A 249,943-nucleotide genomic window follows, 5' to 3' on the forward strand; every position below is an offset into this window, starting at 1 on the left:
TTCACACGGAAGCTGGGCGGAGCCCACAGCAGCTCAGCGAAGCCTCTGCAGGCTGATTGTGACTAGACTGCCACCTTGTGGGCAGGGAAAACGGTAGCAACACAGCTGAAAAGCATAAAGCCCTAACTCCCTGGGCCAGAACACCTGGGGGGAAGAAAGGGGGTTTATGAGTTCAGCTGCTGCAGACTTAAAATTACCAAAATCAGAAAGACAGCAACTACAAAGTCAATAGGTGGATAAATCCACAAAGATGGGAAGAAACCAGCGCAAAAAGGATGAAAACACCCAAAACCAGAACACCTCTCCTCCTACAAGGGAGCATAACTCCTCACCAGCACGGGAACAAGACTGGACGGAGAATGAGTGTGATGAAATGACAGAATCAGCTTTCAGAAAGTGGATAATAAGAAACTTCCGTGAGGTAAAAGAACATGTTCTAACCCAATGCAAAGAAACTAAGAACCTTGAAAAAAGACTTGATAAAATGCTAATGAGAATGGACAACTTAGAGAGGAATATGAGTGAATTGATGCAGCTGAAAAACACAACATGAGAACTTCACGAAGCATGCACAAGTTTCAACAGCCGAATTGACCAAGCAGAAGAAAGGATATCAGAAGTCAAAGATCAACTCAATGAAATAAAACCAGAAGGCAAGATTAGAGAAAACAGGGTAAAAAGGAATGAACAAAGTCAACAAGAAATATGGGACTATGTGAAAAGACCTAATCTACGTTTGATAGGTGTACCTGAATGTGACGAAGAGAATGCATCCAAGCTGGAAAATACTCTTCAGGATATTATCCAGGAAAACTTCCCCAACCTAGCAAGGCAGGCCAATATTCAAGTCCAGGAAATACAGAGAACACCACAAAGATATTCCTCTAGAAGAGCAACCCCAAGGCACATAATCATCAGATTCACCAGGGTTGAAATGAAGGAGAAAATACTAAGGGCAGCCAGAGAGAAAGGTCGGGTTACCCACAGAGGGAAGCCCATCAGACTGACAGCAGATCTCTCAGCAGAAACCCTACAGGCCAGAAGAGAGTGGGGGCCGATATTCAACATCCTTAAAGAAAAGAACTTTCAACCCAGAATTTCATATCCAGCCAAACTAAGCTTCATAAGTGAAGGAAAAATAAAATCCTTTGTGAACAAGCAAGTACTCACAGATTTCATCACCACCAGACCAGCTTTACAAGAGCTCCTGAAGGAGACACTACACATAGAAAAAAACAACCAGCACCAGCCACTCCAAAAACGCACGAAATGGCAAAGAGCAGCAACACAATGAAGAATCTGCATCAACCAATGGGCAAAACAGCCAGCTAGCATCAAAATGACAGGACCAAACTCACACATAACAATATTAACCCTAAATGTAAATGGACTAAATGCCCCAATCAAAAGACACAGACTGGCAAATTGGATAAAAAGCCAAAACCCATCAGTGTGCTGTATCCGGGAAACCCACCTCACATGCAAGGATACACAAAGGCTCAAAATAAAGGGATGGAGGAAGATTTACCAAGCAAATGGAGAGCAAAAAAAAGCAGGAGTTGCAATTCTCATCTCTGATAAAATAGACTTTAAAGCAACAAAGATCAAAAGAGACAAAGAAGGACATTACATAATGGTAAAAGGATCAATACAACAAGAAGAGCTAACGATCCTAAATATATATGCACCTAATACAGGAGCACCCAGATACATAAGGCAAGTTCTTAAAGACTTACAAAGAGACATAGACTCCCACACATTAATAGTGGGAGACTTCAACACACCATTGTCAATATTAGACAGATCAACGAGACAGAAAATTAATAAGGATATCCAGGACTTGAACTCAGACCTGGAACAAGCAAACCTAATAGACATTTACAGAACTCTCCACCCCAAATCCACAGAATATACATTCTTCTCAGCACCACATCACACCTACTCTAAAATTGACCACACAATTGGAAGTAAATCACTCCTCAGCAAATGCAAAAGAACGGAAACCATAACAAACAGTCTCTCAGACCACAGTGCAATCAAGTTAGAACTCAGAATTCAGAAGCCAACCCAGAACCGCACAGCCTCATGGAAATTGAACAACATTCTCCTGAATGGTGACGGGATAAACACTGAAATGAAGGCAGAAATAAAGATGTTCTTCGAAACCAACGAGAACGAAGACACCACATACCAGAATCTCTGGGACACATTTAAAGCAGTCTCTAGAGGAAAATATATAGCAATAAGTGCCCACATGAGAAGAAAGGAGAGAACTAAAATTGACACGCTATCATCAAAATTGAAAGAGCTAGAGGAGCAAGATCAAAAAAACTCAAAACCTAGCAGAAGACAAGAAATAACTAAGATCAAAGCAGAAATGAAGGAGACAGAGACACGAAAAACCCTACAAAAAATCAGTAAATCCAGGAGCTGGTTTTTTGAAAAGATCAACAAAATAGACAGACCACTAGCCAAACTAATAAAAAAGAAAAGAGAGAATAACCAAATAGATGCAATAAAAAATGATAAAGGGGATATCACCACAGATGCCACAGAAATTCAAACCATCATCAGAGATTATTACAAACAACTCTATGCACATAAATTAGAAAACCTGAACGAAATGGATAAATTCCTGGACAGTAGTCTCCTCCCATGCCTAAACCAGGAAGAAGTCGAAACCCTGAATAGACCAATAACAAGGTCTGAAGTCGAGGCAGCAATTAAGAGCCTACCACCCAAAAAAAGCCCAGGCCCAGATGGTTTCACAGCCGAATTCTACCAGACATACAAAGAGGAACTGGTACCATTCCTACTGAAACTATTCCAAATAATCCAAAAAGAGGGAATCCTTCCCAAATCATTTTATGAGACCAACATCATCCTAATACCAAAACCCAGCAGAGACTCAACAAGAAAAGAAAACTACAGGCCAATATCCATGATGAACATAGATGCAAAAATCTTCAATAAAATACTGGCAAGCCGATTATAACAGCACATCAAAAAGCTTATCCACCATGATCAAGTAGGATTCATCCCGGGGATGCAAGGCTGGTTCAATATACGCAAGTCTATAAATGTAATTCACCACATAAACAGAACCAAAAACAAAAACCACATGATTATCTCAATTGATGTTGAGAAGGCCTTTGACAAAATTCAACAGCCCTTTATGCTAAAAACTCTCAATAAACTAGGTATCGACGGAACGTATCTCAAAATAATAAAAGCTATTTATGACAAACCGACAGCCAATATCATACTGAATGGGCAAAAACTGGAAGAATTCCCTTTGAAATCTGGCACTAGACAAGGATGCCCTCTCTCACCACTCCTATTCAATATAGTACTGGAAGTTCTAGCCAGAGCAATCAGGCAAGAAAAAGAAATAAAGGGTATTCGATTAGGAAAGGAGGAAGTCAAATTGTCTCTATTTGCAGACGACATGATTGTATATCTAGAAGACCCTATCACCTCAGCCCCAAATCTCCTGAAACTGATAAGCAACTTCAGCAAAGTCTCAGGATACAAAATCAATGTGCAAAAATCACAAGCATTCCTATACACCAATAACAGACTTAAAGAGAGCCAAATCAAGAACGAACTGCCATTCACAATTGCTACAAAGAGAATAAAATACCTAGGAATACAACTAACAAGGAACGTAAAGGACCTCTTCAAGGAGAACTACAAACCACTGCTCAACGAAATAAGAGAGGACACAAACAGATGGAGAAAGATTCCATGTTCATGGTTAGGAAGAATCAATATCGTGAAAATGGCCATACCACCCAAAGTAATTTACAGATTCAACGCTATCCCCATCAAGCTACCAATGACCTTCTTCACAGAACTGGAAAAAACCACCTTAAACTTCATATGGAACCAAAAGAGAGCCTGCATAGCCAAGTCAATTCTCAGCAAAAAGAACAAAGTGGGAGGCATCACACTACCAGACATGAAACTATACTACAAGGCTACAGTAATCAAAACAGCATGGTACTGGTACCAAAACAGAGATATAGACCAATGGAACAGAACAGAGGCCTCGGAGGCAGCATAGCATATCTACAACCATCCGATCTTTGACAAACCTGATAAAAACAAGCAATGGGGAAAGGATTCCCTGTTTAATAAGTGGTGTTGGGAAAACTGGCTAGCCATATGCAGAAAGCAGAAACTGGACCCCTTCCTGACACCTTACACTAAAATTAACTCCAGATGGATTAAAGACTTAAACATAAGACCTAACACCATAAAAACCCTAGAAGAAAACCTAGGCAAAACCATTCAGGACATAGGCGTAGGCAAGGACTTTATGACCAAGACACCAAAAGCATTGGCAACAAAAGCCAAAATAGACAAATGGGACCTAATCAAACTCCACAGCTTCTGCACGGCAAAAGAAACAGTCAATAGAGTGAATCGGCAACCAACAGAATGGGAAAAAATTTTTGCAGCCTACCCATCTGACAAAGGGCTGATATCCAGAATTTACAACGAACTAAAGGAGATTTACAAGAAAAAAACAAACAAGCCCATTCAAAAATGGGCAAAGGATATGAACAGATACTTTACAAAAGAAGACATACATGAGGCCAACAAGCATATGAAAAAATGCTCATCATCACTGGTCATTAGAGAAATGCAAATCAAAACTACATTGAGATACCATCTCACGCCATTTAGAACGGTGATCATTAAAGAATCTGGAGACAACAGATGCTGGAGAGGATGTGGAGAAATAGGAACACTTTTACACTGTTGGTGGGAGTGTAAATTAGTTCAACCATTGTGGAAGACAGTGTGGTGATTCCTCAAGGACCTAGAAATAGAAATTCCATTTGAGCCAGCAATCCCATTACTGGGTATATATCCAAAGGATTATAAATCATTCTACTATAAGGACACATGCATACGAATGTTCATTGCAGCACAGTTTACAATAGCAAAGACCTGGAACCAACCCAAATGCCCATCGATGATAGACTGGACAGGGAAAATGTGGCACATATACACCATGGAATATTATGCTGCCATCAAAAACGATGAGTTCGCGTCCTTTGTAGGGACATGGATGAACCTGGAAACCATCATTCTCAGCAAACTGACACAAGAACACAAAATCAAACATCGCATGTTCTCACTCATAGACGGGTGTTGAACAATGGGAGCACATGGACACAGGGAGGGGAGCAATACACACTGGGGTCTGTTGGGGGGAGTGGAGGGGGACAGCGGGGGGTGGGGAGTTGGGGAGAGATAGCATGGGGAGAAACGCCATATATAGGTGAAGGGGAGGAAGGCAGCAAATCACACTGCCACGTATGCACCCATGCAACAATCTTGCATGTTTTTCACATGTACCCCAAAACCTAAAATGCAATAAAAAAATAAAATAAATAAAATAAATAAAAATAAAAAAAATAATAAAATAAAAAAGGGAAAAAAGAAAAAAGAAAGGATTACAACAGTATATAATAAAATACAATAGACTAGCTGTAATGATATAATAATTAGGTAATACTTTATTGTATAATATCTGAGTTATATGTCACATGACATATTTATTATTATCATCCCAGCAGGTATTGTTTTCCCTACCTGAACCCCTTGATGGGGCACTGCCTACAGATAGAGCACTTGGTCTGATGCTTCACTTGCTCAGCAATGGTGACCCGATGCAGAACAGCCAGCCACACCATAGACTGGGGCTCGAAGTTAACCCACTCCAGGAACTGGGATGCTTCAATGACTGGCTTCCCAGTGCTCTATGGAAACAAGAAGACCAATGGGAATGACTGAGGCCCAAAGTGTCTTATCCCTAGAATGGCAGTCCTCAGAGGAGCAGCAGAACCAGCAGGGGCTGGGTTGACCTGTTCTCCAGAGATATTCACCTTCTGCCCTGTGCTAGTTGAGCTGGCACCCTCCCCAACAGGACTGTGATTCTAGAGCCCAGAAAACTCTCTGCCCCATTGTTCCATCCCAACAAAATTCCTTGCATCTGCATACTTCAGATCAAAAGCCTAGCTCGTAGTCCTCCTTCCCCTCTTCCCACCCTACCTGCAATCTCCCATCCCTCCGCGACTCCCCAGTTCCATACTCACAAAACGGAAGCAACTACGGACACTGGGCTCCACGTTGCTGCCCCCAAAGGCTGCCACTTCACCCAGCTGACGGGGCACCTGAATGGCCTCATGAAGCAAGACACCGAGATGACGCTGGTCACACTGGCTGCCTGAGTTGGCCACTTGGCTGAAGAGGTCTGCTGGCCCCACCGTCAAGAATAGCCAACCCCGACACAGGAATGGCCAGAGAATGGTGTGAGGAGAAAGGGCAGAAAAGAAAAACAGGGAAAGAGCACAGCCTGAGCTAATGACTTTTGAAACTGGACTACATAGAGTTCTATCCCTGACCTTCTAGAAGCCCGAGTTCTAAAAAGAGCATTCTCTGAGTTCAGAGAGAAAAACCAGGCAGACACAAAGAGAGAATATAAGGGGGAGGGGGAGAAAGAGTGAGTGAGAGAGAGAGAGAGAGAAAAAAAGAAAGAAAGAGAGATATATCAAGTGCACTGTGTGTTAAAAGCAATGCTAGACACAGATGTGATACTGTTTGGAAAACAAATACTTCCAGAAGCAGGATGAGGGTAAGGGCTCAGGGGCAGCTAAACATGAGTCACAGTCAGGTTGTCATAACCTCTCCTGTTTATGTGGTCTAACACTGCAGTAATCTCTCAATTGTCCACACAAATGGAAGGAAACACTGGGCATGTATAATCCAAAAAGGGAAGCTAATTCAAGACATCTGATCATCTAAAAATTACCTCTAAGTGGTTGTGCAATATACTGTGATACTTATCTTTGTATATGGGTTTTTTAAGCCCTTCTAGGACCGTTCCCTTCCACCCCAATCCAGCCTTAGCCAACCTCCTCAAGACGTTATTCTCTGTCTGCTTCACACCTTGCCTAAGGCCTAGAAAATACACAGAAATAGAAGGCAGAGAGCCTAGGTTCGAGTTCTGGGTCCATTACTGACTAGTTGTAGAATCAGGGTAAGTCATGAAGCTCTCTATGCTGCAGTTTCCTTACTTTTTAAAATTAGAGATGGAGTCTCACTGTGTTGTCTAGGCTGGTCTTGAACTTCTGGGCTCAAGCGATCCTCTCACCTCAGCTTCCCAAAGTGCTGGGATTACAGGCATGAGCCACCATGCCCAGCCCAGTTTCCTTACTTTTAAATTGATGATAAATAATTACTGTTCATCCCATCGCAAAGACATGTTGAGAGAAATACATAATATCATAGCCATGAACATGTTTGGAAAAGTTCTCTTCCCTGTAAAGTTTTTCCAGACTGCTGTCATCTGTCTCTCTTCTGTGATCTGATATAGGACATATTCTTGGCCATTTGCATTATTCTCATCAGTGCTTTCTAAAAAATGCTTTCTGTATACTTCCATCTCCTCCTCTGGACTGTAAACCTTTGGAAGCAGGGACCATGTCTAATTTAACTTAGCACTCACCCCATTTAGCAGAGTGGTCAACACACATTAAGACTCAAAAACGAATCATGCTGCTTCTAAAAAGTTCAAAATGCTGAACATAAGATGGAGAATAGAGGGGAAAGCAAAGGTACTATAAGCCAGAGAGGCAAAAAACTACAGACAAATGTAGTGTCCACTTCCCAGATAATGGGGATTACTGTGTCCTGCCCATGTATAGAAGTCACTAGTGACATGGCTTGAGCTTCAGACTGGAAGAGGGCTAAGCCTGATAGGCCACAGGGAAATGAAACCAGAACATCAAGGCCCTGGGTACTTCAAGATGCCAACATAGATCCTGACTAAGTACTTCCATGAGATCAGAAGGAACAAAGCCCACTGGAGTAACACTGGGAATAGTAATAGGCCTTAGGCCCTTCTTGTCCTTTGACTGTCATGTGTTCTTTGCAATAGCATGAACCAAGAAGCATCATAAGGTAGCCCAAGTAGCCCTCTGCTGAGTCATAAGATGTACCATCTTCTTATCTTACACCCTTCCTCCTCCCTGCAACACCTCACCCTCCACCCAATACCACGCCACACTTTGGAGTTATACTCACACTGAAGTTTTTCCTTCACTTCTGTGCCACACAAGCATGCAATGCCAGTCTTAAAAGACAATGCCCGCATCTTTCCGCTGCGACCACTAGGTTTAAAAGAAGAGAGTAAGAACGTGAATGTATGTAAAGGGTTAACATCTTGGCAATCATTTCCCTCACAAAGTTGATCCCAGCAGGGCCCTGTTCCAACCATGCCCCAAGTTGAGCTGGGTCCAAGTCTACTATGGGAGCAACACCTTTCCACCAGGCCCACTTGAGATATCCCATAGAATTTTATCCTAGAGGCTTCCAGAGATGAAAGCCCTTACCTATCAAAAACATTGAGGAGCCAATTGAGGCTCATGTCCACACAGAGTGGCACATTGACCAGGATGCCTCTTTCCTCCTCCAGCCGCTCATATAAAGCAGTCAGGCAGTGAATGACCTCCACCACATCCATCACGTGCTCACTGGCCTGCAGATCATGCTCACTGAAGATTTCCAGGGCTGTGGTTAAAGTTACTAGGTCCACTGGGAAGGAAAGAAGGGGAAAAAATATAGCCAAAAGTACAACCCCAGGGATTAAATAGAGAGATAAAGCCACCAGGATCACCAAATTTGATTCAATCTCCAGATCAACCATTTGCAAATATGATACAAGCTTGTCCTTTACTAAGACCCTCATCCAAGGAGGGAGAAGGCAGAAAAATGTCCCTCAAATTAACCCAACATGTTTTTATACCCAATGTTCTTTGACATCAGTTTCAAAAAGATGGTGTGTGCATTTTTTTGTGACAAGACTTTGGCTAACTCCTTACCCAACTGTAAAGGAAAGAAAGGACTTGACGAGAACCAAAAAGACTAAACCAAAATATTGTGTGCACAATAAAAGTGAGAAGTGTTACAGCATTCCAGAAAGGATTAACATGACAGCTAGCACAATGAAACCATAAGCATTCTGCAACTAAATTGACAAGCAAAGAAAGAAGTTTGGGAACATAATAAGAAAATAAGATCAAGAGGTATACTGAGGCTGGACAAGAACTTACATATCCTATAGCTATTGATGACTCATGAAGGATTTTACATGTGAGTGAATAATATGAAATTACTTAGAAATAGATCACTGTACAGAAGCCCAATAGAACTTTCTATCATGATGAAAATATTCTATATTTGAGGTATCCAGAATTGTCCCACTGGCCACCATAGCCATCAAGTGACTATTGAACACTTGAATCCAACCTCCACCTCCTGGGCTCAAAAGATTCTCCTGCCTCAGCCTCCCAAGTTGCTGGGGGGAGTACAGGCACTCACCACCACACCGCATTAATTTTTGTATTTTTAATAGAGATGTGGTTTCGCCATATTGGCCAGGGTGGTCTCAAACTCCTGACCTCAGATGATCCGCCCGTCTCGGCCTCCCAAAGTGCTGGAATTACAGGTGTGAGCCACCACACCTGGCCAGTTTTTCTATATTTGCTTGTAGGTAGCCAGTTGTCCTTTCACCATTTGAAGACAAGTCACCATTTCCTCCAGTAAATAGTATTGGCACTCTTTTCTCCTATCAGATAACCATAAATATACAGGTTTATTTCTGGATTCTCAGTTGTATTCCAACAGACATCTATATGTCTATCGTTTTGCCAATATCACCATCATGATAAGTGTAGCTTTGTAGTAAGTTTTAAAATTCGGGAAATTGAGTTCCTCCAACTTTTTCTTCCATGATTGTTTTGGCTATTTTGAATCCTTGGATTTAGAATAAATTTGTCATTTTCATAAAAGAAGTGAAGTGATATTTTGATACAGATTGTGCAGAATTTGTAGATAAAATTGGGGCATAATGCCATCTTAATAATATTCTGTCTTCAGTTCCATGAACAGGAAATTTTCTCTCATTTGTTTAGATTTCATTTTATTTATTTCAATAATATTTTGTAGTTTTAAGTATACAAGTTATCTATTATTGGTTAAATTTATCTCCAAATATTTTATTCTTAATGGTATTATAAATGGAATTGTTTTATAGATTGTATTTTCAGATTGTTCATCACAAGTGTATAGAAATGAATTGATGTTCGCATATTTTTCTTGTATATTACCACACGGTTGAACTTGTTTATTAGTTCTAATAGTTTGAACCACTCTATAGGGTCTGTTTATGGGTTCCAATGAGGAAGGAATGGTTGAAATCTCTTGAATGATACTGCTGTTTACCTCTTGAGTGTGTGGCCCCCAGTGCCCAGAGAACAGAAGTACTCAGACCTTGCTTATTTGCAGCTGCTCCCCGACCCATGAGGATGTGGGTACTCACTCACAGACTAAACGCAGCAGTCACTTTCATTCATTCATAACCACATGCTGAGAGACAAGAATGTGCCATGCTGTGTGCCAGGCAGCATGGCAATCCCTACATTAGCTCTAAGGCTCAGTCAGCCCCTAGTTGTCTGTCTCATATTTAAAGGGTCGTGAAGAGGACTCACTCCAGCCACAGAGATTTCCTTCCTAGGAAAGCTGCCCCACTGGAGCCACACCAATATGGGTGACTGCTTCCATCTCTGCTCATCAATGTCTGTTGATAAGTTCAAACTGTAGAGAGGGCCCCACAGAGAGGATACTTTCCAGTGTCCCATCTTCGTAATGGCTGGCCAGAATTTCTCCTCAGCTTCTTTGTGTGATCCTCTCTCCCACACTCTCTGCACCCTCCTTTCCCTGGGTCTAATACATCACCCAAGATCCCCTATATTAATTTATAATCAGAGAATCTAAACATAATTTATGTACACAGCCATGTGTGTGTTTACACACTGAAGCAGAGATTCCAAAGAATTATGCACAATGCATTTTGGGCAAAATAAATAAGACCTTGAAAAGCATGGAAGGAGAAAATAACAATATTTGTTCTTCCCATATTACTTAAAATAATATTGCTCTTTATGACATTCCTGTATTAATTTAGCCCCACCACATACATACATTTTCCAGACCATGGGAAATTTTTTATAAAGCTATAATATTTTTTTAAAAAAGAAAACCAGAAAGATTTTTTTCAATGTTTTGGTGTCTTGAACTTTTTTTCTAATTTTGTGAGAGGATAATGATTCCTGTCAAAAGGAGGCAAGTTCTCGGGGTGATTCACAATCACCAGTGGAACTTGATAGCCTTGCCAATGGAAACAGTCAAACAATCGCCATATATTTTTTCACAGGAATAAATGAATGAATGGATAGGTATTGTCGCAGGTATCCGAGTTTGCAAACGTCATTTCTGAATGGCTTGGTAGCATCTGAATAGCAAATTCTGTGTGGATAGAATGTGGTTGAACTTGGTAAAGAACTCTGAATAATAGCAAAATGAATACCTAGAAAAAGTAGCAAAACCCTCATTCACAGACATGTGTACACGGCATTAGGGAATTATCTCCACAATGTCTTTGGCCGGCAAACACAGTTCTATCTGGTAGTCAGATCTAAACTCTGCAGAAATAATAAGTGCAAAAAAAAGAAATATGTAGAAGATATGGATGGTGAGTGTTAAATTTTGCCTAAGCTAGTCAAAGCAGTTTGTGTTGTGATACAACTCACTGAGTTGATGAAAGGAGCTGAGGCTACAAAGAAGGGGAAAAGCCTCTGAATAATCTCTGGTAGGATACAGAGATGAAAGAAATCAAAGTAAAGAGCAAGTATTAATACATGAGGAGAGTGCTCTGGTTGAGAGTATGACTCCAGAAGGTAGGCAAAAACTTGCTGGTAGATGAGTCCATGAGACTTAGAGTCAGAGAACATTTAAGGGGAGTATATAAATTTCAGAGGGACAGGTTTGATTAATTGTAAACCATTTCCTTTGAAATCCGCTTCCTACTAATGAAGGTTTAGGAAACTGAACATCAAATTATCTTTACTACTCTTAGTACTCCTGGTTCTTCTCTGCTGCCATGAATGACTGACAGATATGTGGGCACTTTTCTTCTAACATTTGAGCCAATTTGTGGTGTAAAGGAAATACATAGCATCCTGTAGAAACCAGTGTGCTCTTTCCTTAATTGGTCCTACACCGGAATGACGTCAGAACCCTGTAGTGTCCAATCGGTTATCTCTGAGTCATGTCTGTTAACCTGGGAGGACCCCAGTCTTCACTCCAGTCATGCTGGACTCCCTCTCCCTTCCACCCATCCAGCCCCCAAAAGTCCTGCCCATTGTTCTGGGTACAGCTCATCTTCAAGGAGACTCTGACATCTCCAGTGAGGCTTCCCTTCTCTTTTATACTTCAATGTGGTTTTACAGAGGTCATCATAACTTTCACACAGACATAGACCTTGTTCAGTGGTTACCTTGATATTTCACAAGGGGATGTTGGCCACAGGGGATGTTGAGAGTGACTGCATAAATGCCCATTGATTTTGGTTAAAATGATCTTTCTGGAACAGAGCTTCTGTGGTGCAGTGGTTAAGAGTACTGGCCCTAAAGCCATGTCATACTGTTCATGTCATCATGTTCAAATCCAAGATGTGGCCCTCACTAACTTAACAACTCTATTGATAATGAAAATAATGATGGTGGAGGTGAAATCCTGCTCCTTGTACCAAGAGGGCTAGGTGTTGGCGGTCATGGACAATGACTAGTCTCTGAGGTGCCGTGTCATTGGGGCAGAAATACAGGTTGTTGACGTATAAAAACTGAAGTAAGGCATAGGGTATTAAAACTTTTAGAAATACCATATTCCAGGCATTAAGCATTTTTTTATCTCCTTTGACCCTACCATTTTTATTACCATGACTCATATCAAATGTTAGGAGAAGCGACTTTCCTCAGAGAAAAATTAATGTGAATTACTTTTCAGGGACTCAAGCCCTGGAAATACTTAACGTCCCCAAATTTTTCTATCCCATCATGTGGATAGACTTTCAACGTCCTCACATATATTGTTTTGTGTTTTCTCTTAAATAGTGAACTATACTACATTTTAAAATAAAAAACTGGGCTGGGCACGGTGGCTCACGCCTGTAATCCCAGCACTTTGGGAGGCCAAGGCGGGTGGATCACGAGGTCGAGAGATCGAGACCATCCTTGTCAACATGGTGAAACCCCGTCTCTACTAAAAATACAAAAATTAGCTGGGCACGGTGGCGCATGCCTCTAATCCCAGCTACCCAGGAGGCTGAGGCAGAATTGCCTGAACCCAGGAGGTGGAGGTTGCGGTGAGCCGAGATCGCGCCATTGCACTCCAGCCTGGGTAACAAGAGCGAAACTCCGTCTCAAAAAAAGATAAATAAATAAAAAACTATAAATTTGGAAATGTCTTATGTATAGAGATATATGTATATATACATATAGCTTTATATACATATAACTACATATTAATATCTTTGGTATAGCTTTCTCTATATATAGCATACACAAACTGTAAGTAGGTAAATAGTATATAAATAAGTGCATATATATATATACATACATAAATATGTAAACACAAAAAAGGTGTAGGAAAATATTTAAGACCTATATTGTAGACATGGGGCTAATATGCTTGGCATATAAAGATCTCTTAACAAATACAGAAATTGGCAAATAATAACAACAGAATGCCCAAAGGACTATGTAAACATCCAATAAACATTTGAAAATGTGCTCAACCAAATGAAATGGCAAATAAAAATCCAGAGATATAATAAGGAAAAGAGGTGAGGTAATATATTACATACAGGGTAATCACAGTTTTTCAAAGGAATGTATTTTACATGTGTATATATATTGGAGTGTTTTGATATATGAGAATACATTCAGAAAGATAAACAATCTGAAGAATACGCAGCAAGTGATTAATAGTGAATGGATAATTAAGTACCTAAAATCGCTACTAACAATTGCTAACATGTGTTGGATCTTTCAGCTCTCAAGCAATGACTTGAGGTGTACTTAGAGAAAGCATTAAGTCACTTTTCTTTTAGGTAGAATGTAAGATTAGATGTATGAGTATTCTTTTAACAATAAAAATCAACTTGAAAACTCCAATGGGCTTTCTGGCTAAAAGTTGAAGGCCAAGTAAAAAAACTGAGAGCAAGGGCATTTGTTTTTCTCCTTGTTTCAACTTACTGTTCATAGCGCCTGACACGCAAAAAAGGAAAATGAAGTTTGGTGCTAATAAAATACTTAGATTATACTTTGATACATTCTCATTTTTTACGGTGTATATAAGATATCTTTTCTCCTTTGGTTGTTTCAAATGTCTGAAATGTTCCAAAGGTAATTACATAAGTCTTAAAACAGCAGTTATTATGAAAATGAATGATGATTTTAAAATTATATCAGTTGATAGACATACTTCAGCAGTAAGATCATTAAGTCTTCTTAAACATGTACTAAGTTCAGGCTATATAAATTCAAATTGTAATTATGATAGGTCCCATTTTTTAGTGTTTACAAGACCCTAGCACTGTTCGAGGAGTTTAGCTGGGTTGTGTTTTATTTAATCTTTACAACAACAACCATATAAAGGAGATAAATGATGTTTTCCCTTCTACACAAGTGGAAATCAAGGCACACAAAGTAAGTTGGCCAAAGCTCCTAACACCACTCCTCTCGTAACAGAAGAAGAAGTTTTAAAACACAGTGACTCCAGATAGTTTGCTTTTAAGGTCCCAAAGGACAGTGTACTTTTTGTTCGTTTTATTTTTTCCCTTCCAAATTTTACACAAAATGAAAATGACTTGAAGTACATGACTCAATGGCAGCCAACTAGTGAGTGGGTAGTACTGAAATTTGACCCCAAACAGTCTGTTAAGAAAATGTCATTTGTTGAATCATGTCTATGATGTCTGAAGTTGAGCAAAGCCCTCCATACCTTACATCAGTGGCCATTTTAATTTTAGAAGCAATGATAATTATAATACAGCACACTATTTACAAGACAACTGGGCTGTTAAAGACGCCGTGGACTATGGATAATTATATCTGCAAAAGGAAAAACAACAGGCACAGAAACAGATTGGAGGTAGCCTATAGGAGATGGGAAGAAGGATTGACTTCCAACAGACATGAGGAAACTTGGCGAGGGGAGGTGGGTGATGGAAATGTTCTGTATGTTAATTGTGGTGGTGGGGTTATACTAGGCATATATTTGTACAATCCCACAGAACTGTACACCTAAGTGATAGTATTAGGAGGTGGGGCTTTCAGGAGGTGATTAGACTCATTACTGGGATTAGTGCCTTATAAGAGAGGCCCCCCAAAACCCCTTACCCCTTCTACCATGCGAGGTTACAGCAAAAAAGGCAGTCATCAATGAAACAGGAAAAGGCAATCATCAATGAACCTATCACATAATATACTACAGCATGAAGATATGCCAAAATTTATTTAAACTGATGAATATTTAGATTGATAAATATTTACATTCTTTTCAATCTTTAATTGTTTAAAACGAATCTTCAGTGAATATTCTTGTACACACAGTATTTTGCAATGTGAAAATACAACTTCAGCATAGATTCTTAAACTGCAATTGCTGGTCTATGGCCACGTGCATTTGTACACTGATAATTGCCAAAAAACCATCAGAGATGGTGTAACAGTTTGCATTTCCACTAACATTGTGCAGTAGTGCCAGTTTTCCAACCCTTTCTCCACTAAAATTTATCAAAATTTTTGTCATTAATCCAATAGATGATACATAATATACCATTGTAATTATATTTTACATTTGCTATTATTAGTGAGATTAAACATTTTCTCAAATGTTTAAAACATATTGATGTGTCTTTTTGTGAAGAGTCTGTTCATATACTAGCATATTGTTCCACTGGATCATTGTTCATTGGTGTTTATGAATTCATAGGTGTTTGCTAATATATTAAAGAGCTTAATACTAATATATTAAAAAGCTAATATAATTAAGTATACTAATATATTAAAGAGCTTAATAATGCATACTTATAAATAGAAGACAGAAAAAGAAAAATAAATCACTAATATCGAATCAAAATTAAATGTATCCCCCAAAATATTCATTACTGAGATATTAAGATATCCCAGGCTTCTTTCTAAAATATATTTTTAAAAATCCTTACTCCCTTCCTCCATTAAAATCAGAGCCACTCCTTTATGGCTGACTCTGAGCTAAGCCCTGGGGTTACACGCAGCAAAGACAAAGACATGCCTATGAATTAGCATTGATCTGGAAGAAAAACAGAGGGTACCAAGGAATTCTCATGACTCAGTAGCCCCTCACCTTTTTCAACCCTTGACTGACTATATTGTTCACTATGTGCTGAAGATATGCTTCTGAACAAGGACAGAAAAAAAAAAAGGGCCCTTCATTCAAGGAACTTCCAGTCTAACAAGCCAAACTCTCCACTGCTTAGAAGGGAGAGTTCAAAATTTTATCTATTCAGAGGAAAGGAGTACATGCATTCATTAGGCAGGGTGCAGGGCTGAGAGAAAGGTGCAGTTGAGGAGAGCACCTGGGATCTGGGATCTACCTTGAAGAAGTGCACATATAGCAGTCCCCTCTCCTGACAGAAAAGTGGAAGAGGTGCCAGGACCATCCCTACCTGGTGCCATCAAAGAAGGAGGACTGTTATGACCTCCTGTGGGTCCTTACAGGGAAAGGCCTTCTTTTGGGGTCAACTGTGGGGATGGTACAATGCCATTGTGAACCACCATTTGAAATGAGAAAAAGGAGTGTGGCAGAAAGAATGAGTCTGCTGCAGGCCAGTGATCAGTTTCCTAGGATTAGAGGTCTAGGTCTACCTTCTTTTAGAAGAGGGGCAGTGGTGAGGCCTTGATGAAAGCCCTTGCCCAAGAGTTCATTTGGTGCACCTTCCTCCCCTGCCTGGCTTCAGGAAGCAGGGAACGAAACACATAGGAGGCCCACCCTAGAGCCCTGGGCTTGTCTGGCCTGAAATCGCCTCTCTTCCCTAGCCCGCAGTCCTGATGTTCCTTCTACTCCACTGGGCTTTGGGGGCAGGAAATGTGGTCGGTAAGGCCTCAAAGGAGACCGCAAAACTGGGAGGGAGTGGGCTCACCAGTACAAAGTATTTTGGTGTAATCCTCTACCATGAGTACAGAGTTGTTTTTCTCAAGCCTATGCTCAGGCCCTGCATATTTATTTAGGTGGAGAAAATACTGTGGGAATGGAACACATACACACTGGGGTAGTTTGGTATTAATGTCATCTCTCTGCTTTCCCTATATCCCCATCCCACTTTATCTTTTGACTATTTCAATGCAAGACATATGCTGGGCAATAAGGGTGAAAAGACTCAGGTGAGAGGAACAGAAAAAAAGATGAAAGGATGTTTGATACTAATCTGCAAATGAGGCTGGATCAGCTTTCCAGTGGCCTCATCAGGACCTTGCCCATTTTGTGTAGAAAATTAAGGGCTGTAAATTTCCCTCTTAACAGTGCTTTAGCTGCATCCCAGAGATTATTCTGGGATTTTGTCTCTTTGTTCTCACTGGGTTTCAAAGAAATTCCTGATTTCTGCCTTAATTTAATTATTTACTCAGGAGTCATTCAGGAGCAGGTTATTCAATTTCCATGCAGTTCTGTGGTTTTGAGTGAGTTTCTTAACCTTGAGTTCTAATTTGATGGCGCTGTGGTCTGAGAGACTGTTATGACTTCAGTTCCCTTGCATTTGATGAGGAGTGTTTTACTTCCAATTATGTGATCAATTATAGAGCAAGTGCCACGTGGCACCGAGAAGACTGTATATTCTGTTGTTTTGGGGTAGAGAGTTCTGCAGATGTCCGTCAGGTCCACTTGATCCAGAGTTGTGTTCAAGTCCTGAATATCCTTGTTAATTTTCTGTCTTGATAATCTGTCTAATTGGAAGTTCTGACCAGGGCAATCAGGCAAGAGAAAGAAAGAAACTAGGTATAGAAGGAACATATCTCAAAATAATAAGAGCCATTTATGACAAACCTACAGCCAGTATCACAATGAATGGGCAAAAGCTGGAAGCATTCCCCTTGAAAACCGGCACAAGACAACGATGCCCTCTCTTATCACTCCTATTCAACATAGTATTGGAAGTTCTGCCCGGGGAAATCAGGCAAGAGAAAGAAATAAAGGATATTCAAATAGGAAGAGAAGGAGTCAAATTGTCTTTGTTTGCAGATGACATGATCCTGTATCTAGAAAACCCCATTGTCTCAGCCCAAAAGCTCCTTAAGCTGATAAGCAACTTCAGCAAAGTCTCAGGATACAAAGTCAGCGTGCCAAAGTCACACACATTCCTATACACCAACAATAGACAAGGAGAGACCCATATCATGGATGAACTCCCATTCACAATTGGCGTAAAGATAACAAAATACCTAGGAATACACCTAACAAGGGAAGTGAAGGATCTCTTCAAGGAGAACTACAAACCATTGCTCAAGGAAATATGAGAGGAAACAAGCAGATAGAAAAACATTCCATGCTCATGGATAGGAAGAATCAATATCATGAAAATGGTCACACTGTCTAATTTATAGATTCAGTGCTATTCCCATCCACCTACCATTGACATTGTTCACAAAATTAGAAGAAACTATTTTAAAACTCACATGAAATCAAAAAAGAGGTCATATAGCCAAGACAATCCTAAGTAAAAAGAACAATGCTGGAGGCATCACACTACCTGACTTCAAACTATACTACAAGGCTACAGTAACCAAAACAGCATGGTTCTGGTACAAAAACAGACACATAGACCAGTCGAACAGAACAGAGAACTCAGAAATAAGACTACACATATACAACCATCTTACCTTTGAAAAACCTGACAGAAACAAGCAATAGGGAAAGATGCCCTGTTTAATAAATGGTGCTGGGAAGACTGGCTAGCCATATGCAGAAAATTGAACTGAGACCCCTTCCTTACACCTTATACAAAATTTAACTCATGATGGATTAAATACTTAAATGTAAAACGCAAAACTATAAAAACCCTGGAAGAAAATTTAGGCAATACCATTTAGGACATAGGCACAGACAAAGATTTCATGATGAAATTGCCAAAAGCAATCGCAACAAAAGCAAAAATTAACAAATTGGACCTAATTAAACTAAAGAGCTTCTGCACAGCAAAAGAAACTATCATTAGAGTGAATAGTCAACCTACAGAGTGGGAGAAAGTTTTTGCAGTCCATCTATCTGACAAAGATCTAATATCCAGACTCTACAAGGAACTTAAATTTACAAGAAAAAAACAACCCCATTAAAAAGTGAACAAAGGACATGAACAGACACTTCTCAAAAGAAGACATTTATGTGGCCAACAAACACTTGGAAAAAAGCTCAACATCATTGATCATTAGAGAAATGCAAATCAAAGTCACAATGAGACACCATCTCACACTAGTCAGAATCGCAATTATTAAAAAGTGAAGAAACAAGAGATGCTGGCAGGGTTGCAGAGAAATAGGACTGCTTCTACACTGTTGGTGGGAATTTAAATTAGTTCAACCATTGTGGAAGACGGTGTGTCAATTCCTCAAAGACCTAGAACCAGAAATACCATTTGACCCAGCAATCCCATTACTGGGTATATACCCAAAGGAATATAAATCATTCTATTACAAAGATACATGCACATGTATATTCATTGCCACACTATTCACAATAGCAAAGATGTGGAATAAACCCAAACGCCCATCAATGATAGAATGGATAAAGAAAATGTGGTACATATACACCATGAAATACCATGCAGCCATAATAAACAGTGAGATCATGTTCTTTGTAGGGACATGGATGAAGGTGGAAGCCATTGTCCTCAGCAAACCAATGCAGAAACAGTAAACCAAACACTGCATGTTCTCATTTATAAGTGGAAGCTGAACAGTGAAAACACATGAACACAGGCAGGGGAACACCACACACTGGACCCTGTCAGAGGGTGAGGTGAGGGGAGAGAGAGCATTAGGAAAAATAGCACATGCTAGGCTTAATACCTAGGTCATAGGTTGATTGATGCAGCAAACCACCATGGCACAGGTTTGCCTATTTAACAAACATTCACATCCCGCACATGTATCACAGAACTTGAAAAAAAAAAAGAAAGAAAGAAAGAAAAGAAAAAGAAAATTAAGGCCTGGGAGGGGGGACTCGAAGGTACACAAAGTTTGTGGAATCGATTAGTATGTATCCTCCTATCTCAGTCTTGACTCTCTTTGCAGACTTTCCTACCTTGGGCCCCACCCCCAGACGGCCCATTTCGGTGGGGCCCCTGTGTTTGGAGAGATGAACTTCTAAAGACTGGAACACTTCCGCCTGTCAGGCCGGAAGAAATTTCCTGACGCCACAGCCGGAAACCCGTGTGCATTTCAGTTCAGAAAAGAATGGTAGGCTTGGTGGGGGGAGCTCCTGCAAAAGGGGAACTAATACCGAAACACTCTGGTATTCGTCTGCCTCTCATTCCACCGCGGTTTTCCCTATATTCGGAGCTCGCCCCTGCGCATTCCAATACCTGAAGCGGCCACAGAGTACAGGACAGGGAGCTCTCCGACAGAAAGAGTCGCGGCCTTAGGCAAACCCTGATATCACTCCGCTTCCACAAGCTGGATCCCGGTAAACTACGCTCTAGCTCCTCCCACTGCCGAGGTGGGTAACCCGGATGTGGAAGAACCTTCTCGGCGAAGGAAAAGGTAGATGTTAAATGATAACTACCCGCGAGGTCCTGAGGAGCCCTGGGAACAGGAAGGAGAAAGGAATACTGAAAAGTGACAACCGTTTGCCAATCACAGTCTTTAATCTGATAAAGCGAGTATCTCGTCTTGAATCCCAGGTGCCGGATCAACCTCCGAACACAGCCGCCGCCATTGACTCGAGTCCTTGTGTCTGACGGTCAGTCCCTGCTGCTGTGTGACACAGCACCTAGAGGCAAGGAAATAAGAAAACTGCCTCTGATCCAAGCAAAGAAGGTCAGTGAGAAGGCGGGCATCGCTTGGGGTTGTGGATGTGGATATCGGAGGTGAACACTGGAAACGCGACCTGGTCATGGGAGGCGGGAGGTGAGGAGGAGAGAGAGGCGAGTAATGTGAATGGCACACAACAATAAAAAATGATCTGCCTTTTGCTAGCTTGATTTCCAGATACACTTGGTTCACGACCATGTTTGGGAAGAAAAAGGTTGCAGCTTCTAGTCGGGAAAAGGCAGACTAGATAAGAGGAAGAGGGGGGCTACTTCTGTAGGCGAGAACAGTTGTCTGGGGAGCCCTGAGAGGGAGAGAATACAAAAAGAGGTTGTAAATGTTTGATAATCAAGGCCCTGGATTCGAAAAGGGTCTCATGTCTTGGTTACTGGTCTGACCATTAATAACCACGTCTCTCTCTCTCTCTCTTTTCATGTGCTCTTTGGGTGTGTATCACGCGTTTTTATGTGTAGATCTGTTCCTAAGTTTGCAGCACTCCACGTTTCTGTAAAGATCTCTAGAGGGCAGCAGACCTCAAGGGGAGGGGAGAACGGAAAGAAAATTGGCCTGGGTTTTACAGAGTGGGCAGTACTTGGAGGCAGCACTTGGAGGTGGTAGATGGCTAAGACTAGAGTAGGCAGGAGTCTACGGGAGCCCCCAGAACTCTCTGCCAGCTTTCCTAACATGTCCTCATTTACCCATCCACATTATGTTGCAGGAAATGATAGGCTTTGGGAGAGAGAAAGGAAACGTAGTAACCCAGATGAAATATGGAAATAATACTTTTCCTTTTTTTTCCCAGCCTCTGTGGTTTGTCTAGTCATTTCATCCCTACAAACACCACTACTACTACCTTGTAGGGATGTTTGAGTTGCCTCTGTATAGGAATTGTCAGACTTTGAGAACAGAGCAGAGGGCTTGGAGATTTAGGAGTGGGAGAAAAAAAGGGAGATAGAAAATGTTTGCAAATCAGGTACCTGTATTCAGAAAGAATCTGTGCCCTAGGTGCTAGTCTCTACCAAAGACAGCCTCAACTGTCTCCTATGTCTTCATTTATTGGTCTCTTGTTTTTGTGAATCCCTGTAGGTAGATCTGTCTCCAGGTCTGTGGAACTGTCAGTTGTGAAGTTTTGTAAAATGGCCACCCAACTTAAAGTTAGGAAATTACGAAGAAGATAAAATTGCCCTGTATCTGTTAAGGTTGGTGTAAAGCTACAGGGACGGGGTGGGGGCAACTTCAGCTAGAGAATTCCATCTCTTCTGTTTTGTCATTTTACCAGTTGTTTCCATCTGTCCCACCCTCTGCTGCTGCTGATTTAGTTGGGAGTCTTGGGAAGCTTTGGGGGTACAGAATACTAAGACCTGCCGTTCCCACTTCCCACTTGATTGTCCTGCTCTCATGCTTAACCCTAGTCTAATCTGAATGAAGGACATTCCAGGGCAATCACTGAAGGAAGAGGAAGATGGTGGGCAATAGGGAGGAGAAGGAGGAGTAGCCCTGAAACAAAGCAGTGCAGGGAAAGGGGACTCGGAGGGAAACAGTAGACAAAATGTATCTGGAAAGGCAAGAATAGGGGCCAGGGACCAAGGTCTGTCACCAGGAGATCAGTTTCCATATTCTCCTGTTTGTTTATTTGTTCATAGGTCTGCCTGTAGATCTGCTGTAGGGCTTGTCACCATTGGAAGCAAGGTAAGGAGGAGAAAGGTACTCCAGATCAGTGCAGGTTGGTATGAGTGTGGGGATTGCCTGGGTGGACCTGTAGGATGTAGTAGTGGAGAGCTGCTTGGCTCCAGCAGGGGTCAAGAACCACTATAGGGATTCCTTAGGTTCTCATCCACTTTTCCTTTGTGCTCCTGTTTGGTGCCTGGAAAGAAGGTTGATAGTGCTTGAAAGCGTAGGGAGTGGGTGAAATGAAGGGAGAGAGTTTGCTAATTATCTGCCTCTCTCACCTAGCACTGGATCTCCATACTCTCCTGTCTCCTTGTGCTGATCAGCATGAGGAGAAAAAATGGGAAGAGACTCAAAGCCCCATTTCCTTCCTCCACCCCTAGGTCCTACTTCAGTGGCAGATCTGGTGGCCTTGGAGTGGCTGAAGACCACCACCCTCCACAGGGCTGCGCCCATGCACAGCCATCCTTCCCTACCTTGAGTGAGCTTCCTCTGCATGTTTTCTACATCACCGGCAGAGCCTGTAGTTGGAAAGGAGACAGAGTGACTACTGGACTTTGTATGAAAACACCAACCGGGACAGACCTTCAGTCAAGGGTGAGACAGGGTTGGGGGTATATAACTTGTCCTTGCCTTAAACTTGGAACATGGCTGGCTCTGGGACAGAAGCAAGGGCTAGACAAAAGGCTGAGGCTGGCCTGAAAGAGGGAATCAGTGGTCCTGCTGCTGCTAGAGTGAGTGGTGAAACACAGGCCAAGGCAGTGGCTGAGGCAAAACTGAAAACAGAATCAGTGACCCAGGCCAAAGCTGGTGATGGAGCAATGGCCAGGCCACATACGGTGACCTACACTGTGGCTATGGCTGTGGCAAGGGAAGAGAGCAGGATGGAAGATACAACTAAGACTAGAGTCGTGGTTGAGACTAAGGCAAAACCCCTGGCAGAACATAGTATAGTGCCACAAACCAAGTCAAAGGCCATGCCTATGTCTAGGGTCAGTGCTGTAACCGAGTCTGAAGTCAAGATTGTTGCTGTCAGGGAGGCAAATATCAGGTCCTATACCAAGTCACATGATAAGGCCAGTACTGGGTCCAGACCTGATAGAAGGGAAGAGGCCAGCATCAAGGCCAAGGCTGGGGACAAAGCTGGCATTGGGATGAAATCCAGTGATGAGGATGAAGAAAATATCTGCTCCTGGTTCTGGACTGGAGAAGAACCTAGTGTAGGGTCCTGGTTCTGGCCTGAAGAAGAGACCTCTCCTCAAGTTTATAAGCCCCTACCTAAGATCCAGGAAAAGCCCAAACCCACACCTAAACCCATGCTTACTATAAAACAAAAGGCAATAGCATGGTCAAGGGCCAGGTATATTGTCCTAGTTCCAATTGAGGGAGGAGAGCGATCCTTGCCTCCAGAAGGAAACTGGACCCTGGTTGAGACCTTGATTGAAACTCCTCTGGGGATTCGACCTCTGACCAAGATCCCACCTTATCATGGGCCTTATTTCCAGACCTTAGCTGAGATCAAAAAACAGATTAAGCAAAGGGAAAAGTATGGGCCCAATCCAAAGGCCTGCCGCTGCAAATCACATGCATTTAGTTTGGAGCCTAAAGAGTTTGATAAACTTGTTGCCCTCCTTAAGTTAACTAAGGATCCTTTCATTCATCAAATAGCTACCATGATAATGGGCATCAGTCCTGCTTATCCATTTACGCAAGATATAATTCATGATGTAGGTATTACTGTTATGATTGAAAACTTGGTCAATAATCCCGATGTTAAAGAACACCCTAGAGCTTTAGGTATGGTGGATGACAGCTCTGAGTCTTCCAAAGAACCAAAAGCAGAAGAGTCATATATACAGCAAGTTTGTAAAGACATAGTCTCTTGCCCCTTGAACTCCCCTGTGCAACTGGCTGGACTGAAATTACTAGGGCACTTGAGTGTAAAATTTGAAGATCACTATGTGATTACCGGTTATATTCCAGATTTCCTCGCCTTGTTAAACAAGGGAAGTGTCAAAACCAAGTTTTATGTTTTAAAAGTGTTTTTGTGTTTGTCTAAAAATCGAGCCAATACAAGAGAATTGGTCAGTGCCAAAGTACTGTCATCATTGGTTGCACCCTTTAACAAGAATGAGTCAAAGGCCAATATTCTTAATATTATTGAAATATTTGAGAATATAAATTTTCAGTTCAAAACAAAGGCAAAGCTATTTACCAAAGAAAAGTTCACTAAATCTGAGCTTATTTCAATATTTCAGGAAGCAAAACAGTTTGGTCAGAAACTCCAAGACTTAGCAGAGCACAGTGATCCTGAAGTGAGAGATAAAGTCATACGATTAATACTCAAACTCTGAATACCCCTCTGTTTTTATAAAGCCTCAAACAGTTTTTTGGGGTTGCAATATGAAAACAATGCATATTATAATTATAAATTCAATACTTAACGTCTTCCATGTTGATTGAGGGGGAATACCAATTAATCTCGAGATCCTGAAACGTGCTGATTTTTATTGTGCTATATAATATAAATTGAGATTATTTTTAGTATTTGTGCAACATGACCTGATAATGAATCTATTCATCCTAAGCTATACTTCTGTGCTTTATATTGATCTAAGTGTATTCTTTTGAGATTTTATTTCCATGTTGTTAATAAAGTTGCATGCTAAAACTGGTGAAAATATTGTCCTAGTTCTTCAGTTGAAATCTAGTCTGGGGGGATAAAGCACAGACAGCATAAGGATGGTGAAGAACACTGCCTGTGTGTCTGTAGGAGGGCACAAACAAAACAGGTTCGCATTGACAGATTATTTAGTTTCAAGATGTTCAAGGAGTAGAATCACTCTATGCAAGAAGACAGGACTGTGCTATTAGCTGTCTTGTAGGCTTCTACTGATAGGGCTTCAAATGAGGAATGAAGCCCTATCTGGGCAGCCCTGGGAAAGGGAGTAAGGAGGAAGGGAACACAGATGCTTTCATTGTAGTCTCAGTTCCAGAACTCGTGCTCAGCTTTTCACATAAAATGTCTCATCAGGATGCCTTGAAGCTGTTTAACCCCAAGAGGATTCCTGGTTCTCAGCCCTGTTCAGTAAGCCATGGACAGCTGCACAGGAAGTGTGGTTCCGAAGGGACCCAGCCCCACTGTGCCCTCAACAGCTCCCTCCCTGTCCAGGGATATTAGATTTACTGCTGCATCTGAGATTCTCTCCCCATGAAGTCCTGGGTCGCAGAAGAGAGTGTTTCTGGGGATTACCCATTGAAACTGCTTCATAGATAATCTCGTCTGTCTCATCCTGGTAACTGTTGACTCCTTGCCTTTGTTTTTGGGCCATTGCTTTGGACTTGGTGACTTGTACCACAGTTGGTAGCAGCTCCCTTGTTTGTGCTGGTTCTTTTTGGTCAGAGCTCAGGTCTATGTATGACATAGCCACAGGATACCAAATTCCTTTAGAAGTATGTAGTTAGGAAGAAATTAATTCCCATAAAACCCACTATTCTGTCTATTTGCATAGTTTATACAGTTGAAGCTATGTTGTCTATACTAAGCTTGTCCTGTTTATTCTTAACAAAGGCTAGTTTCTCTGCAGGGGTTTGTGGAATCGAATGACAGAGTATAGTTTAGGATCTTGGGGTCACCTCTGCATCTTCTACCCCATGCCTGTTTTACTGTTAATTTACTGCCCAGAATTGGGAAATATAAAGATTAGGATAAGTATACAAATGGTGGTCTTTCTGTTGACCTTCCGCTCCTAACTTTTAGGGACGTTCTAAACCAGAAAATCTCAATATGGTGTAATGGATCCCTACTTTTAATAGCTATATCTAGTTTAATTTCTACTAGGATCAGGTGTGAATCTATTGTGGTACATCTAAAAGTTTAAATGAAGCACAATTAGCTACACTCGTGCATTAAGAGAATCAAGGAAGCTAGTTTTTTTTGCAATGTGAAACTTCAATTTAGATGATTTTTGAAGTTCTTTATAACATTTTTTAATCCACAGAATTCCTGTAGCCTGTAATACCAGCTGTGGGTACTACTCTCAGTGTTGGAGATCATCAAAATGCAATTGGACCAGACCCTTTGGAAATAATTCTGTGTCTCAAATGCCATGTGGAGCACACACTTAATCAGTTGATGGCTATGGAATTTTCCAACATCAGCTAAAGAGAAGGGTGAGTGTGGGGTGTGTATGTGTTTGTATCAAAGCACAAAGTTGATGGTCTCTCCTTGGATGGGAATTGTGGGATGCAAAGTCATCTCCGACATTGTTCATGAGGTGTCACCTGTTGATGGACACTTCGCTTGTTTCCATCTTTTGGCGGTTATGAATATTGCTGCAGTGAACATTGGAGTACAAGTATCTGTTTGAGTCCCTGATTTAAATTCTTTTGGGTATTTAACCTAGTTGTGGAATTGCTGGGTTGTATAATATGTTTAGCTTTTAGAGGAATTGCCAAGTTGTTTTCCACAGTGCCGGTACCATTTTACATTCCCATCAGCAAAATGCAAGGTTTTCAATTTATCCACATCCTTATTATTTTCCATTATCTTAAAAATAGCCATCTTAGTAGGTGTAAAGTGGTATATCATTGTGGTTTTAGTTTGCATTTCCTGAAAGTCTTATGATGTTGAGCATCTTTTCATATCCTTATTGGCCATTTGCATATATTTTTTGAGTAATGTATGTTTAAGTTCTTTGCCCATTTTTTTTGTTGTTGTTATTTTGTCTTTATTTCATAATCGTAAACTTAACTCAACTCTGTAATCCAGCTCGGCATGGAAGGGAACAAGGAAAACATGGAACCCAAAGGGAACTGCAGCGAGAGCACAGATTTTGGGATACTGCGAGCAAATGGGGTGGAGGGGTGCTCTCCTGAGCTACAGAAGGAATGGTCTGGTGGTTAAGATAAAACACAAGTCAAACTTATTAAAGTTGTCCACAGTCAGCAATGGTGATCTTGCTGGTCTTGCCATTCCTGGACCCAAAGCGCCCCATGGCCTTCACAATTCATGCCTTCTTTCACCTTGCCAATGACCACATGCTTGCCATCCAACCACTCTGTCTTGACAGTGCAGATGAAAAACTGGGAACCGTTTGTGTTGGGTCCAGCATTTGCCATGGACAAGGTGCCGAGACCTGTATGCTTTAGGATGAAGTTCTCATCATCAAATTTCTCACCGTAGATGGACTTGCCACCAGTGCCATTATGGCGTGTGAAGTCAGCACCCTGACACATAAACCCTGGAATAATTCTGTGAAAGCAGGAACCCCTATAACCAAATCCTTTCTCTCCAGTGCTCAGAGCACGAAAGTTTTCTGCTGTCTTTGGAACCTTGTCTGCAAACAGCTCAAAGGAGATGCGGCCCAAGGGCTCGCCATCGACGGCGATGTCGAAGAACACGGTAGGATTGACCATGGCTGATACTACAAGGTTCCAGGCGGCGGCGGCGTCTGCAAAGCCCTTTGCCCATTTTTAATTGTGTTTTTTGGCATCGTAGGAGTTTTAAAATATATACATACATGCCCCTTATTAGCTATATATGATTAGCAAATATTTTCTCCTGTTCTGTAGGTTTTTTCACTTTTAACGATGTCCTTTGATGTGCAAAAGATTTTAATTTCAAAGAAGCTCAATTCATCTGTTTTTTTTCTTTTGTTGCTGGTGCTCTTGGTGTCATTATCTAAGAATTCATCGCCAAATTCAAGGTCACAAGAGACTTACCCCTATGTTTTCTTCTAAAAGTTGTATAGTTTTAAACATCAGAGTAATTAGTAATTAGTGTGTCTATCACCTCAAACATTTATCATTTCTTTGTTTTGGGAGCATTCAAAATCTTTTCTAGCTGTTTGAAAATATGCAATACGTTATTCTTAACTATAGTCACCCTATAGTGTGATAGAATATTAGAACTTATTCCTCCTATCTTGCTGTAATTTTGTGTCTGTTAACCAGCCTCTCCCTCTCTACTCCCTTCCCTATCTTCTCTTAACTTTTAATGAAAAAAAAACCACAATTACTTTTGCACCAGCCTAATAGTAACCACTATTCTACTCTCTAGTTCTGTGAGATAAGCTTTTTTAGCTTCCACATAGGAATGATAATGTGGTATTACATCTTTCTGTGCCTGGCTTATTTCACATAGTGTCCTCCAGGTTCATCCATGTTTCCGTCAATGACAAGATTTCTTTCATTTTTATGGCTGAACACATTTTTTAATCCCTGCATCTGTTGATGGGTACTTATACTGATTTCATATCTTGACTGTTGTGAATAGTGCTGCAATAAACATGAGAGTGCCGATACGTCTTTGATATATTGATATCCTTTCTTTTTGATATATACCCAGCAGTAAGATTCCTGGATCATATGGTAGTTCTATTTTTAGTTTATTGAGAAATCTCCATGCTGTTTTCCATAGTGGCTGTACTAATTTACATTCCCACCAAAAATGTGTAAGAGTTCCATTGTCTCTGCATCCTTACCAGCATTTTTCTTTTTGTCTTTTTGACAATAGCCATTCCAACTGGGGTGCGATGATATCTCTTTGTGGTTTTGATTTCCATTTCCCTGATGATTAGTGATGTTGAGTGTTTTGTCATATGCTTTTTGGCCATTTGTATGTCTTCTTTTGAGAAATGCCTATTCTGATTATTTGCCAATTTTTAAATTGAAGTATTTGTGTTTTTGTTGTTTAGTTGAGTTCCTTGTATAGTCATGTACTGCACAGCGTTTCAGTACATAATGGACTGCATGTATGACAGTTGTCCCATAAGAATATAATACCAAATTTTTTCTGTACCTTTTATATGATTAGATACATGAATACTTAGTAGAAGAGCTTTTTTGCTCTTCTGCTTTTAGAAGAGCTTAAGAAAATCTGAATCTATGAGTCTCACAATGATGGAAATGCCTAGGGACACATTTCTCAGAATGTATCCCCATGGTTAAACAATACATGACTATATATTCTGGATAGTAATCCCTTGTCGAATGAACAGTTTGCAAATATTTTCTCCCATTCTGTAGATTGTCTTTTCATTCTCTGATTGTTTCTTTTGCTGTGTGGAAGCTTTTTAGTTTGATATAATCCCATTTGTCTATTTTTGCTATTTTGCCTGTGCTTTTGAGGTCTTATCCATAAAATCTTTGCCCAGACCAATGTCCTGAAGTATTTCTCCTATTTTTTTCTATTAGTTTCATAGTTACATTTAGATTTATAATTTATTTTGAGCTGTGCCAGGAAACAGAAGAATGAAACTGGACCTCTGTATTTCATCAAGTACTGCAGAATTTTGATTATAGTAGTTTTGTAGCATGTTTTGAAATCATTAAGTGTATGTGCTCCAAGTCTGTTCTTCTGCTTCAAGATTGTTTTTGTTATTCTGAGTCATTTTCCATTCCATGTCAATTTTAGAGTCAGCTTTTCCACTTAAACAAAAAAGTCTTTGGAATTTTCACATTGATATTTTTCACTGAATCTATAGGTTGCTTTGAGGGTATTGCCATCTTTGCAGTATTTAGTTTCCATTCTATAAACACATAATGCCCTTCCATTTATTTTGGTCTTTAACTTCTTTTAGCAATATTTTTTAGTTTTAGGTATGTAAGGTTTTCACCTCCTTGGTTCAATTTATTCCTAGGTGTTTCACTCTTTTATATGCTATTGTAAATGGAATTGTTTTCTTTCTTTTTCAGATTGTTCATTGCTGGTATATAGAAATATAACTGATATGTGTGTGTTGATTTTGTCACCTGCAACTTTGCTGAACTTATTTATTCACTCTAGTAGCTTTTTTGTGGATTCTTTTGACATTTCTATCTATAGGATCATTTCATCCACAAATAGAAATACTGTATCTTCTTTTCTCCTATATGGTTATCATGTATTTCTTTTTCTGGTCTAATTGCTCTGGCTTAACTTGAATAACAGTGCTGAAAACGGGCATGCTTGTCTTGTTTCTGATCTTTTCGGTGAAAGTTTTCAGTCTTTTACTATTGAATATGACATTAGTTGTGGGATTTTCATAAATGCCGATTATCATGGTAAGGAAGTTCCTTTCGGTGCCTAATTTTATCAGTGTTTTTTTTAAAGGGTATCAGGTTTTATCAAATATCTTTTTTTGTATCAACGGAGATGATCATGTGGAGATTTTTTTTTTTTCTACTCAAGTGATATATTATGTGATTTGACTCTCTTATGTTGACCACCCTTGCATTTCTAGGATAAATCCCACTTGGTCATGGTATACATTCTTTTTAATATACTGTTGGATTTGGCGTGCTGGGATTTTGTCGATAATTTTTGTATCTATATTCATAAGTGATACAGGTATGTATTGTTTCCTTGTGTTGTCTTCATCTGGTTTTGATATCAGAGTAATACTGGCTCCGTAGAATTAGTTAGAAGATGCTCCCCCTTCTACTTTTTAGAAGAGCTTGAGGATTGTTGTTGACTCTTCTTTATGTTTGTTGGAATTGTCTAGTGAAACCATCTGGTCCTGGAATTCTCTTTTGGGGGAAGTTTCTGATTACTGGTCCAATTTCTTCACTGTTTATGGGTCAGTTGAGATTTTCTATTCAGTTCAGTTTCTTTTCTGTCCAGATTTTGAGTCAGTTTAGGTAATTTATGTGTGTTTTTAAGAATTTGTTGATTTCATCTAAGTTATCTAATTTGTTGATGTACAAATGTTGATTGTATACTTTTAATCTTATAAAATTTCTGTGTGGCTGGTAATAATGTTTCCCCTTTCTGGTTTTAGATATTTATGTCTTCTTTTTTTGTCTGTCTAGCTAAAAGATTGTCAATTTTCTTTATCTTTTTGAAAAACCAACTTTTGGTTTTATTGATTCTCTGTACTGTTTTTCCATCCTCTATTTTCTTTATTTCTTCTCGAAATATTTCCTTCCTTCAGTTAGCTATGGGTTTCATTTGCTCTTCTTTTTCTAGTTCCTCAAGGTATAAAGTTAGGTAATTGATTTGATATCTTTTTCATGTTTTGATGTAGGTGTTTATAGTATAAACTTCTCTCTGATCACTATCTTTGCTGCATCCCATAAGTTTAGTTATGCTGTTTTTCTTTTTATTCATTTCTGAGTATTTTCTGATTTTTCTTGTGATTTCTTCTTTGACCCTTTGGTTATTTAATAGTGTGTTATTTAATCTCCATATATATGTGAATTTAAAATTTTTCTTTCAGTTGTTGATTCCTAGATTCAGCCACTGTCAATGAAGATATTTCACATGATATCAGTCTTATAGAGTTCATTGAGACTTATTTTAGAAGAATATGTTTTTGCCATTATTTGGTGCAGAGTTCTATATATGTCTGTTAGGTCTAGTTGATGTATACCGCTGTTCAGGTCCTTTATTTCTTTATTGATCTTGAGTCTAGATGCTCTATTCATTATTAAGTGTGGGATTTGAAACTTCCTACTGTTATTGTAAAACTGTAATTTTTCCCTTCAATTCTGTCAATGTTTGCTTCTCCTTAGGGACTTTCACTTTCGTAATTATTTACATTCTCCTGTATTTTAACCCCATTATTTTTACAGGTTTCTCTATATCTGCATGGAACATACACTAATTTTTCCCTTGGGAAGAATAAAATCCTTTTTCCCAACACTAATCTCACATACTTTTCCAGCTTTCTCTCCACCCTTTCAGAGTAATCGTTTTTCCACATTTGTTATTTCTGCTTTCTCATCTCCTACTTAGTCCTCACACAATTGCAGTCTAGTTTCTTTCTCTACTACTCGGCTAAAACTCTGCCCTCAAAGTCACCAAAGCCTCCATATTCCCTAAAAAAAGAGCAATTAACATTTTTAAAAATTTTATTTATATGTGCTGCTAGGGAACAATGTTTTTTTTTTCCTCCACTTTTGGTGTAGCCTTACATGTAGTGGGATCTTTATTAGAATAATATCTCTGGCTTTTCTGTGTCCCCACCCTTATTCACTCTTACCCTTCTCTCTTCCCTTTCTTGTTCCACAGGGGGCTGTGTTCTTCTTTGCTGTTTTATAACATAAGTTTTCAAGTGAAGGTTGAAAATAGGGCCCCAGTTTTTAATTGGATGGGATTGTGGGTTAAATTCTGAAATTTCTTTTTAGGAAGCCTTCCTGCCCAAAGATCTGCGTCATATTTCTCTGTTTTAGAATTATTAGTAACAAAGATTATGTGTTTATTTCTCATCTGCTTTACTCCTTTTACTCAGTTTGTACAGAATTTGGGTAGCGTAAAAGGATTGACATTTGTTGGGCCCTTTAAAATCCAGCTGATGTAAGAGCTTAATACATTTTGATTTCAAAAGATTGAGTATTACAAGTAAAGTTAAAGACCTCTTCAGCTATAAACACCAATTTCAGTCTTCTTCCTAGAAGTAATGCATATTGTCCATTTCTAGAACCTTTTTATGCATTGCCTCCACACAAATATATCCATGTGTTCTGAAAATTTTTTGGAATATTAAATGTTACCATAGGATATGTATTAGTCTGCAGCTCTTTTTTTTCAATAGTATGTCTTGGAGATTTTTCCATATAGGTATATACCTTTCTCCTTCTTATTAGTCTTATATAACATCTCATAGTCTTACAATGTCATATTTGTTTGTGTGGATGATTCTGAGAAGTAGACTCTTGGGTCATAGGCATTTTTTGTTGTTGCTTTAGTAGACACTAGAAACCTCCTTACAAAGGGATTATATCATCGTATGCTTTCTCAGTATATCAGAGTCCCTCATTTCCCACACATTCACCAGCAGTACTGTCTGCATATTTAAACATATCTGCCAATTCGATAATGAAAATGGCATCTTTTTGTTTTATGTTTTTACTAATGTTGAAAACAATAAATAAGCTGTCTAAACTCACAGAAAATATCAAATTGGAAATACAAATTACAATCAAATACAAATACAGATCAATTTGTAAGCATCAAAACACTCATTAGAAAGATTTTGGAGGCTGAAGTTAGTCTGAAGAGAAAAGCGTTTTTTCTGTGCCTGAACTTAATATTCAAAATTCCTGTTATGCAAATAGAAGTCATCTCATAGCACTAACAAACTTGAGAGTTTACTATTATAAGACCTTTAATTCTTTTAGCTATTTCAAATATGTTGAGACACTTCAGATAATTATAAATTATTGATAATTAGCATAATAAATGATGATTTAAAACTATATTAAGTGATGTAATTCAACAGTAAGATTCCTAAGCTCTTCTTGAAGGAAGTTTCTATTCAAAATGTATAAAAGCTTAAATCATCTTGGTGGTAGTTAGCACAGTTTAGTCAATCATCTTCGTGCTATGTAAAATAAAATTCGACAGTTTATTTTTTAAAACATACTTAACACATTTTTGTTAATGTTCATTCACAATTGATTGTGTCTTGTTTTTTTTTTTGCTCTTTTTTTGAGATGAAATCTCACTCTGTCGCCCAGACTGGAGTGCAGTGTCGTGATCTCATCTCACTACATCCTCTGCCTCCTGCATTCAAACGATTTTCCTGCCTCAGTCTCCCAAGTAGCTGGGATTACAGGCACACACCACCACTCTGGGCTAATTTTTCTGTTTTTAATAGAGACAGGGTTTCACCATATTGGTCAGGTTGGTCTTGAATTCCTGTCCTCGTGATCTACCTGCCTCAACCTCCCAAAGTGCTGGGATTACAGGCATGAGCCACCATGCCCAACGGCGTCTTCTTATTACTGTCCCAGTCGAATACCCGAAGTTGTGGGAACAGGCTCTGTAAAGTATGAAATTCTATTTTCTTAGCGAATGATTTTTTTTTCTCTCTAAGGTGATATTTACAGGATTTTCAAACATGTCTAGATCTCACTGGTATTAATGTTTTGGGGGAGATTGATTTATTTACCAGAGAAGAAAGTTAGGCACACTGAAATCTATGATCCAAAATGAAAAATGAGAAAATGGTTGTATGTGCAAGCATATGATCTCATCTCTTATGTTAGAACTCCATTCTGTGCTACAACAAATCCCGTAATCTGATCGCACTAAAGTGACCCTAAACAGTGTATATGTAAAATTCAGAATTCTATGTAGATTTTTTTTTGTTCTCTAGTGGGGATTTATTTCACTGAGATAATACAATTGAAGTAAATTTATGCTCTTCGAAGCACCTGAGACGATAAACCCTAGCCCAGAGCTGAGGATTTATTCCTCAGTGAGACAGTGACCAAGTACACAAAAAACTTGTTCTCCTAGAGTAGGGCTCTCTATCATCTTTCAGTTCCTTAAACAGGTAATAATGTATTGTGAGGCAAAAAAAATCTAGTAAAACAGAAACTTAAATGAATACCACCTTTCGGTGTGTAAATACCAAGTAGATAAGAAGCAAAAGAAAATGGCTCAAAGGTTTTACCTTTTTGAGACTCCTGTTAATGTGATTTTTCTAGCATGCCAAAAATGGTATTTAATATTTAAATAACTCTTACCAATCAATAAAAGAGCAATAACACAATTAAAAACTAGGCAAAGGAATTTTAAAGACATATTTCCAAAGAAGATATACAAATGGCCAAAGCACATGAAAAGATGATCAGCATTATTGTTCTTTAAAGAAATGCAGATCGAAACCATAGCTACACCACTCCACACCCACTAGTATGTCTGTAATTTTTTTATGGAACCTAAGTATTACCAAGGATGTGGAGAAATTGGAACTCTTGTACATTGCTCGTTGGTATGTAAAATGGTACAGCCACTGTGGAAAATAATTTGATAGTTTTTCTAGTGTACCACTTTCATTCTCTTCTCGTTTCTTTTTTGTGTGTTTTTTTTTCCAGTGCTTTTTTTCTTTCTTTCTTTCTTTTTTTAATTGCATTTTAGGTTTTGGGGTACATGTGAAAAACATGCAAGATTGTTGCATAGGTGCACACGTGGCAGTGTGATTTGCTGCCTTCCTCCCCTTCACCTATATGTGGCATTTCTCCCCATGCTATCTCTCCCCAACTCCCCACCCGCCGCTGTCCCCACTACTCCCCGCCAACAGACCCCAGTGTATAGTGCTCCCCTCCCTGTGTCCACGTGTTCCCATTGTTCAACACCCGTCTATGAGTGAGAACATGCGATGTTTGATTTTGTGTTCTTGTGTCAGTTTGCTGAGAATGATGGTTTCCAGGTTCATCCATGTCCCTACAAAGGACGTGAACTCATCGTTTTTGATGGCTGCATAATACTCCATGGTGTATATGTGCCACATTTTTCCTGTCCAGTCTATCATCGATGGGCATTTGGGTTGCTTCCAGGTCTTTGCTATTGTAAACTGTGCTGCAATGAACATTCGTGTGCATGTGTCCTTATAGTAGAATGATTTATAATCCTTTGGATATATACCCAGTAATGGGATTGCTGGGTCAAATGGAATTTCTATTTCTGGATCCTTGAGGAATCGCCACACTGTCTTCCACAATGGTTGAACTAATTTACACTCCCACCAACAGTGCAAAAGTGTTCCTATTTCTCCACATCCTCTCCAGCATCTGTTGTCTCCAGATTTTTTAATGATCGCCATTCTAACTGGCGTGAGATGGTATCTCAATGTAGTTTTGATTTGCATTTCTCTAATGACCAGTGATGATGAGCATTTTTTCATTTGCTTGTTGGCCTCATGTATGTCTTCTTTTGTAAAGTATCTGTTCATATCCTTCGCCCATTTTTGAATGGGCTTGTTTGTTTTTTTCTTGTAAATCTGTTTTAGTTCGTTGTAAATTCTGGATATCAGCCCTTTGTCAGATGGGTAGGCTGCAAAAATTTCTTCCCATTCTGTTGGTTGCCAATTCACTCTATTGACTGTTTCTTTCACCGTGCAGAAGCTGTGGAGTTTGATTAGGTCCCATTTGTCTATTTTGGCTTTTGTTGCCAATGCTTTTGGTGTTTTGGTCATGAAGTCCTTGCCTACACCTATGTCCTGAATGGTTTTGCCTAGGTTTTCTTCTAGGGTTTTTATGGTGTTAGGTCTTATGTTTAAGTCCTTAATCCATCTGGAGTTAATTTTAGTGTTAAGGTGTCAGGAAGGCGTCCAGTTTCTGCTTTCTGCATATGGCTACCCAGTTTTCCCAACACCACTTATTAAACAGGGAATCCTTTCCCCATTGCTTGCTTTTATCAGGTTTGTCTAAGATCTGATGGTTGTAGATATGTTCTGTTGCCTCCGACGCCTCTGTTCTGTTCCATTGGTCTATATCTCTGTTTTGGTACCAGTACCATGCTGTTTTGATTACTGTAGCCTTGTAGTATAGCTTGAAGTCCAGTAGTGTGATGCCTCCCGCTTTGTTCTTTTTGCTTAGAATTGACTTGGCTATGCGGGCTCTCTTTTGGTTCCATATGAAGTATAAGTTAGTTTTTTCCAGTTCTGTGAAGAAGGTCATTGGTAGCTTGATGGGGATAGCGTTGAATCTGTAAATTACTTTGGGCAGTATGGCCATTTTCATGATATTGATTCTTCCTAACCATGAACATGGAATGTTTCTCCATCTGTTTGTGTCCTCTCTTATTTCGTTGAGCAGTGGTTTGTAGTTCTCCTTGAAGATGTCCTGTACGTTCCTTGTTAGTTGTATTCCTAGGTATTTTATTCTCTTCGTAGCAATTGTGAATGGCAGTTTTTTCTTGATTTGGCTCTCTTTAAGTCTGTTATTGGTGTATAGGAATGCTTGTGATTTTTGCACATTGATTTTGTATCCTGAGACTTTGCTGAAGTTGCTTATCAGTTTCAGGAGATTTTGGGCTGAGATGATGGGGTCTTCTAGATATACAATCATGTTGTCTGCAAATAGAGACAATTTGACTTCCTCCTTTCCTAATTGAATACCCTTCATTTCTTTTTCTTGCTTGATTACTCTGGCTAGAACTTCCAGTACTATATTGAATAGGAGTGGTGAGACAGGGCATCCTTGTCTAGTGCCAGATTTCAAAGGGAATGCTTCCAGTTTTTGCCCATTCAGTATGATATTGCCTGTTGGTCTGTCGTAAATAGCTTTTATTATATTGAGACACGTTCCGTCGATACCTAGTTTATTGAGGGTTTTTAGCATAAAGGGCTGTTGAATTTTGTCAAAGGCCTTCTCTGCATCAATTGAGATAATCATGTGGTTTTTGTCTTTGGTTCTGTTTATGTGGTGTTTGGGTGGTAGGCTCTTAATTGCTGCCTCGACTTCAGACCTTGTTATTGGTCTATTCAGGGCTTCGACTTCTTCCTGGTTTAGGCTTGGGAGGAGGCAACTGTCCAGGAATTTATCCATTTCTTCCAGGTTTTCTAGTTTATGTGCATAGAGTTGTTTGTAATAATCTCCGATGATGGTTTGAATTTCTGTGGAATCTGTGGTGATATCCCCTTTATCATTTTTTATTGCATCTCTTTGGTTATTCTCTCTTTTCTTTTTTATTAATCTGGCTAGTGGTCTGTCTATTTTGTTGATCTTTTCAAAAAACCAGCTCCTGGATTTATTGACTTTTTGAAAGGTTTTTCGTGTCTCTATCTCCTTCAATTCTGCTTTGATCTTAGTTATTTCTTGTCTTCTGCTAGGTTTTGAGTTTTTTTGATCTTGCTCCTCTAGCTCTTTCAATTGTGACGATAGGGTGTCAATTTTAGATCTCTCCTTGCTTCTCATGTGAGCACTTATTGCTATATATTTTCCTCTCGATACTGCTTTAAATGTGTCCCAGAGATTCTGGTATGTGGTGTCTTCGTTCTTGTTGGTTTTGAAGAGCATCTTTATTTCTGCCTTCATTTCATTGTTTATCCAGTCAACATTCAAGAGAAAGTTGTTTAGTTTCCATGAAGCTGTGCGGTTCTGGGTTGGTTTCCGAATTCTGAGTTCTAACTTGATTGCACTGTGGTCTGAGACGCTGTTTGTTATGGTTTCCGTTCTTTTGCATTTGCTGAGGAGTGATTTACTTCCAATTATGTGGTCAATTTTAGAGTAGGTGTGATGTGTTGCTGAGAAGAATGTATATTCTGTGGATTTTGGGTGGAGAGTTCTTTAAATGTCTATTAGGTTTGCTTGTTCCAGGTCTGAGTTCAAGTCCTGGATATCCTTGTTAATTTTCTGTCTCGTTGATCTGTCTAATATTGACAATGGTGTGTTGAAGTCTTCCACTATTATTGTGTGGGAGTGTAAGTCTCTTTGTAAGTCATTAAGAACTTGCCTTATGTATATGGGTGTTCCTGTATTAGGTGCATATATATTTAGGATCATTAGCTCTTCTTGTTGCATTGATCCTTTTACCATTATGTAATGTCCTTATTTGTCTCTTTTGATCTTTGTTGCTTTAAAGTCTATTTTATCAGAGATGAGAATTGCAACTCCTGCTTTCCTTTTGCTCTCCATTTGCTTGGTAAATCTTCCTCTATGCCTTTATTTTGAGCCTTTGTGTATCCTTGCATGTGAGATGGGTTTCCTGGATACAGCACACTGATGGGTTTTGGCTTTTTATCCAATTTGCCAGTCTGTGTCTTTTTATTGGGGCATTTAGTCCATTTACGTTTAGGTTAATATTGTTATGTGTGAATTTGATCCTGCCATTTTGATGCTAGCTGGCTGTTTTGCCCGTTGGTTCATGCAGATTCTTCATTGTGTTGATGCTCTTTACCATTTCGTGTGTTTTTGGAGTGGCTGGTACTGGTTGTTCTTTTCTATGTGTAGTTCCTCTTTCAGGAGCTCTTGTAAAGCCGGTCTGGTGGTGATGAAATCTCTGAGTACTTGCTTGTTCACAGAGGATTTTATTTTTCCTTCACTTATGCAGCTTAGTTTGGCTGGATATGAAATTCTGGGTTGAAAGTTCTTTTCTTTAAGGATGTTGAATATCGGCCCCCACTCTCTTCTGGCTTGTAGGGTTTCTGCTGAGAGATCTGCTGTCAGTCTGATGGGCTTCCCTCTGTGGGTAACCCGACCTTTCTCTCTGGCTGCCCTTAGCGTTTTCTCCTTCATTTCAACCCTGGTGAATCTGACGATTATGTGCCTTGGGGTTGCTCTTCTAGAGGAATATCTTTGTGGTGTTCTCTGTATTTCCTGGACTTGAATATTGGCCTGCCTTGCTAGGTTGGGGAAGTTTTCCTGGATAATATCCTGAAGAGTATTTTCCAGCTTGGATTCATTCTCTTCGTCACATTCAGGTATACCTATCAAACGTAGATTAGGTCTTTTCACATAGTCCCATATTTCTTGTTGACTGTTCATTCCTTTTTACCCTGTTTTCTCTAATCTTGCCTTCTCGTTTTATTTCATTGAGTTGATCTTCGACCTCTGATAGCCTTTCTTCTGCTTGGTCAATTCGGCTGTTGAAACTTGTGCGTGCTTCGCGAAGTTCTCGTGTTGTGTTTTTCAGCTCCATCAATTCGCTTATATTCCTCTCTAAGTTGTCCATTCTCGTTAGCATTTCGTCAAATCTTTTTTCAAGGTTCTTAGTTTCTTTGCATTGGCTTAGAACATGTTCTTTTAGCTCACGGAAGTATCTTATTACCCACTTTCTGAAGGCTCATTCTGTCATTTCATCACACTCATTCTCCATCCAGTCTTGTTCCCTTGCTGGTGAGGAGTTATGATCCCTTGTAGGAAGAGAGGTGTTCTGGTTTTGGGTGTTTTCATCCTTTTTGCACTGGTTTCTTCCCATCTTTGTGGACTTATCCACCTGTCGGCTTTGTAGTTGTTGACTTTCTGGTTGAGTCTCTGAGTGGACGTTCTGTTTGTTGTTGAAGTTATTTCTGTTTCTTAGTTTTCCTTTTAACTGTCTGGCCTCTCTGCTGTAGGACTGCTGAGGTCCACTCCAGGCCCTGCTTGCCTGGGGATCACTTGCAGCAGCTGCCGAACAGTAAAGGTTGCTACCAGTTTCTTCTGCTTTGTCCCAGAAGGATACCTGCCAAATGTCAGTCTGAGCTCTGCTTTACGAGGTGACTCTGGATATATGGGGGTCAGGAGCTGCTTGAGGAAACAGTCCTTTATATTAGCTCAGGTGCTGAGCTGTGAGCCCCGTTGTTCATTCAGAGGTGCTGGGCTGGTAAATTTAAGTCTGCAGCAGCAGAACTCATAAGCCCCCCCTTTTTTTTTCCCCAGGTGTTCTGTCCCAGGGAGTTAGGCCTTTATGAGTTTCTGCTGTACTGCTGCCTTTTTTTTCTTCAGGGCTGCCCTGCCCACAAGGAGGCAGCTTAGTCACTTTCAGCCTGCAGAGGCTTCACTGAGCTGCTGTGGGCTCTGCCCAGCTGCTATGTGAACTTCCCTGCAGTCCTATTTATATGGGTGTAGTTAGAGCTGCTTCCGCAATGTTGGCCTGCCTCTGTAATCACGGACTTTCTCTGTAATGGCGGGTTGCCTCAGCAACGGCAGGCTGCCTCAGTAATGGCGGACGTCCCTCCCCCACAGAGCTGGACTGTCCCGGGTTCAGCTGTGCTTGCTGTGAAACTCTCAACCCAGAGCGTTTCCAATTGCTGTTTTTTTGTTTTTGTTTTTATGGGGGTGGGACCAGCCGGGCCTGATCTCCTGGCTCCCTGCCTCAGAGCCTTTTATTTTTTCGTTGAACGGTCGGCCCTCTCCCATGTGTCCTGGTCGCCTGTTGAATAGGCACCGGGATCTGTGTGATTTCCCGTGTGGCGACCCACTGTGCCGCTGAAACCGCATCTCTGAGTTTCGTGGCGCTTTTTTTGCCCGGGAATCTCCTGGCCTGGCTCCCCGTTTCAGTTCCCCTTGCTGGCTAAGAGGGAACAGAGTCTCGTTTACTCTGCACCAGGAGCGGCTGTGCCAGGGCGCAGGCAAAACTGCCACGCCGGCCAAAACAGCCGTGCTGGCGACCCATGGGGCTCCTCCGCTTGCGAATCTCCTGGTCTGTGGGCAATAAAAATCCGTCTGGAAATGCGGCGTCCACTCACCCTCTGCACTTTCACTCGGAGCTGCAATTCTGAGCTGGATCTCACCAGCCATCTTTGCTTTTTTTCTTAATGGTCACTCTGGGTATTACAATTAATATCTTAACTATACAACATTCAGGTTTAATTAATATCAGCTTAGTTTCAGTGATAACACAAAATTCTGCTCCTTTATACTTCCATCTCCCTCTTTATGTTATCACAAATTTAATCTTTTTTTTTGACGGAGAAAGAAGAAAGAAAGAGAAAGAAAAAAAGAATGAAGAAGAGGAAGAAAAAGGAAGAGAAAGAGGGACAGAGAACAGGAGTATTGCTTTATTGCCCAGCTAGAATGCAATCTAAAAATGGGAATTGAAAACATCTTTTATGCCAGTAATTGTGCTTAACAATGGAGACAGGAAGGAATAAGGGAAGAAAATAACAAACAAGCAGCCAACCAATATTTCATTTAAACCTATGAAATGCTATGCAATTATAGAGGAGTGATTTACTTCCAATTATGTAGTCACTTTTGGAATAGGTGTGATATGGTACTGATAAGAATTTATGTTTTGTGTATTTGAAGTGGAGAGTTCTATAAATGTTTATTAAGTTTACTTGTTCCAGGTCTGAGTTCAAGTCCTGGATATCCTTGTTAATTTTCTATCTCGTCGATCAGTCTAATATTGACAATGTGATGTTACAGTCTCCCACTATTATTGTGTGGGAGGTCTTACGTATCTGGGTGCTCCTGTATTGGGTACGTGTATATATAGGATCGTTAGCTTTTCTTGTTGCATTGATCCTTTTACCATTATGTAATGTCCTTCTTTGCCTCATTTGATCTTTCTTGCTTTAAAGTCTATTTTATCAGAGGTGAGAATTGCAACTCCTGCTTTTTATTTATTTATTTATGTTTGCTCTCCGTTTGATTGGTAAATCTTCCTCTGTCCCTTTGTTTTGAGTCTTTGTGTATCGTTGCACGTGAGATGGATCTGGATACAGCATACCGATGGGGTTTGGCTTTTTATCCAGTTAATAATATATATGAGTTTAATACTGCCATTTGATGCTAGCTGGATATATTTTTGGAAAGGCTAATACTGGTTGCTCCTTTATATGTATGGTGCTTCTTTCAGAAGCTTCTGCAAAGCAGGCCTGGTGATGGTGAAATCTCTAAGTACTTGCTTGTTTGCAAAAGATTTTGTTTTTCCTTCGCTTTTGAAGCTCAGTTTGGCTGGATATGAAATTCTGGGTTGAAAGTTCTTTTCTTTAAGGATGTTGAATATTGGCCCCTACTCCTTTCTGGCTTGTAGGGTTTCTGCTGAGAGATCTGCTGTAAGTCTGATAGGCTTCCCTTTGTGGGTAACCTGACCTTTCTCTCTGGCTGCTCTTAGTATTTTCTCCTTCATTTCAACCCTAATGATTCTGACGATTATGTGCCTTGGGGTTGGTCTTCTTGAGGAATATCTTTGTGGTGTTCTCTGTGTTACCTGGAGTTGAATATTGTCCTATCTTACTAGGTTGGGAAAGTTTTCCTGAATAATCTCCTGAAGAGTATTTTCCACCTTGGATTCATTCCCTTCATCACATACAGGTACACCTATCAAACGTAGATCAGGTCTTTTCACATAGTCCCATATTTCTTGGAGACTTTGCTCATTCTTTTATATCCTTTTTTCTCTAATCTTGACTTCTCGTTTTATTTCGTTAAGTTGGTCTTCGAACTCTGATATGCTTTCTTCTGCTTGATCAATTCGACTGTTAAAACTTGTGCAAACTTTGCGAAGTTCTCGTGTTGTGTTTTTCAGCTCCATTAATTCACCTATATTCCTATCCAAATTGTCTATTCTCGTTAGCATTTCGTCAAACCTTTTTTCAGAGTTCTTAGTTTCTTTGCATTGGGTTAGAACAAGTTCTTTTAATTCACAGAAGTTTCTTAATATCCACCTTTAGAAGCCTACTTCTGTTAATGGAACACACTCGTTCTCCATCAGGGCTTGTTCCCTTGCTGATGAGGAACTGTGATCCCCTGTAGAGGGAGAGGCATTCTGATTTGGGGTATTCTCAGCCTTTTTACGCTGGTTTCTTCCCATCATTGTTAATTTATCCACCTGTCATCTTTGTGATTTCCGACTTTCAAATTAGGTTTCTTAGTGGACGTCCAACTTGTTGATTCCCAGCACCGAAATCTGAGCAATCCACTGCGCCGGCCAAAACAGCGGTGTTAAGATTGATGGTGCTTTTCTGCCCGGGAATCGGCCAAAAGGGTACCCAGTCCCGCTCACTCTGCACCAAGAACTGCTGCGCTGAGGTGCCAGCAAAACCGCCGCGCCGGCCACAAGAGTCGCGCTGGTGACCTGTGGGGCTCTTCCCCTGGGAATCTCCTGGTCCGTGAGCAACAAAAATTCATCTGAAAGTGTGGCGTCCTCTTGTTCTCTGCACTTTCACTGGGAGCTACAATCCCGAGCTGCTAGTGGTCAGCCATCTTGGATCTCTCTCCTCAAATTTAATCTTTATATACTGTGTGTCTATTAACAGATTTGTAATTATAGCTTTATGCATTTGGCTTTTAAAACATTTAGAGAAAACAGAAGTAAAACAACAAAGATGCAATAATACTGGCTTTTTGAAAAACTGACTCTGTATTTAAGAGTAGTTTTAGGTTTACAGAAAAATTGAGCAGAAAGTACGTACAGAGAGCACCCATACTTTTTTCTTACACCCCACCTCTGCCACGTGCTGCCCACAGGTTCCCATATTACTAGCATCTTATAATAGTATGGTACCTTTTTTTTTTTTTACTATCGATAAATGAATACTGATACATTATTATTAACTAAAGTCCCTAGTATACTTTAAGGTCTGCCCATTAAGTTGTACATTCCAATTTTTTTTAAAAAACGTTGTAGTAAAATATACATGACATTAAATTTGCCATTTTAGCCACTGTTAACTGTCCAATTTGGTGGTGTTAAGTGTATTCACATTGTTGTGCAGCTATCACCACTATTGATCTCCAGAACTTTTGCATCATTCTAAATTAAAATTACATATATTAAAAAATAACTCCGTGTTATTCCCTTCCATCAGCCCCTGGAAAGCACTATCCTACTTTCTTTCTCTACTAAATCTTTGATGCATTTTGAGTTAATTTTTGTATATTGAGTAAGGTAAGGTCCAACTTTTTTTTTTAAGATGATTAATATTTATTTTTTCTGCCAAGTATTAATAAAATGACAAACAAGCATTCCGTTAAAATCTTTAAAGTGTCTGTACATATAATTTGTATCTTCATTAGTAGTCAGCTACTTACATTTTGAAAAACAGACTTTTAAAATATAATTGGTGAAATCTCAGTTTGTAGTAATTTATGAGTGCTTTTTTGGGCTTAGCTTTTCTTTTTTTAATTATTTTTTATTAATTTTTTTTTTTTTTTGTAGATGAGCCAAGGTTTATTTACTTAACATTTAAAAATAGTTCATTTACTTCAACAACATGGCAGACAGTCAAAAGTACTATTGAAACACTTACAATTCAGAGAGGGTCAGGACAGAAAAGATCACAACCCCATTCCTGAGGTGGAGTGAAAAATGTAAGCCAGGCCTCCATCCTAAGCCAGGCTCCTCCATTAAACAGAGACAACCAAAAGATAGGAAAGCCATCAGGAGATGGCCTGAACTGCTCACAAATAAGAAAGAACTTGATCATACTGAGGGCTGGTTCCTGATGAGTCATTAGGAAAGTCAGTTGGTTCTCTCTTTAGTAAGTGGCTTACCACCCTTCTGGAGAACAGAGAACAGTAGTCCGGGGCTGGACGCTGAGGGCCAACATCCAACAAAGGTTACATTCTTTTCAGTAATGCTTTGTTCCTTTTTGCAACAGCAAGAAACCTGAAATCCAGAGGAGTCATTTAAAAAACCCTTTCTGGCTGCAACCTAAAAGCATCTACCAGGCCAGATTGTGGGTAGAGATGATGACTCCAACTTCAGTGGGCCTATTCAATAGGGGAGCAGCCAGAGAAGAAGCTGGTATTACTGGCCAGAGCTCGTTTCTTTTTCTTCCCTGGAGCCTTATTTCCTTGGTATTCTGTTGCTACATGTTTCCGCTCTGGGAGGTCAAAAGGGGAGGGAGGTGTGCAGTCTTTGACAACACTTGCTTCAGGTCACACATCTCTTTCAGGATCTTGCTATTGGGGGTGGCACAGACAGGGTTAAAGAGGCTCAATCCTGGAGTCACCTCAGTAGGATCCTCCAGGTTGAAGGAGCCTTTGGAATCCTGGGTCCATTCAACTGTACTCAAGCTATCCTTGCCTTGCTGGTGGTTCCGACACTTTGTGGGATCACAGCTACTGTCCACACCACAGTCTGACTTTTGCTTCCTGCACCCACACTTCTTGTTTCCACACCAGCCCTTGCAGGAACACCCTTGGATGTTCTTCCTGGACACCTTAACTAATTTTGTTGGCTTCCATTCCTCATCATCCCCCTCATCACCGTCACCATCACCATCCTCATGCTCATTGACAGAATGCTCTGAGCAATATTTTAGATCCTCGACGTCCATGCTTTGCTCCAGGAACTTTTCTTTAACATGAGGAGGTGTTGGCTTAGGTGGGATATATTCAAAAGGAGAGTCTGGAGATAGAAGGGCATCCTTAGGAAGAGGTTTCTGTCTGCTGGCTATCTGGAGGAGAGTCAGTTTCTGCTTGATTTCATTCTCTCGGAGAAGCTGCTTATTTTGCTCACACACTTCTCGCGTCTTCTGAAGTTCTTCATCCTGATGCTTCAGTGTGCTCAGTAGCTGCTGTTCCTTTTCACTGATTGATTCCTCTAACGGTTTCTCTGCCATTTGGCTTCGCTGCAGCTGGCTGAGAAGGTACAGCACCTCCTCCTGGTGCTGTTGCTCCATTCTGACCAGCTCAGCTTGTAACTCTGTCTCTATCTCGGCAAAATGATTTCGTACCTCAAACAGCATCTTCTGCGTGTCAGCACAGCTGGCCTTGCTCTGTTTCAGGCTGCTTTCAAGTTTGCTGACCTGTATTTTGGAGGAGACCAGCTCTCCAATCAAATATTTCAGGGCACACTTGGCTTCCACAATGGTGGCAATATTCTCCCAGCATTGTTTTGGTCTGTCCTCACTTTCTGCATCTAGCAGCTTCTGCTGTAGGTCAGCAATCTGAGCACTCCTGCATTCCATTTCAGTCTGTAGGCTTTCAATCTGCTTTGTAATAGAATCTTCTGATTCTGAAACTTGACCAGGCACTTCAGTAAGGGAGAATGTACGCCTCCGGAGTTTAGGAGGTGGATTCTCCCCAGATTCCTTTTTTTCTTTGAGTTGAGCCACATCGTGAGCCAGGATCTTTCTGTCTTCAAGGAGGTCATTCAGATGGCGTTTGGCTTCCTCAGTACTAACCATAACCTCTATTTCATTTCCAAGCCAATTCTTCACTCGAGCTGCAGTGCTTTCCATTCCACGGCTCTGAGTCTCTTTCCGCTTTTCCGCGACCTCCTGTTGTTTCTGGAGAGCATCCTTGAGATGCTTATTGGCAGCTGCTGCCTCCTCTGTTTTAGGTCTGAGCACATTGTATTGTTTCTGGAAGATTCTTTCAAGTTTCAGCAGCTCATATTGCCTCTTACGGTCTCATTCTTTTAACTGTATTACTTCTTTGTCTTTTTTCTGCTTCCATTGTCTGAACTTCTCAGCATCCTCTTTCATTTGATGCATTAACTGTACCCACTGGTTTTTCATCATCCGTATCTCCTGGTTCAGTTTGGAGACAGTATGCTCTGTGGAATCCTTTAGTTTCAGAACTTTGGACTTCTCATTCAGTTTCTTCTTCAGATCAGCAATTTGACCCTGTAGCTCCTAGAGACATTTGTGGTGGCGAAGTGTTCAGGTGTGTGCAGGGTAGTTCTCCTGGAGTCCCAGGTTGGGAGGCCTTGCCCAGTGAGGAGAAGTGAGGACAAATACCTGCATGGGGAGGAATGTGACCACTTTTCCATGGGGTGACTGCACTGTGCTGAAGGTTTGCACCAGTCCCTAGTTACCGTGGACTCTTCAGAGCTTGAAGGTAGCAAAGGCAAGTGCTGCAAGAGAGCAACGATGGTGGCCTGCTCCTCCTTCTTTGAGCTCTGTCCCAGGGAGTTGCAGAACTGCCACCAGCATGAGAACCCCAATGAGGGGGTAGCTGGAGTCCCTGGTTTGGAGGTCCTGCCCAGTGAGAAGAAATGGCCACACTCTAGTTGCCTGGGCCTCTCCAGAGCATGAAGCCTGTGAGATTGTAAAGATGGCAGCCCACCCCTTCCTCTGGGAGCTCCATCCCTGGGAAGTGAGGAGCTATTACTAGCCCAAGAGCCCCACTAGGGGGTGACTAAAGTCCCAGACCAGTGTGTCTTATCCTGCAAGACTTGTAGACCTTCATTGTTCAGCCCCCTGCATTCAGAATCTTTCTTAAGGGTGTATAAGGGAGTCTTACCTCCCCCTTTAACAGAGCTGGAGCTGCTAATGCCAGGATGCCTGGGGATCCAAGGCTTCTGGGACTCTGCATGTATGTGAGTGTGGCACTGCCCAGTCTCCACATAGCTCTGTGTGTCAGTTTGAAGATCTTGGTGGTAGAGTGGGCTCACAAAGGGATCTCCAGATTTTAGGGTACCAAACATCTGTGGAAGAAGTGTGGATTCCTGGGGTTTCTCATTCACTCACCAATTCCCATGGAGGGGGAACCTCCCAGGTGGACGGACGTCCTGTCTTCTCTCTATTCTCCATGAGTCAATTTGTTTCTTTGATGGATTTCAATGTGTTCACTTGCATGTTTCAGTTGAAGACGTAGTGTTTAATTGCCGCTGTTGCTTCTCTTTGTGAGCGTAGCATACACTAGCTACTTCTAATCAGCCAGCTTGTCCTTCCCCCTCATTCTTCATAGGGTTTTATCTCTCCGTTTATATTACTCATTTGTTCTTAAATGCTGTCCATTTTTTTTTCCACTAGAGCCCTTATCATATCAGTCTTGATAGTTCCAAAATTTCTGCCATATCTGAGTCAGGTTCTGATGCTTATTTTGATTGACTCTTGAGACTGTATTTTGCCATTTAACATGCCTTCTAATTTTTTGTTGAAAGCTAGACATGATATATTGGGGAACAGAATTCAGAAAATTCATCCTTAAGTGTGAGGTTTTATGTTTTATCTGTCTACGAATCAGGCTATATTCAATGTTTGTTGTAGTTATAGACGTCAAAGTCTAAAATTTCTTATGCTATCCCTACTGTCTCCTATTCTGTTGTCTTTGGTTTCCTGGGACATGACTTTGTATATAGGGTCTGATACTTAACAGTTGTTCCAGCTGTAATTTCCTGTTATTAAACGTTAGCTTGATTGATGTAGTGGTAAGCAGTGGGTACAAGGGGGACATATTCTATTGTCTTATGATTAGGTCTTAGTCTTTTAGTGACCTAATGCCCCTGTGCTGCGACCTTCACAAGTTTTTCTCAGTTTTTTCTTCCCACTAGGTGATATAGAAATCCTAGAGGGGGCTGAAGTTGGTTATTTTCCTTATTCCACATCAGGATAATGGGTATTGGAGCTGGGTATTTCCCTTCTCTACAGTCAGATAGGCATCGATAAAACCCAATTCAGTTGGATTCTGGTAAAACATCTCCCTTTAGGGAAGCAGGGATTTGTTAAGGAGAGCAGAATACCCTGGGCATATTTCAAATGGTTACTTTACCCCACCCCCACCCCCGGCCACATCCTCACTGCCAACCACTGTCTTCTTACTAGAAATATGAGGAGACTTTTTTAACCAATCATTGTGTTGAGAATTTCTCAGGGTCCTGGAGGCAAAACTCATAAATATTTGGGAGCCTCTCTGAGAGAAACACCCAGAGGTTTTACCTGTAAAGCTAGTCCACATTGAGCCTTCCACTACTGGGTTTAGCAGTGGGCTTCTGGTCCTGAGATTCTGATATCAGCAAGCTGTGGTTTTCAGTATCCACTTTTTTCTCAATTTTGGAGCCAGTGGCTTGTACTGTGACCTCAATTTTCTGGTGGATCTAAGAAGAGCTCTTTACTTTGTTCAGCTGTTTTCTTTTTTCTTTTTTTTTTCCTTTTCTTTTTTTTTTTTTTTTGGAGACGGAGTTTCGCTCTTGTTACCCAGGCTGGAGTGCAATGGCGCGATCTCGGCTCACCTCACCGCAACCTCCGCCTCCTGGGTTCAGGCAATTCTCCCGCCTCAGCTTCCTGCCAGCTGTTTTCTTATACTAACAATGAGAGTGATGACTTCCATGTGATTTACATCTCAGACTGGAAATCGGAAGTCTCTGTTTGATTGATTTTTTTAAGTTCTCCTTTATGCTACTGAACATTTCTTGCTAGAGGTTATCTTACTTATAAGTTCCTTACTTGTAGTGCCATGTAGGAGCCATAATATCATCCTTAGAAAAAAGACGTTTGAGAACAGCTTTTTTTCTTTGTATTCCTTATCAATGAGAGGTATAACAGAAGCACTGCCCAATATAAATTTTAGCTCTTATATTTATGGCTTTCATATATTTGGAGTTAATTGTTATATATGGCATGAGGTAGGAGTCCAAGTTCATTCTTTTACATGTAGCTTTCTAGTTGTTCCAGCCATATTTCTTTTGAAGACATTTTTTTCCATGTCATGGCCTTGGCACCATTGTTGAAATTCAGTTGTCCATAGATGTGTTCATTTCTGGATACTCAATTCCATTCCATTAATCCACCTATCTGTCCACAGGTCTGTACCTCCCTGTTCTGGTTATTGTAGCTTTGTAGTATGTTTTAAAATAGGGAATTGTGGGTTCTACAACTTTGTTTTTTTCTTTTGTAAGATTGTTTTGGGTATTGAAAGCCCCTTGCAATTCCATATAAATATTAATATCTGCTTTTCAATTTCTGCAAAACGGGGCTTTGGAGTTTTGATAGTGATTGCACTGGTCCTTAAGGGTTTTAGTAAGAACTGTATAGTCTATGTTCAGTTTGATTGTGAGGCTTTTGTAAGTTTAGCAGGTTATATAGTGAATGATGTGATTTCATAAGCAAAGTCCCTTTTTGCCACATAAGGTAACATATTGACAGGTTTCAGCGATTCAAAAATTGACATGTTGTGGGGGGTGATATATTATTCAATCTACTGTACTACTTACAGTAAAGGCAGTGGTCATAGAATCAGGCAAGTTATATATGGGTAAATAAATGTGGTAAAATAGGTTGTCCATATTTTGCAGAAACTGAAATTCCAGTGATAAACACAAGGTACAGACTTTTAAAATTTTACTGCTTTCATAGATGCTGTGTATCAATGATTCACAACGACCATTTTTATATGTTAGTTGGAAATAATTCATCATTATTAATCCTTGTTGGGAGAAATTCTGTTAATTGTATGTTTGGGAAATGCTATTATAGTTTGCTGTACACAGAATACTACCAGTTGATGGGCATTTAGGTTGGTTCCAAGTCTTTCCTATTGTGAATAGTGCTGCAATAAACATACGTGTGCATGTGTCTTTATAACAGAATGATTTATAATCCTTTTGGTATATGCGCAGTAATGAGATTGCTGAGCCAAATGGTATTTCTAGTTCTAGATCCTTGAGGAATCGCCACACTGCCTTCCACAATGATTGAACTAATTTACACTCCCACCACCAGTGTAAAACTGTTCCTATTTCTCCGTATCTTCTCTGGATAAAGAAAATGTTGCACATATACACCATGGAATACTATGCAGCCATAAAAAGGATGAGTTCATATCCTTTGCAGGGACGTGGATGGAGCTGGAAACCATCATTCTCAGCAAACTAACACAAGAGCAGAAAACCAAACACCACATGTTCTCACTCCTAAGTGGGAGTTGAACAATGAGAACACACGGACACAGGGAGGGGAACATCACACACAAGAGCCTATCGGGGGTAGAGGGCTAGGGGAGGGATAGCATTTGGAGAAATACCTAATGTAAATGATGGGGTGATGGGTGCAGCAAGCCACCATGGCACGTGTATACCTATGTAACAAACCTGCATGATCCGCACATGTACCCCAGAACTTAAAAGTGTAATAATAAAATAAAAAAGAATACTAGCAGTTATAACATCTCTTACAAAACATTGATAATAACATATTTATTGACCCATACCTAGTTAAAAATTACAAGTAGCTTTTTCCTAGAATAAAGGGTTTAGGAAGGACGCAGAAAAAGAGGAGGCTATTGCTACTTTTCAAAGGACTCAGTAGACATTAGGGAACATATTTAAGCAGCCAGTATACTTGTAGAAAGTTTGTTGAGTTTTTTCCTGACCATTTTGTTTCTGTACGCTAGTTTTATCACAAAACAATACTTATGAGTTTACCTTTCCTCTCTGAGCAATAAACAAACAAGCTTAAGGTATCTAAGCCTTAAAAACTGGCCTTGGTACTATTCTCTAAATTTGAAGTAATCTCCTTGTTCTTCAACAAGGTCTTGTCTTGTTGTCCTAAGTCTCATAGTCTTAGGATTTGGGGCACACAGCAGTGAGTTTAGGGTTGAGTGAGTATGGACTGACTTTGTGATACGCTCAGTATCAATATATACAGCAATTTCCCAAGTAATTCCCTAAAGAAGAGTTCTGGTATACCTTCCTACTCCTAAAAATGAGACTGTTTTTCCTACTTTCCTGTTGTTGTAACAAATTACCATAAATTTGATTGCTTAAAACAACATATATTTATCATGTTAATATTCTAGATGCCAGAAGTTCAAATTTAGTGTTGCTGGGCTGAAGTGAAAGTGTTGGCAGGACTGGTTCCTTCTGGAGGCTGTGAGGGGAAAATCCATTTTCTTGCCTTTTTTCAGCTTCTGCCTGTGTTCCTTTGCTCATGGTCTCTTTCTCACATAATTTCAACCTTTGATTTTTTTGTCCCATCTCCTTCTGTCTTTGACCTTCTTACCTCCTTCTTTTAGTGACTCTGCTTACGTTAGGACTAACTGCATAATTGAGGATAGTCTTCCCATCTCAAGATCCGTAATTATATGAGCAAAGTCCCTTTTTGCCATAGAAGGTAACATGTTGACAGGTCCCAGGGATTAGAAAATGGACATATTGTGGAGAGGAATACATTATTTAGTCCACTATACAACTTGCAGTAAAGGCAGTGGTCACAGAATCAACCAAGTTATAGATGGATAAATAAATGTGGTAAAATAGGCTATTCATTGAGTTGTGGGTACTATATAAATATCTTTAGCACACTTGCTTCCAGTTATTGCCATTTTACCATCTGTGAATTCACATGGGTATATCATAATAAGGGGAAAATTGATGAGTATCAAACACTCCAGATTTCCTTACCAAAAGGAGGTTGTGAAATTTGACAGTTCTGTAAATTTTACCTTACAAGTGAATTAAAACACAACTAGGAAAGCTGTCTTGTGGTAGAGTTCCTATAAATATGATAGAAGTTCATTTGAATAACCTCTTTACCATGTTAATCTTCTGTAATGGGCTTTTCCACAATGACTGCAACATTTTACATTTCCAATAGGGTTCCAGTTTCTCCATATTCTCACCAATGCTTGTTTTGTTTTCTGTTTTTTAAAATTAATATGCTGATCATAGGAGGTGTAAAGCAGTATTTCAGTGTTGTTTTGATTTGCATTTCTGTAATGATTAATGATGTTGAGAATCCTTTCATGTGTATATTGACCATTTTGATGCCATTTTAGAAAAATATTTCAAGTTTTTGCCCATTTTTTAATTGAGCTGTCATTTTTTGCTGTTGAGTTGTAGGAGTTTTTTATATTTTCTGGATATTAAACCCTTATCAGATGAACTATTTGCAAATGTTTTCTCCCATTCTGTAAGTTGTCTCTTAATTTTCTTAATGTTGTCTTTTGATGCACGTTATACATTTTTTTTATGAAGTCCATTTACTCTATTTTTTTTTTTTTTCTTTTCTTGATCTTGCTTTTGGTATCATATCCAAGAAACCATTTCCAAATCAGAAGTCATGAAGGTTTATCTCTATGTATTTGTATTAGTCCGTTCTCACACTGCTATGAAGAAACACCCAAGACTGGGTAATTTATAAAGAGGTTTAATTTACTCACAGTTTCACATTGCTGGGGAAGCCTCAGGAAACTTACAATCATGGCGGAAGGCAAGGGAGCAGCAAACACCTTCATAGGGTGGCAGGAGGGAGTGAGTGTTACCAGGGGAAATGCCAGACATTTATAAAACGATTAGAACCTGTGAGACTCACTCATGTCATGAGAACAGCATGGGGGAAGCTGCCCCCATGATCTAATTACTTCCACCTGGTCCTGCCCTTGACACGTGGGGGTTATGGGGATTTATGGGGATTACAATTCATGATGAGATTTTGGGTGGAGACACTGCCAAACCATATCACTATTCTTCTTAGAGTGTGATACTTTTAGCTCTTATATTGATGTCTTTAATGTATTTGGAATTAAATATTACATACGGTATGAAGAGGAGTCTAGCTTCATACTTTTTGTTTCAGCCAAATATTCATTATATTAAATAATCATGTAAGTTATATACAATAAAGTCTTGTCCATTCCATGGTATGATACCTCAATAGATTAACCAAGTCCCCAAAATAGGAAGGAAGAAAACTATTGTATCCACTGGAACTGCAAGATGAACAGTATGTAGCCTTTTTACATTAGCTTTTTTCACTTAGTAATGTGCATTTAAGTTTCATCCAGGTCTTTTCATGGCTTGATAGCTCATTTATTTTTAGTGGTGAATAATATTCCATTGTCTGGATGTACCACAGTTTATCTGTTAATCTAGTAGAGGACATCTTGTTTACTTCCAAGTATTGGCAATTATAAATAAAGCTGCTAGAAACATTCATGTGCAAGTTTTTGTGTGGACATATGTTTTCAAATCACTTGAGGGAATGCCAAGGAGTTCCATTTCTGTATTATATGCTAAGAGTATGTTTAGTTTTCTAAGAAACCATGACCATCTTCCAAAGTAGCTATATCATGTTGTATTCCTACCAACACTAAATGAGTTTCTGTTGCTCTACCTCCTTTCCAGAACTTGGTGGTACTAGTGTCCTAGATTTTGACCATTGTATTTATAGTGGTATCTCACTGTTGTTTTAATTTGCATTTTCCTGATGACATATAGTGTTGAGCATCTTTTCATATGTTTATTTGCCATCTGTGTATCTTCTTAGGTGAAGTGTCTGTTAAGGTCCGTAGCACATTTTTTAATCATGTTGTTTGTTTTCTTATTGTTGGGTTTTAAGAGTTCTTTGTATATTATAGATAACAGTTATCATATATGTCTTTTGCAAATATTTTCTCCTTGTTTGCGGCTTACCTTCTCATTACCTTAAGAGTGTCTTTCTCAGAGTAGAAGTTTTTACTTTTAATGAAGTCCCGCTAACCAATGCCCTCTTTCATGAATCATACCTTTGGTATTACATTTAGAGAATGGTCACCATACACAAGGTAATGTGGATGTTTTAAAAATGTGAACATCTAGGAGCTATAATTTTGCATTTTACTTTTAGGTCTGTTATCCATTTTGAGTTATTGTTTGTGAAATGTATAGAGTCTGTGTCTAGATTTTTTTTTTGCATGTGGATGTTGAGTTGTTTCAGCATAATTTATTGAAACGACTCTCTTTTTGCTATTGTTTTGCCTTTGCTCCTTTGTTAAAGATCAGTTGGCCATATTTACATGGGTCTATTTCTGGGCTCTCTGTTCTGTTGCATTTATTTGCTTGTCCTTTTGTTGATACTGCACTGTTTTGATTACTATAGCTTTATAGTAATTTTTTTGAGTGTACGTTGATTTTATTTATGCTTGTATAAATTTTATAATGACCATAAAAGTGATGTTGTAGTCAATAACAATTTAATTGTACATTTTAGAATAACTAAGACTGTATAATTGAATTGTTTGTAATGAAAAACATAAAAGCCAGAGGTTATAAGTACTTTATTTACCCTAATGTGATTACTATAAAATGTATGACTGTATCAAAATATACCATATGTGGCATATATACACATATTATGTACACACAAAAACTAAGAAAAATAAATTTTAATGTGAAATAAAAAAAATTAACCTACAGGAACCATATTTAACTTGTTTGCCACTGGCAAAGAATACTAGAGATGTTAAAATGTAGTTTTATCACATAAAAGTACAATTACTAAAATGACATACTAATTAATTTTGATTCGATTTTAAATATAATTAAGGATGATTTTTTTCTCATAATAATGCATTAGATTACCTGGTATTGAGAGCAGTGGCTCACACTTGCAAACCCAGCACTTTGGGAGGCGGAGGCGGGCAGATCACTTGAGGTCAGGCATTCAAGAACAGCCTGACCAACATGATGAAACCTTGTCTTACTAAAATACAAAAATTAGCTGGACGTGGTAGCAGGCACCTGCAATCTCAGCTACTTGGGAGGCTGAGACAGAAGAATTACTTGAACTTGGGGAAAAAAAGGAGCTTGCAAGATCATGCCACTGTAATCCAGCCTGGGCAACAGAATGAGATTCCCTCTCAAAAACAAACACAAAAAGGAATATTACTCAGAACGGCTACCTCATGCATCACCCACTTTAGCTGGTCCTCAAGGCTTTCTAATCATAAGAGAATTCGTACTGGAGAGAAACCCTACAAATGTGAAGAATGTGGCAAAGCTTTTAATCAATTCTCAATTTTTACTAAACATAAGATAATTCATGCTGGAGAGAAACCCTACAAATGTGAAAAATGTGGCAAAGCCTTCACCTGGCCCTCAAGCCTTAGTGAACATAAGAGATATCATAAACCCCTCCAAATGTAAAGAATGTGGCAAAGTCTTTAAAAAGTCCTCACTTCTTACTAGACGTAATTCATACTGAAGAGGAACCCTACAAAAGAAAAGAATGCGGCAAAGCCTTTAACCGGTCATCAACCCTTACTCATCATAAGAGAATTCATATTGGAGGGAAAACCCTAGAAATGTGAAGAAGGTGGCAAACCTTTTAACTGTTCCTCAATTCTTACTAAACATAAGGTAATTCATACTGGAGGGAATCCCTACAAATGTGTGGAATGTGTCAAAGCCTTTAAGTAGTCCTTGAGGTTTACTACATGTAAGGCAACTCATACTGGAAAGAAACCCTACACATGTGAAGAATGTGGGAAAGCCTCTAACAGACCCTCAATTCTTAACAGACATAAGATAATTTATACTAGAGAAACTCTACAAACCTGAAAGATGTGACAGTGCTTTTGGCAACACCTCAAACTTTTCTAAGTATAAAAGGAATCATACTGATGAGAAATCCTAGAAATAGGAAGAATGTGATAAAGCTTTTCAATGGCTGTCACACTTGATTGACTGGAGAAAACTAGTGTGAACAATGTGGCAAAATATTTAACCAATGCTTACACCTTATGGCACAGGAAAGCATTTATACTTGAGAACAAATGTTCAAATATAAAGAAAGTGTAGGCCATGCATGGTGGTGGCTCATGCCTGAAATCTGAGCACTTTGGGAGGCTGAAATGGGCAGATCACTTGAGGTCAGGAGTTCAAAACCAGCTTGGCCAACATGGCAAAAACCCGTCTTTACTAAAAATGCAAATAAATTAGCCAGGCATGGTGGCAGGCATCTGTAATCCCAGCTACTCTGAAGGCCAAGGCAGCAGAATCGCTTGAATCCAGGAGGCACAGCTTGCACTTAGCCAAGATTGCACTACTGCACTCCAGCTTGGACTACAGGGAGAGACTCTGTCTTAAAAACAAAAAAAAAGGAAGTGTGAAAGTCATTATAGTAATTTTTAAAGTTGGGCTTTGTTGGTCCAACTTCATTCTTCTCCAATAGTGTGTCAACTATTATGGGCCTTTTGCCTTTCCATATAAGCTTTAGAATCAGTTTGTCAGTATCTACAAAATAAATTGCTGCGATTTTGGTTGGGATTGCATTTAATTTATAGATCAAATTTGGAAGAATTGATATCTTGACGATGTTGAATCCTCCTGTTCATCTTTGATGAAATATCTCTGCATTTATTTAGTTATTTCATTTCCTTCATTGGTGTTTTGTATTTTCACTTGTATAGATATTGTGCATATTCTGCTAGATTTATACCTAAGTATTTCATTTTTATGTGATAATGTAAATATTATCCTTTTTAAGTTACAAATTCTACTTTTTCATTGCTTGTATTTAGGAAAGTCATTTTTAAAATATATTAATCTTGTATCCTGAAACCTTCCCATAATTACTTATCAGTTCCCGAAGTTTTTTTGTTGTCATCAATTCTTTCAGATTTTCTACGTACACGATCATTTTATCTGCACATGAAAACAGTTTTAACTTTAATTTCTTTTTCTTGTCTTTATTGCACTAGATAGGACTTCCATTATGATGTAGAAAAGCAGTGGTGAAAGAGGAAATGTATGCCTCGTTCCTGATCTTACTGATAAACTGAGTTTCTCACCATTAAGTATAATGGTAGCTGTAGGATTTTTGTAAATATCCTCTATCAAGTTGAGGAAATTCTCTGCTTTCAGTTTGCAGAGACAACTTTATTCTTTTATCTGTGGATATCCAGTTCTTTCATTACCACCACCACATGTAGAGAAAGGACAAGAATTTTAATAAATGGTGATTGAGTCCTATATTAGTTTGTTTTCATGCTGCTGATGAAGATATACCCAAAACTGGGAACAAAAAGAGATTTAATTGGACTTACAGTTCCACATGGCTGAGGAGGCCTCAGAATCACGGCAGGAGGCAAAAGCAACTTCTTGCACGGCAGTACCGAGAGAAAAATGAGGAAGTAGCAAAATCAGGAACGCCTGATAAGCCCATCAGATTTTGAGAGATTTACTCACTATCACAAGAATAGAACCAGAGGGACCACCCCCCATGATTCACTTACCTCCCCTGGGTCCCTACCACAACACGTAGGAATTCTGGGAGATACAATTGGAGTTGAGACTTCGGTGGGAACACAGCCAAACCATATCATTCTGCCCCTGGCTTCTCCAAATCTCATGTCCTCACATTTAAAAACCAATTTCAAAACAGTCCCTCAAAGTGTTAACTCATTTCAGCATTAACCCAAAAGTCCACAGTCTAAAGTCTCACCTGAGACAAGGCAAGTCCCTTCCACCTATGAGCCTGTAAAATCAAAAGCAAGCCAGTTACTTCCTAGATACAATGGGGATAGAGGTATTGGGTAAATATAGCTGTTCCAAATGGGAGAAATTGGCCAAAACAGAGGGGTTTTAGAGCCCATGCAAAGTCCAAAATCCAGTGGGGCAGTCAAATTTTAAATGATCTCCTTTGACTCCAGGTCTCACATCCAGGTCATGTTGATGCAAGAAGTGGGTTCCTACAGTCTTGGGCAGCTCTGCCCTGTGGCTTTGCAGGGTACAGCCTCCCTCCTGGCTGATTTCATGGGCCAGCGTTGAGTGTCTATGGCTTTTCCATGCACACAGTACAAGCTGTCAGTGGATCTGCCACTCTGGGTTCTGGAGGATGGTGGTCCTCTTCTCACACCTCCACTAGGCAGTGCCTCAGTAGGGACACTGTGTGGGGACTCTGACCCCACATTTCTCTCCCACACTGCCCTAGTGAAGGTTCTCCATGAGGGCCCTGCACCTGCACCAAACTTTTGCCTGGGCATCCAGGCGTTTCATACATCTTCTGAAATCTATGCAGAGGTTCCCAAACCTCAGTTCTTGACTTCTGTACACCTGCACACTCAACACCACATGGAAGCTGCCAAGGCTTGGGGCTTCCACCCTCTGAAGCCACAGCCTGAGCTGTACGTTGGCCCCTTCCAGCCACAGCTGGAGCAGCTACGACACAGGGTACTAAGTCCCCAGGCTGCACACAGCATGAGGACCCTGAGCCCAGCCCACAAGACCACTTTTTCCTCCTGGGCCTCCAGGCCTGTGATGGGAGAGACTACCAGGAAGTTCTCTGACATGGCCTGGAGACATTTTCCACCATGGTCTTGAGGATTGACATTAGGCTTCTTACTACTGATGCAAATTTCTGCAGCTGGCTTGAATTTCTCCCCAGAAAATGGGGTTTTCTTTTCTATCATACAGTTGGGCTGCAAATTCTCCAGATTTTATGCTCTGCTTCCCTTGAAAACCTGAATGCCCTTAACGGCACTCTTGAATGCTTTGCTGCTTAGTAATTTCTTCTGCCAGATACCCTAAATCATCTCTCTGAAGTTCAAAGTTCCACAAATCTCTAGCGCAGGGGCAAAGTGCTGCCAGTCTCTTTGCTGAAACATAACAAAAGTCACCTTTGCTCCAGTTCCCAACAAGTCCCTCATCTGCATCTGAGACCACCTCAGCCTGAATTTTATTGTCCATATTGCTATCAACATTTTGGGCAAAGCCATTCAACAAGTCTCTAAGAAGGTCCAAATTTTCCCACATGTTCCTGTCTTCTTCTGAGCCCTGTTCCAACCTCTGCCTGTTAGCCAGTTCCAAAGTTGCTTCCACATTTTTGTGTGTCTTCTGAGCAACACCCCATTCAACTGGTACCAATTTACTCTATTAGTTCGTTTTCATACTGCTGATAAAGACATACCCGAGACTGGGAAGAAAAAGAGGTTTAATTGGACTTACAGTTCCACATGGCTGGGGAGGCCTCAGAATCATGGCAGGAGGTGGAAGGCATTTCTTACATGGCAGCAGCAAATGAAAAATAAGGAAGAAGCAAAAATAGCAACCACTGATAAACCATCAGATTTTGTGAGACTTAGTCACTATCATGAGAATAGCATGGGAGAAACCGGCCCCCACGATTCAATTACCTCCCCCTGAGTCCCTCCCACAACACGTGGGAATTCTGGGAGGTACAATTCGAGTTGAGATTTGGGTGGGGACACAATGAAACCATATCAAGTCTCGTCAATGGAATGTTAGTGGAAATGATGTGAGCGTTTCCTGACCATGGATTTTAAGAAGGAAATGAACTACCTCTACTCTCCTTTTTCTCATTTGCTGGCTGGATGCAGGCTGTGATAAGGCCCTATCATGATGAGGCAGGAAGTGATGGTTAGTTAATGAGAAACCCCAACAAAAGGGACTGTAGATTTCTCACTATTTTTTTCCATTATAGAAAGCAATTCTACTAGAATTCCACTAATTTCCAATATTTATTGGCATTGTGGAAATTCAGGTTTTGTTCTCCCTGTAAAGCTAGTTAGCTCTCCTTACCAGCTCCTATAGTTCTAAAAATCCTCAAGGGGTATTTCCCATGTTCTGAATTTTTGGGGTTTTCCTGTGATTCTTCCAGTTGTTGCTGCCATTCTAAGCTGTATTGCCAGGCACTTAAAGTCCTCTAACTGTTCCCTCTAATTTTCCTAACCCTACGTATACACAAGGTTTTCATGATGTCAGAGCTGAGTAGTAGTCAAAAGTTTAAAGCCATGTTAGAAAGGAGGATATTTTCCTCTCTTTAGGTTATGCTTTATTAATGGGATCTGCACACTGGAGCATTATAGAGTTTACTTAAAGACAGTTATTTCTGAGATATGTATAAACCTGCCTTTGCTATGACAGATAAACAGTTGAGGGTTTGTGTTGGAATGGGCACAAATAGGAGTTCCACAATAATTTCAGTGCTTCTGTTAAAATAGCTATACTTCCCTAACGGCAAGGCATTGTTTATGGGTAGGTTGACTTGGCTTTTCTTCAAGATTAACTCTCTTGAAGTAGACCCCACCCCAAATATGACCTGAAAATATTCTTGGGTCAGGCCTCCCCACAAGTTCTGCAAATGTTCCCTGTCTTTAGTAGTGGAGGCAGGCTGAGAGCTTTCCCATAGTATTTTCAGGCTACACTGAAAACAGACATCTGTTGGACCAATTTCACCATATAGTTCACCAGACCTACCTCGGCCTAGTTGTTCTTGACTACAGGGAACTTTAATTTCTGTGTATAACCCTTGAAACTCTGGGATAGAAGAAGGGGATACATTATAAGAAAACACGGGGCTTGGCTTAGCCTTGACCAAAAGAGAAGTCTCAGAAGGAAGGTTTGCTTGAGGCCCATAAAGGACAGTACAGAGGCAAGTGAAACTAAATAGGCAAAAGCAGGCCCGTGACCATGGTGATTGAGACGGACAAGAGGAGAACAGGGAAGTAATATGCTGGTGTGCAAGTTCATGAACATGCATATGGGTGGTGGGTGGGATTTGGAAGAAAACAGTGGGTATGATGAGTGAGCACAACTGCATCTGTATCAGACTTAATGGTTATTATTTGACTCTGGTATTTAGATTTCAAGGGTAAGTCAGGGTTACACAGGTGCTAGCGTAAGCACTGAGGAGTACAAAGATGACTGTTGCAATTTATTGAACTGGAATTAATTATAGGAGGAAATAAATAGTGCTTAGCACTCAGAGTATCTTATTTCCGTCTTTTATTTGCTCAGAGACTTTAAAGATAATCTATTTGATACATACACATAAAAAGCTAACACATGAAAAGCTTAAATTAGGTCCTTTATCACTTCAATACATGTCAACCAATACAAGACCGTGTTTTCTAAGAGAACTGACAACAAATTGTCCAACACACATTTTAAAGTCTCACACAGTAAAATTTGTCAGCTTTTGGTAGGACCATTCCACTGTCGGTAAATATCTTGGAAAAAAGATTCTAGCACCTCCAGAATTACCAGAGAAGCTTGTACTAGTGTAATTTTGGACATACTTATAAAACAGTGAATGGGATTGGTGGCTGTATTGGTGAGATGAGCCCTAAAATATTTCTCAGAGATGGAAGCGCAGGTAAAGGAAGGCAAGGGGAATAGCTTTCATCTGGATGATGAGTGTATTCTGTTCCTACTGCTGCTATTGTTACCAACCAACATAATGGGTGGGTTCAGTTGCCTGACATCAACCCCCTGACCACAAGCGAGGATTTATAGTAAGGGGATTTATTACTTGTAACAAGGTAATGAGAACACCAGGGATAGTTCCCAAAACAGTGTCTGCCTGAGATGGGAGCTGGGTCAACTTTTTATGAGCATATAGTATTGAGGCCTGATGGCATTGGATCATACAATGAGGTGATGCTGGGAGGCATGATCTGACTGGACCCTGTCATGCAGTGTCCACTTCTTAATTCAGCCCTGTTCCTCCTTCCAATCACTTACATTCTCCCTCCGATTGCACGCTTGGATCGTCTGGGGATGCTGCTCAGGTAACATGATCTGAGGGTTCCTGGCAAGTGAAAGAGAGTGCACAACTTTGTTACCTAAAAGTTAAACCAGATAGGTCTGGTGCTGCTACCCTGTCATCAATTGCCACACATGGAATGGCTTAAAATAATACAAATGTATTATTATCTTACAGTCCTGGAGGTTGGAAGTCTGCAAAGGGTTTCACCACACTAAAATAAAGATATTGCCAGAGCAGCTATCCCTCTGGGATTTCTAGGGAAGAATCTGTTTGTCTTTTCCAGGTTCTGGAGACAGCCTGTATTTCTTGGATCTTGGCTTCCTTCCATCTTCAAAGCCAAGAATGGCCAGTGTAGACTTTCTCATGCTGCTTCAATCTGACATTGAGTCCCTGCCTCCTCCTTCCACATCTCAAGTACCCTTGCAATTACATTGGCCAAGTTACTGCAGCATACTCTTAAATTCAGCTAACTAGAAATATTAATGCTTCTTTGCCAGGTAATATAAAATGGTACATGTTCTGGAGAACAGGGCATGGACATCTTTAGGGGACCGTCACCTACCAAACACAATGAAGGTAGTTTTCAAATGGACAGCAGTAACCACATCAACTTGGTGTTTAACCGCATTGCTCTGTCTGTCCCATGCAGGAAGCAGGGAAAAGAGGGGCTCAAGAGTAAAGGATGGATGTAGGGGTGAAAGGAGAGGCTTCAAAAGGAGCCACGGTGAGTGGAGGGGAGTTCATTCTCAGGATCCTCTCCTGAGAGTGACTGCTGAAATAGCAGGTAGTTGTGACAGGTGACTGAGATCCAAGCTGGTTCGAATACCAGCCACATTTCTACACTGCCAAATGTCATGGCAAGAGAAGACTTGACAAGGGACCGAAGAGGAGCCAGGATCTTCCCTATCTGGTACCATCAAAGAGGGAGGACTGTTATGACCTCCTGCGGGTCCTGAGAGGGAAAGGCCCTCTTTTGGGGGTAACTGTGGGGATGGCGTGATGCCAACGTGAGCCAACATTTGAAATGAGAAAAGTGGTGTGGCATAAAGAAATGGGTCTGGTGCAGACCAGTGGTTGGTTTCCTAGGGTTAGAGGTCTAGCCCTACCTTCTTTTACGGAAGGAGCAGTGGCGAGGGCTTGATGGGAGCCCCTTGCCCTGCAGTTCACTTAAGAGCAGGTGTACCTTCATCCCCTGCCTGGCTCTATCAAGCAGGGAAAGAAACGCTCAGGACCACCCTAGAGTCCCGGGCCTATATGGCCTGAAATCGCCTCTCCCCTCCCACACTGCAGTGCTGACACCCGATCTTCCATTAGCATACAGGAAGGGGGGTGAGGAGACTGTGGGGGGTAGACACCCAGCAGTCCTTGTCGGGGGAGGGTTGGGAGGGGGTGCAGACACACCAAGGGGCGGCTTGGTATCCATCCGCTGCTCCCTCCAGTGCGGCTCTTTCCGACCTCCCGATCCTGTCCCCCGCCCTGGTCCCCAGCCGCCCGCTGGTCCCATATATTGTAGCAGCCCCAGAAATCTGTTGCTGGTCGCCACGTTAGGGTCCGCGAGGGCCTCCTGACGCAGCCTGGTGCCAACACGCACGTCCAGGCTGGGGCTCGTCGTGGCCCCGCCCACCTCTGGGTCGGAACTACGGTGGGCCTGAGAGGGGGCGTCGAGTCCTTTCGCGCCGTATCCCTCCGCCCCCCTTTCCCGACACCCTTGCGGCGAGCGGTTCTTGCCGCATCCTGCGCAGCCCCTGCCTGCTTTGCTGCAGAGGCGTGGGGGGCGGGACGCCTCTTTGCCATTCGGAACGCGGGGAAAGCGGTGGGAATCCAAGTGAGGAGCTGCCAAAGGAGAGCTGAGGAGAGGAGGGGGAGGCCGACGACCTGGGCCCTGGGCCTCTCAAGGCAAGTGGGGGTGCGTGAGTAGGGGGACCAGGGTGCGGGGGTGGTCTGCCAGGGTGTCCCGGCTGGCAGCCTGCTCCGCGGACCCTGGCAGCCTGGCAACGAGGAGACGATCCGGTGGGAGCCAGGCGCTGGAGAGAGGTGCGCAATGCCGGAGACCCCTGGCGATGAGGAGGCGGTGACTGGTGCGGGCCAGGCCGGGCTGGGCCAAGGGCTGAGGGGCTGACTCGGCAAGCACCGTCAGATCCTCTGGAGGACAACCGCGCTGACCGCTTCCCAGCCAGCTTTGCAGGCGCCCGCGCCCCGCCCTCGACGGTGTCTTTGCCCAGAGAGGGCTGGGGGCAGGCTCCTGCAGGAGAAATGGCGGAGCGGCAGCCCTTGTGGGGTTCGCCCAGAGAGGCCATTGGGGGGCATCCCAGCTCTGTGCCCAGCCCGCGGGAGGTGGGCCACGTTCCCTACTCCGGACCCTGATTCCGGAAAGGGGCCTGTGGGGCCCCTGTCCTGGGTGCCGTCCCACAGGCTCCAGGTTGATGTCGAAGTCTTCTGTCTGCACGGTAGGTCTTGCGCATTCTGACAGGCCACACTGCGCATCTGTTTTGGAGAGGCTTGAGATAAAGCAGGAGGAGGAATACAGCCTGGATTTCTGGAGTTGTGTGGGGATGGGGGGGTGGGTGCCAAACATTTAATGGGGACCAGAATCGGGGTGTGGGGGACTGCGACCAGAGCAGGTCAGGCATCCAGGAGCACCTCCTAATCTTTCCTTCTCTAAAGGCCTTCCAGGCGCTTCCCCCACCTTCCTCCCCACCTGCCTCCTCCACCGTCCTAATCTGGGGGCATGAAAGGGTGGGCTTTGGAGGTGGGGGTGATGAGGGAGTCATACTGACAAGTACCAATTCACAACCTGTTTTCTAGAATATGCGGCGCCCTTCCCCCATTTTATGCTGCGCAGAGCCCAGGGGATGTGGCGCACCTAGTGGTGAAGCCTCAGAATTGGAGAAGGGAGTAATTGGAAGAGTATGACGTCAAGAGGAAGGAGTCGTTATCTCTGGAACCTTGAAGTAGGGCCTAAATGAAACGAGAATATTCCACCAGCAAAACCCCGAATGTTGAAAGACAGATATTAATAATATGGGGACTCTCATCCTTGGTGTTGGTCTGCCACCCCTCATTTCCTGTCTTACCTTTTCATCTGTTTGTCCATAGGCCTGCTTCAAGGCTGGTCAGTTCTGCAAGAAAGGCAAGAGAGAGGAGTCTGGCTCACACCTCTGGAGGTTGGTGAGGAGGGGGAGGGAGCAATGCAGGGGACAGTTGGAGAGAGAGAGCATGGCAGGTGGCTTTGAGCCCAGTGGGTGCAGACCTACTTCTACTCTGCTGGGTTTGCACAGTGCCAACATCCTTTTTATTTGTTGCAGGAGACAGGAGATAGATGTAGGTTAGGTTGTGACTCAGAAAAGACCTGAGAGCAGGGACCAGGAGACAGGAAACAATAGACACATTGAACCCTTGAATGGGAAGAGAGATATTTGTCACAGGGGCCAGAATACCTGCCTATCTACCAAGTACTCAGACCCCATTCTCTCCTGTATGTTTACTTATCTGTAGGACCCCCTTCTGTCAGCTGTGGGGCTTGACACCACTTGCACGAGAAAAGGAGGGGGAAACTGCACCACATCGGTGAAGGTTGGTATGAAAGCAGGTATACTTTTGGGTTGGGTAGTGGAGACCAGCATGGGTTCGGGAGTGATTAGGGTCCAATCTAGGGGCTTCTCAGCCCCTCCCATTGCCAACACACTTTCCCACCATTGCTGGACCTGTTTTGTAGCAGGTAGCCAGCCAGAGAGACTTTCTCATAGCCCAGCTGTCCCACCTAGCATTCAGCATCAGTCTCACTGTGTAGTCTCTGCATGGGGTGACACAACTGGAAGAGACTCAAAGCCCCATTTCATTCTCTCTCTCTAGATCCACCTCCAGTGGCTGCTCTGCTGGTGGTGGAGTTGCTGCTGACAACCACCCTCAACAGGTCTGCACGCATCCAGGAAATATCTGTCTTCCTCAAGCTTGGTTGTGTCTGTTCTATACTCTGTCTCTATTACTGAATTATTGACTGAGACTGTGTTTGGGAAGGAGGCTGATTTACTACTGGATTGGATATTGACTCTAACTCTTGTTTCCAAGCTCATATCCTCTATCACCTAAAGATCAGAGTGTGAAGAAACAAACTGGTGACAGATCTGTGGTTGAGGTTTAGATTAGGGGTGGAGTATATTACTGGACTTTCTTTGTAACTTGTACCATGACTGGGGCAGAGATTGAGTCTGCTGCCCAAGTCAAGCCTGAAAAGAAGCCTGGGGAAGAAGCTGTAGGTTGGGCTGAGAGAGAGAATGATGTCCCACTGGTGGTCAGACCCAAGGTTAGGACCCAGGCCCAGATAATGACTGGGACAAAGCCAAAGAATAAGTCCAAGGTTATGCCTGGAGGAAGCACCAAAGTTGAGACAAGTGCAGTGGGTGGGGCACGTCCTAAGAGTAAGGCCAAGGCAATACCTATTTCACAATTTAAGGATGAAGCCCAGATGTGGGCTCAGACCGAGTTTGGTGCTGAAAGAATGTCTAAGACAGAGAGAAACTCCCAGACTAATATCATAGCTTCTCCACTTGTCGGTACTGATTCTGTATTGGTTGCTAAAATGAAGTACCTGTGTGAGGATAGAGAACTGGTTAATACAGACACTGAGAGCTTTCCTGGAATAAAGGCTCATTTCCAAGCAGGATTCCAGCCTTCTTTCAGGTCAGAGGAGGAGACCAATATGGGGTCCTGGTGCTGTCCTAGGTCTACATCCAAACAAGAAGCCTCTCCTAATTCTGATTTCCGATGGGTAGAAAAATCTGTGAGTTCCTTGTTCTGGAATGGAGATGAGGTCACTGAAAGATGTCATCCTAAGAACAGGGTAAAAGACAGTACCAGATCCAGGCACATGGCCAATCAAGAGGCTAATACCATGTCTAGGTCCCAAACTAACCAAGAGCTCTATATTGCATCTAGTTCTGGTTCTGAGGATGAGTGTGTTACGACATCCTGGTTCTGGGCCAGAGATAAAACCAATACCTGGTCTGGGCCCAGGGAAGATCCCAATAGCAGGTCCAGGTTTAGGTCCAAGAAAGAAGTCTATGTTGAACCCAGTTCTGGGTCTGAGTATGAAGACCATATGGAGTCTTGGTTCTGGGCTGGAGAGGAGGCCAAATTCAGGTCCAAAACCAGAGCTGGGAAGGAGGCCAATACCAGGGCCAGGCATAGGTCCAAACGAGAAGCTGGCATTGATTTCATGCCTGGGTCTATAGATGTGATTAAAAAAGAGTCGTGGTTCTGGCCTGAAGAAAATGCTAATACCTTTTCAAGGCCCATGATCAAGAAAGAGGCCAGGTCCAGAGCAATGGCAAAGAAAGAAGCCAAAACCAAGGCCCGAGCCAGGGCCAAGCAAGAAGTTAGGTCAGAGGAGGAAGCCCTCATTGGGACCTGGTTCTGGGCTACAGACGAGTCCAGCGTGGCAGATGAAGCTAGCACTGAGTCCAGTCCACAAGTGGAGGATGAGTCCATAGTTGGGAGTTGGTTCTGGACTGAGGAAGGGGCCAGTATGGGGACTGGGGCCAGCAGTACATCCAAACCAAGGACTGAGGGGGAGCCTATTGGTGATTCCGTATTTGGGGCTGGGGAAAAGACCAATATGAAAACTGAGGCTGAGGCCATGTCTGAATCTTTACTTGCAGCTGATGATGAACAGGTCATTATTGGTTCCTGGTTCTGGGCTGGTGAAGAAGTCAATCAAGAGGCTGAGGAAGAGACCATTTTTGGGTCTTGGTTCTGGGTCATTGATGAGGCCAGTGTGGAATCTGGTATTGGGGTCAGCTGTGAGTCCAGGCCAAGGTCTGAGGAAGAAGAGGTCATTGGTTCCTGGTTTTGGTCTGGAGAACAAGCTGATATAGAGGCTGGGATTGGAGAAGAGGCCAGACCAGGAGCCGAAGAAGAGACAATATTTGGGTCCTGGTTTTGGGCTGAAAACCAGACCTATGTGGATTGTAGGGCTGAAGCTAGCTGTGACACCATGCAAGGGGCTGAGGACGAGGAGCCCATTATTGGGTCCTGGTTTTGGACCAGAGTAGAAGCTTGTGTGGAGGGTGATGTCAACAGCAAGTCTAGCCTGGAGGACAAGGAAGAGGCCATTATATCATCATGTTTTGGGGCCAAAGAAGAGGTCAGTATGAAGCATGGGACTGGTGTCAGATGCAGATTTATGGCAGGGGCTGAGGAGACTAGTAATAGATCTTGCTTCTGGGCAGAAAAAGAACCTTGTATGTATCCTGCCAATGGAGGAAGTTGGAAGTCTAGGCCAGAGGAGGAAGAGGACACTGTCAATTCATGGTTCTGGTCCAGAAAATACACAAAGCCAGAGGCCATTACAGGGTCCTGGTTATGGGCTGCAGAAGAGAGTAATATAGATGGGACTGGAGAAGAGGCCAAGTTACTGACTGAAGAGGAGACCATGATCAATTCCTGGTTCTGGAAAGCAGATGAAGCCATTTCAAAGGCTACTCACAGAGAAGAGTCCAGGCCAGAAGCTGAGGAAAATGACATTATTGGTTCTTGGTTCTGGGCTGGAGAAGAGGACAGACTAGAGCCAGCTGCTGAGACTAGAGAAGACAGGCTAGCAGCTGAGAAAGAAGGTATTGTTGGGTCCTGGTTTGGGGCCAGGGAAGAGATCATTAGAAGAGAGGTTGGGTCTTGCAGCAAATCCAGTACTAAAGCTGAAGAGGAAGAAGTCATTATTGGGTCCTGGTTCTGGGAAGAAAAGGCCAGTCTGGAGGCAGTGGCAGGAGCTGGCTTTGAGTCAAAGACTGGGACTGAGGAAGAAGAAATCACTGTTGGGTCCTGGTTCTGGCCTGAAGAAGAAGCCAGTATAGAGGTTGGATCTCAGACAGTAGAGGAGATGGAGTCAGAGACTGAAGAAGAAACCATTTTTGGGTCCTGGTTCTGGGCTGGAAAAGTAGTCAGTGTAGAAGCAGGGATATGCTGTGTATCCAAACCAGAGGATGATGAAGAGATGATTGTTGAGTCCTGGTTCTGGTCTGGAGACAAGGCCATTAGGGAAACAGGAACTGTGGCCACCTGTGAGTCAAAGCCAGAAAATGAGGAAGGGGTCATTGTTGGGTCTTTGTTTGAGGCTGAAGATGAGGTGGATAACAGGACTGACAATGGAACCAACTGTGAGTCCAGGACACTAGATGATGAAGATGAGGCCATAGTGGGGTCCTGGTTCTGGGCAGGAGATGAGGCCCATTTTGAGTCAAATCCTAGCCCCGTGTTCAGGGCTGTTTGCACGTCCACATGTTCAGTTGAACAGGAGCCTGATCCTTCACGCAGGCCCCAGAGCTGGGAGGAGGTCACTGTTAAGTTCAAGCCTGGTCCATGGGGTAGGGTCGGCTTCCCATCTATAAGCCCCTTTAGATTTCCAAAAGAGGCAGCATCTTTATTCTGTGAAATGTTTGGGGGCAAACCCAGGAACATGGTACTTAGCCCAGAGGGGGAAGATCAGGAATCTTTGCTTCAACCTGATCAGCCTGACTCTGAGTTCCCATTTCAGTATGATCCTTCCTACCGGTCAGTCCAGGAAATTCGAGAGCATCTTAGGGCCAAGGAGAGTGCAGAGACTGAGAATTGGTCCTGCAACTGCATACAATGTGAGCTGAAAATTGGTTCTGAGGAGTTTGAAGAACTCCTTTTATTAATGGATAGAAATCGGGATCCTTTCATTCATGAAATATCTAAAATTGCAATGGGTATGAGAAGTGCTTCTCAATTTACCCGAGATATCATTCGGGATTCTGGTGTTGTCTCACTTATTGAAGCCTTGCTCAATTATCCGTCCTCCCGAGTTAGAACAAGGTTTTTGGAAAATATGATTCGCATGGCCCCAACTTATCCAAATCTAAACATGATTCAGGCATACGTATGTAAAGTGTGTGAGGAAACCCTTGCTTGTAGCATGGATTCCCCGGAACAGCTGTCTGGAATAAGGATGATTAGACATCTCACTACTACTACTGACTATCACACACTGGTTGCCAATTATATGTCTGGGTTTCTCTCTTTATTAGCTACAGGCAATACCAAAACAAGGTTTCATGTTTTGAAAATGCTACTGAATTTGTCTGAAAATCTCGTCATGACAAAAGAACTACTCAGTGATGAAGCAGTGTCAGAATTTATGGGCCTTTTTCACAGGGACGAGACAAATGACAATATTCAAATTGTTCTTGCAATATTTGAGAATATTGGCAACAATATCAAAAAAGAAACAGTGTTCTGTGATGATGATTTCGATCTTGAGCCGCTTATTTCTGCATTCCACAAAGTTGAGAAATTTGCTAAGGAACTGCAAGGCAAAACAGACTATCAAAATGACCCTGAAAGGGACCAAGAAAATTAGTAATGGTTAATCACTGGCCTCAGATTGTCTTTATGTTCCTGGGTTATGATCCTTGAGTAATGCTTTGGTTTTAACAGTTGGTTCTGTGTTGCAATGTATATGTTTAATGCTGACACTAACTTTGTCCAACTTTATCTGTAAGCTGGAGCATTTTTCTGATGCCAAATGAATATTAGAGCTGAAAACACATTTGTTTATATTTGCCTTGTCCAAATTGTGATGTTCAGTATTTGAGCTTATAGTGAACTGAGCATTCATAAATAAGCAACCCTTCTGATTACTGTTCTACTGTATATCTATCTATTTGAGTGTTGTTTGTGTTTCAATAAAGTTCTATGTTAAAGTTGGCAGAAATCACCCTTCTTCTTGAACTTAAAATACAGACCCAATGATAACACATGAGCACACATAATTAATATACGAATAATTGTTTGTTTCAAAAGATTTTTCTCAGCTTTAAACACAAAAATTACCATGGACTGCTATGTAGGGCATATTTCAGAGAAAAAGAAGCTACTTCAGTTGCTTCAGAGAAGACTCTGAAGTTTGGGAAAGAGGTGTTGTAAAAAAAATAAAAAGCATGGAGCTGGGAAAAATTTTCCTATGGGCATGAGGTATCCAGTTTGCCTACAGTGAGTGAGAGGAATATATTGAGTAACAAAGAGGATAATGTAAGTTTCAAAGAGCTGAGAATTTGCATTTTACAGATCAAAGTGCAACTGCTGCTCCCATACTACCTAAAGGGTAAAAGAATAAGGAAAGCACAGGAATTTGAGTGAGTCAGGAAGACAATTTAATCATATGGTATCATGGTAAGTGTTAAGGCAACATCATACAGCCATTAAATGTGATGATGTATAGGGTTTAAAATTAGGAAAAGCCCTGACACTTTCAATATTTCATATAATAGAGAAGACTAGTGTCATACATAGGAAGTATGATCCCATTTAAAAAATAAATGTGAGTAAATTGACCAAACTCATGTTAAGTGTATATTATTTAATTACAGAAAATTCTACAATGATATAAAATGTATCAAAGGAATAAAGAGGTAAGAGAGCCTACAACTTCAGAAGAACCGGCTTGTAAAATAAAAACAAAAAATTATTTAAAGGACCAAACTGCAAAATTACCAAAGTTTCTGAGTTCATCTCACTTGTAGTTTTACATTTAAAAAGGTTGCAATATATGTTCGAACAGTAGCAAGAGACAGGGAAAAGTCGGTTTGGGGAGGCAGTCCAGGATAATGGGAAATATGCAAAGTTTTATTTTCTCAGGAAAAAAACTAGATACAGTGACCCTTTTACATTTCGTTTGTCTCGGGGTGCAAAGTGCTTCTTCCCACCTGATTTTATTTCTCATTACTTACTATTTCTGGTTCATTATAAATTATATAAATTAAATTCCACTATGATGTTAGTTTGCTAAGGTTTCCGAAAGTACGGCAACATGGCGGTTTTGCCTCCCTTCACAAATCAGAAGTTTTACCAGGGATCATACTGGTGGTGCAAATTGGAGTTTGTTTGTTTTGCTTACCAGCATTTTTCAAGACAGACCTTGCGTGTGTTTTACTATGACGCTCTAGTCGTATACAAAATATTACAAATCACTTCATCTCCCAAATCCTCATCGAATGTTCCTCGCCAGCCGAGTGGTCCTCCAGAGCAAAGCCCGGCCTTCCTTCCAGCTGTCTGGGCCAGGAGCTTCAGGGTCTTCTAGCAAGCACCCCAGAGGCAGAAGACTGTCATTCATGGTACTGCGGCAAAGAAGCCGACTGCGCAGTCACGTGGTGGGGCGGGGCTGACGGTAGGTCATGTGACCAGGCTCTGGCTTGGGCTGACCAAGGGAAGTGTTTTCTTACACCCAGAAATACAGGAAAGGCGGACTACACCCGTGCTCCGCAGAGAGGGAGGTGGAACGGCGGGATGTTAAGGTGGGTAGGTGTCTCTCCACGCTGCATCAGCCAGAAAACTAATTTCCCAGGCGATCGGAATTACAGCATTCGTTGGTAGAGGAAGCGATTCCTCAGCCAACCTGGAGCGGCTTAGCCGGTCTGTCTTTTGTCCCGGAGCTGAAGAAGCAGAGAGTCGACCTGCCCGAGGCGTTCGTGGAGAGAAGCAGCGGTTGCTATTGGAGGAGGTGGGTGCAAGGACAGCAGATGGCATCACTGAGAGGCGATGGCTGAAACTAGATGCGGGTGCAGGTAATGCCTCGGGTCCGCCAGCTCTCTCCTGCCTTCTCAACACCCCAGTGCTCCCAGCCCAGCGCCGTGTGTTTCTATGTGTGGGTGGGAGAGGTGGGCATATGGATGCAGTTGGCTTCAGGGGAGCCCGGAGAGGTGAAATGGTAACGTGACAATTCGTGCACACCTGTGGTGCTGGACCAGGAAAGATAGGGGTGGGGATGGGAACCGTGGGCTCTGCTACTGCAGTCTTCCTCCCACCAAGTCGGCACTCACTCTGCTCTCTGTCTTCTTACTGGTAGTATTCAGGCGGTGGGGATCCCCGTCACCAGCTCAAAACTGGGGCAGGGTGGAGGAGGGCAGGAGAAGGAAACACATACATCTGCCTTTTGCTCCAATGCTCCAGCTGGCTGGGGATGCAAGAGAGGAATGAACCTCAATCCTGGCAGTTCTAGGAAAAGGAGAAGGAGACATAGACTCGAGGGGAGGAAACCTAGATGCTCTGGGCCCTTTACCTAGGATTTTTCATTAGGATACTCCAAGTTCTCGACCCCCAAGGGGATTCTTGGATCTCAGCCCCATGCAGCAGGATCTCAGTCCCACTGAGGGACACAAAGTGGGTTGCTGCTCCATGTGACGCCCTCTCTCCCTGCTGTCTTGGGCCTCAGAGGAGGGTCTTTCTCGGGACCACCTACAGAAACTGCTTCATGGATAGTCTCGTAGGCTTCCCTCTGCATACCCTTTGCTGTCTTGTGTTGGGATCTCTGCTCATTCCTTAGGGCATGTTTCTTTGGTCCCATCCCAGATAGCAGCCTTGTGATAAGTCCTTGTCCTCTTTCACATTGCGTATCGTCCTTTCCCCCTACCCCATGCATCCACTGGGTACCAAGTGAAAGAAAATGGTTCCTCTACTCACAATACTTCTGGCAAAGAATGTGTGGATTTCTCACACCAAGCAATTCTATTATTTGAGGACACCAGCTAGGTATCCTACAATTTGATTCAATTCTGACACTGCCCAGAGTTAGTGCAGACCTCTCTGGTAGGGGCTCATTCCCATAAGACTGCCTTCTCCCCACGTCAGACAACAATCACAAGTAATAGATCACCAGGTTACCCACACTTCTGTCTCACTTACCTACAGATTGGGAGTTCCCACAACCCCCTCCTCAGGTTCAATAATTTGCTGTAAGGGCCCACAGAACTCAGGGAAACACTACTTCCTATTACTGGTTTATTATAAAGAATGTAAATTAAAATCCAGATGAAGAAGTACATAGGGCAAGGTCCAGAAGGGTCCCAAATGCAAACGCTGCCATCCATGTGGATTTGGGGTACACTACCTTCCCAGAATATGAATGTGTTCACCAAACTGGAAAATCTCAGACATTTAGGGTTTTTTTAGAGGTTATATAGATATGATTACATAGACATGATTGATGAAATCATTGACAATTGGTGATTAGCTCTATCCTCTGGTGTCCAGCCCCTATCCTCTCCTTGGAGGTTAAGAGGTGAGGCTGAAAGTTCCAACCTTCTAATCATGTCTTAGTAGGAGTGCAGGAGGGGGCAACATGGACATTTGCCTTTTGCTCCAAGGCTCTAAGTGGGTGGGAATGCAAGGGAGGATTGAACCTCAATTATCAGCTCTAGGGAAGAAAGGAGGAAACAGAGACTCAAGAGGAGGGTAACTATATGCTTTGGGTTCTTTATGTAGGCATTTTCACTGGGATACTCTGCGTTTTTTAAACCCCAAGTCAATTTCTGGATCTCAGTTTCAGGCAGCAGCATCCTGAGGATCTGCTCTGGATATGAGGTCCTAAAAGAACCCAGTCTCACTTTGCTCTCAACAGTTCCCTTCCATCTAATGACAAGGGTTGCTGCTCCATCTGATGCCCCCTCTTCCTAGGTCTCAGAAGAGGGTCTGAGAACCACCTACAGAGACTATCTTACAGATTCCCCTCTGTAGACCCTTTGCTGTCTTCCTTGTTTCTGTTTTATGGTCAGTGCTTTAGACTTGGTGATTTGCACCCATTCTTGGTGACACCTCCTTGTTGGTGTTGAACCCTTTTGGTAGTAGCTCAGCTCTATGAGACAGCCACATGATACCATAAAGGAACAACCTTGTGCAAATGTACAGTATTTTTGTATGTTTGGATGTGTATCTTCACAGATTCCTAGAACTGGTGCTGGTACGTCAAATAGTAAGTGCATATGTATAGTTTTATTAGGTATTCTCAAATTCCCCTCCAAAGGGCTACTATAAGTATTTACTGCCACCAGCAGTATATATGAGTGCCTGTTTTACCACAGGCTTGTTAATCAGTTTCTAATTATTCTTTTGATATTTGTAGAGTATGTGATGATTTAACCTCTCTCATTCCTGATGTTATTAATTGTGTCTTCTCCTTCTCCCTCTTTTTAAAAATTTTTCTGCCTAGGGGTTTATCAATTTTATTGACGATCTAAATGAACTAGCGTTTAGTCTTACTGATTTTCTTTATTGTTTTACTATTTTCTATTTTTTTGGTTTCTCCCTCTATATTTATTATTTCTTTTATTTTGTTTACTTGGTGTTTAAGTTACTCTGCTTTTTCTGTTACCTACATTATAAACTGAGGCCATTGATTTGAGACCTTTCTTCTTTTCTAATCTAGGCATTTTAGTGCTGTAAATTCCCCTCTAATACTACTTTAGCTATATCTCACAATTTTTGATGTTTTTTGTTTTCATTTTTCTTCAGTTTGAAATTACTTACTGATTTATCTTTATCTTTGAATTTGTTCTTTGGTCCAAGAGTTATTTAGATGTATGCTGTGTAGTTCTCAAGTATTTTGGGATTTTCCAGTTATACTTTGTATAACTTGAATCCTTTTAATTTATTGAAACTTCATTTATGGCCCAGAATATGGTCTATCTTGATAAATATTCTATGTGTACTTGAAGAGAATGTGTATTCTTCTGTTATTGTGCAAATTGTATTGTTAATGTCAATAAGGCCCAGTTGGTGCAGAATTATTTTATTTTGTTTTATTTTATTTTATTTTTTAAGTTCCAGGGTACATGTGTAGGATGTGCAGGTTTGTTACATAGGTAAACATGTGTCCATGGTGGTTTGCTGTACCTATCAACCCATCACCTAGGTATTAAGCCTGGCATCTATTAACTCATTTTCCTAATGCTCTCCCCACTTGCTGTCCTCCCTCAACAGGCCCCAGTGTGTGTTGTTCCCCTCCCTCTGTCCATGTGTTCTTTGTTCAGCTCCCAGTTATAAGTGAGAACATGCAGTGTTTGGTTTTCTGTCCCTGCATTAGTTTGCTGAGGATAATGGCTTCCAGCTTCATCCATGTCCCTGCGATGGACATGATCTCATTCCTTTTTTTGGGCTGCATAGTATTCCATGGTATGCGTGTACCATATTTTCTTTATCCAGTCTGTCACTGATGGACATTTCAGTTGATTCCACATCTTTGCTATTGTGAATAGTGCTGCAATGAACATTTGTGTGCAGGTATTTTTATAATAGAATGATTTCTATTCCTTTGGGTATATACCCAGTAATGGGATTGCTGGATCAAATGGTATTTCTGGTTCTAGGTCTCTGGGGAATTGCCACACCGTCTTACACAATACTTGAACTAATTTACATTCCCAACAATAGTGTAAAAGCATTTCTATTCCTCTGCAACCTCACCAGCATTTGTTGTTTCTTAACTTTTTAATAATCGCCATTCTGACTGGTGTGTGATGGTATCTCATTGTGATTTTGATTTGCATTTCTCTAATGATCAGTGATGTTGAGCTTTTTTCCATATGTTTTTTGACCGCATTTTTCTTTTCTTTTGAGAAGTGTCTGTTCATGTCCTTTGCCCACTTTTTAATAGGGTCATTTGTTATTTTCTTGTAAATTTAAGTTTCTTACAGATTCTGAATATTAGACCTTTGTCAGATGGATAGACTGCAAAAATTTCCCCCCATTCTGTAAGTTGTCTGTTCACTCTGATGATGGTTTCTTTTGCTGTGCAGAAGCTCTTTAGTTTAATTAGGTCCCAATTGTCAATTTTTGCTTTTGTTGCAATTGCTTTTGACATTTTTATCATGAAATCTTTGCCCGTCCCTATGTCCTGAATGGTATTGCCCAGATTTTCTTCTGGGTTTTTATGGTTTTGGATTTTACATTTAAGTCTTTAATCCACCTTGAGTTAATTTTTGTATATGATGTAAGGAAGGAGTCGGAAATCCTTTCCCCATTGCTTGTTTTTGTCAGATTTGTCAAAGATCAGATGGTTGTAGATGTGCAGTCTGATTTTTGAGATCTCTATTCCATTCCATGGTCTATGAGTCTGTGTTTGTACCAGTACCATGCTGTTTTGGTTACTGTAGCCTTGTAGTACAGTTTGAAGTAGCGTAATGCCTCCAGCTTTTTTCATTTTGCTTAGGATTGTCTTGGCCATACTGGCTGTTTTTGGTTTCATATTAGTTCTAAAGTAGTTTTTTCTAATTCTGTGAAGAATATAAATGGTAGTTTAATAGGAATAGCATTGAATCTATAAACTGCTTTGGGCAGTATAGCCATTTTCACAGTATTATTAATTCTTTGTATCCATGAGCATGGAATGTTTTTCTATTTATTTGTGTTCTCTTTGACTTTTTTGAGCAGTGGTTTTTAGTTCTCCTTGAAGAGGTCCTTCATTTCCTTTGTTAGCTGTATTCCTAGGTATTTTATTCTCTTTGTAGCCATTGTGAATGGGAGTTTATTCATGATTTGGCTTTCTGCTTGTCTGTTGTTGGTATATAGGAATGCTTGTGATTTTTGCACATTGATTTTGTATCCTTACATTGCTGAAGTTGCTTATTAGCTTAAGAAGATTTTGGGATGAGGTGATGGGGTTTTCTAGATAGAGGATCATGTCATCTTCAAATAGAGACAGTTTGACTTCCTCTCCTCCTATTTAAATACCCTTTATTTCTTTCTCTTGGCTGATTGCCCTGGCCAGAACTTCTAATACTCTGTTGAATAGAAGGGAGAGAGAGAGAGTGTATTCTTGTCTTGTGCTGGTCTTCAAGAGAAATGCTCCCAGCTTTTGCCCATTCCACATGATATTGGCTATGAGTTTGTCACAAATGTCTCTTCTTTCTTTCTTTTTTTCTTTTTTATTTTTGACAGAGTCTTGCTCCAGGGTGGAGTGCAATGGTGCAATCTCGGGTCACTGCAAACTCTGACTCCTGGGTTCAAGCGATTCTCACGACTCCGCCTCCTGAGTAGCTGGGACTGCAGGCACCTGCCACCATGCCAGGCCAATTTTTGTATTTTTAGTAGAGATGGAGTTTCGCCATATTGTCCAGGCTGGTTTCTAACACCTGACCTCAGGGGATCTGCCTGCCTCAGCTCCCGAAAGTGCTGGGATTACAGGTGTGAGCCACTGTGTCTGGCCATAAATGGCTCTTATTATTTTGAGGTATGTTCCTTCAGTACCTAGTTTCTTGAGAGTTTTTAACACAAAGCGATGTTGAATTTTATCGGATGCCTTTTCTGCATCTATTGAGATAATCATGTGGTTTTTGTCATTGGTTCTGTTTATGTGATGAAATATATTAATTGATTTGCGTATCCTGAATCAGACTTCCATCTCAGGGATGAAGCCAGCTTGATTGTGGTGGATAAGCTTTTTGATGTGCTGTTAGATTCAGTTTGCCAGTATTTTAATGAGGATTTTTGCATCGATGTTCATAAGGGATATTGAACTGAAGTTTTTTCGTTGTTGTCACTGATGTATCTCTGCCAGATTTGGGGTATCAGGATGATGCTTGCTTCATAAAATGAGTTAGAGGGAGTCCCTTATTTTCAGTTGTTTGGAATAGTTTCAGAAGAAATGATTCCAGTTCTTCTTTGTACCTCTGGCTGACTTCAGCTATAAATTTGTCTGGTCCTGGGCTTTTTTTTTTTTTTTTTTTGGTTGGTAGGCTATTTATTACTTCCTCAATTTCAGAACTTGCTATCGGTCTGTTAAGGGATTCAACTTCTTCCTGGTTCCATCTTGGGAGAATCTATGTGTCCAGAAATGTATCCTTTTTTTTCTAGATTTTCTAGTTCAATTGCATACAGGTGTTTATAGTATTCCTGGTAGTTTTTTGTATTTCTGTGGGGTCAGTGGTGGTATTGCCCTTATCATTTCTGACTGTTTATTTGAATTTTCTCTCTTTTCTTTATTAGTCTAGCTAGTGGTCTATTTTATTGACTTTTTTTTTTTTTTTTTTTTAACAAAACCAGCTCTTGGATTCATTGATTTTTTTTTTTTTTGAAGGGTTTTTTATATCTCTATGTCCTTCAGTTCAACTCTGCTCTTGGTTATTTCTTGTCTTCTGCTAGCTCTGGGATTTGTTTGCTTTTGTTTCTCTAGTTCTTTTTGTTGTGTTATTAGGGTCTTAATGTGGGATCTTTCTAACTTATTGATGTATGCATTTAGTGCTATAAATTTCCCTTTTTTTCAGTATTTATAAAACAGTTTATTAGAGTTTCTATACTACAATGTTACATTTTCTGTTGTAACTGCGCCACATAATTCTAACTTCTTTTTTTTAATATATATTTTATTGCATTTTAGGTTTTGGGGTACATATGAAGAACATGCAAGATTGTTGCATAGGTACACACATGGCAGTATGGTTTGCTGCCTTCCTCCCCATCACCTATATCTGGCATTTCTCCCCATGTTATCCCTCCCCAACTCCCCACCCCGCACTGTCCCTCCCATAGATCCCCCCGAAGACCCCAGTATGTGCTGCTCCCCTCCCTGTGTCCATGTGTTCGCATTGGTCAACACCCGCCTATGAGTGAGAACATGCAGTATTTGATTTGCTGTTCTTGTGTCAGTTTGCTGAGAATGGTGGTTTCCAGATTCATCCATGTCCCTACAAAGGACAAGAACTCATAGTTTTTTTATGTCTGCAGAGTATTCCATGGTGTACATGTGCCACATTTTCCCTGTCCACTGTATCATTGATGGGCATTTGGGTTGGTTCCAAGTATTTACTATTGTAAACAGTGCTGTAATGAACATTCATCTGTATGTGTCCTTATAATAGAATGCTTTATAATCCTTTGGATATATACCCAGTAATGGGATTGCTGGGTCAAATGGAATTTCTGTTTCTAGGTTCCTTGAGGAATCACCACACCGTCTTCCACAACGGTTGAACTAATTTACACTCCCACCAACACTGTAAAAGTGTTCCCATTTCTCCACATCCTCTCCAGAATCTGTTGTCTCCAGATTTTTTAATGATCGCCATTCTAACTGGCATGAGATGGTATCTCAATGTAGTTTTGATTTGCATTTCTCTAATGACCAGTGATGATGAGCATTTTTTCATATGTTTGTTGGACTCATATATGTCTTCTTTTGTAAAGTGTCTGTTGATATACTTCACTTTTGGATGGGCTTGTTTTGTTCTTGTAAATCTATTTAGTTCTTTGTAGATCTGGATATTAGACCTTTGTCAGATGGGTAGACTGCAAACATTTTTTCCCATTCTGTTGGTTGCCGGTTCACTCTAATGACTGTTTCTTTTGCTATGCAGAAGCTCTGGAGTTTGATTAGGTCTATTTTGGCTTTTGTTGCCAATGCTTTTGGTGTTTTAGTCATGAAGTTCTTGCCAATGCCTATGTCCTGAATGGTTTTGCCTGGATTTTTTTCTAGGGTTTTTATGGTGTTAGGTCTTATGTTTAAGTCTTTAATCCGTCTGGAGTTAATTTTCGTGTAAGGTGTCAGGAAGGGGTCCAGTTTCTGCTTTCTGCACATGGCTAGCCAGTTTTCCCAACAGCATTTATTAAACAGAGAATCCTTTCCCCATTGCTTGTTTTTGTCAGGTTTGTGAAAGATCAGATGGTTGTAGATGTGTGCCATTGCCTCCAAGGCCTCTGTTCTGTTCCATTGGTCTATATCTCTGTTTTAGTACCAGTACCATGCTATTTTGATTACCGTAGACTTGTAGTATAGTTTGAAGTCAGATAGTGTCATGCCTCCAGCTTTGTTCTTTTTGCTTAGAAATGACTTGGCTATGTGGGCTCTCTTTTGATTCCATATGAAGTTTAAGGTAGTTTTTTCCAGTTCTGTGAAGAAGGTCATTGGTAGCTTGATGGGGATAGCGTTGAATCTGTAAATTACTTTGGTCAGTATGGCCATTTTCATGATATTGATTCTTCCTAACCATGAACATGGAATGTTTCTTCATCTGTTTGTGTTCTCTCTCATTTCATTGAGCAGTGGTTTGTAGTTCTCCTTGAAGAGGTCCTTTACGTTCCTTGTTAGTTGTATTCCTAGGTATTTTATTCTCTTTGTAGCAATTGTGAATGGCAGTTTGTTCTTGATTTGGCTCTCTTTAACTCTGTTATTGGTGTATACGAATGCTTGTGATTTTTGCACATTGATTTTGTATCCTGAGACTTTGCTGAAGTTGCTTATCAGTTTCAGGAGATTTTGGGCTGAGATGATGGGGTCTTCTAAATATACAATCATGTTGTCTGCAAATAGAGACAATTTGACTTCCTCCTTTCCTAACTGAATACACTTTATTTCTTTTTCTTGCCTGATTGCTCTGGCTAGAACTTCCAATACTATATTGAATAGGAGTGGTGAGAGAGGGCATCCTTGTCTAGTGCCAGATTTCAAAGGGAATTCTTCCAGTTTTTGCCCATTCAGTATGATATTGGCTGTCGGTTTGTCATAAATAGCTTTTATTATTTTGAGATACGTTACATCAATACCTAGTTTATTGAGAGTTTTTAGCATAAAGGGCTGTTGAATTTTGTCAGAGGCCTTCTGTGCATCTATTGAGATAATCATGAGGTTTTTGTCTTTGGTTCTGTTTATGTGGTGAATTATGTTTATAGAGTTGCGTATGTTGAACCAGCCTTGCATCCCCAGGATGAAGTCTAGTTGATCATGGTGGATAAGCTTTTTAATGTGCTGTTACAATTGGTTTGCCAGTATTTTATTGAAGATTTTTCTATGTTCATCATGGATATTGGCCTGAAGTTTTCTTTTCTTGCTGAGTCTCTGCTGGGTTTTGGTATCAGAATGATGCTGGTCTCATAAAATGATTTGGGAAGGATTCCCTCTTTTTGGATTGTTTGGAATAGTTTCAGAAGGAATGGTACCAGCTCTTCTTTGTATGTCTGGTAGAATTTGGCTGTGAACCCATCTGGACCTGGGCTTTTTTGAGTGTTAGGTTGTTAATTGCTGCCTCAACTTCAGCCATTGTTATTGGTCTATTCAGGGTTTCGACTTCTTCATGGTTTAGGCTTCGGAGGATGCAAGTATCCAAGAATTTATCCATTTCTTCCAGGTTTACTGGTTTATGTGCATAGAGTTGTTTGAAATAATCTCTGTTGGTGGTTTGTATTTCTGTGGAATCTGTGGAGATATCCCCTTTATTGTTTTTTATTGCATCTATTTGATTATTCTCTCTTTTCTTTTTTATTAATCTGGCTAGTGGTCTGTTTTGTTGATCTTTTCGAAAAACCAGCTCCTGGATTGACTGATTTTTTGAAGGGTTTTTCGTGTCTCTATCTCCTTCAGTTCTACTCTGATCTTAGTTATTTCTTGTCTTCTGCTAGGTTTGGAGGTTTTTTTTTTTTAATCTTACTCCTCTAGCTCTTTCAATTTTGATGATAGGGTGTCAATTTTAGATCTCTCCTTGCTTCTCATGTGGGCACTTATTGCTATATATTTTCTTCTAGAGACTGCTTTAAATGTGTCCCAGAGATTCTGGTATGTGGTGTCTTCGTTCTTGTTGGTTTCGAAGAACATCTTTATTTCTGCCTTCATTTCATTGTTTATCAAGTCAACATTCAAGAGCCAGTTGTTCAGTTTCCATGAAGCTGTGTGGTTCTCAGTTAGTTTCTGAATTCTGAGTTCTAGCTTGATTGCGCTGTGGTTTGAGAGACTGTTTGTTCTGATTTCTGTTCTTCTGCATTTGCTGAGGAATGATTTACTTCCAATTATGTGGTCAATTTTAGAGTAGGTGTGATGTGGTGCTGAGAAGAATGTATATTCTGTGGATTTGGGGTGGAGAGTTCTGTAAATGTCTATTAGGTTTGCTTGGTCCAGGTCTGAGTTCAAGTCCTGGATATCCTTGTTAATTTTCTATCTCGTTGATCTGTCTAATATTGACAGTGGAGTGTTAAAGTCTCCCGCTATTATTGTGTGGGAGTCTAAGTCTCTTTGTAAGTCATTAAGAACTTGCTTTATGTGTCTGGGTGCTCCTGTATTGGGTGCATATATATTTAGGATCGTTAGCTCTTCTTGTTGCATTAATCTTTTTACCATTATGTAATGTCCTTCTTTGTCTCTTTTGATTTTTGTTGGTTTAAAGTCTATTTTATCAGAGACTAGGATTGCAACTCCTGCTTTTTTTTTTTGCTCTCCATTTGCCTGGTAACTCTTCCTCCATCCCTTTATTTTGAGCCTTTGTGTATCCTTGCATGTGAGATGGGTTTCCTGGATACAGCACACCGATGGGCTTTGGCTTTTTATCCAATTTGCCAGTATGCACTTTTGATTGAGGTATTTAGTCCATTTATATTTAGGGTTAATATTGTTATGTGTGAATTTGATCCTGCCATTTTGATGCTATCTGGTTGTTTTGCTTGCTAGTTGATGCAGTTTCTTCATTGTGTCACTGCTCTTTACCATTTGGTACGTTTTTGGAGTGGCTGGTACTGGTTGTTCCTTTCTGTGTTTAGTGCTTCTTTCTGGAGCTCTTGTAAATCAGGCCTGGTGGTGGTGAAATCTCTTAGTAATTGCTTGTTCATAAAGGATTTTATCTCTCCTTCACTTATGAAACTTAGTTTGGCTGGATATGAAATCCTAGGTTGAATGTTCTTTTCTTTAAGGATCTTGAATATTGTCCCCCACTCTCTTCTGGCTTGTAGGGTTTCTGCTGAGAGATCCTCTGTGAGTCTGATGGACTTCCCTTTGTGGGTAACCCAACCTTTCTCTCTGGCTTCCCTTAGCATTTTCTCCTTCACTTCAACCCTGGTGAATCTGACGATTATGTGCCTTGGGGTTGCTCTTCTTGAGGAATATCTTTGTGGTGTTCTCTGTATTTCCTGGACTTGAATATTGGCCTGCCTTGCTAGGTTGGAGTAGTTTTCCTGGATAATATCCTGAAGAGTATTTTCCAGCTTGGATTTATTCTTTCCGTCACATTCAGGTACACCTATCAGACGTAGATTAGGTCTTTTCACATAATTCCATATTTCTTGGAGGCTTTGTTCATTACTTTTTACCCTTTTTTCTCTATTTTTGCCTTCTCGTTTTATTTCATTGAGTTGATCTTCGACCTCCGATATCCTTTCTTCTGCTTGGTCAATTTGGCTATTGAAACTTGTGTATGCTTCGCCAAGTTCTCATGTTGTTTTTCAGCTCCATCAATTCATTTATGTTCCTAAGCTGTTTATTCTCATTAGAATTTTGTCAAACCTTTTTTAAGGTTCTTAGTTTCTTTGTATTGGGTTACAACATGTTCTTTTAGCTCAGAGAAGATTCTTTTTTTTTTTTTTTAATTGCATTTTAGGTTTTGGGGTACATGTGAATAACATGCAAGGTTGTTGCACAGGTGCACACGTGGCAGTATGATTTGCTGCCTCCCTCCCCTTCACCTATATCTGGCATTTCTCCCCATGCTATCCCTCCCCAACTCCCCACCCCCCCACTATCCCCCCTCCCCCCAACAGACCCCCGTGTATAGTGCTCCCCTCCCTGTGTCCATGTGTTCTCCTTGTTCAACACCCGCCTATGAGTGAGAACATGTGGTGTTTGATTTTGTGTTCTTGTGTCAGTTTGCTGAGAATGATGTTTTCCAGGTTCATCCATGTCCCTACGAAGGATGTGAACTCCTCGTTTTTAATGGCTGCATAATATTCCATGGTGTATATGTGCCACATTTTCCCTGTCCAGTCTATCATCGATGGGCATTTGGGCTGGTTCCAGGTCTTTGCTATTGTAAACTGTGCTGCAATGAACATTCGTGTGCATGTGTCCTTATAGTAGAACGATTTATAATCCTTTGGATATATACCCAGTAATGGGATTGCTGGGTCAAATGGAATTTCTATTTCTAGGTCCTTGAGGAATCGCCACACTGTTTTCCACAGTGGTTGAACTAATTTACACTCCCACCAACAGTGTAAAAGTGTTCCTATTTCTCCACATCCTCTCCAGCATCTGTTTTCTCCAGATTTTTTAATGATTGCCATTCTAACTGGCGTGAGATGGTATCTCAATGTAGTTTTGATTTGCATTTCTCTAATGACCAGTGATGATGAGCATTTTTTCATATGTTTGTTGGCCTCATGTATGTCTTCTTTTGTAAAGTATCTGTTCATATCCTTCGCCCACTTTTGAATGGGCTTGTTTGTTTTTTTCTTGTAAATCTTTTTTAGTTCATTGTAAATTCTGGATATCAGCCCTTTGTCAGACGGGTAGGCTGCAAAAATTTTTTCCCATTCTGTTGGTTGCCGATTCACTCTATTGACTGTTTCTTTTGCCGTGCAAAAGCTATGGAGTTTGATTAGGTCCCATTTGTCTATTTTGGCTTTTGTTGCCAATGCTTTTGGTGTTTTGGTCATGAAGTCCTTGCCTACGCCTATGTCCTGAATGGTTTTGCCTCGATTTTCTTCTAGGGTTTTTATGGTGTTAGGTCTTATGTTTAAGTCTTTAATCCATCTGGAGTCAATTTTAGTGTAAGGTGTCAGGAAGGGGTCCAGTTTCTGCTTTCTGCACATGGCTAGCCAGTTTTCCCAACACCACTTATTAAACGGGGAATCTTTTCCCCATTGCTTGTTTTTGTCAGGTTTGTCAAAAATCCAATAGTTGTAGATGTGTGGTGTTGCCTCCAAGGCCTCTGTTCTGTTCCATTGGTCTATATCTCTGTTTTGGTACCAGTACCATGCTGTTTTGATTACTGTATCCTTGTAGTATAGTTTGAAGTCAGGTAGCGTGATGCCTCCAGCTTTGTTCTTTTTGCTTAGAATTGCCTTGGCTATGTGGGCTCTCTTATGGTTCCATATGAAGTTTAAGGTGGTTTTTTCCAGTTCTGTGAAGAAGATCATTGGTAGATTTATGGGATAGCATTGAATCTGTAAATTACTTTGGGGAGTATGGCCATTTTCACGATATCGGTTCATCCTAGCCCTGAGCATGGAATGTTTCTCCATCTGTTTGTGTCCTCTCTTACTTCGTTGAGCACTGGTTTGTAGTTCTTGAAGAGGTCCTTTACATTCTTTGTTAGTTGTATTCTTAGGTATTTTATTCTATTTGTAGCAATTGTGAATGGCAGTTTTTTCTTGATTTGGCTCTCTTTCAGTCTGTTATTGGCGTATAGGAATGCTTGTGATTTTTGCACATTGATTTTGTATCCTGAGACTTTGCTGAAGTTGCTTATCAGTTTCAGGAGATTTTGCGCTCGGATGACGGGGTCTTGTAAATATACAATCATGTTGTCTGCAAATAGAGACAATTTAACTTCCTCCTTTCCTAATTGAATACTCTTTATTTCTTTTTCTTGCCTGATTGCTCTGGCTAGAACTTCCAATACTATATTGAATAGGAGTGGTGAGAGAGGGCATCCTTGTCTAGTGCCAGATTTCAAAGGGAATGCTTCCAGTTTTTGCCCATTCAGTATGATATTGGCTGTTGGTTTGTCATAAATAGCTTTTATTATTTTGAGATACATTCCATCAATACCTAGTTTATTGAGAGTTTTCCGCATAAAGGGCTGTTGAATTTTGTCAGAGGCCTTCTCTGCATCTATTGAAATAATCATGTGGTTTTTGTCTTTGCTTCTGTTTATGTGGTGAATTACATTTATAGACTTGTGTATGTTGAACCAGCTTTGCATCCCCAGGATAAAGCCTACTTGATCATGGTGGACAAGCTTTTTGATGTGCTGTTGCAATCAGCTTGCCAGTATTTTATTGAAGATTTTTGCATCTATGTTCATCATGGATATTGGCCTGAAGTTTTCTTTTCTTCTTGAGTCTCTGTTGGGTTTTTGTGTCAGGATGATGTTGGTCTCATAAAATGATTTGGGAAGGATTCCCTCTTTTTGGATTGTTTGGAATAGTTTCAGAAGGAATGGTAACAGCTCCACTTTGTATGTCTGGTAGAATTCGGCTGTGAACCCATCTGGACCTGGGCTTTTCTTCCTTAGTAGGCTCTTAATTGCTGCCTCGACTTCAGACCTTGTTATTGGTCTATTCAGGGTTTTGACTTCTTTCTGGTTTAGGCTTGGGAGGATGCAAGTGTCCAGGGATTTATCCATTTCTTCCAGGTTTACTAGTTTATGTGCATAGAGTTGTTTGTCATAATCTCTGATGGTGGTTTGTATTTCTGTGGAATCAGTGGTGATATCCCCTTTATCTTTTTTTATTGCATCTATTTGATTATTCTCCCTTTTATTTTTTATTAATCTGGCTAGTGGTCTGTCTATTTTGTTGATCTTTTAAAAAAAAACTGGCTCCTGGATTTATTGATTTTTTGAAGGGTTTTTTGTGTCTCTATATCCTTCAGTTCTGCTCTGATCTTAGTTATTTCTTGTCTTCTGCTAGGTTTTGAGTTTTTTTGATGTTACTCCTCTAGCTCTTTCAATTTTGACAGTAGGGTGTCGATTTTAGATCTTTCCTTGCTTCGCATGTGGGCATTTATTGCTATATATTTTCCTCTAGACACTGCTTTAAATGTGTCCCAGAGATTCTGATATGTTGTGTCTTCATTCTCGTTGGTTTCAAAGAACATCTTTAATTCTGCCTTCCTTTCATTGTTTATCCAGTCAACATTCAAGAGTCAGTTGTTCAGTTTCCATGAAGCTGTGCAGTTCTGAGTTAGTTTCTGAATTCTAGTTCTAACTTGATTGCACTGTGGTCTGAGAGACTGTTTATTATGATTTCCGGTTTTTTTTGCATTTGCTGAGGAGTGATTTACTTCCAATTATGTGGTCAGTTTTAGAGTAGGTGTGATGTGGTGCTCAGAAGAATGTATATTCTGTGGATTTGGGGTGGAGAATTCTGTAAATGTCTATTAGGTTTGCTTGGTCCAGGTCTGAGTTCAAGTCCTGTATATCCTTGTTAATTTTCTGTCTTGTTGATCTGTCTAATATTGACAATGGAGTGTTAAAGTCTCCCACTATTATTGTGTGGGAGTCTAAGTCTCTTTGTAAGTCATTAAGAACTTGCTTTATGTATCTGGGTGCTCCTGTATTAGGTGTGTATATATTTAGGGTCATTAGCTCTTCTTGTTGCATTGATCCTTTTACCATTATGTAATGTCCTTCTTTGTCTCTTTTGATCTTTGTTGCTTTAAAGTCTATTTTATCAGAGACTAGAATTGCAACTTCTGCTTTTTGTTGCTCTCCATTTGCTTGGTAACTCTTCCTCCATCCCTTTATTTTGAGCCTTTGTGTATCCTTGCATGTGAGATGGGTTTCCTTGATACAGCACACTGATAGGTTTTGGCTTTTTTTCCAATTTGCCAGTCTGTGTCTTTTGATTGCGGCATTTAGCCCATTTACATTTAGGGTTAATATTGTTATGTGTGAATTTGATCCTGCCATTTTGATGCTAGCTGGCTCTTTTGGCCGTTAGTTGATGCAGTCTCTTCATTGTGTCGATGCTCTTTACCATTTGGTATGTCTTTGGAGTGGCTGGTACTGGTTGTTCATTTCCATGTGTAGTGCTTCTTTCAGGTGCTCTTATAAAGGAGGCCTGGTGGTGATGAAATGTCTGAGTAATTGCTTGTTTGTAAGGGATTTTATTTCTCCTTTGCTTATGAAACTTAGTTTGGCTGGATATGAAATTCTGGGTTGAAAGTTCTTTTCTTATGGATGTTGAATATTGTCCCCCACTCTCTTCTGGCTTGTAGTGTTTGCGCTGAAAGATCTGCTGTTAATCTGATGGGTTTCCCTTTGTAGGTAACCCGACCTTTCTCTCTGGCTGCCCTTAGCGTTTTCTCCTTCATTTCAACCCTGGTGAATCTGACGATTATGTGCCTTGGGGTTTCTCTTCTTGAGGAATATCTTTGTGGTGTTCTCTGTATTACCTGGACTTGAATATTGGCCTGCCTTGCTAGGTTGGAGAAGTTTTCCTGGATAATATCCTGAAGAGTATTTTCCAGCTTGGATTCATTCTCTCCGCCACATTCAGGTACACCTATCAAACGTAGATTAGGTGTTTTCACATAGTCCCATATTTCTTGGAGACTTTGTTCATTTCTTTTTACCCTTTTTTTCTCTAATCTTGCCTTCTCATTTTATTTCATTGAATTGATCTTTGATCTCTGATATCCTTGGTCAGTTCGGCTGTTGAAACTTGTATATGCTTCATGAAGTTCTTGTGTTGTGCTTTTCAGCTCCATCAGTTCACTTATATTCCTCTCTAAGCTGTTTATTCTTGTTAGTATTTCGTCAAACCTTTTTTCAAAGTTCTTAGTTTCTTTGAATTGGTTTAGGACATGATCTTTTAGCTCAGAGAAGTTTCTTATTACCCACCTTCTGAAGCCTGTTTCTGTCAATTCATCAGACTCATTCTCCATCCAGCCTTGTTCCCTTGCTTGTGAGGAATTGTGATCCCTTGTAGGAGGAGAGGCATTCTGGTTTCATGTGTTTTCATCCTTTTTGCACTGGTATCTTCCCATCTTTGTGGATTTATCTACCTGTCATCTTTGTGGTTGTTGACTTTCAGATGGGGTCTCTGAATGGATGTCCAGTTTGTTGATGATGAAGTTATTTCTTTCTGTTTCTTAGTTTTCCTTATAACAGTCAGGTCCCTCTTCTGTAGGACTGCTGAGGTCCACTCCAGGCCCTGCTTGCCTAGGAATCAGCTGCAGCGGCTGCAGAACAGTAAGGGTTGCTGCCGGTTTCTTTTTCTGCTATCTTTGTCCCAGAAGGATACCCAGCAGATGTCAGTCTGAGCTCTCCTTTATGAGGTGACTCTTTGGATATATGTGGGTCAGGAAGCTGCTTGAGGACACAGTCTGCAGCTCAAGTGCTGAGCTGTGAGCTCCTTTGTTCCATACAGAGCTGCTGGGCATGTATGTTTAAGTCTGCTGCAGCAGAACTCATAAACCCCCTTTTTTCCCCCCAGGTGCTCTGTCCTGGGGAGGTAGGGCTTTATCTATAAGTTTCTGTCTTGCTGCTGCCTTTTTTCATGGCTGCCCTGCCCAGCGAGGAGGCAGCGTACTCACAGTCTGCCTGCAGAGGCTTTACTGTGCTGCTGTGGGCTCTGCCCAGGTGCTGTGTGAACTTCTCTGCAGTCCTGTTTATAGGCGTATAGTTAGAACTGCCTCAGCAATGGCAGCCCACCTCTGTAATGGTGAACTCTGTCTGCAATGGCAGACTACCTTGGTGATGGGGGCCTGCCTCAGCAATGGCGGACTACCTCCATAGTGTTGGACTGCCTCGGTAATGGTGGATGCCCCTCCCCCACAGAGCTGGACCGTCCCAGGTTCAGCTGTGCTTGCTGTGAAACTCTCAATCCAGAGCATTTCCGATTGCTGTTTTTTGTGGGTGTGGGACTGGCCGAGCCTTATCACCTGGCTCCCTGCCTCAGACCCTCCTTTTTTTTTCAGTTTAACAGGCGACTATGTCTCCCAGGTGTCCCAGTCACCAGTTGAAACAGTGCCCAGATTTGTGTGATTTCTTGTGCATAAACCTGCTGCGCAGGCTGAAACAGCCACTGGAGACTTGTGGTGCTTTTTTGCTGGGGAATCTCCTGGCCTAGCTCCCTGTTTCAGTCCCCTTTTTTTCAGTTGAATGGGCAACTCTGTCTCCCAGGCATTCCAGTCACCAGTTGAAAAGCTGCCCGGATTTGTTTGAGATTTTGTGTAGAGTCCTGCTGAGCCAGCTGAAACAGCCGCACTGGTGGCTTGTGGTGCTTATTTGTCCGGGAATCTCCTGGCCTGGCTCCCTGTTTCAGTCCCCTTTTTTTTCAGTTGAATGGACGACTCTGTCTTCCAGGTGTTCCAGTCGCCTGTTGAAAAGGTGCCTGGGTCTGTGTGATTTCCAAAGCAGCGACCCACTGCACTGGCTGAAACAGCAGTGCTGGAGATTTGTGGTGCCTTTTTGCCCAGGAATCTCCTGGCCTGGCTCCCTGTTTCAGTCACCTTTTTTTTTTATTGTATTTTAAGTTTTGGGGTACATGTAAAGAACATGCAAGATTGTTGCATAGGTACACACGTGGCAGTGTGATTTGCTGCCTTCCTCCCCTTCACCTATATCTGGCATTTCTCCCCATGATATCTCTCCCCACCTCCCCACCCCCTGCTGTCCCCTCCCCTATTTCTCCCCAACAGACCCCAGTGTGTAGTGCTCCCCTCCCTGTGTCCATGTGTTCTCATTGTTCAACACCTGCTTATGAGTGAGAACATGCAGTGTTTGATTTTCTGTTCTTGTGTCAGTTTGCTGAGAATGATGGTTTCCAGGTTCATCCATGTCCCTACAAAGGACACGAACTCATCGCTTTTGATGGCTGCATAATATTCCATGGTGTATATGTGCCATATTTTCCCTGTCCAGTCTATCATCGACGGGCATTTAGGTTGGTTCCAGGTCTTTGCTATTGTAAACTGTCAGTCACCTTTTTATTAGTTGAATGGGCGACTTTGTCTCCCAGGCACTCCAATCGCCAGCTAAAACAGCTCCTGGACCCATGTATTTTGTGTGGAGACCCACTTTGCTGGCCAAAACAGCTGTGCTGGTGACCCATGGGGCTCCTCCACCTGGGAATCTCCTGGTCTGTGGGCAATAAAAATCTGTCTGGAAATGCGGTGTCCACTCACCCTCCACGCTCTCACTGGGAGCTGCAATCCTGAGCTGCTCCTAATTGGCCATCTTCTTCTCCTCCTTCTCCCTTCCTTCTTATTCTTCCCTGTCTCTGGTAACCACAAATCCACTCTCTATCTTTATCAGAGCTGTATCTCTATCATTTTTAGCTCCCACATATGAGTGAGAACAATCAGTGTGTTTTTCTGTGCTTGGCTTGTTTCACTTAACATAATGACTTCCAGTTCCATCCATGTTTCTGGAAATGACAGTATTTCATTCTTTTTTTATGGCTGAAGAATATTCCATTGGATATACATACCACATGTTTTAATCCATTCTTCTATTGATAGGTACAAATGGCTAACAGGTATATAAAATGCTCAACATCTCTAATCATCAGAGAAATTAAAATAAAACCTACAATGAGATATCATCTCACTCTAGTTAAAATATATTTTATTAAAAACACAGATAATAACAGATGCTGGTGATGATGTGGATAAAGGGGAACCCTCACACATTGTTGCTGAGAATGTAAATTAGTGTTGCTACTATGGAGAACAGTATAGAAGTTCCTCAAAAAACTAAAAATGAAAATGCTATATGATCCAGCAATCCCACTACTTGGTATATATCTAAAAGAAAGGAAATCAATATATCAAGAAGATATCTACATTCTCATGTTTATTGCAGCACAATAGCCAAAATCTGGATTCAACCTATTTCTTTCCTTTAAAATGACTTAACACACAATTTCATAAAATAATAGTTATAAAACTGTATTGGTAGCTTTATAACATGAAAGATGTTATACTGATGACAATGATAACACAAAGAAAGGGGGAGTAATGGCATTATATTTGAACAAAGAAATGACACCAGATGGTAACTAGGATCTACAGGAAGAAATGAAAAGTAATGAAAGGAGTAAATGTGTAGGTTAATGTAAAAAAAAAAGATGAAGATATTTTTACTCTCAACTTCTCTTAACTTCTTTACAGATACAAGATTGCATAGGGTAATCATTATAACACTATATTTTGGGGGCTTATAATACATATCAATGTAATATATATGATAATAATAACACAAAGGAGGGGCAGAAGAATGGATATATATTGAAGCAAAGTTTTTATATTTCCCTGGAACTAAGTTAGTATTAATTTAGACTTCCGTTTTTTAGTCTGACAGGTAAAGAGCTTGAAAGTTACCACTCTTGTCCTTATAACGAGGAAAATGGGTGAACAAACTGAAAAATCAATAACTTTGCTCATATCCATCAGGGAATTTAAATCACAGGATGAACTTCTTGGCCCCAAAACTGGAGAGACAGATGAATACAGACAGCTAATGCTCATGAATCAAAAGACATGGCAATATTCCCCAAATTGATTTACAGATCCAATGCAATCCCTATCAAAATTTCAGCAGGTGTTTCTGAAAAAAAAAAAAAAAAAGAAGAAGAAGAAAACAAAAACAAAAACTTGACAAGCTGATTCTAAGATTTTTGTGACAGGGCAAAGGTCTCAAGATAGCCAAAACAATCTTGGAAAAAGAAGAGCAAAGTTGAAGGACTTACACTTCCTGATTTCAAAACTTACTATGATGCTATAGTTATGTCAGTATGATACTGGCATAAGCACAAATATGTATATCAATGGATCAGAATTGAAAATCTACAAGTAAACTTCTGTACTTACGGTCAATTAATTTTAATAGTAGTGCCAGGACATTTAAAGAATATATATTTTTAAAATAAATGGTGCTGGCACAATAGAAATTCCACATGCAAAAAGATAAAACTTACAGCCTTCCCTTGCAAACCATACACAGTAATGACCTCAAAATGGATCATAGACCTAAATGTATGAGCTAAAACTACAATACTTTTAGAATAAAATATAGGAGAAAATTTATGTAACCTTGAATTCAGCGAATATTTCTCAGGAATAAGACTAAACGCATAAGCCATTTAAAAATATGATAAATTGTACTTAACCAAAATAAAAAAACTTTTACGCTTCAAAAATACTATTAAGGAAATGAAAGACATACCCCACACTGGGATAAAATGTTTGCAAATCTTATATCTAATGAAATAATAATATTAAAAGATTGTCCACAGCTGAATAACACAAAGGCAAATAATCCAAATAAAATGGGCAAAAGATTTGAATAAGCATTTCATGAAAGAAGATATAGGTGAAAAGATGTTCAAGATCACTAAACCTTGGGGAAATGCAAATTAAAACAAAAATGAGTTTTAACTTCCTGCCCACTAAAATGGCAGGAAATTAAAGACAGACAATAGCAAATATGAGATTATGGAGAAACTGGAAACTTTATATATTACTGGATGAAATATAAATTTGTACAGCCACTTTGCAAAACAGCTTGTAAGTTTCTTAAGAGGTAAAATTTTAAAAATTATTTGAAGAGACTTATATTCAAATATTAAAATACATAATTATTCCATAAATGATTCTGGCCAACTGATTATTTTTAGGAGGTGAGGACTTCCGTTTATAACCCTTGGCTTATAACATTTCATTAAACACACCCCAGTTAAATTTTAAGAGTTAAATTTTTAAAATGTAATTAATAAAAGCCTGTAATTAACAGTGAATATTATCAAATGTTTACAGGGATAAAAAATTTCTAAGATAAAAAGTAGTGAAAAAACGTCATAAATGTAAATATTCCCATTTCTTTACAATTCTTCCATAACAGCATTAATAGAAGCAAATTTAAAAGGCAAAAAAACTGAGAAAAACAATAAAAATGATCAGCATAAACAGCTAATATAGACTGATAATTAAAATATAAAGTCTGCACTAGAGAAAGGATGTGAAAAAACAATTTACTAAAGAGAAATTACAACAATTTAACAAATGTGAATAATGTTAACTTCATTAGAAAGTTTTCAAAAATCCAAAATAACTAGATACTAGTTTTATTATGATATTATTTTTACACTTAAAAATAGAACTATTGAAAAGATAAAAGTTAAATATAAATTTGCTATATGTTTATATACCACTACTGGGAATACTACTGCTAGGAATCTACCCAAGAAAAATAAAAACTTATGTCCACCCAAAGACTGTTACATGAATGTTTACAACAGCATGATTATGCTTCCACATTGGAAACAATCCAAATATCTATTAACTGGTGAATGAATAAACAAATGTGGTATGCCCACATAATGAAATGCTATTCAGCAGTAAAAATGTGTACACATGGTATAACATGGATGAAACTCAAGAACATGGTAAATGAAACTAATAATCCAATGTTAAACTAGGAGGTAAAGAGGTTACAGAAAAATGAAACTAATAAAAATGCCTCAGTTATCTCATTTCATATATATATATTCATATATATTAGATGTAATTATATATATAAATATAATTATATATAATATATATATCTTAATTATATATAATATATAATATATATAAATGCATATAATATATAAATATATATATATAAAATGAGATAACAGGCATTTTATATATATACTTTATATATATTATATATATCATGAGATAAGCATATATATGAGTATATATATATGAGTATATGTATATATAAAAGAGTATATATACACATATATATGTGTGTGTGTGTGTGTGTGTGTGTGTGTGTGTGTATATATATATATATATACTCTTTTTTTGAGACAGAGTCTTACTCTGTTGCCCACGCTGGAGTGCGGTGGAACGATCTCCACTCACTGTAACCTCCTCCTCCCAGGTTCTAGTGACTCTCCTGCCTCAGCTTCCTGAGCAGCTGGGATTACAGGCATGTGCCACCATGCCCAGCTAATTTGTGCATTTTTAGTAGAGATGGGGTTTCCCAATGTTGGCCAGACTGGTCTCGAAGTCTTGGATTCAAGTGTTCCACTTGCCTCAGCCTCTCAAACTGCTGGGATTACAGACTTGAGCCACCACGCCCAGCCAATCTCCTCATTTATGATCGAGATGGTCAGGCAGAGGTCCGTGCTCCCCAGTACAGGGGTCGATTGTTTCACAATGAGCCATATAATGTTCTTAATTAGAAAGTGAAAGGAGATCTTAGGAAGAGCTTCTGTGTCAGAAAAAAGTCAATATATAGGAAACATTGGCAGATCATATTTATAATGTATACTATAGATATGTGGCTAATATATTACCTTTAATGGCAAAAACCACAGTTACTTTTGCAGCAACCTAATACTTGTGTTAATAATTCCAATGGAAAGAACAGAAGATCATATGTATATCACCTACAAAAGAAGCTTAAATTATAATCAAGCATATGAAAATATATTAAAATGTCCTAGTGATTAAAGAAATGCAAATGAGAAAAATGACATAGAATTGAAAATATAAAGATGCAGAGTAGTATGTGAATATACTTACATATGCATTATATATTTATCTATAATAGATATAGATGTAGCTGTAGATATGAATAAAAATGTAGATTTATAGATTTTTTCATGAGCATACACATTGAACTGTTAATATTGGATATCTTGTGGTTAAATAGAGAGAGAGAAGAAAATGCAATATATTTTCTTATTCAGAATAAATATTTATTTTGGAAGATATTTTGTGGAACAGATATAAATATTTTGTAATCATGAGAATCAACTGAGACAGAATTTTGAAAACATTGTATGTGCCTGATACAGGTAAACAGTTTCTGGCATATAATGTTGATTTTCATTGTAAATTTGGATAATCACTTTTCATTATCACTTGATCAATTTTCAAATGTAAAATTGGTTGACAGGGTGTGTGTGTGCATGTGCACACACACGTTGAACATGGAATTTTTTCTGCTTTGTGTATTTCATGGCTGCACTCTTGTAGTTTTTCCCTTGTTTGCTAAATCTAGGTCCTTGTTAACAAGTGTAGGTTTCTGTATAGAAGAAATCATACTTCCATGGCAGTTTTAAGTTACAGAACCTTTATGTCAAGACCTCCAATAAAAGGAAAGTAGTCCTACTAAGCATTGACAGATATTCCTGGGGTGGTCTGGAACACCTGGCAAAGGATATCTGTGGTGTACAGATTAACTTCAGAATAAAGGGAAGGGCTATTCTGCTTTCTGCATTACTCTTGGCTCCTGCTGCAGTGGCCAGGAATGGGCTTAAACAATACAAACTAACAAAAATACTTTTTCACCTATTTCAACATTCTACTTAATGACCCAAACATATGTATGGGTAATCTCATCTCTTTGGTCTAAACACAATGGTCCATATCTACAAACAGTTATTAATTGTTAAAACACTTAAAGAGTGATTTGATTGTAAAAGTTTTAGGACAAGGTGTGAGGAAGGACATCTTAATATTACCTTAAACCCAATGGAGTAACCTTTTGCTTTCCATGTTCTGTTTCCTAAAAGAAGTCCTGTCAGGGTCTTGTGTCCATTGACCAGTTTGATCACATTCTCCACATGGACTCAGACAGATATCACAGATAAGTACTGGTCACATTGCTCTCATTTTCTGGGGATGTGACTGAGTTAAGTTCCCCTAGGTCTTTCATAGATTCAAGGCATGCAGGTGCTTTTTAGTCTCTGAATCATTTGTCACAGCAGAAATCTTCTGAGCCATCTCAAATCCCCTTTGTACCTTGGTCTTATTTCTATACAGGTAGCCCTGTGGATATTGAAATGAGTTGTTTCCAGTAGACTGTTCTTTAGTACAGAGTTCAGTCCACAGTCTCTGTCTCAGGCTTCCTGTGGTTCCCTAGTAGGCTTTCCATTATAGGCTTCTGTTTATACCCAAGGATGGTCTTTATAAACCGAAACGTTGTGCCTTATCACCATTTTTTCCAGCTTTAGTACACTCATAGTGATGCTGGACACCTTTTATTACATGGAAAGTTATGACAATTTTAAAAGGCCAATTTAATACAGATTTATGCCAATGCCACTTCAAAATCCCAGTGTAAGCTATAAACTGACTGTTCTGTTTTATCATATAATAGACACATGCAACAATTTTGCCTGATATTAACTGACAACTTACTGTTTCTTCTACACAATGGCACAGATTATTTGACTGAATTTTGCATATTCAGGGATTGTGAGCCATTATTTTTCAACTTTGATGGAAATGTGCACTTTTGATGTTAGACATAAAGACAAAGTAATAGGAATGTTTATGAAAGAATAAAAATAAATGGTGCAAATATCCATCCATCTTCCGACCTCCATCAGGTAACATATCATAGCACTCCAAAAGAGTACCAAAACTCATATAATATATAATAGTATGTACACTTCACCTTTTGTGTTTACGTTTCCCTATAGTCCCTGAGTGTTATGCTATTTATGTGAGCATCACCTCATTTTCAGAAGAGAGGAGTAAAAAACTAACATGTACTAAAGGCCTACTATGTATCAAAACAAACTTTCTCTGTTTATTTTCTCCTTACTGTAATTATATTAGATATTATTCTTAATCTTTCTAGTGAGCAATAACTAATTTTTTTATTACATATATATATAATATTATCATTCACTGAGAACCTACTATGATGCTTTACTGACGTAAGAGTCCTGGGTCCAGGGAAAAGGCTGTAGTTGTTAGCAACTCAAGGCCAGAGGTGAATGGTCTGGTCAACAGGCCCAAGCAGGTAGTACCTGGAAGTTATCTGCACAGAAAACAAAAACAAAAACAAGACAAGTTGTACCTCAGTAGTTATCAGTTCAGAGAGATGTCCAGACTGTTAATCTTCCATCAGGAACCAGTGAAGATCCAGAGGAAACCATATTGATTCTAGGACATTAGACAGTGGTAGCAAGTTAAGGCTGAAGACAGGGTTGCTGTAAGTCAGGCTTGGCTCTTTACACTTACATAATTCACTATTACACATGCCTGGGATTGCTACAGGAGAAGCTTGTCATGAATGAAGTTTTCTAAAGTAAATATTGACATGGAAGTATATAATAAAGAGGCTGACTCTGTTTTTTTTTTTTTCTTTTTTTGATGTTTGACTGCTGATAACTTTTAAGCCTTACTCATGCATTTTTCCCTTCTGCCCCACACCTGGCAAGCCTGTAAGAAAGTCTAGGTGCTCTGTCCTTTAGCACCAGTAAGGGATTCAAACCATGCAAGCCCCTGATTGTGCACAGGAACTCTCACCCTGGCCCTACCCCTTAAACAACACACAAATCTCAAGTCAGTCTCCTATTCTTGGTCTCTCAAACCATTTTGGACCAGCTTGGGAGGCCCACCATGCCCTCCTGAGAGGCCTCATTATGTTAGTAATAAATCTTCTCATACCCTCTTGCTGTGTGTGGAATTATCAGTCTTGACATCTGAATCTGATTTTAGGTGGAGTTCTATCCTGTTAATTCAGGTGGCTACAAGAAAAGGGCATACTGGGAAGAGTGTGATGTACTCATAATTTAGTAGTAAGTTGAAGATGAGGAAAAAAATTTACAGCCATATTTGAGTAGTGCCTTAAATTTGCTCAACACGTACTCCAGTGTGCAAAACGTATGTAGGGCCATTGTCCCTTTAACTGGTTTGATCATCTTAATTGGCTTCACTTATATCTGGCTTTGCCTAGTTCAGCATTCTATGCTGTCCTGTTGAGAATACTCACAGTATCTTAGGTTAACCTTCCATTTACCAAACCATTCTCTATCATGATACTTTCGGTACATAAGTAGTTGTATTGTGGGGGTGGGGAGGAAAGGAGCAATGGCACTGGAGAAAACAAAGTCTCCTAAAATTCAGGAGTTTTTCTCTGTATCTTCATTTGCTTCTTGCTAGAAGGTAAATACTCTAGACTGATCTCTAGATTGGTGACTGATGATGTACAACAAGTCCTGGTGGCTTTGGGAAGGTGACTGCCTGACATCCTTAGCTTGAGCCTGTGGGCCATGCCATTTCAGCCATTGGCCTTGTGGTCCCTCATGATTGTGACCTCTTTTCCATGACCTTTGTCACAGAAGGCAAGAAGTAAATGGGAACTTTATTAGGAGACTGGATGGATAGATAAGTAGATCGATAGGTAGCTAGCTAGATATACATAGATACACAAACACATATATACATATATGTGTAAAACAATATTGCAATTCAAAAACACATGATAAATACAAAGGAATGGGTTTATTGTCAGTGGGGGTGATTAAGGACATTACCTAATTAGGATTGCCGTTAAGGAGAAAATGGGGTCATCTAATGAAGTGTTATGTATCGAACCTTCTTAACATTAACCTTCTATAACGTTATGGGTATTATGGATTTATATGGGATTATATGCAATGAGTTATATACATAATTCATAAACACAGATACATAGACAGAAAAGCCTTTTGCAGTCTTCTTTTTAAATTAAAAAATATACTACTAATATTACTTTAGGGATGTGATTTGCAAGCAGGAGTATCCAGTGTTATCAAAATATAATCTTTTGCTTTGCAGATTTCAAAATTCATATAGTTATTCTAAATATAACCCCTAATACAATAAACACATATTCATACAAGAAAATTACCATGTTGTCTCTTTAATATTTCTTTGAAATATGTAATACCTGGCCATAGACACCAGTCTTTTAGCTACATAATCTGTTGCTTTTGCGGATTTCAAAATTCATATTTATTCTAAATATAACCCCTAATACAATAAATACATATTCATAGAAGAAAATTACCATGTTATCGCTTTAATATTTCTTTGAAATATGTAATACTTGGCCATAGACCACTCTTTTAGCTATATAATCTGTTGTTTTTGCAGGTTAAAAATTCATATTTATTCTAAATATAACCCCAATACAATAAATACATATTCACAGAAGAAAATTACCATGTTATCTCCTTTTAGTTAAGTCAGATTTATTTATATGTCCAGTATATTAATATTCTGTCACTAAAATATGTTGCAAATACTTTTCTAATTTTTCACTTGCAATTAATTTTTGGTTGTTTTGCAGAAAGGATAGAATATATCTTTTGAACTTTAATATTTTCAATTCAACTGAAAGCAGCTCACTGTAGAAAAACTGAACCTGGCACCAGTGTTCATTTACCAATTTCTCATTCCCAGGCTATTATCATGAATAAAATGTAGTCACCCTGCTGACACTGCAAAGAAGTTGACGATTTTGCCTAAATCGTGCATGAAATGAAATTATGGAGCCTCCAATCAAGTTTGGAAGGGAAAGAAAGTGCTGGAAGGTCTGAAATGGAGAAAGAGAGATCAAAGAATGGGATGTTAGTGAGAGAGAGCATTAATACTTAAATAAAATGTGAAAAAACATAGGAACAGAATTAATCTTGCAAATTAATACTTGTCTCACTGGAAACCTTCATTTCATTCTGTGTTCTTTCCTGTCTCGCTGCTCCACCCTATAGTTGAACATCAAAGCCACAGTTTTCTTACTGTGTCTAAGAATGGAGAGAGTACACAGAAACTGAAGATTGGAGTAAGGAAAGGGGTGTTCCAAGAGCACATCTATCCCTGACTAGAGGAAAATGGTTGAGTCATTTCCCTTGTGCTGACTTCAGGTCTAACTATATTTTTACATCAAGGATGAATCTGTGTTAGAATTGAGGGTGGCACAGGTGAATGACTGAACACCAAAATTTTAAGTTGTATTAACACCAAAATTCTAAGTCACTCCTCTGGGCCTAATTTTTCTCTTCTTTCAAATGAGAATAGCACTAATGCTCATGCAACATGCTGTTTTGGAGATTAAAATAAAGGACTGGTGGTTAAATGAGTGTGCAGACATTCCATACTCAAGACTTTGTGGTTCCACTGTCTAGTTTCACATCCCAGTTCTGCTGCTTTGGAACTGTGACTTTGGGTATACAGACATATGTGATGAAGAAGACTTTAGGGTTAGCATTTGCTCTGGAGCATAAGACCACAAGGAATTGTGGGAACTGCCAGGGGGATGAGTGACTGGAAAACCATGGTGTCCAAGCTCTCTAGGAAAGGAGGTCAAGGCTGTGGTAGCCTGATGATGTACAGAGAGGAAGTAGAGGGGCCATGTGATAGGTTCCATGATTCCTGCCCACAAAGGAACCCAGGCAGCTCTGAGAGCCTGAGCTGAACAGACACTGTGGTTGATGAGTAGCATGTGAGACCATCTCTAGTCCCCACAATGAGGCTGAGAAGCACACAGTGTGGTCTCTGCTCCCTCAGTGACAGAACCAAGGCTTAGAGAGGTACGGGAGCTTGTCTTTAACTATTGAGGCACTAAAGGGAAGAACAAGGTTGGCATTATTCTTTTTGTAATGGCAACTATCCCCTTAGTTCCTAGTTTTAAGAAATTCACACTCCAACATATGGCTCCTGATTGCACATGTACATAAAGAACTGAAAAGTGGCAAGCAGTAGGAAAGTGGTGACTGCTGGGAAATAACATATGCCAAACACGAAAGTGGAGGCATAATTTGTAAACTGGTATTACCTCTCCTATGTTATCATTTATAGGATTGTGAATTGAAAATGTTGTACCGCTATTATTTTAATTTCAAAAAGTATGCCTGCTGATTGTCTAACGTGAAATCATCACAGAAGTGTGGGCAATAAATTGTGCAAATGTGTTCTTCAACTCTTGCCTGCAATTTGCAACTGCTAAATGCCAGTTGTTGAGAAAGGTCCTACCAAAATGACCATAACCTGAGATTCTGTGCTGCTGTTCTTTGTTTAGAAGTGAAAATAAATGGCTGAACCTCTTCAAGAATATGGAGCACCAAGTGTCAGCTATCTGAGGAATGAGCTGGGCAGATGGGCTGAGCCTCTCCCTGCAGGTGGTAACCTGAGGCTCCTTCTAGCATAGTGCACCTTCAGGAAAGGGAGGGGTCGGGACGGTGGATGGAAGCCCCTGGTGTGCCAAGGTAACATGCCTGCTTCTGTTGGGCTCCAGGTCGAGCATCTGACAGAGTTCCACTGTCTCTCAAGGCCAAGGCCAATCTCTGGAAGGAGCATGTGTCCTTTCTTATCAGGATTTACTGACAAATTACATATGAAGGCAAGCCCTATCAATATATCTGCTAAGGCGAGCCAGGGATGAACAGGGATGCAGGGCCTTTCAGTCCTGGCCCTGCTGGCTCATGGTTAGGGGAAGAGCAATCCAGGACACACAATGTACAACATGCAACATCACTGTTTATTATGAAAATAAATGGTGATCTTGAGTGGGGTGAATACACAGAAAAACTGGTTCTTTGAGTGGTTATGTCACCCACCCTGCAAGTTAACTTTGGCTTTCTGGTCAGCCAGGCCTCCAACCCCAATCCTGGGCATGGTCTCAGGCTGGTGAAAAGAGGAAATAAAGCAGATGTCAATGAAGACAAAGAAGACATCTAAGGGCTCCTTTTAGTGGATTTGCTTGAGGACTTCTACTGGGATCTTGCTCTTGGTCTAGAGGAAGTAAAGAAAAGGAGTTGGGTTGTCCCAAGAGCCAGATGCTCTGGGTTCCATACTCAGACCACCTGGGCTACAATTTTCTGGCCTTTCTGGAAACATCCATGTTTTACCCACTTGATTCCCAGATCTCACCTGGAGCATAGTGAAAACCTGGTCAGCTTTGGTGTAGTTCTACTCACTGTCCTGAAGGCACCTATGGGAGAAGAACAGGTGATCTCTGACACACTGACTACGCAATGCTATGCCTTAATCTATGCTACTTTTTGCTGGGACACATGTACCAATATAAGCACCATTGTAGGGAAAACTAAAATGCCAACTGCTGACATTCATGCCCACGAGAATTCAAAACAAAAAACAGGTTTGTTCAAATGAACAAGAGCTTAATACATATTGACAAAAAAAGATGTTCAAGAAATAACAAATAGAAATTCAAAAATAAAAATTATCCACTAATTTTTAAATTGCGATATAAGACAGCATTCACCATTTTAAGGTATATAATTCAATAATTTTTCTAGTATATTTACAAGATTGTGCAACCATCCCAATTTTATCTACCCAAAACATTTTCACCACCTTAAAAAAAATACTCCTTACCTGTTAGAGGTCACTCTTCATTCCCCTTTTTGTCCAGACCCTGGTTACCATTAATCTGTTACCTGTCTCTGTGGATTTGCCTATCTGGGGCATTTTATGTAAACGGACTCATACAACATGTAGTCTTTTGTGATTGGCTGCTTTCACTTAGCATAATATTTTCTTGAACTCTTGACCTCAGGTGATCCACCCACCTCGACCTCCCAAAGTGCTAGGATTACAGGCGTGAGCCGCCGCGCCCAGCCGACTTAGCATAATATTTTCAAGGGTCATCCATGTTATAGCATGTATCACAACCTCATTCTATTTTATTGCTGAGTAATATTTCATTATATGAACATATCACATTTGATTTATCTTCATAAATTGATGAATATTTGGATTGTTTCCATTTTTGACTATTATGAATAATTCTGCTATAAACACTCATGTTCAAGTTTTTGTGTGAACATAAGTTTTCATCTCTCTTTGTGTAATTGCTGTGTCATATAGAAATTCCATATTTACCATTTTGAGGAACTGCCAAACTATTTTCCACAGTGGCTGCATCATTTTCCATTCTTACCAGCAATGTATGAGGGTTGCATTTTATCCACATCTTTGTCAAGATTTAAAAACAATTATTTTTTAATTGACACATAATTGTACATATTTATGGGGTACATAATGATGCTTCAATACATGCAATGTACAGTAAATAGATGAATGTAATTAGCATATCCATCATCTTAAATATTTATCTTTGTGTTGGGAACATTTAATATCCTCCTTCTAACTATTTGAAACTACATATTATTAACTATAGTCATCCTACAATGCTGTAAAACACTAGAACTTATTCCTCCTATGTAGCTGTAATTTTGTATCTTTAAACAAAGCTCTACCTATTGTTTTCCTCCTATCAATGCTTGTTATTTCATTTTCAAAAGATGGTAGCCATCCTGCTGTGTGTGAAGTGATAGATACCTCAGCGTGATTTAGATTTGCATTTCCCAGATGACTAATGATGTTCAGTATCTTTCCATGTGCTTTTTGGATATTTTTTTGTTTTTTTTGGAGAAATGTCTGTTTGGATCCTTTCCTATTTTAATTGGGTTTTTTTCATTTTTATGGTTGAGTTCTGAGAATTCTTTATATATTCTGAATACAAGTCCCTTATCAGGTGTATAATATGCAAATATTTTCTCTGATTCTTGGGTTGTCTTTTCACTTTATTGATAGTGTCTTTTGATGCAAAACAAGTTTTAAATTTTGAAGAAATCCACTTTATCTAATTTTGTGTGTGTATGTGTGTTTTGTTATATGTCAGAAACCATTGCCTAATTTAAGGTCACAAAGATTCACTCTTTTGTTTCCTTCTAAGATTTTTATAGTTTTAGTTCTAACTTTTAGACCTTTGACTATTTTGATTTATTTTTTGTATATGGCATAAGATAGGGGTACAAATTCATTGTTTGTGAGTGGATATCCAGTTGTGCCTGTACCAGTTGTGAAAAGGCTATTCTTTCTTTATCCACTGGCTTTTGTTTTTTTTTTTGGCACTCTGATTGAAAATCAATTGACCATAAAGGTAAGGATTTTGGTTTATTTTGGACTCTCATTTTATTACATTGATCTATATGTCTATTCCTAGATCTGTATCACTCAATATGGATTGATTACTATAGCTTTGTAGTAAGACTGCAGTAACTTTGTAGTGGGTCCTCCAACTTTATTCTTTTTCAAAATTATTTTTTATTCTGCGTTCATTGAATTTTCATTTCAATGGTAAGGTTAACCTCTAAATTTCTACAAAGAAGCCAGCTGGGATTTTGATATGGATTGCATTTGCATTGAATCTATAAATAAATTTGGAGAGTATTGCCATTTTAACAACATTAAGTCTTCCAATCCAGGGATATGGGATGCCATTCCATTTATTTAGGCCTTCCTTAATTTCTTTCTATAATATACTGCAGATTTGAAAGTAAACATTTTAGATTTTTTTTTGATTAAATTTGTTCCTATGTTATTTTTATTCTATTGTACATGGAATTGTTTTCTTAATTTTATTTTCTTATTGTTCATTACAGGCATATAGTAATACAATTGGTTTTCGTATATTGATTTTGTATTCTAAAACTATGCAGAATTTATTTATTAATTTTGATAGGTTTTTGTGTTGTTTACATAGGATTTTATATATACAACATCATGTCATGTGATCTGAACACTATATTGTTTAAAAATTAATTTCATCATCACTATCAATTAATATATATACTTTATGAGCCTGTTCATTTTTGGAAGCACAACATCTAAATAGTTTTTTTACAAATTAACTGAAAGTTTCCATTTTTCACTCCCCACTCTTCCCAGCTCACATCTATCCTGAAAGACTCCCAGCACTCACTTCTGAGACTGCTCAAGGTTCATCCCAGACTGAGTGGAGACAGTATGCATTGTTTCTTGCTGCTCCTGGGAGAGGGTGGGCAAGGAGCTGGAGAAGGGTACAGGCAATGGGATGGAGAAGGCACTCTGGGTCTCTTTCATGCTGGCATTCCTCAGTATCAGCTCGTCATTCACAATATACAGACTGGAGAAAAGATAAGCCCTCAGACAACTGGAAAAATGGACAACCCCACACTTTCAACAATGATTTTGATCCACTACCACTGAGGAAACCATATTCCTTCCAAGCACCTACTCTGCCCACCTTTCAGATTCCTTGGCTGGTAGGCTTTATCCCTGCTGCAGAGTCTACCTTTGGAAAGGTTGTCTACCAGTTTCCCTAGATTTGTAGATTTAACCCCAACGCATTTACAGTTTACAAAATAAGTAGACATCCCATTTTCAGAAAAGGACTGAGTCACAGAGAAATCTTATGACTGTATGAAAAGACACACAACTAATTAGTAAGTATTGTGGCCAAAAAGAAAATCTGGTATTCTCCTAATCTAGACCTCTCTTTGGATCTATCAGTTGGCTTTACATGGTACTGAGAACTCCCCGAGGACTGCACCACCACATTCTCACACCACTGACTCTAGGACAGGATGGGTGCTCCCACCCACAACACAGCACTTACTTGGAATTGCTGACAGAAGTCAAGATGAAGGTTCGGGTGAAGGCAAGAACAGAACCTGGAGACTCTCTTTCCACTTTAACAACAACAAACAATGATACCTCCTTACAGTTGCACATTTTTTACACATTCACACAGGGTTCTCCAGTCAGGGAGATAATCTCGTGGTACCCTGAAGGGAACCAGGCTGGGACAACTTTTCAGTGAGAGTCAGGAGGGGGTTTCAGGGATTTAGAGGGCAACAATAGGAACAATTGGCTCCCAGGGATAGAACCCCCTAACATGTGTCAGGTCTCTTGACAAACATAAGTTCACTTGATTCATTTTACACATTTGCCCAAGAGATGACCTTATGAACCCATCTTGCAAATAAGGAAACTGAGGGATTAGGTAATAGGACAATGTCCAAAGTTTGTAAAGGAAGAACCTGGGATGAGAGCCATTAAACTCTACAGCCTGTGTCCCGAACGGCTGAGCTGTCCAGGTGCAGACAGGTATGGATGTAGATCAGGAAGTAATGACATTTGGGAACAAAACTGAGAGAGACGAAGAACAAAAAGGGAAGGGAACAAAAAGGAAAGAACACAAAGATAACAGAAAGTTGGGAGGAGAGGAAGACCACAAATGGAGAGGAAGAATGCAAGGGGAGGGGAGAGGAGCAACCTGGGAAGCTGAGAGAGTTCTCGGAGTAAGCCCAGCCTGGGGATGGAAGTAATGAGTGATCTGGAGAGGAGAATCTATAGACACTCACCTTCCTTAAATACTCCATTGACAGAAAAGAAGAGCATCCTTTCCTGAAAAGGAAGAAGAAAAAACTAGAGCCTTCGTGTTCCTCCTATCTACTTCCCTACTGCCTACCTACTTCAGCTCTCTAGGCCTAACTGAGGGAGTAAGCAGGTGCTCACCGTCTGGATGCACAAGTCTACCACATAGGAGTTAAGGTCATGCTGAGTTCTGGGCAATACACTGAGGGAGTCCACAATCGCGTGTTTTGTGTGCTTCAGCAGCTGAACCCTCAGGCCTGTGTGAGAAAGAGAAGCAATGGGGGCTGCCACATCCTGCCCCCTGTACCCTATTATTGACTCCCCACCCCATTTCCCATGCTGATCTTCCCCCACCACACACTCACAAGAGTCCTTGATATTCTTTATATTCCTGCTGTCCTTTAAGTACTTTTCCAAGTTGCTTCTAGGAGAAAAAGAGGAACAGGAGTGGGTGGTATGGCCAATACAGACATTTCCAGGAACTGCCCTTTGCAGGGAAGCCACATGGCCCCAGACCAGAGTCAGAGCTGAGATACTCACGGGGCTGGGTCCTCAGGGTTGAGGGGTATGGTCAGGGAGAAGCAGGCCTTGTCATGGTAAGCACTGAGGAGACCCTTTCTATCTTCAGAGTCATAGATCAAGTAATACCTGTGAAAGAGAAGTGGGGATAGGCTATTTCTGTGGCCTGGGCCCCAAATGAGACTTGAAGACCCCCTAAACCCATGAATAGACATTTGCTTGGGGGGCCTGTCTTGTCTCAACCTTCCACTGCCTCTTGATTTTGGGGGTACTTACTGAAGCAGGAACTGAACCACCAGATTCTTTATGATCTCAGATCCTTTATAGCTTTCCTGGAATCAAAAGACGCCTTGAAGCTATGTGGTTTAAAAACCATCCCTTACAATACCTCAAATCTTGATGGTCCCTCCTTACCTTACAAGGTTTTATTATCTCAGGGGCTTCAATGCCCATTATAATTGGAGATGCTAAATCCTGGCCATCCTGAGAAAGGAAAGAGGTAGTCAGCAGTGCATACCAGGGAGGTAGAGCTGGATGAGTAAGGAGATGAACAAGCCCAGAGGGAACATCGATCAAAGGTGAGGTGTGAAATGGCCCCCTCAAAATTCTATCAGCAAAACAACAGCTGGAGTCTTCAACAGTGGGTCTTGGAAGCCTCTATTATTAGATGCAATTTTTGTGTGAATTAATGAGTAGCAGAGTGTGTGTGTGTGTGTGTGTGTGTGTGTGTGTGTGTGCGTGTTTATGGACATTTTATTCCAGGGAGAATATTCTTGTTTTTTTTCAGGAATCTCTGCCTCTAAAATGGATGAGGGTCGATACAAACATGTGATCTAGGCAATACCCAAAGGACTTGAGGGCAGGCATGGAGGTCATGTACTTGAGTAAGAGGAGACAGTGATGACTGTAAATACTTACCAGGCGTAACAACTCTGGGAAACATTCCAGGATGGTACTGTCCATAACCAAAAATAGAATGAAGTGATTGACAGTTTAGGGTTGCATAGCCTTTTTCCTCCCTCTCTTCCCCCCTCCCTCTCCCTCTCCTTTCTTGTGGTTAGCTTCCACCTAGACTGCCCTGACTCTCCTTTCTCCAGTGCCACAAGCAGCAGCATTGGGAGCTCCAGAGCTTTCTTCCCCTATCTCTCTTCCTTCCTCCCTCCCTCCCTCCCTCCCGCACCTTTGTCCAAATCCCCAGGGAAGGCTCCGCAGGGAGAAGGAAATGGGGTGGGAGCCCAGTGCTCTGCTACCTCATTGGCTGTCCATCAACCTGCCTGACCTGGCCCTGGCCAAGAGCAAGTCAGCCCTTAGGGATGGCCCAGGGTGCTGGGACAGGGAGGTGAGTGAGGCCAGGCTCAGGAGGCAGGAAGGGGAAGGCGGGGGGGATGACAGTAGAAATGGGGCCAAGGTAGGGGTGGGAGGGACGGGGGAGACATAGGAGATGAGAGACAAAGGAGAAGCAGGATGCAAAGCAAAGGGAAGGGAAAGATGCTCTACTGTGGGGGGTGGACTTCAGGGAGGAAGAGAGGAGAAAAGGGCTCCCCTGCTGCAGCCCTTTCCCTCACTGCCCCATGGCTGGCCCTGGGGACCTAGGCAGGAAAGGAAAACATGTACCTGTTGGGCTGGGGCCCGCTGGATGCAGCTGGAGCCTTTCTCACCTGTGTGAGCTCAGTCTGAGCTGGGCATGGGAAACAGAACAGCCACGGGGACAGGAGACCTTCTTCCAGGAGGAGTGAAGGGTCAGGCTCCAGCTCAGCATGGGATTCAGAGTCTGGGGACCCCCCTACCAGTCACTGCATTCTCTTCTGATGGTCCCTGGCACCTGTGCTCCTCTGTGCTGACGCCTTGACCGAGGAATGCTACCTGTCTTTGGCTACCTAGGGCTCCTCTGAGGCCCCAGGCAGGATGATGTGAGATGTGGACGGAAGGAGGGGCAGTGCCCTGAGAGGCCTGTCCTTCTGTCTCCTCAACCTCCTCTGCCCACTGCCTCAAGAAGGTGGCCCACTTCTGATCCCCTGACTCAGAAAACCCAGGTTTCTCCCCAAGGAGGGCCCAGCTCCTGGCATTGGGCCAGAGGGAGAGATGGCATGATAGCAGCCACCCAGGGCCTCAGCCCTCAGCATGGGGCAGGGAAGCCCCGATGCCAGCCCAGGACAGGTGCAGGAACCTTTTTGGAGCAAGAGAAGGAGAATCCCCCTCGAGACTTGGGAGGGAAACCTGTCTCAGCATGGAGGCAGGAAGACCTGCCTCAGCATGAAGACCTGGGCTGGGAGACTCTTCTTGGTCCAAGGCGCCAGCATCAGAATATTGCTGGTCCTGTGAAGGTGGGGGAGCCCCGCTCCCTGGAGCACACTCACAGAGGGTGTGTTGGAGGAGGCTGGGCGTGCTGGAGGAGGCTGGGATGAGACAAGTGGGAAACACCACAGAGCAGGTGAAAAGGAGAGCATGCCAGAGGAAGGAAAGGAGACCACTAAGCACAGATGAGTGAGTGACACCGAGAGAGGAGTGTGTGTGTGTGTGTGTGTGTGTGTGTGTGTGTGTGTAGGAGGGGAGGTTTGCGGTCCTCCCAGAGGACCAAGGCTGCCTCTCCCTGCAGAAGGGCACTTTCAGATATAGCTCAGTCATCCAGGGAGCAAAGGTGCCCAGGAAGGGCAACAGGGGTTGCCACTGACCTTACATAGGCGGACTCGTCAGAGAAGGTGCTGCACAAGGGGTTCCCTTCTAGCCACAGCTCTTCGAGCTTCAGCCCTTTCACCTTGCCCAACTCCCACACCGACTTCAGCTAAGAAAGATGGGGAGGAAACTGGAGAAGGAGGGCCAGGGAAAGACAGACACCCGGGACCCTGGGCCCCAAATTCCCCCAGCCCTCACAGTCACCTACAGACACCAGACACCTCTGCCTGCCTGTTGCCAACATCCTGATGTGTACCGCCATCCATCCTCCCCCCAAAGTTGATCTGGCTCCCGCTTCTCACCTCATTTTTGGAGAGGTTCAGGATCTTGACTTTGGGGGCCTTCTCTGTAATGTCAGACAGGCCATCCAGCTGGTACAGTTTGTTGTTGCACAAGTTCAAAGACAGTAGCTTTAGGTCAAGAAGAGTTAGTGTGGCGGCTACTACCTTGGGCCTCGGAGACAAATCTGCCTTTAACCCCATCTCTTCCACCCCCTAATTAAATAGTAGCACTGGGCCTAATGCCTCACCTCAGGAAAATTTGTTGAAATGATCTTCAGAGTGGCAGCCATGTAGTTTCTTCGATTCAGGCTTATATAAAAATGATGTTTCACCAAGTCTTCAGGAAGCCAAGAGAAGGGAATCAGAAGGCTGGGAGGGCCCAGCTAGATCAGCACCAGCATCAACCCCTCCCAAAGTTGCCATCCATATAAGTCTCCCTCCCAGGGAGACTGCTCTGCTCCCACTTGCCTTAGAATTGTTGCTGTCAGCCATACCTGGGTCAAAGCAGAGACTCTGGAGATCAAGAGCTTGCTGGGAGACATCATATCGTTTGTTCATGGTCAGCTATAGAGACAGAGATGAAAAGAGAAGCTCTGAGGCTCTGGTGGTGGTGACAGGGATATAGGGGTGGGGGAAGAAGAGGTGCCTTGAGTCTGTATTACCTTTAGCTGTGTCATAACTTTTGGTTTCTTCTTTTTCTGCATAGACTGGGGTTCAGTAGAAAGATTGACAAAAACAAACACCTGCAAGAAGGTGAGGCAAGGTGAGCGCCAGGACCTCTAATCTCAAAAAGACAATGACTAGTCCATGGTCTGTCCTCCTGTCCAGAGATTACATATCAGGAATATTGTTGACATATACCTTTTGGTTTTCCTTATCATGAATCTTGCAGTTGACTTTCCTTAATGCACAGGCAGCATGAACATCCTGGACAAAGAAGTGGGCCTGATTTTGGTCGTAGTGGAACTACAGGGAGTGAAGGCAAGAGTAATAGTGTCAGAGGTCAGTGGTCCCTTCTGAATCAGGCCTCTCCCCCTTCCCTGTGCCCACTCATCTGGCTTCACCATATTCTCTTACATTGACTGGAGTGAAGGAGACATTGCAATGACTCTGGATTGAATTCACTATCCATGTCTTACCATACTTTATCCCATAAGGAATCTAATGGTGAAAAGAAGAGATGGGGTAGAAGAGAGACAACATGGAATTAAGCCTGGAAAATAGACCCAACTAAGTGTTTTATTCTAACCTTCTAGTGGATCTTCAAAAAACTTCTAAGATAGGGACCATTAACATAATTTCAACTTTTTATTTTTTTGCCAGACATGGAATTCCTAGTTGTTGTCTTTACTCTTTATTCCAAATTTACCCCCAAGATAATAAAATTCAGATGTTCTAAACGATCTTTTTTTAAGGTGCTAGGAGATTCTACCTATTGAAGACTCAGCCTGCACCTCTGACAAGAACTCCAGAAACTCAACACCGCTACACTCAGCTTGAGCCATGAGGCATCTGGTGGAAAGCTGCTCCATCTTCTTGGCAGTAGTTTCCACTTTTGCTTTAAGACAATCTCTGTGCCCTCTTGCAGTCAGCCTGTTCCCTATACATTGTTTTTCTGAACCTGCCCTTAGATGTTAACTCCCCCGTCCTCTGAAAAATATCTAGTCTTTCTTTTTCTTTCTTTCTTTTCTTTCTTTCTCTTTCTTTCTTTCTTTTCTTGTTCTTTCTTTCTCTCTCTTTCCCTCCCTCCCTCCCTCCCTCCCTTCCTTCCTTCCTTCCTTCCCTCCCTCCCTTTGTCTTTCTGTCTTTCTTTCACAGAGTTTTGCTTTTGTCGCCCAGGCTGGAGTGCAATGGCGCAATCTCTGCTCACTGCAACCTCCGCCTCCCAGATTCAAGTGATTCTCCTGCCTCAGCCTCCTGAGTAGCTGGGATTACAGATATGTGCCACCACACCTGGCTAATTTTTGTATTTTTAGTAGACAGGATTTTACCATGTTGGTCAGGCTGGTGTCGAATTCCTGACCTCCAGTGATCTGCCTGTCTCGGCCTCCCAAAGTGTTGGGATTACAGGCATGAGCCACTGCGCCCTGCCAATATCTAATATTTTTACATGTGATTAACACAACTCTCCCTGACTCACCTTTCCTGCATATTTTTTGGCATTTTTCTCAGGACACTCACTGTGACCTTGAACCAGGTTCCCGGGTCTCCACTCTGTGTGTTCTCCACTTCTCTCTCTGGAGAAATTCTATCTTGGTATTCACCATGGCATTTCACAGTCCTACTATTGGGTTGTAAGGTACAGGGGTTGCTGTAGGGAAATGGATAAAAATATATGTCTATAAATGTATAGAAATGCATAGAAATGTGACATAGTTTTTCATACACCCTCAACTCACTGAAAACCAGGTCTGCAATTAGGATTTCTCAGCCATTACTTCACTTCTAGCATTCTTCAGTTTTTCAATGACAGGAAAAAAAGAGACTACAGAGAGTGAAAGAAATACAAAGTTCCAGGGGCTGCTATGTGCAAACCAGCCTGCCTAATCACTTACTTTCTTATTTGGGGGTCCTCGTGGACATCCCTCACCTCCACATTTTCATCATCCTCCTGAAGGTGGGGAGGTGGGAGCTCATACCCATCATGTTCATCATGAAGGTTCTCCTTTCCAAAATTATCCTGGGAAGAATCTCCACCTTTATTTTCTCCTTGAGGAGAGCTGTTACCATCACTGTGTTCTGAAATTTGGAACAGAAATACATACCATTTACCATTTCTTGGCCTAACACCATAGTAGGGCAAGCAAAATGCCAGCTTGCCCTAATAGAGCAGTAACACAACCCCCAGAAAGCAAACTCCTCTACCTGTCCAGATAGGAGGGCCTTTTCTTACAGATGACATAATTAGGGAAGAAATCTTAAAGGAGGAGGTAACTGTGTGGAACCATTTGGAAAACGGAGCAGAATTTATAAAGAACAGAAGTGTGAATGTTCATGGATTAGACAGGACATCAACCACACCCCAGGAAGGATCCAAATCTTGCCTTCTCTTGTGCCACTGTAGTCTAACAATCTCACCAAAACATGATTAGCAACCTCTCTCACACCTCCCAAATGCAATCAGCCATGAAATTGATTTTATTAATAATCAGCAAGCTGTATGGTCTCTTCTAATGCAAACTTTCATGACAGGGTAGATTGATGTATCATCCTACTAAACTGTCTCTTTGCCTCCAGCCTTGCCTTCAAAAATACTTTTTTTGAAATACACAGAGTGAGCTGTCTTTTTGCTGAGCCTGAAATGCCTTTCAGCTGAGAAGACAATGCTTCTACCCTCTACTCTTCTATAACAAGGAGCTGAACAATGATCAGAAATGATAGGTGTCAACTACAATTTCCAAGTGTTTAGAGATTTTTCTGTGGTCAGAGAGAATAATCTGTATGACTTTCATTCTTTCAAATTTACTGAGGTTTGTTTGATGACCCAGGACATGGTCTGTATCTATGAACATATTCTATCACGAATGTTGTAAGATATGTGGGAAGAAAGTATACTCTGCTGTTGTTGGGGATGTTGAAGGCCCCAGTGATAATTGTGGACTTGGCTATTTCAGCTCCATCAGTTTTTGTTTCATGTATTTTCAGCCTCCGCTGTTTGGGTGTGTACACAGTTAGGATCATTCTGTCTTCCTGGTGGATTGATCCTTTTATCATTATGTAATATCATTTTTGTTTCTACAGATTTCTTTGCTAGCAAGTCTACTTTATGAAATATTGTGGACTCAGGTATGCTTATTATGTGTTTCAGTTATATTTCACAATGTATTTACTCCTAGGAATTTCCTTGTTCACCCTCCGTATTCCCCATCAACATGTTCAATTAACCATGTGGCAAGATTTGGAAGTTTAATTTACAGCTACAAAAATAAGATAGTATCAATTCTTTTTCCCATAAGCATATTGACGAATGATATTTTATTTTTATCACATTCAACTTCAACAGCAACAATAGTAATACTAGTGGTTTTGAAGGTGGGGATTAAGGATATTAGATTATTTGAAGCCAGCTTCCTTTTGGCATCTAAATGTAATGTTCTCTAGGTTTGTATTTAATTTAATTTATATATATTTTATTGAGACACGGTGTTACTCTGTCACCTAGGCTGGAGTGCAGAGGTGTGATCTTGGCTCACTGCAACGTCCACCCCTCAGGCTCCAGTGAATCCTCCCACCCCAGCCTCCCAAGTAGCTGGGACTATAGGTGCACACCACCATGCTAGGCTATTTAAAAAAAAATTTTGGTAGACATGGGGTCTCAACATGTTGCCCAGGCTGATTTCGAACTCCTAAGCTCAAGAAATCCTCCTGCCTCGGTCTCCCAAACTTCTGGGATTATAGGCATAAGCCACCGTGCTAATCCATAGGTTTGTATTTTATACATATTATATATTAATTACTCCATGTTATCTCAGGACGTACTTGTGAGTAAACATTCTGTTCACTCCTGATCCATTTACAATATAATTGTTATGACCAGGCCTCAGATGAACTCCTCTGGAAAGTCATTGCTTTCACTGTGTGACCCATGGTCAAGATAGTCTTGTTACTCACAACCTTTGGGACTTTTCTTGTAAGGCATTGGAAGTGAAATTAAATATGGGTAGAGCATTTGATCCAGAAATGTTCAGTCCTTAAAATTTGATGATAGCTTGGAATGCTCTCTTTTTCTCATAATTCACATTCAACTGATCAGGAAAGTCTCTTGACTCTACCTTTACAATATATCCAGAGTCTGGCTCCTTTTCATTCCCTCCATTGCTACTACCCTGGCAAGGTCACCAACATCTATCTCCTGGATTACGTTGCCTTCCAACTTGTCCCTCTGCTTTTACACTTGCTTCCTCACCATACATTTTCATCATAGTGGGGAGAGTGATTTCTTTAAAGCATAAGTCAAATCTCATTCCTCTGCTCAAAAATCTTTTAACAAACTTCAATCATATTGTAAAAATATCTGTAACCTGCTCTTTTCAGTTAACATTTTATATCATTGCATGTTCAGAAATAATATTTAATTGATTTTTATTATTTATCAAATTAATATGCTTTCCTTTACAGACATTGTGGAAATTAAAGCTAAGGTCACCTGTTTACCAGAGCAAGAACTGATGGTTGAATCTCACTGAGCTGGAAGCTCAGGAAAGAATAAATATGATTAGTCCAAAATTCCTATTTTTCATATTTTCTAAAATGTCTAAATAACAATTTCTGACTTTAATATAATTTATACATTAGATTATTATTTTAGTTAAAATCGGTTACAAACTTTAATCTACTAATAAAATTTCAAATTTTAATAAATCCTTCAAGTTTTTGCTACTATAAACAATGCTACTAAGAATAGGATTATATATACCTTCTATTATTTGTTTACAGTTTTTCCTGCAATAATTCTACAAGTGGATTACTTTGATCAAAACATGAATGCTTTCAAATTTAAGAGATTTTTAGAAGTGGCATTTAAAATATATATTTATACTTATTTGCATGCTAATAAAGAGTGAGTGAATGAGCTTATATTCTCACCAGTTCACGAACCATTTTGAAAATTTGTATTCATTGATACAAAAATTGCCCTTTTTAAAGTTTATATTTGAAAAGCATTGCCTCAATGTATATATTCATAATTAGTCAGGAGGATGGCTGGAAGAGAAGGATCCAGAATTTATTATCAGGGTAGTGGCTGAGATATCAGAGAGTAGTTGAGCCTGATGTTCTCATAAAGAAGAGGCAAACAATCAAGGATGGAAGCATAAGATGACGATGAGCAATGGCAATACAATAAAATGAGAAAAGCTTCTGATATACTGAATCCATGCTAGTCATATACATCCATCCTGAAAACTTCATGGAAAGCATATTACATGTGTTTACCCATTCCTGTGGCATTATCTTCTAAACATTAGAGAGAAGCCACAGTAAAGAAGATAACAATGAGGATAATAACTATACCAAACTCAGCATTTGAAAAAATAATTTAGAGTTTTTCTTCCAGTAAAGAGAGATTAGTTAAGTTGTACCAAACTTCCAATTGAGAATAACTAGAAAAGTGTGGAAAATCATTTAAAATAAAGATTATTTAAAGGTATCAAAAAGCTAATGATACAGTAAGTTGTTATGGGGGAAACACCAGGGGAAAAAAGGAAACTCAGAATGTAATCCCAATCCTTGGGGCTGATTTTTTTCTAGCAGCAGTTGATGATTCCTAAGGATGTAGGTAAGATGCTAAAATACTGTGAATTTTTGCCAAACTCCCACACAGTCATAGAGCTAAGAGCATAAAATTTGAAGTTGGGCATGTTAAGGAGAGGGGACCTTGGCAAACCACTCAGGCTTAGATAGGAACCTCTAAGAGCTATGTCAAGTAAATATGGGTAAACTGGAAATAGACCAGCCCTCCAAGGAACTGAAGTCCAAATTAATAATCTGAATCATCAGTGAGATTAATTAATCTCAATTAATCAATGGGATTAAAGAGATTTGGGGTTTTCCTTGCAACCTAGCAAGTTGACAGAAAAAAAATCTTCCCATGAGCAAGACAACTTCATCCTAGGACTGAAATAAATAAACCTATAATTATTATATATAGTTCCCTGAAAAAAAAATAGGTGAAAAAGGAGATAAAATGACATGATTAAAAACCAAGCAAGTCAAAAAAAAAAAAAAAAAGACAATAAAAAACACATAAAATCCGAATACTCAGATAATGGCATTATTGTCAAGAATATAAAAGATTATATTTCAGCCAAGAATTGAAAAATATAAAAAATGAACAGAATTTCTAGAATCCGTAAATGAAATAACTGTAATTAAGAACAATTATGTGATTAGCGCATAACATCATAGATGTATTTTTGTGGCCTTTACCCTTCAGTTGACAATGTACATTCTTGCCTTATCACAGTCTAATGCACTTTAGTTCTTTTATATCTCCTTGAACAACAAGGGGGTTTCGAATAGTACGAATACACAAAATGATGAAGGGTACAAAAAGACACAGGGCAAAATTAAAGGGGATACAGTAAATACATCAAATATGTTTAATCTGAGTTTTAGAAGGAAGAAAAGAGAAGAGTGCATAAACAGGATTTGAAGGTATAATGTTTGAGCAGTTTCAAAAAGTAACAAAAGATGCCAAGTCACAGACGCAAGTAGCAATGTATGTTTCAAGTACGGTGGAGTATGAAGAAAACAAAACCCAGGTGCATCATAGTAAAGCTGTTGAAATCCAAAGAAAAAAGCAAATATTTAAAGTAAAATGAAAACAACAGGTTATCTTCAAATGAGCAAAAATAAGGCTGATCAATATATAATTTTTAAACAGAAACAATGTAGCTTAAAGAAAGTAATTGCTATATATTCAGAGTGGTAAAGTGTAATAGCCATAGGTCTAGAATTGTGTGTTTATTTAACTTCCATTTTTTGAAAGATACAAAATGGAAGTTAAACATCTGTGATATTGCAAAACATATATTAGATCTTCAACCCTGTTTGCTGGCATACAACTCCTAAAATTTTTATAAACTCCAAAGTGAAGTCTTTTTGTATGCTAGGCTGGCAGTCCCTAGTAGCTTCAGGATGAGGGATGGTCACTGGAAAGAGCAAGGCAGTATTAGAGGGCTGGGACTTTCAAGGGACTGAAGGATAAGTCAGTCACCAATGGCCAATGGATTAATCAGTCATGAATGTATAAAAAGCCAAAGGACAGGGTTCAGAGAGCCTGGTCAGGGTTCAGATAGATGAACACGTGAAAATTCCTGGATGGTGGCACACCTGAGGAGGGCATAGAAGCTCCACATCTCTTTCCTGTACCTTGCCCCATACATCTATTTGTCTGTATTCTTTGCAATATCCTTTATAATAAGCTAGTAAACATAAGTGCTTCCCTGAGTTCTGTGAGCCATTCTAGCAAATTAATCAAATTCAAAAAGAGGGTCATAGGAACTCCAACTTGAAGGCGATCAGTCAGAAACTCTGAAGGCCCAGACTTCCCACTCGTGGTGTCTGAAGGAGGGGGTCAGTCTTGGGAACTGAGCCCACAACCTGTGGGATCTGATGCTATCTCCAGGTAATCTAATTTTAACACTATCAAAATTAAATTAGAGGACACACAGCAAGTGTTTACTACAAAACTGATTGCTTGCTTGTTGGTGGGGAAAACTCCCCCACATATTTGGTCACAGCAGTCTTCTGTGCTGATGGTTGTTGTAGAGTGAGAAAATAGAAAAAAACACTTTAAGTGAGATTTTTTCATACTTGTTTTTTTTTTTTTTTTTTGAGACAGGTCTTGTTTTGTTGCCACCTAGGCTGGACTGCAGTGACACGATGTTGGCTCACTGCAATCTCCTCCTGGGCTGAGGCAATCTCCCACCTTAGCCCCTAGAGTAGCTGGGATTACAGGCATGCGCCACCACGCCTGGTTAATTTTTGTTATTTTTTTGTAGAGACGGGGTTTTGCCATGTTTTCCAGGCTACTTGTGACTTTTTTTTTTTTTTTGAGATGGAGTCTCGCTCTTGTTGCTCGGGCTGGAATGAAATGGCACGAACTCAGCTCACCGCAACCTCCACCTCCCGGATTCAAGCGATTCTCCTGCCTCAGCGATTCTCCTGCGTCAGCCTCCCAAGTAGCTGGAATTACAGGTGCGCGCCACCACGCCCAGCTAATTTTTGTATTTTTAGTAGAGACGGGGTTTCACCATGTTGGCCAGGCTGGTGCCAAACTTTTGACCTCAAGTGATCCATCTGCCTCAGCCTCCCAAAGTGCTGGGATTACAGGCGTGAGCTACCGCTCCCGGCCCTGCTTGTTACATTTAGTCCAAACGAAAGCTAAGCAAATTTGTCGCCAGTCAACTCAAAACTAAAGACTCATCCTCAGGCCAAAGAAATATGATCCCAGTTTGAGGAATGTAAACACAAGAAGTAATGAAGAATAATGACATTGGCAAATATGTAGGAAAATCTAAATAAATATTTACTATATAATACAGTGATAACATCTTTAAAGAATTTAAATATATGTTCTCATTGTTCAGCTCCCAAAGTGAGTTCTCTTGTAAGTGAGAACATGCAGTGTTTGGTTTTCTGTTCCTGCATTAGTTTGTTGAGGAAGGGGAAAAACATACACAGGGGCCTGTGGTGGGAGGGTTAGGGGAGGGAGAGCATTGGGAAAAATAGCTAATGCATGCTGGGTTTAATACCTAGGTGATGGGTTGATCTGTACAGCAGATCATCATAGCACACGTTTACCTGTGTAACAAACCTGCACATCCTGCACATGTACCCCGGAACTTAAGATAAAAATTAAAAATAATTTTATGCACAGTAGTATATTAGGAGGGACATTAAGAGAGTTAAAACATTGGAGGGTATCTGTGTTGTCCAAGGATATGTGAAAGAACTAACATACATTAGACTGTGATAAGGCAAGAATGTGTGTTGTAATCTGAAAGGTAGACTACAAAAATAACAAAAGAATGTCATATTATCAAGCCAAATGAGGCAAAAATTAACAATTTAAAAATAATTTAAAATTTTACAAAGGAAAAGAGAAAATTAGAATAGGAAAATAGATGTAAAGCAAACAGAAAGATGTTATATTTAAGCCAAATTATATGTGGAATTATGTTATATGTAATGTACTGAAGGTTTCAAATAAAAAAGCAGAAATCATTAGACTCGATTAAAAATTAATTTAACCAAATGCACCTTAAAAGTAACATACGTAAAACAAAACACAGGACATTTGAAAAAAATGCAAAAAAAAATACCACTAAAACACTGACCAAATGAAAGCTGGTATAACCATTCATAAGAGAAAAAATATACTTTCAGTAAAACATTACTAGAAGAAGAAGGGATATTTTGTAATGAAAAATGGTTCGGTTCAACATAAAGATGTTAATAAAACAAACCTCTATTTATTTTTTAATGCAAAGCCAAAATATACATGGCAATAAATTGATGGAATTTGGGCTCTTGCTACTTCCCATTCAAAGGAGACTCTGCTAGGTGTCATGTGGGTTGGAGTGGAGGTGGGAAGGGGGCTCAGTTCCTCCCGCCCTGTGGGGACCTGAAACCAAGGCTTCATGCTGACCAACTCACCCATGGCGTGTCCTGAAGGCAGTGACCTTTCACCAACGTCCTCACAGGAGAATCTTTGTAGTCTGGAGCTGGGGGTTTGCAGAAGTTTGAGGAGGGCAGCCAAGGAAGGTGACAGCAAGTCCCAAGCCACTTTGTTAGTGAACAAAATGGAGTCCTTACAGGAAATTCCTTCTTCAAAGGCAGAGAGAGGAGACCTCTGGGGGCTAGAGGAGACTAAGTTTACTATTCTTACTGCCCTCTAGGTTTCCTTCCAGCCTGACCCCCAGGGAGTTGTTTCCAAGGGAGATACTCTGGCAGAATTAGTTAGCTCCTATCACAGGGCGTCGGGCCTAGGTACTTGTTACAAACAGATAACTTAGCTACTTAGGCTCTTTCCAATACATTACATTGTATTCCTTCATGGAACACGAGAAAACTTATTTACAGAATCACCAGCTCCTTGCTTTCCCTGAAGTTTACTAACTACAAAATATTAAACACTATGAAATGTGTATTTTGAAAATAAAGTCATTCTGCACCTTCTGTCAATATGATCACCACACGATGACCTAAAGATATTCACTGTAAATAATCTATTTACCAACCTAGTGCACACTTTCTAGATGTGCAAGGCAGATATTTACCTACCTTAAAATATGTGTAGTAACAAACATACATATATATTCTTTTAAGAATTTGAAGTCACATAATTTTCTGCAAACTGATTTTTTTCAATATTGTGACATCTTTTAATTCTCATTTCTTTAATCAATGTAGTTCAGACACAAATGTCTATTATAGAGTCATTTTGCTTTTCAGGGAAATTAACTCTTGATATTTGGTACACTTTCTCCTGGTTAGCAAAAGTCCTTTAGTACAGGTTTGTTAACACAAAGTCTGCAATATTGTTGCAAATATGTTCTTCCAGCTTTTCACATTTTAATATTTTTTGTTTTGGCAATATAGAAAGTATTTCTAAACTTTTAGTAAATTTATGACTTAAAAATAAAATAGGTAACTCTTTGGGAGTAGAGTGGGAACGGAAGAACACACGGTGAATAAGAAGGGAAGAAAATGAGTCAGGGAAGCTGGGAGAGTTTTGAGAGGGAGCCCAGCCAGGGGGAGGGAGCAGTGGGGGATTTGGGGAGGAGACTCTGTAGAAACTCACCTTCTTTGAACACCCTGTTTACAGAAAAGTAGAGCATCTATTCATGAAAGGGAAGAGCTTAGGTTCTCAGGATCCCCCTTAACCTCCTACCCACCTCTGGCTCTCTGGGCCTGTCCGAGGGAGGAAGCAGATGCTAACTGTCTGGTACCACATGTCCACCAGGAAGGAGCTGAGGTCATGCTGAGTTTTGGGCAACACACTGAGGGAGTCCACAATGTCATGTTTTGTCTGCTTCAGCAGCTGCCCCCACTGGTCTGTGGAGGAGAGGAGAAGCAAAGTTTGGAGGAGGGCTGCCACATCCTGGCCCTTGGCCCCTGTGATTGCTCCCATCATATCTCCTTACCTTGCCCAGTCTTCCCCATCACACACTTACAGGAGTCCTTGAGTGTTTTTTATTCCTGCTATCCTTGAAGTACTTGCACAAGCTGCTCCTAGGAGAAAAAGAAGAGCAGGAGTGGGTGGTCTGACCAGTGTGGTCATTTCCAGGAGCTGGCCTGTGTCTGCTGGGGATCCTATTTCTCACTATCATCCTGATGTGCACTACCATCTACCATCAACCCAAATTTGATCTGGCCATTTCTTCTCATTTCATTTTTGGTGAGGTTCAGGATCTTGACTTTGGGGGCCTTCTTTATAATGTCAGACAGGTCATGCAGCCAGCAAACTTTGTTGCTGTGCAAATTCAAAGACAATAGCTTCTGGGGAAGAAGACTTAGATAACAACAGAGTGATCATTACTGTCTAGGGCCTCAACAACAGAACTCTCTCCTTTCTTTTGCATTTCATTGATGTGCTCCTTTCCCTGCCCCCATTCTTTTAATTGTTTTAAGAACATTGGGAATGTCAACAAAAATAATGTCTACTGATTTCTCTAGAGGCAAATTAGGAAAGGTGTTCAGAAGAACAAATAGATGTGAATCTGTTGGAGAGAGCACTAGAGTAAGAAACACACCCATTTCTCTGCTGTAATAGCTGAGTCAAGGGAGTAATCATGATTGCTTTCTTCTTTATATTTTATTTGTTTTGTAAATTAAACAGTTGATAATATTTCAGTTTTACAATATACATTTGTTTGAAAAAATCCACCACTTACATTTTGCATAATTTACAGACCTCTGAACTTGCAGACACATTTCTAGGAATTCATCAAACAAGAGATTCTTGTTGTATGGATTTAAAAAATGTTATTATACACTATTTAAATTATAATAAAAATTTATTATGAACAATTTAATATATGTCAAATAATGTCAGAAATAATTTTAGTTATTCCTGACCTAAAGCTTCCCTTTGATGTCTGTTGTTTTGTTAACAGACCTTTAATGGGCACCTCTCTGTGTCAGGCTATGATGCTTACTGAGAGATGCAAAAATGAGTAAGATTTGATGATTTCTACTCTCAGTGATAATTACAAAAGTATGTACAAGGCAAATACATAAACTTATAATGATCTTATAGAAAAACTGCATTTGTTTTGCATTTTCATAAGCAGCATGAGTCTAATAATATTAATGAAGAATTTTGGAGTCGCACTGAAATATGTAAAACAGTTTCACTAACTATTAATCCTAAACCTTTAGTGAATTAAAAAACCTAACTTCTGGCCTGGGTGGGAGCTGCACTGCCAACCCCGGGTGGGGGCTGGGCAAAGGAGCAGAGTGTGATCGGTTACAGGTCCAACCCTTAGGTTTACATGACTGTGGTCTGAGTTCCCCAGCCCCCCTCCTCCTTTTTTTAAGATGAGATTTAGCACACTCTTGGCTATTTAAACATTCAGCATTTCTTGAGTATTTATGTTGAGGCCATCTTGAGCTTATAGCTGATTCAGTAACCAGTTTCATGCTGTGCCATTCACACTCACTACTTAATACTGCCATGGTGAAAATGTGGAGGAAAAATGTATCTATGTGTGTCTGGGAATCATATACACTTGTACATTTTTTCATACTCTGATTCTGTAACATTTCTAAGTTTTGTTTTGTTTTATGGGAAAAAAAGTGATAAAGCAATCAGAAGAACAAGAGGTTTACTATTGACGCTTAGGGTCATGTGACCTTGGCTGGCCAATAGAACTACATGGCCAAATTCATTTATGAGAATAATAATTTTTCAAAAGCCAATTTTTTTCTAGTATTCATGTCAATATCATGAATAGAAAGGGAGAACCATAAAGGAGAAAGAACGTGTTGTTCAGTTACATTTATGTGAACCTAAAGAAACAATGTGGAGGCAGGCACAATCAACTAAACTCTAGGGACTTGATGGTGCTGCTTGGAAGGCATCCATACCTGCATTTTGCATTCTTCATGTGTAATCATATTGTCAAAGACAAACTATTTCATCATTTATTGTAAATAACACTTCCCCTCAGACCTACCATAGGTTTCTGTGATATACTGTGTTCCAGCTGGAATAAAAAATTACTGAGTTGCATTAAAAAAAAAAAAGAACAAAAACCTAACTTCTGTAGTTGTCATGAAACTTCATAGGATAGGCTATGGAAACTGCTACCCATAGTACTCAGTGTGAAATAAGAACTTTAAAAATGCTGGTTCTCTTCCCTCTACTCCCTGATATTCACATCATATACATGATTTAAAAACACTTTTAAAGAAAACTGCAGAGTAAAATATCCAAGTCTGAGAGCATAATTGCTACTCCGTAAGCTAGCCTACACAGTAATATTATCCTATTCTTCCCACTATAAACAGTTTTTAGTCTAGAAGAGCTGTGGGAATGTGGATTATTTATACAAACTAGATCATTATAAGCTAGATCAACTTGCTTTGGAATTGAATCCTACTTATAATCTCGTAAATTCTGTTGCTGCAGGAGGGCATTTCCAAGCTTGTCCAATTACATTATTTAGAAATAACCTATTATTTTTCCTTTATTTTCTTGTTTACTAAGTCTCCCATTGTTCCAAGGGTCCTGGTAAAGTATGGTTAGCAGGAACTTTGAACATTAAAGAAAATCAAAGCTCAGTTGATGGATGGAAAAACTGAGCGCCTAAGAATATTTGAGAAAATGCCATGGGATTGCTCAGAACTTGCTCATAGCTCAGACCTAATTAGCAGCAAGTTCTTCACTTTTAATTCAGTAGAGAATGATCTCTGAGGTGACTTCAGGTTCTAAAATTTATTTATTAAAAGTGAATAGAGTTTTTATTTATTTTTTATTTTAGAGGTTTTATTTTAAGAGACCAAGCTTTTTGATGATATGAGCAGTGAATCTGAATGCTTAATCTGTCCTTCAGAAATTCATTTCAGGGTAATGATTTATGATCATACCTGTATTTAATTCACGGAGTGAAGCGTCTTCACAGGAGTATCCTTTCAGCATCTCTTACCTAGGGTCACAATATTGGTGGAAAGGAAATGTTTCTCCCTGATCGAATGTTCACTAACCCTCTTTACCCTAGCTTGGTATAAGGAATGAAGTATACCATTCTATGAATTTGAGTTGTGGTTTTAATTAAAATTCTTATTTGTCCTCACTCTAAATTCTCAGAATTCTCAATCTAAGCCATCTTTAATTTTTTTCCAGCACAGAATTCCTGAGTTGCTTTGGACAATTAACACACACAAAAATTAACACTAAAAATGGTAGCTAGAGTCAAGTTTGGACAGTTTTCTCAAAGAGATCTAGTTGATATGAAGAAACAGAGTTAAGAGAGCATAAAAATTGCTAATATGCCAGGCACTCCTTTTTTTTTTTTAGACGGAGTTTCACTCTTGTTGCTCAGGCTGGAGTGCAATGGTGCGATATTTGCTCACTGCAACTTCTGTCTCCCAGGTTCAAGAAATTCTCCTGCCTTAGCCTCCCACATAGCTGGGATTACAGGCACCTGCCACCATGCCCAGCTAATTTTTTATAGTTTTAGTAGAGACGGGGTTTCACCATGTTGGCCAGGCTGGTCTTGAACTCCTGACCTTAGGTGATGCGCCTACCTCAGTCTCCCAAAGTGCTGGGATTACAGGCGTGAGCCACCATGCCTGGCTGCCAGGCACTCTTCTAAGTGTCTTACATGAATTCTTTTAATCCTCAGAATTATCCTATAAAGTAGATTTAATTAATATTCCCATCTTACAGATGAAGAAAATTGAGGCACAGTAAGTTTCCCAACATTATGCCACTATTAAATGATAGAGACAGGTTACAAACCCAGGGGCCAAACACACTTTACAAGGGCTCTGTGTGAGACAAACTTACCTTGGACAGATCCTCAGAGATTCTGATTTAATTATTATGGAATGGGATGAGGGTGGAGGTGATGGTCTGCTGAAGTCAACTTATATATTATCGTGAGGATTGATCATAAAATCTTCAGGAATTTTGCTAACTGATTGACCTATTTCACACTGGTATGTTGAAATTGGCCATGGAAACAGTATTTATGCCATGGAAATCAGCAAATACTACAACTCAGCCTCCAACCTGTAGCTCTGGTTGGTAGACATTTAGTAACAGATTACTGAGTGTAGAACAGATATCAGCATTTTGAAAAACTCCTCAGGTGATCCTAAGATGCAGCAGGGGCTGAATACCACTGCTGGTAGACAGTTAACTGTAGTTTCTCCAAGGAGTGAGATCAGAGAATAGAAAAGATGAGATGTTCACTTTTTACTATATTTGATAGGCATATGCATTTCTTTCATAAAGTAATATGCCAAGTTTAAAGAAACTAAGAAATATATATTTTTCAAAGTTATCTCTGCCTTTTATTTGCAGTTATAGAAATAGCAGCTGATTTATAGTAAGGGCATGGCAAGAGGATGGATGTAGTTAGCAATCAGGGAAGGTTCTTTGCCACAATCTCTGAAGAAAAGTTAAAGTAGCAAAGAGTTTGTGAACAGCAAAGAATGAATTCTGGTCAGTAGACAGAAACCACCTCTAGGGAGGAGACTGTGTGGCTCTGGCTTCAGGTAGGAGATAAAGATCCAGGAAAATCAGCTTTCAGATAAAGGGGGCTCTAACACCAGCGGACTGTAGCTCAGACATGAGACCAGACGTGAGATGATTGGCAAGAAGCTGGAGGAAACTTGATCATGAAGGAATTTAATCCTAAGAAGCACAACAGCATGGGTAAAATATGGGGAAGTAAGACTGTGGCCAATTTCCTAGACTTGGAAGATGAAAACTCAATTAAATTGGCCAAGGATAGGAGAGGACTGAAATAAAGGTGGTCTGACAATGACCTTTAACCTAACTTTGGACCACAGTTGCAGAAACAAAAATATCTGACTGCCAGCACAGAAATTCTGCAGGAATAGAGTAGCCACAAAGTTTATTACATATATTCTCACTTCGACAATTGTAATACTCTAAGAATTCTAGTAGCTTCTTACAATGCAACTTCAGTTACATAAGCCAAAAAGAAAATGCCATTACAATTGGTCAACATAATGAGTTCACACCATCCCCATTGCACTCTAGCTTTTGTGTGACACAAATTCCTTATTTTGATTCCACTTTATGATTTTTAGCAAAGACCAACTAGTGTGGCAAAAGTAAATTTAAAAATAAAAAAGGTAGGTGTAGACAGAACAGGATGGACTTAAAAGATAAGTAATATAAATCATACAAGAGGTCAGATTATAAAGAAGATGGTGTGTCCTCATTATAATGAAGTTGTCTTTAAATTTTCCATCAACACAGTAGAGGAAACTTTTGAGACTACAAACTGACTCTGAATGCTGGACACTGAATGATATGATAGACAAATGACTTGTTGCTCATTTGTCTTTTTGGTAAAAAAAAAAGTCTTGTTGGTAAAACTTTTTCAGTAGCTTACTCAGATGCATCTTTTAAAAGCTGACTCATTTTCTTGAAGGTAATAAGTGTTCCTGATATATCAAATAAAGTTACTGCACACAAAATTAATTTCTGGAGCTCCTCATGGACAGACAGTCCTGTAGTGGCTACCATGTGGTAGATATTCAATGAATATTTATAGAATTGAAAGGGTAGCATGTGGCAATATGTACATTGAAAATCATTGGGGCAGACCTGAGTAGAATTTTTGCAAAAAAATGACATGATCCTTCAGAGAAAGTTTTTTTATGAAGCATTTTAGTCATTGTGATTTGTCAATTTGGCTAGGCCATAATACTCAGTTATTTAATCAAACAGCAATCTAGGCATTGCTGTGGAGGTTTTTTATAGATGTGGTTAGCAGCTGCAATCAGTTGGCTTTGGTAAGTAAAGGAGATGACTTTCAGTAATATGAGTGGGCTTCATCTAACCAGCTGAAATGCTTTATGAGCAACAACTGAGGTTTCCCAGAGAAAGAAAGATTCTGATGCAATACTGTATCAGTTCCTGTATGAGCCTGTTGGCCTGCTGTATGATCTTAAACTTGCCACCCCCCCACAATTGCATAAGCCAGTTCTTTCAAATAAATGTAAACTAAAAATTATTTGGAAATATATATTCTTTGAAAATAAATATATACTGGTTCTATTTGTCTGGAGAATCCTGACTGATATAGCGACTTACTAGAGTAAAATGGGGATTCTTGACTTACCATTTAGTAGTATAATATGTGCTTTAGATCTTTATAGACTTTTTGAAATGGTATTATCTTTCCAGTCTTTTAAGTACAGTATTGGACTTACTTCACACCATATATGAGACTATATTGACTTATTTCCTTGTTTCTCTAATTACATAGTTATCAAAATTTATATTAGGTCGGCTTAACTCCTCATGATATTTTTTTGTATCCTTCTAGTTTGCTTTTGCCATTTTCACAATGTAATAGACCAATATCAGTAGACATATAAAATAAAATGGACTTAATAAAATTGACTAAATATATATAGAGAAAGCCAGAGTCAACTCAGAACTTTGTTAAGGACTTACTACTCTTTTTTTCTGTTTTTCTTAAAACTTGTATTACTAAATATATACTTGTATGTGTTTTTTAAGCTTCTATATATTTGAACCTCAGTAATAGAGTTTTGTGTTATCCTTACTTATTATCTTTTAAATTTATTCTTCATGCTTTCCACTAAGAATTGAGCACACACTTGGTGCCAAATACTGTTCTAGATGCTTGGGAAACGTCATTGGGAGTGTACATTCTGGGATGGGGGTGGAGAGTAGTCAGGAGACAGATAATACATAGTCAACAAAATAAGTAAGTATATTATGTTAAATATTTAAGGTTATACATGCTAAGTAAAAACAAAACAAAACAACAAACAAAAAAACCCGGAAAACAAAAAGAAACTGGAGGATGGAGCAAGATGGAGAATAGAAGGCTCTGCTGATCATTCCCCTTGCAGGAATGCCAAATTTTACAACTATCTGCACACAAAAAGCACCTTCACAAGAATCCAAAATCACACAGCATCTCTGGATCCACCTGGGGCCTTGGGGAACTGATCACCCTGAAGGGAAGGACACAGGCCTGGCTGGCTTTGCCATCTGCTGATTGTAGAGCTCTAGAGCCTTGAGTGAACACAGGTGGTAGCCCGGTAGTTGGTACTGCTTGCCTTGGGGAGAGCCCCAGTGCTGTGCTGGCTTCAGGTCTGACTGAGGGCAGTTCCAGTGGTGATGGCCACAGGGGTGTTTGTGTTACCCCACCCCCAGCTCCAGGTAATGCGGTGGAGGCAGGGGGGAGAGAGAGAGAGAGAGAGAGAGAGAGGAAGGGTGGGGGAGGGAGAGAGAGAGAGAGGGAGGGGGAGAGAGAGAGAGAGAGAGAAAGAGAGAGAAAGAGAGAGAGAGAGATAGAGAGAGAGAAAGAGAGAGAGAGATTGTTTGGGAGAATGTAAGGGAAGAGAACAAGAGTCTCTGCCTGGTAATCCAGGGAATTCTTCTAGATCTTAACCAAGACCAACAGGTGTTAATTCCTTGAGTCTGCAAGAACCACAGTGTTATGGAACTTGGGGCCCAAGTCCCTTAAAATACCTGGAAAGCCTTACCCAGTTTGTGAAGAGTACAATAAATATGTAACTTTTCAATGTCCAAAAACCAATCAAAATCAACAAGCATCAAGAGCATAACCTCACCAAACAAACTAAAAAGGCGCCAGGGACCAATCTTGGAAAAACAGAGATGTAAAACCTTTCAGACAGAGAATTTGAAATAGCTGTTTTGAGGAAACATAATGAAATTCAGGATACCACAGAGAAGGAGTTCAAAATTCTATCAGATAAATTTAACAAAGACATTGAAATAATTAAAAAGAATCAAGCAGAAATTTTGGAGCTGCATACCAAAGAATACATTCATAGCAGAATTGATCAAGTAGAAGAAAGAATTAGTAAGCCTGAAGACAGTCTATTTGAAAATACATAGTCGTTAAGTGACAAAAAATACAAATAAATAAAGCATGCCTACAGGATCTAGAAAATAGCATGAAAAGGGCAAATCTAAGAGCTATTGGCCTTCAAGAGGAGGTAGAGAAAGAGATGTTAGCTTTAAAGAGGAAGTAGAGAAAGACATAGGGATAGAAAGTTCATTCAAAAGGATAATAATTTTTACCCTAGAATAGTAAATCTGGCAAGAATATCCTTCATACATGAAGGAGAAATAAAGACACTTGCAGATAAAAGCTGAGTTTTCATCATGGTGATCTTTTACTTCTTTGGTTAATTCCTAGGTATTTAATTTTATATGTGATTATTATAAATGGAATTACTTTTTAAATTTCTTTTTCAAATTGCTTGCATGCTACTGATTTTTGTGTGTTGATTTTGTATCCTGCAACTTTACTGAATTTGTTGATCCATTCTAATAATTTTCTTGTGGAGTCTTTTGGGTTGTACAAATATAGATCATATCATCTATAAATAAGAATAATTTGGCTTCTTTCTTCCCAGTTTGGATGCCTTTATATCTTTGTCATGTCTGATTTCTCTAGCTAGGACTCACAGCGCTATGTTGAATAACAGTGTTGACATCGAACATCCTTGTCATGTCCAGATCTTTGGGGATAGGCTTTCAGTTTTTCCCCATTTAGTATGATACTAGCTGTGAGTCTGTTGTATATGGCTTTTATTATGTTAAGCTATGTTCCTTCTATCCCTAGTTTTTAGAGAGTTTTTTTTTTTTTTTTTAATCAGGAAGGGATGTTGAACTTTACTAAATGCTTTTTCAGCACCCATTGAAATGATTATGATTTTGTCCTTTATTCTGTTGATATGAGGTATCACACTGATTGATTTACATTTTTGGAAACATTTTTGAATCCCTGGGATAAATCCCACTGGGTCATGATAAAAGATCTTCTTGAAGTATAGTTCAATTCTGTTTGCTAGTATTTTGTTGAAGATTTTTGTGTCAATATTCATCAGAGCTATTGACCTGTAGTTTTCTTTTTCTAATGTGTCTTTGTCTGGTTTTGGTACCAGGGTAACACTGGCCTCATAGAATGAGTTTGAAAGTACTCCCTTCTTTTCTATTTTTCAGAACAGTTTGAGTAAGATTGGTATTAGTTCTTTAAATATTTGGTAGAATTCAGCAGTAAAGCCGTTGGGTCATGGGCTTTTCTTCACTAGAAGTCTTTTCATTATGGGTTCAATCTTGTTACTTGTTATTGATATGTTCAGGTTTTGGATTTGATCATGGTTCAATGTTACTATGCTGTATGTCAAGGAAATTATCCATTTCCTCTAGATTTTCAAATTTATTGGCATATATTTGTTCACAGTAGCCACTAGTGATTCTTTGCGTTTCTGTGGTATTGGTTGTAATAGCTCCCTTTTCATCTCCAATTTTATTTATTTGGGTCTTCTCCCTTTGTTTCTTCATGAGTCTGGCTAAAGGTTTGTCAATTTTAAGTTTTCAAAAAACCACCTTTTTGTTCGTTTGATCTTTTGTATTTTATATTTTGTCATTTTAAATTCATTTATTTCTGCTTTGATCCTTATTATTTATTTTCTTCTCCTAGTTTTGTATTTGGTTTGCTCTTGTTCTTCTAGTTCTTTAAGATGCATCATTAGGTATTTATTTGAAGTTTTTCTTCTTTTTTGACGTAGGCATTTATAGCTATCCATTTCCTTCTTAGTACTGCTTTTGCTGTATCCCATATATTTTAGTATGTTGTGTTTCCATTATCATTTCTTTCAAGAAATTTTTCAATTTCCTTCTTAATTTTTTCATTGATTCACTGGTCATTCTGGAACATATTGTTTAATTTCCATGTATTTGTATCATTTCCAAAATTCCTCTTGTTATTGATTTCTAGTCTTATTCTATGGTGGTCAAAGAAGATGCTTGACATTATTTCCATTTTTTTGAATATGTTAAGACTTGTTTTGTGACCTAACATGTGGTTTATTCTTGAGAATGATACATGAGCTAAGTAGAAAAATGTGTGTTCTATAGCTGTTAGATGAAATGTTCATAAATATCTATTGGGTCCATTTGTTCTATACTGCAGATGAAGTCTGATGTTTCTTTGTTGAGTTATATGTCTGGAAAATCTGTCCAATGCTGAAAGTGGGGTGTTGAGGTCTCCAGCTGTTATTTTACTGGGATCTGTCTCTGTCTTTAGCTTTAATTATATTTGCTTTATGTATCTGAGCACTCCATTGTTGGGTGCATGTATATCTGCAATTGTATCCTCTTGCTAAATTGACTCCTTCATCATTATACAATGACCTTGCTGTGTCTCCTTACACTTTTTGTCTAGAAATGTATTCTGTCTGATATAAGTATAGCTACTCCCACTCTTTTTTTGTTTCCATTGGCATGGAATATCTTTTTCCATCCCTTTATTTCTCGTCTATGTGTGTCTTTATAGGTGAAGCATGTTTCTTATAGGCAACGCATCAACGGTTCTTTTTTTTTTTTAATCAATTCAGTCACTCTATGTTTTTTGATTGGTGAGTTTAGTTCATTTACATTCAATGTTATTATTGATAAGTAGAGACTCAGTCCTGCCATTTTGTTATTTATTTTCTGGTTGTTTTACAGTCTTGTCTTCCTTCTTTGCTTTGTCCCCATTTTCCCTTTGTAAAGGTGTTTTATCTGATGGTATGCTTTAATTTTTTCCACTTTTGGTGTCTGTTGTATGTTTTTCAACTTGAAGTTATCATGAGGCTTTCAAATCCATAAACTACTGACGACTTAACACTGATTGCATAAACAAGCAAACATGTAAAAAGAAAACTAACAAAAACTTTACACTTTTTTTTTTGCCGTTGTTTTTACTTTTCTGTTTTGGTTTGGTTTTTTTGGAGACAGAGTTTTGCTCTTGTCACCCAGGCTAAAGGGCAATGATGCAATCTCGGCTCACTGCAACCTTCGCCTCCCAGTTTCAAGTGATTCTCCTCCTCAGCCTCTTGAGTAGCTGAGATTACAGGTGCCCAGCACCACACCCGTTTAATTTTTGTATTTTTAATAGAGATGGGGTTTCACCACGTTGGCCAGGTTTGTCTGAAACTCCTGATCTCAGGTGATCTGCCCGCCTTGGCCTCCCAAAGTACTGGGATTACAGGCATGAGCCACCATGCCCGGCCCATGTTTTTTTTTTTTTTTTTTAATTATAATTTAAGTTTTGGGATACACGTGCAGAACGTGCAGGTTTGTTACATAGGTATACATGTGCCATGGTGGTTTGCTGCACCCATCAACCCATCATCCAGGTTTTAATCCCCACATGCATTAGGTTTCTGTCCTAATGCTAGTCTTCCCTTTGCCCCTCACTCCCTGACAGGCCCAGGTGTGTGATGTTCCCCTCCCTGTGTCCACGTGTTCTCATTGTTCAACTACCACTTATGAGTGAGAACATGCAGAAAAACTCTTCACTTTAACTTCATCCCTTGGCTTTTTAATTTTTTGTTTTCTCTTTGTGTCTAATTGTACTGTCTACATCTTGAAAAGTTGTTGTATTTATTATTTTTGATTGATTCATCATTTAGTCTTTCTACTTGAATAGTTTACGCATCAGTTACAATATTCAGTGTGCTTACTGTTACCAGTGAGTTTTGTACCTTCAGATGATTTCTTCTTGCTCATTAATATCCTTTTCTTTCAGACTGAAGAATGCCCTTCAGAATTTTCTTTTAGGACAGGTTTGGTATTGATGAATTCCCTCAGCTTTTGTTTGTCTTGGAAGATCTTTATTTCTCCCTCATGTTTGAAGGCTATTTTTGCCAGATATACTATTCTAGGGTAAAAGTTATTTTCTTTTAGCATTTTAAATATGTCATGCCACTCACTCATGGCCTTCAAGGTTTCCACTGAAAAGTCTGCTGCCAGACATATTGGAGCTCCATTGTATATTATTTTTCCCCTCTTGCTGCCTTTAGGATCCTTTCTGTATCCTTGATTTTGGGAAGTTTGATTATTAAATGCTTTGAGATAGTCTTCTTATGCTTAAATCTGCTTGATGTTCTATAACCTTCTTGTACTTGAATGTTGATATCTTTCTGTAGATTTGGAAAGTTCTCTGTTGTTATCCCTTTGAATAAGCATTCTACCCCATTTCTTTCTCTGTCTCATCTTTAAGGTCAATAACTCTTAGAATTGCCCCTTTGAAGCTATTTTCTACATCTTTAAGACACGGCTCATTGTTTTACATTCTTGTTGCTTTTGTCTCCTCTGACTGTGTATTTTCAAATAGCCTGACTTCAAGCTTACTAATTCTTTCTTCTGCTTGTTCCCTTCTGCTTTTAAAAGACATTCTTCAGTTTGCAAATTGAAATTTTCAATTCTAGAATTTCTGCTTGATTCTTTTTGACTATTTCAGTCTCTTTGTTGAATTTACCTGATAGAATTTTGAATTCTTTCTCTGTGTTATCTTGAGTTTTTTGTTTCCTCAAAACAGCTATTTTACAATCTCTGTCTGAAAGGTCATATAGCTCTCATTCTCCAGTATTAGTTCCGGGTACCTTATTTAGTTCATTTAGTGAGGTTATATTTCCTAGATGGTGTTAATGCTTGTAGATGTTCATCTGTGTCCGGACATTGAAGAGTTAGGTGTTTATTGTATTCTTCACAATCTGGGCTTGTTCATGCCCGTCTTTCTTGGGAAGGCTTTCCAGGTATTCAAAGAGACTTGGGCCTCAAGCCCAATAATACATACTATGTTGTTTTTCAGACTCATAGAGGCACCATGTTGGTAGACTTGGATAAAATTTGAAAACGTTCTCTGTATTACACCAGGCAGAAACTCTTTTCCTTTTTCCTCACTTTATCCCAAACAGAGTTTCCCTCTCTGTGCTGAGCCACTTAGACCCAGGACTGTGGTGATGCAAGCACCAGTGTGGTCACCACCACTGGGACTGTGCTGGGTCAGACCTGACTCCAGCACAGCACTAAGGTCTTTTCCAAGGTCCTTCCTTTTAGGGTGGCAAGTTCCCCCATGCCCCGGGCATTTCCAGAGATGCTGTCTGTAATTCAAGGATAGGAGTCAAAAACCTTAGCAGTTGGCATGATGTTCTATTTTACTGTGGCTAAACTGGCACTCCCACCACAATACCAACTCCCCCTTGCTCTTCCCTCCCCTTTCCACAGTCAGTAGAGCCTCTCCTTGTGGCCACCACCACCACTGATCCACAGGGGTTCTGCCAGGCTACTGCTCATGTTCACTTAAAGCCCAAGGTCTTGTCTGTCAGCATATAGTAAATGCTGCCAGGACTGGGCTCACCCTTCAGAGCAGTGGGCTCCTCTCCAGCACAGGCAAGTTCAGAAATGCTGTTTAAAAGCCTAGGCCTGGACTTGGTGACCCCAAGCACTTCTTTGTTGTTCTACCCTACTGTGGCCAAGCTGGTACCTAAGGTGCAAGACAAAGTCCCCTTTACTTTCCCCTCTCCTTTTCTCAAACAGAAGGGGTCTTTCACCATAGCCACCACAGCTAGGAATGTTCCGGGTCATTCCTGAAGCCATAACATCTCAGAGCTCAAGGCCCACAGTGTACTCCCTGGGTATCACTGCTGGTTATTAGGGGCCTTAGGGTTCTTTAGTCAGCAGGTGATGCATCCTGCCAGGGCTGGGTCCTTCACATCAAAGCAGTGGGTTCCCATTTGGCCAGTGTGTGTCTAGAATTGTCCAGGAGCTAGGGCCTGGAATGGGGGTATCAACTCTGCATGGTGCTCTATCCTACTGTGGCTGAAGTGGTATTCAAGATGCAAGATAAAGTCCTCTTTACTCTTCTCTCTCCTCTCCTTAAGCAGAAGAAATGATTTACTTTCATTGCTGCAAGCTGTACTATCTGGGGTTGGGGGAGGGATGGTGCAAGCACTCCCTTAAGCCATACCAACTGGTATCTCCCTAGGTCACATGCCACCATGCCACCCTAGTTCACTAGCTTTAAGTCCAGCCTAGCACTAGGAATTTCCCGATAATTGCAGTCCTGTGTCCTAGACTGGAATTCAAGTTTACCTAGGAACCCAGAGCTCTTCAGCTTGCAGTGGCAAGGCTTGCCAAGAAACTCAAGTTCTAGTTGCTGGGACAGGCGATTCTCTTCTGGCTAGGTCTGGTCCAAATGCTTATTCTGTGTGCAGGCACTGGCTTAGCCTAGCATGGCTTTATTCTGCTCTATGACAGGGCAGTGCTGAGTTTAATTTAAAATCCCCCAGTTGCTGCACTCTTTCTACCCAAAGTGCACTGATTCTCTCTTGGCACTGCACACCTGCTGCTGGGTATGAGGGAGGCAGCAAACTGTCTCTGCTGCCCTCTTCAATGCCTCTTTTATCAATATGAAGTTAAAACCAGGTACTGTAATTGCTTACCTGATCTTTGGTTCTTGCGACAATGCTTTTCTGTGCTGTGTGTAGATAGTTGTTAAAATTTGGTGTTCCAGTGTGGGGACAAATGGTGTAGGCTTCTATTCTGCCATGTTGCTCTGCCCACCCAATTTTCAATCTATGCTTCTCCTAGACAAAGCATGTTTCTTGGTGATTCCATATGAATAGTTGAATTAATATATAACCTATTTTTTACTCTTTTTATACTTGCCCTTCTTCTTTCTTTTTTTTTGTCTTACACTCTTTTCCTGCATTCTTTGCTTTCATGTAAGCATTTTATGTAAATTCTTTTTCTCTCTTCTCTTTACATTTCAATTATGCTTCTTTTTAAAAACTTTTTAAGTGGTAATCCTATAGTTTGTAATATACATTCACAACTAATCCAAGTCTACTTTCAAAAAACAGTAATACTGCTTCATGTATAGTGCACGTAGGTTATAATAGAATATTACCAACTCCTCACTCCCATTCCTTATCACATTGATGTCATTCATTTCACTTACCGGTAAATTGTAATCACTGAATACATTGTTACCATTTAAATCAAATAAGAAAACCATAAGATTTTATTTTATCTTCATTCTCTAATGTTCTTCTTTTCTTTATGTAGATCAAGTTTTTGAATAATACAATTTTTCTTCTGTTAAGAAGTTCTTTTAACATTTCTGGCAAGGCAGGTCTACTGGCAACAAATTTCCTCATTTTTTTGGCTTGTCTGAGAAAGTATTTTCTCCTTCATTTTGGAAACTTAATAGCCTTGACTTGAATACAGAATTCTAGGTTAGTGGGGGTTTTCTTTCAATTTAGTATTTCACTCCACCCACTTCTTGTTTACATGGTTCCTGAAGAGAAGTCCTATGTAATTAGTATCCTTGATTTTCTATAGGTGTTTTTCCCCCTCTGGTTACTTTCAAGATTTTCTCTGTCTTTAATTTTCTGAAACTTTAGTATGATATACCTAGATGTGGACATTTTAAAAATATTTATTCTGCTTGGTAATCTCTGAGCTTCTTGAATACATGGTTTGGTTTTTGTAACTAATTTTGAAAAATATTCAGTCATTATCCTTTCAAATATTTCTTATTTTCCTTCTTGGACCCCCATTATGCATGTATTAAACTTTTTGTAATTGTCTCACAGATCTTGCATTTTTTCTTCTGTTTCTTTTCTTACAATTTTTATTTTTGTTTCAGAAATTTCCATTGACCTCTCTTCAGTCTCACTGATTCTTTCCTCATCTGTGTCCATTCTACTAATGAGCCATCCAAAGGCATTCTTTATTTCTGTTACAGTGTTTTCCATTTCTAGCATTTAAAAATTGTTTCTTAGAGTTTTCATCTCTATACTCACATTATTCTTCTGATTTTGCATGCTGTCCTCTTTTTCCATTTGAGCTATTAGCATATTAACCATAATTGTTTTAAATGCCCAGTCTGATAATTCCAAAATCTCTGCCATATCTAAGTCTTGTTTCAATGTTTGCTCTCTCTCTTCAAACTGCATCTTTTGTCTTTTGGTATGCCTTGTAATTGTTGCTGAAAGCCAGACGTGGGTAAAAAGAACTGAGGTAAATAGGTCTTTAGTATGAGCTTTTCTGTTTATCTGGCTAGGAGTTGGGCTATGTTTATTCTTTGCTGTAATGATAGGTGTCATATGCTAAAATGTCCTTTTGTGTTCCTATTTTTATATCTTTTATTGTCTTTGACTTTCCCTAAATACTTTTTCTTAAATAAGGTCTGAGATATATAGTTATTTCTATTGTTACCCTGTTATAACACAGGAGCCCTATTAATGTGGTAGTAAGGAGTGGGAGGAGGTGAAGCAGCAAGCCTCTGCTCTTAGACTGTGATCTTCACATGTGTTTATTAGTTTCCTCTCTTCACCTATTAGTGAGATAGAAATTCTAAATTGGACTTCAATGGAGGTTTTTTTCTTGGTACCCTACATTAAAGGCTAAAAGAGGTTGTAGTTAGGTATTTTCCTTTCCTCAGGTAGGATAACTTCTGGTAATATTCAAGATAGTTTCCCACAAGGGAAAGGGAAGGCTTTTATTAAGAAAAAGAGAATGTACTAGGTATATTTCAACATGGTTACTCTTCCTTTCTTCTTGCTGAAAGAATTAGGGAATTTTTCTCTGATCTAACATCTGAGATCCTGCTGAGGCTCCTGAAAGTAAAATTCATTAACATGTGGGGGCTTCCCTATGACTGGGCCTCATGGTTGCTCTCAAGCTTGTCCACAATGAGTTTCAAGCAACCTAACAATTGTAGTCAAAGTTATCTTACCCAGGCACTCAATCCAATGACTCACTTTTATTTCTGGGTTTCTATTGATTCTCTGTGTTCACCTGTCTCTCCAATTTTGCAGGTAGTGGTTTGCACTGTGACCTCAATTCTCTGATGACTCTAGCAAGAGTTGAAGATTTTCAGCTTGTTCAGCGTTTGTCTTATTGTGAGGATGGGAATAATGGCTCCTTAAATGTTGAACAGAAAACTGAAAGTCTTGATTGATTTTTGACAAAGGGGCTAAGAACATTCAATGGGGGAAAAACAGTCTTTTTTTATTGTTTTAGGTTCTGGGGTACATGTGCAGATCATGCAGGATTGTTGCCTAGGTACACACATGGCAACGTGGTTTGCTGCCTCCATCCCCCTGTCACCTACATCTGGCATTTCTCCTCATGTTATCCCTCCCCGATCTCCCCACGCCCCCACTGTCCATCTCTTGGCACCCCCCAACAGACCCTAGTGTGTGATGCTCCCCTCCCTATGTCCATGTGTTCTCATTGTTCAACACCTGCCTATGAGAACATGTGGTGTTTGATTTTCTGTTCTTGTGTCAGTTTGCTGAGGATTATGGTTTCCAGATTCATCCATGTCCCTACAAAGGACATGAACTCATTGTTTTTTATAGCTGCATAGTATTCCATGGTGTGTATGTGCCACATTTTCCTTGTCCAGTCTATTGTCAATGGCATTTGGGTTGGTTCCAGGTCTTTGCTATTGCAAACGGTGCCACTATGAACATACATGTGCATGTGTCTTTATAATAAATAGAATGATTTATAATCCTTTGGGTATATACCCAGTAACGGGATTGCTGGGTCAAATGGAATTTCTATTTCTAGGTCCTGGAGGAAGTGCCACACTGTCTTCCACAATGATTGAACTAATTTACACTCCCACCAACAGTGTAAAAGTGTTCCTATTTCTCCACATCCTCTCCAGCATCTGTTGTCTCCAGATTTTTTTTTTTTTTGGAGACGGAGTTTCACTCTTGTTACCCAGGCTGGAGTGCAATGGCGCGATCTTGGCTTACCGCAACCTCCGCCTCCTGGGTTCAGGCAATTCTCCTGCCTCAGCCTCCTGAGTAGCTGGGATTACAGGCACGTACCACCACGCCCAGCTAATTTTTTGTATTTTTAGTAGAGACAGGGTTTCACCATGTTGACCAGGATGGTCTCGATCTCTTGACCTTGTGATCCACCCGCCTTGGCCTCCCAAAGTGCTGGCCCAACAATTACTTCTTAGAGCTAAGAAAAAACTTTACTGGGTATATATCCAAAGGATTATAAATCGTTCTACTACAAGGACACATGCACACGAATGTTCTCAATCATAGACGGGTGTTGAACAATGGGAACACATGGACACAGGGAGGGGAGCACTATACACTGGGGTCTGTTGGGGGGGAGTTGGGGGGACAGCGGGGGGTGGGGAGTTGGGGAGAGATAGCATGGGGAGAAACGCCACATATAGGTGAAGGGGAGGAAGGCAGCAAATCACACTGCCACGTATGCACCTATGCAACAATCTTGCATGTTTTTCACATGTACCCCACAACCTAAATTGCAATAAAAAAAAGAATGTAAAAATTGAAGGGTGTCTTGGGGTTACTGGCACAAATGGAGATAAATGTCATCATTAGACAACTTCTATTGATTCAAGGCACATCCGGTTGCAGGATTTTGAGGTTTGGGTTATGGAAGGGTAGTTGCCTGGAGCTTCCTGTCAATCCCAAGTGATGTGAGGGGTGTGGTCTTAGACTTGGATCACTGGTTCAAACAATGCTTCATTTTACACCTGAAAACAGATATCACATTGATCTGTAATAACAGAAAATAGGCTAGAAACTACACATAACATTCAGGATAGGACTACCCCTGGAGAAGTGGGAGGGGGAATGAAAATGCAGTGAGGGTCAAAGAAACCTCGATTTTTTTCTGTAATGCTTTTAGTCCTTAAAAGAAAGACAAAGTAAATATACCTAAATGTTAACAACATTGAAATCTGAGTAGTGAAAACACTGGTGTTTATTATATTTAATGCCAGGAACATTGTAGGTACTCAATAAATATTATTTGTTGAATGATTATGCCTTTTGTTTTAAAAGTTTCTCTAACAAACATACACAATTCTCAAATTAACAGAAAGTGCTACAAAAGCAAAGAAAAGGTAATGAAGTGAGGTGGGAAAGCTTGAGAAATCCTTGTGGAAAGAGTGACATTTGATCTATATAGATGTATACCAACATACATGAGGTGCAAGCTAAAGACATAGTTCTACCTCCATCTAAGGTTCTGGGTGAGTATCCAGAAAGTGATCTTGAACGTTTAGTCCTTTCAAATAAATACCGGGTCCTCAATTTTGTCTTCCAAAAGACACTGGGTGGTGCTGTTGTCAAAAATTTCCTCTCTATCATGGATTTATTACTTCAATCTATAGACATCTCCACAACTAGTGTCCTGTGGGCCAAAGCTGTGGTGATTATAAACTGCTATTGTGTTCAGTGGCCGAGAAAGTTGCAAATGTGACTTTTACATTTCATAGGCGAGCACTACTGTCACAGAAATGTCCAGTTGTAGGACACCCACTCACCATGAGAACCCCTACTCCACGACCTGGCCAAAAATTAGAGCAGAAAACGCCCCACTCCTACTGTTAGGTTGTCATGGCATCCTTAGGCCCCAATGGTTATAAGAAGCCGAGAGAGCCTAAATACCGGTCATTCCGCTTGGACCTCGGTCAAGTTTTCTAAGCTCTCTGGGCAAGATGTGTCCGCTTATTGAAGAGGCCTCCATTATTGTGAAGGAGTGAGTGTACTTGGTATGAAGGGAATGTGGACTAAAAGCAGTGGGAGAGGCCTGGGTAGGCGGGGCCTGGGTAGGCGGGGCCTGGGTAGGCGGGGCCTGGGTAGGCGGGGCCTGGGTAGGCGGGGCCTGGGTAGGCGGGGCCTGGGTAGGCGGGGCCTGGGTAGGCGGGGTCTGCTCTGACGTCACGAAGCCCCTGATGGTAGAGGAGACGGTGGGCGCAGGCTCTGGAGGCCCAAGCGGAAGAAGGGAAGGAGGTGAGCCCGGAAACCCTCGGCCAATGAGAGAGGGCTGAGGCGGGGCTGCTACGGGGCTTAGGACTGCGGGGCTCTGAGCGGGAACGCTAACCTGGTCCGGAGCCAGCCTCGGTCTCAGCCCCGCGGACGGCCTTTCCCGAGTCTTCAACCCTTCAGGTGAGGACGTGCGGCCTCGCGGAGCCAGAGGACCATGGAGACGGAGCCAGAGCGGCCGGGGTTGGGGCTGCCGCTTCGCGTCTGCACCGCCGCCCGGCCCGGCGTGTCCGCGCCTTTGTCTTCCCCCGGGCGCCGCCCTCTGCGCGCGATGCCGAGCCCTCCCGGGGGTCCGGTCCCTGAAAACAAGGCCCCGCGGTGGGGAGAGGGGACGAACCCTTAAAGCGGCCCATCCGCGGTAGCTGCGGGTCTGAGGCTTAGAGGCTGAGGAGTTTGGGGGCCGCCAGGAATGGGCCCTCTGGGGCTGGGCCCTCGTTCCCTCTCCTCCCATGGCCGTTGGGCTGGGCGCCCGACAACGCTAATAGTTACTTGAAAAAGTATGCCAACCGCTCCTGACAGACTGGCCTCTGCGCCCGGCCCCGCTGTTATTTATTTGTTAGTTCCATTTCCCAGCGCCGAGCTTGGAGTCTGATCGCTCGGCAGAGTAGGGCCTTAGGGTAACCTCGACGGAATGGAGGCACGTTCGGCACTTGTGGCTGCTTGGGGGCCTCTCCATTCTACCCCGGGCACTAGACTAAGTGTCTTACTCCCCCAGGGTGGGGCCGGGCTCGCGCACCAGAGCTCTGCCTTGCGATTTCTGGGATATCCTATTGTCTCTTCTGGACAAACTCGGGACGCTCACAGGGCACCGGGCATTCCGTCAGGTCCACAGCCACGCACCTCTGAGCCTCATCTCCTTGCGTCTCTCTCTGCAGAGAAAAGATGGTGAAAGAAGACACACTTATGTTTGGTTTATTCCATTTTGCTGAAGTCCTGAGTCTGATCCTAGTTAGCTGTTCCTTCTTACAACGTGTACAAACCGATGCCACGAGGAGCTATGAGACGTGTATTGTAGTGTCTTAATGTGTGCGTGTGCTGCTCCCCATCTCCTAAGAAAAATGCCAAAAACCAAAAGTAATTTAATAGAATGTGAAGATGCTCGAATAGTGCTATCTCCTGTTATAATATCGTTAACTGGTTAAAGCCAGACTTTTTTTTTTTTTCTTCTATTCCTGTCTGGTCTTATGCTTCTATCACCTCCATTTTACCCTTGCTGTGATTTTAAGAGTCAGACATATTGGCTCTGGGTTTCTAGAGCATCTTGGTTTCTAGTGCATTCTGATCCAATGGCATTTACTGCCTACCAAAAATGGGCTAATGATGTGGAATTAAGATTATTCTAACAAAAATATAACTTTTCCAAGATCTGTTGCTGTTTTTCTGTTGAAAATGAGCGGGTAGAATATACATTGATATGAAATGTGAACATTTTTGCTTGTGACCCCTTAGTCCGAAGATAGTTCTGCCAGGTAAGTTTTCTTAAAAGTCTTTTTTCTTTTCAGGCTATCTTTTAGTCAAGATGAGTGATAAGCCAGACTTGTCAGAAGTGGAGAAGTTTGACAGGTCAAAACTGAAGAAAACTAATACTGAAGAAAAAAATACTCTTCCTTCAAAGGAAAGTAAGTCATGGGGGAGGGGTTCTAGTGGAAACAATAGAGAAAGTTAATAGGTTCAGTAAATAAACCTATCTTCTAGTAACTTTTTGCCACGAAGTAAGCAATAATTAGAGTACCGTGGTATTTAATGTAACAGTTAAAAATATCAAATAGTTGTCTTCCTACTTGGGTTACATAAGTAGTTCTCAGGTAAGTCTTAATAAGAATGAGGGAAACCTAGTTTCTTGTTGGAAAATTACTAAAAACCACCTTAAAATCAATCTTGAAACATTGGATTTAATACTAGAAAAACCTTAGTATTTTTCACTTTATGCTTATTAGACATTTTTCTGCATCCGTCAATTTGGATCAGTAATCTTACACCCAAAGCCAGGCAAACGTTGCAGTTTTGGCCTTTTCTACCTGATGATGAGATAAAGAAGATGAACAAGTTTAGATCTTGGGTGCAATTAAGACTCCCAGACTTAAGGGATAAGTGATCACTTTTGCCCTCCAGAAATACAGCCTGCTGGAGAAACTCCAATTGTATTTGCAGAAGTTGAGGGGAACTTTTTGTCTTTTTAGCTTTAAGAGTTCCAAAGTTAGCCAAAATTGTCTGAAAAGGTATAACTTCCTAGTTGTATATGAATAGATAAATCCAAAGAAATTGCTTTACATCTCAGTCTCGAATCATCTATGAAAAAATGGCAAGAGCATATCTCTATCTCTCAAATGGGAAGAAATACTCCACAGTTATAGATTCTAATGAATATTCAGGTAGTTAACATACACACATACATGCACACACCCTATTGTGAGGATTTGTGGTTAATGACTTGGCATTCTAAATTTAAAGCATGTATACAGACTTCGATGACTCAGCAAGGAGCTCTTTTGGAAGAAACTGAACTTAACCTTAGGAAAATATGGTCTTAATTTGTGTTTGTTTGTCTTCCCAGCTATCCAGCAGGAGAAAGAGTGTGTTCAAACATCGTAAAATGGGGATCTCCTCCCAACAGCAGATTTCACCATTACCTGAGAGTCTTGGTTTAGGCTTGTTTTTTGTAAACCCATGTGTTTGTAGAGATTTTAGGCATCTTCGGATGTCTTCTCACCTATGTTCCCTGGCTAAGAAGTCAGAGGTAGCTGATGTTTCCTTAAATTCATTTTTATACTTACATTGGTGCATATGTTCCAGATGGCAGATGCTGTCAATAATCTCACCATTGATGACCTTTGTGTATGTAGCTCTTGCATAAGCCTGTTTTAACCTACTATGATGGGTGCCTCCATTGCTTCATAATCTTCATGAAGTTGCATGCTTTTGCAGCTTTTCACAGTTTATTTTCATTTCTAATGTAGTAATAAAGTAACCAATATAATCATTATCTTGAGACTCCTGTGGTTGACTCTTGGCAGTCTTCTAAGTGTTGAAAAGTACACAAGGGTATACTTTTCAGCCAAACAGAATGGTTGAAGAAAAACTGTTTTAGCAGATTATTCATGTGGGAAATGTTCACTTTTCTCCAGGCCTCGTGGATCCTGATTTGGAGATGCTAGTTGCTTTTTGTTAGAGTTGGAGTCATAGAGTTAGAGAAACTTGGGAAGGAAGGTCATGTGGACTAATCCCCTTATCTCAGAATGAAGAAATGAAAATACAAAGTCTGAGGTGATCTGCTCAAGATGAAAATTAAAGCAGAGTTCTCTTGCCTTCTAGAAAGTATTTTTCAGGTTAATGGAAGGGACCACTCAAGACTGGGATTGGATGGGGAAGGGGCAGGAGGCACTTGCTAACATGCATTGTACTAAGCACAATATGCCTTCTTTGGAACATAAACTCATATCTAATAGCTGTTAATGACCTGTAGTAGAGAACTTCTGGTTTGGTTCTTGTGTAGAACAGAATTTGCTGTCTTAGGAACCAAGCATTTTTGGTGTTCATGGTGAACATAAGTGCTATGGACTGAATTGTGTCCCCCCAAATTTGTATGTCGAAGCCCTAACCCCAGTGTGATTATATCTAGAGGTAGGTTCTTTAGGAATTAGTTAAGGTTAAAAAAAGGTCATAAGGGTCAGGTTCTAATCCAATAGGATTGTGGCCTTAAGAAGAGGAGGAGTGAGAGAAAGAGGGAGAGAGAGTGAACGAGCGAGAGAGAGAGAGATCACTGCCATGTGAGGACATAGTGAGAAGGCAGCTGTCTGCAAGCCAGGAAGAGAGCCCTCACCAGAAACTTTGACCTTGCAGGACCTTGACCTAGGACTTCTAGCATACAGAACTGTGAGAAAATAAATTTCTGTTTAAGCCACACAGTCTGTGATATTTTTGTTATGGTAGCTTGAGCTGACTAATACAATAAGGAATACATATAAATGCACATGTCCCAACCCATGCCCTTAATACTTTTATCATTTTTAATTTATTCAAGTCAATTGCATATAACCCCACCAATTAGAAGTGTTAGCATTTGTGTGTACTGTATAACCATCCAGACTGTGGCTCTATTAATCTGGACTGTGAGCTTTTTCTACAAAAAAATAAATTATGCTTTTAGCACCTATTTGCAACCTCAAGTATTGTTCTTACCTCCCTTTCTAAGGGCTCATATTCTTAATCACTGAGGTTACAGGACATGGAAGCCATTTTTTTCTGCTATAGCTTAAAGTTCCACAAGCAAAACAGTAGGTGGATCAACTTTGATCAAGTGCTGATGAGGTGACACAATCACAGGGCTTAGTGTAGCCAGAGGATTTGAACCTTGGAAGTAACCATGTCGGTCACCAGTAACTTACCTCCTATCTAAAACAGTTGTCCAATAGTCATTCAGCCCCTTACAATGACATGGTATTTACACTGTGCCCAAAATTGCCTACCTTTAGCTCCTATCCAACAGTCCTCAGTTTTTTGGATACTTTCACAAGGTGATTAATCTGCCCTCCAGTATTTGAAGTCAGCTGTTGTGTGCCTGCCCTCATACCTCCAAGTCTTCTCCAGGAGACATCTCTCAGATCCTTTGGACCCGAGTCACATGAATGGGGAACCATGCTGATTGCATGTTAGATGTGCTCAAGTTTCCTCATTATCAGATTTCTTTGGATTCTGATTCTATCATCTAGCACATATGCTCTCCTTTCAGTGTTGCTACTTGCAAATTTGATAAAAGTGCTATATATCTATGATAGATCCAGCAGCCTCTGCATTTGCATACTAATCCAACTCAAGATTAGACCCATTTCAAAGGGCCTAAAGGAAAGCATGAATATTGTCAGGTAAGCTGGAATTGGACGATAACTCCCAGTGTTCAATTATATCTGGTATCTATCCTTTTCATTAAGGCATTAATTCTACCCTGGGTAGTATAAGTGGTAAACTGAGTGGGAGCAGATGAAAGGCACATGATGAAGGTGAAATACGTGTAGTTGCTAAGTGAATATTTACACAAGTTGGGAAAAACAATTGCTTACCTACTGTTGTTTTGTCCTGTATTTTTTAAAATTACATGGGGCTATTCTTTTAGCTACAAGGTTCACTTCCCTTTCCCAACCAAGGGAATATTTTTTCCCATAAGTCTACTATAAAAAGAGATTGAGATTTATTGCCCTCAATTCATTTATTAATTGCAAAACTGACAGCACTAAGGCTTTGTTGTAGCCTTACATTATTGTGGGCAGTTACATTTATAGAGAAAGGAAAAAGAGGTAATGATGATAGAGCCTGGAGTAGATCTAGAGCATGCTGTGTGGTAGAACTGCATTTGCTAAGTGAAGAAACCAGGACTCAGAGAGGAAAGGAATTTTTCAGGTCACACAGGAGAAGTTACTGCTCAATACACAAACAAGGTAACTTAGGACAATGTATAGGATGTAGCTTAGATTTGTGGTGATTATTTGTGAATATACCCAGGAGAACTTCTAAAAGTGTGGTCCCTGAGCCATGAGTATTAGGATCATCCTTGGTAATTAGTGTGTATTACTGGGCCCCATCACCAGAGATTCAGATTGAGTGAGAGCAAAGGACGTTCTCTTGTCATAATTTTACAAAATTATAGTGTATATATTATTACTTCTTTCCTTTTATGATTTATGACTTAATCTTTTGTTTACAACATCTAACTTCTGTGTCTCCCTTACGTAGAATGTTTCCTTCCTGAACATTGGTATTGTTGATGTCTTGAGAGGAACAGATGGAGTAATTTGTTGGCAATGCTTTAGCTCCCTTGTTCTCCAAGTATTGGTGCATGGAACAGCAGCATTAGCATCAACTGGGAACTTGTTAGAAGTACAAATTCTCACGCTCTATCCTAGACCTAATGAATCAGAAACTGGGAGAGGGGGCCGGCAATCTGTGGTTCACCATGCTTTTCAGGTGATTCTGATGCACATTCAGGCTTAAGTACCACTGCTTTAGGTAACTAGTGAAAATGCTTTCAGGGCTGGGCTGTAGTAGCTAGCTAGAACAGACACTTAGGAAAAGATAAAGATTTTTTTTTTTAATTTAGCAGGCATTTGTCAAGAGCCTATTACATCTAAGCATGTGTGCAGAGAATGTAGGAGATGAATAAGAGACAATTGTTGCCCTCCAGAGACGTACAATCTCATAGAAGGGATAAAGTAAGAATGCCAATGACCAAATAAAATATGTGAAGTGTTTTAAGTGGGATTCAAAAGTGCGATAGCCACATCTTGGGATGTGCATATAGCTTTTGCAGGTCTTCGTGCTGTAACACTCTCTTGCCTTCAGGATGCACTGACCTACAATGATCCATGAACAGAGTACTCTTGTTAGAGGTAAGAAATCAAGTGAAATATAATAAACATATTCATATGAGGGAAAATGTGTATTGTACATGCTTCAGCATCACAAGTTTCCATGCAGCTAGGTTTTGGATCTCTGATTGATTTTCATGAAGGCCAGACCTGAATTTTAAGGGGACAAACAACTGGTAAGGAGAGAATTTGTGGAGGCAGGGATAGCTGTGGGGGAGAATAGAAAGGAACTGTATTACTATGATTATTGTTGTTATTATTACCATGTGGACAAAGAGAATACAAACATTCTTTACTTTGGTCTCTGCTTTACATTGGGGGCATGGAGAAATGATGTAGTTTTGTCTTCTGAATCAAGCCCTGAGATTTTCCACCTGCTTCAGAGCACTACATTTCCCACCCTGAATCAGATTTTGTTAGAAGAGATTGGCCCATGGATATAAACGCTTTTTCTTGACTTGAGTAGAAATTCTCTGACTTGGGGGAGGAGAATGCTTCTGGAAAAGAAGGAACCTGGCTGACAAGTCACTGCCTTCCATTCTGATCAAAACCTCAGTGAATCAGCCTGGGTGTGGAGACTCATGCCTATAATTCTAATATTTTGGGAGGCCAAGGCAGGCAGATTGCTTGAGCTCAGAAGTTCAAGACCATTCTGGGAAACATGGTGAAACCCTTATCTCTACCAAAAAATACAAAAATCTAGCTGGGCATGGTCATGCATGCCTGCTGTCCCAGTTACTTGGGAGTCTGAGGTGGGAGTAACACTTGAGCTGGGCAGATGGAGACTGCAGTGTGGCGTATTTGCGCTGCACTGGGCGACAGAGTGACACCCTATCTCAAAAACAAAAACAGAAACCCCCTCAGTGAATCAGAGAGAGGAAAAATGGCAAGAGAGCAGTCTCCAAAGACACAACATAAACAAAATTAAGGATAGTTATGAATGTATAACAAATACTTACATATTTATCAAGGTTTAAATTGTTTTTTTAGCAGTAGTTATTCCTAGAAAAATACCCAAACTGAGAATTCATGAATGCCATTGGCTTAAAACAATTGTTTAACTATGCCTCTAAGTAACCACCTTAGGAAGAAAAAAATTATAGGAAATATTTTTTACCAAAACAATGCTTCTTTCAAATATCTATGAATATTTTGAATATCTGTAATTGAAAATATTGATAAAATGAGGAAGTACAAAACAAAAATTAAAGAATTAAAACCTTCCTCTTTCCTACAAAAAAACCCCAAAAATCTTAAAGACTAAGAAGAATGGAAGTAACAGGTTATCAATGAGTTACCATCTCAAATGCCCTGTCTTCCAAGGATGGTTCCTTTCAGACCATTGAATATCGGGTATTTCTACTGCCAATGAAAAGTATGCATAGTATGAAAAAATTATTTTATTTTTGTTTAAAGAAAATATGTTGATAAAATCCATTGACAACAGCATGGTGAAAGAATTCTGGGAAACCATACCTACAAATGAGAATACAACTATTCTACATGAAATATTAACAATCTAATCTGGCATTATATTAAAAGAAGAACCTAAAAGGACAAATCAGGATTCACTCAAGAATACAAAGATGGTTGGTACTGAGTATTTTTTGTTTTCGTTTTTTTATACTTTCGGTGTCATATCAAAGAATCTTTTGCCAAATCCAAGATCATAAAGATTTACTTCTATATTTTCTTTTAAGAGTTTTTATTTTATTTAAGGTATTTGATCCATTTTGAGTTAATTTTTATTTATAATGTGAGGAAAACATCCAAATTCCCTCTTTTGCATATGTTATTCAGTTATCCTAGCACCATTTGATGAAAGGCTATTTTTTTCTTCATTGAATAGTTTGGCACACTTGTCAAAAATCAACTGACTACAGATATATGGACTTTTTTGTAGACTCTGATTTTTTTCCATTGATCTATGTTTTTCCATATATCACTACCATATTGTTTTGATTTCTGAAGCTTTGTAGTGAGTTCTCCAATTTTGTACTTCTTTTTCAAGATTCCTTTTGCTACTCTGTATCACTTAAATTTGCATATGAACCTTAGAATCAGCTTGTTAATTTCTACAAAAATGACAGCTGGGATTTTGATAGGAATTATGTTGAGTTGTAGATTAATTTAGGGAAGTATTTCCCTCTTAATATTAATTCTTCCAATTTATGAGTGTGGGTTGTCTTTCCACTTATCTTGATTTTCTACAATTACTTCAATTATGTTTTATAATTTTCAGAGTTCAAGTTTTGCCCTTAATTTGTTGGACTCATTCCTGAGTATTTGTTTTCTTTATGTGATTATAAATTGAATTGTTCTCAGAATTTCATTTTAGAATTGCCAATTGCTAGTATATAGAAATAGAATTGATTTTTGTATATTGATCTTGTATCCGGTAAACTTGTTCAACTGGTTTATTAATTCTAACAATTTTTAGTGGGGTTTTAAAGGACTCTTCATGTAAAAAAATCATGTGAATTACAAATAGAGGTAGTTTTACTTCTTCCTTTACAATCTAGATTCCTTTTGTTTATTTTGTATATAATTATAACGGCTGTAACTTAACTTTAAATACAATTTTGACTAGGTATAGAAAATAAGAAACATCCTGATCTTAGGGGAAAAGCTGCCAGTCTTTCACCACTGAATATGATACTAGCTGTGGGTTTTTAATAGATGACCTTTATCAGATTGAGGAAGTTCCATTCTGTTCCTAGTGTGTTTAATGTTTTTATTATGAACAGGTGTTGGATTTTATAGAACTTTGTTCTGTGTCTACTGAAATGATCGTTTCTGTTTCCATTTTTATTCTATCGATATGATGTATTGCATTAATTGATTCTCAGATGTTAAGCTATGTAGTGTGATGGGTTCACTACCAGTTTGCTTAAGGGTATATGTCTGCTGCTTGAACACTAAAGGCTGAGCTATAAGCCAAGGCTATGGTGCCCAGAAAAGGAGGTGTCCCTGAGAATTCAAATATCCTGGGGCATAGCTGGGAACATACCAAAAGAAACAGTCTCATCACACACACACATACAGTAGGCAATGAGCCAGAAAATTAGCTTAAAAGCAGCTTAGTGATGAGTTGTGGGCAGCTCTCTGGAGTTGACCTGCTGCTGCCCAGGAATGTCTTGTATGTAAGTTTTAATAATTACATAAGTCTTAATAATGTCCTGTATGTAAGACTAATAATAATGGTCTCATCTATTTGTCAAGCTAGACTTGTCTGAGTTGCTTTGTGGTCTTGGCTTCATCTCAGTCTGAGGGGTGGGAGGGAGTGTTACAGTCCTAGATTTTTCTTATAACAAGCAAACCTTGCATTCCTGGGATAAATCCCACTTGGTAATGGTGTATAATAATTTTTATATATTGCTGGATTTGGTTTACTAATATTTTATTATGGATTTAACAGGTGACATTGGTCTATAGTTTTTCTTTGTACAGTCTTTTTCTGATCTTGGTATCATAGTAATACTGTGATATTAGTTCGAAATTATTCCTTCTTTTTTAAGAAAGAATTTGGCAAAGACTGATGGGCTTTATTTTATAGAGCAATATATTTGAATTAATAGGAGGATATTTCTGTCAACCTAGAAATTGATATCCAGTGTATATTTTTTAATGAATGCAGAATAAAGGCATTTAAAAATATCCAAAAGGGGAAAGAATTCCTTACTTGCAGATTTTTTTTCCAAGAGGGAAACATGAATATATGAATATATACAAGGGAATGAAGATCACTGAAAATAGTAACTTTGTGTATCTTCATATGAAAAAAAAAAAATGAAGGAAGGAAGGAAAGAAGAAACAAATTCAATCCATACTTCATATCATATGCAAAAATTAACTTAAAACTCATCATAGACCTAAATGTTAAAACTAAATTTGTAAAAGTCTAGAAAAAATTAGGAGAAAGTAAAAGTGACCCAGATTTGGCAAATATTTCTTAGATATGGCACCAAAAGCATGCTTTATAGAAAAAATAAAATTATACTTTATCAAAATAAATCTTCTGAATTTTGGAAGAATTAGTTACAATAGTAAAAAGATAAGTCACAGAGTGCAGCAAATACTTCTCTGTTTTTTTGTATCATCCCTTTTTATTCTAGTGTAAGCATTTTCCGTATTACTAAACATTTCTTGCAATTGTACTTTTTCTTTTCTTTTCTTTTTTTTAATTGCATTTTAGGTTTTGGGGTACATGTGAAGAACATGCAAGATTGTTGCGTAGGTACACATGTGGCAGTGTGATTTGCTGCCTTCCTCCCCTTCACCTATATCTGGCATTTCTCCCCATGCTATCTCTCCCCAACTCCCCACCCCCCACTGTCCCTCCCCTATTTCCCCCGAACAGACCCCAGTGTGTAGTGCTTCCCTCCCGGTGTCCATGTGTTCTCATTGTTCAACACTCGCCTACGAGTGAGAACATGCGGTGTTTGATTTTCTGTTCTTGTGTCAGTTTGCTGAGAATGATGGTTTCCAGGTTCATCCATGTCCCTACAAAGGACGCGAACTCATCGTTTTTGATGGCTGCATAATATTCCATGGTGTATATGTGCCACATTTTCCCTGTCCAGTCTATCATCAATGGGCATTTGGGTTGGTTCCAGGTCTTTGCTATTGTAAACTGTGCTGCAATGAACATTCGTGTGCATGTGTCCTTATAGTAGAACGATTTATAATCCTTTGGATATATACCCAGTAATGGGATTGCTGGGTCAAATGGAATTTCTATTTCTAGGTCCTTGAGGAATCGCCACACTGTCTTCCACAATGGTTGAACTAACTTACACTCCCACCAACAGTGTAGAAGTGTTCCTATTTCTCCACATCCTCTCCAGCATCTGTTGTCTCCAGATTTTTTAATGATTGCCATTCTAACTGGTGTGAGATGGTATCTCAATGTAGTTTTGATTTGCATTTCTCTAATGACCAGTGATGATGAACATTTTTTCATATGTTTGTTGGCCTCTTGTATGTCTTCTTTTGTAAAGTGTCTGTTCATATCCTTCACCCACTTTTGAATAGGCTTGTTTGTTTTTTTCTTGTAAATCAGTTTTAGTTCGTTGTAAATTCTGGATATCAGCCCTTTGTCAGATGGGTAAACTGCAAAAATTTTTTCCATTCTGTTGGTTGCCAATTCACTCTAATGACTGTTTCTTTTGCCATGCAGAAGCTGTGGAGTTTGATTAGGTCCCATTTGTCTTTTGTTGCCAATGCTTTTGGTGTTTTGGTCATGAAGTCCTTGCCTACGCCTATGTCCTGAATGGTTTTGCCTAGATTTTCTTCTAGGGTTTTTATGGTGTTAGGTCTTATGTTTAAGTCTTTAATCCATCTGGAGTTAATTTTAGTGTAAGATGTCAGGAAGGGGTCCAGTTTCTGCTTTCTGCACATTGCTAACCAATTTTCCCATCACTATTTATTAAACAGGGAATCATTTCCCCATTGTTTGTTTTTGTCAGGTTTGTCAAAAATCCAATAGTTGTAGATGTGTGGTGTTGCCTCCAAGGCCTCTGTTCTGTCCCATTGGTCTATATCTCTGTTTTGGTACCAGTACCATGCTGTTTTGATTACTGTAGCCTTGTAGTATAGTTTGAAGTCCAGTAGTGTGATGCCTCTCGCTTTGTTCTTTTTGCTTAGAATTGACTTGGCTATGTGGGCTCTCTTTGGCTCCATATGAAGTTTAAGGTGGTTTTTTCCAGTTCTGTGAAGAAGGTCTTCGGTAGCTTGATGGGGATAGCGATGAATCTGTAAATTACTTTGGGCAGTATGGCCATCTTCACGATATTGATTCTTCCTAACCATGAACATGGAATGTTTCTCCATCTGTTTGTGTCCTCTCTTATTTCGTTGAGCAGTGGCTTGTAGTTCTCCTTGAAGAGGTCCTTTACATTCCTTGTTAGTTGTATTCCTAGGTATTTTATTCTCTTTGTAGCAATTGTGAATGGCAGTTCGTTCTTGATTTGGCTCTCTTTAAGTCTGCTATTGGTGTATAGGAATGCTTGTGATTTTTGCACATTGATTTTGTATCCTGAGACTTTGCTGAAGTTGCTTATCAGTTTCAGGAGATTTTGGGCTGAGACGATGGGGTCTTCTAGAGATACAATCATGTCATCTGCAAATAGAGACAATTTGACTTCCTCCTTTCCTAACTGAATACCCTTTATTTCTTTTTCTTGCCTGATTGCTCTGGCTAGAACTTCTAGTACTATATTGAATAGGAGTGGTGAGAGAGGGCATCCTTGTCTAGTGCCAGATTTCAAAGGGAATTCTTCCAGTTTTTGCCCATTCAGTATGATATTGGCTGTTGGTTTGTCGTAAATAGCTTTTATTATTTTGAGATACGTTCCATCCATACCTAGTTTATTGAGGGTTTTGAGCACAAAGGGATGTTGAATTTTGTCAAAGGCCTTCTCTGCATCTTTTGAGATAATTATGTTGTTTTTGTCTTTGGTTCTGTTTATGTGGTGAATTACGTTTATAGACTTGCGTATGCTGAACCAGCCTTGCATCCCCGGGATGAATCCTACTTGATCATGGTGGATAAGCTTTTTGATGTGCTGTTGCAATTCGCTTGCCAGTATTTTATTGAAGATTTTTGTATCTATGTTAATCATGGATATTGGCCTGAAGTTTTCTTTTCTTGCTGAGTCTCTGCCGGGTTTTGGTATCAGGATGATGTTGGTCTCATAAAATGATTTGGGAAGGATTCCCTCTTTTTGGATTGTTTGGAATAGTTTCAGAAGGAATGGTACCAGCTCCACTTTGTATGTCTGGTAGAATTCAGCTGTGAACCCATCTGGACCTGGGCTTTTCTTCCTTAGTAGGCTCTTACTTGCTGCCTCAACTTCAGCCATTATTATTGGTCTATTCAGGGTTTCGACTTCTTTCTGGTTTAGGCTTGGGAGGATGCAAGTGTCCAGGGATTTATCCATTTCTTCCAGGTTTACTAGTTTATGTGCATAGAGTTGTTTGTAATAATCTCTGATGATGGTTTGAATTTCTGTGGAATCTGTGGTGATATCCCCTTTATTGTTTTTTATTACATCTATTTGGTTATTCTCTCTTTTCTTTTTTATTAACCTGGCTAGTGGTCTGTCTATTTTGTTGATCTTTTCAAGAAAACAGCTGCTGGATTTATTGATTTTTTGAAGGGTTTTTTGTGTCTCTATATCCTTCAGTTCTGCTCTGATCTTAGTTATTTCTTGTCTTCTGCGAGGTTTTGAATTTTTTTGATCTTGCTCCTCTAGCTCTTTCAATTTTGATTTTAGGGTGTCAATTTTAGATCTCTCCTTGCTTCTCATGTGGGCACTTATTGCTATATATTTTCCTCTAGACACTGCTTTAAATGTGTCCCAGAGATTATGGTATGTTGTGTCTTCATTTTCATTGGTTTCGAAGAACATCTTTATTTCTGCCTTCATTTCATTGTTTATCCAGTCAGCATTCAAGAGCCAGTTTTTTAGTTTCCATGAAGCTGTGCGGTTCTGAGTTCGTTTCTCAATTCTGAGTTCTACGTTGATTGCACTGTGGTCTGAGAGACTGTTAGTTATGATTTCTGTTCTTTTGCATTTGCTGAGGAGTGATTTACTTCCAATTATGTGGTCAATTTTAGAGTAGGTGTGATGTGGTGCTGAGAAGAATGTATATTCTGTGGATTTGGGGTGGAGAGTTCTGTAAATGTCTATTAGGTTTGCTTGGTCCCGGTCTGAGTTCAAGTCTTGGATATCCTTGTTAATCTTCTGTCTCGTTGATCTGTCTAATATTGACAATGGTGTGTTAAAGTCTCCCAGTATTATTGTGTGGGAGTGTAAGTCTCTTTGTAAGTCATTAAGAACTTGCCTTATGTATCTGGGTGCTCCTGTATTGGGTGCGTATATATTTAGGGTCATTAGCTCTTCTTGTTGCATTGATCCTTTTATCATTATGTAATGTCCTTCTTTGTCTCTTTTGATCTTTGTTGCTTTAAAGTCTATTTTATCAGAGACTAGAATTGCAACTCCTGCTTTCTTTTGCTCTCCATTTGCTTGGTAAATCTTCCTTCATCCCTTTATTTTGAGCCTTTGTGTATCCTTGCATGTGAGATGGGTTTCCTTGATACAGCACACCGATGGGTTTTGGCTTTTTATCCAATTTGCCAGTCTGTGTCTTTTGATTGGGGCATTTAGTCCATTTACATTTAGGGTTAATATTGTTATGTGTGAATTTTATTCTGCCATTTTGATGCTAGCTGGCTGTTTTGCCCATTAGTTGATGCAGATTCTTCATTGTGTGGATGCTCTTTACCATTTGGTATGTTGTTGGAGTGGCTGGTACTGGTTGTTCCTTTCTATATGTAGTGCCTCTTTCAGGATCTCTTGTAAAGCAGGCCTGGTGGTGATGAAATCTCTGAGTACTGGCTTGTTCGCAAAGGATTTTATTTTTCCTTCACTTATGAAGCTTAGTTTGGCTGGATATGAAATTCTGGGTTGAAAGTTCTTTTCTTTAAGGATGTTGAATATTGGCCCCCACTCTCTTCTGTCTTGTGGGGTTTCTGCTGAGAGATCTGCTGTGAGTCTGATGGGCTTCCGTTTGTGGGTAACCCAATGTTTCTCTTTGGCTGCCCTTAGGATTTTCTCCTCCATTTCAACCCTGGTGAATCTGCCGATTATGTGCCTTGGGGTTGCTGTTCTTGAGGAATATCTTTGTGGTGTTCTCTGTATTTCCTGGACTTGAATATTGGCGTGCCTTGCTAGGATGGGGAAGTTTTCTGGATAATATCCTGAAGAGTATTTTCCAGCTTGGATTCATTCTCTTCGTCACATTCAGGTACACCTGTCAAACAGAGATTTGGTCTTTTCACATAGTCCCATATTTCTTGGAGACTTTGTTCATTTCTTTTTACCCTTTTTTTTTCTCTAATCTTGCCTTCTCGTTTTATTTCATTGAGTTGATCTTCGACCTCTGATATCCTTTCTTCTGCTTGGTCAATTCGGCTGTTGAAACTTGTGCATGCTTCGCGAAGTTCTCGTGTTGTGTTTTTCAGCTCCATCAATTCACTTATATCCCTCTCTAAGTTGTCCATTCTCGTTAGCATTTTGTCAAATCTATTTTCAAGGTTCTTAGTTTCTTTGCATTGGGTTAGAACGTGTTCTTTTAGCTCAGAGAAGTATCTTATTACCCACCTTCTGAAGGCTCATTCTGTCATTTCATCACACTCATTCTCCATCCAGCCTTGTTCCCTTGCTGGTGAGGAGTTGTGATCCCTTGTAGGAGGAGAGGTGTTCTGGTTTTGGGTGTTTTCATCCTTTTTATGCTGGTTTCTTCCCATCTTTGTGGATTTATCCACCTGTCATCTTTGTAGTTGCTGACTTTCTGATTGGGTCTCTGAGTAGACGTCGTTTGTTGATGATGAAGTTATTTCTGTTTCTTAATTTTCCTTCTAACAGTCTGGCCCCTCTGCTGTAGGACTGCTGAGGTCCATTCAGGCACTGCTTGCCTAGGGATCCCCTTCAGCAGCTGCAGAACAGTAAGGATTGCTACCAGTTTCTTCTTCTGCTCTCTTTGTCCCAGATGGATTCCCACCAAATGTCAGTCTGATATCTCCTTTATGAGGTGACTCTGGGATATACAGGGATCAGGGAGCTGCTTGAGGAGACAGTCTGTCCTTTATAGGAGCTCAAATGCTGAGCTGTGAGCTCTGTTGTTCATTCAGAGCTGCTGGGCAGGTTTGTTTTAGTCTGCTGCAGCAGAACTCATAACCCCCCCTTTTTTTCCCAGGTGTTCTGTCCTGGGGAGTTAGGGCTTTATTTATGAGTTTCCACTGTGCTGCTGCCTTTTTTTTTTTTCTTTTTCCAGGGCTGCCCTGCCCAGCAAGGAGGCAGCTTAGTCACTGTCTGACTGCAGAGGCTTCACTGAGTTGCTGTGGGCTCCGCCCAGCTGCCGTGTGAACTTCACTGCAGTCCTGTTTATATGAGTGTAGTTAGAACTGCCTCGGCAATGGTGGCCCGCCTCTGTAATGATGGACTCTCTCTGTAATGGTGGGTTGCCTAGGCAATGGCGGGCTGCCTCAGCGATGGTGGTCTACCTCCGTAGTGGTGGAGTGCCTCGGTAATGGCGGGCGCCCCTCCCCCCCAGACCTGGACCATCCCGGGTTCAGCTGTGCTTGCTGTGAAACTCTCAACCCAGAGCGTTTCCAATTGCTGTTTTTTTTTGTGGGGGTGGGACCAGCAAGCCTGATCACCTGGCTCCCTTCCTCAGAGCCTTTTTTTTTTTAGTTGAACGGTCAACTCTCTCCCAGGTGTTCCAGTCGCCTGTTGAAAAGGCACCAGGATCTGTGTGATTTCCTATGCGGCGACCCACTGCACCGGCTGAAACAGCTGCGCTGAGATTCATGGTGCTTTTTTGCCCGGGAATTTCCTGGCCTGGCTCCCTGTTTCAGTCCCCTTTTTAATCAAATGAATTGGCAACTCTGCCTTCCTGGAGCTCCAATCGCCAGCTAAAAGGGCACCCAGATCAGTGTATTTTATATGGAGAACCGCCATGCTGGGGCGCCGGCAAAACAGCCGCGCTTGCCAAAACAGCCGCACTGTCCAAGACAGCCACGCTGGTGACCCATGGGGCTCCTCCACCTGGGAATCTCCTGGTCTGTGGGCAATAAAAATCCGTCTGGAAATGCGACATCCACTCACCGTCTGCACTTTCACTGGGAGCTGCAATCCTGAGCTGCTCCTAATCAGCCATCTTGGGTCTTCTTTGTGCAGCAAACACTTCTAAGTCATTTATCTCGTAATGGACATGTATCTGCAATATGTAAAGAATTTTCTCAAAACTCAGTAATAAGAAAACCAACTGTGCAATGAAACAATTGACTAAATATTGGAATAGACACTTAACCAAAGAAGATATACCAATGGTGAACAAAAAGATGCTCAACATAATTAGTCATTGGGAAAACACATTAAAATGGCAATGTGAGATGGAACTGGAGGACATTGTGTTCAGTAAAAAAAGCTAGGAACAGAAAGTTAAACACATGTTCTCACTCATATGTGGAAACTAAAGAAAGTTGATCTCTTAGATGTAAAATGTAGAACAAAGTATATTAGAGGATGGGAAAGGTGGGGAGAGGTTTCTTAGGGGATACAAAATTACAGTTAGATAGGAGTAATGAGTTCTAGAGTTCTATACCACCATAGGATGGCTATAGTTAAGAATAATTTATAGTTTTAAATAGGTAGAAGGAGGATATTGAATGTTCTCAATGCAAAGAAATGACAAATGTTTAGGATAATGGGTTTGCAAATTATCATAATCTGATCACTATATGTATCTGAATATTACTATGTGCATAAATATGTGCAATGATTTTGTCAATTAACAAAAATAAAAATCACAATGTGATGCTATTGCATACTTATTAGAAAGCTAAAATGATTGATTATACCAAATTTTCTTGAGGATGTGGAGTAATTGAAATGCTCATACATTGCTGAGGAAAATGAAAATTTTCTAATCACTTTGATAAACAGTTAGATAGTTTCTTAAAAAGTTAAACATACGCCTACCACATGACTCAGCCTTTCCAAACTCAAGTGTTTATTCAAAGAAGTGAAAGTTTAAGACCATAAAAGACTTGTACACAATTTTTTATAGCAGCTCTATTTGTAATAGCCCAGAAGTCCAAACAAACTAAATATTTACCAAAAAGTGAATAGATATACAAATGTGCTCTCCATATATTCAAATAATACTCATCGATTGAAAGAAATTAGCTAATAATATATGAAGCAACATGGATGATCTCAAGAGAACTATGCTGAGTGAAAGATATTAGACAAAAATGAGTACATAGTGTATGATTCCATTTACATGGAATTCAAGAAAATACAAAGAATCTAGACCTCCAATTCTGAAACAAGATGGTATAGATTCAGTTATCTATGCTCCTACTGTCTAAATGCAATTAAATAACCTCACAATTATTAACAGACAATGATTAAAAAAAAAAAATTCTGTAAGCTGGAAAGAAGAGGGCAGGATGGGTAGGATACTTAAGACTTAAAAAAAAAAAAGACAAAATGGTGAGTTTCCTGGGTTTGGTGTTTATTTCCCATATACCCCATATTGGGTTTGGGAGTGTCCTGCAATCAGGAGCCAATAAGAATAGACAAAAATGACCAAGAAAATAATGGCCAAATTTCTGCCCAAAAGACTAAGAAAGGAAAAGTCCTACAGAAGTCTACAGAGACGTTCCAACTCCTGCTCCACAACCAGGGCCTCTGTAGACAGTCTGACTGAGGAGACCACTATCAAAAATCAAGTAGGAGCACCAGGAAAAGCAGACTAAAATAGTATTACAAGGGCTCAGGTAACTAAAATGTCATTGGAATGAAAGCCCACAAAAGTAAGCCAGAACTTACACAATAAAACCAAACAGGAAAATTGCATGCTAAAATAGAATATCTAAATAGGATAAAGAGTCTCCTAATGCAATAAACAAAATTTCCAGGATAAAAATGAAAATCACTGATTTTACCAAAAACCAAGAAAGTCACAATTTGAATTGAAGACAAAAACTTAAGGTCATCTATGGTATGAATTGATCATCCTTATGAGTGTAGAGAGTATCTGTAGGTGTTCTGTGTAGACACTGCAGGAGCTGTGACTAGCTTCTGCTGTCTCTTGTAGTCAGCCTTGTCAGATATGATTTTAGGCTTAGCAATTAGTGTGAATCACTGAAGCCTGAAAAGGCAGCAAAAGGAGGTTTTATTTTTATTTTTCAGGAGAAGGGGAACACAGTTCTGAAAAAACAAGATTAGTTCTGAGAAAATAAAAATCATTATTGTGCTCTCCCTCCCCAGTGCCTCAGGTGCTGTTTTTTTTCTGTTGTTGTTGCGTGACTCCCATTTAGTAATCAAAACCATAAATTGTTTTTCTATCTCCTATTTTTATCCAGACCTTTTCTCTAGTAGGGTTGTATGCAAGAGGGACAAAAGCCTTTTTATAGAAAAACTATTTTTCTATAACTTAAGCAGAAAAACATATCATGTTTAAGAATTTTTAGCATAGGCCAGGTGCAGTGGCTCATGCCTGTAACCCCAGCACTTTGGGAAGCCAAGTCAGGTGAATCACTTGATGCTAGGAGTTTAAGACCAGCCTGGCCAACATGGTGAAACCCTGTCTCCACAGGAAATTAGCCGGGCATGTTGGCACACACCTGTAGTTCCAGCTACTCAGGAGACTGAAGCATGAGAATTGCTTGGACCCGGGAGGCGGAGGTTGCAGTGAGCCAAGATGATGCCGCTGTACTCCAGCCTGGGTGACAGATAACTTTTCATTCATTGCTGCTTAATAGTTGCTTTAAACTTTCAAACTTTCATCTTTATATGTCTTCAGGAAAAAGGTCAAAGGAGTTGGAAGGCTCTTGTAGGTTCCCCACAGAGACTGAGGTTTTAATAAAAAAAAAGGTTATACAATTGAAGGAAAGGAACAGACAGTCTGATCAAATATATGGTGCAAATGAGAAGTACCATTTAATTGAATTGCTGCATTGAGATGAGAGAATGCTTGCCTGAGATGTGTAGTCCTGTCTGCGGGTATCTTTTTCTCTTCATCAGCCAAGTAAGCCCGTCCTTAACTGTCCATTGAAATGCTCAATCATCCCAGTAACTTGGGAGTAATATAGAACATGGAGAGTCCATTGTATACCTCATGATTCAGCCCACTGTTTTGTAGCCTGGGGTACAAATATGGCACTGTTATCAGATGTGGTGTGCTAAGGAAAACAGAACAGAGAACACATATGGTCTTATAGGACTTGGATACTGTGTCCTGAATTAGTGGAATGCACAGGAATGGCTAGACCAAACCTGGAGAAGTGCCAACTGCAGTCAGGATCCAGTAAAATCTTCTGGATAGGATGAGACACCTAAAATGATCTACCTGTCAAAAACATACTGGCCTGTTGGTTTAGGGAATTCTGTCCCTGACCAGTGATTTTTGCTTTGGCCATGGTTTAGTAGGACAGACAGCTTTTTCATGCTGTTTTGACATCTCACAATAGTGACAGTCCATGTATGTAGTTCCAGTCTAGGATGATGTCTGAATTCCCATGGGCCATCTTCTCTTCTTGTGGATCCAGGAGGCAATTGGTTGCACATCTGCTTGCTCTGGGGTAGACACTTCAGTCTCTATGTTTAGCTGACAAACACTGTCTGCTTCTTGGTAATAGTCCCATTTGTCAACATAGGGGCCTTTCTGATGAGCATCCATATGGATAACAAGCAGGTTACTAGTAGGACTAATTTTTAACCAAATGCCTCATCATGATAGGGGTGTTTATTTTATATACTGATCCAAGGCTGGGAATAAAATCAGCAACAGACAGATCATTAGGCAGGATGAAAGACTCAGGAATGGTACAAGCTGGGGAAGTTTGGAGGTGTATTAGTCTTTTCTCAAGCTTCTAATAAAGACATACTCAAGCCTGGGTAATTTACAAAGAAAAAGAAGTTTAATGGACTCAACAGTTCCACATAGCTGGGGAGGCTTCACAGGAGCCTCCTGGTGGAAGATGAACAAGGAGCAAAGGCATGTCTTACATGGTGGCAGGCAAGAGTGCCTGTGTAGGGGAACTGCCCTTTATAAAACCATCAGATCACCTGAGACTTATTCACTATCATGAGAATGGCATGGGAAAAACCTGCCCCTATGGTTCAATTATCTCCCATTGCATCCCTCCCATGACATGTGGAGATTATGGGAGCTATGATTCAAGATGAGATTTGGGTGGGGACACAGCCAAACCATATAATTCTGCCCCTGGACCCTCCAAAATCTCATGTTCTCACATTTCAAAATCAATTATGCCTTCTCAACAGTCCCCCAAAGTTTTAAGTCATCTCTGCATTAACTCAAATGTCCACAGACCAAAGTCTTAACTGAGACAGGCAAGTCTGTTCTGCCTGTGAGCCTGTAAAATCACAAGCAAGTTAGTTACTTCCTAGACACAACGAGGGTACAGGCATTGGGTAAATGTTCCTGTTCCAAGTGGGAGAAATTGGCAAAATAAAGGGGCTACAGGCCCCATGAAAGTCCAAAATCCAGCGGGGAAGTCAAATCTCAAACCTCCAAAATGATCTCCTTTGACTTCATGTCTCACATCCAGGTCATGATGATGCAAGAGGTGGGTTTCCATAGTTTTGGGCAGATCCACCCCTGTGGCTTTGCAGGGTGCCGCTGGCTGCTTTCCTGGGCTGGTGTTGAGTGTCTGTGGCATTTCCAGAGTGAAAACTGTCTGTGGATTTACCATTTTGGGGTCTAGAGGACAGTGACCTTTTTCTCACAGCTCCACTAGGCAGTGTCCCAGTGGGGATTCTTTGTGGGGGCTTCAAACCCACATTTCCCTTCTGTACTGCTCTAGCAGAAGTTATCCATAAGGGTGCCACTCCTGCAGAAAACCTTTGCCTAGACACAGGCATTTCCATACATCCTCTGAAATCTAGGCAGAGGCTCCCAAACCTCAATTCTTGACTTCTGTGCATTTGTAGGCTTTCAGTACCATGTGGAAGCTGCCAAGGCTTGGAGCTTGGACCCTCTGAAGCCATGGCCCAAGCTGTGTGTTGACCCTTTTAGCCATGGCTGTAGCAGCTGGGACACAAGGCACCAAGTCCCTAGGCTGTACACAGCAGGGGGACCCTGGGCCCAACCCACAAAACCTTTTTTTGCTCCTAGGCCTCTAGGCCTGTGATGGGAGGGGCTGCTGCAAAGGTCTTTGACATGCCCTAGAGACATTTTCCCCATTGTCTTAGTGATTAACATTCAGCTCCTCATTACTTATGCAAATTTCTGCAGTCAGCTTGAATTTCTCTCCAGAAAATGGGTTTTTCTTTTCTATTGCAATGTCAGCCTACACATTTTCCAAACTGTTATGCTCTGCTTCCTCTTGAACCCTTTACCACTTAGAAATTTCTTCTACCAGATACCTAAATCATCTCTCCCAACTTCAAAGTTCCACAGATCTCTATGGCAAGGGCAAAATGCTGCCAATCTCTTTGCTAAAGCATAATAATAGTTACCTTTGCTCCAGTTCCCAACAAGTTCTTTATCTCCATCTGAGACCACCTCAGCCTGGACTTTATCATACATGTTACTATCAGCATTTTGGTCAAAGGCGTTCAACAAATCTCTAGGAAGTTCCAAACTTTCCCATATTTTCCTGTCTTCTTCTGAGCTCTCCAAACCATGTCCATCCTCTGCCTGTTACCCAGTTCCAAAGTTGCTTCTACATTTTCGGGTATCTTTACATCAGTGCCCCACTACCTGGTACCAATTTACTGTATTAGTCCATTCTCATGGTGCTAATAAAGACATACCTGAGATAGGGTAATTTATTTTAAAAAAAGAGGTTTAATGGACTTACAATTCCACATGGCTGGAGAGGCCTCACAATCATTATGGAAAGTGAAGAAGGAGCAAAGGCATGTCTTACATGGTGGCAGAAAAGAGAGTCTGTATAGGGGAATTATCCTTTATAAAGCCATCAGATCTCATGAGATTTATTCACTGTTACGAGAATGGCATGGGAAAAACCCACTCCCATGATTCAATTACTTCCCACTGAGTCCCTCCCATGACACATGGAGATTATGGGAGCTACAATTCAAGATGAGATTTGCGTGGGTACACAGGCAAACCATATCAGGAGGGTACCGCATGGGGGCTTTGTTGATAAATTTGGAAAAGGCAATTCTCTATTTGAAGAGACTGATTCTTTTCTAGTCACTTCTTCCCTGAAGTGGTTCGTAAAGGGACTTTTAGGTCTGGCTCCCAGAACAAAAGCTGAGTTTTTTTCTGTAAAAAGACCTTTCTTATGTTGGGGGTCAGCAGTGGTCTTTTTGGTGTGTATTGGACAGAAAGGGTCAGGGTAGGAGCAGGGAAAGACAGAGTGCCCCTGGTCAGCATGTGGTGGAAATGGCTGTGGACCCTAAGTGAGGACACGCAGCTGTGCCCACAGCTCTATCATTGCTAACCATGAGATTCTGGCCAAATCTTTTCTCTGGGCCCACTTTGAGTCCTCACATGTCAGACAAGAGGAAGAACAAGATGGTGTTGAAGGTCTTCTCCATCACCAAAGGTCTCTGAGCCCTCAGAAGAGTAAACCTCGAAAATTTGAGACAGGTCTCACTTAATTTAGAAAGTTTATTTTGCCAAGTTTGAGGATATGCGTCTGTGACAGCCTTAGGAGGTCCTGACGACATGTGCTCAAGGTGGTCAGAGCACAGCTTGGTTTTATACATTTTAGGGAGACATGAGACATTAATCGACATATGTAAAATGAACACTGGATCAGTCTGGAAAGGTGGGACAACTCGAAGCAAAAGTGGGACAACTCAAAGTGGGGAGTGGGCTTCTAGGTCACAGGTAGGTGAGAGACAAATGGTTGGACTATTTTGAGTTTCTAATTAGCGTCTCCAAAGGAGGCAGTCAGATATGAATTTATCTCAATGAGCAGAGGGATGACTTTAAATAGAATTGGAGGCAGGTTTGCCCTAAGCAGTTCCCAGCTTGAACTTTCCCTTTAGCTTAGGGATTTTGGGGGCCCAAGATATTTTCCTTTCACAGAGGTTTGTTCCCAAAGGATTTACCTTTCAGACCCAGCCCTGTGGGGCCCAGTTTTGACCATCAGCTTTTGACTAAAATTCACCCAGACTCAATGGTAGTAGCAAAATCCTGTACTTTCAAGGTATGAGAGGATGTGTGTGTGTGTGTGTGTGTGTGTGTGTATTTGCATGTGCATGTGTTCTTTCAGGATTCAACTTGTCCCCAGGTTTTTGTGTTGTGATGTGGCTCTGCCCAGCCTACTATATACCAGGCAGGTGCATATAATTTATGTGACAGCCCCAGTCCCTGTGGCTTGTCCAGCCAACCTTGGAATCTCCTTTTTCACAGGTTGGAGCCATTGGTAATAAGGAGGAGTGAGACTTAACAAAGGGTAGAGTGACCATGAGCTGTTAATAATGTTATAACTTCCTATAAGATCATAGAAGGATGTTAAATTTCTAATTATCAGCAAGTGTTAAGTTTGATAATGTCATTGTTCTGCCAGGACAGACACATTTCATAAGATTGAGGAATGTAAGAATAAGAATTGGTAATTCAGGGAGTGAAAGGTGAAATTACATCTTTGTGAATAACTTTTTTTTCAGTACAATGTCAAAGTTAGAGTTTGAAAAAAAACTAATGGGAGATGTTATTTAGTTTAGCATCCTTCCTAAGATTAGAGCAGATGGCTCAAGATACAAAAACTCATTTTTAGAGAAAAACATTTTACTTAAAATGAGCTGTTGGGATTCAAGTTTTACCAAGTAAAATTAGCTGAAGCTGTATAATTGCTTCAAAGACCAGAAACCATGATTAGAGACTAGTGTCCGTGTCTTAAATTCATGTAAATTTAGAAAACCTCTGTAATTAATGTGTATGTGTGTGCGCACACGTGCACGTGAGGATGCATGTACTTAGAATTTTTTTCTTCTAGGTAAGTTCAATTTAAATAATTATACATGTACATAAAGAAGTGATAGAACTGAAAACATTAACATAGACTTTAAAGACCATCCAACTTCACTCTCATTGTATAGATAAAGAAATAGCAACAAGTCTGATATGCTGAAGATCTCATAGTTACCCACTGGGTTAAAATCCCAGGATATGGGTTCCGGGGCTATTGAGAAAGGCAGAGAAAATAGCATGTGTATTGCTTATTTTGTCACTGTGCAAATCCTAACAGAGTTGCCTGTCAAGCCCTCTGTGACCCAGTACCTGGCTAGGAGTTCCTTGTGGGGCGTCCCTTCAGTTTCCTCTTTTAAGACCTCTTCATGGAATAGCCAGACTCAGAGATCTTTTCCTAAGAGTCTTTACCTAGACTGTCCAGGAGAGGGCACATGTTTACCATTTTTATGTCTTTCTGTTGGTTTATGTGCTATTTTGACAGTAGCCACTTTTTTCATACCTGAGAATTTGTCCATTAAGATTCAGATTGTGTCATGGATTGACTGATCTGATTCCATTAGGAAGTTTAACTGAGCTTGACAACCAGTAAGAATAGTATGAACGGGCCTGGGAATTTGAGTTTTGTTTACAATCCTGTATTATCTACTCTTCCCACTTCCTCATTGTGGACCCAAGGGATGACCAGGGTGGCTTATGTCTAACTTCATCTATACCTTTTGTGATTCTGGTTCAGATATGTTATCCAATGGTAAGGAACTTGTCATGGGCAGTTTAAACCTGTCAGGGCTGAAATAGTACCTAACTGAGGCAGGAAAATGTCTCAAGAGTATTCATACTTTTCATCTTCCTCCTCTTCCTCCTCCTTAGGCAAAGTGTCCAATGTCAAGGCACTCCACAAGGTGGTGCACTCCACAATGTGCCAATCTCCCTCACTAAGTTTAACAAGATTATCTCCTTCATTATGGAAGCAAACTTACCAAGTCTCTAAGGTCTCATCAGGCCACTAAGTGAAGTGATTCTTTTTCATTAAAAGCATGAATCTCAATAACTCATTGCTTTGCAGGCTTTCCATAATTGCTAAGGACCTGCTTAGAGCTAACAATAGTTATTGGGTGTAACTCAGCCAAGAGAATCACCAATGACTTTTGGGATCATCATGGAAGAACAATAAACAGTAGTCAGGGAATTGCTTCCCTGGCTTTCTTAGAGCCCTTCTGTTGGAATTCAAATTTGACCCACTAGATAAATTCAGCAAAAGAGTTGGAAATTAATAAGGAAAAATGGGCCCCCTCAAATTAAAAATCCAACAGTTCACTAGCAACATCCAAGAATTCCCTATGGCTTCTGCTAGCATTTCCCAAGACCATTCGTATAGTTGGCAAAGTGTTCTGTGGAACTTGCTAGCATTTCCCAAGACTCATTGACAAAGTTCTCTGTGGGATCCTCAAACTCTTGCAAAGCATCCACTAACACCCTCTGAGAGTGCCCCATGGACTCCACTAGCACCCTATTGGCAAAGTGGCCAATAGGATTTTCAGGCTTCTTGTTTTTCTGCAGTTGCGCTTAATCCACTATACTACTTGCTGCATCAATTTGTCAGGAGCTCAGCTGAGCTGAAGAGAGCTGAGCTACCAGGTGTCAGAGTAGCTGATTTAAAAATGCCTAAATGAAAGTCACAATCAGGCTTTTAATCACTTACTATGATAACATAACCAAGAAGCTAAACTGGAGAAAACACCAGCTTTCCCTGTCCCATTTTCTCTGTGGCACACTGTTGGTCTAAGTTCAGGTGGGTCAGCACAGATGTGGGGGTCATCTCATAGCCAATGAAGTCTTGAGCAAAAGACTCCTGCAACTTTATGGACCAGAAGCCTAGAGGGAAGGGCTAGGAGTGGAAAAATTCCGAGTACTGAATCAGAGTGGAGAAAAGCTGTTTAAGATGACCTTTTCCCACTCCCTAAGGAGGCCTTGGCAGAGGTAACTGATGAAGGCCTTTGCCAGGGACCCAGATAAAGAAGCCTCTGAATGGAAGTGTTTCATTTAGTAATGCAGATATCCATAAGGGTGAGGGAATGTGTTCTCTTTCCGGGTCCATGAGGGGGTGTAGTTTTAAGGGCAAGAATTTCCCAATGCCATGCCCTCTCCCATCTCTCTCCATGCCTGAGATTTAACAGTTTATGTTTGAATTTCATGAGTGCGGGAAGAAACTAAAAGTCAATCACTCCAGCAGAAGTTCTAAGGAACTCCTTTCATTGTCCCAGGGTCTTGGAGAAGGTAGGGGTTTCTCCCAGGATAAAAGTCCGTGTCCACACACCTGGCTGGATTTCCCCTCTCGAATCCCCTTCCACACTCTTCAAGGAAGTCTTTCTCTTCTTCTCCTTTCCTTCTCTTTTCTCTACCTAAATAAAATCACTTTTCTGCAACACTTCTTGAGTCCGATATTTACTTTTATGAGCATACAGCACACCTGCAGTGGTCCCATCGCTTATTCTTTAAGAGATTGGAGGCCAAGAACCCGCAGCATTCTCTCGGGGAAGCTGTGCCTCACCAGCATCCAAGAAAAAACCCAGTTACAAGGGCATGGCCAGCCAGGTGAGCCTGAGTCCTTGACTGCAACTCCCTTCAGAAACTATAATTCACTGGCTATGTACCAAGGTTTGTGTGGGAAAGGCAGCTTTTTTCCATGTGGTTTGACAGACTTTACAATTGCTCAGGGTTGGGCATGAAAAATAACATGTAGGTTTTTAGCCAGGAGCTGGACTCATCAAATAGAAGATATGAACAAAACTATGAACCAACTAAACCTAACACATATACAGAACACTCTGCCCAACAATATCAGAAAATACATTCTTCTTAAGTGCACATGAAACTTTTTTCAGGAGAGAAAATGTTAGCCTAGAAAACTAATCTAAATGCACTAGAAAAGATTGGAATAATGCAAAGTATTTTCTTCAACCACAACGGTATGAAACTAGAAATCAATAACAGAAAAAAAGGAAATGTTACACATATGTAAAAATGAAACAACACACTCCTAAAAAGTAAATGGGTCAAAGAAAATCACAAAGGATATTGGAAAATATTTTGAGATGACTGAAAATGAAAATGTAACATATCAAAACTGATGGGATACAGCCAAAGCAGTGTTCAGATTGAAACTTATAGCTGTATGCATACATTAATAAAGAAGAAAGATCTCTGGTCAATAACCTAAGGTTTCATCTTAAGAAACTAGGAAAGAAGAATATACTAAACCCAATGGATGCAAAAGGAAGGACATACTACATATTAGGGAAGATATTAAAAAAAACAAACTGGAGAATAGAAAAACAATAGAGATAATTAATGAACCCAGAAATTGATTATTTGAAAAGACCAATGAATTTGATACCCTTTGTTAGAATGATCAATAAAAATAGACAGAATATCCAATTTATGAAAGTCAGAAATGAAAGTGTGAGTATTACTGCCAATATTATGTGATTTTAAAAATATTATAGGAGGATACTTTGAACAATTATGTGCCAAGAAACTAAAAAGCCTAGCTGAAATGGAGACATTCCTAGAAATACACAAATTACTCAAACTAACCCAAGAAGATATAAGACATTTTGATAGGCCAAAACAAATAGAGTGAATTGGGAATCAAAAATCTTCCAATGAAGAAGAGCCTAGAACCAGGTGGCTTCACCAGTGAATTCTGTCAAACATTTAAAAATGAATTAATACCAATCCTTCTCAAACTTTTTCAAAAATTATAGAGTAGGGACTACTTCCTAACTCATACAGTGAAGCCTTAATTACCCTGATATTAAAGCCAAACATGGACATCAAAAGCAAACTATAAATAAGTAGATAGAGATGAAAAATACTCAAAAAGCACTAACAAAAACAATCCAGCATCGTATTTAAAAAGTTTGTGCACCATGACCAAGTAGAATTTATTCCAAAAGTAAAGAGTGATTGAACATACCAAAATCAAACAATGCCATACAACACATTAATAGGAAATGAAGGGAAAAATTTCCACACAGTTGTATCAGTTGATGCAGAAAACGCATTTAATGAAATCCAACACCTTTTATCATTAAAAACACTCACCAAATTAGGAATAGAAGTGAAATTTCTCAATCTGAAAAAGAACATCTACAAAAAAAAAAAAAAAAAGCAACAACAAACATCATACTTAAAGCTGAAAGACTGAAAACTTTCCCCATAAAGTCAGGAACAATAGAAGGATGTCTGATATCATGACTTCTATTCAACACTGTACTGGACAATTAGGCAAGAAAAAGAATAAAAGGCATCCAAATTGAAAGGGAAAGTAACACTTTAAAAATTTGTAAAACATCTATTTGAGCTTATAAATGAATTCAGCAAGGTTCCAGAATACAAGAGCAACATACAAATATGAGGTCATCACACAGTTTATGGGAGTGTAAAGAGAAGGAATGAAATTGATACACCAAATACAGGTGATTTAGATAATTAATATCCACAGACAGTTAATATGGCAGGGTCATAGGCAAGTGTAGGACTTTATTGCAGGAATGGGGGAGGGGTAAGGCAGGGGATCCCTATTATCATTCCAATTTTACAGATGAGGACAGTTGAAACAAGGAGGTATTAGGTCACTTAGTTAACTGGTCAGTAAGCTTGTATATAGTGAAATGATGATTTGTCTCTGGCCAGTCTCACTCCACATTCTGTGTCCTAATCACTCAGGAGATAGCCCAAAGTAAATTGATATTAATTCAGACTTAATATTAATTAATTGATATTAATTCAAACTTAATATTAATTAGTTAATATTAATTACCAGCCTTCCAGAGCCCTGCCACAGACAGATGATCTATAAGTCCATGACCTATACCTCTCATAGTGTTTCCCCCAACACCACATCCCTCTCTAGCAATAACAGCTTCTGTCTGTGCAGGATCAGGTAAAACATATCCACAGGATTTTTCTCCCAGCCTTACAAATTTGTCCACAAACTTTGAGGAAGTCTCCCTCCCTCCACCAACCCTCTTGGTCCGTCTGCCACTTGGATCCACTTGGCTTCCTCAGTGGCCAATTTGCTGTGTAAACTTCCAATATTTGCTGTCACTCTTGATACCCAAGTACTTTCCACTGAGGCAGGATGTAAAATTTGGTAGAAAGATTGAGATCTGAGCCACAGTCTGATCAAAGTTTTGCCTGAGTCATGGCATGGACTACAGTTCTGAGAATTTTCTGCATCTGTAGGTCTGAATTTACAGAGGGCTAAAAGATTAGATCTAGTTCAGAAGTTTCTATTAATGGGCTAGTCATGGTACATGGCCATAGGACTGTGACCATGCCCACAGGATCCATGTGACTTCACCTGACTGAGAGAGCTGAACCTGCCACATGATAGTGAGGGCCATAAGGAGGGCAATATTCACATGACTCATAGCGTTCCAGAGCCTACATTTTTTATACAACAGAAAGAGTTTAGGCTGCCTAATGACTGTAAAGGAGCACATGATCAGAGTGCTAAGGTCTAAATATTTGTGTTCCCCTAAAATTCATATGCTGAAATTCTAAACCCTATGGTGATGGCATTAGGAGCTGGGACTTTTGGGAGTTGATTAGGTCATAAAGGTAGAGCCTTCGTGAATGGGATTAGTGTCCTTTCAAAAGAGGCCCAAGAGAGATCCCTAGTCCCTTCCTCCATGTGAGGTTACAGTGAAAATATGGCCAGGGCCTTTATCAGACTCTGGATCTGCCAGTGCCTTGACCTTGGACTTTCCAGTCTCCAGAGCTGTGAAAAATAAATTTCTGTTGTTTATACACCACCCAGTCTATGATATTTTGTTAAAGTAGCCCAAACTGACTAAGCCACCTGGTATCCATGTGACCAACAGCGGTAGTGTACTTGTGGTGCCCACATAATTATGAGGGCCTCACTGCCACATGAAAGTAGGAGGCCACATGATTGTATAATTCACATGACCCATAGCATTAGGAGCCTGCAATCTTCATTTGCCTGGAAGGGCTATTCTTGCCTCATGACAATAGAGTTCATTGGCAGTACTGTCCTAGTGTTCTACATGGTTCAGGGGTCTATCTGGTTCATGACACTTGGAGATCTGAGTTTGCCCATGTTTCTGGGCTCCACAGTAATGGTGGTGCCACCAGGTGACCTTCACAGCACATGAGCTTGGCCTTTAGCTGCCCCATCCCTTTTTATTTTGGAATTTGATATGTTGTTTTCTACTAACTAATTAAATTTAATACATAACAAATTAACTCATAACAGTAAAATAGGCCCTTCATAAAACTATAAACATAGCCATAACATAGGAAGTGCTGCAAGAACCTAAGCATGGTCGTTGGTATAGATTAAGTACTGTTGATTTAATGCAGGCTTAAAGGAAATTAAAGCAAACCAAATAAATCTGTTTTAATTATTATTTTGAAAAAATATAATGATTAAAATGTTCCAGGTACTTTAAAAGGTTAACACATTTAATTGTGTTAACTTTACGACATTTCTGCTATTATTATTCCAATTGTACAGATGAGGACAGTTGAAGCACAGAGGCCACTTGGCTAAGTGGTCACTGAGCTTGTATATAGTGAAATGATGATTTGTCTTTGGTCAGTCTCACTCCACATTCTGTGTCCTAATCACTCAGGCGGTACTCAAAAGTAAATTGATATTAATTCAGACTTACTAATTCAAACTAACTGGACAACCAGTCCCAGTCACTGAAAATTTGAGGCCATGAAAGATCTCTTTGAAATGGCATTTTAATAATTTCAACTACCAAGAATTAGGACCAATCAAAGGTGAATCTGATTAAAGATCTCAAGAGATTTACTGTGCCCTTGATCATGTCGGGGTCACCACCTGAGACATGGGTTACAACTGTGGAAGTCTGACCTGCAGACCCTGACTCAACAACAGATGAACCAATGCACTCACACCATTATAGTGTTTCAAGTGGGCTAGGAATGGCCATTGGCTGCTTTCAGAGGGTGAAATGCAACCAATCGACCCAGACCCTCTGTCCATTACACATTTATTCCCTCAAGATTTTACAACAGAGGTTCTAAGTTAAACACACTTGTGAATAATTAACATGGTTAAGACAGTGGTTATACGACTGATAAAAGCTTTAGGTTCTGGGGCCCAGAGTAAATGCTATTAACAGGTAATTCCACTTTGATCTTCCCTAGAGAGACTACCCAGTGCAAAATTAACATGAGCAAACAGAGTGGAGACAAATGGGTGTGGGGTAAGGCCTTTGATGGTCTCTATCTCTCTCTAACTTAGTGAACTGGCAGGCCGCCTTTGGCCTGCCCCAATACAACCTTTTGGCCTTCCAAAAGGTTTAACACTATAATCCATAACTTGCCCTAAATATTTTCTGTAATATTTTGCCAGTCACCCCAAGTGAATCTCAACAATTTACTTTAATGTCTGGATACAAATTTATCATTAAGATATAAAATATTTGTATATTAAGGGGGGTATAAAATGCTTGATGTTAGTTAAAATTTCTTTTCTAAAATTAACATTGTAAAGGGAAATATTGCAAAATTTAAACATCATACCTAGCTCACGTGACAATTACAAAGTTATAAAGGAATAAAATTTGAATTAATTATATTTTACCATCTTTATATTCTGCTTAGACCTCTCCAGAAAGAACAGAGAAAGAAGAATATACATTGCAGATTTTTTTGAAACTGCAATTTCAACAATACCTTTTTTACTAACTTTTTTGGGAAAATGCAGCTTTTTCTGTGTATCCAAAGTAAATTTGATGTGGTCTTTCTGATTTGCTGTCATAGGCAAACCTAATGCTGTACAAGTGGTGGGATTATTTTGTCAGGTCTCTGCAATGTGGCATAGCTGCATACATAGCTGCAGAAAGCTCAGCAGACCAAAGTTTGAACCGTGGATAAATTTCACTATATTACTAAAGACAACAGACTGTGTTTGTTGTACTAAATCTATTAAAGAAAGTCTCAACTCTTTTTGGAGTAAAGCTTGAAAGATAAGACGATATTCTGCAAATCTGTGTGTCTCAGACAATTTTGGAATGTTATTTATGGAATACATGTAAATACAGGATATAAAATAGAACCACACATTTACAACAGAACCTATTATGAAACTTCAATTTGGATTTGGAAAGTATCTATATACAGTCATAGCATGGAATCTGACATCAAGATCCAGTGCCTGTCCAACCTTTATTTCTATAATTACATACAGATAAACAGATCAACAGTGAAAGACACAGAAGAATTGTATCTATGCCATTCATGCCCAATTGAGCTTTATAGTGTATTGACGGTGATTGGGATTAACTTTTTTAAATTGAGAAATTATTCATATGTCATGAAATTTGCTATTTCAAAATGTACAATTCAATGGTTTTAGTATGTTCACACAATTTTGCAGCCATCACTACTACTTAATCCCAGAATATTTTTATTACCCCAAAAAGAAATCCCTTACCTGTTATTAGTCTCCCCCTATTGCCCTTTCCCGACAGCTTTTGGCAACCACTAATCTAGTTTCTGTTTCTATGGTTTTGTCTATTGTTAACATTTCCTATAAATAGAATCATACAATATGTGGCTTTTTATGACTGGCTTCTTTCACTTGACACATAATGTTCTTAAGGTTCATCCATGTTGTAGCATGTGTCAGAATTTCATCCCTTTTATGGTAAATAATATTGCATTATATATATATGATATTTTAATTATAAAATTACTAATTAATGGTTATTTGTGTTTGTTTTAGCTTTAGATTATTATGAATAATGTTATGGTCAGTATTCATGTACAAATTTTAGTATAAACATGTTTTCAGTTCTCCTGGATATATACCTATGAGTTGGAACATATGGTAACTCTATATTTAATCATCTGTGGAACTTCCAGACTGTTTTCCTGAGTAGCTGCACCACTTTACATTCCCACCAACAGTATTTGAGGGCTCCAATTTCTCCATATCCTCATCACCATTTGTCATGTCTGTCCTTTTTGATGATAGCTGTCCTAGTGGGTAAGAAGTAGTATTTAGTTGCGGTTTTCATTTGTATTTCCCTAATGATTAATGATATTGATTCTCTTTTATGTGCTTACTGGCCATTTGTTCTTCATAGAAATATCTATTCAAATTCTTTGTTCAGCTTTAATTGGGTTTGTTTTTATTATTGAATTGTAAGAGTTCTTTATATATTCTGGATACTAGATTTTTATTACATAAAATATTTGCAAATACTTTCTCCAACTGTGGGTTATCTTTTAATTATCTTTTTTAATTTTAGTTTTTATTTTAAGTTCTGGGGTACATGAGCAGGATGTGCAGGATAGTCACATAGGTAAGTCACATAGTCACATGTGTTATCTTCATAGTGTCCTTTGATGTACAAAAGTTGTAAACTTTGATGATGTCCAGTTTATTTTTTCTTTGGTTGTTGTGTTTTGATGTCATATCTGTTATGGACTAAGTGCTCATTTCCTCCCAAATTTATATGTTGAAATTTTAATTTCCAATGTGATGTTATTGGGAGGTGGGGTCCTAAGGGGGTGATTAGCTCATGAGGGTGGAGCTCTCATTAATGGGATTATTCCCTTTACAAGAAGAGACACAAAAGCTTGCTCTCACTGTCTCTGCTCCCTACCATGTGAGGATACAATAAGAAATTGGCAGTTTCCAAACCACAAGAGTGCCTTTGCCAAAACCTGACCGTGCTGGCACCCTGATCTTAGACTTCTGGTCTCCAGCACTATAAGAAGGAAATTTCTGCTGTTTATAAGCCACCCGGTCTATGGTATTTGTTATATAAGCCTCAACTGACTAAGACAGTATCAAAGGAACAATTTCTTAGTCCAAAGTCACAAAGATTTACATCTTTTTTTTTCCCAGTAGCTTATAACTTTAATTATTGCATTTAGATCTTTCATCCATTTTTATGTTTTTTTTTTTTTTTTTTTTTTTGCATACAATGTGAGGAAAGTGACCAAATTCATTATTTTGCAACCACTATGTGTATATCCACTTGTCCCAGGACCATTTTTGAAAACCAATTGACCATAGATCTATGGGTTATATCTGGGCTCTTGATTTTATTTTACTCATATATATCCTTATGGAAGCATCAATATCACACTGTACTTATTATTACAGTTTTGAAATCAAGGAGTGGAAGTTCTTCAAATTTATTCTATTTTTTAAAGATTGTGTTGGTTATTTGGGTCCCTTCTATTTCCACACTGATATAATTTGGCTCTGTGTCCCCACACAAATCTCATGCAGAATTGCAATTCTCACTGTTGGAGGAGAAGCCTGGTGAGATGAGATTGGATCTAGGGGTGGTTTCTAATGGTTTATCACCATCCCCCTAGTGCTGTCTCATGATATCGAGTTCTCATGAGATCTGGTTGTTTGAAAATGTGTAGCACCTTCTCCTTCCCTCTCTCTCTTCCTCTCGCTCCAGCCATGTATGATGTGCAGGCTTTCCCTTCACCTTCCACCATGATTGTAAGTTTCCTGAGACTACCCCAGCTATGCTTCCTGTACAGGCTGTGGAACTGTAAGCCGATTAAATCTCTTTTCTTTATAAATTACCTAGTCTCAGGTAGTTTTTTATAGCAATGTGAAAACAAACTAATACAAACATGAATTTTAGCTTTCCCATTTCTGTGAAAATGCAGTTGGAATTTTGAAAGTTATTTTGTTAGATTGGTAGATCAATTTGGGGTAGTAGCAACATCTTAATGATATTAATTATTCCAATTCATGAACACAAATGTCTTTTCATTTATTTAGGTCTTCTTTAATTTCTTTCAGCAATGGTTTGTACTCTTCAGTGTGCAAGTTTTGTGCCTTCTTTTCTAAGTTTTAAGTGATTTAATTAATGTGATGCTATTGTAAGTAAAATTAGTTTCTTAATTTCATTTTTAATTGATTATTTCTAGTATATATAAATACAACTGATTTCTGTATGTTAATTCTGCAACCTTGCTGAACTCATTTATTAGCACTAATATATTTATGTGGATTTGTTGTTTTTAAATATAAAATCATGTTATCTCCAAAAAGAGATAATTTCATGTCTTCCTTTACAGTCTGGATGACTTTTACTTTTTTCTCATCTAATTTCCCTGGTTAGAACTTCCAGTACATTACTGAATAGACATGGTGAAGGTGAACATCTCTGTCTGTTTCCTGATTTTAATGGAAAAGTATCCAGCATTTCATTAAGTATGAAGTTAGCTATTGGTTTTTACAGCTGCCTTTTATAATGTGGAGAAAGTTCCCTTCTAGACTTAGATTGTTGAGTGTTTTTATTATAAAATAGTGTTGGATTTTGTCAAATGCATCTATTGAGATGATTATGTCTTTTTGCCTTATGTTATTTATAGTGCGTATAAGTTACATTGACTGATTTTCAGATGCTAAAACAACCTTGCGTTCTTGGGATATATTGCACTGGGTCAGAGTGTATACTTATTTTTCTATGATGCTGAATTTGTTTTGCTATTATTTTGCTGAAGATTTTTCATAATATATATGTCTTTTATTTCTTCTCTTGTAATGTCTGTCTGGCTTTGACACTTGAATTAGAGTGATACTTGAATTATGGTGTTCCATCTTTTTTATTTTTGGAAAGTTTGTGAAGTATTGATGTTATTTCTTTTTAGAACTTTTGGTAGAATTAACCAATGAAGCCATCGTGTCCTGGGATTTTTTTTTGTGGGAAGGTTTTTGATGACTGACACAATCTCTTTAGTTGTTATGTGACTATTAACACTTTCTGTTTCTTCTTGACTGAAACTGGCTGAACTGGAGGTGGAGCTGTGGTAAGTGCTTGCACTTTAGGCATTGCTATCTGTAACCCCCAGGGGACTAGTGTCTGCTGGGCCCCATCAGCTTTTAGAAACAGGAGAGATAGAAGCCAGTCCTTTGGGTAGTACCTGGGAAAATTGGAAATTTAGATGTGTGGTCTAACTCCTTGGCTCTTCAAGAAGAGGCTGAAAGCCTTGGGTTTTCTTTTGATCATATGGTGCTGTGCCTAGGGTGGGGATTATGGTGAGAGGGTCTCCAATTTTCCTACTTGTTTTGATGTGGCTGGTTTCACACTCATTCTGGGTGCAGAAGCCTGTCAACTGTTTTCTGAATTTCTCACAAAATAAATTGATTCATCACTTGCTATTGAATCCTTGTGTCTTTTGGGGAAGGAAAGTCCAGGACTTCTTATTCCACCATCTTGCTAATGTCATTCCTTGATAACAGCATATTTTATTTCTTATTGTATATGGTGAAGATGTACAACATTATATTTTAACAGGAGTAATATGACATCCTGTTGTGGTTTTAATTTGCATTTCACTGATAATTAGTGATATTGAGTACTTTTACATGTACCTATTGGCCATTTTTATGTCTTCTTTGGAAAAACATCTATTCAGGTCCTTTGCTCATGTTTTAAAGGGAGTATTTGCATTTTTTGCTATTGAGTTGTGTGTGTTCCTTATATATTTTGGATATTGACTCTTCATCAGATATATTATTTGCAAATATTTTCTCACAATCCATAGACTGCTTTTTCATTTTGTTGATGCTTCCTTTGCTGTGCTGAAGCTTTTTAGTTTGATGTAGTCCCACTAATTTTTGCTGTTGTTGCTTGAGCTTTTGGTGTGATAACAAAAGACATCACTGCCAAGGCCAATGTAAAGGACGTTTCCCTATGTGTTTTTTTCTGGGAGTTTTATAGTTTCGTGTTTTACATTTCAGCCTTTAATCCATTTTGAGTTGATTTTTGTGTATGATGTAAGAGAAGGGTCCAAGATAATTGGACATTGTAAATTATATAATTATGGGGAACATAAAAATCAGATTCTTCTTTCTTTCCAGGATATTTTTTGTTCAGTTTGTTTTTATTGTTTGTTTAGGGACTTTCTTGAATTTTGTTGTGTGTGTGTTTGTCATTTGTGGCCACTCCAGTCTCTACTTGGTTAGTTAATAGTAAGGTAATGATTGGACATAGATTTCCTTAAAAGCCATTAACCAAGTCTCCCAGATTTGTTTTCCAGGGACCCTATATGTATTGTGGATAATTCCTTCAATGTTCAGGCAAAGCAGTTTACAACTTTCTCTCAGCCTTCAACTTGTGCTGGGTCTCAAGGTCGCCTAAAGGTGAAAATTTAGAGCCTTTTTAGATCTTTTCTAGGTGTGCACACAGCCCTGCACATGTGAGTTGCCTCCTAGATTCTTGGGTGTTTTAAATGCCTAAGCTTTTCAAAGTCCCCTATAAGCATCTTATTCCCCAGTTTTACTCTTTAGGCTTTTTGTTCAGCTTCTTGTTTGTCTTAACTCTTATTGCCACCTCAAGGAGTGATTGTGTTATACAATTGCTATTGTTTTCTTTAAATAAAATGCCCCTGTGAACAAGACTGTTCACACTGAGTGAGATCTTGGTCAGGTCAAATAATGACAAGACTTGAAATGAGTGTTACCAGGGAGCTCCCAAATAGTTTCTATGATGATGTTTCTCTTAGAATGATGTTTTGGACAGCTTCAAATCCTCTGCTCCCTCCTTTGGCTGTTGGTTTTCACTGTGATTATGTGGGTATTGAGCTTTATGACAACTTTGGGCCTGAAGAAAAAGTGGTGGAAACAGAACAAGCTGAAATACCATAATGCTTGCTGTTGTCTCTGAAATTCAATCATTTTTTCTTTAATAAACTCACCTTGGATTTTTCAAAGCCTTGGTTAATTTTCAGAGTTCTGAAAAAGTTGACTTTTGTCATACTTGCCAATGTACTTACTGTTCTTATGGAGAGAAGAATTTTACAAGGTCCTTCCTCTGCCATTCTCACTAACATCATCCCACATTGGCCTTTTATGATAAGTTTGTCTTTACTGAAGTCAGGAAAAATGAGAAAATCTACAGACCACCAACTAAAAGGGTCTTTGTTTAGGAAAATCTGCTACGTAAAATCTTGTTTAGGAAACAAATTGGTGGCTAATTATTTGCTTTATGAAAGACAGATTTGCTCAATTAAAGAGCTAATTTAAAAGTTCCTTTAAGTTGTGAGTCTCATGTTGTAAGGCCAGTTGCCTTGCCGGGAGCATGGACGCACACCCCCCGCCCCGCCGGGAGCTCAGATGCTCCCCGCTTCCCTTGCCGGGAGCTCAGACACACCCCTCTCCCTCGCCGGGAGCTTGGGCACAGATCCTTCCCTCACCGGGAGCTCAGACGCTCCCTACTTCCCTTGCGGGGAGCTCGGACACACCCTCTTCCCTCTGGGGAGCTCGGACACACCCCCTTCCCTCGCTGGGAGTTCGGACTCACCCCCTTCCCTCGCTGGGAGCCTGGACACACCCCCTTCCCTTGCTGGGAGCTCGGACACATCCCCCCCCTCACTGGGAGCCCAGAAAAAAAGCCCCATCAGGACCTGCCCAATACCATTTTGTCCCATCTGGGCCCCACTCCCTGCCTATCATTTTGTCCCATCCGGGCCCCACTCCTCACCTGCCATTTTGTCCCATCCGGGCCCCACTCCCCACCATTTTGTCCCACCGGGCCCACTCACCTTGGGCACAACCAATAGAATGCCTCCACTCCCTATAACCCATGCCCCCGCTCTTCCCCCGGGCCGGGAGGAGTCCACGCGACTTCTCCAACCCCTCCTGCCAGGCCACAGAACTTCGTCCGGGAGCCTGAATAAATTCCTTCGCATTGGATCTTCTTGTGCTGGCCTCAGTTTCTTCCCTTTTAAACTCGGCAAGAACAAACCTTACACAGGGTTCATTTAATGACATTATTGGAACAAAAAAACATGTCCCTAACCATTCAAGAATATCCACTCTATAAATATATAAATGCATTACGTTGTTTTAAGAGTGAGAATTGGTTGGACATGGTAGCTCATGCCTGTAATCCCAGCACTTTGGAAGGCCAAGGCAGGTGGATTGCTTGAAACCTGGAGTTCAAGACAAGCTTGGGCAACATGGTGAAACCACATGTCTACAAAGAATAAAAATTAGTCAGGCATGGTGGCACATGTCTGTAGTCACAGGTACTTGGGAGGTTAAGATGGGAGGATCCTTCGAGTCCAGGAGGTTGAGGCTGCAGTGAGCCATGATTGTGCCACTATTACAGCTTGGGCGACAGAGAGATACCCTGTCTAAAAAAAAAAAAAAAAAAGAGTGGGAATTAAGGAGATGGGAAGTAAGAAGCAGGAATTAAAGGAATTTATCCATTGACAAATGAATAGTTTTAGATCAGTTAACACAGTGGTAGCAAGGTGAATTTTCTTGGCTTAAACTCCAAAACAACTTTCTTAAAGAGCTCCCTCAGTTTGTATGATTTATTTAAGACCAGAAAAGCCTAGGGCCTTCGATGTACTTACTTTGAGAAAAGGTGTATGCCAACTTTGAGTCAAAATTCTAACTTCCCCAACACCTGCCATAATTATGAAGGCATTCAGATATGTACAGTTGACCCTTGAACAACACAGCTTTGAACTTTGTGGGTCTACCTATGTGCAGATTTTTTCAACTAAACATGGATTTAAAATGCTGTATTCACAGAATTCAAAACTTGCATATATGGAGGGCCAACTTTTAGTGTACTCAAGTTCTGCAGAACCAACTGCTAGACTTGAGTATGTGTGGATTTTGGTATACGTGGGTGTTGGCGGAGTTCCTGAAATTAATACTCCATGGATACCAAGGGAAGACTGTACTCAATTCCATTCTGAGATGTCAGAAAATATTACCTGCTGCCAGAAAGTGGATTTTCTTTATTCTCTAAGTAAAGATATTTAAAAATTTTTTGCCAGTAAATATGCATTCTGGGGTCCATAAAGAATCTCTCTAGTTAAAAACAAACAAACAAACAAAAACAAAACATAAATAAGATACCAATTCTTGCCAGAATTTAAAACCAACTGACTGTATTTTTGTTGAAACTACTTTAAGTGTGCAACTCATTCATGTCCTGGAGCACCAGGTACAATTGTGGTGATGCAGCTCTTGGTAGGGCTTTGAAATCAGCCTAGTATCTTTGGGCTGAGGTTGCCGCTAAACCATCTTGCAAACAAGCAGGCCAGGGAATGAAAAAGAGCAAGAGTGAGGGCAATAGTGAGAGATCCTTTACCCAGGAATAGGCCTCTCTCAGTTGCTTCTGAGATGCTGCTACCCTCTGCTGCTACATTCCAAGGTCCTGGGAAAACACCTACGGTCTCAGGACATAAAATGTTCTCTCTCTTTTCTCAAGTTGATGCCTTCTTTATTTGTTCTCAGCTTTGAAGACTCTTCCTCATGTGGAAATAAAGGAAAAACAACTAAATGAGAAAAAGCAAAGACTATTTATTTGGAACTTACTATAGCAAATGAGTCAGACATCATCACTTATATTTTGGCAGGTACTCAAAGCCATGCAGAGGAGTGGGAAAACTTTATAGTGGAAAAAAGGGAAGACTTCAGGTATTTCTTGATTGGAGGTTTTTGGCATGGGGAAGCTGTAGGTGGGCAAAGTAGAAGCAGAACAATTTATGTGACTGGTTAGGAGGTTCATATTTAGTTTGCCCTGGTTGGTCCTAAGGTGGATGCAGGAACAAAAATTGAAAAAGCTACCAGTTATTAATCAAGTGTTGGTTATTTGGGGCCAATTGTTACAGAAGTTGTTTGGTTTCTTCGATTGTTACTAGAGATAGCAATCTGGCTTCCTGCAAATCTGATTTATAGCAGGCTGTCTTCTCGGGTAATTATAGATAAGGGGATTCGTTTCCTGGGAAGGTTGTGGATCAAAGTTCTGAAACCAAGAACTGAAAGAGACACAGAGAGGAAACATGTTTATAACACAAAGAAAGAAAGACTGACTCTGGTAACTAAGATGAGTCCAGCACATTAGGCAGGCAAGGGTGTTCCATTTTATGTCATTCTCCCACCAGTGTTGTTGCCCTGTGGGGTTAGGGCATTTATGGTTATTCATTCATTCCACACTAATTTATTGAGTATCCATTATGTTTTAGGCACAGTGAAGAAGCAAATGCACAGCCTCTACCCTCAGAAAGCTTAGTCTCATGGTGAAGTTCAATATTCAGTAAATACTAATTATGCAAATAAACGTATAATTACAAACTGTGGTAATTCCTGTTATTAAAAAGTACAGAATTTTTTTTTGTTAAGTAACTATCATTTATTTCTAGCATATTTTGGCTACACAGATTTATTTATGTATTTATTTATGTATTTATTTATTTATTCATTTAAGACAGAGTCTCACCCTGTCACCTAGACTGGAGTGCAGTGGTGCAAGGCGAATCTTGGCTTACTGCAACCTCCAGCTCCTGGGTTCAAGTGATCCTCCCGCCTCAGCCTCCTGAGTAGCTGCAACCACAGGCATGTGCCACCACGGCCAGCTAATTTTTGTATTTTTAGTAGAGACAGGGTTTTACCACGTTGGCCAGGCTGGTCTCGAACTCCTGACAGCAAGTGATCAGCCCAGCAAAGTGCTGGGATTACAGGCATGAGCCATCGCACCCAGCCTGGTCACACAGATGTTTATGAAAATCAATTGTATTTAATTCCTTTAAACTGTGAGTTTAAACATTGTCAGAAATAATTCGATGTTCCTAGATTATTGCTCTAACCTGCAGACTGCAGTATAGGAATCCCAAATTCCTTAATAAGCTGCACATGTCTCTGTAAGTCTCTGGATTGAAACAAAGATCCTTCTCTTTCAGGTCTGTGGTTTCTGGGAGAAAAGGGACCCTGCTCTATGACTCACTGAGAAACATCTCACAGCTGCCTGTGTACCCTGCCAAAGGCACAGACCTTGGTTCAGAAATTATGAATCCTTCTCAGCGCTGTTTCTTTGGCCCTGAGGCAGCTCTGCAGGGGTCTGGGCCTCTTCCCTTCTTGTGAAAACAGTGCCTTCACTTGCTGCTTGACGCTTCTTTTTCCACAGCAAGATTTTCCAAACCTGAGCAGTGCACTATGAAATCAATTTAATGGCTGAAAGGAAGAGTCATTAATGATTATAGGGGATAACAGCATCAACTAGGACTGTGCTGGGCAAACCAGGACATGTGGTCACCCACTAATTCAACACTAGCATTAGAGAAAATAAAATGGAATAAAATAGAATCAGAACAGAAAATATCAGTACGTCACACAGAGAAAGTGTAAATAGTGTTTTGTGAAACTTTCCCTGGGGGCAAGAAAAACAAGTCTTACTGGAGTCAAGGAAAAAAGCACTGAAAAATCACTGCCAAATGGAGCTTGGGAACAGGCACCATGCAATTCTCAGTGGTTCTTCCCACTCTGGTCTCTTTCCATCCAAATCTAAGTTCTCAAACAAGGTAATTCCCACAGGTGAACTCCCACCTGTCCCACCAGTTAATTGGCCTGAACCCTGGCACTGAGCCAGGTTAAGCCAAGTTCTGGAATATAGTGACTATGTTTAAAGGATGATACTTGTCTTGTCTGGAATATAATATACAATCAGTAAGGGAAATAGGGGATCTAAAGCTATCTACATATGGGTATCTAAATGTGAATGTAAAAAGTAGATGCTAAGTTTTATTTTTTATTTTATTATTATAAAATAATATTATTACTATCTTCCTTGAGGGTAAGAATCTTCTTGGAAACTAGCACCAAACCTGACAGTTGGAGGAGCTTAGTGCTTATTGAACTCTGCTTGTCTGATGGGTGGATTTTCTCTGGTTTTGATAATCATGCATTGTTTCCTAAGTGATGTAACTGCCTCTTTTGTGGAACTGCTTCAGTGTTTTCTCTCATAATAAGGATGAGTCTCCAGCAGGAGAAAATATACACTTTAGAAATAATATCATAATGGGCAAGATTCCATGAAATAATTCTTAGAAGAAAGGAGTTAGCATGGTGCTTGATATCTAGTGAGTGCTCAACAATGGCAATTGTTGCTGTTATTGCTATTAAGTAAACAGAATAAAGAAAAGCACACAGAAATATATGAACTGTTTGCCTTTGTTTCACTCTGCAGAAGCAGGCAGGGCCTTCAACACTTAGCGTGGTGGTTCTGTTTATTAGGTAAACCATTACTTAATTGATTTTTAATGGATACCATCAGTTCTTAGGCCCTTAACCCACGTGCTTTTTATTTTTTATTTATTTTTAAATTATACTTTAAGTTCTGGGATACATGTGCAGAGTGTGCAGGTTTGTTAGATAGGTATACACGTGCCATGGTGATTTCCTTATCCCTCTCCAATCCCCCTGTCCCCTGCTATCCCTCTCCTAGTCCCCTACCCCCGACAGGCCCCAGTGTGTGATGTTCCCCTCCCTGTGTTTATGTGTTCTCATTGTTTAACACCCACTTATGAGTGAAAACGTGGTTTTTGGTTTTCTGTTCTTGTGTCAGTTTACTGAGAATGATGGTTTCCAGCTTCATCCACGTCCCTGCAAAGGACATGAACTCATCCTTTTTCATGGCTGCGTAGTATTCCATGGTGTATATGTGCCACATTTTTTTATTCAATCTATCATTGATGAGCATTTGGGTTGGTTCCAAGTCATTGCTATTGTAAGTGCCACAATAAACATACATATGTATATGTCTTTATAGTAGAATAATTTATAATCCTTTGGGTATATACCCAGTAATGGGATTGCTGGGTCAAATGGAATCTCTATTTCTAGATCCTTGAGGAATCACCACACTGTCTTCCACAATCATTGAACTAATTTATACTCCCACCAACAGTGTAAAACCATTCCTATTTCTCCACATACTCTCTAGTGTTTGTTGTTTCCTGATTTTTTAATGATCACCATTCTAACTGGTGTGAGATGGTATCCCAATGTGGTTTTGATTTGCATTTCTCTAATGACCAGTGATGATGAACTTTTTTCCATATGTTTGTTGGCTGCATAAATGTCTTCTTTTGAAAAGTATCTGTTTACATCCTTTGCCTACTTTTTGGTGAGGTTATTTTTTTCTTGTAAATTTGTTTAAGTTCTTTTTAGATTCTGGATATTAGCCCTTTGTCAGATGGGTAAATTGCAAACATTTTTTCCCATTCTGTTGGTTGCCAATTCATTCTAATGACAGTTTCTTTTGCTGTGCAGAAGCTCTTAAGCTTAATTAGATCCCATTTGTCTATTTTGGCTTTTGTTGCCATTGTTTTTGGTGTTTTAGTCATGAAGTCCTTGCCTATGCCTATGGCCTGAATGGAATTGCCTAGGGTTTCTTCTAGGGTTTTTATGCTGTTAGGTCTTATGTTTAAATCTTTAATCCATCTGGAGTTAATTTTTGTATAAGTTGTTAGGAAGGGATCCAGTTTCAGCTTTCTGCATATGGTTAGACGGTTTTCCCAACACCATTTATTAAATAGGGAATCCTTTCCTTGTTACTTGTTTTTGTCAGGTTTGACAAAGATCACATGGTTGTATATGTGTGGCATTATTTTTGAGGCATCTGTTCTGATCTATTGGTCTATATCTCTCTTTTGGTACCAGTACCATGTTGTTTTGATTACTGTAGTCTTGTAGTATAGTCTGAAGTATGATAGCATGATGCCTTCAGCTTTGTTCATTTTTTTTTTCTTTTTTTGCTTAGGATTGTCTTGGCTATGTGGGCTCTCTTTTGGTTCCATATGAAGTTTAAGGTTTTGTGTTTTTTTTTTTTCCAATTCTGTGAAGAAAGTCAATGGTAGCTTGATGCGAATAACATTGACTCTACAAATTATTTTGTCCGATATGGTTATTTTCACAATATTACTTCTTCCTAACCATGAGCATGGAATGTTTTTCCAACTGTTTGTGTCCTCTCTTATTTCTTTGAGCAGTGGTTTGTAGATCTCCTTGAAAAGGTCCTTCACATCCCTTGTTAGTTGTATTCCTAGGTATTTGATTCCTTTGTAGCAATTGTGAATGGGAGTTCACTCATGATTTGGCTTTCTGTCTGTTATTGGTGTATAGGAAGGCTTGTGATATTTGCACATTGATTTTGTACCCTGAGACTCTGCTGAAGTTGCTTATCAGCTTAAGGAGATTTTGGGCTGAGTTGATAGAGTCTTCTAAATATATAACCATGCCATCTGCAAATAGAGACAATTTGACTTCCTCTTTTCTTAGTTGAATACCCTTTATTTCTTTTTCTTGCCTGATTGCCCTGGTCAGAACTTTGAATAATATGTTGAATAGGAGTGGTGAGAGAGGGCATCTTTGTCTTGCACCAGTTTTCAAAGGGAATACTTCCAGTTTTTGCCCATTCAGTATGATATTAGCCATGGGTTTGTCATAAATAGCTCTTATTATTTTGAGATATGTTCCACAGATACCTAGTTTATTGAGAGTTTTTAGTACAAATGGCTGTTGAATTTTGTCAAAGGCCTTCTCTGCATCTATTGAGATAATCGTGTGGTTTTTGTCTTTGATTCTGTTTATGTGATGGATTACGTTGATAGAGTTACGTATGTTGAAGCAGCCTTGCATCCCAGGGATGAATCTGACTTGATTGTGATAGATAAGCTTTTTGATGTGCCATTGGATTTGGTTTGCCAGTATTTTATTGAGGATTTTTGCATTAATGTTCATCATGTATATTGGCCTGAAATTTTCTTTTTTAGTTGTGTCTCTGCCAGGTTTTGGTATTAGGATGATGTTGGTCTCATAAAATGAGTTAGGGAGGATTCCCTCTTTTTGTATTGTTTGGAATAGTTTCAGAAGGAATGGTACCAGCTCCTCTTTGTACATCTCGTAGAATTCAGCTGTGAACCTGTCTGGACCTGGACTTTTTTTTTGGTTGGTAGGCTATTAATTGCTACCTTAATTTCAGACCTATTTATTGTTATATTCAGGGATTCAACTTCTTCCTGGTTTAGTCTTGGGAGGGTGTAAGTGTCCCAGAATTTATCAATTTCTTCTAGATTTATTGGTTTATTTGCATAGAGATGTTTGTAGTACTCTGATGGTATTTTGTATTTCTGTGGGATTGGTGGTGATATCCCCTAAATCAGCTCCTGGATTTACTGATTTTTTGAAGGGATTTTTTTTTTGTGTCTCTATGTCCTTCAGTTTTGCTCTGATCTTAGTTACTTCTTGTCTTCTGCTAGCTTTTGAATTTGTTTGATCTTGCTCCTCTAGTTCTTTTAATCATGGCATTAAGGTGTTAATTTTAGATCTTTCCTCACTTCTCTTGTGGGCATTTAATGCTATTTCCCTCTGGACACTGCTTCAAGTGTGTCCCAGAGATTAAAAAAGTACAGAATGTTAAGAAAGGGGCTAACGGGGAACTCTTGTTTAGATTGGAAAGCCATAGAAGTTTCTCTGAGTAATTTAGAATTTGAAAGTTGAGACTTGAACAATGAGGAATCAATTAGTCCCGGAAAAGTGGGTAAATAAGGAAGAAATCATTATATAGAGAAAAATAGCAGGCTTAAGACATCGAGGTAGGAAGACACATGGCCTGTTTAGGAGAAGGAACAAAGGTCATTACTGCCATATGCTAGGAATGAATGGTGTGAAATGTGAATGGAGAAGTAGACACTAAATGCTGCTGTCAGAAATTTCATCTTCCACTGCTTTGTATCTCCTTTCCATGAAGATCTCTAATGGTTTCTCCATCCATCATGCCTGACTTTTTGCTTGGAAGTTTCAATTTTAGGCTACTCTCAGATTACCTAGAACCTTCTCATACTCCCTTTGGGTTCTGTGAAGAAAACACATTGGTAAAAGGTAAATACAGATAATGTTGATGTGTAGTTCTGTACTGTAAAGAAGACAGTAATGAAATAAATGTATTTTATGATTTTGTGTGGTTTTATTTAAAGCTGGAAATAGTGGTGTGCATCTGTGATCCCAGCTAGTTGGGAGACTGAGGAAGGAGGGTTGCTTCAGCCCAGTAGTTTAAGTTTAGCCTGGGCAACATAGCAAGACCTTCATCTCTAATAAAATAAAACAAATAAAGGTGCCATCCTGTATTTATGTGCCCCAACCACTTTAGTTAGCTGTTTGTCTTCCACTACACTATACTGTATGGTGATCTTTGGCTCTGTGATAGTTAATATTAGGTGTTAGCTTGATTGAATTGAAGGATGCCTGGATGGCTGGTGAAGTATTGTTTCTGATTGTGAGTGTGTTGCCAGAGGAGATGAACATTTGAGTCAGTGGACTGGGAGAGGAAGACCCACCCTTAGTGTGGGTGGGCACCATCCAATTAGCTGCCAGCATGGTTAGAACAAAGCAGGCAGAAGGAGGTGGGATAAATTTGCCTCCTGAGTCTTCTGGCTTCCTTTTCCCATGCTGGAAGCTTCCTTCCACTCCTACCACCTTGGACATCAGACTCCAGATTCTTTGATCTCTGAACTCTGGGACTTGTACCAGTGGTTTGCTGAGGGATTTCAGGCCTTTTGCCACAGACTGAAGGCTGCACTGTTGGCTTTCCTGGTTGTGAGGCTTTTGGACTTGGACTGAGCCACTACTGCCTTTTCTCTTCCATAGCTTGCAGACAGCCTATTGTAGGACTTCGTCTTGTAATTATGTGAACCAATTCTCCCTAATAAATTCCCTTTTCAATTTCCTTAATAAACCATGTCTATATGTAGCCTATTGGTTCTGTCCCTCTGGAGAATCTTGACTAATAAAGCCCTACTTAACTTCACCTCTTAGTTTTTAAATCCATTGTGTATCATTTACATTTTTTCTTTAGCAAATGTATGTACTTAGTTAAATTGCTCTTGCATGGCTATATATGTTGTGAAATAAACAATCCAAGATATGGGTTCTAGTCCTGACTTTTCTGTAAACTGGTAGAATTCTGTAAACTCTAATTGAAGTTCTCTGAGCCTCAGATGCTTCTTTATAAAATGAAATGTTTAAATTTTTTATGTGTTAACTAAAATATTCTTACCCAGTATTCCTCTTAAACTTTGTAATTTTATACCACTTATGGACATCTATGAATATCTCTGTTTTACTTAGTCTTCTTTGTGTCCTTATGGATAAGATTGACTCTCAGTATAACTTTCTTTTTTGGAATAGTATACATAAAATATAATTTAACAAATAATAATTGATCACAGTATTGAGGTAGGTTTAAAGCACATCTGAAGGATAAAAATTCCCTGCTGAAGGCATAAAATTCTCATAAATGACTTTGCAAACTGTGATATGTGTACCCCAAATGCATAACCCCAAGTGTGCCAAGGAATAAAAGAAGCCAACAAATATATATGGTCCTTCCTCCTGGAGGAAACATTTTACTCAAAGATTTAGGGTTGTCTTTATGTGAAAACGAACATGGGTATATTACTCATAGTTAAAAAAAAGTCATATAATATTGTTGCCAGATGGTGCCAAGCAGTTCCAGGCTGTTGATATCACAGTATTGAGGTTGGGTTATAGCACATCTGAAGGGTAAAAATTCCCTGCTAAATGCATACAGTTCTCTTGAATGTCTTTGCAGACTGTGATATGTGTACCCAGAGTGGGTAACCAGGTGTATTACTCACAGTAATATACAACGAACAAACACGGTATATAACTCATAGTTCGCAAAAGTCATGTAATATTGTTACTGGATGGTGCCACACATTTTCAGGCTCTTGGTATCCTGAACAAAGAGTTGGACAAGACACACAGATAGCAAAGCAGCAAAAATTTGTTGAGCAGAGTATTACACTCTCAGAGTGGGAAAGTAGATTGATCTCTGAGAGATGAGATCAGCATTAGTTTGGTGTACTTTGAGGGTTTTGTGTGTGTGTGTGTGTGTGTGTGTGTGTTTTCTTCCCTTCCCAAAGCTGCCTAATCTCTAGCCAGTGTCAGCCCTTTAACTGACAGCTGTATTGCTTAGTTACTTTGGCCGCTGTGCATTTGTAGGGTAGCTTCTGTTCCACAATTTTAAGTACCTGCATGATATGCAGTCCTTATGCATGAGTTTTAATGAGCTGAATATCATATAGGGTCATGTTAAGGATACTTTTTCTCTTTAATGCACATGCCTATCTCTGAAGGGCTAACCCTTACTGGTTTGGTCCAGATCTTGCTAGCCATGGGGTTCTTGCTCACTTTTTTTTCTTCCTTTTGTTTTGGGTGCTCAACTTCTGCCTCTTATCTTGCTTCTTGCTCACCCACCCCTTCACTTTGATTCTGCTCTCTGGTTTTACTTATTCTGCCCTTTATCCAAGTTTTAATTCCTTTTGCTATTCTCCTGCCTTATGTTCCCTATTTTCCTGCCTCTTTTTCCCTATTCCCTGCCTCAATATTTTATAAAATATTATATGAAAAGGAAAGCTTTAGACTCCACTTAAATTAGAAGTTTTTCACTTTCTCTTATGATACATTGAAAAATATTTGCATTTTTGAGTAATGTTCACTTTAATAGAGAATTATGTTACCAAGAAGAGAAGGTCCTGATAAATGATGGGGCACATCTGACAAATATCATATTAGCCATTATGAAAGGTTAGAAAAGGTCTTAAGGTTAAATGGAGAGCCAGTATAAGACAGATACTCTATCACCTTGAAAGCCCAGTAATCCTTATAATCTTATTTTTTGGGCCTCAGTTAAAGGCTGGGTTAATACTTAATTTCAAGCTCCTGGAAGATATCTTGCCTTCTTTCTGACCACCTATCATACTTCTTGTATGTACCCAACTTCTAGTACTTATCATACCACTGAAAATTAGGTTTTCCTAAATTTTGGCAACAGCTTCTCTGCCATAGATGCAAGTTGGTGTCATGTAAGAGAAAAAATATATTATGAAGTGTCAGAAAAACTTATCTTCCTTGCTTGTGTGTGCAAAACTTATCTCCCTTGCTTGCTGTGTGATCTTTATTAATTTACCTAGTTTTCATATTTCCATCTTGTTACCTCATTAAATGGGCATAAAATAACGTCTTACCTATTGTGCAGGTAGTATTGTGAGCATAGAGCATGCATTTGAATATATAGTTACATAAAAAGTAGTTATTGTTAACTGAAATTTGGAGAAGAGGGCACATTTTCATTTCATCTTTCTAGGCCTCAATTTCTAACATTTTTCTGGTTGATCCTTTACATAACTTTTAATTTTGTGGGTGCATAGTAGTTATATATATTTATGTGATACATGAGAAGTTCTGATACAGGCATGGAATATGTAATAATCACACCATAGAAAATGGGGTATCCATCCCCTCAAGCATTAAACCTTTGTGTTACAGATATTCGCATTGTACTCTTTTAGCTATTTTTACATATACAATTAAATTATTATTTACTATAGTCAGCCTGTTTTGCTATCAAACACTAGGTATTATTCACTCTTTCTAATTATTTTGTACACATTAATCATTGCCACCTTCCCCACTACCCTTCCCAACCTCTGGTAACCATCCTTCTACTCTCTATCTCCATGAGTTCAATGGTTTTGATATTCATTTATTTATTTATGAGACAGAGTCTTGCTCTGTCGCCCAGGCTGGAGTGCAGTGGTGCGATCTCAGCTCACTGCAACCTCCACCTCCTAGGTTCAGGTGATTCTCCTGCCTCAGCCTTCTGAGTAGCTAGGACTTCAGGTGTGCACCACCACACCCAGCCAACTTTTGTATTTTTAGTAGAGATGGGATTTCACCATATTGGCCAGGCTGGTCTCCAACTCCTAATCTCAAGTGATCTGCCCACCCCAGCCTCTCAAAGTGCTGGGATTATAGGCATGAACCACCATGCCTGACCAATTTTGATTTTTAGATCCTACAAATAAGTGTGAATATGCTATGTTTGTCTTTCTGTGCCTGGATTATTTCACTTAACATAATGATCTCCAATTCCATCCATGTTATTGCAAATGACAGGATCTCATTCTTTTCTTATGGCTTAATAGTACTCCATTGTGTATGTATAGCACATTTTCTTTATTCATTTACCTGTTGATGGACAGTTAGGTTGCTTCCAAATCTCAGCTATTGTGAACAGTGCTGCAATAAACATAGGAGTGCAGATATCTCTTCAGTATACTGATTTCCTTTCTTTTGGAAATATACCCAGGAGCGGTATTAGTGGATCATATGGTAGCTCTGTTTTTAGTTTTTTGAGTGTTCTCCATAGTGGTTATACCAGTTTACATTCCTGCCAACAGTGTACAAAGGTTCCCTTTTCTCCACATCCTTGCCAGCATTTGTTATTGTCTTTTGGCTATAAGCCATTTTAACTGTGATGGGATGATACCTCATTGTAGTTTTTATTTGCATTTCTCTGATGATCACTGATGTTGAGCACCTTTTAATGTGCTTGTTTGCCATTTGTATGCCTTCTTTTGAGATATATTTGAGACGTGGCACATCGGGATCACCACCTGAGACATTGATCACTACCTGTGGAGATCTGTCTTTTCAACCCTGACTCAGCGACAGATGAATAAAATACACTCTCACACAGAACACAGTGTTGAGTGGGCTAGGGATGGTTGTCTGCTGCTTTCAGAGGGTGATTGCAGCTAACCAACCGTAACTCCCTGTTCCTCCTTGCATTTATTCAGTATGGATTTAATAACAGAGGTTCTAAGTCAACTAGCTTGTGGATAGTTAGCATGGTTAAAAGAGTGGTTTTACGAATGAAAAAAGGTCTTGGTTCTGGGGCCCAGAATAGACACCATTAATGGGTAATTCCCTTTCAACCTCCCCCTGAGAGGGCCATCCAGCACAAAGTTTATATGCGTAAACAGAGGAGAGACAAAGTGATGTAGGGTAAACAAACTTAACTGGGGAAGTTTTTATTATTCTTAATCTTTCACTCTATGACTTAATGCTCTAATGTAAGAACTGGGTGCTTTCAACCTGTTCCATAAGTTAATAAAAACCTTTTGGTCTTCCAAAAGGTTTGAGACTATATCTTATAACCTTCCTAATATTTCCCTAATATTTTGCCAGCTACCCCGAGTGAATCCCAACATCTATTCAGATCTTCTGGTCACATTTTAATAGGATTATTAGATTTTCTCCTATAGAGTTGTTTGAGCTCCATATATACTGGTTATTAATCTCTTGTCAGATGGGTAGTTTGCAAACATTTCTCCCTTTCTGGGTGTTAGCTCTTCACTTTGTGATTGTTTCCTTTGCCTTGCAGAAGCTTTTTACTTGATGTGATTCCATTTGTCTATTTTTGCCTTGGTTTGCCTGTGCTTATGAGATATTGCTCAAGAAATTTTTGCCCAGACCAAAGTCCTGGAGAGTTTTCCCAATGTTTTCTTGTAGTAGATTCATAGTGGTGAAATAACAGTGGTGAAAGTGGGTATCCTTGTTGTGTACCAGATCTTACAGGAAAGAGTTTCACTTTTTACCCATTCTTATGATACTAGCTGTGGGTCTCTGTTTTATGTGGCTTTTATTATGTTGAGGCATGTTCCTTCTATACCCAGTTTTTTGAGGATTTTTATTATAATGTTAAATTTTTATCAAATGCTTTTTCAGCATCATTTGAAATTATAATATGGTTTTTGTTCTTCACTCTGTTAATATAATGTATCACACTGATTGACTTGTGTATGTTGAACCATCCTTGCATCCCAGGGATAAATCCCTCTTGGTCATTATTAAATATCTTTCTAATGTATTGTTGAAAGTGTTTGCTAGTATTTTGTTGAGGATTTTTGCATCAATGTTCATCAGGGACATTGGCCTGTAGTTTTCCTTTTTTGATGTGTGTTTGTCTGGTTTTGGTATCAGGGCAATACTAGCATTGTAGGATGAGTTTGAAAGTATTTTCTCCTCCTTTATTTTTCGGTTTGAGTAGGACTGGTATTAATTCTTCTTTAAATGTTTAGTAGAATTCAGCAGTGAAGTCATAAGGTCTCAGGCTTTTTTTCCACCCCCTCATAGATGGAGATTATTTATTAAGGCTTTGACTGTGTTACTTGTTATTGGTCTGCTCAGGTTTTGGATTTCCTAGTGGTTCAATCTTGGTAGATTACATGTGTCTAGAAACTTATCAATTTCTTCTAGATTTTCCAATCTATTGGCATATACTTGCTCATAGTAGCCAATGGTGATTCTTTGAATTTCTGTGGTAACAGTTGTAATGTCTCCTCTTTCATCTCTGATATTATTTATTTGGGTCTTCTCCACTTTGTTCTTCATGAGTCTGTCTAAACATTTGTCAATTTTGTTTACCTTTGACAAAAAACCAACTTTTTGTTTCATTAATCTTTTGTATTATTTTCTTCATTTCAAATTCATTTATTTCTGCTCTAATATTTATTATCTCTTTTCTTCTAATTTACTCTGTTTTCTTCTAATTTACCCCTGTTTTTATAGTTCTTTATGATGCCTCACTGGGTTTTTTATTTGAAGCTTTTCTTCTTTTTAAGATAGGCATTTACAGCTATAAATTTTGATATTAGTACTCCTGTTTCTGTTATTCCATAGGTTTTGGTATATTGTGTTTCCATTATCATTTGTTTCATAAAATTTTTCAGTTTCCTTTTCAACTTCTTTATTGATCCACTGTTCATTTATGTGAATATTGTTTAATTTCCTAGGAGTTGCCTAGGAATTGCAGTCTTTGTGTCCTAGAGTGCCCTTCAAGTTTACCTGGAACTCCAGAGCACTTTGGCCTATAGTGGCGTGGATTGCTGAGAGACTGAAGTTCTCCACCCTGGAATGGGTGAATCCCCTCTAGATAGGTCTGGTCCAAATGCTTCCTCTGTGAATGGGCACTGGCTGAGCCCAGCATCACTTTGCTCTCTGCTATGACAGGGTAGCACTGAATTAACTGTGGAGTCCCCCAGTCACTGCCCTCTTCTTCTCCCAAGTGTACAGACTCTCTGAGCTGCACAGCTGCTGCAAGGGCATTGGGGAGGGGTGGCATTGGGGATTTAAGACTGTCTCTCTCCGACCTTCTTCAATGCCTCTTTCAATGATATGAAGTTAAAACGAGGCACTGTGATTGCTCACCTGATTGTTGGTTCTCATGATGATGCTTTTCTGTATGCAGATATTGGTTACCATTTGGTGTTCCTGCAGGAGGTCCAAAAGGTATAGTCTTCTATTCCACCGTCTTTCTCTGTCCCTCTAGTTGGTTCTTGACAACTACCGATAATACATATTATTAAATACAGTATCTGGGCCATCCCTAGGCAAAATGTAATTTGCTGTTTTCCTCTACTTCACCTCCTTTATTGTTTCCACACTTCTATTTCCCCTCATTACCTCTCCCAGGGATTTCAATATTAAAAGACACTTAAAAAGACTATTTGACTATTTGAATGAAGTGCTAATAGAACTTTAGGTATCAGTGTTTTTTTTTTTTTTTAAACAATGCAATTTTGTGAAAAAATGAATTGATGTCATTCTGGAAGATTTTTCTTAGAAATAAATAAAATAGAATTCTGATTTTTTAAATGAAAAATGAACTTCTGGTATAGTGAAACATATACCTTATGAATGTATAATTTTATGTTCAAATTAAGAAAAATATATTTAGACATTTATCCTGGGTTTGATGTGAGAGCAATGTGTTTCACAGTTGACATTACTGCAGCAAATACTAGGAAGGATGAGGGGGAAATTAAGATTTAGTATTTATTAGTAAAATAAACTCTTTAGCTAAGTGGTAACTTTACTAGCCAAGTCCCCTCATATCCTCTTGTGCCTGGAGGTTAAGGTGGATTTTTCCAAGGCTGGAAAGTTCTTGGACCTCTTTTCCATAACTTCCTTTTTCAAAATCCACATGTTGTGCAAGATACTCACACTGTACTATTATCATTAACAAGGCGAGAATGGTGGTGAGAATCTGGTCAAAGTATAGTCTTGATTTATAAAAGAAACAATTTTTATGTGTTAAGAAATTAAGTCAGGGTAAGGGAGGGATCAAATAGTATAGTGTGGAAACATATACATACTGGAAATAGGCCAATCTAGGGGTCCTCATATCACTATGATGACTGGCCAGTAGAGTGACAAAGTAGACTAGGACTAAAGAGTGAGCAACATGAGGCCCCTTAGGATCATTCATTCCAGTGTCCTCAGTTTACAGATGAGATCCGAAGCTCACAATTGGATTGCAGTGAAGAGCATGCAAATAATTGAGCTGAAAGAACCCAAACCAAAATGTAGAATTCCTTTCAGGCTTACGGTCTTGCCCCTTTACTACACAGCTTCCATGACTAGTCCTTTAATATGAGTCTTGATTTCCATATTTGTAAAATGAGAGTTTAACAGTTCATGTGTCTCTCCTTACTTTCTGTGGTGGATTCACTTATGCAAAAGATAAAAGAAAACCCAAAAAAGACTTCTGGAATTTTGTAGCCCAGTTGGTTCTTTATTTGTAGGGGCTGTATGAACAGCATGAAGTGAAACAAACAAACAAACAAACAAACAACAAATGCTGATTTTTCCCCTAAATACATACTTAAATGCTATTTTTTTTTCTGGGGCAGCATAGGTGTCACTACGTGCTAGGCTGTGTCCTTCAGACTTTGACTTAACGATGGAGTTTTGGGGTGTAATGGAAATGTTAGTTTCCATAAGGAAAACATATGGATGGGTAGTGCAAATCAGGCACTGATCAGTGTGGTTATGAATAAAGGTTATAGTATAGTTGCGACTAGAATTATGATATGTCCCATGCCAGGTGTTAAGGGAGGTGCTAAGATGCCCCAGGCGCCATAAGGTGCCTTGGGGTGGCATGGAGTTTACTCGGGGTCTGGGATATTCCATGCCCACATCGGCCCAAATTATAGGGGAACGAGATGTGGCTATGAAACTGTGATTAATGCTATGATGGATAAAGATATTAATAAGGCTGCCCTGCAATTGGCTGTAGGGGCTCCAGTAGAAGATGCTATAATTGCCTAAGTGGAGGCTATGGGCTTGTTGTCCGTGATAGACCTCCCAGCTAAAGTGGAATCCATTACTTTCCCTTAATATTTTTGCCACCAACTTAACTGAATCCCAACAGGGCAGTAGGAATAAAAGCTTTGAACAGTTCATTCATGAGGAGCAGGGCTTGAGATTACTCCCAAGCTCTTGAGAGGCTCCGAGCCTTGGCAGGAGGGTATGAACATAAAGCCTCATTATGTGTATCTCAGCCTCCTCCCTTTATCACTCAGTGGTGAGACCCTGCTTGCCTTTCCTGCTCTCTTGGTTTCCAAAGCACCCTGGGCAAGTAACACCAACCCGCTACCCTGGAAATGGATCATCCTTTGTTTTCATGTTTGGACTCTCCTATCTAGTGTCACAGGTAGGGGTGCACTCCAGGTGGACCTCATAATCTCCATCGTTCCGTCAGACTCATCCCTGATAATCTCCCCTCTCCTCCTGGCTACAATGGTACTTCCCAGGACCGGGCTGGGGAGGCAGAGGGGCTTCACTAGCAGACACAGCGGGCCAGCCAGTCAAGGACGAGGAGGAAGTGAGTGACCAGGGTCCCAAAGGCCGTGGGGGGACATTGAGCCCCTTCAGGAAGGTCTGGAGCAGTAGTTAAGGAGTTAGAATGTATTCCAGGACCAATGAAAGGTAGTCAGAGCCAAGGAAGATTCCTTTCCTAGTTTGGTTAGTAATGTGCAGTGTGCCCCACTTCTGGTGAGTTATTGTCCATCTCTGGGCCTTGTTTTCCTCTTACGCTTGCCCAACACTAAACTTCGATTTCAGTAAAGGAACTGCCGCTAATTCCCCTTCCTCTCAAGGCCTGTTTGAAGACCCTAGTTGTTCCTTTGAGAAGCTTTGAGCCCTGATACTTAATCCTTTCAACTGAGGGCATCAGGTTCAGTCACCGGGGCACACAACTGCAGTTGAGGAGCCCTCTTTCTTCTTGTCCCTGGGTGAGAGTCAGGTCTTACACAACTGGCCTCTACTTTTCTCTCCAATTCCAGTTAACATCAAGATGCCGAAGACTGAGGAAACTGTGCTCCAGAATGATCTCAGTGAAGTGGAGAGTGGGGCCCCTGAGCCTAAAACACCAGGGCAGAGCCAGAAAAGCAAGAGTTTCTGTTAGATGACCAGTCTCCTGGTAGGTATAGAATAATATCATCACTTCTATGAACAATAATTAGGCTAAAGGAATAGACAGGCTGTGGTTTAAGGGCCTTTAGGGGATATAGAAGGCTCTTGCAACCTTGCATTTTTCCTTCCTAATCCTTCTGTTAGTCCTTTTTTTGGATTATTCTTTCTCTTGTCTTTCTGCCCCCTCTAATTTTTACATGCAGGAGTTAGGCCCCTAATTGGTAAGTAAAATTAAAAGATTTTGGCTTTAGAGAAAGAGGCCAACAAAGGAAACTACTTGTGTTTGACGATAGTTGAGAGTGATTTAGTCAATTCAAAGCATGGGAAATAAATAGCATTCTTGTATTTTGATTTTGTAAAGTGTAAATGGTAGATCTAGGACAGCTCAGAAGTGATCCAAATTATCTGTTGATTCAATTGTGTTCTGTCCTTTTCCAGGGGTGCTTTGTTTACATAAAAATTATCACTGCTCTGGGGTAAAATTATGTAGATCTGTAATAACAGCATTTTTCTGTGAACATTGGGACTTTAAGTCTTTTTTACACCTTATGTTGGGCATTTGAAACTTTGGCTTGACTAGTCCAACCTCACAGGAACTCAAATTGCAGTACTTTTATAATAATCTCCAATGAATTTAACCAAAGATTAATCTGCAGACCTATCCAGGTGTAGCAGTTTGATCTAACCTCTTGAAGACTGAAACCGGAAAAAAGAAGTTGAATTACGTGTGTTTCTCTGGTGGCCACTTGGGGTCACTGCTAGTAAGCAGAATGACACAATTCATACGTCACAATACCTCTCAAATAAATGATGTCTTAATGAATTAATTAGGTGGTATATTTAAACATATGTAGCTTTTTAGTTAGTATAGAGAGGAAATAACAGTATATGAGACTAATTTTTCAACAAAAGTCTCATCAACAGTTTTTTAAGTGAAAAATAAATGGACGTAAATAGACTATCTTCTTGAAGTGAGTTTTTGGACTCATATGTGAGTTTGATTATATCTTGAGGACAAATAGTTCTCTCTGAACAAGTTATGAAACTACATTGAAATTGAGTTACCAAATAGTTTTATTGCATCTTTTATTTTACATATCAAGTAATAATTGTAACTACTATATACATTTTGTTTCACTACTGAAAGTATTCTGTACAATGAATTTAGAACATTGGTTCCCAAATTCCAGTGCTGGGCTGTGACATAGTTCTTATCAATATTGAATGAAATAAAAATAATAGAGATGTTGTAGTGAGTTTTTAAAATAATGTTAAATTGATTCAATTTAAAAGAGTATTTTGTTTTAATTGCACTTTAGGTTCTGGGGTACATGTGCAGATCATGCAGGATTGTTGCATAGATACACACATGGCAATATGGTTTGCTGCCTCCATTCCCCCGTCACCCACATCTGACATTTCTCCCCATGTTATCCCTCCCCAACCCCCCAACTCCCTGCTCTTCCTCCCTTGGCCCCCCCAACAGACCCCCAGTGTGTGATGCTCCCCTCCGTGCATCCATGTGTTCTCCTTGTTCAACACCTGCCTATGAGTGAGAACATGAGGTGTTTGATTTTCTGTTCTTCTGTCAGTTTGCTGAGAATTATGGTTTCCAGATTCATCCATGTCCCTAAAAAGGACACAAACTCATAATTTTTTATGGCTGCATAGTATTCCATGGTGTATATGTGCCACATTTTCCTTTTCCAGTCTATCGTTGATGGGCATTTGGGTTCATTCCAGGTCTTTGCTATTGTAAACAGTGCTGCTATGAAACATACCTGTGCATGTGTCTTTATAATAGAATGATTTATAATCCTTTGGGTATATACCCAGTAATGGGATTGCTGGGTCAAATGGAATTTCTATTTCCAGGTCCTTGAGGAAGTGCTACACTGTCTTCCACAATGGTTGAATTAGTTTACACTCCCACCAACAGTGTAAAAGTGTTCCTATTTCTCCACATCCTCTCCAGCATCTGTTGTCTCCAGATTTTCTAATGATCGCCATTTTAACTGGCATGAGGTGGTATCTCAATATGGTTTTCATTTGCATTTCTCTAATGATCAGTAATGATGAGCATTTTATTATATGTTTGTTGGTCTCATATATGTCTTCTTTTGAAAAGTGTCTGTTCATATCCTTCTCCCACTTTTGGATGGGTTTGTTTGTTTGTTTCTTGTGAATTTGTTTAAGTTCTTTGTAGATTCTGGATATTAGCCCTTTGTCAGATGGGTAGATTGCAAAAATTTTTTTCCCATTCTCTTGGTTGCTGGTTCACTCTAATGATGGTTTCTTTTGCTGTACAGAAGCTCTGGAGTTTAATTAGGTTCCATTTGTCTATTTTGGCTTTTGTTCCCAGTGCTTTTGGTGTTCTAGTCATGAAGTCCTTGCCTATGCCTATTTCCTGAATGGTTTTGCCTAGGTTTTCTTCTAGGGTTTTTATGGTGTTAGGTCTTATGTTTAAGTCTTTAATCCATCTGGAGTTAATTATAGTGTAAGGTGTCGGGAAGGGGTCCAGTTTCTGCTTTCTGCACATGGCTAGCCAGTTTTCCCAACACCATTTATTAAACACGGAATCCTTTCCCCATTGCTTGTTTTTATCAGGTTTGTTAAAGATCAGATGGTTGTAGATGTGTGGCATTGCCTCCGAGGCCTCTGTTCTGTTCCATTGATCTATATCTCTGTTTTGGTACCCGTACTATGCTGTTTTGATTACTGTAGCCTTGTTGTATAGTTTGAAATCAGGTAGCATGATGCTTCTGGCTTTGTTCTTTTTGCTTAGGATTGTCTTGGCTATGTGGGCTCTCTTTTGGTTCCATATGAAGTTTAAGGTGGTTTTTTCCAGTTCTGTGAAGAAGGTCATTGGTAGCTTGATGGGGATAGCGCATAATCTATAAATTACTTTGGGCAATATGGCCATTTTCACGATACTAATTCTTCCTTACTATGAGCCTGGAATGTTTTTCCACCTGTTTGTGTCCTCTGTTATTTCCTTGAGCAGTGGTTTGTAGTTCACCTTGAAGAGGTCCTTTACAACCTTTGTTAGTTATATTCCTAGGTATTTTATTCTCTTTGTAGCAATTGTGAATGGGAGTTCACTCATGATTTGGCTCTCTGTTACTCTGGTATTGGTGTATAGAAATATCTGTGTTTTCTGCACATTGATTTTTGTATCCTGAGACTTTGCTGAAGTTGCATATCAGTTTAAGGAGATTTTGGGCTGAGATGATAGGGTCTTCTAAATATACAACCATGTCGTCTGCAAATAGAGACAATTTGACTTCCTCCTTTCCTAATTGAATACCCTTTATTTCTTTTTCTTACCTAATTGCTCTGGGTAGAAATTCCAATACTATTTTGAATAGGAGTGGTGAGAGAGGGCATCCTTGTCTAGTGCCGGATTTCAAAGGGAATGCTTCCAGTTTTTGCCCATTCAGTATGATATTGGCTATAGGTTTGTTCCAAATAGCTTTTATTGTTTTGTGATATGTTCCTTCGATACCTAGTTCATTAAGAGTTTTTAGCATAAAGGGCTGTTGAATTTTGTCAAAGGCCTTCTCTGCATCTATTGATATAATCGTGATTTTTATCTTTGCTTCTGTTTATGGGGTGGATTACGTTTATGGACTTGCGTATGTTGAACCAGACTTGCATCCCTGGAATGGAGCCTACTTGATTGTGATGGATAAGCTTTTTGATGTCTGTTGCAATCAGTTTGCCAGTATTTTATTGAAGATTTTTGCATCTATGTTCATCATGGATATTGGCCTGAAGTTTTCTTTTTTTCTTGAGTCTCTGCTGGGTTTTGGTATCAGGATGATGTTGGTCTCATAAAATGATTTGGGAAGGATTCCCTCTTTTTGCATTGTTTGGAATAGTTTCAGAAGGAATTGTACCAGCTCCTCTTTGTACATCTGGTAGAATTCAGCTGTGAACCCATCTGGACCTGGACTTTTTTGGTTGGTAGGCTATTAATTGCTGCCTCAATTTCAGCCCTTGTTATTGGTCTGTTCAAAGTTTCAACTTCTTCCTGGTTTAGGCTTGGGAGGGTGCAAGTGTCCAGAAATTTATCCATTTCTTCCAGGTTTACTGGTTTATGTGCATAGAGTTGTTTGTAACAATCTCTGATTGTAGTTTGTATTTTTGTAGAATCAGTGGTGATATCCCCTTTATCGTTTTTATTGCATCTATTTGATTCTTCTTCCTTTCCCTTTTTATTAATCTGGCTAGCAGTCTATTTTGTTGATCTCAAAAAACCAGCTCCTGGATTTATTGATTTTTTGAAGGGTTTTTGTGTCTCTATCTCCTTCAGTTCTGCTCTGATCTTAGTTATTTCTTGTCTTCTGCTAGCTTTTGAGTTTTTTTTTTAATCTTGCTTCTCTAGCTCTTTCAATTTTAACAATACGGTGTCAATTTTAGATCTTTCCTCGCTTCTCATATGGGCATTTATTGCTATAAATTTCCCTCTAGACACTGCTTTAAATGTGTCCCACAGATTCTGGAACGTTGTGTCTTCGTTCTCAATGGTTTTAAAGAACACCTTTATTTCTGCCTTCATTTCATTATTTATCCATTCGACATTCAGGAGTCAGTTGTTCAGCTTCCATGAAGCTGTGCAGTTCTGAGTTAGTTTCTTAATTCTGAGTTCTTATTTGATTGCCCTGTGGTCTGAGAGACTGTTTGTTGTGATTTCCATTCTTTTGCCTTTGCTGAGGAGTGATTTACTTCCAATTATGTGGTTAATTTTAGAGTAGGTGCCATGCGGTGCTGAGAAGAATGTATATTATGTGGATTTGGGGTGGAGATTTCTGTAGATGTCTATTAGGTCCACTTGGTCCAAATCTGAGTTCAAGTCCTGGATATCCTTGTTAATTTTCTGTCTCATTGATCTAATATTGACAGTGGAGTGTTAAAGTCTCCCAATATTATTGTGTGGGAGTCTAAGTCTCTTTGGAGGTCGTTATGAACTTGCTTTATGTACCTGGGTGCTCCTGTATTGGGTGAGTATATATTTAGGATTATTAGCTCTTCTTGTTGCATTGATCCTTTTACCATTATGTAATGCCCTTCTTTGTCTCTTTTGATCTTTGTTGGTTTAAAGTCCATTTTATCAGAGACTAGAATTGCAACTCCTGCTTTTTTTGCTCTCCATTTGCTTGATACATCTTCCTCCATCCCTTTATTTTAAGTCCATGTGTGTCCTTGCACGTGAGATTGGTTTCCTGAATACAGCACACTGATGGGTCTTAACTTTTTATCCAATTTGCCATTTACATTTAAGGTTAATATTGTTATGTGTGAATTTGATCCTGCCATTTTGATGCTAGCTGGATGTTTTGCCTGTTAGTCGATGCATTTTTTTCATTGTGTCGATTGTCTTTACCACTTGGTACTTATTTCCTGGACTTGAATGGTGGTCTGGTTTGCAAGGTTGGGGAAGTTCTCCTGGATAATATCCTGAAAACTGTTTTCCAGCCTGGATTCATTCTCTCCGTCACATTCAGGTACACCTATCAAACGTAGATTAGGTCTTTTTACATAATCCCATGTTTCTTGGAGGCTTTGTTCTTTTTTTTTTTTTACTCTTTTTTCTCTGTTCTTGCCTTCTCATTTTGTTTCATTGAGTTGATCTTCAATCTCTGATATCCTTTCTTCTGCTTGGTTGATTCAGCTAGTGAAACGTGGATTCTCCACGAAGTTCTCGTGTTGTGTTTTTCAACTCCATCAAGTCATTTATATTCTTATCTAAGCTGTTTATTCTAGTTAGCATCTCTTCTAACCTTTTTTCCAGGTACTTAGTTTCTTTGCATTGGGTTAGCACATGTTCTTTTAGCTCTGAGAAGTTTGTTATTACCCACCTTCTGAAGCCTGTTTCTGTCAATTCATTGGATTCATTCTCCATCCATCTTTGATCCCTAGCTGGTGAGGAGTTGTGATCCCTTGGAGGAGGAGAAGCATTCTGGTTTTGGGTCTTTTCATCCTTTTTGTGCTGGTTTCTTCCCATCTTAGTGGCTTTATCTACCTGTGGTCTTTGTAGTTGGTGACTTTCAGATGGGTTCTCTGAGTGGGCATCCTTTTTGTTGATGTTGAAGCTATTTCTTTCTGCTTCTTAGTTTTCCTTTTAACAGTCGGGCCCCTCTGCTGCAGGACCACTGGAGGTCCACTCCAGACCCTGCTCACCTGGGGATCACCCACGGGGGCTGCAGAACAGCAAGGGTTGCTGCCAGTTTATTCCTCTGCTAACCTTGTCCCAGAAGGGTACCCGCCAGATGTGAGCAACACCTTTATGAGGTGTTGCTTTGGGTATACGGGGATCATGGAGTTGCTTCAGGAGACAGTTTGTCCCTTATAGGAACTCAAGTGCTGTGCTGGGAGCTCTGTTGTTCCATGCAGAGCTGCTGGGCAGGTACTTTTAAGTCTGAGAACTCTTAACTGCCTCTTTTCCCAGGTGCTCTGTCCTAGGAAGGTCAGCTTTATTTATAAGTTCCTGTTGTGCTGCTGCCTTTTTTCATAGATGCCCTGCCCCGCATGGAGTAGTCTAGTCACCATCTGCCAGCAGAGGCATTGCTGAGCTGCTGCAGGCTCTGCCCAGCTGCTCTGTGAACTGCCTCAGTATTGGCGGACTGCCTCGGTAGTGGTGGTCACCTTTTCCCCCACTGAGCTGAACCATCCTGGGTCCTGCTGTGCTTGCTGGGAAACTCTCAATCCAGAGCATTTCAGATTGCTTGTTTTGTTGGAGTGGTACCTGCGGAGCCAGATCACCTGGCTCCCCTGTTTCTGCCCCCTCCCTTTTAGTTGAATGGGCAGCTCTGCCTCCCAGGCATTCCAGGCGACAGTTGAAACGGCTGCCCAGATTTGTGTGGGTTTCTGTGCACCAGCGCAGCACCAGCTGAAACCACTGTGCTGAAAACTTGCGGTGCTTTTCGGCCCGGCAATCTCCTGGTCTGTGGGCAGTGAAAATTTGTTTGAAAATGCAGTGGGCACTCATCCTCTATGTTGTTCTTGGTGGGAGCTGCACACCAGAGCTGTTCCTATTTGGCCATCTTGGATCCTCCCCTTCAAAGAGTATTCTTAATGCTGACTGTGTTTTCTTTATACTTTCTGAGATGATAAAATACCTTTTCTTTTTATTAAGTGATTATTTTGATGATGATAGGGTAGTCTCATTGTTTTTTTGTTTGCCTTCCTGTCCATATGTGGAAAAATAAAAATTGTGAAATCATTATCTGCCACTCATGTTATTTTGAAATTTTGTCTATTGAATCCCCATATTTAGAAACTACTGTTTTAGAAGCATGATTCAGCTTTAGAACCATCTAGTAAGAATTTGTGTGGTATCTATAAGGAGATTTTAGCCTTCATCTTGTGTGTAGCCTCTGAGGTAGGAAAAGAACAGTGAGAACACAATAACTTTTAGATACACATTAATTCTTACAAATCACAACTTATTCATTGTTTTCTGTGTTTTACTTATTGTTTTACATTTCAAGTGGAAGGTTTTGAAATCTGTTTTGTGTTTTTGAAAAAACGAATTTCTTCTTCCCATGTGTGACTTATCTGAGACCTTCAGTGTTACTGAAGGGCAAAGAGTTCAGAAAACTTCTAGTATTAAAATAATTGAATGAGTCTGGGTAATATCCGTTTGATGAATTTAGACTTGGAAGCCTTACTTGGTAGAGTGAATCTCTTTTTTTTTTTTTTTTTTTTATTGCATTTAAGGTTTTGGGGTACATGTGAAAAACATGCAAGGTTGTTGCTTAGGTGCATACGTGGCAGTGTGATTTGCTGCCTTCCTCCCCTTCACCCATATCTGGCATTTCTCCCCATGCTATCCCTCCCCAATTCCCCACCCCCCCGCTGTCCCCCCCACTCCCCCACAACAGACCCCCATGTATAGTGCTCCCCTCCCTGTGTCCATGTGTTCTCCTTGTTCAACACCCGCCTATGAGTGAGAACATGTGGTGTTTGATTTTGTGTTCTTGTGTCAGTTTGCTGAGAATGATGGTTTCCAGGTTCATCCATGTCCCTACAAAGGACGCGAACTCCTCATTTTTAATGGCTGCATAATATTCCATGGTGTATATGTGCCACATTTTTCCTGTCCAGTCTATCATCGATGGGCATTTGGGTTGGTTCCAGGTCTTTGCTATTGTAAACTGTGCTGCAATGAACATTCGTGTGCATGTGTCCTTATAGTAGGACGATTTATAATCCTTTGGATATATGCCCAGTAATGGGATTGCTGGGTCAAATGGAATTTCTATTTCTAGGTCCTTGAGGAATCGCCACACTGTTTTCCACAATGGTTGAACTAATTTACACTCCCACCAACAGTGTAAAAGTGTTCCTATTTCTCCACATCCTCTCCAGCATCTGTTGTCTACAGATTTTTTAATGATTGCCATTCTAACTGGTGTGAGATGGTATCTCAATGTAGTTTTGATTTGCATTTCTCTAATGGCCAGTGATGATGAGCATTTTTTCATATGCTTGTTGGCCTCATGTATGTCTTCTTTTGTAAAGTATCTGTTCATGTCCTTCGCCCACTTTTGAATGGGCTTGTTTGTTTTTTTCTTGTAAATCTTTTTTAGCTCGTTGTAAATTCTGGATATCAGCCCTTTGTCAGATGGGTAGGCTGCAAAAATTTTTTCCCATTCTGTTGGTTGCCGATTCACTCTATTGACTGTTTCTTTTGCTGTGCAGAAGCTGTGGAGTTTGATTAGGTCCCATTTGTCTATTTTGGCTTTTGTTGCCAATGCTTTTGGTGTTTTGGTCATGAAGTCCTTGCCTACGCCTATGTCCTGAATGGTTTTGCCTAGGTTTCCTTCTAGTGTTTTTATGGTGTTAGGTCTTATGTTTAAGTCTTTAATCCGTCTGGAGTCAATTTTAGTGTAAGGTGTCAGGAAGGGGTCCATTTTCTGCTTTCTGCATATGGCTAGCCAGTTTTCCCAACACCACTTATTGAACAGGGAATCCTTTCCCCATTGCTTGTTTTTATCAGGTTTGTCAAAGATCAGGTGGTTGTAGATATGTTGTGTTGCCTCCAATGCCTCTGTTCTGTTCCATTGGTCTATATCTCTGTTTTGGTACCAGTACCATGCTGTTTTGATTACTGTAGCCTTGTAGTAGAGTTTGATGTCTGGTAGTGTGATGCCTCCTGCTTTGTTCTTTTTGCTTAGAATTGACTTGGCTATGCGGGCTCTCTTTTGGTTCCATATGAAGTTTAAGGTGGTTTTTTCCAGTTCTGTGAAGAAGGTCATTGGTAGCTTGATGGGGATAGCATTGAATCTGTATATTACTTTGGGCAGTATGGCCATTTTCACGATATTAATTCTTCCTAACCATGAACATGGAATGTTTCTCCATCTGTTTGTGTCCTCTCTTATTTCGTTGAGCAGTGATTTGTAGTTCTCCTTGAAGAGGTCCTTTACATTCCTTGTTAGTTGTATTCCTAGGTATTTTATTCTCTTTGTAGCGATTGTGAATGGCAGTTCGTTCTTGATTTGGCTCTCTTTAAGTCTGTTATTGGTGTATAGGAACGCTTGTGATTTTTGCACATTGATTTTGTATCCTGAGACTTTGCTGAAGTTGCTTATCAGTTTCAGGAGCTTTTGGGCTGAGATGAGGGGGTCTTCTAGATATACAATCATGTCGTCTGCAAATAGAGACAATTTGACTTCCTCCTTTCCTAATTGAATACCCTTTATTTCTTTTTCTTGCCTGATTGCTCTGGCTAGAACTTCCAGTACTATATTGAATAGGAGTGGTGAGAGAGGGCATCCTTGTCTAGTGCCAGATTTCAAAGGGAATGCTTCCAGTTTTTGCCCGTTCAGTATGATATTGGCTGTCGGTTTGTCGTAAATAGCTTTTATTATTTTGAGATACGTTCCATCGATACCTAGTTTATTGAGGGTTTTTAGCATAAAGGGCTGTTGAATTTTGTCGAAGGCCTTCTCTGCATCAATTGAGATAATCATGTGGTTTTTGTCTTTGGTTCTGTTTATGTGGTGAGTTACATTTATAGACTTGCGTATATTGAACCAGCCTTGCATCCCCAGGATGAATCCTACTTGATCATGGTGGATAAGCTTTTTGATGTGCTGTTGTAATCGGCTTGCCATTATTTTATTGAAGATTTTTGCATCTATGTTCATCATGGATATTGGCCTGTAGTTTTCTTTTCTTGTTGAGTCTCTGCCAGGTTTTGGTATTAGGATGATGTTGGTCTCATAAAATGATTTGGGAAGGATTCCCTCTTTTTGGATTATTTGGAATAGTTTCAGTAGGAATGGTATCAGTTCCTCTTTGTATGTCTGGTAGAATTCGGCTGTGAACCCATCTGGGCCTGGGCTTTTTTTGGGTGGTAGGCTCTTAATTGCTGCCTCGACTTCAGACCTTGTTATTGGTCTATTCAGGGTTTCGACTTCTTCCTGGTTTAGGCTTGGCAGGAGGCAGCTGTCCAGGAATTTATCCATTTCCTCCAGGTTTTCTAATTTATGTGCATAGAGTTGTTTGTAATAATCTCTGATGATGGTTTGAATTTCTGTGGAATCTGTGGTGATATCCCCTTTATCATTTTTTATTGCATCTATTTGGTTATTCTCTCTTTTCTTTTTTATTAGTCTGGCTAGTGGTCTTTCTATTTTGTTGATCTTTTCAAAAAACCAGCTCCTGGATTTATTGATTTTTTGAAGGGTTTTTCGTGTCTCTATCTCCTTCAATTCTGCTTTGATCTTAGTTATTTCTTGTCTTCTGCTAGGTTTTGAGTTTTTTTGATCTTGCTCCTCTAGCTCTTTCAATTTTGACGATAGGGTGTCAATTTTAGATCTCTCCTTGCTTCTCATGTGAGCACTTATTGCTATATATTTTCCTCTAGAGACTGCTTTAAATGTGTCCCAGAGATTCTGGTATGTGGTGTCTTCATTCTCGTTGGTTTCGAAGAACGTCTTTATTTCTGCCTTCATTTCATTGTTTATCCAGTCAACATTCAGGAGAAAGTTGTTCATTTTCCATGAGGCTGTGCGGTTCTGGGTTGGTTTCTGAATTCTGAGTTCTAACTTGATTGCACTGTGGTCTGAGAGACTGTTTGTTATGGTTTCCGTTCTTTTGCATTTGCTGAGGAGTGATTTACTTCCAATTATGTGGTCAATTTTAGAGTAGGTGTGATGTGGTGCTGAGAAGAATGTATATTCTGTGGATTTGGGGTGGAGAGTTCTGTAAATGTCTATTAGGTTTGCTTGTTCCAGGTCTGAGTTCAAGTCCTGGATATCCTTGTTGATTTTCTGTCTCGTTGATCTGTCTAATATTGACAGTGGTGTGTTGAAGTCTCCCACTATTATTGTGTGGGAGTCTAAGTCTCTTTGTAAGTCTTTAAGAACTTGCCTTATGTATCTGGGTGCTCCTGTATTAGGTGCATATATATTTAGGATCGTTAGCTCTTCTTGCTGCATTGATCCTTTTACCATTATGTAATGTCCTTCTTTGTCTCTTTTGATCTTTGTTGCTTTAAAGTCTATTTTATCAGAGATGAGAATTGCAACTCCTGCTTTTTTTTGCTCTCCATTTGCTTGGTAAATCTTCCTCCATCCCTTTATTTTGAGCCTTTGTGTATCCTTGCATGCGAGATGAGTTTCCTGGATACAGCACACTGATGGGTTTTGGCTTTTTATCCAATTTGCCAGTCTGTGTCTTTTGATTGGGGCATTTAGTCCGTTTACATTTAGGGTTAATATTGTTATGTGTGAATTCAATCCTGTCATTTTGGTGCTAGGTGGCTGTTTTGCCCTTTGGTTGATGCAGATTCTTCATTGTGTTGATGCTCTTTACCTTTTCGTGTGTTTTTGGAGTGGCTGGTACTGGTTGTTCTTTTCTATGTGTAGTGCCTCCTTCAGGAGCTCTTGTAGAGCTGGTCTGGTGGTGATGAACTCTCTGAGTTCTTGCTTGTTCACAAAGGATTTTATTTTTCCTTCACTTATGAAGCTTAGTTTGGCTGGATACGAAATTCTGGGTTGAAAGTTCTTTTCCTTAAGGATGTTGAATATCGGCCCCCACTCTCTTCTGGCCTGTAGGGTTTCTGCTGAGAGATCTGCAGTGAGTCTGATGGGCTTCCCTTTGTGGGTAACCCGACCTTTCTCTCTGGCTGCCCTTAGTATTTTCTCCTTCATTTCAACCCTGGTGAATCTGATGATTATGTGTCTTGGGGTTGCTCTTCTAGAGGAGTATCTTTGTGGTGTTCTCTGTATTTCCTGGACTTGAATCTCGGCCTGCCTTGTTAGGTTGGGGAAGTTTTCCTGGATAATATCCTGAAGAGTATTTTCCAGCTTGGATGCATTCTCTTCGTCACATTCAGGTACACCTATCAAACGTAGATTAGGTCTTTTCACATAGTCCCATATTTCTTGTTGACTTTGTTCATTCCTTTTTACCCTGTTTTCTCTAATCTTGCCTTCTCGTTTTATTTCATTGAGTTGATCTTCGACCTCTGATATCCTTTCTTCTGCTTGGTCAATTCGGCTGTTGAAACTTGTGCATGCTTCACGAAGTTCTCGTGTTGTGTTTTTCAGCTCCATCAATTCGCTCATATTCCTCTCTAAGTTGTCCATTCTTGTTAGCATTTCGTCAAGTCTTTTTTCAAGGTTCTTAGTTTCTTTGCATTGGGTTAGAACATGTTCTTTTAGCTCACGGAAGTTTCTTATTATCCACTTTCTGAAAGCTGATTCTGTCATTTCATCACACTCATTCTCCGTCCAGTCTTGTTCCCTTGCTGGTGGGGAGTTGTGATCCCTTGTAGGAGGAGAAGTGTTCTGGTTTTGGGTGTTTTCATCCTTTTTGCGCTGGTTTCTTCCCATCTTTGTGGATTTTTCCACCTGCTGACTTTGTAGTTGTTGTCTTTCTGATTTTGGTAATTTTAAGTCTGCTGTGGCAGAACTCATAAACCCCCTGCTCTTCCCCCGAGGTGTTCTGTCCCAGGGAGTTACTGTTTTATGATGTTCCCCTGTGCGGTTGCTGTTTTCCCTGCCCACAAGGTGGCAGCCTAGTCACACTCAGGTTGCAGAGGCTTCGCTAAGCTGCTGTGGGCTCCACCCAGCTTCCGTGTGAACTTCTGGGTGTAGTTAGAACTGCTTCCGCTATGTTGGCCCGCCCCTGTAGTGACGGAGTCTCTGTAGTGGCGGATTGCCTTGGTACAGAACAGCAGGGTGCCTATGGAGAACGCCCCTCCTCCACAGAGCTGGACCGTCCCGGTTTCAGTTGTGTTTCAGGTCAGCTCCCCTTGCTGGCTTATAGGGGACTCAGACTCTCTCACTTTATACAGTGAGCCGTTGCCTCAGGGTGCCGGCCCAGCGGCTGCGCCGTTCAAGCCAGCGGCGCCAGCGGCGCTGGCGACCCGTGTGGCTTCTCTGCGTGTGAATCTCCTGGTCTGTGGGCAGTAAAAATCAGTCTGGAAATACGGCGTCCACTCACCCTCTGTGCTTTCTCTCGGAGCTGCATTCCCGAGTTCCTCCTAAGCGGCCATCTTGGATCCTCTCCTAGTGAATCTCAAAATAAAAATTCTATTTATGCGGGTTCCCTGTTAATGATGGTTATGTTTTTTCCCCCCCAGAGGGCAGACCTGATGCCTTTTCTGTCACAGAGCTGATAGAGACAGTTAATGAAGCTTCCAGGCTGAGCATTGCACATAAAATCATAGTAAACGAAGATTTCTATGTGGAAGAGACAATTTTACCTCCAAACAGGTACAGATTATTCAGGTGTTTTTTCCATTTTACTCTTCCTGGATTAGGTACATAACACAAATGACTTTTGGTCAGGTTTGAAGCATCTTATTAATAAATTTAATGGTTGGGTATGTCTTATACAGCACCAACAAATCAGTGTAGTTATTAGTTTAAAAAGGTCAAAGCAGCAAATTATATTTAAACAGGTAATAAACCAATGCACTTGCAGGTTGAACATCCAAAATTTGAAATCCATGCTGCTCCAAAATCCAAAACATTTCAAGGCCAACATGATGCTCAAAGGAAATGCTCATTGCAGTATACTATAAGTATACTGCAAATATCTCAAAATCCAAAAAAATCTGTAATCTGGCTAGGCTTATGCCTGTAAATTCTAACACTTTGGGAGTCCAAGTCAGGCTGATTGCCTGAGCCCAGGAAGTCAAGGCCAGCCTGGGCAACATGGAGAAATCCTGTCTATAGAAAAAATACAAAAATTAGCCAGGCAAGGTGGTGCACTCCTGTAGTCCCAGCTACTCAGGAGGCTGAGGTGGGAGGGTCCCTTGATCCCAGGAAGTAAAGGCTGCAGTGAACTGAGATCACGATCATGCCACTGCATTCCAGTCTGGGTGACAGAGTGAGACCCTGTCTCAAAAAAAAAAAAAAAAAAAAAAAAAATTCAGTGATCCAAAATACTCCTGGTCCCAAGCATCTTGGTAAAGGGATATTCATTCTGTATTGTTAAAGTGTTCATTTCAGGATCTCAGTTAATAATGAAACGTAGAGTGATTTCCAGATCTTTTCAGGAGACTTGGAAGAATTAACTCCTAGCTGTTCATCTTTTAATTGTCTACAGATTAAACGGGCACAGATGAGCAGGTTTTCTAATAGTGGTTTTATTCACTCCTCATGGGATAGGAAATTTCGGGGGACATTTCTGCTTCATAATCAGTGTAATAAACATTCTGCAAATCAAGATTAGAACCCTGTCAATAAATAGTGTGATTCTACAATTAGACTTTATATTGGTTTCTCTTAATTGTATTGATATTGCAACATATGTTTAAGAATCATTCAGTATTTATGAATTGAATGCTTCTAGTGGTTTATTAAGAGTTAAATGGGTTGATTTCTTTCTCAGAATCTGTATTTTATGGTATTTCTAATTTCCCACTTTAAACGCTTCTGTTATTTTTGCCGCTCTTGGGATTCTGTTACTTAAAGCACCTTGTTTTGTCAATGGTTCTCTTGATCTTCATACTCCTTAGATTTGCCTTTGCCTGTTGCCAAGGATAGCTTACCTGAAGGAAGTTTTTACCAAAACACAGGTCTTGCAGCATCTTCCTCATTGCCTTTATAGTCCCTGGGGCCTGAGTTAGATTCAATTTTCTGCTGGTAGGGGTGCAGAAAAAAGTGAAACTAAGAGAATGAAGGCCTGCTAAAGTGGCTAGGGATCTCAGGGGGTGGGTAGATGAAGCAGGAGGAATAATATTATTTAGGGCTTGAATTTCACTTTTCTTTTTAAAAAATTAACAGGCTTTTTCAAATGTAGTAATTCAAAATGTATACTGGATAACAGGTTGAAATAGAGTTTGGGGTTATCCATTATTTACAGACAATTGACAATTAGTTTTCCCTTTGGGCTTATAAAATTATACTAATCACAGTTACTGGTTTTTAGGGGAAATCTCATCATTAGACATTTACTCAATAAACTTTTATTGAGTACTTATTAGGTGGAAGGCAGAATGTTGAAAGCTAAAGACATAAAGTTAAGTGAGTTACTGTCTTTGCCATCAAAAAGCTTCTGTAGGGAAGATAGTCAATTAGCTATTGGACAGAGTGACAAGTCATCTCATAACTAGTGTGTGGAATTCTATATAGTGCTCAGCTTCCTGGGGAAGGTCGGTGAAGATTTTTCTAATAAGGTAATACCTGAGTTGAGTTTTTCAGGTGGTTTAGGAGAGAAGGATCTCTCCTGGAAGGGGAAATGTCATTTCAGAGGCATAGAGGGTTGGAAGGCAATTATATGTTCATTATAAGTGGACTGTTATTGTTAGAGCACAAGGAATAGGAGGAGAAAGGGAGTTAAGGTAGGAGAAGTGGCAGAATAGGATCATGAAGGGTCTTAAAGGCCATGTACATTGCTGGTGATAGGCAACTTCTGAAAAACTTAAAATGACTATGCTATTATGATCAGATTTGTATCTTGAAAAACTAATTGATTTTATCAAAAATATGTGTCATTGTTGGGGTGAAGTTTTATGGGCATAAGGTGGCCAATAGACTATAGCAATAGCTCACGAAAGAGATGATACTGGGTGGAGACTGATTCCAGAGATATTTAGGAAGTGAAATCCCTGAAATTTGGTAACTCAGTGGATAAGACATGAGGGGAAAGGAATTAAGAAGGACTACAGTACACATCAGATAGATAAAAGTTGAACATTTACAGGTTAGATTGTTGTGTTAGAGGAGAAACTTTGAATTTTTGTTTCATATTTTTTTATCACTTGTATTTTTGTAAACAAAATGCATACATCACTATAATATTTTTTAAAGAGAAAAAGTCTTTGGTTTCTGGCTACAGAACAAAACATACATGAGTAACAAATTTAAAGGAGAAAGATAAAGAGTTCAGTTTTGGGCTTGCTGAAGGTAAAGTGTCTCAAAACACTTTCAAGTATTATCAAGAGGTAAAATCCTTTCCTAGATTTCAGGTCTGAAGGAAATAGCATCTGGTCCAAAGGTTTAAGTGCATGGCAGTGGAAACTAAGTCACATATCCAGGCTAGATGCAGAACTAGGGTTAGAAGTTGGGGCCTCAACTCCTAGTTTATGGTTCTTCCTGCTGCAGGAAGAGAGCATCTCTGGAACCATGAGTTACTCTTCTGAGAGAATGTAGCCAGTGCTTTTCCGTCTGAGACTAACTTCAGTTTATTCAGCCCTTCTCAAGGCTAAACATAGGTCCTCCTAGCCTGTCAGTGTAATGGTCTTTCATAATTTTAAATGCTGTTTGGGAGATTATGATCCTGTATCAATTCTCTAGGTAAAGAGAAATCTGCTCATTTAAGCCTTCTTACAGTGCGGAAGGCAGGTTTGCAGAGGCAACGTGCAATGCTTTTTGGAACCATCTGAAAGAACAGCTATTGAGTACTCCTCCTGACTTTACCTGTGCTCTTAGGCTTCTAAAAGAAATTAAGGAGGTGAGTAACCAACCTCCCATTCGTGGATGGGAAGTTCCTGGGCATCTCAAAACCTTGGAGTGTCAATGGCTATTAATATCTTAAGTAGCATACTTTTTAATGTGGCCTACTACTTAAACAGATAGGATGGGACAGCTTCCATTTTATTTGTTTAAGGTGAAACTTGACAATTGAGTGATTACTGTAACAATATATAATTCAATTAAACAAATTCTTACTGAAACCCCACTATGGTCTATGTGTTTCAGAAACGCAGAGATGAATAGGAAAGCCCTTGCCCACAAGAAACTTACACTTTTGAGTCAAAAGTCTATTTCAATTTTATCCTCACACTTTGGAGTAAAACAATCTAAAAATGTCCTTATCCTTTATTAAGAATACCTCATCTCCTTGTGGTGGTGTGTATTTCATATTTCTTGTATCCCACACATTTAAAGTCACATTCTTGTTTTTATTTATATTTTTTAACCTCATTCTACCTAAAAAATAATAGTGACTACTACTATAACTGATCCCAGTGAAACCTTGAATGGTAATTGTCCTCTAAACAGAAAGAAGTAATACTCTCTAGGAAACATAGAGACTCAGTTTTCTGACCCCCAGAAGACATAATCTGGGATGGCTTTGGCCTAAGAGCACAGTTCATTGGAGAAAGTTTGGGGTTCTAAACAGAACTTGGCTCCTTTGATTTCCTTTGTTGGGCAGATCTTGCTGTCACCGCTATTAACCACGGCAGAACTGCCTAAGAAACGAGATAGAAGAAGCTCTGGACACAGATCTTCTCAAGCAGGAAGCAGAACATGGGGCCCTGGATGTCCCTCGTCTTTCTAACTACATTCTCAATTTGATGGCCCTGCTATGTGCACCAGTTCGAGATGAAGCAGTACAGAAACTAGAGACCATAACAGATCCAGTGCGGTTACTGAGGTGAGAGTCTAGATGTGCTGTCCCTCAAATCTGCCTTAGACACTGTGCTAGAGAACTCTGAGCCAGATACTGTGATATAGTCTCCGTCTTATCTGGCTCTTGTGTACTGACGACCTGACTGGCACCTTCTCTCTTTTCTGGATTATTGGCTTTTATTTTCTGAGGATAGCCTCTCAGGGTTCCTTTGATGATCTTTGGATCAGTTGGGCCTCCTTTATGTCAAGATGTTGTTAAGACATTAAGGTACAGTAATTCTTTCTCCTATAGATTGCAAATTGCCTTTTCCCAGATGTTCTCCTGTTCATCCCAACTGAAACCCTGTGAGGGGACAGGACAGAGGATTATCCGTGTTTCACAGCTAGAAGAACCAGGACCTGCAAAAGTAAAATGATCTGCTGAATGAGTTAGAAATTCAGTCATCCACATCCCAACTACCCACATAGTAATTGTTGACGCCTTGGTGATTTCCTTCCACTGACTACTGTTTTTTCAAGGTGACAGAATGAATGCAGGGGAAAGAGCTCTAATCCGGTGGTTAAAGTGTCAGGAGGTATAACTGTCCTTGGTTTTGCCATCAACTCACTCTATGGCTTTGGGTCACTGGCCACAGTACCATCATTCATAAGTTGAAGTAGGACTGTTTGTTTTTAAGGCTTCTTCTAACTCTCAAATACTCTGCTTTTATAGCTCCTTGCTTGCATTCCACCCTTTCACACCAGATTTCCTTTAACAGTGTAAATGTTCTGTTTCTCCCTATGGCAGGGGCACCTTCTGTGTTCTGGGCCTAATGAAAATGGACATGGTGAACTATACCCTTAAGAGTTTTCGACCCTACCTGCAGGAGCATTCCATCCGGTATGAATGAGCTAAATTCCAGGAACTCCTTGATGAGCGGCCCAGTATGTTTAAAATCTAAGGGCAGGAGAGGGGAGATTTGACCTTGGGTCTGCCTTCCTATAGCAGTAGAGACCATTTTCTATTTTTTGAATAGAATGTTTCTTCCTTGGACAAGGGGTAGGGAGAAGGAGTGTCTCTTTAAGACAGAAAGACCTACAAAAACACTTCTTTATTGACCAAGAATATGTCTCAAAGCCTTTGTCTTTAAGCCTTGGGATTTTAAGATGCATATTCCCTTCTCTGTCGTAGGTCTCCTCAATTATACCACAAGATGGCTAACCAAAGCAGCCACAGACATCACTACACTATGTCCGAGTTCTCCTGACTCACCTGGCTCCTCCTGCAGCACGGCGTGTTCACTTCCAAACCGGGCAGCTTACAACTCCAAGCCGCCCAGTCCAACAATGGTGCTATACCAAGGCTACCTCAACCTCCTCTGCTGGGATCCTGAAAACGAAGAATTCCCTGAGGTAGGGATGTGTGTTGGGGCATTGCCTTATTCTATTGTATTCGGTGCCTGCATTTGAACCCTCCTCTTCTGATGGGCTGCCCTTCGCTCCCACACCAGACTCTGCTGATGGACAGGATCCGGCTTCAGGATGTGGCATTCCAGTTGCAGCAGCTAACCATTCTGGACTCAGTCTTGCTAGTGGTCAGAAGTTTCTCTGGTGAAGTTTTATTCAGCTCACCTGAATTTGTGGATAGACTGAAATGCATCACCAAGGCCCTGACTGAGGAATTTATCTCCAGGTAAGATTCACAGATCTCTGTTAAAGAGGAAAATGTGTGGTATTTGGGACATAGGCAGGTAATGTTAATAGTTAATACTATTATTGCTTATTCTTCATCACAAACCACACAAAGGCCCTTGGGAACCATCTCCAAGTATTTTGGTGTCTTTGATAAGTTGTACTGAGGTTTGGGATACAAAAATAAAACTTATTTTTCCAGAGGAGAGTGTGGAAGCCAGTTTGCCACAAATATTCCTTATGTGCTTGCTCTAAGTGAGTCATTATATCCTTGATTGAATGACAGTGGATTTGTGCTATGTGTATCCAGAAGTCGGTCAGTGATATTGACCATTCACTGCCTGTAGGGGCAGGGATACTGTAACAAGGTAAAAGGAGGAGTTGGAAGTCAAGGCATTTCAATATATTTGCAATTTAATCGGTGGAGTAGGAGAAAAACCATGAAAAAATACCCAATAGGATCTTCAAACAATATTTAAATAAAGTTGATAGGAGTGGAGAATGCTGAGTGGATCCAAGGATGGCACTGAACCCTTGCCCAATTTACTTTGTTTTGTTTGAAGTGGCATATGGTACTGTATGCTTGGATCAGGTGGTACCTTGTGGGTAACAATGAGTATATTTCACTTGCCCAGTGGCTAATGCTGTCTTCTGGTGGCAGAGAGCTGGAATTCTTCCTGGGATAGGTCTGGCTTCTGTTATGAGGCTCTCTGGGCTTTGCCCCTCTGCCAGGCCCACTCTGCCTTCTATCCTTCATTATCTAGGCCCGAAGAGGCTATGCTGAGTGTGAGTGAACAGGTGTCTCAGGAAATCCATCAAGGCCTCAAGGACGTGGGCCTCACTACTCTGAGCAGTGAAAATACAGCAGCTCTTCTAGGCCAACTCCAGGGCATCGCCAAGAAAGAGAACTGCATTCGTAGCATCGTTGGTAAGAATCCCCATGGTCGTGGTGCAGAAAAGTGGCAAGAATGTGGGGGGTGGGCAGGGAGACCTTACCCTGAAAGTGAGTTACCTACCCATTTAAAAATGAAAAGGCATGATCATTTGGAAAGTTTTTTTAGCTTTAGTTTCCTTGTCTATAATGTGCACGATTCTAATAGATCTTCAGTTTGAAGAATGCGTATGTGGTTTGAAGGTGGCTCTGCACCCAAGGTCTGTGACTCACAGGGGTGGGATACTGTTGCACTAACCCCACGGAGTCATTCCTGGTCATTTTCTAACTGTCAGCCAAGATATATGGAGAAGCCCTTTCTCTATCCTATGCTTTAAGCTACCACGTGGGCCCCTACTCCTCTCCATGGAAGCGATACTGAGTTAGGCCGTAGGACATGCTCCATGCTGGAATGGAAGCAGTGAATTTGGCCACCTGCTTTGAAGTTTAGCATCTGGTCATAGTCTGGATTGGGTGTATGGGCCTGAACTTGGTGCACTGGCTGCAACATGTGTTGCTACTTTCAGGTACCGGGCCTACGGTCCTCTTGTTAAGTTAAATGTGCACTCGGATCCCATGTACAGCTATATAAAGTAATCTTACAAACCGCCAGAAATTTACTAGCTCGGCCTCTTTTGATCACACACTGTCCTTTGGGAGCTTGATGACATTCCCTTCCCCCAGACAAACAAAAATCTCATGTATATGGTTTACCCAAATGAGTGAAGAGGTCAGTGAATAACTCGGTTAACATAAAACTTTGGTGAGCAGATAGTGCAAAGGCATTGTGAATTTATTCTGAACCTTCTTTGTTCCTCTCTTCACTGTTTCCCTCTGCTCATAGATCAGCGGATCCGTTTGTTTCTCAAATTCTGTTTGCTGCATGGCATGAAGGAGTCTCTGCTACACTTTCCTAGAGGCCTCATTCTCATTGAAAGAGAGTCGGCAGAACTGGGCTGGAAGTTTGTCAGTCTGATGCATCATAATCAGCAGGTATTTAGCCCATACTATGCTGAGATCCTAAAAAAACATCATTGTGGGGATCATTCCAGCGTAGAGACCCCTAATAGTGTCTCCGCCATAATGGAGTTTGAGCCCAGACACGTTTCTCGCCCCCTGGAGGCAGTCGAGCTAAGGGAAAGAAGGAATTGAAAGAAGTTTGATTTTGCAGAAGGCTATTTCTGGTTCACTGACCTAACACTATGGCTGGGTGAAGGCTGTGTGGTTTTACTAGACATTGTTTTTCTTGAAGTTCCTGTTCTGGGCTAGTTTTATGACTCTGTTACCAGGTACTCACTGAACCTTGTGACTATTCACATGACATTTGAAATTGTTACCTTTAAGATTTATAGCTTGCTTTGACCGTTGTTAAATGTGATCTTGTTTCTGTGTTTTTGATTATCAGATGAGTAGAAAAGGTCACCTGTTTGTTTTATGACTTCTTGATCAATCTTTATGACAGTTGATTGTATGCTTCTCCTTTTACCAGATTTATCTTGAACCCCAGGCTTGCAATGTTGTAACTCTCCCTTCTCCTTTGTTGTAGTAACCTCACTAGGAGACTTGACGTCAGCCACTTCAGGCTGAAGGGTATATAATGAGACCCTGTGCACAAAATGAACTGCTGAATTGGGCATTGCCTATTCAGTCCTCCAGACCCCATCTGTCTGTCTCTCTTTTCTTCCGCGCACTCTCTCTTCCAGGTATTGGGACCCTCTTGCAGGTCAAGAGACCCCGGCAGACGTGCCGTTCTCACAGACCCCAACACATCGTCCCTCCAGCTCGAGCACAAAAAACAGATATGGAGCCTATCTGATAGTGCTGGACCCCAGCCACGGCAAAGGGGACCCAGGAGAGAGAGGTCAGCATGTTTCTGCTATGACATCACCTGCAGCTAGTGAAACAATCAGCCCTCTTCCTCGCTACAGCCAGGACACTGGGGTGCAGGAGTCAAGCATATAAACACCATCTGGCCCAATCCCCCTGACTAATCAACTTCTGAGCTGCAAGTAAATTTCAGTTCCTCCTGTGCTCTAGCTGAAGCCTGGTTTTGCACCCTCATCCGCCAACTAGCTGAGTGAGAATCCAGTGGGCCCTCCGTTTTCCCTTTGCCGGTTGATCATTCTTCGGTATTCTGACCTGAGCCAGAATCAGGGCATCAGGTACTGATAAAGGAAAAACCTGGGACTGTATACAATAATGCCCCCACCCCGCCCCGCCCCCAAAAATAGGAAGGAGCTAAAAGACCAAAGAGTGACCTGGACAAGTCCAGCTTGATAAGCAGATGAATTGATTGGGACTTACGTATAGGGCATTCCTGGGTGGCAGCAGGACAGCTCTGGGGATCTGCACTGCCACTCATCTGCAAGCAGCTTTTAAGCTAATTTTCTGGCTCTTTGCCTTCCATATGCAATGAGACTCTTTTTCTTGGTATGTTTCCCGGTACCCTCCGGGATGTTTTGGTTTTCGGGGACACATCATCTCCTCAGCTGGGCACCATGCATGGCCTTGGATCACCACCTGGCCTTCAGGGTTCAGGCAGCAGACATACAGCCCTTAGGTAGTCTGGTGGGGGAGAGGAGTAACTCATTACCCTACAGCTACCAGCATTATTTTCTCCAGTGAAAAATCATTCCCTTGAGGGCTGGGAAACCTCTTTGTGGGATTATCCAGAGAATGAATATAAGGGCTTCTGGAAGTCAGAAATTCACTGAATTCCAGATGAAGAGAAGACGTAGAACTCCCATTTATAGCACCACATTTCCTTATAATTTTCAAGGATACAGCAATAGTAAGAGTTCCCAACTACTGTTCTAGTGTGTGGTCTGAAGCAGTATGAAAACTGGGGATTGGTTGAAACTTTATATTGTCTGACAACAAGCATTCAGCTAAGGACAGGTCTCAGCTTCCACGGGACTTCTCTTTCCTTCCAGTGATTCTAGGAGTCTGGCTTGGAATCTCTGATAATGACAGTAAACCCAAGCAATTAGGTCAGTGAGTGTCATATCAAGTTCACCCCTGGTCCTATTTCTACAGCTGAATGAATCTTCTCTTTCCACATCTCTAGGCTTAGAACATCTCGTTCTTCTTGACAGAATCGATGTGAGTATTCAAGTGTGGGGCAGCTGCCATGCTTTTTCCCGCTCCTAGTCTGGGACTCCAACTTCCAGGTTATGAATATCAGCTGACTTAGCATCACAAATGATAAATGTTCTTGGTCCACAAGGACTTGGACTTGTTTTTAGAGATTGCAGCAGTTTATGCCATCATTCTCAGGCCAAGTGCAGCAGACAAGCGGCAATCTAGAAAATTAGGGGAAAAAATTAGGTTTCGATCTGGACTAGGTTTGGATTTAGAATGGACAGGGGAATATAGCGACTTACTTATGGGATAGACCCAAACCGGGTGAAAAAAAAATAGCGTCCGCATTATTCTGGGGGAGGAAGGCACTGAGTGCAATTTACTCAGTCCAAGAAAATTAACAGATGAGATTGGAGTTCCATGAGTCCCAGGGGAACCACCTAATTGATTTCCTAGAGGGCGGATACTAGACAGGTGACATAGCTGGGTAAACAGAGTGCTATTTTTACCTTGGCTGGAGATGAGGCACACAGGCAAGCTGTGGAGGGGATCATTCAGGTGTTCTAATCTTGTGACTAGATAGTCTCAGGACAGAGACCATGGCAGATGAAAGTTTCATGTTTAATAAATTGCCAGTGAGCCTTGCCTTGTTAAATTTTCTGATCTGACTGGACAGTGTTAATACAATTTTTTAAAAAAATATTAATTCTGGAAGGCAGATTATCTTGCAGACAAATGTGTTCTGAAGGGGTCCCTATGGAGACGACTTTGGGCTGCAGTGAAACTTTGCTTTATACTTTATAATTGCAATCTGATTTGTCTTGATTTCTTAGCGATTTTGAGTTTATTGGTTCTCTTGTGCTTCCACATGGAGGAAATGGGAATCCTGGTCCTAAGCAAGGAAAGATAGCTCCACTCAATTCTGTTCACCCTTTAGGGATGGGTGGATGGACAGTTAGATAGATAGATGGAACATGCACATGGTTAAAAGCGACATACAGCACAGAGAAAATTCAGTTTCTTTCCCACCTTTGTATCTCATGTCTCCTACTGAGAGGAAACTATTACCAGATTTTCGCGTATACTTGTAGAGATATTCTGTGCATATGCAAGTACATATTACAATTATAACTAATTTTTGTGAGTGCGTATGTGCCAGGCAGTCTTTTAAGCACCCTACATATATTATTTCATTTATTCCTTGACAATTTATTTCCAATCTACTTTTCCAATTCTAGAACAATGTGGTAGAAAATGCCCTAAATGAGGGTAAGAACCTGTGTTTGTTTGTTTGTTTATATATTTATTTATCTGGTCTTCTTTGAGTGAGTAAGGAAAAATCATTTCACTTTCTTAGGCTTTTTCTTTGTCTTCATCTATAGGATTCCATACCTGACTAACTTACTGACTTTGTTGTTCAATTCTATAGAGTCATTTTTCAAAAAAATGCAGTCTTTTCAGAAGGCCACGAATAAGAGAGATCAAAGCTAGGCAGCTTGAGTTGAAGTAGAACTGGAAGAAGGAGTTTTGGGGACTGTTTCAAAACCACTGGACTAGATGATATCTAAAGGTTCCTGTATTATTTTCTTCTTTTCTTATGGATGCTGTAACAAATTACTCCCTGAACTTTGTGGCTTAAAGTAACATGCATTTATTCTCATATAGTCCTGAGTGTCAGAAGACCAAAACCAGTTTCAGTGGGTCAAAATCAGGGAGACAGTAGGGCCAGGCTCCCTCTGGAAGTTCTAAGGGACAATCCGTTGCCTTCCCCTTTTTAGCTTCTGGAGCTGTATTCTTTATTCCTTGGCAAGGCAATGGATTCTTCCCTGGAGCTTCCAGAGCTCCCATTCCTTCGTCATCCAAACCAGCATTATAGCACCTTGTGTCAGTCATCACATTGCCTCCTTCTATGTGAAATGTCCCTCTCCTTCCCTCTTAATGAGGAAACGTTCTTACATTTAGGGCCTGGCAGGATAATCCCCCCGTCTCAAGATGCTTAGTCACATTTGTAAAGTCCCTTTTGCCACATGAGGTGACAGTCAGAGGTTCCAGAGACTACAACATGGATATCTTTGGAGGCCATTATTTAGCTTAACACAGTCTCCTCTCTAACTCCCCAAAATTCATGTTCCTTCTACATGCAAATTATGTTTGCCTCACCTCAATATCCCCAGAAGTCTTAACACATGACACACCAACTCGAGTCGAAAATCTCATCTGTAAATAATCTAAGCTAGGTATGAGACAGACTCTGGGTGTGATCCTTCATGAGGCAAAATTTCTCTTCATCGGTGGCCGTGCGAACTAGAAAAAGAAGTTACCTCTTTTTGATTATAGTGGTGACTCGGACATAGGATGATAGTTATAGACAGTCACCCTCCCAATGGGAAAAACTGAAAGCAAGCAAAAAGTTACCAGTTCCAGGCCAACGTGAAATCTAATCAGGTAAACTCCCTTAGGTTTCAAGGCCTGGGAATATTCCTCTGTGGCTAGAGGCTCTGCCCTCTATGCCTGAGGCTCCACCCTTTAAGTGGACAGAGCCAGGCTCTGTCCTCAGAGTCATCTTTTTGTTTTGAAGAGTAATACATGTTTGCAGCAGAGTACTTTCATCAGCCTGTTTCTTGCCTGTGGAATTTTGGAAGTCCAACAGCCTTCTTTCATTTCATCCTCTGTCACTTCGGTTCAAGTTGGCAGTGTTTCTGCTGGCACGGCATTCTTTAAAAAACTCATGTGTTAAGGATTCTCTCCATTGGACAAGAGGATCCTTCACAGATCTTTCCTGGATAATCTCATCTATATTCCTAGACTCCGTTGAGATGATCATTTAACCCTGTGAATATTCTGATCTTTTTATTCTTTCAAAGCTTTTGCAAAAGATTCTCCAGCCGTATCCTTGGCTTTCTCCTTAGTGCATGTTTTCCTGAAAGTAAATCTCCTAACTTTAGCATTTTGTGCAGTCTGAATAGGCTGAGAATTTCCCACATCTTAAAGTCTTGGATCCTTTTTGCTTAATAGATCTCATCCCTCAATTTGTCTCCTTATTCTTGTTTTATACTATAGGCACCACTAAGAAACCAGGCCACAGCTTCAACACGTTACTGGAAAATCTACTCAAATAAATACTCAGGTTCATCCCTTTTAAGTTCTGCTTTCCGCACAAATGTAAGGCACGATTGAGCTGAGCTTTCTGCCACCATGCGACAAGCATGCCCTGTCTTCCAGTTCCAAAAACGTGTTTCTTACTTCTTTCTGAGCCCTCAGCAGCAGTGCCTTTATCACCCATATTTCTACCAACAGTCTGTGATAATTTAGGTATTCTCTAAGACAATAAAGGCTTTCTTTGCTGCACGAATCCCTCCCTTCTGCCACATTCTTTATTGAGATAGCATTCACACAACAAAGTTTCCTGTTTTAAAAGATACAATTCAGTTTTTTTTTTTCAGTGCACTCACTGTGTCGTGCGATGTTCCCAATAATCTATTTTGATAACATTTCCATCATCCTAAAAAGAAATCCTGTACCTATCAGCCGTCAGATTCCTGCCCCAACCCCCAGTGGTTACTAATCTACATTACCAGAAGCTCCCCTGTGAGTGGTATTCCTTGTGGCCTCACAGTGGCTTAACCCTGGGATGAGTCCAGCAAGGGAGGTTAGCAAAGCAATGCACTGTGGCTGACCACTGTCTACCTGGTGCTAAAGTGGCGGCTGCCCTCCCAAGGCGAAGACCTTGGCAGCAGAGAAAGTAGTTAAGAAGGAAGTTTTTTTTCTGAGAGGCAAAGTCTCTAGAAGTGTGGGAAGATCTCTCTGCAGGCGGTACCACGTAAGGACCTCAAATCCCAAGTCTAGAGAGGAGGTAGAGAGCCTCGGTGGCTGGAATCTACGTATTGCCAATTTCCTCATGCCAACTTGAGGCTTAAAGAGTGGTTGGGGAGGTTTTGTTTCGATTTCCCAGCTGCAGAATCTTCCATCCGCCTGGCTTCTGGGCCTTTAGGGCTAGCTGATCGGCCACCTTATATGCCCGCCCCAAGGTCAGGATGGTCTCCTGAGTCAGATCCTGGGAGGAAACACATCACAACCGAAGTAATTTGGGGGTTTAGAGGCTGTTTCTTCCCTTTCTGATGCCTGTCCTGTGTCACCATGCCCCTATGCAGAGCGCAGGCACGGGCATAATCTGGACCAGAGAGATTATTACACTGGCATTGTGAGCTACAGTTACGCCATCTGTAATTAAATTGCCCCATTTAGTCTTCAAAAGAAGCCCTTGAGATCGGTTGCATTACATGCCAGTTTTTACAGCTGAGGAATTAGGCACAGTCAAAGTTGTACAAGATCATACAGCTAGTGAGTGACTAGGCCTAGAATCAAATGGAGGCAGTCCGTTGCCAGAGCCTCTACTCCTAAACACCCCACTGCCATCAGGCAGGTGGTAAGTTTGGGACACACATAAGGTCCCAGTGACGTTGGGGGTGCCAAGAGTTGTCTGGGTTCCAGAGCCACAGATCTTTTGGAAAACACCATTTTCCCTGACACTAAACAGCAGCATGCACCCTAGTTACTGAGAGGGCAGCAGGGAGCTCTGTGAAAGGTGGATTACAAGGTGGATTAGCTTGCTGGGGCTTCCGTGATAAAGTGGCTTAAACAACAAACACGTATTTTCTCACAGTTGTGGAGGCTAGACATCTGAAATCAAGGTGTCAGCAGCACTGATTCCTTCTGAGAGCTGTGAGGGAACGATCTGTTCCAGACCTCTCTTCTTGGCTCAGAGATGGCCGTGTTCTCCCCATGTCCGTTCACATTACTTTCACTTTGTGCATGTCTTGTACAAATTTCCCCCCTTTTATACGGACACCAGTATGACCTCATCTTAATTAATTACAACTGCGACAACTCAATTTTCTAATAAAGTAACATTCTGAGGTACTGAAGGCTAGCTCTTCAACATACAAAACGTTGTGGGGGGCACAATTCAACATGTAAACAGACAGCATCCTCACTTCATGGGCTCCGTCATTATCTCTCTTCCATCTCACTGTGGACAGTGTATGTAAGGATATGCTCCCTCTTCAGAGGTCAGTGGCACCCATAAACAAACTGGAGCAGAAACTTGAGGAAAGAAAATCTATTGCCTGGGAGAGTATAGGTACCCCAAAGAAGAAAATTGGAAGGACGTCACATAAAGTATCGGACTGAAGGTTTGGTAAATAGGGCGTCCGTGTTGGCAAACGAGGACGTTATCTCCTAGGTCAGGCAAGGCCTGGGCAAAATCCAGGCCTTGCCTGACCTAGGAGATAACAGTCTAGAAGCTGTAAAACCTGCCACTGAAGTGGTGGGCAAGCCCCTTCCTTGCTCTGTGCTTTAATGTCACCGATTGTTACGTACTGAATTGTGGTCCGCCAAAATTCATACATCGAAAGCTTAACCCCCAGTGCTTCACGATGTGGCTGTATTTGAAGGTAGGACATTTAACAAGGTAGTTTGGTTAAAAGGAGGCCATTAGTGTGTGCTTTCATTCAGTCTACCTGTTGTCCTTGTAGAAAGAGGCAGTTAGGACATATAGTATTAGAGATAGTAGGGATGCACCCACACATAGGGACTACCACGTGAAGAGGCGGCAAAACGGCAGGCAGCCGTCTGCAAGTGAAGGTGAGAGGCCGCAGAAGAAACCAAAGCTACCGGTACCGTGTCTTGGAATTCTGGCCTCTGGAACTGTGAGAAAATTAGTTTCTGTTGTTTAAGCCATCCAGTCTGTGCTACTTTGTTATGGCACTCCCAGAAAACTAATACACTGCGAATTACAGTGATACAGACTGAGTGATAGCTAAGACTTCATGTGTGCACCAAGCAATTGCTAAGTGCCAGCAAGGTGCTGGCAGAGCGCTGGTGATGAGTCTAGCCTGCAGATACCCTGCTCAACAGTGACATTCTCCTGGGGGCAAGCAGTGTCCTGGGATTCCCTGACTACTGGTTTCCCTAAGGGCATGCCTTTATCGCCTCCCTCCTCAACCCTTAGAAATTGCGCCCTCCCACCGTTAAATCACCACCTTTCCATGATGCAGGTTAGGATGCTAAGAACACCCAGACACCACTTCTTCCCACTTTAGTTTATTTTGATGGGGTTGAGGAACAGTGTCTAACCTTGCGTGATCCAAGTTTGAAGTTCCTGCTCTTGGATGTGGCCACTGAAGGGGTGAAGGGTTTATATCCAACCACTGGCCTTGTTTAACATGGAGGTTACAGGAAGGTGGGATCATAAGGAGTGCTGCATGGAGGGGAATTCTGAGAACATTAAGGGAAGGATGCCATTAAAGCCTCACGAGCAGACCACTAGGACAAATGGAATCCGTATTTGCAAAGATCAGCAGCAATTATGCACTAGGGCTGAGGGCAGGAGTTATTGGCAGGAACCCCAGGGGTAAGGGGGTCAGTTCAGAGGCAAGTTCTGGGACAAGCTGTTAGGAGTGCAGAGTATTACACAGGACCCAGAGGTATTCTGAGGGAAGGCACAAAAGTTAGTTGGAGATGAGGGATGGAAGAGGGCCTGAAGGCTACTCTCCCCCGCAGTTCCTATAGCTGCTTCTGGGCTCATTCCCCACAGAGGCTCCTTGTGAGAAGCACCCCTTGTTGGAGGTGTTTATGAGCTTGATGCCTTCGTACATGATGGGCAGGAAGAGAAGCAACATACAGGGAATGATGCCTCCTCCCAGAGCTAAGCCCTCACAAATTCCATAGTCTCAGCCTCCCTGCCACCATATCCCTAAGCAGAGTGCGCCAGGCCCTGGGGAAATGAGCAGAGAAGCTGTAGCTGGAGCCTCCTGGCTGTGGCTGCCATTTGCTGCCCTGCGTCCTAATCAGCCCTTACTTACACCTCACACTCCTCACCATTCCACAGATAATCTACCTGCAGCTTGGTATAGGCATCTACAGTGGACGTTGTCCCTCACAGAATTTTTTGACCAGCATGGAGCCCAGATACTGTGGAAACAAGGAGTGACGAGGCTTAGGAAGCTCTGCATGGCCACCCCTGGGTGGCCAGCCAGTTTTGGACCATGCCACTGGCAGTGTTCTCTAGCCAAAAGATCACCAGGAGCACACCTGGAGGCAAGCATACTTGGGCTTTTGACTCATTGCAGTGAGGAAGAATGTAAACCAGGGAGACCCATGGGGGTCTCCCAATAAGAGGATGTTAGAGATGACCTATTTTAGGATTTTGGCTTCTGTTAACTCATTTATGTGGAGGGTTCAAGGAAGTCAAGATTTGCTCTGGATTGGACTGCTCTTAGGAAGTGGGGATAAATGTGGAAAAACGAGTAGAAATGACCGCGTGCAACTTTAGAGACTGGCCATGGCCCACCACTCTCGCTCTTGCTCACCCCCTGTTCTGGGGGCTTTAGCTGCCATGTTGTAAGGACACTCAAGCAGGTTTTGGCGGGGCCTATGTGGCAAGGAACATAGGTCACATATTTCAAAGTCAGAGTAAGTCTGAACTATGCTTCTGTTAGTTGTTTGTTTCAATTCCCTAAGTATTCAGACAGATCTTTCCTGAAAGGCTTTATTGTAAGTCTATCAGCTAAATTCCCTTCAATTTTTCACAATCAAATGGCACCTGCATCTTCAGGCAGAAGAGCCAGTGGCTCACTCTTTCCAGAATTCAAGGTAGAGCATTTGGAAATGTTAACAGCTTTAACAAACCTCATCATCTAAAGTGCCAGGCCATAGTCTAAAGTGCCAGCACTGGCCTAATTTCCCAGCCCACTCTTCTCGCCTGAGCCCCAAACTCTTCTTTACAGCTCTATGTGGCACAGGGTGAGTGTTAGTACCCATCACCCCATGCAGGCTGTGATCTGTGAAATGTATGACGACTAGGGCCCTCCAACACGTATATGGACCACTATTAATACACCTCCATCTTCACCAAGCATGAACTCCCTTGTCTCTCATGTCTGCCTCTCTATCTGTGACTTTGTGTGTCTGCAGGGGAGGCATAAACTAAGCAGCCTAGTGCAGTGACAGGAGCTTTAGTTTCAGCGAGTTCAGAGCAGAGTCAAGATGCACACAAGGAGATAAGGCTGCGGCCATTGCTGACTACAAACTCCACTGGGGCCCTAAGTGTGGAGTAAACTGCAAATTCAGAAAAATCACCAGGGAAGAGGTTTGTGAGGCCAGAGGCTGTGGTGTAAAGGAATATATAAGTATGGAGCCATGTCGGCATGTCTGAGGATCAGCCTCTGTGTGGGAACTTCCACACAGAATTTCTCATCAGCACACTGGGAAAATGTTTAACCCCTAACCCTTAGCAGCAGGGTCAGTGGGTTGGGGGGTGGGGGCAGGGATATTGACCATAGGGAGAAATTCAAAAGGGGCCCATATTATGCTGGGCCCTCATCAGCTCCCTGGTGCTTTCTCTACGACAAGGGCGTAAACATTTTAAATTTCATACGAATGGTATAAACATCTTAAACTTTAAGGGATTCTGCCAAGTGAAAGTTAAAATTATAAAAATTTGACATGAAAACCCACAGTGCACGAGAAGAACCTGTTTCCTAACACCCTTCCCATAGGAAAAAAAAAAAAAAAAAAAAAGTCTATTCGGTGTCCCAGCCTTTGCACTCTGAAAATTTATCTTTTCATTGAATACGTTATCTCAAGTTTTGCATTACAACTTCTGTAGTTACTGTAACTTGGAATATTTTCATGGCATTTTATTTGGCATATTTGTTGCTCTTCATGAGAATTCCAGGTTGACATCATTTTCTTATTCTTCTGTAAAGTTATTTGTGTATCAAGGATGTCAATCTCTCATCTGAGATATATTTGCCAAGCTGTCTTCCCAATTTTTTTCATATGTCTTTTACTTTTTTTTGCAATCATTTATTTTTTAATTATAATAGATTTTTATGATTAAAGAAGTAATATGGTTTCATGTCTTAAGAGTTAATGAAGAATGCCTGGAGGTCTTAGAACTCCAGTCTCTGGATTGATCAGTGTTAAAGGGCAGCCCCAGCAGTGGCGGCTCCAGGAGCCAGTACAAAACAGCTTGGACTTTAGGGTAAGTCCAGTATTTAAGTCTCTGCTCTCTCTGCTTTCTCTCTCTCTTCTCTCCTCTCTCTCTCTCTCTCTCTCTCTCTCTCTCTCTCTCTCTCCCCCCCCCCTCCTCTATCTCTCTCTCTCTCTCCTCTCTCTCTCTTTCCTAGTATCGTGCCCTATGGCAAATTAGTGATCAGCTCTAACTTTTCCCCTCCTTGTAGGTAGGACAGTGGTAATACCGATTGTGAAAGGTTTCACAAAGATGGAAGGAGATCACATAACAAGTTTTATTCACACAGAAGCAGGCTGGTGACTTTATATATGTCCCTTGGCTCTTCCACAAGCTTTTCCCTGCACACTTGAGCTTGTCCCTGCACACTACAGCTTCTCAGGAACCAGCCACATGGTGATTATTGCTGAGTAGGGTATTGATCTTGACTTTTCTTACGTATAATTCATTTAGTTCCAGACTACAGAAAATATTTCACTATCTCAATTAAAATTACATTTGTGCCATCTTTGCAGTGACCCTAACCCTGTAATGGCCACTAGCCCCCTCAGCAGAGTGTGTAAGGGAGGGGAGGCACAAACTAAGTGTCTTAGTGCAGTGACAGGAGCTTTAGTTTCAGCGAGTGCAGAGCAGGGTCACTATCATAGTCATCTGTGACACAATAAAGAAGAGAATTCCTGAGTAAGGAGAATTTATCGTGATTGCACTTTACATTCTTTCAGCATTTGTGAAAAAAGAACCCATTTGTTTATCCAGTCTATCACTGATGGGCATTTGGGTCGGTTCCAAGTCTTCGCTATTGTAAACAGTGCCTCAGTGAACATACGTGTGTGCCTGTGTCTTTATAATAGAACGATTTAAAAATCCTTTGGGCATATGCCCAGTAATGGGATTGCTGGGTCAAATGGTATTTCTATTTCTAGGTCCTTGAGGAATCGCCACACTGTCTTCCGCAATGGTTGAGGTAATTTACACTCCCACCAACAGTGCAAACGTGTTCCTATTTCTCCACATCCTCTCCAACATCTATTGCATCCTGATTTCTTAATGGTCGCCATTCTAACTGGCGTGAGGTGGTATCTCAATGTGGTTTTGATTTCCATTTCTCTAATGACCAGGGATGATGAGCATTTTTTCGTATGTTTGTTAGCTGCATAAGTGCTTTCTTTTGAAAAGTGTCTGCTCATATACTTTGCCCACTCTTTGGTGGGTTTTAAAAAATTTTTTTCTTGTGGATTTGTTTAAGTTCTTTGTAGATTCTGGATATTAGCCCTTTGTCAGATGGGTAGATTGCAAAAATTTTTTCCCATTCTGTTGGTTGCCGGTTCGCTCTAGTGATAGTTTCTTTTGCTGTGCAGAAGCTCTTAACTTTAATTACATCCCATTTGTCTATTATGGCCTTTTTTTCATCGCTTTTGGTGTTTTAGTCATGAAGTCCTTGCCTATGCCTATGTCCTGAGTGGCATTGCCTAGGATTTCTTCTATTTGTAACATATTTAAAAAGCTTTTCCAGGGCTACAGGTCTAGTTTTAAGTACCCTGGTGTCTACATCATGCCCGAAAGTTACACATAAATCTCCCTCACTTGATGGTAAAGATCAAGGTGGAGATGAAATCCTGCCCGCTAGGTCCAGAGGCTTGGATATAGGGACACATGGATTGGTGGTGTGTGGAGTTCAGGCAGGAGCAAAGGAAAAAATGACCTCCAAGGAGGGAAGGAAATTAACATTTACCGAATTACCTTAAGCTAGAGGCACTAGACATGGTATCACTTTTAAGCCAAACACGCATTCAATTAACCCCATTATGCACAAGTGTAGAATTAGATCTAAAGCTTTTTTTTTCCATTGTGTTCTGAAGCCTTCAAGGCTTTGAAGGCTGGAATCTCCAGTGGTTGAGTAGTTGGTACAACACCAGTACTCAGTTTTATGTTTTCCACCACGAGTTGCCTTATTTTTTAATTTAAAAAAATCAATGAATAAATTAAAACAATTTTTGCACTGCCAGAAGAAAATAAATTTAAAAGTGTGAAAAGCCATGAGTAAATATTTGTAAACAGCATTACCCACTTAGATCATAATACGCTTCACCACAAAGGACTTAACGCTAATCAGTGGAGAATGGGACAAAAGATGTCAACAAATATTTTGCCTATAAAGCAAAATGCTTTTCTAATCAACCTCTGGACACATGCCAAACTGTCCCCGAACCAAACCGAGGGTCGGGCTGCTTATTCTTGAGGCCCAATGAGGAGATGCAAATGAACTGGGAGAAAAGGGAGTTTTTATTCCTGTAATTGTTTACGGGGAGAAGGCCTGGAAGTTATTGCCAGACCAACTCAGAATTACAAAGTTTTCCGGAGTTTATATACCTCCTAAGTTGTATGTCTACGTGTAAGTGTGCATTCATCAAAAGACCTAAGTGATTAGCTTCTTCTAATGTGTAACTGAGATCTTCCTCTGGAGCGTCAGGACATTTACTTAATCTAAATGGGTCCCCGTTCTGGGGTGATTACCTTTATCTTGTCTCCTGATAAGCCATGGAGGTTTGGGGAGTTCCCTTGGTCCCCAATGAAGCTTGTTTGTGGAAACCTGGCGAGTTTCTTCAGACCCCTCTCATGAAACTTGTTTAATCCTGAACGGGTCCTGTTAACAATTTCTTCATTATCTTGTCATGCTTTAAGGCCCAGGAAGGCCTAGGCAAAATTCTTGGTGGACCTTTGTTACATTCCAGCCTTTGTATAAGGGCACTGGCTGTTTTAGCTTTGAGTACTTAACTTCACCACTGAGTCAGAACTGAAACAGTTGATATGGGGCCTGCGTTAGTGAGACTTGGCCTGTGACAAAACCACAGTTCAATCGAAGAAATGAAAATATGATGTCCAAATAAGTAACGAAGCGAATTTGAAGTAAATTATTTATGTGATTGCAAATTTTAAAAAGAGCCTACAAACAAATACTCACAAAAATGTGTAAGGTAGTGCTATGCTTTGAATATGTCCTTCAAAGTTCGTGTGTTGGAAACTTAATTGCTGTCATAACAATGGTGAGAGGTAGCACCTTTCAGAACAGATTAGGTCGTGAGGGCTCTGCCCTCATGAACGGATTAATGCCATTGTTGTGAGAGTGTGTTAGTTATCATGGGAGTGGGTTCCTGATGAAAAGCTAAGTGAGAACCCCATTTTCTGTCTGTCTCACACACTCTGTCACCATGTAATGCCTTCAATGGACCTGGCCAGATACCGGTGCCATGCTCTTGAGACTTCCCAGCCACCAGAACACTGAGCCAAATAAAATTGTCTTCTTTATAAATTTCCCAGTTTGTGCATTCTGTTACAGCAGTAGAACACAGACTACGGCAGGCAAGTAAACATATTACCCAAAAAGAAACACATCTGAAAATATACAGCAGTCTTTTTACATTGAATATGTATGGGTCATAGTGATGAGGTCATACAGACGGAAGATGTAGAATGATTTCATCTTGTAAATATACATTTATAATGCTTAGTGTTTTTTAATTAGGAAAATTTCTTGAGAGAAACACTTGAAAATATGTAACAGCAAATTTACAAAGAAATCACATATATATTTTTATTTTAAAAAGTGTTCATTCTATGTTGTGTTTTTTTTTTTTAAAGAAAGATTGTAACTCTTGACTTGAGAGTTACACCTATCTGTGTAGGTGTGTGATTTGTATATTACACTTCCATCACTTAGAATGCTCAAACTCTCTTGTGCAGATTTATCTTCTGCTGCCTCAGGGGTTGGTTGTCCTCTCTCGGGGCATAGGGACACAAGAAGGGATTGCTGTCAAGCGATGGACAGTTACAGAAATTTCTGGTTGATGCACTGCATATCAGTCCTTTTTATCACTCCCTCCTCCTTGCAAACTGAGCTGTCCTGGGACTTTTGATGTTAGAAGTCTGACTCTGACAAACAGATAGCATCTATGTACATTCAATATTTTAAAAGGCAAAGGTGTGATTATTTTTTTCTACTCTCATTCCAGTGACCACTAAATCATGTTTCCTATTTCCTTTATACTTCCCATGTCTGTCTCTAATATGCTCTCTCTGAGATGGACTGAACATTTTTTTCTGTCATTCAGTTACTTTCAGGTATTTCTGTAACTTTGTCCTTCCTTAAGAATATGTGATGAGCAAGAGTTTATTAAAACTATGTATAGTGAAATCGTGCCCATCCAATAGAGCTCCGTTCCAATGATGGCAGCTTCTTGTAGCGTCTGAATGAACCCTGACAAGCTTCTACAACTCATTACATCTCAGCCATCTAAGACAGGCCAAGAAGCTGGTAATTCTGCATATCAGAATCCTGTTTGAGGAGCACATGAAGGAAAAAATGTAATGCAATGCAACAAACACAGAGCTTGGCAAGCAGCAGGCCCTCAGAGTTCCCCCATGTCTGTAGCTACAAGCACCTGGGTTCCAGGTCTGCTGACTATCGTTTGCTCTGCCGGGGTGACTCAATTGGAAACAGCTCCCTGGGTGTTGGTAGCAAACTCAGGGGGCATGAAGAATGGGAAGTAGAGTCTCTTCTGACTCCTAGGGCTCTCCTCCCTATGCCCTTCAGGAAAGGAGTTATTTTGAAAACTCCACCTTGCTCATGTGACCCTGACAATGTGGTCTGTGGCCTACTCTTGCCTTGTTTGACAGATCCCCTCAGTTTTCTCTGAACCCCAGCTCCAAATCTCACATATTCTCCTCACAAACACCATGTGAAGACAGTGGTGACAGGTCACTTCCGACATGCCAATCCACAGGCAAATAGGCCGGTGCCTATCCTTGGCCTCAGGACCTCACAGGGCATGAAGGGTTCTGAGACCCTCTCCCACTTCAACCCACAGGACACCCAGCAGGCTCACTCTCAGTTAGAGGTGGTAGGTGGCGAGGGCCCAGGCTGACTGTTTTCCGTTGTTCTGAGGATAAGGGCCAAGTGAATCCTGAGATACCTGTCTTAGTCCATTTTCTGCTGCTGTAGGAGAATACCCAAGACTCGCTATATTAGTCCGTTCTCACACTGCTATAAAAATACTACCTGAGACTGGGTAATTTATAAACAGAAGAGGTTCAATTGACTCACAGTTCCGCATGGCTGGGGAGGCCTCAGGAAACCAAGTATCATGCCAGAAGGCAAAGGAGAAGCAAGGCATCTCTTACCTGGCAGCAGTCGAGAGAGAGAGAGAGAGACAGAGACAGAGAGAGAGAGAGAGATACAGAGAGACAGAGAGACAGAGAGACAGAGCGAGGAAGCGCCACACTTTAAAACCATCAGCTCTTGCAAGAACCCCGTCACTATCATGGGAAGAGCATGTGGAAAACCTCCCGCATAATCCAGTCACTTCCCACCAGGTCCCTCCCTCCACACGTGAGGATTATGATTCAAGATGAGACTTGGGCGGGGGCACAGAGCCAAACTGTATCACTGGGTGATTTATAAAGAACAGCAATTTATATCTCACGGTTCTGGAGGCTGGGAAGTTCAAGGAAGGGTCTTGCATCTGATGAGAGCCTTCTTGCTGTGTCATCCAATAACAGAAGGTGGGAAGGTTAGGGAGCACAAGTGAGAGAGAGCATGAGATCAAACTCATAGACTCAAGCCCTTTTATAATTGGCATTAATCCATTCATGAGGGTGCAACCCTCATAACCTAAACACCTGCCATTAGGCCCAGCCTCTCAACAGTGTTGCGCTGGGGATTAAGTTTCCAACACGTGGTTTTTCAGGGACACATTCAAACCAACCATTGCGTCCTGCCCCTGGGCCCCAAATTGATGTCCTTATCACATGCAAAATCCATTCATTCCATCCCAGTAGCCCCAAAGTCTTAACTCACTCCAGCACCCAAAGTCCAGAGTCTCATCTACATCAGAGATGGGTGAGACTCAAGGCAGGATCCAGAGTGAGGTATATTTCCCCTAGCTGTGAGTCTGTGAAATCAGAACAAGTTGTCTATTCCCAAAATACAATGGCGGGACAGGCATAGGATAGATAGTCTCATTCCAAGAGGGAGAGATAGGCGTAACTGGTGCTAAGAAAGTCCAAAAGCCGTCAGAGCAAACAACATTAAATTTTGAGGCTTGAGAATAATGTTTCTTAGCTCCAAGTTCTGCCTTCTGGGCACACTGAGGCAGGGATTGAGCCCCCAAATTCTCAGGCAGCCATGCCTCTGTGGCTTTGCTGGGCTCAGTCCACCCAGCAGCTCTCACAGGTTGGAGTCCTGTTCCTCCAGCTCTCCCAGTGTAGCATTAAATGCCGGTAGCGGTACAATTCTGGGATCTTGGTATCAGTCCAGCTCCCACGCCTCTACTAGACGTGACCCGAATTGGGACTCCCTGTGACTGACTTGTTCCCACAGCCCTATCAGGTACTGGTCTGGTTGGGGCTCTCTCTGGCAGCTGTGCCCCTGTGTCAGGTCTCTACATGGGCCCTCAGGCTGTCTGCAACATTCTGTGAAATCTAGGTGGAGGCTGTCACAGACCCATAGTTTGTGAACGCTGTGTACCTGCAGAGTTAGCACCATCTGGATGCTGCCTAGGTCCACCACTTGAGCCTTCCAGACCGGCAGCCTGTTCAGCACCTGGGCCCCCTTGAACTATGGCTGGGACAGCTGAGGAGTGCTGCATGAAGGTGCGGGGAGCAGGCACTAAACGCAGCACCGGGCAGCAGATGTTGAGGTCTTGTGGGTGCCTCTCCGGAAACTTTGCCTTTGGGCTCTGTTCTGAGCATGTGAGTGGAGGAGCAGCCTGGAAAAACTCTGAATTGCCGTCAGGGCCTTTCTCCAGTGGTCTTTGTCTTACTCAGCGGCACCTGTTCCCCTTCTATCCCTGGTAATCTCATTAGCCAAGTGGTCACTTGGCCATGCCTTTAGTTTGCACTCCTAAACATGCCTTTTCATTCTTTACATGGCTAGAGTGAAATTTTTCAAAATAGTTACCTTCTTCCTCTCTTTTAATTTACACATTCCATCTTTAAAGCATTTCTCTTTTCTCTCATTTTTGTCTAAGTGGCCGAACAAAGTCACGCAGCACCTTGAATGTTTTGCTGTTTAGTTATTTTTACTGCCAGATGGCCTAGTTCCTTACCCTTAAGTTCTTTTAACTATTTTTCATTTTTACTTTTTTGTGAGTACATAGTAGGTGTATATATTTATGGGGCATAGGAGATATGTTGGTACAGGCATGTAACATGTATTAATCACATCACATCCCCTCAAGAATTTGTCATGTGCATTACAAACAATCTAATTATATCCTTTTCGGTACTTTAAAATGTACAATTCAACTATTATTGGCTTTAGGCAACATGCTGTGATATCAGATACTAGACCGTATTCATTCTTTCTATTTTTTTTTTTTAATCCATTAATCATCCCCACCTGTCCCCTGCCCCCACACTACCCTTCCCAGCCTCTGGTAACCATCTTTCTACTTTCTGTGTCCACGAGACCAATTGTTTTGATTTTCAGGTCCTACAAATAAGCGAGAACATGCAATGTTTGTCTCTCTGTGCCTGGCTTATTTCACTCAACATAAAGATCTCCGGTTCCATCCATGTTGTTGCAGATGACTGGATCTCATTCTTTTTATGACTGGTACTCCATTGGGCATATGTGCCACATTTTCTTTACCCATTCATCTGTTGATGGACACTTAGGTTGCTTCCAAATGTTGCTATTGTAAACAGCACTGCAACAAACAGGAGTTCAGATACCTCTTCCATATACTGATTTCCTTTCTTTTGGGTATATACTCAGCAGTTGGATTGGTGGATCATAAGGTAGCTCAAATTGTATTCTTTTTAGGAACTGGCAAAGTGTTCTCCATAGTGGTTGTACTAATTTACATTCCCACCAACAGTGTACAGTTCCCTTTTCTTCACACACCCTCACCAGAATTTCTTATTGCCAGTCTTTTGGATATAAGCCGCTTTAACTGGGTTAAGAAGACATCTCATTGTGGTTGTGATTTGCATTGCTCTGAAGATCAGTGATACTGAGTACCTCTTCATCTGCTCATTTGCCATTTGCACGTCTTCTTTTGAGAAATGTGTATTCAAATCTTTTTCCCATTCTTTAATCAGATCATTAGATTTTCTCCAATTGAGTTGTTTGAGCTCCGTATCTATTATACTGGTTATTAACCCCTTGTCAGATGGGTAGTTTGCACATATTCTTTCCCTTTTTGTGGGTTGTGTCTTCACTTTGGTGATTGTTTCCTTTGCTGTGCAGAAGCTTGTTAACTAGTCACGTTCCCATTTGTCCGATTTTGCTTTGGGTGCTAGTGCTTCTCGTGTATTACTCCAGAAATTTTTGCCGAGAACAATGTCCTGGAGCGTTTTCCCAGTGTTTTCTTGTAGTACTTTCATAGGCTGACATCGCAGATATACGCCTTTAATCCATTCTGCTTTGACTTTTATATAAGACGAAAGATACGGGTCAAGTTTCATTCTTCTCCATAAGGACATCCAGTTTTCCCAGCACCATTTATTAAAGAGACTGTCCTTTTCCCAATGTATGTTCTTGGCACCTTTGTCGAAAAAGAGTTCACTGCAGGTGTGTGGATTTGTTCCTGGGTTCTCTGTTCTGTCCCACTTGTCTGTGGTTCTGTTTTAATGCCAGTTCCATGCTGATTTGGGTGCTGTAGCTCTGTAGTATAATTTGAAGTCAGGAAATGTGATTCCTCCAGTGTTGTTCTTTTTTGCTCGGGACAGCCTTGGCTACTCTGGGTCTTTTGTGCTACTAGATACGTTTTAGGATTGCTTTTGCTATTTCTGTAAAGAACGTCACTGGTGTTCTTGTGGGATTTGTAGATTGCTTTGGGTATTACAGACATCTAAACAACATTGATTCCCCCAATCCATGAATGTGGAATAACTTTCCATTATTGTGTCCTCTTTGATTTCTTTCATGAATGTTTTGTAATTTTCCTTGTGGAGATCTTTCACTTCTTTGGTTAATTCTGAGGTATTTAATTTTACTTTTGTCTATTGTGAGATTAATTTTGATTTCTTTTTCAGAGTGTTCCCTGTTGGCATATAGAAATGCTACTAATTTTGTAGGTTGCTTTTGTGTCCTGCAACTTTACTGAATTGTTTGATCAATTCTAATAGTTTTCTGGTGGAGTCTTAAGGTTTTTCTAAATATAAGATCATAATCATCAGCAAAGATAGTTTGGCTTCTTCCTTTCCAGTGTGGATGCCCTTTACTTCTTTCTCTTATCTGATTGCTCTAGCAAAGACTTCCTGTATTATATTGAGTAACAGTGGTGAATGTGGGTATCCTTGTCATGTTCCAGATCTTAGAGGAAAGGCTTTCACTTTCTCCCCGTTCAGTATGATACTAGCTGTGAGTCTGTTGTATATGGCTTTTATTATGTTGAGGTATGTTCTTTCTATACCCAGTTTGTTGAGGCTTTTTATCAGGAAGGAATGTTGAATTTTATCAAATGGGTTTTCAGCATCAATTGAAATAATGATATTGCTTTTATCTTTCATTCTGCTGATGTGATGTGTCACACTGATCGAGTTGCATAAGTTGAACTGTCCTCGCATCCCAGGGATAAATCCCACCTGGTCATGATGAATGGTCTTTCTGATGTATTGCTGAGTTGGGTTTGCTAGTATTTTATTGAGGATTTTTGCATCGATATTCATCAGAGATATTGGCCTGTAGTGAGAAGTCATTGTAAGAAGATGCCTGAGAATGGATACTTGGTCAGTGTAACGGTTTTAATATGCGCCTTCCCTATTCTTCAGAAAATCGTCTCCTTTCTCATTTACTTTAGAATGTCGCGACCCCCAACCTATGGAATGAATTAAACAGAGAAACACTTCCAATACACTATTTCACATTCAGAAGGGTTCACAGTCTTTCACTCTCAAACCTTGTTAGCAAAGCCAGGACAACGGACTCAGAGTGGACAAAAAGTTTACCAGTATCTTCCACAGGGATGTTATTTTCATTCATAGATTCCATCCTCAAGTCAGGCCAGACATTTCAGACTCTGACTTGTGAAAAAATCTTGTGTAAGGAAAACATCAGTTTGCAACTAGCGTTTGGTCACTGCTGAGATAAACAAATATTTAAAAAAATAAATAAATATGTCTCAGAGAGTTAAATAGGCATACTTGGAAACACAAAAGCCTAGAAAATCAATTTAATACTGCAGATTTTATTGAGAATGCATCATGAGTCATAGGAGTTCAGAAATCAGGAAGTTCTGGGAGAAGCAAAATATCATAAAGGCAAGTTTATTGCTATATTTACTAATCAAGGGACTGCTTGCTCTCTCCAACCCAATAGATGATCAAGAGATGGGCAGATCTTGGTAGGGCCACCAGAGATGTCAAAATAAAATTCTCAAAAATAAACATCCTAGAGACCTCCAGCTCTGGCCAAGCTAGAGTTTGCCCTTTCCTCCCACAAGGTCCCTCTACACCAGAACACCCTGAATATAACAGCAAACCAGCAAAGGGAGCTCTGAAACGTGGAAAGGAGAAAGCAGACTGACTCGTGCTCTCAGGACTCGAGCAAGAACACAGGCAGCTCATTCTCTTGGTTTTTCTGTTTCCACGCCGTGTCACAGAGAGGGTACCACAGACGCCTCCAGTCCAGAACCACTGACAATGGCAGACACAAAGCAACCAGGAAAAGCCTATTTCCTCAGCCAAAGGACCAGAGAAGACATGATCTAAAATCTGAAGTAACCTTTGTGACAAATTCCCCTCCCCTACGCTAGAGGAGCAACAATGGAAAAACCTTACCTCCCCCACCCCCCCAGGGTTTCAGGGAACAAGGAGGAAACTTGTCTTCTATCCTGCCTCTCTGAAGAAGATGGTGACGATCCCATTCACCTGTCAGGGTAGTGTCAGGGGTGTCCAGCAGCAAGATGAGCCTTCACCTTCACCTGACATCAATAACACTGAACAAGGCAGTCCACGCTGGGACTAGTAAGCATTCCATCGATCCCCATGTCTGGTGTCAGTGATGTCCAGTGGAAACGTGAACATTTACATGCATCCAAACTCAATCAAATGGTGTGAGGTGGGGCTAATTGACACTCTGCTTTCCCCCGCTGGCCTCCTGTGCCAGCTAGGCCTTACGGAGAGCTATGCCTCCTCTTCCACCCATCCTCAAGTTGGAATCAGGTGGTGGAAGGCAGGATTTGTTGGCACTCTCTTTTCTCACTCCTTCCCCTGATGTTCTCAGAGACCAGTTGGGGGGCTAGGCTTCTGCCCCACCACACTGCAGCAACAAAATATTGAGTCAGCCGTCCAGTTGCCCTTTCCCTGAAGCCTAGCAAATAACTGTGCCTACCCTCTCCCACCCCACCTCTGAGGTAACAAAGCGCTGTGAATTGGTGCCCCCTTTTGTATTGGAAATGTGTCAGTGGGGCTAGGGTAAAAGTTCAGCTCCCACCACAGCCATCTGTAAAGAGGCAAGGTGAACCAGCAATCTTGTGTGCTAGGATGGTGTCAGAACAGGACTCTGAACATATAACCTTATAATATGATGGGACCACCATCATATATGTGGTATTTCATTGACCAAAAAGTCATTATGTGGTGCATAACTGTATATGAACTACCTTAATGAAACGCCATCAACAGCCTTATGAGCTTGAATTTATTACTATTCCCAGTTTAAAGATGGGTAATAAAACCTTGGAAGAGTTTACCTGGCCAAGGTTATTTAGCTACAGAGTGGCAACGCCATGGATTCAATCCTAAGACAGCTGATGCGCATTACCACGTCTACTGAAAGATGACACTGTACTGCAAAAATTAAAACAGACACAGCTGATCTGCGTCTCTACCTGTAATTAGAGTAATAGAAAACAACAAAACATAAAAACAACACGGTGACACGCTGACTGTCATGAAGAAAAGTACCACATGTCTGATAATGTGATCAGAGATGTACACTAAGTAAGCAAGGTCGCTATAGGGATACCTTAGGCCAGGCTGTTACAGGAAAACACAGAGTGGTATGGGAGTGTGCTTGCCGAGAGAGTGTTTGTTAGAGCAATAAAAAGGAGGCTAGTGTGGCTGGAGAAAAATTCATTTATTTATTAATTCATTTATTCATTCAAATTATCCAGTGAAGCAGGCATTGTTAGAGGAACTTAGGATACATTAATGAGCAATAGACAAAGATATTCGCCCTTCTGGAATTTGTATTTTTCCACTATGGGAGACAGACAATGAAAAACAAAAACAGCATATGAGTAAAATAGATCGTATTCCAAAGGATGACTGTGAGGAAAAGAAAATCAAATAGGCAAGAAATGGAATCAGGAGTGTGGGCTGAGGGCTGGACATGCAAACAAATATTGGCTGCCTTGTAATTGATAGCATTGTCAGATGGGTGGAAGTTTTCTCCTTTGTGCCGCCTTTGTCAGGTGTCAGTGTAGATGCTATATTGGCTTCACTGCAGAAGACAAACACAGTTTTCCTATCTTTGGTCAGGACTCAGTTCTTTCTTTAATATATCAGAGAACCAGGGACACTAATATCTGACAGCCTTTTGCCATCAAGTGGCCACGCAGTTTTTAAGTAAACATCCCCTGCTGCATGTCCACTAACTTTGGACTTTTCTCTTTTTTTGAGACGAAGTCTTGCTCTGTCACCAGGCTGCTGGATGGAGTGCAGTGGCACAATCTCGGCTCACTGCAACCTCCGCCTCCCGGGTTCCAGCGACTCTCCTGTTGCAGCCTCCCGAGTAGCTGGGACTACAGGCACGCGCCACCATGCCCAGCTAATTTTTGTATTTTTAGTAGAGATGGGGTTTCACCATGTTGGCCGGGATGGTCTCGATCTCTTGACCTCGTGATCCACCCGCCTCGGCCTCCCAAAGTGCTGGGATTACAGGCGTGGGCCCCCACGCCCGGCCTAAATTTGGACTTTTAGCTGTCTGTGTTGAGGCGTGGACTGGTAGACACCCTCTCTGGGACCGGAGACGGTGGGGCGTGTGGCTCACGCCCGTAATCCCAGCACGTTGGGAGGCCGAGACGGGCAGATCACATGAGGTCCGGAGTTTGAGACTAGCCTGGCTAATATGGTGAAACCCCATCTCTACTGAAAATACAGAAATCAGTAGGGCATGGTGGCAGGTGCCTTTAATGCTAGCTACTAGGGAGGCTGAGGCAGGAGAATTGCTTTAACCCCGGAGGCTGAGATTGCAGTGAGCCTGGATCCCGCCAATGCACTCCAGTCTGGGAGACAGAGTGAGACTCCATTAAAAAAAAGAAAAAAAGGAAAAAGGAAAAGAAAAGGAAAGAAACCCTGGCTGGACAGTGCCGGGGGTCATATGCAATGGCATTGTGGCTCACTTTTCACCTAAGATGATCTCAGCAGGTGGGGCAGGCTTATAATCAGAACACCCTCCCTTTCCACCTCACACGCTCCCACCCCTCTGTCCCACCACCCTTCCAGCCCCTCACCCTCCCCACCCTTGCCTTCTCTCCCCTCCTTCCCTGTTCCCCCTCCCCCCAGCTCCAGGAGGGGGAGGGGCAGGAATCTAGCCTCATCCCCCACCCATGGAGCTGATAAGTCAAAGGAGATCACCTGACCAAGCTGAGCCAATTGAAGTTCTCTCCCCACTGCTTTGAGAAGGAACTGTTAAGACGCTGGGCCCCACCCACAAGACTGGGTCTTGTCTATGGCAGGATTTTTAAAGGAAGTGTAGCTCCCAAGATGTTTCCAAGTCTTCTTCCAACTAGGTGAATTACACCAGTATCTTTTCTACAAATTTTCTATGAATTAGGCCTACTTTGGCCTACATTACCCAGGGTCAAGGCTTAGGGATTAACAGGAAAGGCAGATCCAGCTGGATTGCTCAGTGGTCCGGAGTTTGAGACTAGGGACCACTCCACTCTCTATGTATCCCTTATCCGCAGGTGTGATTAGCTTCAACTGTATGGCTAATCACTTCATGCTCTCTCTTTACAATTCTTCAGGCAGGTTTTCTCTTCTTCTTCATAAAGTTGTATTTCTCTTTTGCATCTTAGTTTTGTTTATGGTTAATTTGGATATGTCGGGCTTTGAATCATAAATATTGGATTGTATAGATGTTTTCCTTTCTAATTGTATTTCATTCCTTTTGTATTATACTTTAAGTTTTGGGGTACATGTGCAGAACGTGCAGGTTTGTTACATACGTATACACGTGCCATGGTGGCTTGTTGCACCCATCAACCTGTCCTCTGCGTTAGGTATTTCTCTTAATGCTAGCCCTCCCCTAGCCCCCTACCCCCCTGACAGGCCCTGGTGTGTGATGTGATGTTCCCCTCCCTGTGTCCATGTGTTGTCATTGTTCAACTCCCACTTATGAGTGAGAACATGTGGTGTTTGGTTTTCCGTTCTTGTGTCAGTTTGCTGAGAATGATGGTTTCCAGCTTCATCCATGTCCCTGCAAAGGATGTGAACTCATCTTCTTTTCATGGCTGCATAGTATTCCATGGTGTATATGTGCCTCATTTTCTTTATCCAGTCTATCATTGATGGGCATTTGGGTTGGGCCCAAGTCTTTGCTACTGTGAACAGTGCCACAATAAACATATGTGTGCATGTGTCTTTATACTAGAATGATTTATAATCCTTTGGGTATATACCCGGTAATGGGATTGCTGGGTCAAATGGTATTTCTAGGTGAAATGGTATTTCTAGTTCTAGATCCTTGAGGAATCACCACACTGTTTTTCACAATCGTTGAACTAATATACACTCCCACCAACAGTATAAAACCGTTCCTGTTTCTCCACATCCTCTCCAGCATCTGTTGTTTCCTGACTTTTTAATGATCGCCATTCTAACTGGCATGAGGTGGTATCTCATTGTGGTTTTGATTTGCATTTCTCTAATGATCAGTGATGATGAGCTTTTTTTTCATATGTTTGTTGGCTGCCTAAAGGTCTTCTTTTGAAAAGTGTCTCTTTGTATCCTTTGCCCAGTTTTTGAAGTTTTTTTTTTTTTTTTTTTTTTTTTTTCCTTGTAGATTTGTTTAAGTTCTTTGTGGATTCTGGATATTAGCCCTTTGTCAGATGGGTAGATTCCAAAACTTTTCTCTCATTCTGTAGATTGCCTGTTCGTTCTGATGATAGTTTCCTTTGCTGTGCAGAAGCTCTTTAGTTTAATTAGATCCCATTTGTCAATTTGGGCTTTTGTTGCCATTGCTTTTGGTGTTTTAGCCATGAAGTCTTTGCCCATGCCTATGTCCTGAATGGTATCGGCTAGATTTTCTTCTAGGGTATTTATAGTTTTACGTCTTATGTTTAAGTCTCTAATCCATATGGAGTTAATTTTAGTATAAGGTGTAAGGAAGGGGTCCAGTTTAAGCTTTCTGCATATGGCTAGCCACTTTTCACAACATCATTTATTAAATAGGGAATCCTTTCCCCGTTGCTAGTTTGTGTCAGGTTTGTCAAACATCAGATGGTTGTAGATGTGGGGTGCTATATCTGAGGCCTCTGTTCTGTTCCACTGGTCTGTATATCTGTTTTGATACCAGTACCACGCTGTTTGGATTACCGTAGCCTTGTAGTATCATTTGAAATCATGTAGTGTGATGCCGTCAGCTTTGTTCTTTCTGTTTTGGATTGTCTTGACTATGCGGGCTCTGTTTTGGTTCCATATGAAATTTAAGGTTTTTGTGTGTGTGTTTTTGTTTTTTCCGATTCTGTGAAGAAAGTCAATGGTAGCTTGATGGGGATAGCATTGAATCTATAAATTACTTTGGACAGTATGGTCATTTTCATGATATTGCTTCTTCCTAACCATGAGCATGGAATGTTTTTTTCCATCTGTTTGTGTCCTCTCTTATTTCCTTGAGCAGTGGTTTGTAGTTCTCCTTGAAGAGGTCCTTCACATCCCTTGTTAGTTGTATCCCAGGTAATTTTATTCTCTTTGTAGCAATTGTGAATGGGAGTTCACTCATGATTTGGCTCTCTGTTTGTCTGTTATTGGTGTGTAGGAATACGTGTGATTTTTGCACATTGATTTTGTATCCTGAGACTTTGCTGAAGTTGCTTAACAGCTTACGGAGATTTGGGGCTGGGACAATGAGGTCTTCTAAATATACAATCATGTCATCTGCAAATAGAAACAATTTTACTTCCTCTTTTCCTAATTGAGTATCCTTTATTTCTTTCTCTTGCCTGATTGCCGTGGCCAGAACTTCCAATACTATGTTGATTAGGGGTGGTGTGAGAGGATCTCCTTGTGTTGTGCTGGTTTTCAAAGGGAATGCTTTCAGTTTTTGCCCATTCTGCATAATATTGGCTGTGGGTTTGTCATAAATACCTCTTATTATTTTGAGATGTATTCCATCTGTACGTAATTTATTGAGAATTTTTCACATAAAGGGCTGTTGAATTTTGTCGAAGGCCTTCTCTGCGTCTACTGAGATAATCGTGTGTTTTTTGCCTTTGGTTCTGTTTACGTGATGGATTACGTTTATAGATTTGCATATGTTGAACCTGCCTTGCATCCCAGGGATGAAGCCTACTTGATCGTGAGGATAAGCTTTTTGATGTGCTGTTGGATTTGGTTTGCCAGCATTTCATTGGCAGAAGACAAGAAACAGCTTAGACCAGAGTAGAACCGAAGGAGATAGAGACACAAAAAACCTTCAAAAACTCAATGAATCCAGGAACTGGTTTCTTGAAAAGATCAAGAAAATATATAGACTGCCATCCAGACTAATAAAAAGAAGAAAATGGAGAAGAACCAAATAGATGCAATAAAAAAATGATAAAGGTGGT

The 249,943-nt window shown here is 40.4% G+C and overlaps 7 protein-coding genes and 2 pseudogenes across 11 annotated transcripts; 5 read left to right on the top strand and 4 right to left on the bottom strand.

Moving 5' to 3' along the window:
• Positions 1-5,514: 5,514 nt before the first annotated feature.
• On the bottom strand, positions 5,515-20,706 carry LOC135268997 (dystrophin-related protein 2-like). Its single transcript, XM_064362265.1, has 5 exons — positions 20,534-20,706; positions 8,409-8,610; positions 8,101-8,186; positions 6,111-6,268; positions 5,515-5,774 (listed from the first exon to the last, which is right to left on the bottom strand). The coding sequence occupies exons 2-5, from the start codon at positions 8,537-8,539 to the stop codon at positions 5,604-5,606; spliced, it is 546 nt and encodes a 181-aa protein (XP_064218335.1). The 5' UTR covers positions 8,540-8,610; positions 20,534-20,706; the 3' UTR covers positions 5,515-5,603.
• A 2,549-nt stretch (positions 20,707-23,255) lies between these two features.
• Positions 23,256-25,664, top strand: LOC135268996 (armadillo repeat-containing X-linked protein 5). The gene has a single exon (XM_064362258.1). It carries the CDS (start codon positions 23,294-23,296, stop codon positions 24,998-25,000), a length of 1,707 nt encoding a protein of 568 aa, XP_064218328.1. The 5' UTR covers positions 23,256-23,293; the 3' UTR covers positions 25,001-25,664.
• Positions 25,665-27,373: 1,709 nt separating this feature from the next.
• On the bottom strand, positions 27,374-28,085 carry LOC135268999 (peptidyl-prolyl cis-trans isomerase A-like; annotated as a pseudogene).
• Positions 28,086-45,491: 17,406 nt separating this feature from the next.
• Positions 45,492-47,088, bottom strand: LOC135268969 (chromosome-associated kinesin KIF4A-like; annotated as a pseudogene).
• Positions 47,089-64,766: 17,678 nt separating this feature from the next.
• On the top strand, positions 64,767-66,668 carry LOC105710520 (uncharacterized). Its single transcript, XM_012442892.2, has 5 exons — positions 64,767-64,803; positions 64,886-65,172; positions 65,822-65,889; positions 66,221-66,298; positions 66,578-66,668. The coding sequence occupies exons 1-4, from the start codon at positions 64,767-64,769 to the stop codon at positions 66,294-66,296; spliced, it is 468 nt and encodes a 155-aa protein (XP_012298315.2). The 3' UTR covers positions 66,297-66,298; positions 66,578-66,668.
• A 53-nt stretch (positions 66,669-66,721) lies between these two features.
• Positions 66,722-71,456, top strand: GPRASP1 (G protein-coupled receptor associated sorting protein 1). Its single transcript, XM_064362251.1, has one exon. The coding sequence runs from the start codon at positions 66,912-66,914 to the stop codon at positions 71,097-71,099; it is 4,188 nt and encodes a 1,395-aa protein (XP_064218321.1). The 5' UTR covers positions 66,722-66,911; the 3' UTR covers positions 71,100-71,456.
• A 1,499-nt stretch (positions 71,457-72,955) lies between these two features.
• On the top strand, positions 72,956-223,047 carry LOC105710519 (T-complex protein 11-like X-linked protein 2). Its single transcript, XM_064362294.1, is given in 13 exon segments — positions 72,956-73,032; positions 200,494-200,610; positions 200,613-200,630; positions 214,257-214,359; positions 217,426-217,546; positions 218,252-218,272; positions 218,274-218,473; positions 219,236-219,372; positions 219,620-219,840; positions 219,939-220,120; positions 220,884-221,047; positions 221,895-222,043; positions 222,754-223,047. Coding segments are annotated over 12 exon segments (1,617 nt in total). The 5' UTR covers positions 72,956-73,032; positions 200,494-200,504; the 3' UTR covers positions 222,949-223,047.
• On the top strand, positions 72,958-145,778 carry TMSB15A (thymosin beta 15A). 5 transcript variants are annotated; one of them, XM_012442896.3, is made up of 3 exons: positions 72,958-73,032; positions 144,298-144,414; positions 145,350-145,778. In XM_012442896.3, exons 2-3 carry the CDS (start codon positions 144,315-144,317, stop codon positions 145,385-145,387), a joined length of 138 nt encoding a protein of 45 aa, XP_012298319.1. In that variant the 5' UTR covers positions 72,958-73,032; positions 144,298-144,314; the 3' UTR covers positions 145,388-145,778. The 5 variants fall into 5 exon arrangements, with proteins under 5 accessions (XP_012298319.1, XP_012298321.1, XP_012298320.1 ...); XM_012442898.2 differs by lacking the exon at positions 72,958-73,032 and adding an exon at positions 73,057-73,302; XM_012442897.2 differs by lacking the exon at positions 72,958-73,032 and adding an exon at positions 73,175-73,238.
• Positions 103,455-123,044, bottom strand: LOC105710518 (nuclear RNA export factor 2-like). The gene is given in 22 exon segments (XM_012442889.3): positions 103,455-103,499; positions 103,638-103,698; positions 106,498-106,680; positions 107,173-107,245; positions 107,921-107,963; positions 108,075-108,190; positions 108,299-108,357; positions 108,474-108,581; positions 108,729-108,784; positions 108,867-108,935; positions 109,371-109,407; positions 111,125-111,234; positions 111,428-111,535; positions 111,655-111,743; positions 111,901-111,970; positions 112,069-112,149; positions 112,268-112,372; positions 112,484-112,567; positions 113,588-113,717; positions 113,962-114,145; positions 122,715-122,728; positions 122,809-123,044. Coding segments are annotated over 22 exon segments (2,061 nt in total).
• Positions 223,048-249,943: the final 26,896 nt, after the last annotated feature.

This window comes from Aotus nancymaae, unplaced genomic scaffold, assembly GCF_030222135.1.
Source record: "Aotus nancymaae isolate 86718 unplaced genomic scaffold, 86718_ANA_hifiasm-v0.15.2.pri h1tg000004l, whole genome shotgun sequence".
Lineage (NCBI taxonomy): Eukaryota > Metazoa > Chordata > Mammalia > Primates > Aotidae > Aotus > Aotus nancymaae.

Bases quoted from the DNA above. Each gene is read 5' to 3' on its own strand.
- LOC135268997 (XM_064362265.1), bottom strand. From the start codon at position 8,539: ATGGATGTGGTGGAGGTCATTCACTGCCTGACTGCTTTATATGAGCGG. The intron at 8,187-8,408 runs GTAAGGGCTTTC...TTTTAAACCTAG, and splicing joins CTCCTCAATGTTTTTGATAG to TGGTCGCAGCGGAAAGATGC. The intron at 5,775-6,110 runs GTGAGTATGGAA...TTGTTTCCATAG, and splicing joins TCCGTAGTTGCTTCCGTTTT to AGCACTGGGAAGCCAGTCAT.
- LOC135268996 (XM_064362258.1), top strand. From the start codon at position 23,294: ATGGCTGGCTCTGGGACAGAAGCAAGGGCTAGACAAAAGGCTGAGGCT.
- LOC105710520 (XM_012442892.2), top strand. From the start codon at position 64,767: ATGCCGGAGACCCCTGGCGATGAGGAGGCGGTGACTG. The intron at 64,804-64,885 runs GTGCGGGCCAGG...GACAACCGCGCT, and splicing joins CGATGAGGAGGCGGTGACTG to GACCGCTTCCCAGCCAGCTT. The intron at 65,890-66,220 runs GTTGGTGAGGAG...ACTTATCTGTAG, and splicing joins TCTGGCTCACACCTCTGGAG to GACCCCCTTCTGTCAGCTGT.
- GPRASP1 (XM_064362251.1), top strand. From the start codon at position 66,912: ATGACTGGGGCAGAGATTGAGTCTGCTGCCCAAGTCAAGCCTGAAAAG.
- TMSB15A (XM_012442894.1), top strand. From the start codon at position 142,705: ATGGTAGAGGAGACGGTGGGCGCAGGCTCTGGAGGCCCAAGCGGAAGA. The intron at 142,763-144,297 runs GTGAGCCCGGAA...TTTTCTTTTCAG, and splicing joins AAGCGGAAGAAGGGAAGGAG to GCTATCTTTTAGTCAAGATG. The intron at 144,415-145,349 runs GTAAGTCATGGG...TTGTCTTCCCAG, and splicing joins TACTCTTCCTTCAAAGGAAA to CTATCCAGCAGGAGAAAGAG.